At 39.5% G+C, this 218,488-nt stretch overlaps 1 non-coding gene and 5 pseudogenes across 1 annotated transcript; 3 read left to right on the forward strand and 3 right to left on the reverse strand.

Annotated features, from left to right (window-relative positions):
- Nucleotides 1-23,521: 23,521 nt before the first annotated feature.
- On the reverse strand, nt 23,522-105,754 carry LOC120861121 (annotated as a pseudogene).
- TRNAL-CAG lies at nt 88,918-88,990 on the forward strand. Its single transcript has one exon. It is a non-coding gene; the product is annotated as a tRNA-Leu (tRNA).
- A 6,603-nt stretch (nt 105,755-112,357) lies between the features above and the next one.
- On the forward strand, nt 112,358-113,176 carry LOC120861137 (annotated as a pseudogene).
- Nucleotides 113,177-122,500: 9,324 nt separating this feature from the next.
- LOC120861122 lies at nt 122,501-124,021 on the reverse strand (annotated as a pseudogene).
- Nucleotides 124,022-146,517: 22,496 nt separating this feature from the next.
- LOC120861123 lies at nt 146,518-180,471 on the reverse strand (annotated as a pseudogene).
- Nucleotides 180,472-188,237: 7,766 nt separating this feature from the next.
- On the forward strand, nt 188,238-189,039 carry LOC120861124 (annotated as a pseudogene).
- The last annotated feature ends 29,449 nt before the right edge of the window (nt 189,040-218,488 follow it).

Below are 218,488 nucleotides of genomic sequence, written 5' to 3' on the forward strand. Positions count from 1 at the left end.
ATGAGCTGAATTATTTTCCTTTAAAAGAGCCCCATAGACTGAGTACCTTTCAGGCCCCACAAAACCAAAATATGGCCCTGGAGAGGACAAGGTGAAAAGTGGAACACTTCACTTCTGGGGAAAGATCTGGGGAGAGAGAGATGTGAGAAATTTTGCTCTTTAATATGACTTATTATTACTGTTTAAACTCTTGTTCATATATTTGTTGGTATTTAAACAAACTGCATATTTGGCAGTCTAATTTATGTTGACGTAATCATTAGAATGTTTTCACTCTTTCTGTGCCCCTTGTAATTCTTCTTGGTACCCCAACATCCATCAATTCCCCATTTGCCCTCCACAATTGCCTTCCCTGAAATTTGACATCCACCATCCTAAACAACTAGACTTAAAGTCACTCACTTGGGACACAGACAACAAAGGCTGCAAAAACTGTTTTGTTAATTTCAATAGGCACTTTTCTAAATGTAAGACAATTAAGGTGATATTTTTCAGAACAAGATTTTTTATTGGTTTAAAATCTGTAGCGAGCAGATTGAAAAACACCCAGGTACTGATGAGGAGGATGAGGGACAGAGAGCCTGGTACATGAAACGAGGATGAGACACTGACAGGCACGCTTTGTGGATGGTACAAATGCAGGTTGAATTAATGCCTCTTTGTCTTGTCAACAGCTAAGGACAGTTGTAGACTCCTGGTAGAGAGAGAGTTGCTTGAACACTCAGGATAGTGAGAGCACAAAGAACCCTCATCCTGACCAAAGTGAGTGTAGACAGAGGCAGGGGAGTGGTGACAACTACTGCCCCAGTCATCAACAGTACATTTATTACTATTTGTGTGTTGTATTTGATGCTGTGAGCTTTGGAAGGGGAGAAGACTGAATCTTAGCACGAATACTCTCCACCCTCCCCCCAAAAAGGTTGTATATATTCAATATGTATATTGCACAAAGATATATAACTTTGTGCAAAACTATTTAGCCACCTCTGGTTGTTTCCAAAGCTAGTCTGCTGAAACTGAAATGATGGGGTCAAATGGTGTACCACTTAAAAATGCCTGATGTATTGTGCTTGCTAGCTTTCAATAAGCCTTTGTGCCAATTTATGCTTCCACTGGCAGCATATGAGCTTACTTCCTCCAGGCAATGCTATTTTTATTGTCAGTTATTTTCAGATGCCACATAATGAGGGGGAAAGAATTTACACTCTATTATTTCTATTATATTCTATTCTGCCTCCATCTTTGTTGTCAAGAGTCTTTGGAAGAACCCTTCATCTCCCCAGGCCTCCATGTCCTCACCTGAAAATTAATCGAGGTTGTATTAAATCAGTGATCCTCAAAGTGTGGTCCCCAGACCAGCAACAGAATCTGGAACTTGAGAGACATTTAAATTAGAGTCCCGCAAATGAACTGCTGAATCAGAAACCCTGGAACTGGGTAGGGCTCATCAATTTTGTGTGATCAAACCCTCATGGTGATTCTGATGCAGCTAAAATTTGAGAAATGGATGGTCTCTAAGCTCTCTTTATGTTAGTAGCCTTAATCCATCTTTTTGAATCAGATAAGAAAAGTAGAGGAATTTTCAGTGTGGGTTTGTTGGCATGGTGCGCTGGCATACACAGAGAATCAAACCTAGCATAGATGCTTTTGCATCTGACTTCCCAAACATATTCAACAGCATCACGTGTGTCTGATTTTACTGCAGAAAGACAGGTCTCTAATGATGAGCAATAATGACCAAAAGCAATATGGCATGGTAGGGAAAAGACTGTTGCGACATCGAACGAACCTGGGTTTGAATTGCGACAATGATGCCTACTAGCTGTAATCTTGAAATCCAGTGTTTTCATCCGCAAATTGAAGATAATTAAAGAGTATGGTTAAATTAATTAAACAAGGGGCCATTTGAGGTGATTCTAATGCCTTAGCAGTCTATTTAAGCAAACCAAAACTTAAGCCTGTAATGCCTTCAAGTTTAAGAAATCAAAACCTAAGGACCAACAGTCACAAAGAGCTAACTCAATTTTTCCCAAAGAGGCAACTTCTTTAGCTATAGCCAATTTCTTTGCTTTGCTTCCATGTATAAAAGTCTCACTCTGGTTTCTGTAGGTGTAGCACTGTTCACCTCTTCTAATAGAGTTTTGTTCAAATAAACTCTTAAAAATTTTAATATGCCTCATTTTATCTTTTAATAACTCATACCTCATAGAATTGTTGTAAACATGAAATAAGATACTACGTGAAGTGAAAGTGTTAGTCACTCAGTCTATCTGACTCTTTGCCACACCCACCGGGCTCCTCTGTCCATGGAATTCTCCAGGCAAGAATATTGGAGTGGATAGTCATTTCCTTCTCCAGGGAATCTTCCTGACCCAGGGATCAAACCTGGGTTTCCCGCATTGCAGGAAGATTCTTTATCATCTGAGCCACAAGGGAAGGTGAACAAGATACTACATGTAAAGCACCAAGCCCAGTTTGGCACACAGTAATTGTTCAATAAATGTAACCTATTACCTGTGGTTAATAGGTTACTAAAGCCCACCTATGTTCATCTATATTAAAGCACAAGACCTTGCTACACCACAAGGCCACTAAAAAAAAGTAACACTAACAGCTTGAAAACCATTGATTTTTGAATTAACAATTTCACAAGAGAGGGACCAAAGCAACATGGTCAAGCTGTAGAATGTTCAGTTCAGTTCAGTTCAGTTCAGTTCAGTTCAGTCGCTCAGTCGTGTCCGACTCTTTGTGACCCCATGAATCGCAGCACGCCAGTCCTCCCTGTCCATCACCAACTCCAAGAGTTCACCCAAACCCATGCCTATCGAGTCGGTGATGCCATCCAGCCCTCTCATCCTCTGTCGTCCCCTTCTCCTCCTGCCCCAATCCCTCCCAGCATCAGGGTCTTTTCCAATGAGTCAACTCTTTGCATCAGGTGGCCAAAGTATTGGAGTTTCAGCTTCAGCATCAGTCCTTCCAAAGAACACCCAGGACTGATCTCCTTTAGGATGGACTGGTTGCATCTCCTTGCAGTAGAGTGTTGGGATGTGGAAAAGCACAGTTGTAGGAACTATCATATATTGATATGAAGCAGGTTATTCTTTTTAGTAAAAGTCTCTTGCAGCCATTTACAGACTATCTTTGCTAAAATAACTATGGGATGGAAAAGAATAAGAGTTTTCTCTTCAAAGCCCTATACTTTTCTCATTCTCTTTGGTAATTTGGTGTTCCATTCCTTTTATTTATTTTTGCATGAGACCTAACACTCTAGGAAAGGGTATATTCTTGATCAAATGACCTCTTTATCAGGCCTCTTTAGGGCAGCTACTGGGGTGTTGGAGCACTATCTACCATCACAGAACAAAGCAGGGTATTTCCTCAAGTGACAGCACACTTTTTAATTCCAAGAGTTCCTTTCAGGCTCAGTCTATCTTCTCTCAATCTTACATACCACTATTCCAGTCTACTAGACATGACTGCCCTTTTCACTCTGGTCTTTGAGTTGACATAAGTGCATTCCCTCAAATAAGCCACTTCTCTATGTCATTTTAATTCTCACAGGAGAAATAGGACACTTTTCTGCATTTTCTCAATTTCTCCACTGATTCTGATGAGGATTGGGATTTGGAAAAATACATTAAATGTCCTGAGTGCTGGGAAAGAATTTCTTCATGGAAACACTAATCCCTATAGTCTCAATCACATTTTGGAGAGAGATTACTTGTTTTTAACAACCAGTAAAATATGCTCCTCCTGCCCTCAATCTTTCCAGAATCAGGGTCTTTTCCAGTGAGTTGGCTCTTTGCATCAGGTGGGCAGGAGGAGAAGGGTGTGACAGACGATGAGATGGTTGGATGAAATCGCTGACTCAGTGAATGTGAGTTTGAGCAAACTCTGGAAGATTGTGAAGGATAGGCAAGCTTGGTGTGCTACAGTTCATGGGGTTGTAAAGAGCTGGACATGACTGAGCAACTGAAAAACAGCAACAAAATATACTCCATTTTGTAAAGCGATTTGTCATATTGCTATGTTTGTTGTCACACAAGCCTATCTATGTGACTAACCTTACCCTCAAAAACCTAGTCTCTGATGTCCTGAAGGCTTACTGCAAGTGTTATCTATTGAACTGGCCAAAAATTTCATTTAAGATTTTCCCTGAGAGGTATCAGAAAAATCAGAGTGAAACTTTGGCCAACCCAGTACATCCCATGTCACGAAAACTGGCTTAGTGAGAGGGTTTCTCTACCAGGGATCCCAAAAGTGCTCCAAGCTCATGTGAGCCCTTTCTCCCACCACAGTGTGTTATTAATTCCCAAAGCTTAAGTGCCTACTAATTTCAGAAAAAAGTAGTTGTAGAAAGAACATTAATTTGAAAAAATAGGACCCCCAAACATCAAATCATTATATAAAAATGTATTGACCACATAATAAAAAGCCATGTGTCATGAAAATAAGATGCAGTGTCTGCCTTTGATTAATTATATACATGAACTGTTGAAATATGTGTTATTGTAGAGGTATGTACCCCCCTCACAAGGGGGAGGAGATTTGGGAAAACTTCACAAAGTATGGTTTTACTGATCAGTGAGTGTTTATGTATAAGAAAAGTGAGAAATGCTAGTTTCAAGGATTTGCACTTAGAAAGGCATTCAATTTGAAAATCCTTATGAAACTGGGAGGATGGAGAAAGGCTTGACATGTTTGCAAATTAGAGAGTTTAATCAGCTAGAGCAAAGTGCATTGGGCAGAGTTACCAGTGTTGAAATGAAGATGGTGAGAATTTTTACCCAAAAAGGATGGCAATAGAGTTGCATGGGCCCCACATATCATGCTAAATTTAGACTATCTGTGAAGCAGTGGAAAGTTCATGGAAGTTACAGAAATTATTAAATTAGCTATGCCTCATTGCATTCTCCCATCCAGCAATTGATAGAAAAAGCTTCTGAAGCTTATCTGTGATTCTGTTAGTTAGAAAACTGTCAATTCAAGAAATTTACTTTGACTCAAATTTTCCTGAATAAACCAACTTACCCACTCCAATTTCCAGTTTTGCTCAACAGATATTTACTTAACAGTGTCCATATGCCAAACATTATGCTAGGTATTGTGTGTGTAGAGACAGATAAGTGAGTCTTCCCCCTGGATTATCTTATAACCTACCAGAGCAATAGACATATCAGAAAGAATGTACAGAACATGATGGGCTTATCCTAGTGGGCTTTCATGGGGTATCATGAACCATTTCCTGGGTTCTTTTGTATTTGACTATTTACTTTGGGTCATTAATAAGTCCTTGAGAAGGAAATTGCAACCCACTCCAGCATTTGTGCCTGGAGAATCTCATGGACAGAGGAACTTGGCAGGCTACAGTCTATGGGTCTCAAAGAGTCAGACATGACTGAGTGAATAAACCTTGCCTCACCTCAATTAATAAGTCAGAGTCAGAATTCCAAAGATTAATAAGATTTGCTAGAAGTAGACGAGGGCCCAGATGCTAAAGTAATTTCTTTCTCATCCTGCTTCCTGAAAAACATATTTTTTAAAAACAGGTGATCTTCTTTAAGAAACTATGCAAAAAGGTATGCAGTTTCAATATCAAAAATAAATTATGAATTTTCTAGGGTAGTTTTAGAAATGTGGCTTTCAGAATAATTGTTTTTTTTTAATTGGAATTTATTTCAAAAATTAACAAGTGGGACAGCTTTATTTACCTAATGAGGGAACTGTTCCCAACTACTTTAAAATTTGTGTTTCAGGTTAGACATAGCACTTCTTTGTTCATATTTGAACGATTCATTCTAGTCACTGATTCATTGGTGAGCACAATACCTCTTCTGTGCAGTCAGTCAATGTAATCCTCACTTTAAAAAAATGAGGAGACACAGAGAGGGTAAGTAATTTATTCAAGGCCACACAGCCAGACAGTGTTTGAGAAAGAGCAGAATTTGAAATTTCTGACTCCCAATCCAAGATGCAGTTCATTAGGCTATGCAACTTCCTTTAGAAAATAGTTATAAACATGGTAAGGCAATTTTTTCTTGTCTTAACAAAACATGTAGTCACTGCTTTTTATACTAACCTCTTGGAAACTCTGGGAATGAATTAATTTCCTTGCAAATAATTTTTTTTTTAATTTTCCCACACTGGTTTGTTGTTGTAGGGCTGTTTGTGAATGCGAGGGTACTGGCATTGTTTATTTATTTATTTGTTTTAAGGGAGCCATGAGTCATTTGTATTTTAAAATGCATATCTAGAATGAGACCTCTTGATTCTCTTATTTTAAAACATGGGCTCTATTGGACAAAGTATAATGCTAAGAAAGGCTCTTTTCTAGATTGGCTGGGTGCATAGCTGCTTGTGTGTTCAGTCGTGTCCAACTCTTTGTGACCCCATGGACTGTAGCCAGCCAAGCTTCTCTGTTCATAGGATTTTTCCAGAAGAGAATGCTGGAGTGGTTGCCTTTTCCTTCTCCAGGGGATCTTTCCCACCCAGAGATTGAACCCAAGTCTTCTGTGTCTCCTGCACTGGCAGGTGGATTCTTTGCCACTAGCACTGGGAAGCCCATTTGCTGGGTCTGAGTCACTCAGCCATGTACAACTTTTTGAGATCCCATGGACTGCAGCACACCAGGCTTCCCTATCCATCACCAACTCCCTGAGCTTGCTGACTCCCTGAGTTACTGATGCCATCCAACCATCTCATCTTCTGTTCTACCCTTCTCATCCTGACTTCAATTTTTCTTGGCATCAGGGTCTTTTCCAGTGAGTCAGTTCTTCATATCAGGTGGCCAAAGTACTGGGGCTTCAGCTTCAGCATCAGTCCTTCCAATGACTATTTAGGACTGAATTCCATTAAGATTGACTGGTTGGATCTCTTTGCAGTCCAAGGGACTCTCAAGAGTCTTCTCCAACACCACAGTTCAAAAACATCAATTCTTCAGTGCTCAGCTTTCTTTATAGTCAAACTCTCACATCCATATATGACTACTGGAAAAACCAAAGCTTTGACTAGGAGGACTTTTGTTGGCAAAGTAATGTCTCTGCTTTTTAATATGCTGTTTAGGTTGTCATAGCTTTTCTTCTGAGGAGGAAGTGTCTTTTAATTTCATGGCTGAAGTCACTGTCTGCAGTGATTTTGGAGTTCCCCAAAATAAAGTCTGTCACTGTTTCCATTGTTTCCCCATCCTGCCATGGGACAGGATGTCATGATCTTAGTTTTCTGAATGTTGAGTTTTAAGCCAGCTTTTTGACTCTCCTCTTTCATTTTCATCAAGAGGCTCTTTAGTTCTTCTTCGCTTTCTGCCATAGGGTGGTGTCATCTGCGTATCTGTGGTTATTGATATTTCTCCCAGAAAAAGCAGTTTTCTGGGTAGTATTCAGTTACTTCTGACTTTGTTCAAAAATATTCTGACTTCAAAGTATTAGAGTATTATGGGATGACATATTCTTATCTTCTCATCTACTTTTATTTATGTGTATCGGAAAAAGAAAATGGAAAATATATTTTGAGACATCTGAATGAAATGAAAGGCCTCAGGGCCCATGGCCAAATTGCATCTAAGAACCAAGTACTTCCTTTCTTGAGCAGAGATTGCCTATGTGATCATTTTGTTGCAGATACCATGTCAAAACAACAATAGTTATAATACATGGTGATTACTGTATCATACTTTCCTTCTCTGCACTCTGCCCTTTTCCTGCTCCTCCCCTTCTCTCCTCTCACTACCTTTTCCAATTTTCCCTTCCTTTCTTAAGATTCCATTTTGTGCCAGGAACCCGACAAACACCAGGAGGTAGAGATTAAAGACATCTGCACTGTTCAGAAACATATCATGATTTTCAAAAATTGTTTCAACTTAATGCACATACAAAAGTTAAAATGTTCACTGATCTTGTTTTCTAACTGTTATTTTTCAGTTAAAAAGAAAAAAGAAAAGGAAATGATAACAGAATTAGAGGAAATAGTATAATTAAATTTTTGCTCATTTTGCTTGATGATTAAGAAATCAAATCCTGATCCCAACTGCCTGAGCTTGAATTCTAACTCTGGGTTATGAGTTATTTCACCTCCTGAAGTTTATTCACCTGCAAAATGGTAATGTAATAATACCAACATCATTCAGCTGCTGGGAAAACTGCAGTTTATAGAAAAATATCTGGTGTTCAGTAGACATCGCATCATGTCAGCTATTTTTGTGGTCACTATTATTATGAATAACAGTCTAAGTCACTTCAGTGCATTGGGAGGAATTCACTATTCTGGTAAGATGAAGTCCATATTTGAGAATCATGTATTAATTTTTTTAAAATTTATTTATTTTTTATTTTACTTTACAATTCTGTATTGGTTTTGCCATACATTGACAAGAATCATGTATTAATTTTTAAAAATTAGTGTTAGAGATACTATACTAGAAGCATGTTCAGGGCAAGAATCAATGGGTGCACAATGAAAAAAAATAAAGAACTAGCTTTATATATGTATTAGTTGTTCTAATGAACTACTTTGACAACAAAGGTCCGTCTAGTCAAGGCTGTGGTTTTTCCAGTGGTCATGTATGGATGTGAGAGTTGGACTGTGAAGAAAGCTGAGCGCAGAAGAATTGATGCTTTTGAACTGTGGTGTTGGAGAAGACTCTTGAGAGTCCCTTGGACTGCAAGGAGATCCAACCAGTCCACTCTAAAGGAGATCAGCCCTGGGTGTTCTTTGGAAGGAATGATGCTAAAGCTGAAACTCCAGTACTTTGGCCACCTCATGGGAAGAGTTGACTCATTGGAAAAGACTCTGATGCTGGGAGGGATTGGGGGCAGGAGGAGAAGGGGACGACAGAGGATAAGATGGCTGGATGGAATCACTGACTCAATGGACGTGAGTTTGAGTGAACTGCAGGAGATGGTGATGGACAGGAAGGCCTGGCGTGCTGCGATTCATGGGGTCGCAAAGAGCTGGACACGACAAGTGACTGAATTGAACTGAACTGAACTGAACTGAATGAACAACTGGAACTGCTCTAAGAAAACACAGAAAGTGTTCACTAGCAGAAATCCAGCTGAGGTTTCCATATCAGAGGACCCTTAAATTCAGGGAATGGGCAGAGACTAGGGACAGGTTGTATGGTCTGAGTTCAGCCTAAGTCTTCTCACTCTCCCTATGCTCTTCCCTTGGTTCTAAATACCTGAAATGACATCTCTACCAGAGATACTATTGGAGATGCTCTAGAGACTTGAAGTATGGTTGAACTGTCATCATAATGTGTAAACAAAACCTCTGGTATTCTTTGGTGGTAAGTTTTTCCCACCCTCTCCTTCCTCCCTCCTTCCCCCTTCCTTTCTTTTAAATACCCATCTTCTTATAATATTGAGTTACAAGTAGAGCATTGCTGGTTGTCCTTTCATTTCCTTACCTGCTCTCCAACTAGAAAGTATTGGGAGAGGCAATCTCACATCAGCCCTGACTTCACTAAACATTCTCACCAGTTATGCCAAGAATACAAAGATTTGGCCATTCTTTCCTGGGGCCACTTTTCAAATTTCTCATAGTCTAGTGTTGTAGATGTGTTTGCATTGAGAACAGTCTCAAGATTGTGTTTGCAGTGGTAACCTTGAAGGAGGAGATAACACCTCCCTTCAGGCAAAGAGTAGGCTTACTTACCTACAAAAGCAATAAATAGCCCATGCTCATTTTTTCCTCTCCTAAAGCTCAACAATCACCTCTCCCATAATTTCATGACAAATAGAAGGAAAAAAAGTGGAAGCAGTAACAGATTTATTTTCTTGGGCTCCAAAATCACTGCACACGGTAACAGAAGCCATGAAATTAAAAGACACTTGTTCCTTGGAAGGAAAGCTATTACAAACCTAGACAGCATATTAAAAAGCAAAGACATCACTTTGCCGACAAAGGTCTGTATAGTCAAAGCTGTGGTTTTTCCAGTAGTCATGTATGGATGTGAGAGTTGGACCATAGAGAAGACTGAGTGCCAAAGAGTTAATGCTTTTGAATTGTGGTGCTGAAGACTCTTGAGGGTCCCTTGGATGTCAAGGAGATCAAACTAGTCAATTCTAAAGGAAATCAACCCTAAATATTCATTGGAAGAACTGAGGTTGAAGCTGAAGCTCCAGTACTTCAGTTGCCCGATGTGAACAGCTGACTCATTGGAAAAGACCCTGATGCTGGGAAAGACTGAAGGAAAAGGGAGAAGGAGGTAGGCAGAGGATGAGATGGTTAGATAGCATTACCGTCCTAATGGACATGAATCTGAGCAAGCTCCAGAAGATAGTGGAGGACAGGGAAGCCTGGTGTGCTGTAGTCCACGGGGTAGCAAATAGTTGGACATGACTTAGCAACTGAACAACAAAACTCAACAAAAAGCATTTATAGAAATCCATCTAATCCCACTTGTACCACACATCAGGGAATCAATGTAAACCAATATAAAGCTTAAGATTCTTGCTGGGCAATAAGTAATAAAGTCCTTTATCTGTGATCTCTGAATTTCATGTCTTATGCCAGCATCTGTAAAACAGTAATAAGCTAACTCAGCTTGCCAATAGAACACAATGTCAGACCCTTCAAAGACCATAACAGAAAGTATCTGGAGCTTTACAGTTGAGACATTTTCAGTGTAAGGATTAAGGAGAAATTGTGTAAACTACCAGCAGGCATATGACCTCTTTCTTCTTTTAAGAAATATGCATTGTGGCTTGAGAGATACAACTAAGGTTAATTTAAAACAAGAGGGAATATGACAGCTCAAACAGCTATCATTTTGGATGCTTCATCTCTCAATTCTGCACTCATCCCTTTCCAAGGTGAATATACATACTTTGCTTCTTAATACTTTTACTCTCTTTTCTTGGTTACAGTATCTCCGTAAACATTGTGTTATCAGACGAAAGTAGTCTAATACAATTAGGTCTTGTTAATGGACCCAAGTGGCGCTAGTGGTAAAGGCCCGCCTGCCAATGCAGGAGATGTAAAAGAGAAGTGAGAAGGCGATGGCACCCCACTCCACTACTCTTGCCTGGAAAATCCCATGGACAGAGGAGCCTGGTAGGCTGTGGTCCATGGGATCGCAGAGTCAGACACGACTGAGTGACTTCCCTTTCACTTTTCACTTTCATGCATTGGAGAAGGAAATGGCAACCCACTCCAGCGGAGAATCCCAGGGATGGGGGAGCCTGGTGGGCTGCCGTCTGTGGGGTTGCAGAGTCGGACGCAACTGAAGTGACTTAGCAGCAGCAGCAGCAGCAGCAGCAGCAACAGCAGAGAAGTGAGCTCGATTCCTAGGTCTGGAAGATCCCCTGGGGGAGGGCATGGCAGTATTCATGCCTGGAAAATCCCATGGCTAAAAGAGCATGGTGGGCTACAATCCATAGAGTAGCAAAGAACTGGACATGGTTGAAGCGACTTAGTACCCACACGATGGACCCAACTACTTGAAATCTATGAGCCATGGCACCAACTACATCGCTTGTACGCAGATGACTTTGCCAGTGGGGTGGGGATATTTGAAATCCACTGGTGAAGCTTCCTTTCCTTTCGATTATTTTTGGATCTTTATTGTAATTGTTTGTCTCCTTGATACTTTTGTGAACTTCTTTGGCTGACTCTTCTCCTTCCTTTCCTGAGTGACAGATAGTCCTTTAGAAATGTTAACCCACTTAATCAGAGGAATACACTAGGAGGAATATGCACTGTTTTGCTTACATCTCTTAAGTGTTGATTTTTATACTTTAATATTAGGGAATAATGTTTTAGTTACATAAATTTAAACTATAAAAGTAATATGTGTTCATGGCAAAAGATTATTTAAACACTATATTATTAAATGAAAAAGAAAAGTTCATCTCTTCCCCACTTTTGCCATACCTCATTCTGTCTTCCCAAATATAACAACTGTTAACTGTTTTTGTGTAGACTTCTAGACATTTTCTAAGCAAATGCAAGTAAATATATTTCTGCATAACTTCAAATCTTAACAGAAACAGGAGTAGTCTAAAAATGCAAATTTCTTCATTCCCTTAATACATTGGCTATTATACCAAATAAGCTCAATCATATCAACATTATTTTATCAGATATGTTTTACTCTAACATTTGAATATACACTGAAATCTGTACTTAAACAAACATGCACACCTATTTTGTAAGTAGATAAGAGTATGGAGTCCCCAGAGAAAGAGAACTAGACATGGCTTTCTTGACATAAGAAAAACCATTTTTGGGCTAAGCCATTTTGTGATCTAAGCCTGACCACAGTGCTTGCTCTTGAACAGTTCTCAGTAACCAATGATCTTAAGGGAGCAAAAGAATACAGAGATAAATGACTGCCGTCAGGCAGAAGAAGCAATAGCAAAGATTCTGTGTCAAAGGTGAAGATTAGCCTGACACACTTAACTGCCAGTTCAACTGGAACCAAAGGGATGATGATATTGACCTTTTCTGACCCTCTTGACTTCAATCAACTAAATCTTGGTTTCTGTGGACTGCTCAAACCCCTTCATAAATATGCTACCCGTAACTTAAAACTTCCCCAGTTTGTTTGTTTGTTTGTTTGGGGAGACCCTGCTTTGGGAAACAGCCCCAGTGTTCTCCTTACTTACTGCAAATAATAAATCCTTCCTTCTCCCAATCTTTGGCTTGCAATCATTTTTTGGTTCTACATCCACCAAAAAGTGAATCTAGTTTTTCAGTAATAGTGTGTACCTATGTGTATGAATTATGTGTATTTTTAGTGTACCTATGTGAATATAACTGCTAAGTCAAAGGATTTATGCATTTTAGATTTTGATTAATACTGTCTGATTGTGTTAAAGATTAATTTTATTTCTCCCTTTTCTGGGTTCAGGGAGGGATAGACATTTCACAACAACCCTTAAGAAATCACGATGCAAGGCAAAGGTGAACATAGACAATTGGAATTTGAATACGGTCAGAGAAAACCCCTAGCATGGTAGAGATTTTCATAACAGAAATCTTATAAGATTAGGGAGGAAATGAGAGTTTAGCTTAAGGACCAGAAGGGTTGGAGAGAGAGAGAGAGGGCAGAGAAGGGGGAGAGAAACAGCGGTATAGCTTTTAGAAAATTGCCACATACAAAGGAAGTGGACTCTGGGGATAAAAAGCATGTGGGGAAAAGAACCTCAATTGTAATGGTTTAAGTTTTTAAGAAAGGGAATGTGTTTGCATGTTACTTTTGCAGAAAATAAAATCAGTAAGAAGAAAATGAATCTGACTTTTCTACATAGAGAATGAGAGGATGGTTGTGCAAAAGGCAGATTCCACCTCAGTTGGAGGAAGGACTTTTTTTTAATAAGGACGACTGTCCACACTGGGAATGGGTTGCTTTGAGCCTATTGGGTGGTCTGACAGAGGCTGGGTGCCCAACCCTCAGCCAAAGCCCTTCCTGCAGTGGGCAGGAGGACAAGGCTCTGTGAAATGACCTCTAAGACTCTATTATACTACCCTTCCTTGAACTAACATTGATTGTTTACTTTGTTCCAGGTGTTCCACTGAAGCGATAAATGTGGGTTATCTCACTGAACCTCACTGAGAGTCTGTGAGGGAAAATGCTTATGTATAGTATTTTCATTTAACAGACAATAAAATCACAGTTGCGAGTCTTTTGTTTTGGTTGAGTTTTTTGTTTTAATCTGAACTTCCCCTTACCTCTGTGGCTTCTAGTCCAAGTTTTGGTTTGAATATGGTGACTCATAGACACCAGGAAGTCACAACATTCTTAAACTGGGAAGATATAATATAATACACTGAGAAAATTGGCCTCATGATGTTGTTTGTATGAATGTTCCAAGGGGAAGAGGGAGAGAGTCTTCATTTGAAACATAATAATTGGTACCTTCTGTTGCTAGATACTGGGCAGGGTACTAGGGATACCAAGGTGACCTGGACTCAGCACTTGTCTTTAAGGAGGTGTCAGGTTAGTGGGAGATGCAGGCAAGTGAACAGAAATACAAAGCAGTAAGTGCTTGACTTGAAGTTAAAACAGATCCTCCCTCTGAGTTCTGGGAGGTCGAGGAGGACATTTTAGAATGAAAGGGCTGTACAGCTGGAATTCGGGCTTCCAAAGAAGAGTAAGGATTACTTAGAGTGGGAGGGAGGCAGTGTGGGTCTTGAGATGAATGTTAGAGGGAAAAGGAAGGGCTGAAGCCACACTTAACTGTGAGTGGTCAGCGTGGCAGAAGAGCAGAGTAGGGGGGCGGGGAGAGAAGCCAGGTCTGAGCTGGAAAGACAGGCGAGGGCTTTCCATGGCTGAGTCTGGAGCTCTTCCTGAGGGCAAACCTTATGTATAGAATAGTTTTGTTGTATATTTACAAAATCAGATTGTAGTGATAATCCTCTATTTCCAACATTAACCCTCTCATACCTGAGGTGACTTTAGCAGGGCTTCCTTTTTTTCCAGAGGTTAAGAATCCAGCCATTTCCACACGTAGAATTAGGTGTGGTGAGACACTGGAGTTCATGGTGGCATTGATGTGTAATTTCCTCAGACTCAACCCAACACTCTTGAACAATCAAACTGTAAGCACTGTCCCCACCGACCTTCCTGGATGAAGTGGGAGTTCAACAGAAAGGATCTCTCAGGAAGGAATGTTTTCACATGTGAGCTGTGGAATTAAGCACTTGGACGGCTCCTTGGGGTCTTGTCATCAGAAGGCTTAGGGAAGCTGAGAAGTTGGGGAAGGTGAGAGACAGAGCAGAGAAGCACAGTCATTTGGAGGCAGGGCCTCAGAGGACCCTTTGGCCAGCTTCACTTTTATTTTGGAAGCCTAGGGCAAGAGGTATACACAGTTTGTCTCCTTCATGCTACCTTGTTAGTTACATCCTAAACTCCATGCCTGGGAGCCCACTCATGGGTCAGTTGCTCTACTTGATAAAATAATACAATTCTTACTGGATTATGTAAGTTCTGGAAATCCATTTCAGGATGGTTGTTTCTCTTTGATGATTTTCCTGCTTTCTAGAGTCTATGAAATAATGAAAACCAACAGATTGGTAGTCTGAGTTCTTAGAGATAGAAAGCACTTTTGTAAAACAACATCTAAATAACTCTAAAATGCTCACACTGTCTCCCCTTCTGTGAAAGGTTCCACTGACAAGAAAGCCTATTGCTTATCTGTGAAGGGATTTTAGTGAAGGACATTAGATGATGCAAGTATTTTTCCCTTTTGCCAATCTTCCTATTTACAATTTTCAGTTTTGCATGGAAAATATATAGCATCTGGTGAAATTATCTCACCCTATCTGAATTTAATTCCTCCCATCAGGAGATCCATGTAGATTTCCACTGACTTCACTAAAAATGCCACATATGTGTCTTAGATCAAACGGTACCCCATGGGGTTATATAGATCATAAAATAATGTTTCCACAAAGAAGCCTGCACATGAAATATTTATATGTTCCAGTTGTGAAGATCCTCTTCAATCCTATGTGTGCTGGAGGGAATAACTGTATGCTCTTTCACCCAACTCAAATCTCATGCATGTTGAATAAAGCAGGGGATTTGGAGGTATCAATTTTATGGTGATCCAGGAATGGTGCACTTTTTGAACATAGGGCTGTAAGGTCAGTTAAAAGACTCCAAGAAGGAACATGGGATGTTGGGCTGAGTTTAAACAAGTTAAAAATTACATATTTGCAAATACATACTTGGGCTTCCCAGGTGGTGCCAGTGGTAGAGAACCTGCCTGCTAGTGCAGAAGATGTAAGGGATGCGGATTTGATCCCTGGGTTGGGAAGATCCCCTGGAAGAGGGCATGGCAATGCACTCCAGTATTCTTGCCTGGAGAATTCCATGGACAGAGGAGCCTGGAAGGCTCTGGTCCATGGGGATGCAAAGACTCGGACATGACTAGAGTGACTGAGCATGTACTTGGGAAAGAGAGATTGTAACAACAAGGCAAATAGCAGACAGTTAGAAGGCTAGCAGTATGGAGGATGACAGTGAGCATGGGTGGATGCAGCAAAGATGAGTTTTCCAGGAAGTGATCCAAGGTGTGAGATCTGACCAATGGGTTTCTGTCCATGATGTGGTACCTAAGGAAAGAGATTTCACAGGGCTCAGAATCTAGGTGACCTAGTGGGTGGGTCACACAGGTAGGGACTAGATGGTTCAGACTGGAGTTGAAGATGCAACTTCAAGCAAATAAAGAGGACTAGGTTCTTTCTAGGAGGAAACCATTGGCTTGGGAGATAAACCTTAAAAGGTAATATTGAATATCAAGTTACATTTATGACTAACCGAGAAATTGTAGCTCATCTATCGGTTAATATTTTTTAATCCCTAAACAATATCTTTATCCTTAGCCTGCAGGATCAAGCCAGTCAATCCTAAAGGAAATCAACCCTGAATATTTATTGGAAGGATTGATGCTGAAGCTGAAACTTCAATACTTTGGCTACCTGATACAAAGAGCTGACTCACTGAAAAATACCCTGATGCTGGGGAAGATTGAAGGCAAAAGCAGGAGACAGCAGAGGATGAGATGGTTAGATAGCATCCTGGATTCAATAGACATGAATTTGAGCAAACTCCAGGAAATAATGAAGGACAGGAAAGCCTGGCGTGCTGCAGTCCATGGGGTCGCAGAGAGTCAGATGTAACTTAGCAACTGAACAAATACCAGCACCCAACTGCAGTAAAGTACAACACATATCCAAAATGTCTGGTTCTAGAGTACACTGATATGCATCTGTGAAGAGAAAGCATGCGGAGGAAATAGGAAGAACTGAACTTGGGCTCAAAATCTGCACACTAGAGGAAAGATCAAAATTGACACTCTTCAACAGGGTATAGTTGTTGCTTAATGTGCTATAATGTGCTAAAATAACCTCAGATATGCAGATGACTCCACCCTTATGGCAGAAAGTGAAGAGGAACTAAAGAGCCTCTTGATGAAAGTGAAAGAGGAGAGTGAAAAAGTTGGCTTAAAGCTCAACATTCAGAAAACGAAGATCATGGCATCTGGTCCCATCACTTCATGGGAAATAGATGGGGGAACAGTGGAAACAGTGTCAGACTTTATTTTTGGGGCTCCAAAATCACTGCAGATGGTGACTGCAGCCATGAAATTAAAAGACGCTTACTCCTTGGAAGAAAAGTTATGACCAACCTAGATAGCATATTGAAAAGCAGAGACATTACTTTGCTGACTAAGGTCCATCTAGTCAAGACTATGGTTTTTCCAGTGGTTACGTATGGATGTGAGAGTTGGACTGTGAAGAAGGCTGAGCGCCGAAGAATTGATGCTTTTGAACTGTGGTTTTGGAGAAGACTCTTGAGAGTCCCTTGGACTGCAAGGAGATCCAACCAGTCCATTCTAAAGGAGATCAGCCCTCGGTGTTCTTTGGAAGGAATGATGCTAAAGCTGAAACTCCATTACTTTGGCCACCTCATGCGAAGAGTTGACTCATTGGGAAAGACTCTGATGCTGGGAGGGATTGGGGGCAGGAGGAGAAGGGGACGACAGAGGGTGAGATGGCTGGATGGCATCACGGACTCAATGGATGCGAGACTGAGTGAACTCCGGGAATTGGTGATGGACAGGGAGGCCTGGTGTACTGCGATTCTTGGGGTCGCAAAGAGTCGGACACGACTGAGCGACTGAACTGAAGTGAACTGAATGTGCTATAATAAAGTACCACACTCTGGTAGCTTAAAGCAATAGGAATGTATTCTTTCACATTTCTGGGCACTAGAAGTTTAAAATCAAGATGTTGACAGTGTTTTTTGCTTTTGAGGACACTGAAGGAGACTATTCCATTCTTTCCTCTTAGTTTCTGATGACAGCTGACAAACCTTGGCATACCTTGACTTGTAGAAGCGTCATTCCAGTTTCTGTCTCCATCTTCACAGGGCATCTTCATATAGAGGTCTTCTTATAAGGATATCAGTCACACAGGATTAGGTCCACTCAACTCTAATATGACCTCATCTTAACTAGTTACATCTGTAATTACCCTATTTCCAGATAATGTCACATTTTGAGGTATGTGACTTCATACTTCAACATGTCTTTTGGGGGGGATTCAATTCAACTCATGAAAAAAGGTCAGTGGTAAATACAGAAACCTCTGAGAACTTGTGTCATAGCCAACAGTTAAGAAAACTCATATTTCTATCCATGCAACCATAATTTAAATCTGAAGCTGTTCTAGTCTCCAATGAGCTGAATCAATATACTGAATCAATATGTCTCCTACTATTTATACTTGAAAAATGAAGAAATGAGAAGAAACAAACAAAATAGAGAGAAAAGGAAAAAATGGATGGAAAGTAAAGAAAGATGAAAACCTCTAAAACACTTTCTTGCTATAGCTATTGTATCAAGTCAATCAAATCTTAATATTCTACTTGGATTTACAGAGCTCCAATAATACAGAAACAAATACACATTTGAAACAAAGAAGAGGGAAAAGTCCTCAATAAAAATCATTGTAACCATTTCAAAAGTCCACTGTGCTATAATAGAAAATACAAAGCATGTTTTAGAGTTTTCACTTTCTCTGAAAGCCCAACAGTATGACAACGATGAATGGGAATTTGTTTCAGTCATGGCTGTTTCACCATTACTAGTTTACCTGTTGGATCTTAACAAATCATGTAAGAAACGAATCACCAGTCTAGGTTCGATACAGGATACAGGATGCTTGGGGCTGGTGCACGGGGATGATCCAGAGAGATGATATGGAGTGGGAGGTGGGAGGGGGGTTCAGGATTAGGAACTCATGTACACCCGTGGTGGATTCATGTCAATGTATGGCAAAACCAATACAGTATTGTAAAGCAAAAAAAAGTAAAAATAAAAATTAAAACAAACAAACAAATTATGCTGATGCCTCTTCTAAAATAAGTCTAGCTGTCCACTTCCTATACATGTATGTGAGTGTTTAGTTGCTCAGTCTTGTTCAATTATTTGCCACCCGTTGGACTGGAGCCTGCCAAGCTCCTCTGTCCATGAGATTTTTCAGGCAAGAATATTGCAGTGGGCTGCCATTTTCTCCTCCAGGAAGTCTTCCCAGCCAAAGGACAGAACCCATGTTTCCTCTGTCTCCTGCATTGCAGGTGGATTCTTACCTGCTGAGCCATTGAGGAAATCACTCCTACACATGATTAGGCCCTAAATTTTGCCTGAAGGTCCATATGTGCAATGTGTTCTATATTGCTGCTCCCAGAGGTTTAATATAAATGTAACATTGTGTTGTGCAAAAAGAATTTCACTGTGATTTAATAACATGCTCAGAGGGAATCATTATTTAAAACAGCATAAGAAGGCAAAAACCATTTGGATAAGAAGAGTGGAGCCAATTGGGATCAACTATCCTGTCATCATTTGTGCAGCAGAACATAAATCTGGATCAGATGAAAGGAAATGTGCAGGTCAAATGCTATGGGTTGTTCCAAACTGTCACAACAGAAAGATAATGCTTTGCTTGAGTAGAGAGGAAGAAATAAGTAGACATTTCTCCAAATGTTAAATGCCAGAATAAAATCAAAGTTTTTTAACTGAAGCAATTGCTTCAGTCTAATGACTTCATTTTGTCTTGTAACCTAGGGAAATAAGATGTCAAAAATAATCCATTAAAAAAGCCAGTCAAAATGTGCAAGACCTATATGAAGGGAACCAAGGAGACTTGAGTTAGTGGAGGGACACGTTGTGTTCTTAGATGCAAATACTGTAAAGATGTTAAATGACCCCAAAGTCATCTGTAAATTGTACACAGTCTCAAAATTCTAACAGATAGTTTATGGAGCTTTTTTCAGATTTATCTGAAAGAGAATATGTGCAAGAATAATTAACAGAAAAAACTTAAAAATAGAACAGTTATGGAGGTCTTCCTTAATTAAAATAGGGAGTACTGGGATAGCAATAGGAAAATTGATCATTGAAACAAAACAGTGTTCATAATCAATATTTTTATACATACTAATTTTGATTATGACAAAGGTAGTATTTTGGATCTGTAGGATTAATAATTCTATGGGAAAAACTGACAGGCTATTTGAAAAGCACTACATTAAGATGTCTTATCTAGCTCCCATCATTCATTAAAAAACCCAAATGAATTATAAATGTGTACTGTGAAAAATGAAATTATAGAAGAATTAAAAGTAGATGGAAAAAAATCTTAAATCATGGTGGGGGGAAAGGCATTCTTACCACACACAGAACTAAGAAGTTGTAAAATAAAACAACAGATTTAATTACAAAATATTTTAAGAGCACTGTACTTATACTTAAAATACCAGATTAAGTTGAAAAAAAACTGCATCACATAATATAAAGATTAATATTCATACCACAGTAAAAGCTCCTTAAAATCAGGAAGAAAAAGATAAATAATCTAAGAGGTGAAACATAAGGTCAAAGTAAGCACTTCCCAGTAAAACAAGTAATTCACAAAGAAGACATTCAATTGCCCAGCATATGAATATGCCCTATTTCATTATCAACCAGAGAAGCTTATTAAGCACAATAAAATATTTAATCTATCAGATTAGCAAAAGTAAAGATAATAATCGTATCTATTATTGCTTTTATGGCTGGAATACAGGCACTCTTTTCTTGTCGGAGAGAATATTCACAACCTTTCCTTGGAAGTAAGTTGTTGTTGTTCAGTTGCTGTGTCTGACTATTTGTGACCCCATGAACTACAGCACGTCAGGCTTCCTTGTCCTTCACTATCTCCCAAAGTTTGCTCAAACTCATGTCCTTTGAGTCAGTGATGCCATCCAACCATTTCATCCTCTGTCAACCCATTCTCTTGCCCACAATTTTTCCCAGCATCAGAGTCTTTTCCAGTGAGTCAGCTCTTTACATCAAATGGCCAAATATTAGAGCTTCAGCTTCAGCACCAGTCCTTCCAATGAATATTCAGGGTTGATTTCCTTTAGGATTGACAAGTTCGATCTTGACATCCAAGGGACTCTCAAGAGTCTTCTCCAGCACTACAGTTCGAAAGCATGAATTCTTCAGCAGTTGGCCTTCTTTATAGTCCAAATCTCACATCCATACATGACTACTGGAGAAACCTTTGACTTTATGGACCTTTGTCAGCAAAATGATGTCTCTGCTTTTTAATACACTGTCTAGATTTGTCATAACTTTCTTCTGAGGAACAAGTGTCTTCTTTTTCCCCAAGAAGCAAGTAGATGATATCTATTAGAATATAAGATGATATCTATTAGAATATAAAATTAATTTCAAAATTCTATCTCTAAGACTATTCTAAAAAATATTGAAATATGCATAAAGATAAATATATAAGAATATTCATTTTAGTATCATTTATCCATTTTAAAGGAGATCAGTTCTGGGTGTTCTTTCAAAGGAATGATGCTAAAGCTGAAACTCCAGTACTTTGGCCACCTCATGTGAAGAACTGACTCATTGGAAAAGACTCTGATGCTGGGAGGGATTGGGGGCAGGAGGAGAAGGGGACGATAGAGGATGAGATGGCTGAATGGCATCACTGACTCGATGGACGTGAGTTTGAGTGAACTCCAGGAGTTGGTGATGGACAGGGAGGCCTGGCGTGCTGCAATTCATGGGGTCACAAAGAGTCGGACACCACTGAGTGACTGAACTGAACTGAACTGATGATATCAAAAACTAAAGCTAGACAAAATGATAATCAATATGAATTTGATTGAATAAATGAAGATATAGCTGTAGTTTGTAATATCATTTCAGGCAGGATGGGCTAGGTTATGTTGCTGTGAGAAAACAATCTTAAATTCTCAGTAAGCAAAAAATAAGCAAAGATTTATTTTTTACTCATGGTACATACTCATCTTAGATCAGCTAGAATCTGTGCTCTGTCATCAGCCTGTGTCTCTGGGACCCAGACTGATTTATCTACCACAGCTCTAGTCACCACAACAGAAGATAGAAAGTGCTAAACTACAGACATTGACTCTTTAAAGCATCATATGTGAAACAGATCGCCAGTCCAGGTTTGATGCATGAGACAGCGTGCTCAGAGCTGGTGCACTGGGAAGACTCAGAGGGATGGGATGGGGAAGGAGGTGGGAAGGGGGTTCAGGATGGGGAACACATGTACACCCAGGGCTGATTCATGTCAATGTATGGCAGAACGACTGCAATATTGTAAAGTTATATTAAAAAATTTGATAAAAATATAAAGTATCACTTTATAACTTATAATGACATTTTATTTCATTAGGTGGTTACACCTAACTTCGTGGGGCAGAGGAATTGTGTCCTGATGTTAAATTGAAATAATCAATAGATAACACTGACTATCACACTGTGCACTTATTTAACAAGAACATGTCAGATCCATATGTACTATTTAAAAAAGGAAATGCAAGCTAAGTAAGAATCAAAAAAAAAAAAAAAACAAGTAACAAAATCTGCAAATTTTATGACATGCAAATCATCCTGATAAAGTTTGTTTGTTTTTTTAAGTTGCAGAACATGCGGGTATTACTGCATTTGGCTTATGTGACAGAAACCCAACCATAATGGCTTAACCAAAAATGCTTTTGCTTTTCATATACACAAAAGAAGGTTGGATATAGGCAGTCGAGGGCTGGTCTAGCTGCCCGAGGCAGTGATCTAGGCTCATTCCAGCTTCCCAGTCAACCACCCATGCGCTGTGTGCTTAGTCACCCAGTCACGTCTGATTCTCTGATTCTTTGCGATCCCATGGATGGTAGCCTGCCAGGCTCCTCTGTCCATGGAATTTTCCAGGCAGGAATACTGGAATAGGTTAACATTTCCTACTCCAGAGTATCATCCTAACCCAGGGATTGAACCTGTGTCTCCTGTATTGACAGGCAAATTATTTACCACTGCGCCACCCATAACATGTGGCTTTAATTCTCACTGTTTGAAGATGCAGAGTTTATCTCCAGACATTGAATCATCATCCCTACACGCAGATTCAAGGGATAACAGCAAAGGTTATCTTTTATTTGGGCAAACTGCCTTTCCCCTGATAAAGTCAAGGCTTTTTTAATATGAAAGAAGGGGGAATGAGAAGATAGATATTGGGTGGTTAGCTCTTTTATATCACACTCTTTTCATTGATAATGTAACATGAACATTGTCCCATATCATTATTCATTCCTTGCAAATATGCACCGTGATTTATCATACTATTCCCCAGTTGTTAGACAATTAGATTATCCCTTGTTTTCAGCATTTTACACAATGTTGCAATTAACATTCTTTTATAAAATTTTGTCTAAACCTCTGTTTCCGTACTATCTTATGGTGCTGATGATATGAAATGTACAGTCTAGTTTTAAGGTTTCTTTTTTTTTTTTTCTTCAGTTTCAAGTTATTAGGTAGCAGAGCATAAAAACCTTTTAGATACTTTCCAGTTACTTAGGATATGAACAAGTCTTCCCTAATTTAAGTTACCATAAGAACTTTTAGTCCAGGACTAAAGACTCTGTTTATTAAAGTACAAACACGGAGAGGCAACATTAAGAAAATAGAGTTTTGGGACACTATCAATGTCTGTGTGGCTACATACGGTGGTGGGGGATGAAGATGAGAGCGTAGTCCAGCAGTAGTGGTGGTAGCGCTGCTGGTGGAGGCAAAGGCGCTGACTGTGGTACTCGCTGGGGGTGTGGAGGTGGTGCTGGAAGGTGGTGGTAGCGGTGGAGGTGGTGGTAGTGGTAAGGGAGATGATGGAGGTGGTTGTGAGAAAGATAGATGGTGGTGAAGGCCTGGTAGGGCTGGCTGGTAGTGGTGGAGGTGGTGGCTAGAGATGATGAAGAAATTTTCGTTATAGGCTATTTCATATGCTCCTTTTCAAATCCTCTCTCAGAGTTAACTTCTTTACTGCAACCAGCCACTGTTGTAGCAATAAGTTCCATGGAGGCTTTAACATCCTACAAGTATAACTTGATGTAATTCAAGAGTACTTTGCATAGGATCTTCCTGCCTACTTTGACTTCCCGTCCTGGGGCTTCTCTGATGCCGCATGGGATGCTTATTGATCCAGGCTTGGTACTTCTGTGTGTAGACTTCAGAAATGCAAGGAAGTTAACATCTGTGGAGTGATCCTTAATCAAAATGGGGTATAAACTGACGGGATAAATGCTTTCTAACTTTGCTTCTTGGGCAAGCCACCCAGGTATGTATTTCATGAAACTCCTTCAGAGAATTCCACAGAATCAAGTTCCATTTTCCCACACTGGAGGCCAACTCAATAATACATCCTCCAGTTGATTTTTTTTCTCCTTCCTTGCTCTCCTTTATTTCTGCTTTTTATTGCTACAGCCTGGGATCACATCCCATAATTTAATACCTGATCATAAGCCTTTGCTTTAGGTTCAGTTTTTAAGGGAACGTGGTTAAGGCCAGGAAAGCTGTTTAAAGAAGGGCTTTAAGGACACTACCTAGGTTGATCATCCATGGTTCAGAAATGTATTTTTATTTATTTAAGTATTGCAAATTTGATCCATGGGAATTTATTGCACTCGAGATAGTATATTTCCAGGACCTAACATATTATTTAATACAAAGCAGATGCTCAGTATAGCACCAGGAATGAATAAAAGGGTGAATTAAAAGCAGCCAGTTTTAAAGCCCAAGGGCCAAGCTCACACCAATACATATATCTCAGTCAGAATTGGTATCTACTAGCAATGGCACCCCACTCCAGTACTCTTGCCTGGAAAATCCCATGGACGGAGGAGCCTGGTAGGCTGCAGTCCATGGGGTCACTAGGAGTCAGACATGACTGAGCGACTAAGCACAGCACATTGCATCATAAGGTGACTTCAAGCCACAGTACGAGATGGCCTGTCTGTAGTCCATTCCTGCAGAAAGTTCATCCTATAGACCCTACTTGGGCTTTTGTATCTTGCCCCAGATTTTGACATAAAGCTCACTGTTGAGTCCTCTGTAACTGATAGTTTTAGTCTTATAGCCCTGGATCACCCTAAGCTGAAGAGGATAAACTCTGTGCTTTTGATTTTTTCCAAGCATAGAGCATGAAGATTGGGCAAAGGCCCATTGGACCACCTACTCTACCACCACACACACACACAAATCTTAAGAAATCTTTTCTCAAATTAATAATCATTGCTGAGGTTACAATTTAAAAATATTGATTCTTACATTTTGATTTAAAAGCAACAAGTAAACTAAAATAAATTTGAAACACAATTTAGGCTGATTTTTAGAATGTATTTGTAACTGGCCACAGGACCACCTAGGACATAGAGGACCACCAGTGGCCCTGAGATCACAATTTGAGAACCATTTATGTATACCACAGCAAATGTACATCCTGGCAGAAACTGAAATGAAATAAACATGTTTAATTTTTTCTAATTTCACTTTCATCTTTAGAAAAACAAACTCTTTTTTATCCTTCTTGATTGGGTTGCAAGGAGTCAGACTTAACATTGTCTGTCACCTCTTTCAGTTCTGGGAAAAGAATCTAGAAAACAAGAAAAAGGTTAACAGCAGGCCTAAAGATCCAGTTTATAGCTGACTGGTGAATCTGAGAGCAGTGACTAAGCCATCTCAGGGAGCTGGCTGAGGCAATTTGCTGTATATGTTTCTGAAGGTGATCAAGATTTTTTCTAGTAGGTGTGTTACTACACTTCATGTATGTTTGCTCATTAAAATACTCTGAAAAGTGTTAAATGAGCTGTGGCCAGGAGTGGTATGTGTTAGTCTTTCATTTTCCCATTCCTTTTGATATTTTGCCCAGTTGAATGCCTAGATTTCCCAGCATCGCTCTCCCCATTTGTGGACCCAATAAGAAATACCAGGTCATGTTGTGTGGGGCTTCCAGGAAGTCTTCTTGAAAGGAAAAGAGAGCATGAGAACTCCTTGATCACCTCCTTTCTCCTCCCTGAAATATGAATATAAAAATTAGAAGATGAGGATCACAAGGATACACTCCTGCACCTTAAAAGCATGTTGAAGGATGCTAAGAATGATGGAGAAGCAAGTAAAAAGGAACAGGGATCTGGTTTCCCTATTTCGGTTTTGTTGACCTATGCAGTCAAACATAATCCTACAAAAGACAGTGAGTTTAAAAGCATACGACAGCATAGCTACTGCTCCATCCTGGTTTCCTGACTATATCATCACCAAGTATCTAGGAGGGAGGGGTATCTTCTCAGATCGTGGTTTGGGCAATAAAATGCAATCTCTTCCTTCCTTTAGCTCATGTGTCACCTTTTATAGGAGCTATTTAAAAAATAACACATCCAGACTTTTCTTCTTCTTTCCTTCCTTTCCTTCCTCCTTCTCTATCTCCCTCCCCAAGACATTTTATGAACTTACTTACCATATTTTGGAAATTTCTTCCCTATGAAATTTGGTGGGGTGCAAAGAAATCCCCAAACTTCAGTTTCTCATTTCCCCCTCGCTTATAAGCATCAGCTAATTAGATGTGTCCACCTAGGGTTTTGAACCTGGAACTAATGACACAGAGAAGTAGGGATGGGAGATTCTCTATGGAGACAGTCGGGATGGTAACATCCATCGAGGGTGGTAAGCGGCACGGAGCTAGCTATGACAACTGTCAATGCCCTTTAGCCACCAACATCAAGTGTTTGTCACTCAGGTGTGTCTGACACTTTGCAACCCCGTGAACTGTAGCCTTCCAGGCTCCTCTATCCATGGAATTCTCCAGACAAGAATACTGGAGTGGGTTGACATTCCCTTCTCCAGGGGATCTTCCTGACCCAAGGATCGAACCCAAACCTCCTGCACTGCAGGCAGATTCTTTATCATCTGAGCCACCAAGGAAGTTCAACACCAAGGGCCACATCTATAGTTGAACAGGTTGAGTTCATCACTCATTGCAGTGAGGGAGTGTGTAAATCACAGAGAACCACAGGGTGTCTCAGTAAGAGGATTTTAGAAAAAAAAAAACAAAAACCCTGTTGTAGGATTTGGGCTTTGGTTGGTAATTTCAACCAAATTTGATTGGTAAGATAGAAGGGAGGGCTCACTCTAGATAGGATACTGTCAGAACCAGGGGGCAGTTCTCTGATTGTCTCAGTAAATCTTACTCACAGAGAGGGCAGACCAGAGCAAGGATAAAGCTGTAAACAGTAACAAAATAGTAGGTACTCATTCAGCCAAAGGGGAAATATTGAGTATTTTGTGCTGCACAGGGACCTTGTCTGAGAAGGCTTTACTGTGAGCAAACAATATGGTTTAACTGTGCACATCAGAGCAGATCAGTTCTCAGACATCAGGGACAGCTTTGTTTCTTGTGAGTAGTATCAGTTGTCAGCAGTAGCAGTGGTAGAAACTGTAGCATCTGGTGTTTGGTGCAATGTACTAAAGAGATAGATTCTATTTTCACCACGGTTTCTTCTTCCTGCCCATTTCATGAGGCCAGTATCCTAATCTTGTGCATAATTATGTGAACTACCCAATACCCTATCAATAACTTTTTTTTCCTACTTAGATCAACCAGAGCCACCTATGACCCTTATCTTTTGCAAAACTCTTTCCTTGTGTGTAGTAACAGTTATTTTTGCAACAGAAAATGAAAGTAACATAGCTATAAATTGCTTTATAGCTATTCCCTAGTTAGGAATATATCTACATATTATTTTTATGCTAAAAGTATTTTGCCATTTTAAAACTACAGTTATATGATTCTGGAAAATGTCTATCTTTATATGAATGATGAGTCTTTCAAGACAATCTGGGAGTATATTTGGGACTATTAAAACTGAACTGATCCATCTGAGTTTCAAGGAATGTCCCACTAACCCCTGCATTAAGCAGACACTATGCCTTAACAGGAAATACCAGTGTAGAGTATCACCCTTAAAAGGGTGCAAGGACTTGAGTAAGAAAGATTTCAGATTTTATTCCAGCTTTCCAAAGCAAGTTCAATGTTATAAAACTTATATTTCCCTGTGTTGTACTGTGGGCTTCCCTAGTGGCTCAGAAAAAGCGTCTGTCTGCAATGCAGGAGACCCGGGTTTGATCCCTGGGTTGGGAAGATCCCCTGGAGAAGGAAATGGCAGCCCACTCCAGTATTCTTGCCTGGAGAATCCCATGGACTGCAGAGTCTGGTAGGCTACCGTCCATGGGGTTGCAATGCGGTCATGTTACTCCCAGGTAAAGTGTGTTAGTTGCTCAGTAGTGTCTGACTCTGTGATCCTAGTGACTGTACCCCAGCCCAGGCTCCTTTGTCCATGGGCTTCTTCAGGCAAGAATATTGGAGTGGGTAGCCATTTCTTTCTCCAGGGGATCTTCCCCACCCAGGGACTGAACCTGGGTCTCCTGCATTGCAGGCAGATTCTTTATCATCTGAGCCACCAGGGAGGCCCACTCCCATATAACCTTGGCCACTAGTCATGACTACTGGTACCAGGATTCAGCAATGGTAGTGGTCTCAGTCAGTCCACAGACTGGATGGAAATAACCAGAGATATATAGCAGTCCTGTTCTTGGAATCTCATGGGATTTCTTTTTCTTGTGTCGCCTCATCTGAAGCTGTATAATTTCCCATGCTTTATTTGATTTAGCTTAAGTGATTTATTCAGCCAAAGCAAAACGGTTAACTAGAACCCCCTACTATTGGCCAGGAAGTGTTCTAGGAGTGAGGGGAGGGGAGGGAAATCTCCTCGCTTACCCCTCCCCTCACGCCCACCCCCACCTGCTCACAGGCCAGTGACTGAGGAGGCAGAGGACAGGTGGCAAAGCCATAAACAGAATGAAGTGACAGAAGTGTCAGGAGCTGTCATCAGTGCCCCCACCTTCCTAAGTGGGAAGCTTCCCTGCCATGGGGGGTTGCCCTCCCCTTAGGCGCATGGCTCTGAGACTGAGGTGAGAGGGGGAAGGCCGATAAACCATACATCATCCGATGAGTTCTGTGTGGATTTTGGAGGTCCTTGCGGCAGTTGTGGCCACCAACCTGGCAAGAAAAGGGGATGTGGAGCCAGGCCCTCCTCTCTGCTGCTGGGGCAGGCTTACCTGGAGCAGAGCCAGAGCTCAGGATGGATTCTATCTCCCGCCAGTCCTTGCTGGGTGATATGGGGCACTGTAGCCTCCTGGGTCCTCCAAGGATGCCGACCACTTCCCTTCTTCTGGGCACAGCTCTCTTCCTTCTTGGGCAACCTCCTGGGCCCTGCTGGTATTCTCTGTCATCTCCTCAATTCTTTTCCTTTTCTCTGATACTAGGGAAGAAAATTCCCCCAACCTGCCCTGCTTCCTCCTTAGAAACCTTCCTTTATTTTCTGGATCTTTCACAAAAGATTTGAAGCCTGCCCCAACCCTGAACCCCATTGGGGACCAATGGAAACCTGCTTCCCTTTACTCTAGGGCAAGGAGGGCTGATTTTTGAAGTTTTCTCAGGAGGTCAGAAAATAGTAGAAAAGAAATTCAAGAAAAGCAAAAGAGCTTCATATATATATACATGAATTGGAACATATAAATGGTAATGACAGGAACTACCATAATGGTAACTGCACTAAGAGGACCTAAAGCGAGGACACCAGGCGAACTGACCCGTATAGAAAGTGATGACTGAATGGAAGAATGGCTAGGTGTTTACAGACAGAAAAACAATCTAAGAAATTTCATTACAAGAAGAGAAAAGAGGAAACTGCATGTTTTTAAGCAGAGGCTTAATGGAATGGACATTATCTCATGAGAGCACAGTATAACTACTTTGGTTGAGAACAGAGAAGTTAGAAAATATGAGTTCTGTTGTTACCAACTGTGTAATCTGATTTGAGAATGCACAAGCACACAGACATAACAGCTAACATTTGTTAGGCATTTACTATTTAAAAATATTGTCCTTTCTCTTTTGCACAGTTGAATATGTGTAGTTGTGTTTTATGTCAGGCACTCTTTTGCAAAATAGTAAAATCAGGACACAGACAAAAATATATATAGTCTTAAGTATAAAAGATGTTCTATCTTCCTTAATCCCCACAGCTACTGAGATGGATGCTGTTTATTTATTATAGCTATTTTACAAATGAGAGAACTGAGGGTGGAGACAGTGGGTCCTCGCCCATTCTTATAAGGATGGCAAATGTAGAAATTACCTCTAAGTGATCCACATGTGGACAGGTGAATCAGGGCACGTTTGAAGAACATTCGGCTTTACTGAACTTTCAGATCACATTTCAAAGGATGCAGGCAGATGGAGAACTTTGGGGGTCCCTGAGGAGCTGGCTGGACACATCAGGGTAACTTGGCTGAGAAAATGTGTCCACATGGTATTTGCTAGTTCATTACACCCTCGCTGGCAAGGTTATGAGGAGATGTCACTGAGTGTGAAGGACACAGAACCTGGCACGGGAGCAAAGTTCCAACCATTAAAAACAGAAATGTGGTTCAGCCTTCTGGCTCAGTTCACAAGCTGTTTCTGTTTTTCAGTCACTAAGTTGTGTCCAACTCTTTGCGACCCCATGGACTGCAGCATGCCAGGCTTCCCTGTCCTTCACTGTCTCCTGGAATTTACTCAGATTCATGCTCATTGAGTTGGTGACGCCATCCAGCAAAGTCATCCTCTGTTGCCCCTTCTCCTCCTCCCCTCAGTCTTTTCGAGCAGTAGAGTCTTTTCTATTGGGTTGGCTCTTCACATCATGTGGCCTAAGTATTAGAGCTTCAGGTTTAGCATCAGTCCTTCCAATGAATATTCAGGGTTGATCTCCTTTTGGATTGACTGGTTTGATCTCTTTGCAGTCCACAAGACTCTCAAGAGTCTTCTCCAACACCACAATTTGAAGGCATCAATTCTTCGGTTCTCAGCCTTCTTTATGGTACAACTCTCCCATCCATACATGACTACTGGAAAAACCATAGCTTTGACTAGATGGACCTTTGTTGGCAAAGTAATGTCTTTGCTTTTTAAGATGCTGTCTAGGTTTGTCATAGCTTTTCTTCCAAGGAGCAAACGTCTTTTAATATCATGGCTGCAGTCACCATCCAGAGTGATTTTGGAGCTCAAGAAAATAAAATCTATTACGAGGCAATCAACCAATTGCAACATTAGGTTTTTCTCCTCAGTCCTGACCAAGGAGGAGACAGTTGTGGCCAAGAGTCATGGAAATTCCACCTCTTTAGACTGCCCTTGTAGAAGGACAGCTAGACTCGCTCTTTTTTATAAAAATATAAATTTATTTAATTGGAAGCTAATTACTTTACAATATTGTATTGGTTTTGCCGTACATCAACGTGAAGCAGAGAGTGGTTGATACCAAAACTTTCCTTGAGCACACCTGAAAAGGGATACCCAGGAGCTGAGGATCTCGGGATAAAATTGAAGATGAATTCCACCTGAAGCACTCTCTGGCCTTTGAAGACCAGTCAGATACAGACAAGCAGCGGAGCTGAGTAGACTAAGTATCTGCCTCATGGGAACTTTCTCTGTTCAACATTGTTTTTTCCATTTAGTGTTTATACATTATAATGTTAGTATGATAATAATAACAAATAAGGACAACAGCTGCTACTATACTACATGTACTGCATAAGGAAGGTGGTGTTCTAAGCAGTTTTCACAACTTTTCACATTCTTCAAAATGAATTCTCGACATTATCATTATAATCCCCATTTTGCAAATGAGAACACTGAAGCATAAAGCAGTTAAATACTCTCTTGTGTTCACTCATCTAATGTGAAGGCAGAATCTAACCCAGGCATCCAGGTTCCAAAGCTGTTGACATTGCCTCTTCTTAAATACTTTTTAAGATTTACTTAAGTATACTTAAAATACTTAAATACTTTTAAAGAATTACTCCTGGGACTCCAGGAGTAAACACATAATGAAGACAGTTTCCTTTCTTATAATTCAGGTTTGACTCAGTTTCCCCTTCCTAAAATGGGTATATATTATATATAATATAATCACCATCATAGGTGATTATATTATATATAATATATAATCTTACATATAATCCATCATGGGAGTTTTGGAAACGTATTTAATGTTGGTATAGTACTTGGAGGCCCATTAAATGTGCTATAAAGTGTAGACAAAGAAACATTTTCAAATTGCTTATTGATGATGGCAGTGGAAGTTGAAGTTTCCTTTAAAGTTTCTTACTTTAAAGGTTCTGCAGTGGTTCCTTCTTTGTGGTATTTCCTATGGCCCCTTTTTCTAGCTCTCCCATGGAGAAGAAAATAGAATGGCAGAGGGGAACTGCCCACCCACATCAAGTCAGCCACTCATAATTAGCTTCCTTAATCAAAGGTAACCCTTCTTTTTTGATTAATCATCATTTTACTGTACAATTAAGAGGAAAAAGAACCAAATGAAAATATTAAGTTGGAGGCAATGAAAACTCATTTGATAATATTGCCATTACACTGAGCAAAGAAATACACAGAGCTCCCCTGGAAATATTTTCCCTGTCAAAATTTATGTCTTTTCTAAAGGGTGTGTGCAAGGGGGTGTTTTTCTTCACTCACTCTATGTGGATGTAATGAGTAAATGTTAGCTTTGTGTCTTAGTTTGGCCCATTAAGAGTTATGCACCATGGCAATTTACAAACAAGAGGGTGACCAGGTAAGCAGAGCCAACAGAAGTTTGATGAATCAGGAGAAAATGACAAATTATTGACAAAACATAATCTGGGAGCTGAGATTGTCATATTGCACTTTAGGGAAAGGCAATCAACCCCTAAGTAGCCACCACTTCGATCAAGTTAGGTTGGCTCTTATCTTTAATGACTGGGGGACATGGATTCACCCACCATTTGCAACAAAGCACTCCAATATTTTTCAGGAGCAAAAGCACTTTTCACTGGATGTTCCAGAGTAGCTCATTGAAGTAAGAGCCAGGCGTGTAAACGACCTCCTGAAAGAACTGGCAGGCTAGGAGAACACTGAGCCCCAAAGCAAGAGTTGTTTGTGAGGCGCTTCTCCAGCTTTAACTGGGGAGGGGAGGCCAGCAAGCAGGGAGGCAGGCAGAGGTGGGCGGCTGTCTGAGGGCGGAGGGGAAATGTTTATACAGAGCAAGTTAAAAGGTGGAGAGCAGACAAATCGCTGTGTGGGGCTGCTGGAAGGGTGAATTAGGGAGATACCTACTGGGCTCCCAGGAGAAAAGGAGAGATGCTAATGCTAGAGATGGGTTTGCAACCTAAACCCATCTTTCCCATCTGGGGTTAAAATCTTTGCTTCTTCGCAAAGAAGGCACAGGCTCTCCTGCCCCCAATCCCCCTGGGCACAGGGAGCGCAGAAAGTTTTCCTTGGTAGGTAAGTTGTTTTTATGTGAAACCATTTTGGCCAAGATGGGGATTTTTCACTTGGGTGTCAGTGGTGCCCTTCTGATGTTTATAAAATGTAACAAATGTACAGTTTGAACAGTTATTTTAGGTAAAAACGTCAATTTCTTCATAGAGTCAGGCACTCTAAGTTCTGTGTTTGAGACAAATTCTTAGATTTTCCAGTGTTGAGAAAACTTTCACCTTGCTTCACACGGTTCTCAAGTTGAGTTATGACCCCGACAGCCCTCAGCTCTCAAAAGTGCGCTGATGGGGGTCAATTAAAAACAGCCGAAAAGAAGAAAGTGTAATTTTCTGTCTCATGAAGGAGGGGGAATGATACAGACCCGTGCAGGGTGGAATTTCTGCTGTCAACTGACCTTAGCATTCATCTCTCTTTGAGACTTGGTTCCCTTGCTAGGAGCATTGGCAGGGGTGGGGTGAGATGGTGGTCACTGCCTCAATGCTGTGTCTTAAACCTAATTTTCAAATCTCTCTCCACCTCAACTTCTACCTACTGAAATGCATTTATGGTCACTAAAATGTCCAGATAAATTTGATATAAGGGGATATTTGTCTGAATCATGACCATTATCCCCCTGGGTTTGTGGTTTGTGACCTCTTTCCTTCCACTTTGAAAGCCTTCCTTGGTCTCCTGATTCTGACTTCCTTTCCTTTCTCTTCTCACTTCCTCCCATAGCTGTTCAAAATCACCCTAATTCAACGGCATGATTATCTTGGGACTTGAGGTGTTTCAGCATAGAACTCTGCAAACCCCATGCCAAGACTAGAGATGTCAATCTATTCAGTATTTCAAAAGTTCCTGAGGGAATGATTGCAAGGCATCACTCATTCATATGACTGAGAACTTCTCATATTCAGAAACTCAGGCATTCTTCCTAAGCATAAATCTTTTTTCATAAGGATTCATGGAATGGTTTTTCATTCCTTTTCCATTTATAAATTTTGAGAATGATTAGAGTTCTTAATTAGCCTTTTTCACATAGGATAATCCATATTCTTTTTTCTTTTTGCCACATAATTTATTTCCTGCTTCAAACTGTATAGTGTATTTCTAGAGAATCTAGAGAGGTGTTGAATAAAGGGTTGTATCTCACTTGATCTTTTAAGTGTAATTTTTATTTTATATTACAGCATAGTTGATTTCCAGTGTTGTGTTGGTTTCAGGTGTACAGCAAAGTGATTCAGTTATCTGACACATATATCCACTCTTTCAGGTTCTTTTCCCATATAGGTTATTACAGAATATAAGGTACAGTACCCTGTACTTACACAGTAGATCCTTGTTGATTATTTTGTATAAAGCAGTGTATATCTGCTAATCCCAAAGTCCTAATTTATCCCTCCCCCTACTTTTTCCCCTTTGTAACCATAAATTTGTTTTTGAAGTCTGTTCTGTTTTGTAAATAAATTCATTTTTATCTTTTTTAAAAAAGATTCAACATATAAGTGATATCATATTTGTCTTTATTGGTCTGACTTACTTCCCTTAGTATGATAATCTCTAGGCCATCCATGCTGCTGTAAATGGCATTATTTCATTCTTTTTTATGGCTAATATTCCATTGTGTAGAAGATATATATCTATCTTTATCTTTATCCATTCCTTTCTCAGTGGACACTTATGTTGCTTCCATGTCTTGGCTATTGTAAATAGTGCTGTCCTGGGGTGCATGAATGTTTTCAAATTGTGTTTTTTTTTCTGTATATATGCCCACTTGATTTTTTAAATCTTCCTCCTTCTTTCTCAAAGAGGTTCTCTATAGGAACTGTTGCCATTTACTAATTATCTTCTCTGTTTTTATATTTAAGGGCTTTTTGGGTAGCTCAAATGGTAAAGAATCTGCCTACAATATGGGACCCCTGGATTCGATCTCTGGGTCAGGAAGATTCCCTGGAGAAGTGCATGGCAACCCACTCCAGTATTCTTGCCTGGAGAAGTCCATGGACAGAGGAGCCTGGGGCTTGAGTTCATGGGATTGCAAGGAGTTGGACACGACTGAGTGAGTAACACGCACACCATTTAGTGACGATCTTCTCTGTGTTTTATATTTACCACCATATTTGCTCCTCACAATGTTCCTCAAGATATATGTTAAATCTAGCTATTCTGTAGGAGAAGAAATGTGTTCAGAACGCTCACGATACTTACCAAGATTCCTGGCTAGAATGCAGTGCAGTAGGGGTCACAGCCAGACCTGCCCTCTCCATCTCTGCTTCTGTGCACTTGTAATGGATAAGACTCATGTGCGACCAGAAATGTTTATAAGCAAGAACTCTTCCCCTGAAGTTCAGTGGTGACACTTGAGTGAATCCAGCTGTCTTGTCTCTCCTATTGTGTAGGTTTTTACTTGGCTGCATTCTTCTCTTCTCTTTCTTTGGTCCCTAATTGTTCACTTTACCAATCAGTCCAATTTGATGTCTCATCTTATTCTCAGAAGTGAGGAGAAAAATCAAATACAGGGAGAAAAATCTACTTTGTAGCCTTTTAAAGTTTTTTTAAATTAAAATTCCAAAGTAGTACATGAGTACATGCCCTTTGCAAAAATTTCAAATAACCTTGAGGCAAAAGGAAGGAAAACATGAAGTCCTTCTTTACCAACTTGGGTACCCATGTAGTTTCATAGGGATCATTTTTCTATGCCCTCAAATTATTTGTGGAAATGAGTAGGGAATAAACAAACAGCAAATACTCCATTTGAACTTTCCAATCAAAACTAACCACAAGAGATTTGAGGGGCCTCCAGAGCTGTTTTATTCACCTATTAAATGAGAAACCAGTAATGTCATCTTTGACCACTTGCTGAGCTTCTTTACTTTTGGTTTTAAAAAAGTCTGCTTTTGCTGCTCCTTCTGGAAATTCTAGGACACACTTTTTCCAGACTCATCCTTGGTTATCTCTCTGATCCTGTCCTACTACAACTGATAACCAATGTCTGTGGGTTGGATACTACAGTGGGAGACCTATGCCTTCCAGAAAATGGTGGGCATGCTTCTGAAGGGATGTTCTTCAGTTTTCAAATTGAATGAATAGTCTCTGTATTAGAAATCATGATCAGCCTTCATCGCCACCTTCGCTGCTGTACTTTCTTGTTTATTCTTTTCTTTACTCTGAGCCCCTCTCTGTTGATGTCCCCAGTCATGTACACCCTCGCTTGAATTGTATTTGGACTCATGTCTTGTTAGAGCTTCCCTGCTGGCTCATATGGTAAAGAATCTGCCTACTTTAAATGTGGGGCAGTCCCTGGGTGGGGAAGATCCCTGGGAAAAGGAAATGGCTACCCACTCTGATATTCATGTCTTGTACTTTGTGACCTTTCCTGTGCCTTTCTTTACAATCGCAGAGTCTAAGTCTTAATATGAGGCCAATAAACATTGCCGTCTACACAGTGGTAATTCCCCCCATTGCTTTGTCTCTTCAAAACCGTACAATCTCCGAGAAAATGAAACCAATTGTTCACTTTGTAGTGTAAATAGCCTTCGGTAGTTGTGGCCATATATTTTCTTTTCGCTATATAGTTACTTCCTATGAGAACACTTCATAGGAAAGAGATTTATTCTTCACCCTTGTTGTATCAGTGAGGATAGGCCCAGTTTTGCTGCAGTGATGTGCAACCCCTGTGTCTCAGGGGCTCAGAGAAACAAAGGTTTCTCTCTTGCTCGTGCTGCATGTCTTTGTGGGACCATCTAGGAGCTCTGCTCAACATTATCTGGGGAAATCTTCCTATTACCCACTAGCTCTCCGAACACCTGCTTTGGTTGTGATAATTTTATCTAAAAGGAGTAGAGTGTGCACTACTGTGGTGATTCTTGTTGGAGATCTTGCTTTTAAATTAGCAAATGGCTTATATAATCTTACCTTTGCAAAAGTTGATTCCTACACCCTATCCCTTAGAATTCCCTCATTCAGCAGTCATTTTATCAACCTTTTCTCATAACGTAAACACAGCTATAAAAGAAAACAAAAATTCCAGTCTTGCTTTGTTAGAATTAAATGTTTCGTGTCTCTTTTTTAAGGCCTTTCCATATTCTTCTCTATCTGGTTTATTAAAGTCATGAAATATTTTGACATTATCACAGTTTTTACTTTTCAATCTTTTTATGCATAAATACCTTCTCATTATTTATACCCTTATGAGGATACATGCTTTGTTTTATTTTTCCACATTCTTGTTCTAATTGGAACAAGTTTTTCTTATGTCCTGAATATTGTGCCATTGAAGAATATTCAGCTGGTCTAAAATCTTTTTTGAAACTTAGACTTTTTCCTCATGAAATGGCTTCTATTTCTTGGTATTATTGTTTGTTCCTAGTTCTTTCTTTATGATCATTAATTTTTCTTGTTTTAGAAATGATTCTTTCTTTGTAGCCAATGTTGTTTCTTTCCAACTATAGACTGTCATAGTGTCATAAACAGAATGATGTATAATAAGTGCTATGTGTGCATAAATATGGGCTCCCCTGGTGGCTCATAGGGTAAGAAATCACCTGCAATGTGAGAGACCTGGGTTTGATCCCTGCTTTGGGAAAATCTCCTGGAAGAGGTCATGGCAACCCACTCCAGTAGTCTTGCCTGGAGAATCCCATGGACAGAGAAGCCTGGTGGGCTACAGTCCATGGGGTTGCAAAGAGTTGGACATGATTGAACAACTAAGCACAGCAGTGTGGATAAATGCATAAATACTTATCTTGATATTCTCAAAGATATGCACAGGTATCTGGCATGTTCTGAGAATGGTTCACTCAGATAAATATTTGGGGTGATATTTAAAATGTTTATAAATATTCCTTCTCCTGGTCATTGTCTCTGCTTACACTTCCAGTTCTCAATGAAGTAGAACTTACACTTTGATTACATGCATTTTTTTAAAAAAATGGCATCAATGTATTAATTATATAGTCGTGAACCAAAGACAGAACATCCCTGCCTTCAAACTGAAAATTAGGCCAATGACAGGAAGATATGTTGCTGCTATAATTTGCTGATTAAAAAGTTATATTAGAATAATATAGATCACTTGGCTATTTTCAGATATATATATAGCTAATATTTATTTTTCATTTAATACAGGCTTTATAATATGAATAAGATATTAAGACTGAACAACTGAAAGGTGTTTTGAATTAATTTCAAGTCCACTAGAAGGAGTTTAGGCCTTCTGCTGAAGAACATGTGGGGTAATTTAATCAAACACAATTTATGCCCTTTATGTGCTTTATTGTATAATTCTATACATGTATAATATGGACTTCCCTGTGGCTCAGGTAAAGGGTCTGTCTACAATGCGGGAGACCTGGGTTCAGTCCCTGGGTTGGGAAGATCCCTTGGAGAAGGAAATGGCAATCCACTCCAGTACTCTTGCCTGGAAAATCCCACAGACAGAGGAGCCTGGTAGGCTACAGTCCTTGGGGTCGCAAAGAGTCGGACATGACTGAGCGACTTCACTTCACTTCATAGATGTATAATATATACCAAGGCAGAGAGATAAGTAGGTGTGATTGCAAGAATGTTGAGCATGGGTTAATAGCTACATCATAGCATAATGTCCTCCTGCATAACAATATACATAGTATGCTTTGTGTGTGTGTGTGAATTTGGAAATGCCTTAGGATGACAGATGGAGACCAGCTACAGAGCAGTAGTTATTGCCCTCATGGCCAGAATGATTACTGAAGATGGTGCCTAGTGGGAAGTTGGTGGTCAGAGGTCATAAGAGGTAGGATCTTCAACATGCATCTCATCTTTTATCATCATCATCCATCAAGACCACTGTGTCACATATGACATTTTCCATTCTTTTTGCCTCTGTGTTCTGGTTCTGCTCAACAGCAGCAACCTGTTGATTCTGGACTGCTAAGTACTCCTGGCTGGCATAAGAGGCTGCAGGGTGACTTAACTGTGGGAGACAGACAGAATTGTTTCCAATGTACACCTAAGGAGGCCCTCAGCAAAGCAAACATTGATTTTGGAGGAGCAGATTTTTTTTCTGTATTTGCTTGCTGCCAGGAGCCTCTAAATAGGATCCCTATTTTTTTTCCTGTTAATATTAACCCATTTAAAGGCTGGACGATAAAGTTCAAGCCAATAAGTCTCACAGGATGTTGTAAGACACCATCAGCTCCCTAGACAGAGCACCTCCTGGTGAGGATTCAGTAGGTGATTGAACGTGAATTAAAACCTTGGAGGCCGCCCCGAGTGCCTGGGTGGCCTCTGGTTTACTGCTGGTTCACTGGGTTCCTTCTGCCTCAGTGGGCCAACTCCCAGTATTATAAATCATATAGATGTGAACTTCTTCCTGAAGTAACTTGTTTGCTTTATTTATTTGGAAAATTTCGGTAACTGCTCTCTGAACGGCCAGGCTGTTGAACTTGCCATAACTGAGGCTTACTCAAGAATGTTTAGTCTTAACACTGTGTGGTTTCCTTTAGTGACTCCCGGGCCACATTTTGAAGAGAGACGTGCTGGTACTAAAGTATGGTGAATTCACTTCCAGGTAACCCAGGGGTACCTCAAAATACCTTGGGTTTTGAGACAGAGTGGGTGGCAATGGTGAAGTGGAACCTCTCCCTAAACAAACCAGGCCCACGCAACCACAAACACACCCACACCCACATACACCTTGATGTTCGAGGGGTTGAAAATGCAACAAATGAATGCAGTTCTCAATGGGAGTTTTCGACAGAGTAATTTTTAATATTTTTCATGTCAAAGTCGTCATGTAAGTCTGCCTCCTGAAATTAAACCTCTTCCACTTCCTCTTGGGGCACTGCATGTCTTAAAAAGTGTATTTGAATAAAAAAAAAAGAAAAGAAGTACCTAAAAATGAATAAAATCATTCATTGGTAGCAGTGATGTGAGTTTACATTTGGGGCTCCCAAGCCAAACTGTCAGAAAAGACCACATTATTCTTTGTAATTTGCCAAACAACTTTCTGGTGGAGAGCAGAGTAAGATGCAGGGATGGAGGTCAGGGGAGTGAGGGCTTTACTTGAGGATGTGTCTGAAATGCAGTAGCTACTTACATGGCTTCTCAGCCTGGGGTTAGGAGATAAATGTGGACACCTTGGAAAACACTTTGAGTCTATGAAAAATGAGGTAGTTTTTAACTTCATGTGGAAGCATAGTGACATTTTGTTGGTGCCTGGATTTGGGACTTTTTCATGGATTCAGTTGCATTAGGAAAGCAAAATGAGTGTGGAGAAGGGAGGGATTTGGTGCTTCCCAGAGAAGGAGATCTATTCCAAAGGATGTCACAAGGACATGCCTTTTGTTAGCTTTTATGGTTAAGGATAGGGAGTGCTTCTGCCCCTCTCTTCACACCCCCCAGTACCCCCAGCAGCCTGCAGTTTTTTAGATGATCTGTTTGTATTGTATGCTCAAAAGACTGAGCATCTTTATAACTGCTTAAATCCCTTCCCTAAATCTTTTAAAATGCATATTACTGTCCAAAACACTATGTTCTAATAGCCAAGAGCACAATATGGAGAGAGTTAGAAATGCCAAATTTATGGTTTATCAAGCTCTGTTGGGCTTCTGGGGGGGTATATTGTATTACCCAAAATATTCTTTGTTTTAAATATATATAGGATGAAAATAAGAAGGCAGGGCATACATGGCAGAAGAAATGAGGATTTTTTAAAAAATGACTTGGGAGGATTCCAGCAAAGAGTGGAAGGTGGCAGTCCAATCAAGAGTAATGGCTTCCATTACTTATGCTGAAATGATACAATAAAGTGAAAGTCAAAGTCACTCAGTCGTGTCCGACTCTTTGCAACTCCATGGACTACACAGTCCATGGAATTCTCCAGGCCAGAATACCGGAGTGGGTAGCCTTTCCCTTCTCCAGGAAATGATGCAATGAAAACTGATAAATTACTCAAGGGAAAACTGAATTTTCTCTTGTGTGGTCTCTTGGATTTTCACGTGTATACATGTTTGTCCAAGGGTGAAATTTTCTTTCAGAAAATGGCTACACTTTTCAAATCTTCCTACTACTAAGAGCATAATTAAGGAATTACAGAGTACAAATGGGCTCTTAAAGAAATAGAATAGCTCCTTGGTCAAGTTGAACTGTAACCTGTTTGAAAATACTAACTTCTGTTCTTGTTATAGGCAAAGATATTAAAACAACTTAAAACAGCAAGTCTAAATTTACTGTGCCTAAGAATCATCTGGAAAGCATGTTCAACACAGATTCTTAGTTCTATTCTTGAGCTTTTCAGTTGGAAGGTTAGCAGTTGCAAAGGTTAGCAGCACTTCCTTGTGGTCTGATAGCTGAGATTCAGAACTCATAATGCAAGGGGCCTGAGTTCAATCCCTGGTTGGGGAGTAGATCCCATATGCTGCAACTAAGATCCAGTGCAGCCAAATAAATAAATAAAAATAAATATTTATTTTTTTAAAATGGCTACCAGTTAAGCAAAAGAATTTTCTACAGGCTCCTAGGTAAAACTAACGTGCTGTGGGTACTTGGACAACACTTTTAATAGTCTGTCTTTAGAATGTTTTTGTTCAAGAAAAGGAAAGGAGGAGGTGAAGTGGAGTGGTGATGGATCAATAGTTGGGATTAAGTAGTATTTGTTTTGGGCTTCCCTAGTGGCTCAGATGATAAAGAATCTGTATGCAATGCAGCAGACCTGGGTTCCATCCCTGGGTTGGAAAGATCCCCTGGAGAAGGGAATATCTACCCAATCCAGTATTCTTGCCTGGATAATCCCATGGACAGAGGAGTCTGGTGGACTACAGTATTTGTTTAGGTGTGTAACTCAAGGTCACACCATGATACAAAGATTTAACAGAGGGGCCCAATTTTAGCACAGTGTGTGTCTGAGGCTGGAATACTCTACAAATTGTCCTCCACAATGACTGTGCTTGGGGAATACTTCATTGAGCTCTGAATGGTGAATTTAAATAGCGTTCACCCTTCATGGGTTCTTATGCAGCCTGGGTGTGAACCTTCCCTTGAGTATGCAGCAATAATGGGCATATTGACTGCAGGACCACTTTTGGACTAGGGCATCTCAAGGCAGCCAGAAACAGCAGCAGTGATGACCTCTAGTTCTTTTGATGGCTTGCATTGTTTTCGGAAGCAAATTAGTTGCATGGAGTGAGCCCCAAATGGAGAGGGAAATGGCAACCCACTCCAGTGTTCTTGCCTGGAGAATCCCAGGGATGGGGGAGCCTGGTGGGCTGTGGTCTCTGGGGTCGCACAGAGTCAGACACGACTGAAGCGACTTAGCAGCAGGAAGAAGAAAAGTCTTGGAAGAATGACTTCCTGCTAATAAGATTGGGGTCGGGGGCAATAAGTTGGATTATTAGTTGGAATTCAATGTGGCTTTGTTTGCACCCTGAGTTTGCAGAGCATAGCATTCAAATTTGGAAGGGATCAACATGTCAGTCAGATGGGAGATTAGCTGCCATGCAAGAAAAGAAAAGAATAGAGAAGCAAACATGAGCATAGCATCTTCAGTGGTATCTGTAGAAGAAAGCGTGATCTGCAAGTAACAGATCCCTTCTGGAAATGCTTTCCCAATGTAAAATAAAGTCATCAGGTAATTTCAGATTAATAATACCTGCCATTTTGATAACCCAGTTCTACCCTCTGACTCAGACTGCAGACTCATCAGCAGTTTTGCCAGTCTCCTCAAAGAGCTTGCTGAGATTTTTTTTTAAATTGGAATTACATTAAACCTATATATCAGTTTGGGCTTCTCAGGTGCCTCAGTGGATAAAGAATTTGCCTTTAATGTATTAGATGCAGGAGGCATAGGTTCGATCCCTGGGTTAGGAAGATCCCCTAGAGAAGGGCATGGCAACCCCTCCAGTTTTCTTGCCTGGAGAATCCCATGGACAGAGGAGCCTGAGAGGCTACAGTCCAGAGGGTTGCAAAGAGTCAGACACCAATGAAGAGCCTGAGCACTCATGAACACATAGAGCAATTTGATGATAATCTATGTCTTTTTTTCTTTCTTATTGAAGTATAGTTGAGGTACAGTTCAGTTCAGTTCAGTCACTCAGTCGTGTTCAACTCTTTGTGACCCCATGAATCGCAGCACGCCAGGCCTCCCTGTCCATCACCATCTCCCAGAGTTCACCCAGACTCGCGTCCATAGAGTCAGTGATGCCATCCAGCCATCTCATCCTCTGTTGTCCCCTTCTTCTCTTGCCCTAATCCCTCCCAGCATCAGAGTCTTTTCCAATGAGTCAACTCTTCACATGAGGTGGCCAAAGTACTGGAGTTTCAGCTTTAGCATCATTCCTTCCAAAGAAATCTCAGGGCTGATCTCCTTCCGAATGGACTGGTTGGATCTCCTTGGAGTCCAAGGGACTCTCAAGAGTCTTCTCCAACACCATAGTTCAAAAGCATCAATTCTTCGGCGCTCAGCCTTCTTCACAGTCCAACTCTCACATCCATACACGACTACTGAAAACTACAAGTGTACAACAGAGCAATTCACAATCTCCAAATTTATACTCCATGTAACTATATTTTGTGGTAACTATAAATTTTAAACTATAAAAAATATACCTTGTGTTGTACAATATATCCTTGTAGCTTATTTTGTAAGCTACATAATGGTTTGTACCTTTTCTTAATTCCCTGTCCCTATATTGCCCTTCTCTTCTTCTCTTTCCCCAGTGGTAACCACTAGTTTGTTTTCTACATTTGAAATGTTTCTGTTTTGTTTTATTCACAAGTTAATTATATTTTTTAGAGTGTACATATCAGAGATATCACACAGTATTTGCCTTTCTCTGTCTAACTTATTTCATTTAAAGAAATACCCTCTAAGTCCATCGATTTTTATCACTGAGTAGAATTCCATTGTGTGTGTGTGTGTGTATATCACATTTTCTTTATTCATCTGTTGTTGGACAGCTAGTTTGATTCTATATCTTGTCAATTGTAAATAATGCTACTATGAATATTGGAGTGTATTATCTTTTTGAATTAGTGTTTTTACTTTTTTTAAATATACACCCAGGAGTGGAATTTCTGGGTTAAAGGGTAGTTTTATTTTTAGCTTTTTGAGAAATCTGAATACTGTTTTCCACAGTGGTTGCACCAATTTACATTTCCACTAAGCGTGTATGAGGGTTCCCTTTTCTCCACATCCTTGCCAACATTTGTTATTTCTGTTCTCTTCAATGATAGTCACTCTGACAGGCATGAGGTGATATCTCATTGTGGTTTTGATCTGTGTTGCCCTGATGATTACAAATGTTGACCATTTTTTCATGTGCCTGTTGGCCATCTGCAGTCCTCTCTGGGAAAATGTCTATTCAGGTCTTATGCTCCCTTTTCAACTGGGTTGTTTGTTTTTTTTGATGTTGAGTTGTATCCTGATGTTAGCCCCCTATCTGTCATATCATTTGCAAATATTTTCTCCCATTAAGTAAATTGTCTTTTTGCATTCTTGATGGTTTCCTTTGTTATACAAAAGCTTTTAGGTTTAATTAGAGTAAAAGTTGATTTAAAACTCAACATTCAGAAAACTAAGATCATAGCATCTGGTCCCATCACTTCATGGGAAATAGATGGGGAAACAGTGGAAACAGTGACAGACTTTATTTTTCTGGGCTCCAAAGTTACTGCAAATGGTGACTGCAGCCATGAAATTAAAAGACGTTTGCTCCTTGGAAGAAAAGTTATGACCAACTTAGACAGCATATTAAAGAGCAGAGACGTTACTTTTGGTCTGTCTAGTCAAAGCTATGGTTTTTTTCAGTAGTCATGTATGAATGTGAGAGTTGGACTATAAAGAAAGCTGAGTGTCAAAGAATTGATGCTTTTGAACTGTGGTGCTGGAGAAGACTCGAGAGTCTTGTGGACTGCAAGGAGATCCAAATAGTCATTCCTAAAGGAAATCAGTTCTGAATATTCATTGGAAGGACTGATGCTGAAGCTGAAACTCCAATACTCTGGCCACCTGATGTGAAGAACTTACTCATTGGAAAAGACCCTGATGCTGGGAAAGATTGAAGGTAGGAGAAGGGGACAATAGAGGATGAAATAGTCAGATGGCATCACTGACATGAGTTTGGGTAAACTTCGGGAGCTGGTGAAGGGGAGACCTGGCGTGCTGCAGTCCATGGGGCTGCAAAGAGTCAGACACAACTGAGCGAATGAACTGAACTGAACTGAATTGAACTATATAGTTTTGCTGTTATTTCCTTTGCTTTAGGAGAAAGATTAAAAAAAATATTGCTATGATTTATATCAAAGTGTGTTTGCCTATCTTTTTCTCTAGGAATGTTATGGGTTCTGGTCTTACATTTAGGTCTTTTGTATTTTGAGTTTGTTTTGTATATAGTGTTAGAGAATGTTCTAATTACATTCTTTTTATATGGAGCTTTCCAGTTTTCCCCACACCACTTACTGGAGACAGTCTTTTCTCCCCTGTTGTATATACTTGCTTCTTTTGTTGTGGATTAATTAAACATTAGTACATCTTAACAACGTTGAATAACCATTAACATGTAGCATAGCAGTTTCGTTCATTTTCCCCAGTAATGTTTAGCAGCTTACACAGTGGTGCTAGTGGTAAAGAACCTGTCTGCTAATGCAGGAGACGTGGGTTCAGTCCCAGAGTGCCAGGCATGAGATGATAGATATTTCACTGTGGTTTTGATTTGCATTTCCCTCATGATTAGAAATGTTGAGCATTTCTAATTTCCAAGGAAGATGCCTTGGACGAGGGCATGGCAACCCACTCCAGTATTCTTGCCTGGAGAATCCCATGGACAGAGGAGTCTGGCAGACTATAGTCCTTGGGGTAACAGAGTCAGACATGACTGAAGCAATCTAGCATACACAACACGTACACACACACACACACACAACTTGTGCAATATAAAGATCTTTCCATTTTCTTCATTGGATTTATTCTATGTTTTGATGCATTTTGATTCTCTTATTATTAGCAGTCCTTTTACATTTCATTTGTATGTTTTTTGTTTGTTTGTTTGTTTTACTGGTGTACAGAAATATGGGGCTTTCCAGGGGGCTCAGTGGTAAAGAATTAGCCTGCCAATGCAGGAGACTCAGGAGATGCGGATTCAATCCCTGAGTCAGAAAGATGCCCTGGAGGAGGAAATGTCAACCCACTCCAGTAATCAATCTTGCTTGGAAAATCCCAAGGACAGAGAAGACTGGTGGTCTGCAGTCCATGACATCGCAAAGAGTCAGACACAATTGAGCACAACACAGCAGCAGTATACAGAAATATGATTGATTTGGGTTACTTAACAGAGCCTGACTCCATGTTTTGATGTTTGCCTCCTGACTTCTTATAAGCCCCAATTCCTTCTTCCCCTTGTTCTACATCAGCACAGAACTGATAGAAAGCCCAGGTAAGCACCTTCTTTTGGCACATGTGGCCAATCCCCAGGCCTTTCCTTTGTTCCCTTGCCCCTAGAAAGGCCCACCCACTCTCTCTGCTACGCTCAAGCATGCTTCGACCCATTTGTGTCCTACCTGCTCTTCACTGCAGTTGCTTGTGGGAGTAATGCACTCTCAAATTCCCTTGGAATGTCATCTCCCTCAACATCCTATCTGTTCATTGGGAAGTGTTACATCCTGCCTCTCTGGGGTAAACACAAAGCAGGATATAGTCACCTTGTATCCAGCATTCTTCCTAAATATTCATTATTTCTAATTGCTTGTACATTATTTTGAACTTTTCATACACACAGTTATATCATCTGTGAATAAGAGTTTTACTAATTATTTTCCAACCTGTTGTTCTTAAAAGCATCTTCTTATATTGCTTCTTTGAACTAGTTAAGACCTCTAATTTTTAATGAAATTGGTGGTTGTGGATTTCTGGTCTTGCCATTCTCAGTGTGTGGGGAAATGGTCAATATTTTACCATGTTATATTAATATTTCATTTTGTAGATACCTTTTACTAGATTAAGAAAATTCCTGGCTATTTCAGTTATGTTAAGAATTTTTCTTTTTAATAAATATGTATGTTTACATATTTTTACACATATTTTCTATATTTTTTGAAATAATCAGATTGTTTATCTCCCTTGTTCACCTTCTAGGTTTATTGTATTGATTGATTTTCAAATTGTTGAAAACAGTTTCACCTAGTTTTGATGTACTCTGCTTTTACATAAAACTAGTTTCTGTTAGCTAAGGTTTTAATATATTCATATTTATATTAATAAGAAATATTGACTCATATTTACTTTTTGTATAAGTCCTTTTCAGGTTTTGGTGTAGGGTTTTGCTGGCTCATAAATTGAGTTGATTGTTGGTAAGTTGCCTATTTTTCTATTCTTTGGAAGAATTTATGTATGGTTTATTTGTTTATTTTACTAACAGGAATAATTCACCAGTGAAATAAATGATCAACATCTGGAATTTTTAAGAGAAAAAATTTTTATAATGGGTTTGATTGATTTAATATAGGACTATAAAGATGCCTCATTTCTTCTGGGTCATATTTCTGGTAGATTATATTTTTCAAGAACTTGCACATGGTATTGTCATTTGTTGACATGAAGTCATTATAATATCCTCTTATTATTCTTTTGATGTATATGGAATCTGTAGGAATGCCCTTTTTTTATTCCTTTATTAATTATTTGTATTCTCTTTCTCTTGCTAAGTGTTAATCAGTATTACTAATGTGCTCAAAGAACCAAAACCAAAGCTCTGTTGATTTTTCTATTTTATTGATTTCACCACTTATTTTCATTACTTTTGTCCTTATTTCTTTGAGTTTAATTTGAGTTAGAAGTATAGACCATTGGCTTTGAAATCTTCCTTCTTTTCTAATATTTACACTTAGAGCAATAATGTATGTTTATCCATTGAAGCATTTTTTGTATCCCACAAATCTTGATATGTTGTGTTTTTATTATCACTTAGTTCTTTACATTTTCTAAATTTTTGATTTCTTTTAAACCTGTGGGTTTTTAAAAGCATGTTGCCTAATTTCCAAACATTTGGAACTTTTTTTAGTTATCATTATTTCCACTTCATTAATTAATCCCATGTCATTCAGCGGACATACATTTTATAATTTGAATCCTTTGGTATTTGTTGAAACTTACTTTATGGACCAAAATAAATCTAAAATAATTTATTTTTTGTATTTATTTCTTCAAGTGGAATGTCATCATCTCTGTTTTAAGTTAAGTTGGTCGTTTCTTCAAATCTCTTATAGACTTACTGATTTGTGTGTGTGGGTGTGTGGTTGTTTCACTAGTTATTGAGATGGTCAGAGTCTGAGAATTTATTCTGTTTGCAAACAAGGTAGCTTCCCACAGTTTCATGCATAGGATTATTGGCTATTTGCATTTCCTCTTCCATAAACTGCCTGTGCATATTCTTTTCACATTCTTTTTTAGGTAGTCTGTTTTTTTAAAAAATGAGTTTATAAGGTATTGTTTTGTTTTATATTGAATATTGTTCTTTAACACATATATGTACTATAAATTAGCTTTTTTCCAAACTATGATTCATTTTAACTTTTCTTAAGGTGTCTTTTATTTTTTTTAATTATATTTCAATCTATTTAACTTATTTAAATTTTCCTTCATGGTTTGTGTTTTCTGTATCTTATTTAGGACCTTTTTCCTTTATTGTCATATAGGTATGGCTATTTGTTCTTTTAACATTTTAAAGTTTGCTTTTAATTCTGTCTAAAATCTGCCTAGAATTTATTTTTGCATATTGTGTGATTTAAGATGTTTTTGAACATAATTAACCACTTTTAATAACTTTAAATAGTCTATCTTTTTCCATTTATAATGGTTTTAGCTCTGTAAAAATTAATTTATGCATAAATCTGGAACTCCATATTCTGTTGCCTTGACCTTTATGTCTATCCTTCTGCCCTTTATATACTGTCTTAACTATTAAGCATCTATAATAGTTTTTCATATCTTCAAAGTCTTTTCATCTTTGTTCTTAAAAATCTGCTTTTAGGTATTCTAGTCTAGGTCTTTCCACATGAATTTTTGGATCATCTTGTCAGATTTTACACAAAACAATGATAGTTTACTGGAGCTACATTGGTTTTATAGACTAGTTTGGGAGAACATTTTACATCCTTAAATTATCAAGTAGGACCATAGCTTAGATCTCCATTTATTTGGTCTAATATTTGTCCCAAATATACGTCACCCAGTGCAACTACCCATTTTCCTCATTATTTTGCAATCCAGGTCAAAATTTTTATTCAATCATTTTGTCTTCTGATTGACGTGTCTACAAGAAAGACTGAACTTGGATGATTTACGTTAACTGAGGTTTTATGGTAATCATACTTTTACATATAAAACAGAATTTCTTCAACTGAGTAATATATTCTTGTCAAATTTAAACAGTATTGCTATCATACTATATAATATTTTCATAAAACATTTTGCAGCCAATCAGTTAGTTATAGTTAATTGGACTGTAAACATGGAAATGAGACAAGATCTGGAAAATGAAAGATGAAGTGGTAAGGCAAAGCTAAGTGCCAGCTGGGTATGTAAACAAAATGAACAATCTTAAGAAAAAATGACATCTTCTTGATTAATATTCCATTAGCAGAAATAAACATGTCAAAATTAACCCTGGAATCTGTTTTGATGAAAAACCACTATAAACCAATATGACTAAGTTAGCAGACATTTAAACAATTTGCTCCTTGGCCAAAAGGGATGCTGTTTCCTTTCTTTGATCCCCAAATATTTATGATTCAAATGTTCTCATAACAATGATATGTTTATTTTTTCTTAGACATTTTATACCATTCTCCACATTGTCTAAGAAGATAATTTCTAGGCTACTATTTTCTTCCAACATTGAGATAGGGCAATCTCTTCCTCTTAATCAAGATTCTTAATCATAAAATAATTTCAATTATTTCACCCCTTTGGGAGTACATGGTACCAACTTTCCTAATAGTCTACAAGAATTCCCTGAACCACCCTGAAAGCAGATTATTAAAAATGAGTTAGAAAGCTGGTTATTTAACACTTTTATACATAAACCATCAAAGGGTTAGATGAAGTCCTTTCCTAGTCATAGATTTTAGAGTTCTAACAGGTAGTAACACCAAATTATTCTCAAAGGGAAATGTTGGAGGTCATCATAGTATCATTTATCTGCTGGGTGACTGAGCTTTTAATTTATACAGTCACATTACTATTTTAAAAGAAAGTATTTGGTTAACCAAAAAGTTCATTTGGGTTTTTCTGTAAGATTACGGAAAAAGTCAAGCAAAATTTTTGGCCAAAAACCCAATACATTGAATACTCTTTTCTATTCATCTGTTTTATATTTATTATCTTCTTATACTTTTCTATTCTTTTGGCTTCTCTTTTTCATATCTGTTCCTCTTTTTATTACTTTTTGCCCCCATTTTAGTGCTTTCTTATTATTGTTCTCCTTATATTGTCTATTTGGATGAATTTTCCTTTGGGAAAAAAAGGTGAAAAGCATTCTTTGATTTTCATTAATGTTTGCAATATGTGTCTTCCTAGGCAGTTTCTATAGAATGGTATTCTGTGGATAACGTGGGAAAACAACCCTGGGTAGAATTGGTGTGCTCTTTCTAGGTAATGGTTAAGTCCTATCTCTGCTGGTTGCTGGCTGTATTGTTACAGCTTAGATTAATTAACCTCTTTATTCTGCAGATGATGTTAGTGATTATCATTTGGATCATTGAGAAGGATAAATAAGTAAACATATGTAAAGCGTATTTTCGCTATGCAGCCAGGTTTTGATTAATTGTATGTACAGAGATATTCCTAGTTTCTTAAGTTAGCTGATAGAATTGAAAATCTTTCACCCTCATAATGTTGATACCTTCAGCTTTAAGCAAAAATTCCATCTCTGTTCTAAAAATCCTTGGAATTCATTTCTGTACACATTCTCCAGTTTCTCTTCTGATATGACTGAGTAAATCCTTAAAATTCCTTTTGAGTCTGAACCTTTCCTCCCAAGTCTGACTTCTAGATTGATCCCCTGAGGAATGCTGAGGTCTGAATCTCAGCCTAGATGTGGAGGTGACAGGTGGAAGGATGAGGTACTGGAGAAGTGGCATTTCTTTGAAAGTAATAATCTCCAGTGAGATTGGTCTATGTCTTCTAGCTGGGAAGGACTTGTTTCGATAGACAGTACCAGGGAGACTCAGTGGATTTAGGAATTGAAGATACTCTGTCTTCCATATCTGGCAATATTTGTAATTCTATTTCTTGGCATTTCATTTTTTCCCCAGTGTCATAATTTTCACAATTTTCAGCTGATTAAATCTTCACTGTAAGTTAGGTATTTGAAAATTTGTTTCTGACTGATTTTTTTAAAACTTTTTATTTTGTACTGGGGTATAGCCAATTAACAATGTTGTGATAGTTTCCAGCCAACAGTGATTGGGCTTTAATCATACATATGTGTGTGCTCAGTCACTCAGTGTCTGACTCGTTGTGACCACATGGGCTGTAGCCTTCAAAGTTCCTCTGTCTATGGAATTTTCTAGGTAAGAATATTGGAGTGGTTGCCATTTCCTACTCGCGGGGATCTTCCTAACCTAGGGATTGAATTCGCATCTCTTAGGTCTCCTGCATTGGCAGGCAGATTCTTTATCACCAGGAAACCCCAACCATACATATACATATATCCATTCTCCCTCAAACACCCCTCCAATCAAGGCTGCCACAAAACATTGGAAAGAGTTCCGTGTGCTACACAGTAGGTCCTTGTTGTTTATCCATTTTAAATATAGCAGTGTGTACATGTCCATTCCAAACTCCCAAGTATCCCTTCCCCACTTTCTTCCACTTGGAAGCCATAAGTTCCTTGTCTTGATTCTGTTTCTGTTTTGCAAGTTAGTTCATTTGTATCATTTCTTTATAGATTCCACTCATAAGGGATATCAAATGATATTTCTCCATCTCTGTCTGACTTACCTCACTCAGCATGACAATCTCTAGGGCCATTTTTGTTGCTGCGAATATTATACCTCTGATTCTTTATTACTCCAACACTGAGCCATTAGAGATAGATTTTTCTGGACAGTCATAAAAGCTTCCTCATTTTCTGATCATTCTTGTTACTAGGAATTTAAAACCCCAATTCTGCAATTTAAAAAGTTTCACTGGCAGTTTTGGAAGTGACCACTCCATCTCACAGTCTTTATACTCCACATGCCATATGTATTATGTAAAGGCCATCACCACTTGACCTGCCAACAATACCACACTTTTAATTAGCATTTTATTCCAAGTGAACACAGGTAATACTTTAAATTTCCTTAGATTATCTGTATCTTATCCTTTAATGCTACCCAGATTGTTACTGCTCAAAATCAAAAGGTGAGATATAAATAATCTAAACAGATTCTCAACCTTAAAAATCTGTTTCTTACAGCCATTTCTTAGTATCAAATACTGTATGTGTTAAGGTCAGCTGTAGATAACAGATGTCTCTACCTAGTTTAAGGGAAAAAAGATATAGAATATTAAATGCTTTCAAAATAATTGAATAATCTAGAAAAAGCCAATTGTCTGGGCTTCTATGAAAGATTCCCATTAGAATATTACCCTATTGGCCTGCCAAGGAGGCTATTGCTTCCATTGTGGTTAGTTAGTTGGGAAATCAGAAATCTGCTGCTACAAGTGTTGCTCCAGGATTTCAACGCTGCAACTATGGCCCATGCAAGAAAATCAGATACCCTGATTCACCTCTTAATAGGCATAAAGCCCTGTGACCAGACACTGGGCAGAAAATGGAAATATCATTGTGCTTGCAGGCAGGAGGTGGCAGAAGTGGGATCTCAATTCCACCTTCTACCTTTCAATAAGGTACTTTAGCCCTTTTTCCATGTAATATATTTAGGCCAATGGCATTTTTTACAACCAATGTGGAACAATAGACCAGAGAGTTTATTTAACTACTCCCATTGGATAGACAAAGGTCTCCTAGGATAGACAAAGGTCCCAAAGGATAGACAAAGGTCCCAAAGGGTAGACAAAGGCCAACAAAGGTCCCTCTAGTCAAAGCTATGGTTTTTCCAGTAGTCATGTATGGATATGAGAGTTGGACTATAAAGAAAGCTGAGCACCAAAGAACTGATGCTTTTGAAGTGTGGTGTTGAAGAAGACTCTTGAGAGTCCCTTGGACTGCAAGGAGATCCAACCAGTCCATCCTAAAGGAGATCAGTCCTGAATATTCATTGGAAGGACTGATGCTGAAGCTGAAACTCCAATACTTTGGCCACTTGATGTGAAGAACTGACTCATTTGAAAAGACCCTGATGTTGGGAAAGATTGAAGGTGGGAAGAGAAGGGGACAACAGAGGATGAGATGGGAGGATGGCATCACTGACTTGATGAACATGAGTTTGAGCAAGCTCTGGGGGTTGGTAACGGACAGAGAAGCCTGATGTGCTGCAGTCTATGGGGTCACAAAGAAGTGGACACGAGTCAGCATCTGAACTGAACTGAATGGATAGACATTTTGATTGTTTTGTTTCTAACTAATATAAAAAATATTGAAATGAACATCTTTGTACAGACCCCCTCAATCACATATTGAAAGCTTTTATCCAACATAAAAACAACCAAGTGCAATCATAGAGAGTGCCCATCTTTAGTTTTAATAGATACTACTTGATTATTAAAAGTCTTTCTTAAGTTGCCATATCAACTTACTCTCTCATCCTTAATATCTAGCAAGCCTAGACAAATTTTGTAATTCCGTTTCTTGGGATTTTATTTTCTTACCAACATTTTATGCTTTCTTGCCAACACTTGATATATTAATTTGTTAAAACTTGTTAGTTTCAGGAGTAAAAAGTTCCACCTTATAGATTGAATTTGTCTGAAGCTGTGTCCACCTTTTTGTGACCCCTTAGACTGTAGCCCACCAGGTTCCTCCTCTGTCTGTGAAATTCTCCAGGCAAGAATACTGGAGTGAGTAACCATTCCCTTCATTAGGGGATCTTCCCAACCCAAGGACTGAACCCACGTTTCCTGCATTGCAGGCAGATTATGTACCATATGAGTCACCAAGGAAGCCCCTGAATTTGTATATTACTGATCATATGTGAGATTGAGCATCTTTTTGCTTATTTAATATTTTACTTTTACTATGACTTTCCCAATTTACATCTGTTGCTTCTTATTTTTTGTTGAAATATTTTGTTTTTTTTTTCCCCTTGATTTAATTTGCCTTTAATCTGGACACTAGTTATTTATACTTTTTAAGTTTTATAACTTATTCAAGCAGGCCTTATCCACCCTGAAGTCATAAACATTGTCTGTATTTTCTTATTTTATTTTTGTAGCTTTTGATTTTTCATTTTGACTTTTAATTCAAATAAATTTTTAATGTTGTGAGGTGACCTAACCTTATTTATTTATTAAAAGAATTAGCCTTTTGCCCCAATAGCTTTTGGTCCATGCTGACTTAAATGCTACATTATCATACATTAAACTTTTACATACACAGCCATATTTTCTTTGGTTTATATTTTATTTCACTGAATAATCCTACAAAATCATAGCCCTGTATTAATTCGTATAGCTTTAAAGTATGGTTTTATATCTGGAGGGCAAATGTTTCCCCTTCTCAGTCTTTTCATAATTATCTATTTAATTCTTGTATATGAATTTCTTATTTAACATTAAAACTTTCATAATATATTACTTTGAGATTTTGATTGGGATTGTATGGGTTTATATATTAATCTTTTATTAATTTTATACTTTTTAAAATATAGAATCATTATATCTCTAATAGGGTATAGCTTTTTGAGTAATTTTCAAAAATTTTATCTCTATAAATATCTTCTATGTGTCAAGTTAGTTTATGTGTTGGTGAAGGTCAGTTACTTTAACTGCTGCAACAAACAACCCCTTGATCTTACATATGTCATAGTACAACACAGGCCAAGTAAGGTAGTGTTTTTCATTCAGTCATTTTGGAACCTAGACTGACATAAGTGCTGTGTCAGCAATGAGAGACTCCAAGGTTGCTCTGAGTCTTATCATCCAGTAGCCAAATAGAGAAGAAAGAATGTGAGAGATAATTTAAGAGATTTATGACCAAACTTGGAAGTGGTGTGCATCCATTCAAAACCTGGTCAATTGCCCCACATTGCTGGAAGTGAGGCAGGGAAAGTATTCTCCATGTGAGCCCAGGGGGTAAACAAGATGATTTTGGCAATATCATAAAATTGCCTCCCCCCTTGCTTGAAAGTACAAGAGAATCAACTGAAAATCTATTCAAATTCATAAGAGATCAGAAGAGATCAAGATGGCAGGTTAGAAGGACACAGAACTTACCAGCTTACATGAACACTCAAGAAAATATCTACACGTGAAATAATTCTTGCTGAAAACCAACCGGAAACTGGCAGACAGACTCCCATACTACAAGGGCGTAATAAAGATTCACACAGAATCAAGTAGGAAGGGAAGAGAAGCAATCAGGTCAGGACCAGGGCCTCTGGGAGGGGACTCAGAGGATGAGGGAGATTACATAGAGATACTCCATGGGTAGTGAATTTTTAGAGCCATATATCGGCTGTCCCAGGTCTGGGGTCTGACCCAAGGAAGATGAGCTCCCTTGGCTGGTTGCAGGACAGGAGAGATTAACAGGAGGGCTATGGGAAGCCTAGACTCTGCTTATAAAGAGCACATCACTTGCTTTCTTGTTCCCAAAGCAGGACAGAGAAGGTGGGTTGAAAATTGTATGGGTAGCTGGATGGTTTCTCATGACTACACTGCCATACACTCCACTCCAAGCCATGCAAATTATTCAGCCCTGCTTGGGAGCTCAGCTATGAGACATGGAGATGGCTCAGACCTGAACTGGCATCTGAGCAGGATGGGGCAGCCATTACTGGTGCTTTAGGGACAGCACAGGAGAAGCAGCCCAGATCTCTGTGGCCAGAACAGCACAACCTGTGCCCCACATAGGCCCCACCTGCCCTGCAGGGCAGTTCCATACCAGGGTAAGGACAGCAGGGGTTTAGGGGAGAGGTATGCTATAAGGTACAAAGTAGAATCTGAGCAGGTGGAGGCAGCCATTTCTGGCACTTACCCAGGTAGTGCATCAGGGACAGTCCAGATCTCTGGCCTTATCTGAACAGCCATAGGCTATACCTGGGCCTGTGCTGGGTACCCCTTGCCAGATCCTGTTGCTATAACACTTCTCCTCCCTGGGACGAAAGTGTCAGTGCTGGGAGCCGGGGATAGGAGGGAATCACACACTTAATGGAAACTGAGCCAGCTCAGATCCAACCTTCAAGGTTTTTGCTTTACTAACTGACCCTGCCACCAATAGGACCATAACGGCCACTGAGCAGAGAGGAAGCCACAGCTCATACCTGGGTTTGGCCATAGCCCCTCCATCTCCAGCCCATCTACTACTCAGAGGATAGCTGCCAGTAAACCCTGAGGAAAGACATGACCTATTTTCATGTCAGATCCATACCTCCCACCAAAGCCAATGGGCAGATGGAGACTGTATAGGAATGCTCCCACATAAAGATACCCTTTCAAGACAGTAAAAGGTAATGGTTTCACTTAATCTCATAGAGAGAAAGAGAAAGTTAATCAAAATGAGAAGATCTGAATTTGTGTCAATTCAAAGAACAAGAGAAAATTCCTGAAAAATACTAAGAAAACATAAATAATTTACAATATAAAAATTAAAAACTTTAGTAATAAGCATGCTAACTGAATGAGAGAAAAGAATAGATGAAAACATTGAGAATTTTTAACTAATAGATATAAAAAAGAACCAGTCGAGACTGAAGAATACAGTATCTGAGAGAAAAGACACACTGGAGGCATTATTAACCGACTATGTGACACAAAAGAAGGCACACAAGATCAAGAAGATAGAATAACGGAAATCACCCAATCAGAACAGAAAAAAATAGTAAGAAACAAGAAAAGAGAGTAACTTAAAGAAACTCTGGGACAGGGTTGAGCTTACCAATTTTTAAATTATACAAGTCCCAGAAAGAGAAAAGAGGGAGAGGTAAGCATTTGTTGACATTTTGTCTGAAAAAAGTTTCAAATCTGTATAAGTAAACAGATATTCAAGCACAGAAAGAACAGTTTCAAACAAGATGAACCCAAACAGACCCAAACCAAGACATGATCATAACTTAAATGGCAAAAGTTAAAGAGAGAATTCTAAAGGCAGCAAGAAGAAAAAGTCATGCAAAGGAACACCCATGAGGCTATCAGCTAATTTTTCTGCAGAAATCTTGCAGACCAGATGCAAGTGGCATGATATATTCAAACTGCTGAAAGGAAAGAGCCTCCAATCTAAGACACTCCATCCAGCAAAATTATTATTTAAAATTTAAGATAAAGAACTTTTCAGACAAGCAAAAACAGAGTTTATCAATACAATAAAACTAAGAGTCTATCATAAAACTAAAAGAGAAGAAATAAATAAAGAACAGAGAAGAAATACAAAAACAAGTGGTAAACCAGCAATCAAATGACAATAAGTACATAATTATCAATAATTATAATACTTTAAATGTCAGTCAACTAAATGCTCCAATCAAAGTCAGAAGATGGCTGATTTGAATTAAAAAATAAGACATTTCAATATGCTGCTTACAAGAGACTCAGTTCAGAGCTAAAGAGACACTCAGACTGAAAGTGAGGGTATTGAGAAAGATATTTCATACAAAGAAAAATGACAAAAAAGTGGGGTAGCCATGCAAATATAAGACAAAATAGAATTTAAAACAAAGTTCATAACAAAAGACAAAGAAAGGTATTATATAATATAAAGGAATCAGTGTAAGAAGAAGATGTTACACTTGTTAACACATATATGCAACCAATGAAGGAGCACCAAAATATATACAGCAAATACAGACATAAAAGGAGAAATTGACAATAGCATAATAAAAGTAGGGAACTTTAACACTCCACTTATACCAATGGAGAGATCATCCATACAGAATATCAATAAGAAAACAGTAGTTTTAAATGATACAATAGATGAGTTGGACTAATTAGATATCTACAGAACATTCCATCCTAAAACAAGTTCACGTGGAACATTCTTCAGGATATATAACATGCAATGTGACAAAACATGTCTTAACAAATTTAAGAGGATAGAAATGATATCTAGCATTTTTTCCCAACAACAACAGTATGAAACTGGAAATCAATTACAGGAAGAAAAATGGGGAAAAAATCCCAAATACCTGTGAACTAAACAACATGCTATGAAAAAATCAATGGGTCAATGAAGAAACTGAAGAGGAAATCAGAAAATACCAAAATGGATGAAAATAGAAAAATGACTTCCCAAAATTTATCAAGTGCAGTCCTAAGAGGGTTTATAGTAACATAGGCCTACCTCAAGAGACAAGAAAAATTCCAACAAACAACCTAACTTATCATCTAAAGGAGTTATAAAAAGAAGGACAAACAAATCCTTAAGAGAAAGAAGGAAGTAATATAGATCAAAGAAGAAATAAATAGAATAGAGACTCTTCCAAATTGAAAAGATTAATGAAATCAAGAGCTGGTTTCATGAAAAGATAAATAAAACTGATAAGCCTTTAGCCAGAATCACTGATAAGAAGAGTGAGGACACTTATAAAATAAGAAATGAAAGAAGAGAAATAACAACTGATACCACAGAGATACAAAAGTTATAAGATAATACTATGAATATTTACCCACCAAGAAATTAAACAAACTGAAAGACATGGACAAATTTCAAGAAAAATACAACCTTCTAAGACTCAATCAGGAAGAAATAGACAATCTAAACAGACTGATCACTAGTAATGAAATTGAATTTATAATAAAATATAAAAACTCCCAGCAAAATAATTCATAATAAAAAATGAAATTCCCAGAAAACAGAGACCAACATTATCCTGATAGCAAAACCAGACAAAGAAACTACAAATTAATAAAATTACAGGCCAATAACGGTGATGAATACTTACACAAAAATCCTCAACAAAGCATTAGCAAACTGAATCCAACAATATATCACAAGACTCATACAAGGTGATCAACTGGGATTTATTCCAGGGATGCAAGGATTGTTTAGTAATTGCAAATCAATCAATGTCATATACTACATTAATAAAAAGAAGGATAAAAATCAATGATCATCTCAATAGACTCAGAAAAAGCATTTGAAGATTCAGCATCATTCATGAAGAAAGCTATCATCAAAGTGGATATAGAGGGAACATATCTCAACATAATTAAGAGAAATTTATGATAAATGCATAGCTAACATCATATACAATGGTGAAAAACTGAAAACCTTTCCTCTAAAATCAGGACCAAGACAAAGATGCCCACTTTTGCCACTTCCATTTAATACAGTATAATGTTGGAAGTCTTAGCCACAACAATTAGATAAGATAAAGAAATAGTCATCCACAATGGAAAGGAAGAAGTAAAACTGTCACTATTTACAGATGACATGATATCATATATAAACCCTAGAGTTTCCACCAAAATACTATTAGAACTAGTAAATGAATTCAGTAAAGCTGCAGAATACATGATTAATACACAGAAATCTATTGCATTTCTATACACTAATAATGGATTATCAAGAAAAAAGGCAAGAAAATGTTCTCATTTAAAATCACATAAAAAAATACCTAGGTATAAACTTAGTCAAAGAAGTCAAATACCTATACCCTGAAAACTGCAAAACATTGGTGAAGGAATTTGAGAATTCTACAAAGTCATGTAAAGATATTCCATATTCTTACATTGGAATATTTTAAACTGGTAAAATATTTATTTATACTATCCTCAGCAGTCTACAGATTTTAAGCAATCTCTGTCAAAATACCCATGGCATTTTTCACCGAACTAGAGCAACTAATCCTATTGTGGCATATTGCAAACTACAAAATAACCTGAAGAGCAAAAGTGATCTTGCAAAAAAGAACAAAGCAAGAGGTTTTGTGCTCCTTGACTTCAGACTAAAACACAAAGCTACAGTAATCAAAACAGCATGGTACTGGCACAGAAACAGATATACAGATCAATGGAACAGAATAGAGAGCCCAGAAGTAAACACATGCACTTATGGTCAATTAATTTATGCCAAAGGTAGCAAGAATGGTGGAGAAAAGACAATCTCTTCACAAAGTAGTGCTGGGAAAACCTGACTGCTTCATGTAAAGAGATGAAATTGGAACATTTCCTCACACTATATATAAAAATAAACTCAGAATGAATTAAGACCTAAATATAAGACCTGAAAACATAAAATTCCTAACAGAGAACATAGGCAAAACAGTCTGACATAAATCAGCAATTTTTTTTTTATAGATTTGTCTTCTAAGGCAAAAGAAATAAAAACAAAAACAAACAAATGGAAACTTCTCTGGCAGTCCAGTGTTTAAGACTTCATGCTTCAAATTCAAGGGGCATGGGTTTGATTTCTGGTCAGAGACTAAGATCCCACATGCTTCACAGTGTAGCCAAAAACAGTATAAAAAATTAGACCTAATTAAAAGCTTTTCCATAGCAAAGAAAACCATTGACAAAATGAAAAGACAATCTGCTGAATGGGAGAAAATACTTACAAATGATATGACCAATAAAAGGCTAATATTCAAAGTATAAAAGTAGTTCATACAACTGAATAGAGACAACAACAAGAAAAAATAACAGCCCAATGAAAACCTGTATAGACATTTTCCCAAAGAAGACATGCAGATGGCCAACAAGCACATGAAAAGTGCTCAACATTGCTAATTATCAGAGAAATGCAAATCAAAACCACAATGAGATATCACCTCATACCTGTCAGAATGGCTGTCTTCAAAAAGACCACAAATAACACATATTGGTAAAGATGAGGAAAAAAGGGAACCTTTGTACACTGATAGTGGGAATGTAAATTGACATAGCCACTGTGGAAAAATATTATTCAGGTTTCTCAAAAATCTAAAAATAGAATTACCATATGGCCCAGCAATTTTGCTTCTGGGTATATATTTGAAGACAAAAACACTATTTCAAAAAGATACATGCACCGAATGTTCATTACAGCACTATTCACAATAGCCAATATATAGAAGCAATCTGTGTCTATTGACAGATGAATGGATAAAGATGTAATATATACACACAATGGAATACTGCTCAGCCATAAAAAGAATGAAATTCTGCCATTTGCAATAGCGTAAGTGGACCTAGACAGTATTATGCATTGTGAAATATGTCAGACAGAGAAAGACAAATAGTCTGTATTATCACTTGTGTGCACGTATGCAGACCCGATGCAGTCCACCAGGCTCCTCTGTCCATGGGGATTTTCCAGGCAAGGATACTGGAGTGAGTTGCCATGCCCTCCTCCAGGGGATCTGCCCAAACCAGGGACTGAACCCAGGTCTCCCATATGGCAGGCATATTCTTTACCGTCTGAGCCACTAGGGAAGCCCATATGATTATCACTTACATGTGCAATTTAAAAAATAAAATAGATGCATATTACAGAATAGAAACAGATTTGCAGATAGAAAACAAACTAGTGGTTACGAGTGGGGAAAGAGAAGGAGAGGGGCAAGACATAGTTCTATGTATAAAATAAAGAGGCAACAAGGATGTAATGTATAGCACTGGAAAACATAGCCTTATTTTTTTAATAACTTTAAATAGAATATAACCTATAAAAATAGTTGGATCTCTAGTTTGTACACCTGGAACTAATATAATATTGCAAATTAGCTATACTTTGATAGAAAGCAAAACAAAAAACTGGTAACAGATTTTTAGCAATGTAATTGGAACAAAGATTAACTTATAAAAATAAACTTGCTAAGCAATAGCCGGTAAGAGTTATAATAGTTAATATGACAGAATTTTCTTAGTTTTTAAACATTGTCTCCAAATAGTGAATATTTTGGTTCTTTCTTCCTGGTATTTTAAATCTCTGAGTTTTGTTTTAAATTTCAAGGCTGGAACATTTCATGATATTGAATTAAATGGGACTAACTCTTGTTTGTTGTAATAAAATTTAAATTGTTAAAGAAAAAAAATCCTGGAATGCTGCTGGCTGGATTTCTGAAGTGTCTGTCTTGTTGGAATTTTCTCTCTTCATAACAAGTCATGATTTTTAGATCATTCACTTGATAATGAACCCCTACTTGTGTGGTTCTGAGCTTTTTCTCTCCAAAAAGACAATATTCTTATTGTTGAAGTAAATTTAATGGTGCTTTTGCCTAAAGGTTTCTGGAAATCATTTTTCTTTTTTTGGGTGGTGGGGGGAGTATGGTTTTAGAAACTAACATTTGAACAAAAATAACAGTTGAGTGATAGTTTAAATATTGACTATCTATCAGAGTTGCTTCTGCATTTTAGTTGCCCACATAACCTATAGTTTACTCAACTATATTGTTATTTATTATTTGAGCAAACTCCAGGAGATGGTGAAAGATGGGGAAGACTGGCCTGCAACAGTTCATGGGGTCACAAAGAGTCAGACACTACTTAGCAACTGAACAACAAATTCATGGTGGAAATAGCAAAATTTATAGGATTCAAGCTCTTCTTTAATAATTTATTGTTTTTGGGGGGCCAGCTACATTTTTTGCCTTGACTCCATTTTTAAAAGGTACTGAAAATATATTTCCTTCTGAAAAATGTGAACTGGACAATGTCGTTCTTGTTTTCTATTATTATTTCATCTTTTTCAAGCTTTTTTCCTGTCCCTTTTTAGTATTGATGACTTCTCAAATTATGTCTTCAGCATTGATCTCCCTGCAGAGATCCAACTCAGATTTAAAAATCCCTATTGGCATCTACATTTGAATGAAGGACTAACACCTTAAATATACTTTCTCCAACATACAACACATTATCTTATCCCTCAAACTTGATCTTTTCACTGTATTCTCAAACTTTATATATAATATTACTGTTCAAGTGGAAATATTGTATATAAATATTTTCTTAAATAATCCTATACATATGAAATACTTTCTTTATCTTTCAATTAAGTAATGTTTACCCCATGCTTATGGCAAAGCTATTTTTAAACTTTCTCATACACATTATGAGGGGTTTTTTTTTTCCCTCAATAAGGCTGGAGAATACTCTCAATATTGATGATGTACAGTTATGAAAATCAACCCTTTCTGTAATTAAATTCATGAGCCAGAAATGAAGGATATATTCATTGTTAGCTGAATAGTTAGTTAGGTTAATCATCCTAGGTCAAGCTTTCTCTCTAAGCATATTCTCTCCTGTGAAATGACTTTTATCACAGATATGACAACAATCTACTTTATGAAATTATTCTTTTCTTTTCTCACTCCATTTATTCCCCATGCATGATACTATCCTCTCCTAAATCTTTAATTACTGTGTGCTTACCAAAACATCCCAAATTATTCCTCCAGCACAGGTCACTCTGACCGCTAGATCAGCATGACCACATGCTGACTGGACACTTAGATGTCCCATAGTTATTCAAGTTATTCATTGATTCTTCTACTCCATTTACTAGATGCTAAAACCAGAAGCTTTCTTCTCAGTCTTGACTCTTTAAACAATCCACTCCCTACATCGAATCAATCACCAAATTCCAGTCATCTTTTTCTCACCAGCTTGGAATCAGGCTACTTCTCTCCATCTCACTGGTATTAAATTAATGTTATCATCTTGTCTCATTCAGACTTTTGTAGTAGCCATCTAACTGCTTACCTTGACTCTGATTTGATTCACCTTCAATCCTGTCTCCAGAGTTCTCTTCAAGCAAAACGATCTTTTGAAAACTAAAATCTGGTAAAGTTGTTTCCCTGCTCAAAGTCCCCAATCCTTCACATAGCTTATAAGAAGTTTGATATTTTGTCTTCAGATTTTCTTCAAAGCCACATCTTTCACTGGCCACTTAATGCATTTTACTAGGTCTCCAAATGTTTTGTGGTCCCTGTCACCATGGGGGCTTTGCTCCCTGAGCATGGCCTTTCTAATCCCCTTCCTCTCATCCTTTATATTTTCTCACTTTATTTCAATTCAGTTTCCCTGAGCAGTCTTTTTGACCCCCTATAAAAGACTCAATATTTTCTCACTATGTCATCTGAGTATCCTTGACTCAGTCTCTATCGTAGTATGTATCACACTGGTAGTATACAACAAATTCTGATAACTGTAAACTTGAGTTTCTCTTTTATCAAATTGTGGGAGCCTTGAGGAGAGGAGAGGATTATATTTTGTTCATTTTATAGACTTAATGCTGAGGACTTCGCCTGGCACATAGTATTCATTAATTATTTACTAAATAAAAAATTAATAAGGACTACCTAAAATATTTGCAAACTATTCTATGTAAATATTTCAAGTAGTGGTAATAAGGAGTACTTTTTAAAAGAAATGAAATTATTAATTTTTAGTTATTGTTACCCTTGCCTAATTTTAAATGAAGCCTATGAAAGGACATATTCTTTTGGGGTTTTCTCCACTGAAGTTCATGAACTTTTTCTCTTAAAGAAGATTTGTAGACTTGAATTCCAACCAAAAATGAAGCATTAGCTCTTTCATGTTTAAAATAACAATTAAATTTGCAAAGAAGTTCTCTCATAACTCTTAGGCCAAAACACACAGATTCTGCTTATAAAATTATATTTTTGTAATATAATTATTAAATGAGAGGAGAGATATCATTTTCTCTTTAAAAACACTGTTTTTATTATGTTTATTTATTATTTATGTTCTCGGTTAAGGTTCAGAATTTTCATTGGCAATTTTTTCTTTACATATACTTTTATTTTCTATGCTGCTTACATTTCATTTAATTTCTCATCAACAACATGTTGAATTATCTATTTTATCTTGAGTAGAACACACAAATAAAATAAGGCCTTTTTATTGCCATAAAGACATCTAGAGGCTGTATAAAAGGATATATTCCAAATAACCACCTAAGACAATTTTTTTCTAATTTGTCATCAATAAAGAAATGAATGAATATTCCCTTAAATAAGTGAAGTCATTGCTTTTGAATATAAAGCAAAGCGAAAGAAAACAAATCAAGCAAAAGCAAAATCACAAAATGCTCTCCCTGTCCAATCACCACACTGGGAACCCTATTTGTAGACATGCTCTGTCCCAGAGAGTGCCCACTCAACCTCTTCTGCCTTACTTTAACATAATAGAAGCAAAACGAAGCTTGCAGAAGAAAGGACAAAGTTCATGAAGCAGAATATTTTTGTTTTAAATTACTTTCAGCATGGAGGGAACAGTAGTTATTACATCCAAAACATAGGAGCAGAACACCATGCAAGAGGAATATATGGGGAAAAAGAACTCTCGGAAATTGAAAGTGTAAAAGCAGAAAACTTTTTAGAGGAGTTTGCAAGATAATTTGAAGAGATTTCATAGAAAATAGAAGGAAGAGACAAAGATATGAAAAATGTGAAGTCTGATTTTTAAAATGGAGAATTAGAGAGGTGTGGACCAGATGGCAAAAGAAAACTGGAGCTCACCGCCTCCTACAAGCACACCAGAATTACAACTATTTACAAAGTAACTATATATATGCAAATGAGCTGAAGACTAGCAGAGAATATTTTCTACCACTAAAGATATAGAGAAAGAATCATAGCAAGACAAATAGTTGGGACAGAGGTTCAGTATAGTCAATCTAACTAGTATAGTCACCTAACTAGTCACCTCTAGTTAGGTGACCCACATATGGGAGGATAATCACAATAGCAGAGGTTCACGGGAATGAGAGTTTCAAGCTCTATACTGGGCTCCCCGGCTCAGGAGAACTGCACCAAGATGAGCCCCCTGAAAACCTGGCTTTTTAGGCCAGCTGGGCTTGCATATGGGAGAGCCAGAAATCTACAGGAAAAATGACTTCAGCCTTAAATGGCACACACAAAATCTCCAAGTCCCAGAGCACAGAGAGTAATTTGAAAGGAGGTTGGGTCAGGCACATTTGGTGATTTTTGGAGAGTCTCTGGGAGAGGCAGAAGGTAACTGGAACTCTCCCTGGGGACATAGACATGAGCAGAAGCCATTTGGGGGTGCTCATTTTACCACAAGGTAAAATGGCAGGAGCCGTTTTGGAATCTTCCCTCTAGTCTGTTAGCACTGGAAGCCTTCCAACCCATCAGGCGGCCAGTATCAACTCTGGATACCCCCTTGGCCATGCAGTCAACTGCCCTGGCACCAGGTTCTACCCAGCAGTAGACAAGGATAAGCCTCAGACCCTGTAACCAGCTGCCTTGGGACACAACATCACCCAGAGGTGGACAGACACAAGACCTGGGACTGCTGAGCCACACAGCTAACCACTCTAGGACAGGGTCCTACTCACCAGCTGGCCAGCAGCTACTACTTAAGGCACAGCCTGGCAGCCAGCAAGGCCAGGGGCCAGCCTCACTTACCAGGACATTGGCAGTTGTCTACCCTGCCATAATAGGAAGGCCCATGAAGCTAACATAGGGAGCAGCCCTAGAGCACAGGGCTCTGGTGACCAGAGGGGAGTGTACTATTGAGCCTCATGAGACATCTCCTACATAAGGCTTCTTCTCTGAGGCTGGAAAATGTAACTGACCTACCTAACACTTAGAAGTAAACACAGAATATTAGGCAAAATGAGGAGACAAGAATACATTCCAAATGAAAGAATAAGACAAGACCTTGGAAAAAGAACTAAAGGTAGTGGAGATAAGCAATCTATTTGATCAAGAGTTTAAGGTAACGATCATAAAACTGCTCAATAAACTAGGGAGATAAACGGATAAACAACAATGAGAATTTTCACAGAGTTGGAAGATATAAATAAGAATGAAACAGAGCTGAAGAATACAAAAACTGCAATTAAAAAATACACTGGAGAGAGTCAATAGCAGACTAGATGATGCAGAGGAACAGATTAGTGAACCGGAAGACAGAACAGCGAAAATCATCCAATCTGAACATAAAAAATATTTTAAAAAAAATGAAGATTGTGTTTAAGAGACCTCAGGAACAGCACCAAGCATATTAACATTTGTGTTATAGAGGGGCCCAGAAGAAGAAAGAGATAAAAGGGCAGAAAACTTATTTGAAGAAATAATAGCTGTAAACTTCCCTAACATAGAAAGAAAACAGACATGTAGGGAATTCCGAGCATAAAGGTGAAGAGTGATCCTAGATAACACAAATGGGTCAGACTTTCATAGCAGCCAATCCACATAGAGTCAGGAAAAGGGACTCTTGTAGGGAAGAGAAAAGAACCTAAAATAATACATTTTCTAATGTGTAGAGATAAATTAGAAATCTATAATATTTTCAAGAGTTTGGGGTAATAATTGTGATAGAACTTCAGTTAAGGTTTCAGTCCAGTTCAGTCACTCAGTCGTGTCCAAGTCTTTGCGACCCCATGGACTGCAGCATACCAGGCTTCCCTGTCCAACAGCAACTCCTGGAGCTTGCTCAAACTCATGTCCATTGAATCAGTGATGCCATCCAACCATCTCATCCTCTGTTGTCCCCTTCTCCTCTGCCTTCAATCCTTCCCAGCATCAGGATCTTTTCCAATGAGTCAGTTTTTTGCATCAGGTGGCTAAACTATTAAGAGTTTCAGCTTCAGCATCAGTCCTTCCAATGAATATTCAGGACTGGTGTCCTTTTGGATAGACTGGCTTGATCTCCTTGCACTCCAAGGGACTCTCAAGAGTCTTCCAAAACCACAGTTCAAAAGTATCAATTCTTTGGGGCTCAGCTTTCTTTATAGTCCAACCCTCAAATACATACATGACCACTGGAAAAACCATAGCTCTGACTAGAGAGATGTTTGTTGGCAAGTTAAGATTTAGAGAGAGAAGAACACCACTATGATATATATTCAGGGATAATTACTGGAATTAAGCCACACATATTGTGAGACAAGCTGGAAATGTAAAATCTGGAAAGGGCATTAAAGACTTAGAGAGAGGATCTTCTCAACCCAGGAATCAAACCCAGTTCTCTTGCATTGCAGGCTGATTTTTTACCATCTGAGCCACCAGAGAGGCCCAAAGAACTAAATAATTAAGCTACTAACCAGCTCTCCTAAAACCCTGGTACATGTGAACAAGTTGGAGCTTGTAGGAAAATCTAACTGGCCAAGTATGTCTAGCCACTGAAGTGGGTCCCTGAGAGGGGAGCTCATGGAGAGATCTGTAGGTAATTCTGTGTAGACACTGTATCTGGTGGTGGACGTGCAGACAGTAAAGTCTAGAAGGAGAACTGGATAGGGGGCAGAGGAAAGTAAGCCCAACCTGTAGCTGCTTGGTGCCTCTGTGTGTATCTGTCATTGTTCTATCCATGAAAAGACCTTTGAAAACCAGTGCTCAGAGCTGCATCTGCACCTTCAAGATCTTGCACAAAGTGTTATTTTGGAAGATGTTAATCTGGAACCATGCAGAAAAATGAATTCCAGAAAACAATTTTCAGACACATCAGGTTAACAGAGGAATCCAACATAGGTAGGAAAGAGAGGTTTAAAAAGCAATTAAGGAAAAACTATCTTAGGCAATTATTAACTCCAGAGGAAGAAACGTTAATACAGAAAACAAATTAGAGCATTTCGTTTGGCTCATCTGTGAATAATAATTACATAATCATCATGAAATTATCTGACATATTAATTTAACCAAAATTCATAGCTATATTGAATGCATGGGAGGGAGGAGAATATTTGCGTAGAGAATGAGGTAGAAAATAAGATTGAAGGCTGTTAAATTCTTATATTCCAGAATAGGAATTCCAAGCATAATGAGTAAAGTTTTTAAAATCAAGATATAGTGGTATTATCATTTATATAGGCTTAAGCATATAAATGTAAGGACCCAACTGAAAATGTTGAAGTTGTTTTGGGGGAGGTGATGAGGGGTGGGAGACGAGACTACTTGTTTGTTTTCATAAGGCTTAGAGAACCAATTTACATCTTAAACTTGTACAGATAATACTGTAACAAAATGAAACATTTAACAGAAATAATTGGGGAGCTAATGCTATAATAATCTATATATGCAAACAGGGTTAAAATTATAATGAGATATTTCTAGGAATATTTTAAGATATAATCAGTGGAGAAGGGATCTCTTTTCAAATCTGTGAAGAAGATATCACAAAAAAAGTAGGGATTAATAAAGGTGTCACAGCTAAAGAAATATTTCAGATTCTTTAGGAAAAAATTGCCATGTTCAGGTGCCATTAAATTTTAAGGAGAAACAACAATTTCATCCAACCAATGAGTAAAATCTATTTAGAACTCAATGGTCAGAACCTAACTTACTCTGTAAAACAATAGCAGGTACCATCATAATTTAATTTAAAAAGTATTTTTATGATTTTGCTACAGCTCATTATTGATAATTAAACTTGAATTACTTAATTGCCTTAGAACAGCAGCTAGCATGTAAATAAGTAATACATTTTTTTTCTGTCTGCAGTTTTGAGGGTGACCTTTAACTAACACTGAATACATTATGTTTTAATTAAACTCAACTAACCACTTGAAGAATTCTTCTCACAGTGAGAATTTCAGATATGCAAACAAATTCTTGGAACATCTGCCATTGAAATAACCACAATTTTAGTCCAAATGTTAAGACATTTGAAGCTAATGTTTTTGAAAAAAATTCTTTACCTCATCAAATGATTGTTCTAGGTTGAGTAGTGTTTAATGTTTAAAGTAGTCAAGATAGCTTAATAAAGAATTAGAACATGTCTGAGAAGACAGAAGTATTTCCATTTAAGGGCACTTAAAAATTCACTGAGCAGGAAATTATTAGCACAGTATTCAGTAGTCTTTCCTCAAACCATCTGATCAATAAACACAATAATTGAAGAACAGTTTCATATTGTGACCTATGAATTTTGAGACAGTATGAGCATTTTTAGGATTCTAGTGATTGGGTTAAGCAACATTCCTAGAAAGACATTAGAACATTTTTTTTTCTTGAGATTCTTGAAGATTATATGTTATAAGGTTATGCACCTTTAAATTCCTTTAAGCTACATCCTTGTACCTTTTTACTAAGGATGAAAGAATAAGCTACTCTGTAGACAGAGTGAGGGAGAGATGGAAAAGTAGAGGAAGAAGGGTAATGGAACACAGAGTTGTCCTTCAGTGTCCCTCAGTGGGGGATTGGTTCTAAAATATACCCCACCATGGATACCAAAATCCCTAGGTGCTCAAGTCCCTGTTATAAAATGGTGTGGTATTTGCATCTAGGTTACTTCCATGTCCTGGCTACTGTAAGTAGTGCTGCAATAAACATTGGGATACATATGTTTTTTTGAACTATGGTTTTCTCAGCCTCCCATATGAAAATGAAGTGAAATGAAATGAAAGTTGCTCAGTTGTGTCCGACTCTTTGAGACCCCATGGACTGTAGCCAGCCAGGCTCCTCTGTCCATGGAATTCTCCAGGCAAGAATACTGGAGTGGAATGTCATTCCCTCCTCCAAGGCATCTTCCTGACCCTGTAATCCAAACCATGTCTCTTATGTCTCCTGTGTTGGCAGACCAGTTCTTTAACACTGGCACCATAAACAGAGATAGGTTAATTATAAGTAAATAAAGTAATTCAGATCCATGTCAAAAGGAATTTTCCTCGATGGGCTAATCATTAGAGTATATTGCAATTTTCAACTTCTTCTAAATTATAATATTAGGTCACAGAGTGGTTTTAGAATACAAATGTTATCAAGCAATGAACTGTACTGAAATAATGCTCTTTTTCCTTTCACACACTGATAATAAAGTCAGTCTTTTGCTCTTAACCTGTATATATGCTTCATCAGGGAAGTTGTGCTTTCTAAATTGGTTTTCTGCCCTCAAAATCATTTGACTATCAATATTTGCAGCCACTACACAGTTTAATAACTGCAGTATGATCTGCAGGAGAGGCCATTCAATGCGAGAGGTCAAGGTCATAAAGAAGCTGATGAGATGATTCCTTAAGAAATGATGGCAGCATCAGACTAAGCAGTAACAGAAAGACCACCCAGAGAGGCTGCCTTTCAGCCAAGGCTCCCCAGCCACACCCACGTGAGAAAGAAATGCTGACAGCCTAGTTAAGAGGCACAGCCCTAACAAATAAAAAGACTGTCATCAGCTTTGCAGATGGGCTCAGAAAAACGTCTTAGCTTATAAAACGTTGATCTTTCCTCAGATAGCCCTAGCTTTCTACACCTTTATTATGAATCATAAATAAATGAAGAGCAGTGGAGCCTGAAAAACTATTTTCTAATGTGAATATCTTGTGTCCAGACAGTTCTTTCACAAACATTTTATTTGACCCTCTTAACAAACTATGAGAGAGGCAATGGAGTTACAATTATTACGTTTTGTTGACTAGCAATCTAGAGACCTCTGTTGTCTTGCTCACCTGATTAATGCCACTGTGTTACTACTTAATAGAACATTTTTACAGCAATTATGCTAGGCATTGTGGGTTAAGCACTTTAAATGAATTGCCTCATTCACCTTCACAGAACCACTTTAGAGTGGATAATATTTCAACATTCAGAAAACAAAGATCATGGCATCCAGTCCCATCACTTTATGGCAAATAGATGGGGAAACAATGGAAAAAGTGACAGACTATTTTTTTGGGCTCCAAAATCACTGCAGATGGTGACTTCAGTCATGATTTTATTTTATTTTTTAATTAAAAAAATTTTTTTTTTTTTTTACTTTACAATATTGTATTGGTTCTGCCACACATCAACATGAATCCGCCATGGGTGTATGCGTGTTCCCCACCCTGAACCCCCCTCCCACCTCCCTCCCCGTATCATCCCTCTGAGTCATCCCAGTGCACCAGCCCCAAGCATCCTGTATCGAACTTGGACTGGCGATTTGTTTCTTATATGATACTATACATGTTTCAGTGCCATTCCCCCAAATTGTCCCACCCTCTCCCTCTCCCATAGAGTTCAAAAGACTGTTCTATATATCTGTGTCTCTTTTGCTCTCTCGCATACAGTGTTATCATTACCATCTTTCCAAATTCCATATATATGCATTAGTATACTGTATTGATGTTTTTCTTTCTGGCTTACTTCACTCTGTATAATAGGCTCTGGTTTCATCCACCTCATTAGAACTGATTCAAATGTATTCTTTTTAATGGCTGAGTAATATTCCATTGTGTATATGTACCACAGCTTTCTTATCCACTCATCTGCTGATGGACATCTAGGTTGCTTCCATGTCCTGGCTATTATAAACAGTGCTGCTAAACAGACATTTCTCCAAAGAAGACATACAGATGGCTAACAACCACATGAAAAGATGCTGAACATCACTCGCTATCAGAGAAATGCAAATCAAAACCACAATGAGGTACCGTTTCACACCAGTCAGAATGGCTGCTTTCCAAAAGTCTACAAGCCATAAATGCTGGAGAGGGTGTGGAGAAAAGGGAACCCTCTTACACTGTTGGTGGGAATGCAAACTAGTACAGCCACTATGGAGAACAGTGTGGAGATTCCTTAAAAAACTGGAAATAGAACTGCCTTATGACCCAGCAATCCCACTGCTGGGCATACACACTGAGGAAACCAGAATTGAAAGAGACACGTGTACCCCAATGTTCATTGCAGCCATGATTTTAAAAGATGCTTGCTCTTTGGAAGAAAAGCTATGACCAACCTAGATAGCATCTTAAAAAGCAGAGACATTAATTTACCAACAAAGTCCATCTAGACAAAGCTATGGTTTTTCCAGTAGTCATGAATGGATGTGAGAGTTGGACTATAAAGAAAGCTGAGAACTGAAGAATTGATACTTTTGAACTGTGGTGTTGGAGAAGATTCTTGAGAGTCCCTTGGACTGCAAGGAGATCCAACCAGACCATCCTGAAGGAAATCAGTCCTGAATATTCATTGGAAGGACTGATGCTGAAGCCGAAACTCCAACACTTTGACCACCTGATATGAAGAACTGACTCACTGGAAAAGACCCTGATGCTGGGAAAGATTGAAGGCAGGAGAAGAAGGGGACAACAGAGAAAGAGATGGTTGGATGGCATCATCGAATTGATGGACATGAGTTTGAGCATGCTCTGGTTGTTGGTGATGGACAGGGAAGCCTGGTGTGCTGCAGTCCATGGGGTCACAAAGAGTCAGACACTACTGAGTGACTGAACTGAACTGAACTGAACTGAATGTTTCTTACTTTAGATGTGAGAGAACCTGGGTCCAGGGGCGTTACTTGTGCAAAAAATTCAGAAACTAAACCTGGAGTCTAAAATACATGCTCTTCATGTAGTCCTGACTTGAATGTCCATTGCTTGAATTATTTTACTTAAAAAAATCGGGGGGGGGGGTACTGCCAATCTAACTAGTTTTTTACTGTTGTCCTATGAGTTTAATTATTTCAACACTTATTTTATGGGTATATGCTAGGCACTATTATAAGTTTTGAGAAAATATTAGCTTAAAAATGTCATGTTTTTTCTATTAACACGGTTATACTTGCTTTTTTTCAATTTTTTTGTGATTAATTATGCAAGAATGATGTCTTCATTTTCACATGTGGTGTCCCATATGGAATAGTAGAACAGTAGGAATCTTGGAACTTAAACAACACTGAAAGGATATTTGCAGTTAAGAGACCTTCATTAAATATGCAAAAGGTAACAGGAGAAGGGACTTGTCTGTTAGTAAAATGATTGCTATTTGGGAGAGCACTTGTCTCCTGTTCATCACAGTTCACTGTAGAAGAAATCTCTGCTGGAGTAACTCTTGACCTCTCTCTGCCTCTTCACTTACCGTTTTCTGAGTTTAGTAGGAGGAACTGAAATGCCTGGCTCATTATCTTCTGTGTTTGGTTTGGGGTCAGGTGAAGATGATGGTAAAAAAACCCCGCCTTCCAATGCAGGAGACATAAGAGATGTGGGTTTGATCTGTGGATCAGGAAGGTCCCCTGGAGGAGGGCATGGCAACCCACTCCTGTATTCTACCTGGAGAATCACCTGGACAGAGGAGCCTGGCAGGCTATAGTCCATGGGGTCGTAGGAGTCAGATATAACTGAAACGACTTAGAACGCACACATGCAAATAAAGAAACACATACAACTCTGTGTATGTAAAACTAGTAAAATTTGAATAAGCTCAGTGGATTGCTTTGATGTCAGTTTCCTAGTTGTGATAATGTTCTATAGTTATACAAAATGTTACCACTGGAGAGACTAGCTGAAGGGTACATAAGATCTCTTTCAATTGTTTCTTACAACAGTAAGTGAATCTACAAATACTTCAAGAAGGAGTTTAATTAAAATAAAAAGACCCAAATGCAACTTTCAACAAATAAGTATTGAGAGACTGCACTGCTAAAGAATGTTAAAGAACATTCTTCTGGAAATAAAATGATACTATGTAGACACTTGGACCTAAGCATGAGAATTAATTGTGACAGAAATTATAAATTTATGGGTAAATATAACATTTTTCTCATCTTTAATTTTTTATTTATTAAAATGATATTGGAATGTTTAAAGCAAAATGGATAATAATATATTGTGGAATTAAGAGTATATGCAGGAGTAAAAGGTATGCCAACAATAGGATAAAGACCAGGAGAAGGAATTGAAAGTACAGTATTGGGAGATTTTTCTCTACATGAAGTTAAAATTAGACTCTGATAAATTAAGTATATATATTTTCAATTTGCAACCACAAAAGCAACCAAATAAATAAAAAGATAAGGCTAAGAAACCAATGGGGCTTCCTTGGGTGACTGAACAACAACAATCTTTACTTTGAGTGTTTAAAAAATTTATATTTTATTTATTATTGATAATGTTAAGTTTAAATCTTCAGTCTAGTTTGTTTTCTCTTTGCCTCATCTACTCTTTGCTTACCTCCTTTTACCTAATTCCATGCTTTCTTCTGGATTATCCAGAAAACAAAGAGAAAACAGACTAGACTGCAGATGTAAACTCAACATTATTAATAATAAATAAGATATAAATTATTTAAGCACTCCACTTAAAAGTAAAGATTGTTGTTCTTGCTGTTGTTCAGTCATCCAGTCATATCTGACAATTTGTGACCCCATGGCCTGCAGCACACCAGGCTTCCCTGTCCCTCACCATCTCCTGAAGTTTGCCCAAGGTCATGGGACCCACAGAGAGAGACCAGAGGTGCACCCAGAAGAAAGACCATGTAAGGACACAGAGAAAAGGTAGCCATTGGCAAACCAAGGATCTGTGCTCAGTCATATCTGACTCTTTGCAACCCCAAGGACTATAGCCCACCAGGCTCCTCTGTCCATGGGATTTTCCAGGCAAGACTACTGGAATGGATTGCCATTTCCTTCTCCAGGGGATCTTCCTGACCCAGGCATTGAACCCAAGTCTTCTGCATTCCAGTCAGATTCTTAACTGCTTGGGAAAGGGGAAAGCAAGGAGCAATGGGCAAACAAGAAGAAGAAGTCAAACATTCTGACAACTTGAGCTTGGAGTTTCAGCCTCCAAAACTGTGATAGCATAAATTTCTGTTTTTTATACCACCCAGTGTGTGAGATTTTGCTACAGCAACCCAAGCTGACTAACAAAGCTTGGCCAATGGTTTCTCAACAGGAGAATAGTACCTCTAGGAAAGCATTTGAATATGTTTCACATTTTTTTAAATTGGGGCTTCCCTGGTGGCTCAGATGGTAAAGAATCTATCTGCAATACAGGAGACCTGGGTTCAATCCCTGGGTCAGGAAGATCCCTGGAGAAGGAAATGGCTACCCACTCCAGTGTTCTTGCCTGGAGAATTCCATGGACAGAGGAGCCTGGCGGGCTACAGTCCATGGAGTCAAAAAGAGTCAGACACAACTGAGTGACTAATGTTTTCACTTTCACATTTTTTTTATTATTCCAATAACCAGGGAGCACTATTGGCATTTGGTCTGAATTAAAAGGGGAGGCAAAATTATTAACCATTGGCAGTATAATCCTGTACAACCATTTAATAATAAGCTCTCATCTTTCTACTGACAAAAGCTTTCTTTCTGAGAATTGATGCTTACAACAATCATGATCAACTGACTAAGACTGCACATTTCTGTCCTGAAACAAAATTAGTAGTTCCATTAGTAAGCAAGAAAAAGATGGTCTTGGTTGGAAATCAACAATGTTGCCGTACATGCCTTGATGCTGTGTGGTCATTCCTGATACTAAAGAAGAAGGGGTAATTAAAGATTTCAAAGAAATGGAGATAAATTATTAATGTTTCTCTCACTCAAGAGATAGTGGATTATATACCATTTAAAACATTATTTTAAAAGGCAATTCATTTTCTGAAGATCAATTTCTTTATGAAATGAGTGATACACAACATTTGACTTTCTTTTTAATCACAGAATTTGCCAAGGTCAAATTAATGATATAGTTTTCAAGCTCACAATTTTCTAACAAATACAGTGTGAAAAAGAACATAGCAAAAGACATAATTTAGTATTGTTTAGTCTCTAAGTTATGATCAGCTCTTTTGGGGCACCATGGACTGTAGTCCACCAGGCTCCTCTTCCATGGGGCTTTCCAGGCAAGAAAATTTGAGTGGAGGGCCATTTCCTACTCCAGGGGAACTTCCCAACCCAGGGATAGAATCTGCTTCTCTTGTGTCTCCTGCATAGCAGGCACATTCTATCAGTTCAGTTCAGTTGTTCAGTAGTGTCCGACTCTTTGTGACCCCATGAATCGCAGCACGCCAGGCCTCCCTGTCCATCACAAACTCCCGGAGTTCACTCAGATTCACGTCCATCGAGTCAGTGATGCCATCCAGCCATCTCATCCTCTGTCGTCCCCTTCTCCTCCTGCCCCCAATCCCTCCCAGCATCAGAGTCTTTTCCAATGAGTCAACTCTTCACATGAGGTGGCCAAAGTACTAGAGTTTCAGCTTTAGCATCATTCCTTCCAAAGAAATCCCAGGACTGATCTCCTTCAGAATGGACTGGTTGGATCTCCTTGCAGTCCAAGGGACTCTCAAGAGTCTTCTCCAACACCACAGTTTAAAAGCATCAATTCTTCGGTGCTCAGCCTTCTTCACAGTCCAACTCTCACATCCATACATGACTACTGGAAAAACCATAGCTTGACTAGACGGACCTTAGTCGGCAAAATAATGTCTCTGCTTTTGAATATGCTATCTAGGTTGGTCATAGCTTTCCTTCCAAGAAGTATGCATCGTTTAATTTCATGGCTGCAGTCACCATCTGCAGTGATCTTGGAGCCCCCCAAAACAAGATCTGACACTGTTTCCCCTGTTTCCCCATCTATTTCCCATGAAGTGATGGGAATGGATGCCACGGTCTTCGTTTTCTGAATGTTGAGCCTTAAGCCAACTTTTTCACTCTCCTCTTTCACTTTCATCAACAGGCTTTTTAGTTCCTCTTCACTTTCTGCCATAAGGGTGGTGTCATCTGCATATCTGAGGTGATTGATATTTCTCCCAGCAATCTTAATTCCAGCTTGTGTTTCTTCCAGTCCAGAGTTTCTCATGAAGTACTCTGCATATAAGTTCAATAAGCAGGGTGACGATATACAGCCTTGACGTACTCTTTTTCCTATTTGGAACCAGTCTGTTGTTCCACGTTCAGTTCTAACTGTTGCTTCCTGACCTGCATACAGATTTCTCAAGAGGCAGGTCAGGTGGTCTGGTATTCCCATCTCTCTCAGAATTTTCCACAGTTTATTGTGACCCACACAGTGAAAGGCTTTGGCATAGTCAATAAAGCAGAAATAGATGTTTTTCTGGAACTTTCTTGCTTTTTCCATGATGCAGGGGATATTGGCAATTTGATCTGGTTCCTCTGCCTTTTCTAAAACCAGCTTGAACATCAGGAAGTTCACAGTTCACGTATTGCTGAAGCCTGGCTTGGAGAATTTTGAGCATTACTTTACTAGCATGTGAGATGAGTGCAATTGTCTGGGAGTTTGAGCATTCTTTGGCATTGCCGTTCTTTGGGATTGGAATGAAAAGTGATTTGAAATAGCTCAACTGGACTGCCATCACCTCCACTAGCTTTGTTCGTAGTGATGCTTTCTAAGGCCCACTTGACTTCACATTCCAGGATGTCTGGCTCTAGATGAGTGATCACACCAACGTGATTATCCGGGTCATGAGGATCTTTTTTGTACAGTTCTTCTGTGTATTCTTGCCACCTCTTCTTAATATCTTCTGCTTCTGTTAGGTCCATACCATTTCTGTCCTTTATTGAGCCCATCTTTGCATGAAATGTTCCCTTGGTATCTCTAATTTTCTTGTAGGGATCTCTAGTCTTTCCCATTCTGTTGTTTTCCTCTATTTCTTTGTATTGATCGCTGAAGAAGGCTTTCTTATCTCTTCTTGCTATTCTTTGGAATTCTTCATTCAGATGCTTATATCTTTCCTTTTCTCCTTTGCTTTTCGCTTCTCTTCTTTTCACAGCTATTTGTAAGGCCTCCCCAGAAAGCCATTTTGCTTTTTTGCATTTCTTTTCCATGGGGATGTTCTTGATCTCTGTCTTCTGTACAATGTCATGAACCTCATTCCATAGTTCATCAGGCACTCTATCTATCAGATTGGATTTAAATCCACCATCTTGCTTACTGTTTTTTGTTTCATCAGTTCCTTGCTTGAATTTACTTCCTTCTCTTGAATTAGTTGATTATTTTATATTATGTTATTTATTTTCATAGTGGACTGTGAATATGTGTATATATATGTACATATATGGTCTTCCGAGGTGGCTCAGCAGAAAAGAATCTGCCTGGAATGAAGGAGATGTGGGTTTGATCTCTGGGTCAGAAAGATCCCCTGGAGGAGGGCATGGCAACCCCCTCCAGTACTCTTGCCTGGAGAATCCCATGGAGAGAAACTTGGTGGGCTGAAGTCCCATAGGGCTGCAGAGAGTTGAACTTGACTGAAGTGACAGAGCATGCACAGACACACACACACATGTTCTTATATATATTCTTTTTCAGATTCTCTTCCCTTATCAGTTCATTTCAGTTCATTTCAGTGACTCAGTCATGTCCAACTCTTTGAGACCCCATGAACCGCAGTACGACAGGCCTCCCTGTCCATCACCAACTCCAAGAGTTCACCCAAACCCATGTCTACTGAGTCAGTGATGCCATCCAATGATCTTGTTCTCTGTCATCCCCTTCTCCTCCTACCCTCAATCTTTCCCAGCATCAGGGTCTTTTCAACTGAGTCCACTCTGTGCATCAGGTGGCCAAAGTATTGGAGTTTCAGCTTCAACATCAGTCCTTCCAAAGAACACTCGGGACTTATCTCCTTTAGGATGGATTGTTTGGATCTCCTTGCAGTCCAAGGGACTCTCAAGAATCTTCTTTAACACCACAGTTCAAAAGCATCAATTCTTCAGTGCTCAGCTTTCTTCACAGTCCAACTTTCACATCCATACATGACCACTGGAAAAACCATAGCCTTGACTAGATGGACCTTTGTTGGCAAAGTAATGTCTCTGCTTTTGAATATGCTATCTAGATTGGTCATAACTTTTCTTCCAAGGAGTAAGCGACTTTAAATTTTATGGCTACAATCACCATCTGCAGTGATTTTGAAGCCCAGAAAAATAAAGTCAGCCACTGTTTCCACTGTTACTCCATCTATTTGCCATGAAGTGTTGGGACCTGATGCCATGATATTAGTTTTCTGAATGTTGAACTTAAAGCCAACTTTTTCCACTCTTTTCTTTCACCTTCATCAAGAGGCTTTTTAGTTCTTCTTAACTTTATGCCATGAGGGTGGTGTCATCTGCATATCTGAGGTTATTGATATTTCTCCCAGCAATCTTGATACCAGCCTGTGCTTCCTCCACCCCCACGTTTCTCATAATGTACTCTTCATATAAGTTAAATAAGCAGGGTGATAATATACAGACTTGACATACTCCTTTTCCTATTTGGAACCAGTCTGTTGTTCCATGTCCAGTTCTAACTGTTGCTTCCTGACCTGCATACAGATTTCTCAAGAGGCCGGTCAGGTGGTCTGGTATTGCCATCTCTTTTAGAATTTTCCACAGTTTATTGTGATTCACACAGTCAAAGGCTTTTAGAAAAATATGTTTTATTAAAAAAATATTGAGTATAGCTGTCTGTCATTATTGGTTCTATTTTATATATAGGAATGTGCATTAATCCCAAACTCTTAATTTATCCTTCCCCTCATTTCCCCTTAAAAGGCAGAGGAACCAGAGATCAAATTGTCAACATCCGCTGGATCATGGAAAAAGCAAGAGTGTTCCAGAAAAACATCTATTTCTGCTTTATTGACTATGCCAAAGCCTTTGACTGTGGATCACAATAAAGTGTGGAAAATTCTGAAAGAGATGGGAATACCAGATGCTCCAGTACTTTGGCCACCTCGTGCGAAGAGTTGACTCATTGGAAAAGACTCTGATGCTGGGAGGGATTGGGGGCAGGAGGAGAAGGGGACGACAGAGGATGAGATGGCTGGATGGCATCACGGACTCGATGGACGTGAGTCTGAGTGAGCTCTGGGAGATGGTGATGGACAGGGAGGCCTGGCGTGCTGCGATTCGTGGGGTCGCAAAGAGTCAGACACGTCTGAGCGACTGAACTGAACTGAACTGAATCATAAGCTTGTTTTCTGAGTCTGTGCATCTATTTCTGTTTTATAAGTAAGTTTATTTGTATCTTTTCTTTGGCTCCACATTTCAGTGATATCATTTGACATATGTTTATATCTGTCGGACTTCACTTAGTCTGATAATCTGTAGGTCCATCTATGCTGTGGCAAATGGTATTATTTCATTATTTTTATGACTGATTAGCATTCTATTATATATATGTATCACATCTTCTTTATCCATTCATCTGTTGATGGATGTTTAGGTTGCTTCCCTGTTTTAGCTGTTGTAAATTGTGGTATAATGAACATTTTTGAGCATGTATCCTTTGGATAAAATTCTCTCTGTATATATCCCCAGGAGTGGAATTGTGGAATTATATGGTAACTCTATTTTTAGTTTTTTAAGGAAGGAATCTTTCTTCTGTTCTCCATAGTGGCTGTACCAATTTACATTCCCATCAACAATGTAGGAGGGTTCCTTTTTCTCCATATCCTCTCCAGCATTCATTATTTGTAGATCTTTTGTTAATGGCCATTTTGACATGAGTCTGGTGATACCTCATTGTAGTTTCATCTGTATTTCTCTAATAATTACGGATGCATTTTCTTAGTGACTATTTATATTGGATATCTTCTCGTGTGCTTTTGACCATGTTGTATTTTCTTTGTTAAAGTTAAAATTTTTTGCCCATATTCTTATTGAATTTCTCACTTTCTTATAGTTAATTTTGAAAGTTTTTAAAAAGCATATTCTTAATACAAACCCTTGATCAGATATGTATATTGCACACATATTCTTCTGGTTTGTGGCTATATTTGCAGTCTTTTCATTGTCTTTCAAAGAGCAGTATTTCTTAATGTTGATGAAGTCCAATTTATTATTTATTTCCTTTAAGAATTATGCTTTTGGTGTTGCATCTAAGAACTTTTCTCCTAACCAAAATATACCAATTCATTTTCCTATGTTTTCTTCTCCAAATTCTAGTTTTATAGTTAGGTTTATAATTCTGCCCACGCTAATTTTTCTGTAAGATATGTGCTTTAGATTGAAATGGATTGTCTTGCTATGGACATTTAGCTGTTCAGTACTATTTGTTGAAAAAATTGTGATAGCTAACTTTGTATATCAATTTGACCAGGCCAAGGGATGTCCACACATCTAATTAAAGATTTTTTTTCTGGGTGTGTCTGTGAAGATGTTTCTGTAAAAGATTAGTATTTGAATTGGTGGACACAGTAAAGCAGATGGCCCTCCTTAAGGTAAGAGGGCATCATTCAATTCTATGAGGGCCTGGGAGAGGAAAGTTGAATTTTTCTTCCTGCCTAACTGGTTGTTCTGGCATACCAATCTTCTGCCCTCTTTTGGGACTATGCACCCTTTGATTCTCAGGCCTTCAGACTCATACTGAACCATACTACCAGCTTTCTGGATCTCCAGTTTTCAGCTGACATATCTGAGCTCTCTTCTGTTTCATTAGCTTAAAGGTTTACCCTTTCTCCAATATGACTCCTAGTTAATTACCATTACAATGACAAATATAAGAAAAATATAAATATTTAAAATACATTCATCTTAAATATATTTGTGAATCCTCATGTCTGTGAGCAGCATCCAAGTCTAGTATCATATCCCTTTTGGCTGAAGAATTACCTTTAATATCTCTTGTAGCACTGGTTTCCTTGTAATGAATTTAGTTTTTGTTGTCTAAAAAAGTATTGTGTCTTTCTTTCTGAAAGATATTCACTGAGTATAGAATTCTCCACTGATAAGTATTTGTTTTCATTTGTTCCTATCAGTATTTTAAAGATATTTCTCACTGTCTTCTTGGGTACTTTGTTTCTAATGAGCAATTTTCTATAATCTTAATTTTTTTATGTTTATTTTTTCTTTCAGTACTGAATGTATCTTTCCCCTCTATCTATTGTTCAGATATTTTAAAATCATTGGTTTTCAGCATTTGATTAAAATATGCCTTGGTATATTTTTTTATGTTTTATTTTCTTTGTGCTTGATATTTGTTGAGTTTCCTGGATCTCTTGGATTATATTTTCCATCATATTTAGAAAAGTTTCAGCCATTATTTCTTCAAATATTTTTTCTATCTGCCTCCTTCCATAGGGACTCCAATGACATGTATATTGGGTTAGTTGAAGTTATCACACAGCTCACTGATACTTTGTTTTTTAAATTCTATTTTCTGTATATGTTTCTTTTAGTGTAGTTTCTAAAGCTATGTCTTCAAGTTAAGTAACCTTTTCCTTCACAGTGTTTAATTTGCCATTAATCCTGTCTGGTGTATTTTTCACCTCAGACATTGTAGTTGTGGAGGTTTGAGGCCTTGTCAGTACTCTGTCCTGCCAACTCTAGCTCTCTTGGTTTCCTCAGACTCTCAGCTCTGCATCCTCAACTCAGGGGTGGCCTGGACTCTGCTTCTGTTTTCTTTCCTTACTCTGAAGCATGTAAACTCATTCAAGGTACTGTGTTAGCCACTCAGTCAGTCATGTCTGTCTCTTTGTGACCCCATGGACTGTAGCCTGCCAGACTCCTCTGTCCATGGAATTCTCCAGGCAAGAATACTGGAGTGGGTAGCCATTCTCTCCTCTAGGAGATCTTCCCAACTCAAGGATTGAAACTGGGTCTCCTGAATTGCAGGCGGATTCTTTACCATCTGAGCCACCAGAGAACTAAGCCCAGGCAAAAATAGTATCTATCTCATTTGTTTCCCATTTTTCGTGGGTCATTGTCCTCATTAACCCCAATCTTCAGACAATGTTTTGAAAATGTTATTTCATAAATTTAGCTCAGTCTGTGGGGTTACTTTCTGTGGAAGGATGATAAATCTAATTTCTTTCAGTTCATATGCATTAGAAGTGGAAGTCCCCTCTGTTACTTTGATAACTTCAAGTTATATTGCTGTTTCCATTGTACATCATGTTCTCACCAGCCTCTGGCCTCTGTAGATTTTGGCTATTCTATGTCTTTCAAACTCTTCCTTCTTTTCTCATCTGACACATTCCTTATCATCTGTCACATCCTATTCCTGAAATCTCTTCATTTACTTATTCAGTTGATTGCTTTTGAGAGTTTACTAGATGTTGTCATTTTATCTGATCCTCACAGCATTCACAATTTGACTTTCTAAAATTTATCCAGCCAACAAGTGATGAAAGAAGGGTTTGAATTCTGATCACTCTGCCCATATTCTTTTCATTATGCAATATTTTTCTTCATAATTTTTGATCTTTTGTAACTTTTCAAGCCTTGAATTTTAGAAGTTGTTCTAGTTCCAGAAAACATGGCACCTTTATCCTCAAGTATCTTAAAATATGTTTGGCATTAACACACTCAAAACAAAAAGATAATCATGTTAGATTTAGGATGAACAGTTAAAATGAGTGGCACAGAGGATCCTTGAAGTGCTTCTTAAGAGATCATAATAGGCTACAATAGTTGATAAGTGCTTCATGGATGACTTGGAAGAGGAATAAGATTTTGATGGTTAATGGAGATTTGACCAGATCAAATATTCCTAATTGATTTGCTGAGGTTCAGTAGTATTCCACAAAAAGGTTAGAGATATGTCTAAGACACTGGATCACTCAAGCTCAGGGTGCCTGACCATGACCAGAAATCATTCGTTTATCCCTTCAGTTCAGTTCAGTTCCGTTGCTCAGTCATGTCTACCTCTTTAAGGCCCCATGGACTGCAGTATGCCAGGCTTTCCTGTCCATCACCAGCTGCCAGACTCAAACTCATGTCCATTGAGTCGGTGATGCCATCCTTAGTGTCTAATAAATATTATGATCTTTTATAAAGTAAAAAGATTGTGATGTTCTGGGATAGATAAAGGGAAAATGAAATACCAGAAGAGCAAATGAGAACAATACTCAGAATAGAGGGGACAGAGGGACAGTTTGTGATGAGCAATCATGAAAAAACTCAGATAAGTCAAGAGTTGTGAGATGATGGAAAGGCAATCAGGCCAGTCACTGTACAAATACAGTGCCTATTTGTAATACCATTTGCTCGAAGGAATGGAGAATAGAGGAGAAAAAAAGAGAAAAACTGGGACAGTATAGAGGAGGTTTTTCAAATAAAAATAATAGTCAATGAATTCTTAAATTCATCATTTCCAGTCGGTGTCCTTATCTTGTCTCCTTACTTTTCCGTAGTGTTTTATGACATTAGTTCTTTGAGGAAAGGGAGCATGGTAAAGTATTTGATTTTTATTAATGACTTTACACCTATGGTATGGCAGTGATATGAAGTATTAATTAAAATATCTAAGAATACGTGTTTGACAAGAACAAACTAGTTATCATCCCTTTTCCCAACTCCTCAATGAGATTCTTCAGCTTTATTAAGGGGAAGAAGAACTGGATAGGAATAAAGATAATAAACTTCTTAAGCAGCTCTCAGCCAGAACTTCACCCTGTTATATCCTACCCTGTTTCCAATGTCATCTCTGGGAGTGGAGAGTGGGCAAGCTCCCAAGTTCTCTGCTCTATTGTGGTATGGGAGGGACAGGAATGTGTCTAAGAAAGATACACATTAGGCATTCTCTGAGTCCCTGAGATGCCTCATTTACCATGGTAATAGCCAAATATTTTACTATGGTAAATGGTCAAATGTGGTACTGAAAATGGAAAGACCTAGAGGGTCTCATGGTGAGGATAAGGGAATATCTCAGCAGCTGGGAATTCAGATATCTCAATGGATGCAAAAATGGAGGAAGAACAGTAGGGATGTACTAGAATCAATAATGTGCATCTCAGCAGATGACACAACTCTGCTGTCCCACCCACATTCTTTTGACACAACCTGGAGTACACCATGGAACTCAGGTGCCATCATCTGAGTGATGAAATGAGTTGGGAGATGAAATCATAAGGGTAATTCTGAATTTACAGCAATAAAGCTTATATTACTCTACTTGCCTGCAATTGATCAAGACTGTATTTCCTAACACCAGGTACAATGGGGATTCAAAGTAGATATTGTACTGATTTGTTAAAAAAATAAAGTTTTGCATCCCTAAATTTAGTTCAGTTCAGTTCAGTCACTCAGTCATATCCGACTCTTTGTGATCCCATGGACTGCAGTATGCCAGGCCTCCCTGTCCATAACCAACTCCCAGAGCCTACTTAAACTCATGTCCATTGAATCAGCGATGCCATCCAACCATTTTATCCTCTGTCATCCCCTTCTCCTCCTGTCTTCAGTCTTTCTCAGCATGGTCTTTTCAAATGAGTCAGTTCTTTGCATCAGGTGGCCAAACAGTATTGGAGTTTCAGATTCAACATCAGTCATTTCAATGTATATTCAGGACTGATCTCCTTTAGGATGGACTGGTTGGATCTCCTTGCAGTCCAAGGGACTCTCAAGAGTCTTCTCCAACACCACATTCAAAAGCATCAATTCTTCAGTGCTCAGCTTTCTTTATAGTCCAACTCTCACATCCATACATGACTACTGGAAAAGCCATAGCTTTGACTAGATGGACCTTTGTTGGCAAAGTAATGTCTCTGCTTTTTTAATATGCTGTCTAGGTCAGTCATAACTTTCCTTCCAAGCAGTAAGCGTATTTTAGTTTTATGGCTGCAATCACTATCTGCAGTGATTTTAGAGCCAAAAATATAAAAAATAAAGTCTGTCACTGTTTCCCCATCTATTTGTCATCAAGTGATGGGACTGGATGCCATGATCTTAGTTTTCTGAATGCTGATTTTTAAGCCAACTTTTTCACTGTCCTCTTTCACTTTCATCAAGAGGCTCTTTAGTCCTTTGCTTTCTGGCACAAGGGTGGTGTTATCTGTATATCTGAGGTTACTGATATTTCTTCTGGCAATCTTGATTCCAGCTGTGCTTCATTGAGACCAACGTTTCTCATGATGTACTCTGCATATAAGTTAAATAAGCATGGTGACAATATTCAGCTTTGACATGCTTCTTTCCCTATTCAGAACCAGTCTGTTGTTCCATGTCCAGTTCTAACTATTGCTTCCTGACCTGCATAAAGTTTTAAAATTTCGTGTCCTCTATTTGAACTGTGGTGTTGGAGAAGACTCTTGAGAGTCCCTTGGACTGCAAGGAGATCCAACCAGTCCATTCTGAAGGAGATCAGCCCTGGGATTTCTTTGGAGGGAATGATGCTGAAGCTGAAACTCCAGTACTTTGGCCACCTCATGCGGAGAGTTGACTCATTGGAAAAGACTCTGATGCTGGGAGGGATTGGGGGCAGGAGGAGAAGGGGACGACAGAGGATGAGATGGCTGGATGGCATCACTGACTCGATGGACGTGAGTCTGAGTGAACTCCGGGAGTTGGTGATGGACAGGGAGGCCTGGTGTGCTGTGATTCATGGGGTGGCAAAGAGTCGGACACGACTGAGTGACTGAACTGAACTGAACTGATAACTCTATTCTGACTAGGTGATTAAGCTACCAATGTAAGGAGATGAAGAACAGAGAACCCTACATTGTTATTCCAATTTTTTTATCAGCTCTTTATGATATTTTGCCTCAACCTCTCTACTTAAAAAAGCAAATTTGGCATGTTTCCTTCTCATAACTAATGGTACCTGGGTTAAGGATACCATGTGGTTTCAATTTTTCAGAGTGTGAATTCAGCTATATAAGTTTCACTGTCAGCTTTAAAGATAGGAGGGAATTTTAAGTATGACTTTTCCTGAACTTGGCATTCATTTTCCTAATTTTTGCTTACTTGGTCCCTTATAATATGGTAATGTATTCCTATGACCTTGCGAGAGATGTATATTCAAGGTAGAGGCTTGTGTGGAAAAGATCTTTGATTTTATTTTTTAGAAACTGCATAGTGCACTGATTCACTTTTATAATATGAATACTCTCAATGTGCTGAGTCCTCAGGGCTGAAAGACACTAAACTGGTCCACTAGGGCACCTGCAACTAAAAGCTATTAATGTCTAACATATATCAGATGCTTCAATTGACTTGGTTAGGATTGGCCCCTAGTTTAAAGAGAAAAGATTTCCTTGTACAGAACCTTCCCTGCCTCCACTCAAGTGGGGAGGCCAGCCAGGAGAACGGGCTGTTTATTTTTGAGCCCATGTAAAAGGAGCTCATGAGTAGACATCTCCTGCTGTACACCTCTTAGACCTCTGTCTAAGAGGTCATCTTTGTTGCAAGTGTCGGAGGAATTGCCTCCCCTGCTGATGATTGGAGATATTTTTAGCTACAAGCTGAAACTTTTCATTCTTGAAATTGTTTTCATTTCTACCCAAAGAGGCAAACTTCATGAGTCCAGGGGGGGAAAAAAAAACAAAAACAAAATAGGAGGCTTAAGCACTAAGAGGAGCCCTGTGTCTATGTAAAAAGAAACCTGATGAAATTGCTTCCCCTGGTGCTGACAATTTGGTCCTGGCACCAGGGTGGTTCTAATAGCTGTAGGCTAAAAGAATCATTTCCACAGCTCATAAGGATAATGTAAATTTCACTTAAGTATATATGATTACAGAAAATTGCACAGAATTGCAACAGACTTTGTGCTGTACTGTTTATGGAGCAATATAGATTTACCATTTTTTTTCTAAATTCAATGTGAGACAAACTATTTTGATTTCAGGAGAGGATAAAGGTCTACATCACTACATTGATGTGTATTAACACTCTAAATCAGGCTTGCCACACATTCTACCAATGAGTTGGGAAGTGGTAGGACTCTACTACATTACCAGCTCTGAAGTGTTTCATGAAATCACCAAATGTCCTCTCTCTCTGTGGTTTCATGGCATATGGAAATTCTCCTAAGGGGCTCACCATTCAAGAGTTGTGTGAAGATACACCTAAGACATCTGCTAGGCCATGCGCACATATCTAGAAGCACTTCCTTATCCCATCACATATCACCGTGGTTGACATACATGCTGGGCATCTCTATACTCTCTTGTCTGTTTCTAAAGAACAAGCACTGTGTTTTTCTCATTGAGCTCAAGTTCTGTACCTTATCCCTGGTATATCTTCAATCACTATTCATCAAATTAAATTGAACTGAATGAGATGATTCCTTCTATTAAAAACACAGGCACACTTGTGGGGTGAATTATTTAAATCATTATTAATCTTATTTGACTTCCCTGGTGGTTCAGTGGCTAAGACTCCTTGCTTCAGAAGCAGGGGGCCCAGGTTCAATCCCTGGTCAGGGAACTAGATCCCACATGCCACAACTAAAGATCCCACACACTGCAACAAAGATCAAAGATACTGCTTGCTGCAACTAAGACCTGGCAGAGGCAAATAAAAAAATAAACATTTAACAAATATCATTGTATTCTTACAACAGCAGGGCTGTCTGTCAGATATGACAGAAAGATGTGCTTATGGAGTGTTATAGCAGGGAACTAAAACCCAAAAAGAAAGGAAAAGGAACTAACCTTATCAAGAGGGATTAATGCTCATTTACTCATTCAATCCTCACAGCAATTCTGAAGGAGATATCTTAATTCTCATATTATAGATGAGGACATTGAAATTCAGAGAGGTTAAATATATTTCCCAAGCTCATGTAGCTGAGATTTGATTTCATCTCAGAATAAATAACCATTCTAAGAATCTACCATCTTACCCTACTTTCACTGAAAAAGAGGAATAACTTACCTGTGACCAATGACAGAACCAAGCTTCCATTTCCATTCCAAGTTACTTTCCCTAAAAGGCTATTAATCAAGTAAGTTATCTTCAGAGAGAGGATTACCAGATCCTGAATCATATTTCAGTCAAGAATCCAAGATGAATCCCACCAACTTCTCTCCCTTTATTGATGATTGATTCATACTATTGGTGATTCCTGGGAGTCACAATGGCCTCTTGCTCATAGATGACTGACTCTTCCTCTTCCCGTGTGTTTGCTTTGGGGATTCAACTGCTGTTCCTGGATTATGGTGAATAACAACATTCCTTGGTGGTAATAGCAGCAGCCAGGGATTCTGAAGCTAGGCAGAAAGCTTCCCTGTGGGTTTGGTGGGATTGAAAATCTCAGGGAGAAGTAGATGAGAAGGGAGCATCATGCAGATTAGGTAGAGGAGCCTGCTATAACAGAGAAAGATGACTCCTCGGCCATGAGTAATCTTTTGGAAAAAATGAAAGGAGAAATGCCAAAGGAGCACTTTCTCCATTCCAACACACATCCCATTGCTCACCTGTATACAGTAGTTTGTGTGTTAATTTTCCAGGTACAGAAACAAAGGCCCTGTTTAATTATTCCATAATTAGCTGGAAATTATGTCTTAAGTGAATTTCTATAAATATTTCTAGGATGTTCAACTTGCTTGTAATTAGACTTGGAGTCCTTAAAAGAATCTGGGGTCTTTGAAAATGCTTTCCACTACTGTTTGTTACTGGTGCCATGTGAAACACAGTACAGCTGAGATGCACTATGACTTTTTGGTTTTTAGATACATGTATGTATGGGTGTTTGACAACAACTTAGCTTGTCCCTTGTTTTAATTAAAATCAATAATAATACATATTGATTTAAAATAGTACAAATTTGAGGTATGGAAATGGGACACATATATTTTCCTCTTCACGATCATAGTAGACACTTTACTTCCTTCTGCATGTTACTCATGCAGAAACCAGTAGAGGTGACCAAGTGCCAAGTGAAGTACAGAGAAGGGGTTTGTGCCAGCCTGTTAGTGATTTTGAAAAGCTTGAACACAGTGGTAAAATGAATTTATATTCATTTTTGCCCTGAAAAGTTTCAAACTTAAAGACCATCTCTTACTCATCTTCATATGTATTCTTTGCTAACCATTATATAGTTCTTGCAATCCTGTGGTTTCTGACTTTACTAATTTTTACATTTCTCTATTGAGGCTAGTTGCTCAATAAATAGTTTTGGAATGAAGAAAGGAAGGGAAGAAATGAGATGATTGAAAGTAATCCCATTATTTATAATAGGGAGATTGGTATTCTGAAAGTCAATAACTTAAGCCTTTCTAATTTTCAAATGAGGGTTGACAGTTAAAAACTTTGCAAAATGTATGAAATGACAAAAAGCAGAGAAGTATCTCTAATCCCATTTTTCTGAGAGTGAAGAATTAAGGAGGGATTCTTTTCTAGAATACCTCATTACTTTTATTTGAAGATAGTTTCTTGTATCATGTGATTAGATGATTCAAAACATTTACTATAAGATCTTAAGTTGACAATTATGTGCTAATCAGAATCTGACAGGTAATTACATTTGATTATTATATTACTACCAATGAATTTTAGACAATGATTCTCAATTTGCTGGTTTGTTTGGTTGAATTACATTGAGTTGGGAAAGTTGGAGTCTTTTACAAATGTCTCAAATATATATGGACATTCTTTGATACTATACCAAGATTTGACAAGGAATAGTTTCTTAAAGGTTAACACAATGTGAAATCTGAAATCATATCAATGAAATCCTCCTTCACTATCATATTAAAATCAATTGCTCAATCTTGTGCTTTTTAAAAAATTCACGATTTTTGTTTATCATTTGTAGTCATTTGCGTAAGATTGGTTTATTGAGTTAAACAGATTTTCCAGACGTGACAGATTTTATTAGATAATGTAAAAAAACCACACTGGTTAATAATTTCACCAATTTCATCAGAAAAGTCAAGTAGAAGAATGCTGTTCAATTACCAGTGGTGAAGAAACCTTTGCTGGCAACTAAACTATCTATTGTTTTCCTTGTTGTGATAGGCTCACTTGTTTTTCATTTTTGAGAGATTGTCAACCAAATGCCCAAATGTGAATAACAAACTCACAGTTTGGCTGTAAGCTGGTCTTTCAGGAAAAAATGGTGTTCTATGAAAAAGAGCTACCTATTCAGTTCATCATATATTTCACAGAAAAGCTTTTCTTTTAAGTAACTTTCTTATTTCTATATATCTATATATCTATATGTCAATCCTAAAGGAAATTAAACCTGAATATTCGTTGGAAGGACTCATGCTGAAACTCTAATACTTTGGCCACCTGATGCGAAAAGCCAGCTCATTGGAAAGACACTGATGCTGGGAAAGATTGAGGGTAGGAGAAGAAGGGGGCAAAAGTATGAGATAGTTGGATAACACTACTGACTCAATGGACATGAGTTTGAGCAAACTGCAAGAGTTGGACCATAAAGCTGAGCGCGGAAGAATTGATGCTTTTGAACTGTTGTGTTGGAGAAGACTCTTGAGAGTCCCTTGGACTGCAAGGAAATCCAACCAGTCAATCCTAAAGGAAATCAGTCCTGAATATTTATTGGAAGGACAGACACTGAGGCCGAAGTTCCAATTCCTTGGCCATCTGTTGTGAATAATTGAATCATTGGAAAAGACCCTGATGCTGGGAAAGATCCAGGTGGGAGGGAAAGGGGATGACAGAAGATGAAATGGTTGGATGGCATCACTGACTTGATGGACATGAGTTTGAGCAAGCTCTGGGAATTGGTGATGCACAGGAAGCCTGGCATGCTGCAATCCATGGGGTCACAAAGAGTTGGACATGACTGAGTGACTGAACTGAACTGAACTTGCAACATGGCATTTTTTTGCAAATGTCAATCTGATGAAAAGGCAAATCATGTCTTAACATCATCATGAAAATAGTTTTTAACCTTGTAGACCTTCAGAAGACCCAAATTTACTTTGAGAACAGCTTTTCTGTAACAAATAAATTTGAATTCACCAAATATGTTTTTGGTTTGTGTTCCATAGAACACACTGGTTTATCAAAGTGGAAATATGATGCAGTCTTAGCACTTGAGAAGGGGTTCTACTGAGCTACACTTTTATTGAAAGTCACATCAGCTTTATTATTTTTCTTTTCATGACACAGAGAGCTCAAACTTGGTACACTGTGACAACCTAGAGTGGTGGGATGGAGTGAGAGGAAGTCTCAAGAGGGAGGGGAAATATGTATGCTTATGGTTGATTCATACTGATGTATGGCAGAAACCAACACAATATTATAAAGCAATTAAAAATAATAAAAAGAATAAAATTACATTACCTTTAAATCATAACTTTCTTTGAAAATGTTTCTTGGTTTATTGGACTTATGCACAGTGAAGGACAGTGAGGTGAACACAAATATTTAATTGATGTAGTTTTTGAGATGCTCATGGTTATGATAAGCCAGACAGCCCCTATGGAGGTAACATGGTATATGATACATTTTGAAAGAGAGACCCATACAAGGCACATAGGTCATCAGGGAAAAAGTCATCAATGAGAGATGGATTGAATGAATTCTTTGGAAATGATTCTGCTCATAGGACATAAGGGTTGCCTCTGCAAATCAACCATTTGTTCTATCCTTATCCCAGGTTGTCTTAGTTATCTCTCCTGACTCCACCAACTCTGCTCATTCCTTCCCTCTATCCTCACCTCCTCTTTTAGCTGTATTTCACTCTTTGTCTAAACAATGAAAAGTTAACCTGATCTTATGCACATATACACACCAGACAAAGTAAGTGGAATTGAGCTTCCAAAACTATATTAAACTCCATTACATCCTTTCAACACAGACTCTTAGAAAATATTTCCTTCTCTGTATTCTTCTAAATACCATGAAATAGCTGTGAGGCAGTAGGACACAGTTATTAACATCAATAACAAAATAAAGGTCATCATTTGTTTCTTTTCACTCCAATATTTCCAAATGAAGATATGTTGATTTCACATAAAGGGGGATAAACTAAATATTAGAATATTCTTTATTTTAAATTGTGATGATTTATTTGGTTTTATATAATTATTATATTTATGTCTTTATTAACTTCTTAAACTTTGCTATCTTCCTGGTAAAGGCAGGCAATTATTTAGAGACTGCCACACATTCTAAAGGAGATCAGTCCTGGGTGTTCTTTGGAAGGGATGATGCTAAAGCTGAAACTCCAGTACTTTGGCCACCTCATGCAAAGAGCTGACTCATTGGAAAAGACTCTGATGCTGGGAGGGATTGGGGGCAGGAGAAGAAGGGGATGACAGAGGATGAGATGGCTGGATGGCATCACCGACTCGATGGAGGTGAGTTTGAGTGAACTCCGGGAGTTGGTGATGGGCAGGGAAGCCTGGTGTGCTGCAATTCATGGGGTCGCAAAGAGTCGGACATGACTGAGCGACTGAACTGAACTGAACTGAACTGAACTGAACTGATGGATCTATTATGACAACAAATACATATACAAAAAACATACTTATGTGTATTTATACATATGTATATAAATAGGGCTTCTCTGGTGGCTCAGATGGTAAAAAATCTGCCTGCAATGTAGGAGACCTGGATTCAATCCCTGGGTTAGGAAGATCCCCTGGAGAAAGGAATGATTACCCAATACAGTATTCTTGCCTGGAGAATTCCGTTAACAGAGGAGCCTGGTAGGCTACAGTCCATGGGGTCTAAAAAGTCAGACATTAAGCAACTAACACTTTCACTTTTCATGTATACAAATGGATGGCAAGATGATTTATAGCAGTTACAATGTAAAGCACAAGAAGTAGGTACTCTGTTGAAGATTTTTGAGGACTGAAACTTTAGATTTACTTTTTTCTAAGTAGGAAAATATCAGTATCATAAAGTCATCAATGTAATTTGGTGATGTTGTTTCTGGGTCCCCTGTGAAGTTTATTATTTAAGAGACTCAAATGGTCTTTACCTCTAAGAGGCTATCTCTGGTTGTTTTGAGATAGACATGGATAGGAAAATTTCTCTGGTTGCTTCTTATCTATTTTCCATTCTGAATAAGGAGACATCTAAGATTCTGTTACTCCAGCCAGTGCTTTGTATTTTGAATAATTTTTTTTTTAATAATAGAGGCAGATCATGGACAGATGAAATGCTCACTGTAATAATAAGAGCCAATATTTTTACTCCTTCATTATACATTTATATTCCCCACCCAACTCACTTTCTCAAGGGACTGGTCAAGGTCATTCACAGAAAAACAAAACTTTGATTGTTGAGTTTGGCTTATTTGACTGTTTAGAAGGTGCGACAGTTTTATTCCTCAAATGAAAGAGACAGACTTTGTAAGCCAGAACACACAAGGGAAATCCACTTTCCTTGAAAAGTCTGGCTTCTTTTTAACCTGGCACTTAAGTCAGTTCTACAAAAGGTCTACTTTCAATTTCTACAGTTTCAACGAAGTTTAAAGTTGGTTCAAAGGCGTAACTGTATAGAATGGACTAGACTCATCAAGAAATGAAGAGTATTTGCTCACTACTTAGATGTCCTTAGGAACTTTCTGTGTTTATCTGGCACTCCCTTTGCATTAGGTCTGGAATAGAGATACCATATGTTTCAACCTTAGAACAGAACACAGGCCTTTATCTTTTTGTGATATTTCAAGACAACTGGATGAGCCTTATTGTCTACCAGTGCCAACATTTTCCCTCAGAAAATTATGCTACTTCTTGTTTTTAAATCTGGTACTGCTGTGGGGTTTTCTCAAACTTTATTTAGTAAATTATTATAATATATTCAAATAGGAGAAGATAGATGCCAAAAATCTACCTTATATTTTTATAGCACTTCAAAGATTGTTGAAATATTCTCAACATTAAACCATACAATAACTCTCAAAGCATCACTAAAACTTTTATCTGCAAATCCCTGAAAATGGTGATTTTTAATAAAGCAACTTCTGTTATCTATCCAAATAGCTCTGAATCTTGCCCTGAAAAACAGTATTTCAAATAAATTTTTAGTCTATTATACAAAATAACGTATCAATGATCTCTTATTCAAAGATATAAAAAAATATTCATACCCAAACATACTTTAGGCACCTGCCACTTACATATTTGAGGTCAAGCTATCAGAAATGTAAAAACTAACTAAGCTCTGTAGGCATTTGTACTGACAGGCTCTGAATGTTTGTTGGATACCAACCAATGAGGCAAACCATTCTTACTAGCATCCTTTTGCAAGGGTATGGAAATTCAATTAAGATTAAAATGTCAAATGTTTGCTTCCTATTCAAATTTCATTCTTTGTAGACGTTTGATTGTGCTAGTATCTACGTGACATGATTGCAACTAGTTGAAAAATGAGCTAGTTGCCTATTTCAGGGCTAGGCAACTGGTTTGATGGACACTCTTCAAGTGAATTGACTAACTTGGCTTGTTATTTGGCCAACTTTTTTTTCATGTAGACACAGGCTAAGAGAAAAAATAGCCCCACTTATTTCCTTTGGCATTTATCAGGCAAATAGGTTCCTGTAGTCAAGTTGTTCTCAAGTAATAGAACAGCTAATAAATCTGACCTGAAGATTCTTCTTGGGATACCAATTATCCCTGAGTATTTGAATCCTGTTTTTACCCACTCACAGTTTATAGCAAACTTGGTTTTTCTACCATTTGTAAATCCCTACTGTTCTTGGCTGTACAGGGATAAATTTGGTTCTCTCTGAAACTTTAGAGTCTTAAAGAAGAAAATACAATTTCAAGGAATTGAACATTCACTATCTTAATGGTTTAATTGTTTTTTTTTTTTCTATCTCTCATGCACTCTCCTTTAACTATCTATGCAAAAATTTTCAGTGGCACTTGTTGACTCACTAACCAATCAGAACAATGCAGAAGCCAACTTTTGGTTCTAAATGGAAGTTTTAAGAGAGTAACTTTTCTTTCATCTTAATGTTCCCAAAAGAAAGAAGTAAAAACTCAGCCCAGACAAAGCTTATCTTTCAGGAGTTGTATTCTATAAAATATTATATTAAGAAAAGATGAGTTCTGAGAAGCAAAAGTTGCAATTTTAAGGCATTCTACTTTCCTATAGTCACTGTCCTGGGGAAATCTAGCATCACAATGACAATATCAGAGAGCATTCTATTGACATAGTGATTCTACATACCAACAATTGCCTCTGTTCTTACATTAGAAAAGAATTCCATATGTGAGTCTACCAGTTATTTCAATGGAAAGACCAAGTGGTTTGGATAAAACAAGATCTTAGTTGAACCTTTGCCTTAAACTGAAATTGAACCTGAATCTTGTTTGAGGTTCAAGAAGTTGAGTTAACTTTTTCCCCTTTATTTTAATTTTTTGTGCATCTCTGCACTTCCTGATTTTGGTTGGGAGTAGAAACCAAAATACCACAAGAAAAGCTATTCTTGTTGCATTTCCAGCCTTTCAAAGCCAAAAAGCACTAGAAATCTCATGAAGAAAACAGTTCCCACCTAATTTCTAGCCCCAAAAGGTTCAGATAAGTTTGAATAAACTTTGGATAATGTTGTATCTATTACTTTGAGAATATCTAATATAAGCAGTGATAAAAAGCTTTAAGATATAGAAAGAAGGAAGGAAACCAGATGACAACAAATTGGACATTTATTCAAATGAGGACATTATCATAGTCAAACCAGACTCTTTTTTGCTTCATGGCACAAAAGTCAGAACGTTATAAATTTCGGATGAAAAATTTGAACTCAGCTTTCTAACTTCTTGATTGTTGACATTCACAAAATACTCTTCCCATTGAGATTATTACCTTTCAACCATTTAAAACATAATCACCAAAAGCCATTTTAAAATAATTTCATTTGTCAGCACATCAAGGATCTGTGGGAATAAGGCATAATGTATAATTACAGTGTTTTTTGAGCTTAATTGTCCGACTGTCCACTGACTCATTCAAGTCTACTCAACAAGTATTGATTGAGGACTCACTATGTGTGAAGTGCCTTAGGAAGTGCTAGAGAGATGATGATGAGTAAGGTACATACTATCCCCCAAGAGCTCACACTCTGGTGGGGTTTACAGGCACTTTAACTAGCTGGATCTAACAGAGCTTGCTTACTGCTGTGACAGGAATAAGCAGAGAGGATTTGGGGAATTGAATGGAGGCCCCTAATCTGGTTTGAGTGCTCATGCAAGGTTGCCTGAAGGAACTGGTTTTAAGGAGAATGTGGTGAATGGAATAAAGAACTGTTGCTCTGTTCAAAGTCTTTTTTTTCACTTTTTTTTTTTTTCCTAGAGATAACTTCTCAGAATCAGGACTTGGTTGGCAGCCAAACAGAAATGATAGAACTGCGAAGGCAAAATTGAAACTCTGGGAAGAAGTGTGAGGAGGCCAAAGGTCAAGCTGGGGAGAGGAAGAGACATAGTGTTAGGAACATCTGGCAGTAAGCAGCAACAACAGACAGCAGGGTGGACACCGGGGAGAGGGCAGGGCCGGTGCTCAGAAGGCTGACCCAGGGACAGAGGTCCAACTTCCTTTTGGACTCTGCAGGGACAAGATTGTTATTATGATTATTGATATTCTTATTTAATACAGTTTGGTGTTATGGAAAATAATGGGTTTTGGAATCAGACAGACAATTTTAATTCCTGGCTCCACATCTTATAAGTGCTGTGGCTTTGGGTAATTTACTTAACTTCACTTAGCCTCTGTGTGATGGAGATGATGATATCCTGTCCTAAGGTTAATGTAAGAATCAAGTGGGAGCTGTTACAGGAGTGGGTCTGTCATGATCTCTAGGAGACAGCGGTGCCAGTAAATGAGAGTTTCCTTCCTTCTTGCTCCAAGGCCCACCCATTTGGCCTCTGCACAAAATTCCCCTTTGAGCTGCAGAGTTCCCAGTTTACCTACCTCTAGCTATCTTTCCTTAGGGGTAGCATTTTCTCTTCTTTTCAGTACAGCGTTGGTTCTTGAGGATTCATAGTCATTTCTATCCCTCCAAACACCATTTTAGAATGAGGAAACAGGTTTAGACAGGTTAAGCAAGTTGACCCAGGGTACAACTGATAAATTATGGTGTTATTTTCAGACCTGAGCCTCTGTGAATCCTGTCTGTATTCTTTCCAGAAAATTTCTCCTTGTATCTATATAATAGGTAAGAGGTACATTTTACGGGGAAATCGCTTTTGTAGTTCAGTGTCTGTGCAGTAAGCTAGATTGCAAGGGCATTCATACTGAGAGGTCCCATTTAGGGAGAAGTCTCCATACATTTCCTTATTTTACCAACCAAGTGAAAACAGGATAAAGAAAATTTTCATAATCTTTACTAACAACCGGTAGGGATTGAGAATTAAGTGATCCACTACCGTTTTATCCGGCCAAGTGAATGCTTTAGTCTTTGAAGATAAATACATATCTGTTTAAAAACATTCTGTATAAGTTGGTTCAGATATTAAAAATATGCAAGGCAAATAATCCTACAGTCAGTATTCTTGCCAAAAAAAAGAAGGAAAAAAAATGACTTTACCCTAAATACAGACAGCTCATATGTTGGCCACCAGGGCAGATCTGAAATTTAAGTCTGTCTGAATTCATTGCATGAATGTGCAATTTTTGCCCTGGATTTCTCAGCTCCTTTTTAGAGAAGGAGAGAGTTTATCATCCATAGCATGAGGGCTTGCCGTTTTTTTTCTCACAGTGGATGCATACTTTGTGCAAGGAACAACATTTTAATTATCTGTGATTTTGTGGCTGAGAGGTTGCCCCAATGGAAAGACATATTCCTAAACAAATGGTTTGATATATATCTTTAGTCTTCTTCATATATTAATATAGCCCATATTTTTTAATTGACTTTCTCCTATGAGAGAACTCATTCACTCTTGCTAAGGAAAACTTTGTAAGTCAAGAAACATTCATAGTTGTCTATTTGCCAGAAACTGCCGTTTCAGGTTTCTCCTGGGGAGGATGACCACAAATGCCACTTAGCAACCTAAATTAAAGTACTCATCTATAGCTGGTGTTTGAGGTTGAGCCATATACAAATAGAATTAAGGCCAGCCTTTACCAAGATGACTCAAGAGAAATGGCCTGTTTCTGTACTAGGCAGGGACTCTCATCTACAGTGGCCTTCCTCGGTTTTGTGGTATCCCAAGCAGAGTGTTTTGTGGACAGAAGGGGAGATGGTGAACAAGTTAGGGGAGGAAATTGCTCTGCATATGCAGAAGTCTCACATCTCCAACATTTTTTTCTGGAAACAATTATAATTTAATCAGAATAGGTTATAGACTACTCAGTAGCGTGAAATCATTAATAAAGGAAGATCAGATCCCCTATTCTTTTCTCATATCATGGCCTGTTTTGACTTAAAACAATAATTTCCTCCATTTCTTGGGAACATTTGGAGAAAATAATAATAGAAGGTACTTGTTATGAGTTGAATTATGTCTCTTCAAAATTCATATTGAAGTGTTAAGTCTCAGTACCTCAGAATGTGACCTTATTTTAAGAAAGGGACTTTATGGAGATAATTAGGGTAAAACAATGCCATCATTTGGAGAAGGCAATGGCACCCCACTCCAGTAATTTTGCCTAGAAAATCCCATGGGTGGAAGAGCCTGAAAGGCTGCAGTCCATGGGGTCGCTGAGGGTAGGACACAACTGAGCTATTTCACTTTCATGCATCGGAGAAGGAAATGGCAACCCACTCCAATGTTCTTGCCTGGAGAATCCCAGGGATGGGGAAGCCTGGTGGGCTGCCGTCTATGGGGTCGCACAGAGTCAGACACGACTGAAGTGACTTAGCAGCAGCAGCAGCAATGCCATCATCCAATATGACTGATATCTTTATAAAAAGGAGAAATTTGCAAGCAGAAATATGCACAGAGGGAAGATACAAAGAAAATAGCAAGCCAAGAATAAAGGTTTGGAGCATTCTTCCTCATAGCCCTCAGAGGGAACCAATTCTGCTGACACCTTAAACTTAGATGCCTAGCTTCCAGAACTATTGTTCTTCCGTTGCTGAGTTCTGTCTGATTCTTTGTCACCCCATGGATTGCAAAACACCAGGCTTCCCTGTCCTTCACTGTCTCCCAGAGTCTGCTCAAATTCATATCCATTGAGTCAGTGATGCTATCCAACCATCTCACCCTCTGCCCCTAGCCTCCTCCTTTTGCCTTCAATCTTTCCCACCACCAGGATCTTTTCCAATGAGTCAGCTCTTCGCATCAGGTGGCCAAAGTATTCTGAGCTTCAGCTTCAGAATCAGTCCTTCCAGTGAATGGATATTCCAATGAATATGCAGAGTTGATTTACTTTAGGATTGACTGGTTTGATCTCCAACTGTTAGACGATAAATGTCTCTTACTTAAGTCCCCCATTTTGTGGCACTTTGTTAACGCTAACAAATGAGTGCAGTACACTCATGAGTATACTGCATTCAGTATTGTCTGTATTGTCTTACCTGATTCATACACATTGCATGCGTGTGCTAAGTCGCTTCAGTTGTGTCTGACTCAGTGCGACCCTGTGAACTGTAGCCTGCCAGGCTCTTCTGTCAATGGGACTCTCCAGGGAAGAATACTAGAGTAGGTTGCCATGCCTTCCTCCAGGGGATCTTCCCGACTCAAGAATTAAACCCATCTCTCTTACCTCTCCTGCACTGGCAGGTGGGTTCTTTACCATTAGTGCCACCTGGGAAGCCCTCACATTTAATTTCCATGAAACCTTTTAGGAAAAACTGTTCCTGCTTAAGGAAAGTTGTTATTAAACCCACTTAGAAGTGTAGAAACTGAGGCTCAGGAAACTAAATAATTTACCCAAGGTCACATATTGGAATTGTATGATAGAACCAGGATGTTTCTGAAATCCCTTGACTTCCACTATGCCATGCACTTCATATGGCAAACGACTGATATTAGATTAGGGAGTGGCAGAGGATGAGATGGTTACATAGCAACATCAACTCAGTGGACATGAATTTGAGCAAACTCTGTGGGATATTGGAGGACAGAGGAGCCTAGCATGCTGTAGCCCATGGGGTAGCAAAGAATCAGACACAACTTAGTGACTAAAAAACAACAAAGGTTACACATATCAAAATAGCTTTATATAGCATGTTAGGGAAATTGGTGTTAAGTTCTGAGGACCTGGTAACCACAATTTCTTTGAACTGAAAGCCTGTGATGGTTCTCCAGATTTATTCCCTGATTGATATTTACCAGCACAGGTTGGTTGATATTAGGGAAGTTATAGTAAAATAAGTCTCTAGTTTTAAGTTTTTCTTCTCTTTGCCAGACCTTTTTAGATGCAATTGCTACCTTCCTAAAGGAAAAAAAATTAGTATATAATACCTTTTTCCCATAAATTTTCATTGCAGTTACTTGTTGATTGAACCTTTTGAATTCCTGGTTTGCAATTGTATTGAAGATAATGATTAATAGCTGGTTTGGATTTGTCTGCTTACTTTCATGTGATTTCAAGTACAAATTTTCTCTCACTACAATACAGTTAAACTTCTTATTGCAGATCTAATAAACTATACACATGTGGGCATATATACAAATATATTTGAACTCAATTGCACTTATTGTAATTAATGATCTGTTTGGCTTTATTCCTGACATTTTGTTTTGTGTCTCCTGTTTCTATGATTTCTTATTGTGTATTTTTCCATCTTTTGTTGGAATACTTGACTTTCCTTTGTTCCATATTATTTTTCTTCTAGTGGCTTGGCAGTTGATATATCACATCCCAGCTATTTTATAGATATATTCAGCATTTAATGAAATATTTATTGAGGCTACCAAGGGAGCCTAAATATTCATCCCTTTTCCTCTTTGGAATTTAGACTCACTGAGAAATAGATAGAGAAGCATGTTAGAAATTGAAACATAGATTTTACCTCAGTGCTAGTAAAACTGGGTTAGAGAAGGAGTGAGTCTGAGTTTGAAACAAAGCTTCCTACTCCTTTCCACACAAATGGAACATAGCCTTCTGCAGGAAGGAGAACAAGGAGCAAGTGACTTGGCCCTACATGCTAGCCCCATGCCAGTGGGAAGAAAAGTCATGGGGAACTTTCCCCAGGCCAAAATGAAGGGGGCAAGAGAACAAGAGAGCAGAGGCAGAGCAAGAGTCCCAAAAGGCTCATTCATGAAGAAACAGAATTGTTGGTGACCTCCACCCAGACTCATGAATCAAACAAATGACTTCTGGGACTGTCCCAAGACCTGTGCAGGTCCTGGCAACTTTTATTCTAAAAGGTCCCTATGTCAAATCAAGTGTATTTATACACATTCACACTAATATATATATATATATTATATTATATATAATATATTATAACATATTAATTATATTAAATATATTGATTATATTTAATATAAAATTAATATATTAATTATATTTAACATATTAAATATATTATATAATATATATTATACTTTTGGAAAGGTTTTTGTGATTTTTGATTGTGAAAGTATTTTGCTCTGAATAAATCTTAATTTATGCTCAAGTATGATGTCTTCACCAGAGAAGGCAATGGCACCCCACTCCAGTATTCTTGCCTGGAAAATCCCATGGATAGAGGAGCCTGGTAGGCTGCAGTCCATGGGGTCGCAAAGAGTCGGACACGACTGAGCAACTTCATTTTAACTTTTCACTTTCATGCATTGGGGGGAGGAAATGGCAGCCCACTCCAGTGTTCTTACCTGGAGAATCCCAGGGACTGGGGAGCCTGGTTGGCTGCCATCTATGGGGTCACACAGAGTCGGACACAACTGAAGTGACTTAGCTTAGCAGCATGATGTCTTCACAATTATCATGAAGACTCAGTATTCTGATTAAGTAAAAAAAAATAATCTATAAATTGTTTCCCAAAGTGACTAATTTCAAATACCATATTTAGCAGTTAAAAAGGTTAATATATGGCATGTTAGGAAAATGATTCCACATCTTTTTAAATACTAAAATCTCAACTTTTCAGTGTTCGTTTTGGAGAAAATAGTTTTTTTAAAAATCAGTTTCAACATATCCATGAGTTCTAGACACTGGGTCTATAGTTTCTTATGGGTTACAGTGTGATACACAGTTCTGTGGGGAGGAGCAGTCCACGAGGGGAGTGGTTTGCATGATGAACATTTTCTATAACTTCCTAGAACATTTCTAGAACAATTTTCTAGAACTTCTCTGAGGAAATTAAAAAATTTAGTTTTAGGGACTGAGGATAGGACACTTCAAGAGTTAGAAAACTTCCAGAGACATCCTTATATTTCTCTCTTATCCGTTGATTTAATCAGTATCTACTTGTTATTGTTGTTCAGATGCTCAGTCATGTCCAGCTCTTTGCAGGAGTCCTGCATGGACTGCAGAAGGCCAGGCTTCCTTTTCCTTTACCATCTCCTTGAGCTTGCTCAAACTCATGTCCACTGAGTTGGTGATACCATCCAACCATGTCATCCTCTGTCATCCCCTTCTCCTCCTGCCCTCAATCTTTCCCAGCATCAGGGTCTTTTTCAATGAGTCAGCTCTTTGTATCAGATAGCCAAAGTATTGGAGCTTCAGCTTCAGTATCGGTCTTTCCAATGAATATTCAGATTGATTTCCTTTAGGATTGACTGGTTTGATCTCCCTGCAGTCCAATATATATATTCTTCCATATATACATCAAAAAATATTATGTACTTTACTTTTACTCCATCCAAGAACACTAATTTTGAAATTACTTATGATTTTCAAGTCAAACGCTGTATTTTATTTTTATGTCATGCATCACCAATTATTTAGACAATGGGAAGATTTACTGAAGGACAAATGGATGAATAGCATGTTAGACATATATGTGTATATATATATTATATAGATAGATAAATTTGAGCTTCCCAGGTGACTCAGAAGGTAAAGAATCCACCTGAATGCAGGAGACCTGGGTTCAATTCCTGGGTTGGGAAGATCCCCTAGAGGGGGGCATGGCAACCCACTCTAGTATTCTTACCTGGAGAATCCCCAGGGACAGAGGAGCCTGGTGGGCTACAGTCCATGTGGTCGCAAAGACTCAGACATGACTGAGTGACTAAGCATATATATATATATACACACACACATATATAATATATATATCTACGGGCTTCTCTCTGGAGAAGGAAATGGAAACCCACTCTTGCCTGGAAAATCCCATGAATGGAGAAGCCTTGTAGGCTACAGTCCATGGGGTTGCAAAGAGCCAGACACAACTGAGCAACTTCATTTTCACTTTATGGGCTTCTCCAATGCAGGAGATGTAAAAGACCCCGATTCCATCCCTGGGTCAGCAAGATCCCCTGGAGGAGGGCATGGCAACCCACTCCAGTATTCTTGCCTGGAGAATTCCAAGAATAGCCTGGCAGGCTATTCTCTTTGTGACTAGTGTCACCTGAGAAGCCCATATGTTTGTGTGTAGACATACACAGATACCCACATACCTGAATGTTCTAGTGGTTTTCCCTACTTTCTTCAATTTAAGTCTGAGTTTGGCAAGAAGGAGTTCATGATCTGAACCACAGTTAGCTCCTTGTCTTGTTTTTGCTGATTGTATAGAGTCTCTCCATCTTTGGCTCCAAAGAATATAATCAATCTGATTTTGATGTTGACAATCTGATGTCCTTGTGTTGAGTCATTTCTTGTGTTGTTGGAAGAGGGTATTTGCTATGACCAGTGAATTCTCTTGGCAAAACTCTGTTAGCCTTTGCCTGGCTTCATTTTGTACTCCAAGGTCAAACTTGCCTGTTACTCCAGTGTCTATTGACCTCCTACTTTTGCATTCCAGTCCCCTATGATGAAAAAGATATCTTTTTTGGGTGCTAGTTTTAGAAGGTCTTGTAGATCTTCAAAGAACCATTCAACTTCAGCTTCTTCAGCATTATTGGTTGGGGCATAGACTTGGATTATTGTGATATTGAATGGCTTGCCTTGGAAATGAACAGAGATCATTCTGTCATTTTTGAGACTGCACCCAAGTACTGCATTTCAGACTCTTTTGTTGACTATGAAGGCTACTCCAGTTCTTCTAAGGGATTCTTGCTCACAGCAGTAGATATAAAGGTCATCTGAATTAAATTTGCCCATTTCAGTCCATTTTAGTTCACTGATTCCTCAAATGTTGATGTTCACTCTTGCCATCTCTTGTTTGACCACTTCTAATTTACCTTGATTCATACACCTAACATTCTAGGTTCCTGGGCAATATTGTTCTTTACAGCATCAGACTTTACTTCCATCACCAGTCACATCCACAACTGGGTGTTGTTTTCACTTTGGGTTCATCTTTTCATTCTGAAATTATTTCTCCACTCTTCTCCAGTAGTATATTAGGCACCTACTGAACTGGGGGTTCTTGGGGTTCTCAAGGTGAGAATACTGAAGTGGTTTGCCATTCCCTTCTCCAGTGGACCACGTTTTGTCAGAACTCTTCACTATGACCCATCTGTCTTGGGTTGCCCTATAAGGCATGGCTCATACTTTCATTGAATTAGACAAGGCTGTGGTCCATGTGATCAGTTTGATTAGTTTTCTGTGATCGTGATTTTTATTCTGTCTGCCCTGTGATGCATAAGAATATGAGGCTTATGGAAGCTTCCTGATGGGAGAGATTGACTGTGGGGGGAATTGGGTCTTGTTCTGATGGGTGGTGCCATGCTCAGTAAATCTTTAATCCAATTCTGTTGATACATGTGGCTGTGTTCCCTTTCTGTGGTTTGACCTGAGACCAAACTGTGGTAGAGGTAATGAAAATAATGGCAACCTCCTTCAAAAGGACTTGTGCACCCACTGTTTTATTCAGTTCACTTTGACCCTTCAACAGGCCACTCTCAACCCACACTTCTGCCAGAGACTCCTGGACACTCACAGGCAAGTCTGAGTCAGTCCCTTGTGGGATCACTGTTCCTTTCTCCTGGGTCCTGTTGTGCACAATGTTTTGTTTGTGTTCTCCAACAGTCTGTTTCCCCAGTCCTGTGTAAATTCTATAATCAAATCCCACTGGCCTTCAAGGTCAAATTCCCTGGGAATTCTCAGTCCCTTGCCAGATCCCCAGGTTGGGAAATCTGTTGTAGGTCTTAGAACTTTCTTAACAACATGATAATTTCTTTGGTATAATTGTTCTGCAGTTTGTGGGTCATCTGCTCAGTGGCTCTATGGTGGGGTTAATGGCAACCTCTATCAAGAGGGCTTATGCCACATGCAGTGTGACCCGGGTCTGCTGCATCCAGATCCTCTGCCCATGTGGCAGACTACTGCTGACCTATGCCTCCACATGAGACACTTAAACACTCAAAGGCAGGTATGGCTCAGTCTCTGTGGGGTCTCTGGGTCATGCTGAGCACAACGTTTTGCCTGAGCCTTCTGAGCGTCTTTGACAGGTATGGGGTTTGATTCTAAACACGATTTTGCCCCTCCTACCATCTTGCTGGAGTTTCTCCTTCACCTTGGATATGGGATATCTATTTTGGTAAGATCCAACATTCTCCTGTCGATGGACAGTGAGCTACAATTTTGGAGTTCTCACAGGAAAAGAGTGCATATCCTCTACTCCTCCATTTTGCTCCATATATACCACTAGACCATTCAGGTATGACCTAATCAAATCCCTTATGATTATACAGTGGAAGTGACAAATAGATTTATGGGATTAGATCTTATGGAGAGAATGCTTGAAGAACAATGGACAGAGGTTCATGACATTGTACAGGAGGCAGTGGTCAAGAACATCCCCAAGAAAAAGAAATACAAAAAGGCAAGATGGTTGTCTGAGGAGGCCTTACAAATAGCTGAGAAAAGAAGAGAAGCTAAAAGAAAAAGAGAAAAGGAAAGATATACCCATCTGAATGCAGAGTTTCCAAGAATAGCACAGAAATATAAGAAAGGCTTCCTCAGTGATCAATGCAAAGAAACACAGAAAACAATAGAAAGGGAAAAACTAGAGATCTCTTCAAGAAAATTAGAGATACAAAGGGAACATTTCATGTAAAGAAGGACAAAATAAGGACAGAAATGGTATGGACCTAACAGAAGCAGAAGATATTAAGAAGAGGTAGTGAGAATATACAGAACTATACAAAAATATCTTAATGACCCAGAAAACCATGATGGTGTGATCACTAATCTAGAGCCAGACATCTTGGAGTGAAGTCAAGTGGGCCTTAGGAAGCATCACTGTGAACAAAGCTAGTGGAGGTGATGGAATTCCAGTTGAGCTATTTCAAATCCTAAAAGATGATGCTGTGAAAGTGCTGCACTCAATATGCCAGCAAACTTGGAAAATTCAGGCATGGCCACAGGACTGGAAAAGGTCAGTTTTCATTCCAATCCCAAAGAAAGGCAATGACAAAGAATGCTCAAACTACTGCACAATTGCACTCATCTCACACACTAGCAAAGCAATGCTCAAAATTCTCCAAGTGAGTCTTCAACAGTACATGAACTTTGAACTTCCAGATGTTCAAGCTGGATTTAGAAAAAAGCAAAGGAACCAGAAATCAAATTGCCAACATCCAATGGATCATAGAAAAAGCAAGAGAGTTCCACAAAAACATCTACTTCTGCTTTATTGACTATGCCAAAGTCTTTGACTCTGTGGATCACAACAAACTGTAGAAAATTCTTAAACAGATGGGAATACCAGACCACCCAACCTGCCTACTGAGAAATCTGTATGCAGGTCAAGAAGCAACAGCTAGAATTGGACATGGAACAATGGGCTGGTTCCAAATCGGGAAAGGAGTATGTCTGGCTGTATATTGTCACCCTGCTTATTTAACTTACATGCAGATTACATCATGCAAAATGCTGGGCTGGATGAAGCACAAGCTGGAATTAAGATTGCCAGGAGAAATATCAATAACCTCAGATTGCAGGTGACACCACCCTCATGGCAGAAAGCAAAGAAGAACTAAAGAGCCTCTTGATGGAAGTGAAAGAGGACAGTGAAAAAGCTGCCTTAAAACTCAACATTCAAAAAATGAAGATCATGGCTTCCAGTCCCATCACTTCATGGCAAATAGACACGGAAACAATGGAAACAGTGAGACTTTATTTGGGGGGGCTCCAAAATCACTGCAGATGGTGACTGCAGCCATGAAATTAAAAGACACTTGATCCTTGGAAGAAAAGTTACAACCAATCTAGACATCATATTAAAAAGCAGAGACATTACTTTGCCAACATAGGTCTGTCTAGTCAAAGCTATGGTTTTTCCAGTAGTCATGTATGGATGTGAGAGTTGGACTATAAAGAAAGTTGAGCACCAAAGAATCGATGCTTTTGAACTGTGGTGTTGGAGAAGACTTAAGAGTCTTGTGGACTGCAAGGAGATCCAATCAGTCCAACCTAAAGGAAATCAGTCCTGAATATTCATTGGAAAGACTGATGCTGAAGCTGAAACTACAATACTTTGGCCACCTGATGTGAAGAACTGACTCATTGGAAAAGGCCCTGATGCTGGGAAAATTGAAGGCAGGAGGGAAAGGGGATGACAGAGGATGAGATGGTTGGATGGGATCACCGACTTAATGGACATCAATTTGAGTGACCTCAGTGAGGTGGTTTCAGACAAGGAAGCCTGGTGGCTGTAGTTCATGGGGTCATAAAGAGTTGGACACGACTGAGCAACTGAACTGAAGTGAACTGAACCGAAGATAGTGAAGTTCAGGTTCTATATATTTTACCACAATAAAAAAAGAAAAAGTGTTTTATTTGTAAGTTAATGGATTTGGTTTACTAACATTTTGATCGGAACTTTTGCATATATGTTATAAATGAAATTGGTCAGTAGTTTGTCCTTTCTTACAATCCCCTTGTCAACTTTTTGTATAAAGAATTGCCTCAAGAAAGAATTGATAATATAGCAATGTTCCTACGTATAACAATAATAATGCTTCTACATATGATAATATATAATAATACTCCTACATATAATAATATAAGTTCAATAAGCAGGGTGACAATATACAGCCTTGACGTACTCCTTTTCCTATTTGGAACCAGTCTGTTGTTCCATGTCCAGTTCTAACTGTTGCTTCCTGACCAGCATACAGGTTTCTCAAGAGGCAGATCAGGTGGTCTGGTATTCCCATCTCTCGAAAAATTTCCCACAGTTTATTGTGATCCACACAGTCAAAGGCTTTGGCATAGTCAATAAAGCAGAAATAGACATTTTTCTGGAACTCTCTTGCTTTTTCAATGATCCAGTCGATGTTGGCAATTTGATCTCTGGTTCCTCTGCCTTTCCTAAAACCAGCTCGAACATCTGGAAGTTCACAGTTCACATACTGCTGAAGCCTGGCTTGGAGAATATTGAGCATTACTTTACTAGCATGTGAGAAGAGTGCAATTGTGCAGAAGTTTGAACATTCTTTGGCATTGCCTTTCTTTGGGATTGTAATGAAAACTGACCTTTTCCAGTCCTGTGGCCACTGCTGAGATTTCCAAATTTGCTGACATGTTGATTGCTATGCAGAGTACATCATCAGAAATGCTGGCCTGGAAGAAGCACAAGCTGGAATTAAGATTGCTGGGAGAAATACCAATAACCTCAGATATGCAGATGACAACACCCTTATGGCAGAAAGTGAAGAGGAACTAAAAAGCCTCTTGATGACAGTGAAAGAGGAGAGTGAAAAAGTTGGCTTCAAGCTCAACATTCAGAAAATGAAGATCATGGCATCTGGTCCCATCACTTCATGGGAAAAAGATGGGGAAACATTGGAAACAGTGTCAGACTTTATTTTGGGGGGCTCCAAAATCACTGCAGATGGTGACTGCAGCCATGAAATTAAAAGACACTTACTCCTTGGAAGAAAAATTATGACCAACCTAGATAGCATATTAAAAAGCAGAGACATTACTTTGCCAACAAAGGCCCGTCTAGTCAAGGCTATTTTCTTTCCAGTGGTCATGTATGGATGTGAGAGTCGGACTGTGAAGAAAGCTGAGTGCTGAAGAATTGATGCTTTTGAACTGTGGTGTTGGAGAAGCCTCTTGAGAGTCTTTTGAAGTGCAAGGAGATCCAACCAGTCCATCCTAAAGGAGACAAGTACTGGGTTTTCATGGAAGGACTGATGCTGATGCTGAAACTCCAATACTTTGGCCACCTCATGCAAAGAGTTGGCTCATTGGAAAAGACTCTGATGCTGGGAGGGGTTGGGGGCAGGAGGAGAAGCGGATGATGGAAGATGAGATGGCTGGATGGTATCACCAACTTGACGCACATGAGTTTGGGTAAACTCTAGGAGTTGGTGAAGGACAGGGAGGTCTGGCGTGCTGCAATTCATGAGGTTGCAAAGAGTCAGACATGCCTAAGGGACTGAACTGACATATAATAATAATAATAATACCTATGTACCTTCAAGTTAGGAACTTCCAAAGATGCGAACATGCACCTGGTTCCAGCAAGAAACCCAATACCTGTGCAATGAATATCAGGCATAAGTGAAATTGCAGCTGGTCATCCATCTCATATTACTGATGGTCCTTCAGCTCTAGCATCTCCCACCACCTCTCCTTCCTCCAGGAAGTAGCTCTTCTTGCTTATTCACTCAATGCTAGTCTCTGTAAGCCAGCTGTTAGACTGCACTGCTGTACTTTTCAAGGTACTGTCAATAAGATTAAAAATGCTTTATTTCTTGTGTTTATTTTATATATTATTTGTGTGAAATATAGTATAAACATATTACAGTACAGTGGAAACAGTGTCAGACTTTATTTTGGGGGGCTCAAAAATCACTGCAGATGGTGACTGCAGCCATGAAATTAAAAGATGCTTACTCCTTGGAAGAAAAGTTATGACCAACCTAGATAGCATATTGAAAAGCAGAGACATTACTTTGCCAACAAAGGTCCGTCTAGTCAGGCTATGGTTTGGTTTTTCCAGTGGTCATGTATGGATGTGAGAGTTGGACTGTGAAGAAAGCTGAGTGCCAAAGAATTGATGCTTTTGAACTGTGGTGTTGAAGAAGACTCTTGAGAGTCCCTTGGACTGCAAGGACATCCAACCAGTCCATTTCGAAGGAGATCAGCCTTGGGTGTTCTTTGGAAGGACTAATGCTGAAGCTGAAACTCCACTACTTTGGCCACCTCATGGGAAGAGTTGACTCATTGGAAAAGACTCTGATGCTAGGAGGGATTGGGGGCAGGAGGAGAAGGGGACGACAGAGGATGAGATGGCTGGATGTCATCCCTGACTCGATGGACGTGAGTCTGAGTGAATTCCAGGAGTTGATGATGGACAGGGAGGCCTGGCGTGCTGCGATTCATGGGGTTGCAAAGAGTTGGACATGACTGAGCCACTGAACTGAACTGAACTGAACTGAACTATATAGTTGATTGTATTAGTTGGGTACCTATGCTAACTTCTCTTCACAGCTGCTTCAACAAAGCATAGTCACTGCTCCTTACCTTGGACATGGGGTAGCTCCCCTAGGGTGTGCTTCTGCGCTGCTGTTGTAGCCGCCAGGCTACAAGGTAAGAGAAACCCAACTAAGATGTTAGGCACTGAGATAGGACATCAGAAGACAGACAAACTGAAACCACAATCACAGACAACTAGCCAATCTGATCACATGGACCACAGCCTTGTCTAACTCAATGAAACTAAGCCATGCTCTGTGGGGCCACCCAAGACGGGAGGTTCATGATGGAGAGGTCTGACAGAACGTGGTCCACATGAGAAGGGAATGGAAAACCACTTCAGTAGTCTTGCCTTGAGAACCCTATGAACAGTATGAAAAGGCAAAATGATAGGATACTGAAAGATGAACTTCCCAAGTCAGTAGGTGCTCAATATGCTACTGGAGATCAGTGGAGAAATAACTTCAGAAAGAATGAAGGGATGGAGCGAAAGCAAAACAACACCCAGTTGTGGATGTGACTGGTGATAGAAGCAAGGTTCGATGCTGTAAAGAGCAATATTGCATAGGAACATGGAATGTTAGGTCCATGAATCAAGGCAAATTGGAAGTGGTCAAACAAGATGGCAAGAGTGAACATTGACATTCTACCAATCGGTGAACTAAGATGGACTGGAATGGGTGAATTTAACTCAAATGACCATTATATCTACTACTGTGGGCAAGAATCCCTTCTGGAGTAGTCATCATAGTCAACAAAAGAGTCAGAAATACAGTACTTGGAGGCAATCTCAAAAACGACAGAAGAATCTCTGTTCATTTCCAAGGCAAACCATTCAATATCATGGTAATCCAAATCTATGGCCCAACTAGTAATGCTGAAGAAGCTGACGTTGAACAGTTCTATGAACACCTACAAGACCTTCTAGAACTATCACCCTCAAAAGATGTCCTTTTCATTATAGGGGACTGGAATGCAAAAGTAGGAAGACAAGAAACACCGGGAGTAACAGGCAAATTTGGCCTTGGAGTATGGAATAAAGCAGGGCAAAGGCTAATGGAGTTTGGCCAAGAGAACGCACTGGTCATAGCAAACACCCTCTTCCAACAACACAAGAGAAGACTGTATATATGGACATCACCAGATGGCCAACACAGAAATCAGATTGATTATATTCTTTGAAGCCAAAGATGGAGAAGCTCTATACAGTCAACAAAAACAAGACCAGGAGATGACTGTGGCTCAGATCATGAACTCCTTATTACAAAAATCAGACTGAAATTGAAGAAAGTGGAGAAAACCACTAGAATGTTCAGGTATGACCTAAACCAAATCCCTTATGGCTATACAGTGGAAGTGAGAAATAAATTTAAGGGACTAGATATGATAGAGAGAGTGCCTGATGAACTATGGATGGAGGTTCGTGCATTGTACAGGAGACAGGAATCAAGACCATCCCCAAGAAAAAGAAATACAAAAAAGCAAAATGGCTGTCTGAGGACCCCTTAAAAATATCTGTGAAAAGAAGGAAAGCTAAAAGCAAAGGAGGAAAGGAAAGATATACCCATTTGAATGCAGAGTTCCAAAGAATACAAGGAGAGATAAGAAAACTTTCATCAGTGATCAATGAAAAGAAATAGGGGAAAACAATAGATTGGGAAAGGCTAGATATCTCTTCAAGAAAATTAGAGATACCAAGGGAACACTTCATGCAAAGATGGGCTCAATAAAGGACATAAATGGGATGGACTTAACAGAAGCAGAAGATATTAAGAGGTGGCAAGAATAAACAGAATAACTGTACAGAAAAGATCTTCATGACGAAGATAATCATGGTGGTGTGATCACTCACCCAGAGCCAGACATCCTGGAATGTGAAGCCAAGTGGGCCTTAGGAAGCATCACTATGAACAAAGCTAGTGGAGGTGATGGTATTCCAGTTGAGCTCTGTCAAATCCTGAAAGATGATGCTGTGAAAGTGCTGCACTGAATACGCCTGCAAACTTGGAAAACTCAGCAGTGGCCAAAGGATTGGAAAAGGTCGGTTTTCATTCCAATCCCAAAGAAAGGCAATGCCAAAGAATGCTCAAACTACTGCACAATTGCTCTCGTTTCACACACTAGTCAAGTAACGCTTCAAGTTCTCCAAGCCAGGCTTCAGCAATACAGGAACCGTGAACTTTCAGACGTTCAAGCTGGTTTTAGAGGAGGCAGAGGAACCAGAGATCAAATTGCCAACATCTGCTGGATCACCGAAAAAGCAAGAGAGTTCAAGAAAAACATCTATTTCTGCTTTATTGACTATGCCAAAGCTTTTGACTGTTGGATCACAATAAACTGTGGAAAATTCTGAAAGAGATGGGAATACCAGACCACCTGATCTGCCTCTTGAGAAACCTGTATGCAGGTTAGAAAGCAACAGTTAGAACAGGATAGGGAACAACAGTCTGGTTCCAAATAGGAAAAGGAGTACATCAAGGCTGTATATTGTCACCCTGCTTATTGAACTTATATGCAGAGTACATCATGAGAAATGCTGGGCTGGAAGAAGAACAAGCTGGAATCAAGATTGCCAGGAGAAATATAAATAACCTCAGGTATGCAGATGACACCACCCTTATAGCAGAAAGTGAAGAGGAACTAAAAAGCCTCTTGATGAACGTGAAAGAGGAGAGTGAAAAAGTTGTCTTAAAGCTCAACATTCAGAAAACGAAGATATGGCATCTGGTTCCATCACTTCATGGCAACTAGATGTGGAAACAGTGGCTGACTTTATTTTTCTGGGCTCAAGTTGGCTTAAAGCTCAACATTCAGAAAACAAAGATCATGGCATCCAGTCCCATCACTTCATGGGAAATAGATGGGGAAACAGTGGAAACAGTGTCAGACTTTATTTTTTGTGGCTCCAAAATCACTGCAGATGGTGACTGCAGCCATGAAATTAAAAGACGTTTACTCCTTGGAAGAAAAGTTATGACCAACCTAGATAGCATATTCAAAAGCAGAGACATTACTTTGCCGACTAAGGTCTATCTAGTCAAGGCTATAATTTTTCCAGTAGTTATGTATGGATGTGAGAGTTGGACTGTGAAGAAGGCTGAGCGCTGAAGAATTGATGCTTTTGAACTGTGGTGTTGGAGAAGACTCTTGAGAGTCCCTTGGACTGCAAGGACAACCAACCAGTCCATTTGGAAGGAGATCAACCCTGGGATTTCTTTGGAAGGAATGATGCTGAGACTGAAACTCCAGTACTTTGGCCACCTCATGTGACGAGTTGACTCATTGGAAAAGACTCTGATGCTGGGAGAGATTGAGGGCAGGAGGAGAAGGGGATGACCGAGGATGAGATGGCTGGATGGCATCAATGACTCGATGGACGTGAGTCTGAGTGAACTCCGGGGGTTGGTGATGGACAGGGAGGCCTGGCGTGCTGCCATTCAAGGGGTTGCAAAGAGTCGGACACAACTGAGTGACTGAACTGAACTGAACTGAACTGAAAGTCACTGCAGATGGTGACTGCAGCCATGAAATTAAAAGACACTTACTCCTTGGAAGGAAAGTTATGACCAACTTAGATAGCATATTAAAAAGCAGAGACATTACTTTGCCAACAAAGGTCTGTCTAATCAAGGCTATGGTTTTTCCAGTGGTCATGTATGGATGTGAGAGAGAGTTGGACTATAAAGAAAGCTGATCACCAAAGAATTGATGCTTTTGAACTGTGGTGTTGGAGAATACTCTTGAGAGTCCCTTGGACTACAAGGAGATCCAACAAGTCCATCCTAAAGGAGATCAGTCCTGAGTGTTCATTTAAAGGACTGATGTTGAGGCTGAAACTACAATACTTTGTCCAGATGATGCGAAGAGCTGATTCATTTGAAAAGACCCTGATTCTGGGAACAATTGAGGGCAAGAGGATAAGGGGACGACAGAAGATAGATGGTTGGATGGCATCACTGACTCAATGGACATGGCTTTGGGTGATTCCTGGGAGTTGGTGATGGACAGGGAGGCCTGGTATGCTGCGGTTCTTGGGGTTGCAAAGAGTTGGGCACGACTGAGAGACAGAACTGAACTGAACTATGCTAACTTGGTTAGAATTGTAAACAAATTGGACTTAGGAATGTGGTCTCAGGGGACTTAAATGTTTCATATTGGGAAAGAAAAGATTTACTGAACTTCTTGCTTTTTAAACTAGATTTATTTTTGAATTTACCATTTGTTCTGTAATTCTTTTATAGAAGGTAGATAAAATTCAGAGCGCACACACTGGGTTTAAAGCTATAGATTCAAAATTACATTTCTTTATGGAGAACAAACAAATGAACCTATTGTTCTGGGATCTTTTGTCTTCAGAGTTGCTGGTTAAAAGACTGGTTGTCCATCTGGTTTCTCAGTCTTTGGTATATAACATATATTTTGTTTTTCAAGACTTTTAGGATTTACTTTATATCAGTATCTGAAGATATAAATATTGGTAAATTCCTTTTGCTCAATACTTGGTGCAATTTGAATATGAAGTTCTGGGTTTTCTTTTCATTCTGGTGGATTTTTCTATTGTTTCTTCATCTTCAAGTCTTTCTGTGCTCTTCTTTCAGAACTACTATGAGATGTGTATGGATCATCCTCTGTGTCTTCTAACTCCTCTTCCACATATTCTTTGATGTCTTTATGCATCAGTTAATTATTGGGCTGAATCATTCAGTTTTATGTTTTCTCTTTAATTATATCCATTCCATATAGTTAGGCCACCTTTGGAAAAATTTTTAATGTTAATAAAAACTTTTTATTTCTGAGATCTCATTAGTCCTTTTTATAACTTTTAATTGTTGTGTTAGAAATGTGAGATCTCTTATCCTCCTAAAGATGTCATTCTTTAAAAAAATTTAAATGGCTTTATTGGCATAGAATTTAAATGCCATAGAATTAATCTGTGTGAAGTATGCAGTTCAGTGGTTTTTGGTATATTCAAACAGTAATTCATCTGTCACCTCAGTTGTTCTTTGGTTATTGTGCAGCATGGTCTATAGTTGTCTGTTAGCCCTAGTTGGTTTATAGAGTTGCTGGTCTTCTGCCTAGTTGTTCCATCCATTATGAAAGTTGCATTGAAATCTCGGGTTATAATTGTTGAAGTGTCTACCTCTCTCTTCAGTTCTGTCAGCTTTTGCTTCATATAGTTTGGGGCTCTTTGTTTTTCTTTGTGCATATTTACAGTTATTACATCTTCCCAATGGATTGACAATTTTATTTTATAAAGTGTCCTTTATATGTGGTATGACTACTACAGTCCTATTGTAGCTTTCTCTATTTTAGATCTCTTTTTCTTGTTTGTATGGAAAGAGATATTCCATATTATATATAGAAAATATATATTATATCATCTATATGTTATCTCATATTCCATATTAGATATTAATATTAGATTTCCTGTTAGATGGAATATCGCTTTCCATCCTTTAGTTTTCAACCATTTTCATCTTTGAATCTGAATTATTCTCATTTAGACTGTGTAAAATTGGATCTTTTTTTTTAATCCAACCTGACAAAGCCTACCTTTTATTAGATTGCTTAATTCATCTACATTTAATGTTGATATTGACATGGTTGCTTTACCTGTATTATTAATACTGTTTTGCAACTTATTTTCTATATGTCTCATGTATTTTTTGTTCCTCTATCAGTCTTACTGCTTTCTTTTGTATTAAGTGAAAATTTCTAGTGTAATATTTTAATTCTTTTATAGATTTTTTTTCACTATACTCAGTTCAGTTCAGTTGCTCAGTCATGACTGACTCATTGTGATCCCATGGACTACAGCACGCCAGGCTTCCCTGTCTATCACCAACACCTGGAGCTTTCTCAAACTCATGTCCATTGAGTTGGCGATGCAATCCAACCATCTCATCCTCAGTCATCTCCTTCTCCTCCTGCCTTCAATCTTTCCCAGCATCAAGGTCTTTTCCAATGAGTCAGTTCTTCACTTCAGGTGGCCAAAGTATTGGAGTTTCAGCTTCAGCATCAGTCCTTCCAGTGAATATTCAGGACTGATCTCCTTTAGGATGGACTGGTTGGATCTTCTTGCAGTGCAAGGGCTCTCAAGAGTCTTTTCCAACACTGCAGTTAAAAAGCATCAATTCTTCAGTGCTCAGCTTTCTTCATAGTCCAACTCTCACATTCATACATGACTACTGGAAAAACCATAGCCTTGACTAGATGGACATTTTTAAGCAAAGTAATGTTATACAATTATATTTATATATACTCTCCTCCAACACCAATTATTTAAATTGTCACTTTAATATTTTTAAAATTTATTTATTTTAATTTGAGACTAATTACTTTACAATATTGTAGTGTTTTTTTTTTTTTTTGCCATACATTGAGAAGAATCAGCCATGGGTGTACATGTGTCCCCCATCCCAACCCCCCTTCCCACCTCCCTCCCCATCCCATCCCTCTGGGTTGTCCCAGTGTAAAGGCTTTGAGTTCCCTGTTTCATGCATCAAATTTGGACTGGTCATCTATTTCACATATGGTAGTATACACATTTCAATCTGTTCTCTCAAATCATCCCCCACAACCTTTGCCTTCTCCCACAGAGTCCAAAAGTCTGTTCTGTATATCTGTTTCTCTTATTGTCTTGCATATAGGGTCATCATTACCATCTTTCTAAATTCCATATATATGCCTTAATATACTATATTGGTGTTTTTCTTTCTGGCTTACTTCACTCTGTATAATAAGTTCCAGTTTCATCCACCTCATTAGAACTGATTCAGATGCATTCTTTTAATTGCTGATATTCCATTGTGTATATGTACCACAACTCCTTATCCATTCATCTGTTGATGGACATCTAGGTTGCTTCTATGTCCTAGCTATTGTAAACAGTGCTGCGATGAACATTGAGGTACACATGTCTCTTTCAGTTCTGCTTTCCTCAGTGTTTATGCCCAGCAGTGGGGTTGCTGGGTCGTATGGCATTTCTATTTCCAGTTTCTTAAGAAATCTCCACACTATTCTCCATAGTGGCTGCACTAGTTTGCATTCCCACCAATAGTGAAAGAGTTCCCTTTTCTCCATACCCTCTCTAGCATTTAATGTTTATAGACTTTTTCATAGCAGCCATTCTGACTGGTGTGTGATGGATACCTCATGGTGGTTTTGATTTGCATTTCTCTGATAATCAGTGATGTTGAGCATCTTTTCATGCATTTGTTAGTCATCTGTATGTCTTCTTCAGAGAAATGTTTGTTTAGTTCTTTGGCCCATTTTTTTATTGGGTCATTTAATTTTCTGGTGTTGAGCTGCCTGAGATGCTTGTATATTTTTGAGATTAGTTCTTGGTCAGTTGCTTCATTTGCTATTATTTTCTCCCATTCTGAATGCTGTCCTTCACACTCCTTATAGTTTCCTTCGTTGTGAAAAAGCTTTAAGTTTAATTAGGTCCCATTTGTTTATTTTTGCTTTTATTTCCTTACTATGGGAGGTGAATCATACAGGATCTTGCTGTGATTTATGTCAGAGAGTGTTTTGTATACGTTTTCCTCTAGAAGTTTTATAGTTTCTGGTATTACATTCAGATCTTTAATCCATTTTGAGTTTATTATTGTGAATGGTGTTAGAAAGTGTTCTAGTATCATTCTTTTACAGGTGGTTGACCAGTTTTCACAGCACCACTTGTTAAAGAGATTGTCTTTTCTCCATTGTATATATTTGCCTCCCTTGTCAAAGATAAGTTGTCCATTGGTGTGTGGATTTATCTCTGGGCTTTCTATTTTGTTCCGTTGATCTATATTTCTGTCTTTGTGCCAGTACCATACTCTCTTAATGACTGTAGCTTTGTAGTATAGTCTGAAGTCAGGCATGCTGATTCCTCCAGTTTTATTCTTCTTTCTCATGATTGCTTTGACTATTTGAGGTTTTTTATATTTCCAATACAAATTGTGAAAATAATTGTTCTAGTTCTCTGAAAAATACCATTGGTAGCTTGATAGGAATTGCATTGAATTTATAGATTACTTTGTGTAGTATACTCATTTTCACTATATTGATTCTTCCGATTGATGAACATGGTATATTTCTCCATCTATTTGTGTCATCTTTGATTTCTTTCATCAGTGTTTTATAGTTTTCTATATATAGGTCTTTTGCTTATTCCTAAGTATTTTATTCTTTTCATTGCAATGATGAATGGGGTTGTTTCCTTGATTTCTCTTTGGTTTTCTCATTGTTGGTGTATGGGATTGCAATGGATTTCTGTGTACTAATTTTCTATCATGCAACTTCACTATATTCATTGATTAGCTATACTAATTTTCTGGTGGTGTCTTTAGGGTTTTCGATGTACAGGATCATGCCATCTGCAGAGAGTGAGAGTTTTACTTCTTCTTTTCTAATCTGGATTCCTCTCATTTCTTTTTCTTCTCTGATTGCTGTGGCTAAAACTTCCAAAACAATATGGAATAGTTGTGGTGAGAGTGGGCATCCTTGTCTTATTCCTGATTTCAGGGGAAATGCAATCAATTTTTCACCATTGGGAATAATGTTTGCTGTGGGTTTATCATCAGTTCAGTTCAGTCACTCAGTTGTATCCAACACTTTGTGATCCCATGAGTTGCAGCACGCCAGGCCTCCCTGTCCATCACCATCTCCCAGAGTTCACTCGAACTCATGTCCATCGAGTCGGTGAGGCCATCCAGCCATCTTATTCTCTGTTGTCCCCTTCTCTTCCTGCCCCCAATCCCTCCCAGCATCAAGGTCTTTTCCAATGAGTCAACTCTTCCACGAGGTGGCCAAAGTACTGGAGTTTCAGCTTTAGCATCAATCCTTACAGTGAACACCAAGGACTGATCTCGTTTAGGATGGACTGGTTGGATCTCCTTGCACGCCAAGGGACTTTCAAGAGTCTTCTCCAACACCACTGTTCAAAAGCATTAATTCTTTGGCACTCAGCTTTCTTCACAGTCCAACTCTCACATCCATACCTGACCACTGGAAAAACCATAGCCTTGACTAGATGGACCTTTGTTGGCAAAGTAATATCTCTGATTTTCAACATACTATCTAAGTTGGTCCTAACTTTCCTTCCAAGGAGTAAGCATCTTTTAATTTCATGGCAACAATCACCATCTGCAGTTATTTTGGATCCCCCCATATAAACTCTGACACAGTTTCCACTGTCTCCCCATATATTTCCCATGAAGTGATGGGACCAGATGCCATGATCTTCGTTTTCTGAATGTTGAGCTTTAAGCCAACTATTTCGCCCTCCTATTTCACTTTCCTCAAGAGGCTTTTTAGTTCTTCTTCACTCTCTACCATAAGGGTGGTGTCATCTGCATATCTGAGGTTATTTATATTTCTCCTGGCAATCTTGATTCCAGTTTGTGCTTCTTCCAGTCCAGCATTTCTCATGATGTACTCTGCATAGAGTTAAATAAGCAGGGTGACAATATATAGTCTTGACATATTCCTTTTCCTATTTGGAACCAATCTGTTGTTCCATGTCCAGTTCTAACTGTTGCTTCCTGACCTGCAACAGTTTCTCAAGAGGCAGGTCAGGTGGTCTGGTATTCCCATCTGTTTCAGAATTTTTCACAGTTTATTGTGATCCACACAGTCAAAGGCTTTGGCATAGTCAATAAAGCAGAAATAGATGTTTTTCTGGAACTCTCTTGCTTTTTCCATGATCCAGTGGATGTTGGCAATTTGATCTCTGGTTTCTCTGCCTTTCCTAAAACCAGCTTGAACATCAGGAAGTTCACGGTTCATGTACTGCTGAAGCCTGGCTTGGAGAATTTTGAGCATTACTTTACCAGTGTAAGATGAGTGCAATTGTGTGGTAGTTTGAGCATTCTCTGGCATTACCTTTCTTTGGGATTGGAATGAAAACTGACCTTTTCCAGTCCTGTGGCCACTGCTGAGTTTTCCAAATTTGCTGGCATATTGAACACAGCACTTTCACAGCAACATCTTTCAGGATTTGACATAGCTCAACTGGAATTCCATCACCTCCACTAGCTTTGTTCATAGTGGTGCTTCCTAAGGCCCACTTGACTTCACATTCCAGCATGTCTGGCTCTAGGTGAGTGATCAAACCATCGTGATTATCTTGGTCATGAAGATCTTTTCTGTACAGTTCTTCTGTATATTCTTGCCGCGTCTTCTTAATATCTTCTGCTTCTGTTAGGTCCATACCATTTCTGTCCTTTATTGAGCCCATCTTTGCATGAAATATTGCCTTGGTATCTCTAATTTTCTTGGAGAGATCTCTAGTCATTCCCATTCTGTTGTTTTCCTCTTTTTCTTTGCATTGATCACTGAGGCTTTCTTATCTCTCCTTGCTATTCTTTGGAACTCTGCATTCAGACGCTTATATCTTCTCTTTTCTCCTTTGCTTTTCTCTTCTCCTCCTTTCACAGCTATTTGTAAGGCCTCCTCAGACAGCCATTTTGCTTTTTTGCATTTCTTTTCCATGGGGATGGTCTTGATCCCTGTCTCCTGTATAATGTCACAAACCTCCATCCGTAGTTCATCAGGCACTCTGTCTATCAGATCTCATCCCTTAAATTTATTTCTCACTTCCACTGTATAATCATAAGGGATTTGATTTAGGTCATACCTGAATGGTCTAGTCGTTTTCCCTACTTTCTTCAATTTAAGTCTGAATTTGGCAAGAAGGATTTTATGATCTGAGCCACAGTCATCTCCCAGTCTTGTTTTTGCTGACTGTATAGAGCTTCTCCATCTTTGGCTGCAAAGAATATAATCAATCTGATTTCTGTGTTGACCATCTGGTGATGTCCATATATAGAGTCTTCTCTTGTGTTGTTGGAAGAGGGTGTTTGCTATGACCAGTACATTCTCTTGGCAAAACTCTATTAGCCTTTGCCCTGCTTTATTCTGTATTCCAAGGCCAAGGAATTTGCCTGTTACTCCAGGTGTTTCTTGACTTCTTACTTCGGCATTCCAGTCCCCTATAATGAAAAGGACATCTTTTTTGGGTGTTAGTTCTAAAAGGTTTTGTAGGTCTTCATAGAACCATTCACCTTCAGCTTCTTCAGCATTATTGATTGGGGCATAGACTTGGATTACAGTGATATTGAATGGTTTGCCTTGGAAATGAACAGAGATCATTCTGTCGTTTTTGAGATTGCATCCAAGTACTGCATTTTGGACTCTTTTGTTGACCATGATGGCTACTCCATTTCTTCTAAGGAATTCCTGCCCACAGTAGTAGACATAATGGTCATCTGAGTTAAATTCACCATTCCAGTCCACTTTAGTTCGCTGATACCTAGAATGTCAACGTTCACTCTTGCCATCTCCTGTTTGACCACTTCCAATTTGCCTTGATTCATGGACCTGACATTCTAGGTTCCCATGCAATATTGCTCTTTACAGCATCGGACCTTGCTTCTAACACCGGTCACATCCACAACTGGGTATTGTTTTTGCTTTGGCTCCATCCCTTCATTCTTTTTGGAGTTATTTCTCCACTGATCTCCAGTAGCATATTGGGCACCTACCATTCTGGGGAGTTCTCCTTTCAGTATCCTCTCATTTTGCCTTTTCATACTGTTCATGGGGTTCTCAAGGCAAGGATACTGAAGTGTTTGCCATTCCCTTCTCCAGTGGACCAAATTCTGTCAGACCTCTCCACCATGACCCTCCCATCTTCGGTGACCCCACAGAGCATGACTTAGTTTCATTGAGTTAGACAAGGCTGTGGTCCATGTGATTAGATTGGCTAGTTTTCTGTGATTATGGTTTCAGTGTGTCTGCCCTCTGATGCCCTCTCTCAACACCTACCATCTTACTTGGGTTTCTCTTACCTTGGACGTGGGGTATCTCTTCATAGCTGCTCCAGCAAAGCACAGCCGCTGCTCCTTACCTTGTATGAGGGGTATCTCCTCACGGCCACCCCTCCTGACCTTGGACATGGAGTAGCTCCTCTCAGCCCTCCTGTGCCCATGTATCCTTGGCTAAATCTTGCCTGCACACCACCAGCCGCAAGGTCTTGTAGGATCCTTTCACCAAGGAAACGGCCTCCCATCGGAAGCTGCTCAGTGCCATCTCATTGATGTTCACCACCTCGTCCCCAGCCCGCAGTCTGGAGCTCACCAGGTCTGCTTTTTGGGGGTTTATCATAGATGACTCTTATTATGTTGAGGTATGTTCCTTCTATGCCTGCTTTCTGGAGGGTTTTTATCATAGATGGATGTTGAATTTTCTCAAAGGCTTTCTCTGCATCTACTGAGATAATCGTATGTTTTTTATCTTTCAATTTGTTAATGTGGTGTATCACATTGATTGATTTGTGAATAATGAAGAATCCTTGCATCCCTGGGATAAAACCCACTTGGTCATCATGTATATGATATTTTAATATGTTGTTGGATTCTGTCTGCTAAAATTTTGTTGAGGATTTTTGCATCTGTGTTCATCAGTGATATTGGCCTGTAGTTTTCTTTTTTTGTGACATCTTTGTCTGGTTTTGGAATTAGGGTGATGTTGGCCTCATAGAATGAGTTTGGGAGTTTACTTTCCTCTGCAATTTTCTGGAAGAGTTTGAGTAGGGTAGGTGTTAGCTCTTCTCTAAATTTTTGGTTGAATTCACCTGTGAAGCCATCTGGTTCTGGGCTTTTGTTTGTTGGAAGACTTTTGATTACACTTTCTATTTCCGTACTTGTGAAGGGTCTGTTAAGATTTTCTGTTTCTTCCTTGTTCAGTTTTGGAAGGTTATACTTTTCTAAGAATTCATCAATTTTTCCAAATTTTCCGTTTTATTGTCATATAATTGCTGATAGTAGTCTTTTATATTTCTGTGTTCTCTGTTGTGATTTCTCCATTTTGATTTCTATTTTTGTTGATTTTATCCTTCTCCCTTTTTTCCTCAATGAGTCTGGCTAATGGCTTGTCTATTTTATTTATCTTCCCAAATACCAGCTTCTGGCTTGTTAATTTTTGCTATAGTCTCCTTTGTTTCTTTTTCATTTATTTCTGCTCTAATTTTTATTATTTCTTTCCTCATACCAACCCTCGGGTTCTTCATTTCTTCTTTTTCTAGTTGCTTTAGGTGTAAAGTTAGGTTGTTTATTTGATTTTTCTCTTGTTTCTTGTGGTAAGCTTGTATTGCTATGAAACTTACCCTTAGAACTGCTTTTACTGAATCCCATAGGTTTTGGGTTGTGGTGTTTTCATTTTCATTTATTTCTATGCATATTTTGATATCCTTTTTGATTTCTTCTGTGATTTGTTGGTTATTCAGAAGCATGTTGTTTAGCCTCCATATGTTTGTATTTTAATAGTTTTTTTTTCCTGTAGTTGACATCTAATCTTAACATATTGTGATCAGAAAAGATGGTTGAAATTATTTCAATTTTTTTGAATTTACCAAGGCCAGACTTATGGCCCAGGATGTGATCTATCCTAGAGAACGTTCCATGTGCACTTGAGAAAAAGGTGAAATTCATTGTTTGGGGGTGAGATGTCCTATAGATATCAATTAGGTGTAACTGGTCCATTGTATCATTTAAAGTTTGTGTTTCCTTGCTAATTTTCTGTTTAGTTGATCTATCCATAGGTGTGAGTAGGGTATTAAAGTCTCCCACTATTATTGCATTACTGTTAATTTCCCCTTTCATATTTGTTAGTATTTGCCTTATGTATTGAGGTGCTCCTCTGTTGGGTGCATATATATTTATAATTGTTATATTTTCTTCTTGGATTGATCCTCTGATAATTATATAGTGTTCCTCTTTGTCTTTTTTCATGGCCTTTATTTCAAAGTCTATTTTGTCTGATATGAGTATTGCTACTCCTGCTTCTTTTGTTCTTCATTTTCATGAAAGAACTTTTTCCAGCCCTTCACTTTCAGTCTGTATGTGTCCCTTGGTTTAAGGTGGGTTCCTTGTTGACAGCATATATAGGGATCTTGTTTTTGTATCCATTCAGCCAGTCTTTGTCTTTTGGTTGGGCATTCAACCCATTTACTTTTAAGGTAATTATTGGTAAGTATGATCCCATTGCCATTTACTTTGTTGTTTTGGGTTTGAGTTTATAAACCTATTCTGTGTTTCCTGTCTAGAGAAAATCCTTTAGCATTTGTTGAAGAGCTGTTTTGGTGGTGCTGAATTCTCTCAGCTTTTGCTTGTCTGTAAAGCTTTTGATTTCTCCTTCATATTTGAATGAGATCCTTGCTGAGTACAGTAATCTGAGTTGTAAGTTTTTCTGTTTCATCACTTTAAGTATGTCCTGCCATTCCCTTCTGGCCTGAAGAGTTTCTATTGAAAGATCAGCTGTTATCCTTATGGGGATCCCTTTGTGTGTTATTTGTTTCATTTCTCTTTCTGCTTTTAATATTTGCTCTTTGTGTTGGATCTTTGTTAGTTTGATTAATATGTGTCTTGGGGGTGTTTTGCCTTGCATTTATCCTGTTTGGGACTCTCTGGGTTTCTTGGACTTGGGTGGCTATTTCCTTCCCCGTTTTAGGGAAGTTTTCATCTATTATCTCCTCAAGTGTTTTCTCATGGTCTTTGTTTTTGTCTTCTTCTTCTGGGACTCCTATGATTTGAATGTTGGGGCGTTTAACACTGTCTCAAAGGTCTCTGAGGTTGTCCTCATTTCTCTTAATTCTTGTTTCTTTTTTCCTTTCTGCTTCATTTATTTCCACCGTTCTGTCTTCCATCTCACTTATCCTGTCTTCTGTCTGTTATTCTGCTGTTGGTTCCCTCCAGAGTGCTTTTGATTTCAGTTATTGCATTATTCATTATTGATTGGCTCTTCTTTATTTCTTCTAGGTCCTTGTTAAACATTTCTTGCATCTTCTCAATCCTTGTCTCTAGTCTATTTGTCTGTAACTTCATTTTCTTTTCAAGATTTTGGATCATCTTTACTATCATTATTCTGAATTATTTTTTCTGGTAGACTCCCTAACTCTCCTTTTGTTTGGTCTGGTGGGCATTTATCATGTTACTTTAGTTGCTGAATATTTCTCTGCCTTTTCATTTTGTTTAGATTGCTGTGTTTGGGGTGCCCTTTCTGTAGGTTGGGAGTTCATGGTTCCTCTTTATTGTGGAGCCTGCTCCCTGTGGGTGGGGTTGGGCTAGTGCCTTGTCAAGGTTTCCTGGTTAGGGGAGACTGTGTCTGCATTCTGGTGGGTGGAGCTGGATCTCCTTTCTGAAGTGCAGTAAAGTGTCCAGTAGTGAGTTTTGGAGTGTCTATGGGTTTGTCAGGCTTTTGGAAGCCTGTCTTTTAACGCACAGGCTGTGTTCCTGCTTTGCTGGAGAATTAGCATGGTATGTGTTGCTCTGGAACTTGTTGGCTCTTGGGTGTAACTTGGTTTCAGTGTAGATATGGGGGATTTTGTGTGAGCTCTTGTCTATTCATGTTCCCTGGAATCAGGAGTTCACTGATGTTATCAAGTTTTGGAGTTAATCCTCCTGACTCTGGCTTTCATTCTTATTCTTACAGTAGCCTCAATACTTCTCCATCCATACAGCATGGATGATACAACATCTTGATTAATGGTGAAACAATTCTCCACAACGAGGGACACCCAGAGAATTTCACAGACTTACATGGAGAAGAGAAGAGGGAGGAGGGAGACAGAGGTAACCAGGAGGAGAAGTTCAGTTCAATTGCTCAGTTATATCAGACTCTTTGCGACCCCATGAACCACAGCATGCCAGGCCTCCCTGTCCATCACTAACTCCCGGTGTTTACCCAAATTCATGTCCATTGAGTCGGTGATGCCATCCAACCATCTCATTCTCTGTCATCCCCTTCTCCTCCTGCCCTCAGTCTTTCCCAGCATCAGGGTCTTTTCCAATAAGTCAGTTCTTCGCATCAGGTGGCCAAAGTATTGGAGTTTCAGCCTCAACATCAGTCCTTCCAATGAACACCAAGGATTGATCTCCTTTAGGATGGACTGGTTGGATCTCCTTCCAGTCCACGGGACTCTTAAGAGTCTTCTGCAACACCACAGTTCAAAAGCATCAATTCTTGGGTGCTCAGCTTTCTTTATAGTCCAACTCTCACATCCATACATGACTATTGGAAAAACCATAGCCTTCACTAGACGGACCTTTGTTGACAAAGTAACTTCTCTGCTTTTTAATATGCTGTCTAGGTTGGTCATAGCGTTCCTGCCAAGGAGTAAGCATCTTTTAATTTCACAGCTGCAATCATCATCTGCAGTGATTTTGAAGCCCCCAAAATAAAGTCAGCCACTGTTTCCACTGTTTCCTCATCTAGTTGCTGTGAAGTAATGTGACAAGATGCCACGATCTTTGTTTTCGGAATGTTGAGCTTTAAGCCAACGTTTTCACTCTCCTCTCTCATTTTCATCAAGAGGCTCTTTAGTTTTTCTTCACTTTCTGTCATAAGGGTGGTGTCATCTGAATATCTGAGGTTATTGATATTTCTCCCGACAATCTTGATTCCAGCTTGTTCTTCTTCTAGCCCAGCTTTTCTCATGATGTACTCTGCATATAAGTTCAATAAGGAGGGTGACAATATACAGCCTTGACATACTTCTTTTCCTATTTGGAACCAGTCTGTTGTTCCCTGTCCTGTTCTAACTGTTGCTTCCTGACCTGCATACAGGTTTCTCTAGAGGCAGGTCAGGTAGTCTGGTATTTCCATCTGTTTCAGAATTTTCCACATTTTATTGTGATCCACACAGTCAAAGGCTTTGGCATAGTCAATTAAGCAGAAATAGATGTTGTTCTGGAACTCTCTTGCTTCTCCAATGATCCAGTGAATGTTGGCAATTTGATTTCTGTTTCCTCTGCCTTTTCTAAAACCAGCTTGAACATATGGAAGTTCACGGCTCAGGTATTGCTGAAGGCTGGCTTGGAAAATTTTGAGCTTTACTTTACTAACATATGAGATGAGTGCAATTGTGAGGTAGTTTGAGCATTCTTTGGCATTACCTTTCTTTGGGGTTGGAATGAAAACTGACCTTTTCCAGTCCTGTGGCCACTGCTGAGTTTTCCAAATTTGCTGGCATATTGAGTACAGTACTTTCACAGCATCATCTTTTAGGATTTGAAATAGGAGGAGAAGAGGGGGGCGTCAAAAGGGGAGAGGCCATTTTAGCCAATAATCAGTTCCCTAAGTGTTCTCCATAGTCTGGAACACCCAGAGGGATCACAGACTGAAGCAGAGAAGAGAAGGGCGGGGGGGAGGAGATGGAGGTGACCTAGGAGAGAAAAGGGAGAGTCAAACAGGGAGAGAGCAATCAAGCCAGTAATCACACCCCTAAGTGAAAATGGATACTGAAGATTAGATTCTTAAAGGTACAAAATTGATTAAAAAAAAAACAACAAAAAGTAAAGATTAAAAATCTAGAGTAGAGGTTAGACTCTGAAAAACACGATATTAAAAATACAAACCAAAATCAATCTCAAAAATTATAAAAAATATAGACATGAAATTTGCTTTAAAAATAGGGTCTTTTTTTGCAAGGTAATAGTAGGTTACAAAAATGAAATTTAAAGGAGTAATAAAGGACTTATTTTTTTTTTTTTAAGGTAAAAAGTGATAATAGTAAATATATATCTAGTAATTTCTCTGGAGCTGTTGTGGGCAGTGTGGGGTCAGTTCCTTTTCAGATAGTTCCTTGTTCCAGCTTGTACTTGTTCTCAAGGTCTATAGGCCCCCTCCGATGCTTAGTCAATGTTAACTACAGGGTTTTAATCTGTTGCACCTGTCACTTCCAGAGCAGTTCCCTCTTCTTTGTTTATTTTGGCTTCCTCTGTTTGCAAGTGTCTTCAGTGTCTAATTTCCACCCTCAAACAAGAGGGTGAAGATGGTCACTTATTTAGGCTCACTTGTTCAGTTGTGTTGTGGGGAGGGAGGGACACTGCAAACAAATATCACTGGCATGTATGGGGATTGCTCGTAGTGTATGGACCACATTGGGTTTTCCCCAGCTCTAGGAGGTGTGTGCTTCCCAAGTCTACACTGCTCAGGCTCCAGAGTGCTCTGCAGGGGTACTATCCAAAGCGGGGCCTGCACTTCATGCAATTCCAAGGGCTAAGCTGCTCAGGTTCCCCAGGACTCCGCAAAGGCACAGACTCGGTTAGGTGTGCCTTTTTTTGCCCTTCCCAGTCCGGAGCAGCTCAAGTGACCGGGTGCTTCATGAGAGCACTGTCCTAGGTGGGCTGTGCATCTTAATCACCTCCCCAGTTCCAGCCACTTGGTTTCCCAGTTGCACCACAAGAGCACTGTTTTAGGGGTGCTGTGTGTCTCCTCTGATATCTGGGAGCTGATATCTGGCTGTGATGTCAACTGTCCAGGATCCCAGGAAGACATGGTTAGCAACTGGGAGCCTGCTCACAGTTTGGTGGAGAATGCTGGTCTCTGGGGCCGAGACTGCAGCAGCCCCTTACCTTCTGGCTCCAGCTGTCACATGCCTGTGTCTCTGCCTCTGGCGGGTGGGGGGTGGGGTGGGGGGGTTGGGGCTTGTAGGCAGCCAGCTAGCTCTCTTTTGGTATTCTCTCAATCCTTTGTTCTATGAGCAGGCCAGGCTGTGCATTAGTGTTTCACAGGAAAGTTCTCTTTTTTCTCTCTCTCTATTGATCCCACAGTTTGGGTTGCTATATCTTGTTAGCTCCCTCAGATTGTCCTCAGGTCATTCAGGCCTGGTCCTTAACCTAAACATGCAGCCGGCGCCTCCTTGCCCAGCCCCCACTCTCTGATGGCGGAGGCAAGCCTCTGGGCTACTTCTCTGCTGGCAGTTGCAGTTAGGCGCATATTCTGTGGGGTTCCCCCACCCCCACCCCCACCCCTCGGTTATGTTGCCCTCTGAGATTCAAAAACTCCCCACAGACCCCCCTGTGAGAGAGTTTCCTGGTGTTTGGAAACTTCTGCTTCACGACTCCCTCTCCGGGACTGGTCTCAGTCCCTAACTCTTTTGCCTCTCTTTTTGTCTTTTATATTTTGTCCTACCTCCTTTCAAAGAGAATGGGCTGCCTTTCTGGGTGCCTCATGTCCTCTGCCAGTGTTCAGAAGTTGTTTTATGGAGCTCGCTCAGCATTCAAATGTACTTTTGATGAATTTGTGGGGGAGAAAGTGGTCTCCCCGTCCTATTCCTCCACCGTCTTGAGACCGCCACCCATCACTTTGTATTATTTTATCATTTAAAGAAACAGAGAGGGAAAAGGAGTATAAGGTGCATCCTTATGTGTGTGTGCACATGTGTGCTTAGTAAGTCACTTGTGTTTGACTCTGAGTGACCCAATCGATCAGAGCCCACCAAGTTCCTCTGGCCATGGGATTCTCCAGGAAAGAATACTGGAGTGGGTTGCCATTTCTTCCTCCAGGGATCTTCCCAACCCAAGGATGGAACCTGCATCTCTTATGTCTCCTGCATTGGACAGGTGGGTTCTTTACCACTAGTGCTACCTCGGAAGCTCGTGTGTGTGTATAGGCTTCCCCAACTCAACAAGCAATTCTTGGACAACAGCAGGGTGTCTGACTTTTCATACTGTTCATGGGGTTCTCAAGGCAAGAATACTGAAGTGGTTTGCCATTCCCTTCTCCAGTGGATACGTTTTGTCTGTGTTGAAGAATTCTTGCTTTCAAACTGCATTCCTGGAGAAGACTCTTGAGAGTCCCTTGGACAGCAAGGAGATCAAACTAGTCAATCCTAAAGGAAATCAACCCTGAATATTCTTTGGAAAGATTGATGCTGAAGCTGGAGCTCCAATACTTTAGCCACCTGACGAAAAGATCTGACTCACTGGAAAAGACCTGGATGCTGGGAAAGATTGGAGGCAGGAGGAGAAGGAGTGACAGAGGATGAGATGGTTGAATGACATCAGTGTCTAAATGGACATCAGTTGGAGCAAACTCCAGGAGATGGTGAAGGATAGGGAAGCCTGTCGTGCTTCAGTTCATGGTTTCACAAAGAGTTGGACATGGCTTAGTGACTGAACAACAACAAGCAGGGTGTCTGAGATTCAACTCAATTCTGAAACTATCTCTCTGGAGGTAGAATCAGATTCCACAGATAAAACGCTCAGTCCCACAAGAGTTGTCTCCATTTCAGACATTAGTTGCAAGCCTGGGTTGTTACCTGTGCTGCTGACTAATCAGCTACAAATTAGATTCCAACAATCCTTCCTTACTCAGGATGCCAACTGAAAGTCCAGATTATTACCTGTATTCCTGATTGACTGGATATAAATCAGAGGTCTCCACTACCCCTTCCTTGGGTTCTATTAACTTGCCAGGACAGCTCACAGAATTCAGGAAAACCTATTTACCCTCTAACTACCAGTTTATGACAAAGGATGTCAGAGGATATAAATCAACAACCAGAAGAAGAGAGACCTAGGGGAGGACCTGAACAAAAGAGTTTGTCCTTATGGAGCCTGGCTCCAATGTGGAAGCTCTCCAAAAGGCCCAAACACTGTCCTTTTGGGTTTTTATGGCAGCTTCATTACATAGCCATCATCAACTCAGTCATGGATGAATGGCAATTGGTTCAATCTCAAACCCCTTTCCCCTTCCCAGAAATCAGGGGGTGGGAATGAAAATTCCAACACTTTAGTCACCTGGCTGATTCTCCTGGCAACCACCACCAGGGAGGGAATTAAAAAATCACCTTTATTAACATAAACTCAACTACATTGGAAAGAGCTTGTTATGAATAACAAGACATCCATTTACCTTTATGGCCCTGAAGAAACTGAGGATAAGAGAACAAATATTGTGATAAAGATGCTCCCATTGCTCTTATCGATCAGAAAACTCCAAGGATTTTGTGAGCTATAAGCCAGGAATTGTGGAAGAAGACCAAATTATCTGGAACTATATTTTAATAATCTGAATGACTACTTGTATTTCTTATAAAAAACAACATCACAAGTGTCCATTGCTTCTGAGATACATACTTAGATGCTCAGTCATGTATGACTCTTTGCAACCCTTTGGACTGTAGCCCACCAGGCTCCTGTGCCCATGGGATTTTTCAGGCAAGATTACTTGAGTGGGTTGCCATTTTCCTCCTCCAGGGGATCTTCCTGACCAGAGATTGAACCTGTATCACCTGTGTCTCCTGCATTTGAGGCAGAATCTTTACCTGCTGAGCCATTGGGAAAGCCCCACTTATCATAAGAAGTTAGTTATTAATGCTGCTGGGGTTCCTTTGTATGTGCTGAGTCATTTTTCTTTTCTGCTTTCAACATTTTTGTTTTTGTCTTTTAGCCTTTTGACAATGATGTATTTTTATGTGGTTCTCTTTGTATTGATCATACTTAGAGTTCATTGAGCATCTTGGGCATTTAGAGGAATGTTTTTTATTAAGTGTGGAAAGGTTTCAGGCATTATTGCTTTAAACATTTTACCATCTCTTTTCCTTTTAATCCTGAAAACAGCTTTTCTCTACATCAGTACCAAATTGAATCTTGAATCAGAGTTTTGGGTGAAGTAGGAAAAGATCACGTTATTACTTTGCCAGACAAAGGGGGCCACAGCAAGCTAATGTCCTCAAAACCGTGTGTCCCAATGTGGAGAAGATAATAGAGAAGTTTTATAGTACTTTTCAAAGAGGGTGCGATCAGTTCATTGACATTCTTCTGATGGGTTGGTGTTGAGGTAAGTAGAAGTCAATATCATCGGTCTTCGGGTCCAGCTCCTCTGGGGTCTCATGATTGTGAGCAGCATACCATCACCAATCTAACTTCTGCACCCAGAGGGGTTTTCAGTATCTGCAAAATAGTTCAAAGATATTGCATGTATCCATTAATGGGGAAACAGGACCTTGCCCCAACGCCACTCTTGACTGCTTGTTTCTTCTGATTTTTAATTCCTTCCCTTCCCTAATTAACAGTTCCTTAAATCTGCTCACTGAAACAAAGGGAAAGTCATGGAGACTGAATGAAGGCTGTTTCCTGTAATCAAAGAGATGGGGGTAACAGAAAGTCTTTGTGCCCAGGAGCTCCACAGGGCCTTGCTTGGTATTGCTTCTTCTTCTCTTGGTACTCCCATAACAAATATGTTGGTCCACTTAATATTGTTCCACATTTCTCTGAAATTCTTTCCATGTTTCTTAATTTTTAAATTTCTATTCTTGAAGAGTATATACTCTTGATCACTCCAATATCAATTCAGTAATCTTTCTTCTACTGGCTCAAATCAACTATTGAGCTCTTCCAGTGAATTTCTCATTTCAGTTATTATAGTTTCCTGCTATAAAACTTTCTTTTGTTTCCTTTTTATATAAAGTTTCTTTCTTTTTTAAAATTGTATTTATTTATTTTTGGCTGTGCTGGGTCTTTACTGACGCACACAGCTTTCTCTAGTTGCAGTGAGTGAGAACTACTCTTCATTGAGGTGCATGGGCTTACTGCAGTAGCGTCTCTTGTTGCAGAATATGGGTTCTAGGAGTGTGGGCTTCAGTAGTTGTGACCCACTGATTTAGCTGCTCTGTGACATGTGGAATCTTCTCATACCAGGGATTGAATCTGTGTTTCTTGCACTGGCAGGTGAATTCCCAACCACTGGACCACAAGGGAGCTCCCTTTTTGTTTCTTTTTAAAGTTTTTCTTTCTGTTTCTTTTATTTATTTATATTTTCTTGCTTGTTACTGCCCCAATCTTGGCTTTCTCTGTGATGCCCAATAAAAAATATAGAGATAGAGTTTGGAGGAAATAGAAAAGTTGGCTTTAATCCTCAGCCAGCTAAGGGGACAACACAGCAGGCCCAGTGCCTCAAGAACTATGAGTTAGGGGTGATAGGTGAAGGATGTAATTGCATCGTATCAGGGAGTGAGTGATTCTTTCAGCCCTGTTCATGTTCTTCTCTAGCCTGTTCACTGTTCTCTTTACTTTCTTGTTCTCAGAAGAGGAATAGCTTCATTTCTATTTTTGCTGCAACACTTTTATTGCTATTCTGTATCCATTGAGAAATTATCTTCATATCTTCTTCCATTTATTTTGGAATGTTGTTTTCCTTTTGTTCTTTGAACATACTGGAGTGGATTGCCATTTCCTTCCCCAGAGGATCTTCCCAACCCAAGAACTGAACCCATGTCTCCTGCATTGCAGGCAGATTCTTTACCGACTGAGCTATGAGGCAAGCCCAGACATATCTGCAGTAGCTAATTTTAAGTGTTTGTCTGCTAAGAGTGACATCTGGGCTCTCTCAAAAACAGTTTCTCTTTCTTTCTGTGTATGGATCACACTTCCCTGTTTTTGTATATATTCCTTCTTTCTCTCTCTCTTTTTTCTTTTTCTTTTCTTTTTTTTTGGTAAGAATTGGACACTTTAAGTAATAAATTAAACAACTCTAGATGCTGATTTCTGTAACCTCTACCCTTCCCTGGCTTTATTCTTATTGTTTTTTGGCTTGTTTATTTTTTAACAACTTGGCTGGACTGACTATTTCAGTAAATCTATTTCAACATCAGTGTTTAACTTCTTCTCTCTCTCCTCAGAGGGCCTAGCCCATGGCCTGTGCATATTCACCATGACCTTTTCCTCCAAGAGCTGACAGTTGTTTTCACTGGGCTGTCTTTTACTGTATCTTTTCTTGATCTTTCTATTAAGTTTCCAGATGTTCTGCCACTATTGGCATCATACCCAGCTGTCAGCCTCCACTAATTGCTAAGTGACAATGCTATTGTTTTTGACAACAGCCTGTGGCATAAATTGTTTCTCCATCTGATCCAATCAAATGTGGCCACTTTGCAGGAGTAGTCTTCGAGGGCAGTCTTTGAAGCATGGCCTGACCACAATAGGGCTCTTGTTAGCTGCATTTTCCCTGGTTTTCTTGATTAAACTCCTCACTTGTCTACTATTTTGCCTATGTCTAGCTGGCAACCCACTCCAGTATTCTTGCCTAGAGAATCCTGTGGACACAGGAGGCTGGTCCATGGGGTTGCACAGAGTCGTAGCACGCATGCATGCATCGGAGAAGGAAAGGGCAACCCACACCAGTATTCTTTTCTGGAGAATCCCAGGGACAGAGGAGCCTGGTGAGCTGCCATCTATGGAATCACACAGAGTTGGCACGACTGAAGCAACTTAGCAGCAGCAGCAGCATGGCGCTATAAATCTCTTCTTAATTGCTTGCCACCAAAATCTCCATTTCTTTTAACAGTGCCTGGAAGCTTGTGCTTCCCTATGCTTTCTTCCTGGTAACATTATAACTTTAAGGGGAGGTACAGAATTTTCTCTTTTTGTGAGTTGCCTTTCCACTTTAGAAAGAAACTTTGTGCCACTGGTGATGAGGACAATATTGACTTCATCTCTGCTCCATAAGCAGAAGGATGTGTAAGACCTTTGACTCTCGTGGCCCATCTCTCCCATTATGCAGCCTCTGCTCTGCAAGTGAACTGGGGCAAAGGTGATGAGGGCAAAGAGTGACTGCATCTTGGATAGAGCTTCTGTAAATATGGTCTGGGTGGAAGAAGGGAGTTCTAGCCCTCTCAGCCACAACTGCTTGATATAGAGTTTCTGCACACAGAGCTAGGAATGGTAAGAAATACTGACAATCTGTTTCCTATAAAAGAAGCTGTAGCTCTAGACTGGGAACTGTGGGGAGAGGGAGCCCCATGTTCTTGATTGTACCCTTCTGGGGTAGAGCTACTGTCACGTGGAACTGAGGGTGGGGGGGAGGGTAGGTTGTGGTTCAAACGCCACAGACTTTCCCTGTTCTTACTAAGAGTTAGTGGAATTTCTTGAATAAATATTTCTCCATTTTCTGTATACCCTTAGGACACGTTAAAAAGACTAAATCATTTTTTTTTATAATTTTCACCAGTTATTGTTGTTTTGCTGAGGAGAGGATCCATGAGTTCCTCATGCCTCATAACACCATTCTGGATTGTTATTCTCCTTTGGAATTTTCATATTGTTATTTGTGTTTCTCTGTTTTTAGAAGAAAGCATTCTTAAGAGTGTGATGATATACCCATGTGTTTGAATGTATAGAGACCACTGGCCTCATCTGTTTGGTTGGTTGTAAAATATACAGAAAATATAAAACAAGAAGGTAGATACAAATGTGAGAAAGTAGGTATTTATTAGACAATTACATCCTTTAGGTAACAAGAAATGGGGTTTACCTTATACAATTAAGAGATCAATTTTCTTCATTTTCCGAAAGGCTAGGGGAGAAATGAAAGGCTAGCCAAATTGGAAGAGGAGAACCAGAAGTCTTGCATACTACTGACCTAACAATTGTTACTTTTGAAATTCAAACTCTCCTTAGAGTTTAGAGCTTAAAGGGCAATTGGCTGAAACAAAAACAACTTTGGTTAAAAAACAAGTGGTGATTCAGTTTAAATGCTGAGCAAAATTTAACTTCAGGTCTTTTGAGACCAAGCTTAGGCATGTGGGACAATTTGGATATATTAGAAACCTGATCAAGGTCTCTGGTCTTAACCAAAGGAGATCAATCTAAAGAGTTTAACTCCCACCATCCCACTAATTCCCTGGACAAAATGCAGTGGAGAAATGGAGATTTAGCCAATTTTATGGCAAATAAAATGTTCAAATAGGTTTTGAAGCTATTTATAAAGGCTCAGATTGAGTTTTGTTTGTCAAGGTTGTGAAAAGCATTTGTCTTTTTATTAAAACCTCATGGAATTAAAATGAATAATGGTATTCAGAATCTGTCAGTGGAAAGTTGGGGTGGATAGAAGGTTCTTTTACTATCCCATATCACATAATTACAAGTTAACCACTTTGGCATTGTGTCTAAAAAGTAATGACCATTCAACACAAAAACCTTTCTTAATCTAAACACAGAAATAAATAAAATTAAGTCGTTGGAAAAATTATGAAATAAATGAGATGGTCTTTTGTATGTTCATCTAATTTGTCTGTATTCAATAATTCAGTGTGCTTCATATTCTCCATTTGCCCCATAGGATCCACACTCCACCCTGTTCCATTTTCCTCTGTGCCCAGGACATTGATTTGTCTGGAATTAATCAACTGGACTGCTTCCTTGTTCTTTGAGTTTGACTTGCATTTGGCCAATGAAAGTTACTGGCAAGAGGTCAGAGGGTAAGATGAGATTCTGGAGTATTTTCCATGCAACCATCTTTCTTCCTGGCCAGGGGCTGACAGGCATTCCTTTACTGAAGGCACTGTTCTATCAGCAGCTTCTTCTATAGCCTCAGCAATAGCCGTAGTTCTGTCTGGAATTCCCTTTCCCTTTCAGGTCTCCAAGCCTCTTGCCATGGGTAACCTCTTAGTGGTTCTCCTTCTCTTATTCTTTTCATTAGACCTGCCTTCACCCTTGTAGACAGTTTCTCCATTAAACTCTACCGAACAGCACTATGTGACTGTGTCATCTATTTCCTGTCATGCTTGGATGACATCCCGCTTAAATGGTACCTCCTATTGCATACTTAGTAAGTGATCCAGTACTGGTCAAACTGTCCTTGAAATCCGACTTTCACCATTCATCATCTATTTTGTAATTATTCAGGTTTAGTATACAAGTATAGTGGTTTCAGAGTAGTTAACTCAGCTCCCATGGTAACAACTCTACCAGCTAAAGTAGCGTGCTTAGATGTAGTTCCTTTTGTCTTTAGTCTTAATGGCTTCATTCATTCCTCAAATTATTTAGGTCCTGCTAATTTTAGTGTGTTAGTCATGGGCTTCCCCTGGTGGCTCAGATAGTAAAGAATCTGTCTCCAATGCAGGAGTCCTGGGTTCAATCCCTGGGTCGGGAAGATCCCCTGGAGATGGAAATGGCTACCCTCTCCAGTATTCTTGTCTGGAAAGTCCCACGGGCTGAGAAACCTGGGGAGCTACAGCCCATGGAGTTGCAAATAGTTAGACATGACTGAGTATATATGTGTAGTAGTTTTGCAACAGTTAACTCATGCTCTCAGGGGTGACTTTACCAATGGAAGTAGAGTGCTCAGGTATAGTTCCTTTTGCCTTTAGTCTTACTATCTTCATTCATTTCTCAAGTTAGTTAGGTCTTGCTAATTTTAACTAATCTTTAAAACTTTTATTTTATTCAAGAAATCTTATTGAACGCCAATTGTGAGTCAGACATGAAGTTTATAGTCTAGTGGGAGAAATAAAATAGTATACCTAACCCTTAACTTTGTGACTCATTCATTCCCCCAAGTTCTGCCATTAAGTCCAAAGCTGTTAAATAAAAAAGAAAATGTTTTCATCTATTTTAATGGAAAATTATTTGTTGCATCTTAACCACAAATGCATAAAAATTTTTCACGGCTGGAAACACTTACCATTTGGACAATTTAATCAAGTTATACATGTAAACATATAAAGTGAACAAGTGAAGCTTATTTATAAAGTATAAAGTTATCAAGATCTATTGTCCTTGCCAAAGTAGGAATACGAGACTTGATGGCATATGGACTTGTAGGGAAGAGAATAGGGAGTCAATCTTCTTCTAAGATGCACTACAGTCAGGTGGTACTCTATTGCACATGTACTTATTGAATACTTAGAACTTTTTAATCTTTCTGCATCATTTTTTTCACCAAATTCTTCAACTCTCAGATACTTACACACTTTTCTTGCTCTTAAATCACATAACTATAAGGTAAAGGCATAGAAAATCACCTTTAGGGAAAAATAAAGGCAAAACATGAAAAGATGTCAAAACACTGACAAAAACTCTTGCATACAACAGACTGAAGGGCCCTAGAGGATGCCACCTCTTCTTCTTTTTCAGAAATTGTAACACTTGTGTAATGTTTTCATCCACTCCTAGCTTCTTTTTTTCATCCTTCCTGCCCCCCACCCCATTTTTAACGGTGAAATTCACACCACATGAAATTAATCATTTTAAAGTGAACAATTCAGTAGTATTTTAGCACATTCATAAGGACTTCCCTGATGGCTGAGCGAGTAAAGAACCAACCTGCAATGCAAGAGACACAGGTGACATGGCTTCGATTCCTGAGTTGGAAAGATCACTTAGAAAAGGAAATGGAAACCCACTCTAGTATTCTTGCCTGGAAAATCCCATGGACAGAAAAGCCGGGCCGGTTACTGCCCAAAGGGTGGCAAAGAGTCATATATGTCTGAGGGCTAAGCACACATGAACACTCACAATGTTATACATCTGCTACAATTATCTAGTTCAAAAGCATTTTTATCAGCCCTAAAGGGAAACTTATACTCATTAAACAGTTCCTGCCTCTTCTCCTCCTCCTCAGACCCTAGAGCTTTCTATCATTGTGGATTTACCTATTCTGAATATTTCATAAAAATGGAACCATATAATGTATGATCTTATATGTTTGGCTTCTTTCACTTAGCATAACGTTTTTTGAGGTTCTTCCACATTGTGTTCTGTATCAGGTCTTTGTCTCCTTTTATGGCTGAATAATACCCCATTATATGTAACACCACAATTTGTTTATCCATTGATGTACCTTTGGGCTGTTTTCACCTCTTGGCTATTGTCACTAGTGATGCTATAACATGTATGTACATGTACTTGTTTGAATACATGTTTTCAATTATTTGGGGTATATCCCTAAGAGTAGAATTTCTATCAATAGATATGATATGAATATTTTGTTCAAGTTTTTGAGTAAGAATGAAACTGTTTTCCACAATGGCTGAACCATTTTACATTTCTGTCAGCAATGTACAAGCATTCCAATTTTTCTACAAGTTCACTAACACGTTATTTTTCATTATAGCCATCCTAATGGGTGTGAAGTGGTATCTCATTATGGTTTTGATTTGCATATCCCTAATTATTCATAATATTGAGCAACTTTTCATGTGACTGTTGACCATTAGTACATCTTCATTGGAAAAATGTCCATTTAAGTACTGTATTAGTTCATATGGGCTGATATAACAAAAACACCATAAACTTGGTGGCTTATAAGCAACAAATATTTATGTTTCATAGTTTTGAAGGTTGAGAAGTTCAAGATCATAGTGCTGGCAGATTCAGTATCTGGTGAGGATCCACTTCATAGACAGTCATCTTTTTGCTGTACTCTTACTTGATGGAAAAAGTCAGAGATTTCTCTGGGGTTTTTTATACAAATGCATGAATCTCATCTATGGAGGCAGAGCCCTCCCAAAAGTCCTATCTAATATGACCACTTGGTGAGTTATGAATTTTGAAGGGACACAAACATTTGAATCACAGAAACTTTGCCCACTTTTCAATTGGGTTGTTTGTTTTTTCTCATTAAGTTTTAAGGATCTTAACATAGTTTAGACCTTTATCAAATATAAAAAAATTCAAATTATTTTTCCAATTCTATAGGTTGTCTTTTCAATTTCTTGATTATGATCTTCAATATACTTATAGCCAGGTAAGTTTGCCTAGATAGACTCTCATCTTGGTGTGACCTAAAGCATAAGTAAGAGTTAGCAGGAAAATAAAGAGTTGATGATTTGGAGATTCCACTGAGCTTTGTTCTAAGCAGAAGAAACAGCATAATCAAAGGCATCAGAATCAAAGATCATGGGACAATAGAAGCAAGTGTGTTGATCTAGAGAGGATGAGAGTCAATGGACTTCAAGTCAGATTAAAAGGTTTGATCTTTATGCTGAGGACAGTGGGGATCCATCAAAATGTTTTGAACAAAGAATCAGCATAATCAGACAGTGGAGAGGACAATATATACAGTTGGGGGAGAGTAGGCAATTGGGAATTCAACATATCCTGTGGAGAGATGATGGAAACAGTAGTGAAGGAGAGATGTCAGTATATAAAGCATATTTAAGAGCTAGAACTGACTGGCCTAGTTGGCTGATTTGATCAGAAGTATAAGGAAGAAAACATTAGAAACCATTTGAAACATTTATAACCCAAGAGTATCATTGATGCTTGCAGCAAGGACAGAGTTGGGACTTGAATCTCAGCTATTCGTTTACCAAGTAGTTACTCAGGACTTAAAATGTCAGATACTGTTCTAGGAACTAGGGATTCATAGTTGGCAAAACAGACCAGATCCATGCCTTTATGGGTTTTTCAGTTTATCAGCATAATATAGTGGAAGCAATGGAAGAATATGACTAGAATGAAAAAAGCATGGAAGATGGTAGTACAAGAAGGATTAAAGAAAGAGGTAGGGATCAGACTGTGCAGTGAATTCTAGGCCATCAAGGATTTTGGACTTCCTCCTGGAAAAAGTAGAAGTCATGTGTGGCAGACACTGTTAGTCAACCACTAAAATCTTCTTACCTTCTTCCTTAAGATTACAGTTGCAGCTGGACTTGGAGCCATCTTGGAAATGGCTATATTTCCAGTGTCACTTGAACCTAGGTATTGCTAAGTTATTGCCAAGCCAATGCCAAGTGACATGTGCAATTTCCAGGTATAAGCATTAAAATGGGTGCAAATTCCTCCATGTTCTTTCCCTTCTCATGAATTGGAAAACAGAAGAGACCATGACCATAATTCTCGATAGTGTGCAGATAAGGAAAGAGCTCGAGAGTTGAGGTTAGCAAACTATCGCCCATGGTCCAAATTTGGCTGACCAGTTGTTTTTTTTAAATAAAGTTATATTGGAAAACAGCCACACCCACTCATTTACATATAATATATAGCTGATTTTTTTGTTATTGCTGCTATAATGGCAGTGTTGAATAGTTGCAACAGAGACCAAAGACAATAAGGCTGAAAATTTGTTGGACCTGCCCTAAAGGAAGGAAGTTTCTTAATTTTTTTTTAATAAAATAGAAGAAACGTCAGCTCTGAATGATTCTGTGAAACTAAATGGCCTGCCTGTCTAGGTTTCTCTCTTTGAAGCTGTTATATGAAAGAGAAGTATAGCTTTGATGTTCTTTAAGCCACTGTATTTTGAAAACTTTCATATAGAAGGTTAATCTTTAATAATTGCACTCTTGAACTAAGTGGGAAAATGATAAACTCTCCTGGTTTCTGTGTAAAAAGGCTTCAGGAGGGATAAGAACAGCTAGGAGTTTGTTGGAATCTTGCAGATGAAACATGAAGTCAGTCAGGTTAGGCTGATGATGGTAGAGATGGAGTGGATTTGTTGGACACAAATAAGTAATCAAATGTGGGTATACAGGTACTCAAATAACATTCATTGCTGAGAACAATGGGGATATCTCAAGAAACTATGTGCTCAGATCCTGATGGCTGATCCTGACAGCTTTTATTCTCTGAATCAGGCACTTATTGACTATGGGCTGCCCAAGGTGGGCAAGTACCTCCAGTTCTCTCTATGTGCAAAGCAAAGTGACTCCAGCAGCCCAGGGGCAGACCTCCAAAGACAGTTTCTGGTATAGGACAGGACTGTTAGAAGAAAACAGTACAGAAGCTTGGGGTGTGGTATGTAGAAAGGGAATAAAAGACCTTTCTACAAGGGAGATCTCAGCTGAGCAGTGGAGGTGTTAACTGTACTCTGACAGATAGGATTAAGAAAGGCTGCAGAGGAAGCATTATTTGAGGCAGATCTTCAAAGATAACTGGGGCTTTGTGAAGGGGATGAAGGGGGAATGTATAACACAAAATGTTGCAAATATGTGGATATGTACAGATGGATGCATGTGTGTTCAGTTGTGTCTGACTCTTTTCAACCACATGGACTGTAGCCCGCCAAGCTCCTCTGTCCATGGAATTTTCCAGGCAAGAATGCTGGAGTGGTTTGCCGTTTCTTCTCCAGGGGATCTTCCCAACCCAGGTATTGAACCCGTGTCTCTTTTGTCTCCTACTTTGGCAGGCAGATTCTTTATCACTGCACCACCTGGGCTTTGACCACTTGATGCAAAGAACTGACTCATTGGAAAAGACCCTGATTTTGGAAAAGATTGAAGGCAGGAGAAGAAGGGGACTACAGAGGATAAGATGGTTGGATGGCATCACTGACTCAATGGATATAAGTGTGAGTAGGCTCTAGGAGTTGTGATGGACAGGGAACCTGGTGGACTGCAGTCCACGGGGTCTCAAAGAGTTGGACATGACTGAGTGGCTGAACTGAACTGAACTGAACAGTTGGGCTTCCCAATATAAGTATAGTGAGGACTAACAAATGTTTATACCCGATAATTATACAGTAAGGTTGTTACTTACAACCCTGTAACTTTTGGGAGCTAGTCTCAGATATCACATAATCTCACCCATAAGTATTTCAGTGCTGTGCTGTGCTTAGTGCTCAGTTGTGTCAAAATCTTTGAGACTCCATGGGCTATAGCCCACCAGGCTCCTCTGACAATGGGGATTCTCCAGGCAAGAATACTAGAGTGGGCTGCCATGCTCTCCTCCAGGGGATCTTCTCAACCCAGCAATCGAACTCAGGTCTCCCACACTGCAGGTGGATTCTTTACTGTCTGAGCCACCAGGGAAGCCCAAGAATACTGGAGTGGGTAGCCTATCTCTTCTCCAGGGGATCTTCCTGATCTAGGAATCGAACCAGGGTCTCCTGCATTGCAGGCAGATTCTTTACCAGCTGAATTAACAATAAGACCTCTTTAAAAAATATAATTAACTGTATCACATTTGAAAAACTGAACAATAAATCCTTAATGCCACCAAATATCTAGTCAAAGTTTAGTCAGTTCAGTCGCTCAGTCATGTCTGAATCTTTGAGACCCCATGAATCGCAGCACGCCAGGCCTCCTTGTCCATCATCAACTCCAGGAGTTCTCCCAAACTCATGTCCATTGAGTTGGTAATGCCATCCAGCCATCTCATCCTCTGTCGTCCCCTTCTCCTCCTGCCCCCAATCCCTCCCAGCATCAGAGTCTTTTCCAATAAGTTAATGCTTCGCATGTGGTGGCCAAAGTACTGGACTTTCAGCTTTAGCATCATTCTATTCAAGGAACACCCAGGGCTGATCTCCTTCAGAATGGACTGGTTGGATCTTCTTACAATCCAAGGGACTCTCAAGAGTCTTCTCCAACACCACAGTTCAAAAGAATCAGTTCTTCGGTGCTCACCTTTCTTCACAGTCCAACTCTCACATCCATACATGACCACTGGAAAAACCATAGCCTTGACTAGACGGACCTTTGTTGGCAAAGTAATGTCTCTGCTTTTGAATATACTAACTAGGTTGGTCCTAACTATCCTTCCAAGGAGTAAGAGTCTTTTAATTTCATGGCTGCAGTCACCATCTGCAGTGATTTTGGAGCCCCCCAAAATAAAGTCTAACACTGTTTCCACTGTTTCCCCATCTATTTCCCATGAAGTGATGGAACCAGATGCCATGATTTTAGTTTTCTGAATGTTGAGCTTTAAGCCAAGTTTTTCACTCTCCTCTTTCACTTTCATCAAGAGACTTTTTAGCTCCTCTTCACTTTCTGCCATAAGGGTGGTGTCATCTGCATATCTGAGGTTATTTGATATTTCTCCCAGCAATCTTAATTCCAGCTTGTGCCCTTCCAGCCCAGCGTTTCTCATGATGTACTCTGCATATAAGTTAAATAAGCAGGGTGACAATATACAGCCTTGACATACTCAGTTTCCTATTTGGAACCAGTCTGTTGTTCCATGTCCAGTTCGAACTGTTGCTTCCTGACTTGCATATAGGTTTCTCAAGAGGCAGGTCAGGTGGTCTGGTACTCCTATCTCCTTCAGAATTTTCCAGTTTATTGTTATCCACACAGTCAAAGGCTTTGGCATAGTCAATAAAGCAGAAGTAGATATTTTTTCTGGAACTCTCTTGCTGTTTCCATGATCCAGCGGATGTTGGCAATTTGATCTCTGGTTCCTATGTGTTTCCTAAAAACAGCTTGAACATCTGGGAGTTCACAGTTCACGTATTGCTGAAACCTAGCTTTGAGAATTTTGAGCATTACTTTACTAGTGTGTGAGATGAGTGCACTTGTGCAGTAGTTTGAACATTCTTTGGCATTGCCTTCCTTTGCGATTGGAATGAAAACTGACCTTTTCCAGTCCTGTGGCCATGCCTGAATTTTCCAAGTTTGCTGGCATATTGAGTGCAGCATTTTCACAGCATCATCTTTCAGGATTTGAAATACCTCTACTGGAATTCCATCACCTCCACTAGCTTTGTTCATAGTGATGCTTTCTAAGGCCCACTTGACTTCACATTCCAGGATGTTTGGCTCTAGGTGAGTGATCACACAATTGTGATTATCTGGGTGGTGAAGATCTTTTTTGTACAGTTCTTCTGTGTTTTCTTGCCACCTCTTCTTAATATCTTCTGCTTCTGTTAGGTCCATACCATTTCTGTCCTTTATTGAGCCCATCTTTGCATAAAATGTTCCCTTGGTATCTCTAATTTTCTTGGAGAGATCTCTAGTCATTCCCATTCTATTGTTTTCCTCTATTTCTTTGCATTGATCGCTGAGGAAGGCTTTCTTATCTCTTCTTGCTATTCTTTGGAACTGTGCATTCAGATGCTTATATCTTTCCTTTTCTCCTTTGCTTTTCGCTTCTCTTCTTTTCACAGCAATTTGTAAGGCCTCCCCAGACAGCCATTTTGCTTTCTTGCATTTCTTTTCTTTCTTTCTTTTTTTTTTTTTTTTTAATTACTGTGAAGAAAGCTGAGCGCTGAAGATTGCATTTCTTTTCCATGGGGATGGTCTTGATCCCTGTCTCCTGTACAATGTCACAAACCCCTGTCCATAGTTCATCAGGCACTCTATGTATCAGATCTAGGCCCTTAAATCTATTTCTCACTTCCACTGTATAATCATAAGGGATTTGATTTAGGTCATACCTGAATGGTCTAGTGGTTTTCCCTACTTTCTTCAATTTCAGTCTGAATTTGGCAAGAAGGATTTCATGATCTGAGCCACAATCAGCTCCCAGTCTTGTGTTTGCTGACTGTATAGAGCTTCTCCATCCTTGGCTGCAAGAATATAATCAATCTGATTTCAGTGTCAACCATCTGGTGATGTCCATGTGTAGAGCCTTCTCTTGTGTTGATGGAAGAGGGTGTTTGCTATGACCAGTGTGTTCTCTTGGCAAAACTCTACCAACCTTTGCCCTGCTTCATTCTATATTCCAAAGCCAAATTTGCTCATTACTCCAGGTGTTTTCTTGACTTCTACTTTTGCACTCCAGTCCCCTATAATGAAAAGGACATCTTTTTTGGGTGTTAGTTCTAAAACGTCTTGTAGGTCTTCTTAGAACCGTTCAACTTCAGCTTCTTCAGCATTACTGGTTAGGGCATAGGCTTGGATTGCTGTGATATTGAATGGTTTGCCTTAGAAATGAACAGAGATCATTCTGTCATTTTTGAGATTGCATCCAAGTACTGCATTTCAGACTCTTTTGTTGACCATGATAGCTACTCCATTTCTCCTAAGGGATTCTTGCCCACAGTAGTAGATATAATGGTCATCTGAGTTACATTCACCCATTCCAGTCCATTTTAGTTTGCTGATTTCCTAGAATATTGAAATTCACTCTTGTCATCTACTGTTTGACCACTTCCAGTTTGCCTTGATTCATGGACCTGACATTCCAGGTTCCTATACAATATTGCTCCTTACAGCATCTGACCTTGCTTCTATCACCAGTCACATCCACATTTGGGTATTATTTATGGTTTGGCTCCATCCCTTCATTCTTTCTGGAGTTATTTCTCCACTGATCTCCAGTAGCATATTGGACACCTACCGACCTGGAGAGTTCCTCTTTCAGTATCCTCTCATTTTGCTTTTTCATACTGTTCATGGGGTTCTCAAGATGCTGGCTGCAATGGACTGTGTAGAAGCATGGCCGAGATGAGCTACCCCTCGCCTGAGGTCAGGGGTGGTGGCTGAGAGGAGCTACCTCACGTCCAAGGAGGGGCGGCTGCGCAAACACAGGAGGGCCAAGAGGAGGTACTCCACGTTCAAGGTCAGGAGGGGCAGCCATGAGGAGATACCCCTTGTTCAAGGTAATGAATAGTGGCTGCAATTTGCTGGAGCAGCCGTGAAGAGATACCCCATGTCCAAGGTAAGAGAAACCCAAGTAAGACAGTAGGTGTTGTGAGAGGGCATCAGAGGGCAGACAAACTGAAACCATAATCACAGAGAACTAGTCAATTTGATTTCATGGACCACAGCCTTGTCTAACTCATTGAAACTAAGCCATGCTGTGTGGGGCCACCCAAGACAGGCAGGTCATGATGGATAGGTCTGACAGAATGTGGTCCACTGGAGAAGGGAATGGCAAACCACTTCAGTATTATTGCCTTGAGAACCCCATGAACAGTATGAAAAGTCAAAGTTCAAATTTCCCCAATTGTACTTTATATATATAGGTATATAAAATGTATTAATTGATACATATCTACTTTTATACATAGATATGTATTTGTTTTCAATAAGCTTGTTTGACTCAAGATCCAAACGAGGTCTATGCATCAAATTTAGTAGCAATGTCTTCTAAATCTCTAGTATTCTAATCACTTCTTTGTCATCAATTCTCCTTGCTTTCTTGCAATTTGTTTATTAGAGAAGCTAGGTAATTTGCTACAAAGAGTTGTCTGTATTTTGTATTTTTCTAACTGCATCCCTGTATTATCATTAGCATGTTCCTCTATTCTGCATGTGTGTGTGTTAGTCACTCAGCTGTGTCCAACTCTTTTGACCCCATGGACTATAGCCAACTGTAGTCCATGAAGTGGGTTGCTCTTTCCTTCTCCAGGGGATCTCCCTGACCCAGGGATTAAACCTGGGTCTTCCACATTACAAGCAGACTATATGGACTGAGCCACCACGGAGAACAAAGTGTTAGTTTTGTCTGACTCTTTACGACTTTGTGGACTGTAGTCTGCCTGGCTTCTCTGTCCATGGAATTCTCTAGGCAAGAATACTGGAGTGGGCAGCCATTCCATTCTCCAGGGGACCATCTCAAACCAAGAATTGAACCCAAGTTCAATTCTCCTGCAGATTCTTTACCATCTGAGCCACCAAGGAAGCCCCCCACAATAGCACATGTCATCTTTTCTTTTTTTTTTAATGAAGATCTTTATGAATGATATGGAATAATTTCCAAGAGTTATTTAGTTAAAAAAAAAACAGCAGTCAAAGAGCAAAACAGTAGATATACTTTGCTAGAGTTTGTGTAAGAGAGAGAACTATATATGCTTTTAAATGTTCATATAGGTTTCCCAGGTGGCGTTAGTGGTAAAGAACCCACCTACCAATACTGGAGATGAAAGAGATACAGGTTTGATCCCTGGGTCGGAAAGACCCTCTGCAAGAGGGCATGGCAACCCACTCCAGTATTTATGCCTAGAAAATCCCATGGACAGAAGAGGCTGGAGGGCTACTGTCCATAGGGTCACAAAGGACTGGATATGACTGAAGCAACTCAGCACGGTACAACTGAAGCGACTTAGCACAGTACAGCACACCATATGTTCATATACTTATGTGTTTATTTTTACAAAAAAGAAACAACATGCTAATAAACCAAAAATTAAAGAAAAGAATATTACCTTTAGGGTGGAAATAGAGTGACAGAGTAGGAAAAGGGCTGACTTCTCAGAGTATATATTTTTAAAGCATATAGCTTTGACTTTTGAATAGTGTAAAGGTTTTACATATTTAAGTATGCCACATGTATACTTTAAAATAAAACTAAATAAAATATATATTAGAGAAATGCCTTCTCATGACTGCAGAAAACTTTGCCCAATATCCATCCTTTCAGACTGGTGAGAACAGTTCATATTAAAGCTAATGTGTCTTCAGTGATTTCCTGAAAGGGACCATTTGCTTTAACTCACTGTATAAAAAGCTTAGAGTTATCTAATAAATGGGTAGCCTTAGGTTGCATTTGTGTGTGTGTGTGCGCGATTGTAACCATTATTTCATCAACTTGATTAGTGCTCCTGATATCCTAAATTGATATTTTGGCTGATGGTGTTGTATTTTATGATTTTTAAAAAACTGATCTGACATGTAACAGTATCGATCCAAGGTCTTATCTGAAAGAAACTTAAAATCACATAGGTGAGCATATGCATATAAAATATAACTTGATCAAACACTTTTAAACCTAATGCTCAAAGTAGTGCTTTAGAGGACCTCAAAAAGGAGATATTTGTAAATTCAGGCATTTCCTAAAACCTATATTAGCAAGCTATTCCTCACAGACCTAAAGGAAAAAAAAAGTCTTAAAATGAATACCGTAGCAAAATTAATGTTGCTTTTCTCTTCTGGATGGTCAGTCTGTTTTGTAACTGCATTGCTGCAGCTGCTGCTAAGTCGCTGCATTAGGAAGGCATTAGTCTAAAAAACGGACTTCCCTGGTGGCTCAGCTGGGAAGGAATCTGCCTGCAGTGCAGGAGACCAGGTTCGATCCCTGGGTCTGGAAGATCCCTGGAGAAGGAAATGGCAACTCACTCCAGTATTCTTGCTTGGGAAATCCCATGGACAGAGGAGGCTGGCAGTCTACAGCCCATGGGGCCACAAAGAGTCAGACACAACTGAAGGACTAAACCGCCACCACCAGTTTAAAATTTGGGGAGCTTTAAAAAAGTATTCTTAGATAATTTGGACAGGCAGGTAAGAGGAGTAATTTCTTCTTTATAGATGAACATGGAAAAAGAAGTGTAAAGATGAAGAGTGATACCATAAATGGTTTTTTGTGAGCCCACTTTTAAGAGGAAAAAGAACTGTTCCAGTGAGGGAAAAACACAGTGTGAGTATCTCTGAGATGCTTTGAAATGTGATTGAAAGGTTTAGATTCTGGGACAAGTATGCAATAGTCAAACACGCCACTTCAGAGATGCAAATGATTTCTGCTCACCTGGGAAAGACTATACTTTAGCATCAAAAGTCCGTCGACTGGGGAAAATGTTTTACCCACTGTTGGCATCTGTGACCTATCAGATGAAACAATTTTTCATCAATGTTATAAAAAAAAATGAAATATTTGGTTCTTGACTGGAGAAGAGGGTTCTGCCTGTTTGCTATTACCCAAAATCAGTAGGATGGGAGTCTGGGGTTTCAGAGAAAGATATCGGGTCTTTCACATCCAGGGGTTTTGGTTGAACTGGGGCCAAATACTAGTAGCACCATTAGTTTTTATTCTCATGATTTTCTACAGCCTCTAAAACTTAAGGCTTCCCTGATAGCTCAGTTGGTAAAGAATCCATCTGCAATGCAGGAGACCCCAGATTGATTCCTGGCTTGGGAAGATCCCCTGGAGAAGGGAAAAGGTACCCACTCCAGTAATCTTGGGCTTCCCCTGTGGCTCAGCTGGTAAATAATCCTCTTGCAATGGGGAAGACCTGGGTTCAATCCCTGGGTTGGGAAGACCCCCTGGCTATTCACTCCAGCATTTTGGCCTGGAGAGTCCATAGGGATGCAGAGTCAGACACAACTGAGTGACTTTCACTTTCACTTTTTCCTAAAACTTGCTTATGACTTTTTTCAAAGCTTCCTTAAATTTGGCTTTCGTGGTCTGGCACTGTCTCGGTCCATTTCTCTTTTGCTTTGCTTTTGTTTTTTAAGTGTTTGTTCTTTTACTCCCATATTTTATATCTGGTCATATAAACTATCACCTTTGAAAATCCTCTGTCAATTACTATCATGGGAATTTCAGAGAATACAGTCATATGAAATGCAAGTGATATATTTTTGATCTTTTCAAAACCATTTTTCTCTTTGTTGCTCTATTTTTTGTGTTACAGAATAGTCTTAACAGAGTTGGGAAATTTGAAATTCTACCATATTTCTGGTGGAGTGAGATCCACTGTTCCCTGCAGTGCCCCAGCAATTACCCAGAGGTACAGAAATATGTGGAAGGTCACAAGGAGTCCCTGCACCTTAGAAATGCCATAGTCAGCTTCTGCAAATAGCTTGGAGGTGGGGAAAAGTTTGGAGAATTCCTCATAGAGTCCTACCTCATATTGTTTGATATTCCCAAGTGAAGTTCCCCACTGTTATTAAGGACTTTGCAGAGTGAACCACTTGTGGCAGGGAATCTTTCCAGGAAACTCCAATTTGGTTCAGCCTCCTCAACACCGAAATGCTGAGTCATGGGTACGTGTGCTGGGTTTCAGGGAAATTCACAGGATAAATCTCCCATTTGCTCTTCTTTTTAACTTACTCTGCCTTGTCTTAACTCTTTACTGCAGATTTGACTCTCTCATCTGTTTGTCACTTTGATACTTTGCTTCCTGAGATGCTGTTTGCAGTTGCTTTTTTGCTCTGTGTCCTGCAGTCTGGATGTGAGAATCAGGACCTTCCATCCCTACTTTCCTCTCCCAACTAGTAATCACTAGTTTGTTTCCTGTATCTGTGAGTTTGTTTCTTTTTCATTTTATTCACTAGTTTGTGGTATTTTTTTTTAATCTGCATATAAGTGAGATCTTACAGAATTTGTCTTTGTCTCACTTATTTTGCTCAGTGTACCTCCAGGTCTATCTATGTTATCACAAATGGCAAAATTTTACATTTTTATGGCTGAGTAATATTCCATTATATATATAGACCATATCTTCTTTATTCATCTGTTGATGGACATTTATGCTGCTTCTGTATCTTGATTACTGTAAATAATGTTGTTCTAAATATCAAGGTACATGTATCTTTTCAAATTAGTGTTTTTTGATTTGTTAACGTTTCATTTATATATGAATCTATATTCTTTAGGGATGTTGGTCCATAGTTACTTTTTCAAAAAGAAGATTCTATCATTGTCAATTTTGCTGACCTTCTAAAATGGATTATACTTTTAATCTTTTTCTATGGCTTGGAATAATTTTAAAAGATTTTTAAATTATGCAGTAGTGTGCTGATGTTTGCACACAACTAGCTTTAGGAGCTGGCTGGGTGGCATTGGGGAGAATTCCCTGGTTTGTAGGGTGTGAATGTCAATATCTGTGATATAAGTTCTTCCACAGTGTCTGTACCTCCCCTTGGGAAGAGATACTCAAAGTGGGCTCTCGTCCACTGGTGCTAAGGAACTCTAGTACACCATAGGGATTATCAATTCCTGATAAGAAGTTGTAGAAAAAGCCTCTTTTCTTATTGGGATGTATATTAAGATATTAGAATATTGTGGCAAAGACTTGCTCATTGATCAGTGCAGACTTTTCCCTTCTTTCCCTGCTCATGCTTGTGCTCAGTCACTCAGTCGTGTCCGACTCTTCGCAACCCCATGGACTGTAGCCTCCCAGGCTCCTCTGTCCATGGAATTTCCCAGGCAAGAATACTGGAGTGAGTTGCCATTTCATAATCCAGGGGATCTTTCTGACCAGAGATTGAACCCAGGTGCCCTCTGTCTCTCATATTGGCAGGCAGATTCTTTACCACTGAAACACCTGGAAAGCCCCTTCTCTCCCTGGCACACAATTGTGTAGCCATTTTTGCCTGTTCCCTTAAGCATGGCCTAAGACCAGGTTCTGGTCTAGGAAATGTGGAGAGAATTTATGTAAGCTACCCTGAAGACTGCCCAGAGCACAGAGCATTCTCTTTCTTCCAGTCCCTTCCTGCCAAATGCAGAGAGAAGGTCAGCAGAGTGCTCCAAACCTCTAGGGAGTAGTGAGTTCACATGGTAGAAGAGCATGTGTCCCTGAAACACTGCTTAGGGGAGTCAGTCACACCTATTCACACTTGATACAAATGAGAAATAAGCTTCCATTTACTAATATCACCATTTGATTGCAGAGTCCCAAAGAATAGCAAGGAGAGATAAGAAAGCCTTCCTCAGTGATCAATGCAAAGAAATAGAGGAAAAGAATAGAAAAGGAAAGGCTAGAGATCTCTTCAAGAAAATTAGAGATACCAAGGGAATATTTCATGCAAAACGGGCACAATAAAGGACAGAAATGGTATGGACCTAACAGAAGCAAAAGATATTAAGATGAGGTGGCAAGAACACACAGAAGAACTGTACAAAAAAGATCTTCATGGCCCAGATAATCTAGGTTGGTCATAATTTTTCTTCCAAGGAGTAAGCATCTTTTAATTTCATGGTGGCAGTCACCATCTGCAGTGATTTTGGAGCCCCCCAAAATAAAGTCTGACACTGTTTCCACTGTTTCCTCATTTATTTCCCATGAAGTGATGGGACCAGATGCCATGATCTTCGTTTTCTGAATGTTGAGCTTTAAACCAACTTTTTCACTCTCCTCTTTCACTTTCATAAAGAGGCTTTTTAGTTCCTCTTCACTTTCTGCCATAAGGGTGGTGTCATCTGCATATCTGAGGTTATTGATATTTCTCCCAGCAATCTTGATTCCAGCTTGTGTTTCTTCCAGCCAGGCATTTCTCATGATGTACTCTGCATCTAAGTTAAATAAGCAGGGTGACAATATACAGCCTTGACATATTCCTTTTCCTATTTGGAACCAGACTTTTGTTCCATGTCCAGTTCAAACTGTTGCTTCCTGACCTGCATATAGGTTTCTCAAGAGGCAGGTCAGGTGGTCTGGTATTCCCATCTCTGTTAGAATTTTCCACAGTTTATTGTGATCCACACAGTCAAAGGCTTTGGCATAGTCAATAAAGCAGAAATAGATGTTATCTTGGTCATGAAGATCTTTTTTGTATAGTTCTTATACAGGATAGTTGCTCTCATTTCACTGGGGCCTGTCTCTGCTTCGCCAGCTTTGTGAAGCAGTCATGTTGGAGGATCTCACATGGCTGGAATCACAGGTATCCATGAAGAGCTGAGAGTGGACTCGCAAAGAGCCAGCAAGAAGCTGAGGCTTTCAGTCCTACAACCAGAAGGAACTAAATCTTGCCAGCGACTTAGTGAGCTTCGAAATGGGTCCTTTGCTAGGATAAGAGAACAAGTCTTGACTGATATCTTGATTGCTGTCTTGTGAGTCACTGACAAAAGGGCCCTTCTAAGACATGCCTGGACTCCTGAACCATAGAAAGTATGAGTAAATATGTGTTGATTCGAGTCATTGAGTTTGTGATAACATCGTTACATAGCAACAAATAATTAATACATGAGCATTTTTATTTTTATGTATTTTGAAATATTATCATTGCATGTAATTATATATATACTATATAACATTGAAATTATAATTTTTAAATTTTCAAAGATCTTTTTCATTGACCTTCTGTTGCTGTCTTTTTGTAGGCTTTATTTATTTTCTTAATTTATTTGCCAATACTTTATTGTCAAGTCCCTTCAGGCCTGGGATTTGCTGTCAGAGTAGACAAATGTTCTAAAGCAATTCTCTGTTTCCATCAATGTCTGTTCTAATGAGGAATTAGAAGCTCTATCCCAGCATATCTATCTACCCCCATCCCAGCACATCTCCTGACATTAAGGATGCTTTTTACCATCTGTCCAGTGTGATGCCCAGTAGGCATTCACATGTTGTGAATGTGCAGCTCTTAAGTAAGTAGGCATCTTCTTGTACTCAGATTGTCTGGTCCTATTACTAAGCTAGAGATTCAGGTGCAGCTGACAGCAGTCTTTTAAACAATATAGAACTTGAAATACTTCACCCCAGCACCTATTATGCCCAGTATGCTTCCTCTTTACATCCTTTCTTATAAAACTTTTCCTTAGATGACTCAGTTATCCTGACACCAATCAGGGTTCTTGGCCTTCCCCAATCAATAGAAATTGGTAGAAGTCTAGTCAAGAAATTCAGGCAAGACTATATGGGAGCTTCTGTGGCCACAGGAGAGAGTCAAAATGAGTAACATGTTCCCTTGCTTGCTCCCGGATGCAGGATGAGAGTGGTGAGCCAGTGTCTTATATAGGCTGATGGTATGGGTATGTTCAGGGATCAGGCCACAGAGGTGGCTTAGGCAAGTTTAGGGCTTTCCAAACCCTTTGGTGGTGTTGAGTGCAGATGTCGTGCACAGTACACTGCTTTTTCTCCCAACACCCTGATTTTGCTCCAAGCTCTTCAGAAGTCACAGTTGAGGACTTTTTTTCACTCTTTTTGTATCTTGCCGTCTAGAATTTGCCCCAACTGTGCGTGCACACAGTTATTTTTAGTCCTTTATAATTTCTTTGTATTTGTTGCTCAAGGAGATGTTTGTCCAGGTACAAGCTGCAGCAAAGGATTCCAGGCTCCAGGTCCCAGCCTGTCTCAATCCCAGGATATAGACCTTATAACAAGGAAAAGGTGCTGATTTGGGAGAAGGAATGAATAGAATGGGGGAGCAATGATTTTGCCTGACACACAGTTCCTAAGCATTTGTTGAGTGTACTGTTGTCTTCCTGAATTTTACACACACTCTCTCACCCTTTGTGTTGGGGCAAAGTTTTATTACCTACTTTGGGGCCCTCTGTTCAGTTCTGATTCAAAGGGTGGAGTATATGTTGTGTAATCTGAGAATTATGCAAGTTATGGAAGCCCTTCACCACAACAAGGCTGTGATCCATAAAGGAAAAATAAGAAATATTCTTTCAATGTGTGTGTGTTCAGTCGCCCAGCTGTGTCCAAGTCTTTGTGAACCCATGGACTGTAACCCACTAAGCTCCTCTGTTCGTGGAATTTTCCAGGCAAGAGTTCTGGAACAGGTTGCCCTTTCTCCCAGATCCCCTGGAAGATCCAGGGGATCTTCCTGACCCACAGACTGAACTCATGTTTCTTGGATCTCCTGAGCTAACAGGTGGATTCTTTACCACTGCACCACCTGGTAAGCCCCAAGATATGAGCTATATCATGCAGGGTTACCCAAGGTGGATGAGTCATAGTGAAGAGTTCTGACACTGACAAAACATGGATCACTGGAGGAGGAAATGGCAACTCACTCCAGTACTGTTGCCTCAAGAACCCCATGAACAGTATGAAAAAGCAAAAAAAAAAAAAAAAGATACCCGAAGATGAGTCCCCCAAGTCAGAAGGTGTCCAATATTCTACTGGAGAAGAGTAGAGGGCAATTAATAATCATATTGATTATGTTCTCTGCAGACAAAGATGGAGGATCTCTCTACAGTCAGTAAAAACAAGACCTGGATCTGACTGTTGCTCCGATCATGATTTCCTTATTGCAAAATTCAGCCATAAATTGAAGAAACGGGAAAACCACAGGACCTTTCAGGTATGACCTAAATCAAATCTCTTATACAGTGGAGATGATGAATGGATTCAAGGGATTAGATCTGGTAGGCAGACTGCCTAAAGAACTGTAGTCAGAGGTTCATGACATTGTATGGGAGGCAGTGACCAAAACCATGCCAAAGAAAATGCAAGAAGGCAAAGTGATTGTCTGAGGAGGCCTATAAATAGCTTAGGAAAGAAGAGAAGTGAAAAGCAAGGGAGAAGGGGAAAGATATATCTAACTGAATGCAGAGTTTCAGAGAATAACAAGAAGAGATAGGAAGGTCTTCCAAAATGAAAAAAAAAATGCAAAGAAATAGAGGAAAACAAAGAATGGGAAAGACTAGAGATCTCTTCAAGAAAATTAGTGATACTAAGGAAATATTTCATGCAACAATGGGAACAATAAAAGACAGAAAGAGCAAGGACCTAAGAGAAGCAGAAGAAATTAAGAAGCGGTGGCAAGAATACACAAAAGAACTATACAAGAATCATGTAAATGACATAGATAACCATGATGGTGTGATCACTCACCTAAAGCCAGATATCCTGAAGCGTGAAGCGAAGTGGGCCTTGAAAGTCAAGAAAGCATTACTATGAACAAAGTTAGTGGAGGTGATGGAATTCCAGCTGAGCTGGAATTTCAGATCCTAAAGACGATGCTGTTAAAGTGCTGCACTCAATAAGTCAGCAAATTTGGAAAACTCAGCAGTGGCCACAGTACTGGAAAAGGTCAGCTTTTATTCCAGTCCCCCAAAAGGGAAATGCCAAATAATGCAGCTAGGCTTCAGCATTATGAGAACAGAAAATTCAGAGTTACATGCTGGGTTTAGAAAAGGCAGAGGAACCAGAGATGAAATTGCCAACACTTGTTGGATCATAGAGAAAGCAAGGAAATTCCAGTAAAACATCTGCTTCATTGACTAGCTAAAACCTTTGGCTGTTTGGATCACAAGAAACCGTGGAAAATTCTTAAAGAGATAGGAGTACCAGACCACCTTACCTGTCTCTTGAAAAACCTGTTGGCAAGTCAAGAAGCAACATGAACACATGACTGGTTCAATACTGGGAAAGGAACATGACAAGGCAGTGTATTGTAACCCTGCTTATTTAACTTCTATGCAGAGTACATCATGAGAAACTTTGGCTGGATGAATCAAAAACTGGAATCAAGATTGCTGGGAGAAATATCAACAACCTCAGATATGCAGATGATACCACTGTAATGGAAGAAAGTGAAGAGGAACTAAGGAGTCTCTTGATGAGGGTGAGAGAGGACAGTGAAAAAGCTGGTTTGAAACTCAACATTAAAAGAACTAAGATCATGGCATCCAGTCTCATCTCTTCATGGCAAATAGAAGGGGAAAAAGTGGAAGCAGTGACAGACTTTACTTTCTTGGGCTACAAAATCACTGTGGACTGTAACTGCAGCCATAACATTAAAGGACATTTGCTCTTTGGAAGGAAAGCAATGAAAAACCTAGGCAGCATATTAAAAAGCAGAGACATCACTTTGCCAACAAAGGACAATATAGTCAAAACTATGGTTTTTCTGGTAGTCATACATGGATGTGAGAGTTGAACCTTAAAGAAGGTTGAGCAAGGAAGAATTGATGCTTTTGAATTGTGGTGCTGGAGAAGACTCTTGAGAGTTTCTTGGACTGCAAGGAGATTCAACCAGTCAGTCCTAAAGGAAATCAACCCTGAATAGTCATTGGAAGGACTGATACTGAAGCTGAAGCTGCAATATTTTGGCCACTTGATGCAAAGATCTGACTTATTGGAAAAGATCTTGATGTTGGGAAAGAGTGAAGGCAAAAGGAGAAGGAGATGGCAGAGGATGAGATAGTTAGATAGCATCACTGACTCAATGGACATGAATTTGAGGAAGCTTCAGGAGATAATGGAAGACAGAGGATCCTGATGTGCTGCATTCCATGGGGTTGCAAAGAGTCAGACAAGACTTAGTGACTGAGCAACAAGCTGAGAATATACATTTCATTCTATTCTTATGGATAGTCCATTCAGTGAAAATTCTCCCTGCATTATGAGCTACAGTCTTTTCTTATTTTTTATTTATAGCATCCGTCCCCAGCCTTTTGGCAGTAGGGACTGTTTTCGTGGAAGACACTTTTCCCATGGACCAGCTTGGTGCATGGTTTCAGGATGATTCAAGTGCATTACATTTATTGTGAACTTTATTTCTATTATTATTACATCAACTTCACCTCAGATCACCAGGTATTAGATCCTGGAAGTTGGGGCCCCTGATTTTCAGTGCTGTCTGTTTTGTTTAAACCCATGAATGTTTTAATTTAATGGGAAATCTAGAAAAGTTGCATTAGACATAGTGTCTACTACAATCTTAACTTCTAAACGTATCTTTTTTGCTTGTTTTAATGAACAACTATGGGATTGGAAGGACACTGACACACATTTTCCACTGAATCTAGGTTTGCAGCTATCACTTTTTCCCTGCTGTCTTCTTTTGAAAGACAAGTAGGAATGAAATAGAATTCCCTAAACTTTGAGTACCTCATATTGACTGAAATGGCACAAGATAGATTCACATACAGCATCAAATTTAATCTCATCTAAAACCTTGTGAGTAGGTGTTTTTCCATTTCAACGAGGAAACCAAGTTTTAGAAAATATAAAACATTTTTCTTTTTTTATTTTTATTTTTTATTTTACTTTACAATTCTGTATTGGTTTTGCCATACATTGACATGAATCCACCACGGGTGTACATGCGTTCCCAAACATGAACACCCCTCCCACCCCCCTCCCCACAGCATCTCTCTGGGTCATCCCCATGTACCAGCCCCAAGCATGCTGTATCCTGCATCGGACATAGACTGGCGATTCGATTCTTACATGATAGTATACATGTTTCAATGCCATTCTCCCAAATCATCTCACCCTCTCCCTCTACCTCTGAGTCCAAAAGTCTGCTATACACATCTGTGTCTTTTTTGCTGTCCTGCATACAGGGTCATCATTACCATCTTTCTAAATTCCATATATATGTGTTAGTATACTGTATTGGTGTTTTTCTTTACTTCACTCTGTATAATCGGCTCCAGTTTCATCCATCTCATCAAAACTGATTCAAATGTATTCTTTTTAATGGCTGAGTAATACTCCATTGTGTATATGTACCACAGCTTTCTTAGCCATTCATCTGCTGATGGACATCTAGGTTGTTTCCATGTTCTGGCTATTATAAACAGTGCTGCGATGAACATTGGGGTACTTGTGTCTCTTTCAATTCTGGTTTCCTCAGTGTGTATGCCCAGCAGTGGGATTGCTGGGTCATAAGGCAGTTCTATTTGCAATTTTTTAAGGAATCTCCACACTGTTCTCCATAGTGGCTGTACTAGTTTGCATTCCCACCAACAGTGTAGGAGGGTTCCCTTCTCTCCACACCCTCTCCAGCATTTATTGCTTGCAGATTTTTGGATCGCAGACATTCTGACTGGTGTGAAGTGGTACCTCATTGTGGTTTTGATTTGCATTTCTCTAATAATGAGTGATGTTGAGCATCTTTTCATGTGTTTGTTAGCCATCCGTATGTCTTCTTTGGAGAAATGTCTATTTAGTTCTTTGGCCCATTTTTTGATTGGGTCGTTTATTTTTCTGGAATTGAGCTGCAGGAGTTGCTTGTATATTTTTGAGATTAGTTGTTTGTCAGTTGCTATAGTAAAGTTGCAGGATATAAAATCAACACACAGAAATTCCTTGCGTTGCTATACACTAGTAATGAGAAAGTAGAAAAAGAAATTAAGGAAACAATTCCATTCACCATTGCAACAAAAATAATAAAATACTTAGGAATATATCTACCTAAAGAAACTAAAGACCTCTTTTAGTTTCTATAAAACCTCTTTTAGTTTCTAGAAAACTATAAAACACTGATGAAAGAAATCAAAGAGGACACTAATAGATGGAGAAATATACCATGTTCATGGATTGGAAGAATCAATATAGTGAAAATGAGTATACTACCCAAAGCAATTTAAAAATTCAATGCAATCCCTATCAAGCTACCAGCGATATTTTTCACAGAACTAGAACAAATAATTTCAAGATTTGTATGGAGATACAAAAAACCACGAATAGCCAAAGCAATCTTGAGAAAGAAGAACGGAACTGGAGTAATCAACTTGCCTGACTTCAGGCTCTACTGCAAAGCCACAGTCATCAAGACAGTATGGTATTGGCACAAAGACAGAAATATAGATCAATGGAACAAAATAGAAAGCCCAGAGATAAATCCACACACATATGGACACCTTATCTTTGACAAAGGAGGCAAGAATATACAATGGAGTAAAGACAATCTCTTTAACAAGTGGTGCTGGGAAAACTAGTCAACCACTCGTAAAACAATGAAACATTTTTCTTAAATACATATGTTGAAAGGGCTTCCCTGGTGGCTCAGACGGTAAAGAATCAACTGCAATGCAGCGCCCTGGATTCACCCTGGGTCAGAAAGATCTCCTGGAGAAGAGAATGGCTATCTACTCCCACATTCTTGAACAGAATTCCACGGACAGAGGAGCCTGGAGGGCTACAGTCCATGGGATTGTAAAGAGTCAGACACGACTGAGACTAAAACTGTCAATTTTCAGTTTTGTGCATTGAAAATGGCATTCAAACCAAAATCTTTTGACCTCAGGTGTTACAGTCAGGAAAATCAGGACCCCAGGTACTTGGACAACTTTGAGCTATTTCTTCAGCTTTCACGTTGATCTGCGATGGGTACCATCTTGCCTTTCATGTAGTGGGGCTTATGAGTGTTCTGGTTCTTTGAATTGGGATTATATAAATGGAATAGGCTGAATAAGGCCATGAACTACAGCTGTAGCTCATGTGAGCATTAAGATGAGCTTCACAGAATCTGGATACCTCCTTCATTTGGACACAGTGAGGCTGTTGGCCCAGTTATCTTTCTCTTTCTCAGTGCTGATATATTTTTCACAACCCAGATTTTGGAATATAGTTGGCTTGGGGTGTTGGAGATATCTTTTGGACATTCTTACATCTGGAAGGGCTCTGCCTCCTCCCTTTGTAGCATGTCCAGTTCTGTTTCACATGGACTCTCACTCCATTCAAACACAGGTGATTTACCTTATAAGCTTCAGATCATGAGTCCTTCTGGATACTGTTATTCTTCTCTTTCAGCAAGTTATCATTTAATGTTTAATACAACTTTTCTTCTATTAGGGTTCTTTAAGTCTGAGTCAAATTCCTATCTTGGTAATCATTTTTAACTTGTTACCCCTACCTCCTTTTCCAGCCACGTTTTAACAAATATTTAAATCAGACCACATCTTAGCTATATAGGATTTTTTTTTTGCCACTTTTAGGGAGGAAATTGTTTCTTAAAATACTAAAATTGATTCATCTGAAGCTTCCTGTGAGGTCTATATCAATGACCTTGGTGTTTGTGCTACTTTTGTGTCAGTATATTTCTCAAGGGGAAGGTTTCTATTATATATATATATATATATATATATATATATATATATATATATATTTTGGTTTGTATTTTAGTGAAGATTTCTGCCAGCTTTCCTTCTACTCTTGTCCAAGTGCAGGTTATATCTACATTATGGTATAGTAGAGATCCTCATTTCTTACTTGCTCCACAGTAAAGTACTCTTCCTTTCTGTGGGTAAAGCTGCAATATAGAACTCCAAGATTCACATGTGTAATTAGCACATGGTAGCTAAAAAGCAGATGTCACCCAATTTGGGGGTTAATCCTGCCTGGCCCAGGATAAGCTCCAATATTTGATATTTCAAGACCAAAATCTCTTAATGGTTTACAAAACTGGCTGAGAAGTACAGCAGAGGGTATCAGACTATTAAACCCATTAATCCATGGATTGATAAACTTCTCTGTAATGGGACAGATAGTAAATATTTCAGGCTTATGGATCATATATATATGGCAAACTACTGCATAGTAAATGGAAGGGGAAAAGATGGAAATAGTAACAGATTTCCTCTTCTTGGGCTCCAAAATCTGAGGACGGTGACTTGCAGCCCTGAAATCAAAGACAATTTCTTCTTGACAGGAAAGTGATGACAAACCTAGGTAGTGTGTTGAAAAACAGAGCCATTACTCTGCCAACAAAGGTCCATATAGTCAAGGCTATGGTCTTCCCAGTGATCACATATGGTTGTGAGAGCTGGACCATAAAGAAGGCAGAATACCAAAGAATTGATATCTTCAAATTCGGTGATGGAGAAGATTCCTGAATCGCCTTTGGAGAGCAAGGAGGTTAAACTAGTCAATCTTAAGGGAGATCAACCCTGAACATTCACTGGAGGGACTGATGCTGAAGCTGAAGCTGCAATATTTTGGCCATCTGATGCGAACAGCCAACTCGTTGAAAAAGATCCTGATGCCGGGAAAAATTGAAGGCAGGAAGAGAAGGGGACGACAAAGTATGAGACGGTTGGATAGCATCACTGACTGAATGAACATGAGTTTGAGCAAACTCTGGGAGATAGTGAAGGATAGGGAAACCAGATGTGCTGCAGTCCAGGGAGTCACAAAGAGCCGGACACGACTGGGCGACTGAACAACAATGGGCCGTATGACGGGGAGACCACTTTCTCCCCCACAAATTCATCAAAAGATCATTCGAATGCTGAGCAACTTCCACAAAACAACTTCTGAACGCTGGTGGAGGACACCAGACACCCAGAAAGGAAGCCCATTCTCTTCAAAAGGAGGTAGGACAAAATATAAAAGATAAAAAGTGAGACAAAAGAGCTAGGGACCGAGACCTGTCCCGGGGAGGTAGTCGTGAAGGAGGAGAAGTTTTCAAACACCAGGAAACTCTCTCACTGGTGGGTCTGTAGGGAATTTTGGAATCTCAGCGGGCAACATAACCATGAGGAAAAAAATAAAAAATACCCACAGAATACCCGCCTAACCTCAACTGCCAGCGGAGAAGTAGCCCAGAGGCTTGCATCAGCCACCAGCAAGTGGGGGCTGGACAGGGAGGCACGGGTTGAATGCTTAGGGTAAGGTCCAGGCCTGAATGCCCTGAGGACAATCTGAGGGAGCTAACGTGAGACAGCAACCCAAACTGTGGGATAGTCAGAGAGAGAGAGAGAAAACAAAAGAGATATAGAACTTTCCTGTGAAAAGCTCTAACCTAAGGTGCAACCTGCCCTGCTCACAGAACAAAGGACTGAGAGAATACCAAAGGAGAGCTAGCCGGCTGTGGACTGGCCCATTCCCCCACGGGAGGCAGAGAGGCAAGCGGGCGACAGCCAGAGCTGGAAGACAAAGGGCAATCTTGGCCCCAGAGAAGGCATCCTCAACCAAACTGTAAGTGGGCTCCCAGTTGCTAACCAAATCTTCCTGGGATCCTGTATGGTTGACATCTGCCAGGAGGGTCACAGCCTGAGATCAGCTCCCCAGAGGAGACACACAGCACACCTAGGTCGGTGCTCTCACGGTGCACCCAGGCAACCAAGCGGCTGGGACCAGGGAGGTGATTAAGAAGCACAGTCCACCTGGGATGGTGCACTCTCTAAGCACCTGGTCACCTGAACTGCTCACCTGGGAAGGGCACAAAATGCACACCCAACTGAGTCTGTGCCTCTGTGGAGTACCTGAGAACCTGAACCTGAGCAGGTTAGACCTGGGAAGTGTACAAAATGCAGGGTCCACTTTGGACAGTTCCCCTGCAGAGCAACTGGGGCCTGAGCAGTGTAGACTGGGAAAGCACACACCACCATGAGCTGGAGCAAACCCAGTGTGGTCCAGACATTGCAAGCACTCCCCACTCATGCCAGTGATATTTGTTTGCAGTGCTCCTCCCTCCCCACAGCACAACTGAACAAGTGAGCTTAAATAAGTGACCACCTGGGCCCCTTTGTGTCAGGGTGGAAATTAGACACTGAAAAGACTTGCAAACAGAGGAAGCCAAAATCAACAAAGAAGAGGGAACTGCTCTGGAAGTGACAGGTGCAACAGATTAAAACTCTGTAGTTAGCATTGACTAAGGGGCTTCTGTTATAGCTCAGTTAGTAAAGAATCTGCCTGCAATGCAGGAGACCAGGGTTCAATTCCTGGGTTGGGAAGATTCCCGGAGAAGGAAATGGCAACCCACTCCAGTATTCTTGCCTGAAGAACATAGGCAAAGCACTCTCTGTCATAATCACAGCAGGATTCTCTATGACCCACCTCCCAGAGAAATGAAAATAAAAGCAAAAATAAACAAATGGGGCCTAATTAAACTTAAACGCGTTTGCACAATGAAGGAAACTATAAGGAAGGTGAAAAGACAGCCTTTAGAATGGGTGATGGAGGAGGCAATGGCAAACCACTCCAGTACTCTTGCCTAGAAAATCCCATGGACAGAGGAGCCTGGTAGGCTGCAGTCCATGGGGTCGCTATGAGTCAGACACGACTGAGCGACTTCATTTTCACTTTTCACTTTCATGCATTGGAGAAAGAAATGGCAACCCACTCCAGTGTTCTTGCCTGGAGAATCCCAGGGATGAGGGAGCCTGGTGGGCTGCTGTCTATGGGGTCACAGAGTTGGGCACGACTGAAGCAACTTAGCAGCAGCAGAATGGGAGAAAATAATAGCAAACAAAGCAACTGACAAAGAATTAATCTCAAAAATATTCAAGCAGCTCATGCAGCTCAATTCCAGAAAAATAAACGACCCAATCAAAAAATGGACCAAAGAACTAAACAGAAATTTCTCCAAAGAAGACATACAGATGGCTAATAAACACATGAAAAGATGCTCAACATCACTCATTATCAGAGAAATGCAAATCAAAACTACCATGAGGTATCCATCTCATGCCAATCAGAATGACTGCTATCAAAAAGTCTGTAAACATTAAATGCTGGAGAGAGTGTGGAGAAAAGGGAACCCTCTTACACTGTTGGTGGGAATGCAAACTAATACAGCCATTATGGAGAACAGTGTGGAGATTTCTATAAAAACTGAAAATAGATCTTCTATATGACCCAGCAATCCCACTGTTGGGCATAAACACCAAGGAAACCAGAATTGAAAGAGACACGTGTACCCCCAGTATTCATCGTAGCACTGTTTAGAGTAGCTAGGACATGGAAGCAACCTAGATGTTTATTGGCAGATGAATGGATAAGAAAGCTGTGGTACATATACACAATGGAGTATTACTCAGCTATTCAAAAGAACCTGAACCAACTGAGATAAATAAACCAAGGAGGTTGCCATGTGGAGACCAACATTTTACTTTTATACTATGTAAAGCTTATTGGAGACTGTGGCTTGTTGTTGTTCAGTCGCTAAGTAGTGTCTGACTCTTTGCAACCCTGTGGACTACAGCATGCCACACTTCCCTGTCCTTGGTTATCTCCCAGAGTTTGCTCAAACTCATGTCCATTGAGTCAGTGATGCTATTGAACCATTTCATCTGCTGCCACCTTCTTCTTCTTTTGCCTTCAATCTTTCCCAGAATCAGGGTCTTTTCCAATGAGTCAGCTCTCTGCATCAGGTGGCCAAAGTATTGCAGCTTCAGCTTCAGCATCTGTCCTTCAAATGAATATTCAGGGTTGATCTCCTTTAGGATTGAATAGTTTGATCTTCTTGCAGTCCAAGGAACTCTCAAGAGTATTCTCCACTACCACAGTTCGAAGGCATCAATTCTTTGGCTCTTGGCCTTTTTTATGGTCAAGCTCTCAGATCCATACATGACTGGGAAAAAAACCATAGCTTTGACTATGTGGATCTTGGTTGGTAAAGTGATGTCTCTGCTTTTGAATATGCTGTCTAGGTTTGCCATAGGTTTCTTTCCAAGGAGTAAGCATCTTTTAATTTCATGGCCACAGTCACAGTCCACAGTGATTTTGGAGCCCAAGAAAAGAAAGATGTCATTTTTTCCACTTCCGCCCCATCTATTTCCCATGAAGTGATGGAATGAGATGACATGATCATACTTTTTTTAATGTTGAGTTTTAAACCAGCTTTTTCACTCTCCTCCCTCACCCTCAAGAGTCTTTAGTTCCTCTTCACTTTTCTGCCATTAGAGTAGAGAATGAAGAAGCATATCTGAGGTTGTTGATATTTCTCTTGGCAATCTTGATCCAGCTTGTGATTTATGCAGCCTGGCATTTCTCATGATGTACTCTGCATAGAATTTAAATAAGCAGGGTGACAATATACAGGCTTGTTGTACTCCTTTTTCAAATTTGGATCAGTCATTTGTTTCATCTCCAGGTCTAATTGTTGTTTCTTTGCCTGCATACAGGTTTCTCAGGAGACAGGTAAGGTGGTCTGGTAGTCCTATCTCTGTAAGAATTTTCCAGTTTGTTGTGATCCACATAGTGAAAGGTTTTAGTGTAGTAAATGAGGCAGAAGTAGATGTCTTTTTTTCTGAAATTCCCTTGCTTTCTCCATGATCCAGCGAATGTTGGCAGTTTGATCTCTAGTTTCACTGTATTTGCTAAACCAGCTTGTACATCTGGAAGTTCTTGGTTCATGTGCTACTGAAGCCTAGCTTGAAGGAATTTGAGAATAACCTAACTAGCATGTGAATGAGTGCAATTGTAAGGTAGTTTGTACATTCTTTGGCACTGCCCTTCTTTGGGATTGGAATGAAAACTGACCTTTTCCAGTCCTGTGGCCACTGATGAGTTTTCCAAATTTGCTGACATATTGAGTGCAACACAGGAGTTTAAAAAGCTCAGGTAAAATTCTGTCACCTCAACTAGAAAAGTGAGTTTCCTAGTATGGAATTCCAAACTTAGGCATCCTTATCAGCCAAGAACTCTTGCTTCCTGCAGGCAACTTTCATTCCAGAAAATGGAAGAGGGGAGAGCTCTGCTTACCTTTTCTTTTTTTTTTTTTTTTAATTTATTTTTTATTTTACTTTACAATTCTGTATTGGTTTCTGTCCACATTTACCATCCAAGTAAATAATTCCACCTGGCCTGGGTAGGCATGGGAGACGAAGCCAAGAAAGTCTACAAATGCTACACCAATTGGTTGAGGTTTTCTGCAAAATGGGAAAGAAGTATTCTCCACAAATAGTGTCAATTCAATGCATGAGTTCAAAAGGACTCTTTTGGATAAACAGCAAGATCCTACCATATGGCACAGGGAACCATATTCAGTATCCTGGATTAAATCATAATGGATAAGAATATTAAAAAGAATGGTTATCTGTGTATAACTAGGTCACTTTGCTGTACAGCAGAGATAAACACAGCACTGTAAATCAACTATACTCTATTTAAAAAGTTAATTTAAAAAAGACTCTTATGTTGAGACTAATAAGGCAACAGATGACAACACAATAACTGATGGAAAAATCCAGCAGAACTTTTAGGTTGAATGACATCCACAGAACTATTTTAAGTCATCATGTTTGAAACAGTGGTCCTGTTTTGTTGCTCCCCAAAGGATGTGGAAAAGTCAAGAACATTCTCAAAATAATTTGTTTGATGAAGTTCCAGGTTTCTTATCATTAGAGTAATTTCCTCTATGGTACCCAAAAGCCTTGAGGACAACTCTTATGGGTCTGCAGCAACCCTTTCTCTTCCACTGTACTGACACCTAACACAGTGATGGTCAAATAGAAGTCCTTAATAAATATTGTTTAAATAAGATGAATAAATGCAACCTCCTGAGTTATTTATTTCCTACCCTCCTCATCTTGTTTGAAGAGTTAGTGATAAGTTTCCCATTCACAGTATCTGCCAGTCTTGGAGATCCTGGTTCAATTCTTGGGTTGGGATGATTCACTGGAGAAGGGATAGGCTACTCACTCCAATATTATTGGGTTTCCCTCTTGGCTCAGCTGGTAAAGAATCCACCTGCAATGTAGGAGACCTGGGTTTGATCCCTGGGTTGGATCCCCTGGAGAAGGGCATAATGGCTACCCAATCCAATATTCTGGCCTGGAGAATTCCATTGACCTTATAGTCCATAGGATCACAAAGAGTCGACTGAGTGACTTTTACTTCATCTCATAGAAAGTTAGATTCATTTTACTATCCTGCTTTTCTGATTTTCTCTTGAGAGAAAAGGATGGAAAAGTAGCACCAGTACCCAATGCACAAAATATAGCAAGAGTTGAAATCTGATGATAACTTTTGTGTTAAAGAGGCATCTACTAATTCATTTTTTTTTTCATATTTTGAAATCGGTGTTTTCTCTGAGACCTTCAGTGAGAAAAATATAGAGGCTCCTTTAAAAAGGGAAAATGAAATAAAAAATGTTTCATATTTTCTTTGGTCTGTTGCTTAAGAAGGTTACTGTAGGAAATGTAAATAGACCACAGGAAGCTTTAGAAACTCAGCTCCTTGATTGGAAAAATGGAAATTCTGTTTTTTACGGAAATAAAGTAATTCTATGAAAATACAAAATGCAGTTGGTTATCATTTAAAAAGGGTTAGTTTTTTGGATTATGGTTTCTTTGATATAGTACAACTCTGGCACAGGCCTTTCCAAGTATATTTCTGAAAGCAAAATAAATGGAAAACTGTTTTTCCTCTTCATTAATGTCTTACTCTGTTCTATTTGTGGAATGCCAAGAGAAGTAGCACACAGAGTTTCCCTGGATCCCTTTCAGAGAGGGAAGGATGAATGGTCTAAGGGAGTTGACCCTGAAAGAAAAGAATCACTCCATTTGAAGAAATAATGCTTCTTCAGACTATAGCACATGTAGACCCTCCAGCTGGGAGAAACCACACTTTTCCTAGACCTTCAATCCCATTCCCCTAGAGCGAAAAAAACCCAAAGAACATGGAAAGTAGAGGAGAATATATTTGCTTGTTTGTTTACTGTTATAAAGTCCTCATGACCCTATCAGGCTTACATATTATTCTTTTTGGATAATTCTTTATTTCCTTTCCAAAGACACATTTCCTTTCCTCTCTTGTTCCCTATTTGCCTTGAACTTTTGTATGCTTTTTAGCTGAAATTCAACTTAACTCCTTTTCTTTCTTGCAATAAACTTTAGTGTGACCAATGCAATGTCTTGAAGAAGATATTTTTTAGTAGGCACTCATTTTTAATCAATATATTTTGATTAGTGACTATCTGCCCGGGCCTGGAGACATAACGGAGAATAGTGAAACTTCGCCTCTGTCCTTATGGGACTTAATTGGCTTTCTGGAGCCTCAAAAGCAGAGAAAAGCAGCAAACTGCTTTTCTTTCCAGAGAAAGCAGCAAGCTACAGTTCACAGAATAAATCTAGTTGATTGCTTGAGTTTGGAAATAAAGTTTTATTGGGACAGAATCATGTTCATTCTGTTACATTTTGCCATAGCAGAGCTGACTAGCTCCAACTCAACCATTAGGTCAGCAAAGCCTAAAATATTTATTCATTGATTCCTTACCCCAACTGCCAACTACTGCTTGGGAAGGAAAACTAATTAAAACTAAAATATTTGGACTAGAGATAAAGATAGTCAGGAAAGGATTTGTGTGGAGGGATATATCAAAGCTTACAAGCTGACTTGCAATATTAATTTTGTACTTCTTTCTCTGAAGAACAGATCTAATTTTCAGTGGGGGCAGATATCACCTGGAATATAGACTGCATTTCCAAGTCTCTTTGATGGATGGAGGTGACTTTGCAATTAAGTTCTGGTCAATGGGATGTAAACAAAAGTGTCAGGCGAACTTTCTGGAAGTTTCCATAAAGGAGAGAATGGATTCTTCTTTAGCCCTTTCTTCTTCCTGCCAGTTGCAGCACAGCCATTTGGGATCATGGAGCCCAGGAATAGTGAAGCAACAGAGAAAGTACTGATGATGGAGCCAATCATGCTACTTTTGGACAACCTTCTTCTGAACTTCATTAACGTGAAGGAGAAATAAACTTGTATTGTGGTTAAGCCACTGATGTCTTGGCTTTTCCATCAAATTTAATTAATCTCTAGAATAATTTGTATCTAATATCCATTTTTTATTCCCCTATTTTGGTGTAAACTTTGATAATTTTTTTTAATTAATTAATTTATTTATTTTTAATTTTTACTTTACAATTCTGTATTGGTTTTGGCATAGAAGAGCAGTAGCATATAGACAAGTGTATTTGTCATGAGTATACAGTTCAACTAATTTTTAAAAACTGAACACAGAAACATGACCAGTAGCAGAACAGTAGAATGTTACCAGTACCCCAGAATGCCCCTGCCACTTCCCTACCAATAGCTTATGCCCCCACTCATAAACAACCATTCTCCTGACTTCAAATTGCGCTGATTATGTCTACCTGTGTTTGTTTACTAGACACATGGTTTCACACACCAAGTGCTCTTTTATGCCTGGCTTCTTTTGCTCAACATTATGTTTGTGAATTTTATCCACATGGTCAAATGTAGGTATCTCACTGTTATATAGTACTTCATTGTGAATATACCACAACTTGTTTATTCATTCTACATTGGATGGGCATTTGAGTAGCTTCTCATTTTTAACTACTACAAACAGATCTACTGTAAACATTTTAGGACAAATGTTTTGGTGAAAACAGAATATGCTTTTGGTGAAGACATATCCTCCACTTTTCTAAAGTTTGTTTTATATCACTTTGCTTTTACAAAAGATCTACTTTAGTACCTGCTTTTGCTAACTGAAAGAAATTAAAAGATTTTTGTTTTTACAAAAATAGGCCAGAAGTGAAAACTGTATTCAGCATCTCATAATAACCTATAATGGAAAGGAATCTGAAAAAGAATATATATAAATGTGTGTGTGCTGTTGTTGTTCGGTTGTTCAGTCATTTATGGTTTGGTGCATGCTAAGTTGCTTCAGTCATGTCAGACTCTGCAAAGCTATGGACCATAGCCTGTCATGCTCCTGTGTCCATGGAACTCTCCAGGCAAGAATACTGGAGTGGGTTGCCATTTCCTCCTCCAGGATATCTTCCCAACCCAGGGATCGAATCCATGTTTCTTACATCTCCTGTACTGGCAGACAACATTGTAAATTAGCATGCACATAAATTAACTATACTTTAATAAAATAGTGAAAATAGCGTTTGGTTATTTATTTATTTATTTTTGAGGAGAGATGTTATTGGGGCAGCATATACCCTGAACTCTGAGAATAGCCTTTCCCTGGGAAACACACTTAACATCTCAGCATCAAGTTTAAACTGTGTCTTGGAGCATCTGTGCCTTATCTTGACTTATTTTGTGCATCCATTAGCAAGATGTGTCCTAAGGTAATTGCTTCTTCTTTTTATGCTGTCTCAGTTTATGAAAGTTTTCTTAGAAACGCTCCACTTTCATATGGCTGGGGAAACCTGTACCTGTTTTTGTTTGTTATATACCTAGGGTGGAATTGCTGGATCAAAGGTATGTGTAGGTTCAATGGTAGTAGATGTTTTTACAGTTTTCCAAAGTGACTGAACTATCTGACGTTTCCACCAAGGATGTGTCAAAGTTTTTTATTGCTCTAAGTGCTTGCTAACCCTTTAGGTTTTTCTTATTTTTCATTTTAGCAATTTTGGTGTGTATGTAGTAATATTGCGTTGAGTTTTTATATATTTGCACCTTTCTCGTGACTTATAGTATCAATTATCTATTGCCTCAATAATGCTGCATAATAAGTAACCACAAAATGTCAGTGCATTCCACAATAAGCATGTGCCGATCCCAAGAACTGAGTTGGCTAGGGGCTGGTTTGGCAGTTCTGCTGTTCTTGGCTGGCATTGTTCACATGTCTGGGGATGTCAGCTGACTGACTGGCTGCAGCTGGAGTGATTGATCTTACTGATCTCTGTGTATCTCGCAGTTTCCAGTAGACTAGCCCCAGTATTCTCATGGAAGAGGAACAGGTGCAGAAGAAAACAAGCCCAGTTGTGCAATTATTTTTCTGGCGTTTGTTTGCCTGACATTTGCTAATATTCCGTTGGTCAAAGTGAGTCACAAGGCTAGCTGAGATTCACAGTCAGTCAGTACTATGAAGTAACATGGCAAAGGGCATGGAGACAGGGATGGAAGAAGTGAGCCATTTTTGTGATCTATCACACCCATGAAGTTAAACCCTTTAAATTGTTATTGTCCACTTAGAAATCATCTTTTTTGATGTAGCTACTTAAGTCTTTCCTATTTTTTCTTACATTGACAGTCTTCTTAATGATTTGTGGGTTTTTATATCTATAGATATGTCTTTTATTTGATGTTTATTGTGAATAACTTCCTCCCTCTGCACGTATGTGTGTGTGAAGTTGCTTCAGCCGTGTCTAACTGTTTGCGACCCTGTGGATGGTAGCCCACCATGCTCCTCTGCCCACGGGATTCTCCAGGGAAGAATACTGCAGTGGGTTGCCATGCCTTCCTCCAGGGGATCTTCCTAAGCAAGGGGGATCAAACCTTCTTCTCTTATGTCTCCTGCATTGGCCTAGATTCTTAACCACCAGCTGAGAATCCCTTCCTCCTCTCTGTGAGCTGCCTATTTCTCCCTCAGTGATGTCTTTTGAAAAAGAAATAGTACTTCTTAATTTTAATTTGGTCAGTTTATCAATTTTTTTATGTTTAATGTTTTCTGTGTTTATTTAAAAAAAGTCTTGTCTACTCTAAGGTCATAAAGATGTTTCCTTAAGTTTTTTTTTTCTAACATTTTTTATTTTATCTCTCGTGTAGATCATTATTCATTTGGAATTTATATTTGTGAATAGATTGAAATAGGGGTAAAAACACTTTCTTTATAGTTATTTAATTAATCAGGTAGAACTTATGGAAAAACTCATCCTTTTCTTACTGAGTTGTGGTCTCACCTTTGTGTCAGAGATGCCTATGTATGTGTATCTGTTTCTGCACTCCCTTTGATATAAGTTTGAAATGCCAAAGCCTCATTTTGACCATGTTTTGGGAGTTCATAACCAGTCTTGTTTCTGTGCCTAGAGAAAAGTGGTCAAGGTCAAGTTGAATGAACCTGTCGGTTCTCACCTGCAGTGAATTTTCAGAAGAGAATCTAGATTTGAACAGTACCAAGTTTGTTTCATTCCCATTATTGATTGATCAGGGATAAGAATAAACATATCATGAGAAAACTTTTTTTCTCTGGTTCAGTATATTAGACAAACTATTTTTGAAGTGTTTGTAGCCCACAATATTTCTTTCATTCTAATGCACAAGCTTCAAGTATGATATCTGTTTCTAGGTGATAGCCTATGTCTACCACAGCTTTGATGATTTTCACACAAGGATTTTGGTGAGCACCAGTGTGTAGAAGATTTGCTTCCTTTCCTTCTGCCCAAGGAGAATTGCATAATAGAATGATTATTATTTTGTATGAGAACAAGAACTTTCTTATTTGTAGGATGATTTTTAAAAAATGGGTTCTAAATTTCTTGATGGAGAATCGGGGATAGTGAATGACAGTCCATATTTTCCAGACCATTTGAAATTGGAGCCTAGTGGGCCAGAAAGGGAGATTTTCATCATGATGTACATGGAATAATCTGATTCTATTCAGGCCAGAATGCAAAATGTTTTGTTACTCTGTATTTTCTGCCAGGAGTGACTGTATATCAGAGATGGTATAGTATAAGTCTAAATGCATGCTAAGTCACTTCAGCTGTGTCTGACTGTTTGTGGCCAAAGGGACTGTAACTTGCTAGGCTCCTCTGTCCAAGGTGTTCTCCAGGCAAGAATACTGGAGTGGGTTGCCATACCCTCCTCCAGGTATTGAATCTGCCTCTCTTAAGGTCTCCTGCATTGGCAGGAGGGTTGTTTAACACTATGGAAACCCATAAGTCTACATAAATACCAATTTTTAAAAATTTAAATCTAGTCAGGTACTTGAGGCTATTTTGTCAGAGAAAGAAATGGTTAAAAATGCAAGTGGCTGATTTACAGTTGCAAATGAGTAAATGAATGTTTCAATAAGAAAAACTGGGAGTCTTGAAGATCCCAGTCTAATTCACCTGGGAGATATTTTCCTTGCTATAATTTCTCAGGATTTCTCTTTTTATATAAATATAAGGATGATATGTTTTAAAGTATTTTAACAAACCCAGAAAGACAGCTTTAAGTTATTTCTACTGCAGTGAGGAACTGTAAAAATTGAAAAGGAGGTGGTACTCAAGATTGAGTACAACTTAGAAAGTGACATTTTCTTCATATAATTTACCCTTTGTGCCTCAATTCAAGGAAAGAGACAGCAAAGCTACTTGTCTATTTGTCTGGTGGCTTAGTGTTTGTCCTCTTTATCCATAGAAGATATATTTATTTAATAACTACATTCAGTGGGTGTTGTTCAGTGGCTATTGTCAATCAGCAAATAATTCTGATTTAGATAATTTCTCCAAAATTTCATACATTTATGTTGCATCTGTCTAACTTGTTTATCAGCTTTCAAGAGGTAGAAGCTGTATCTTTGTCACTTTGGAATTCTGTTCTATGTTTAGGATGCTACTGAGCAGAGAGCAGAATCTCAAAATCTATTTAGAAAGACAGAATTCTAATAATCAGGATTAAAAAGTCCTAGTGTTCTTTCCAAGCTATATTTATATTCAGTATCTAAGTAAGAGATGTATAGTATAATGAAAAATCGTGAAGACTTGGATTAGGACTGTAGGAAGTAGCATTAGAGGCTGGATCCTCATTAGAGGAGACAAAGTAATTAGTAAAACAGTAACAGGGGAAACTGGAAATAGTATAGTTTAGAATCAAAGGGAGAAAAGAGTTTCAGAAAGAAAAGAGTCATCAATGATGTCAATGTCACAGAGAGGTCAAGCTGAGGGAAGCTGGAAATAGATTCTGAAATTTGGTAAATAGAAGGTCACTTGTGACTTCAGGGAAAGCCGTTTCAATAGAACGGCCAGCAGCCATGAGGTCAGCTGTGGTGAGCTAAGGAGTGAGTAAGTGAAGGCAGGGGAAGCATGAGTAAGGACATTCTCTCAGGAAGTTTAAGTGTTTTGAAGAACAATTAGTGTTAAGGAGTTCAGAGAAAGAAAAGAGCACGGAACTTTCATGGAGAAGGTGTTATGAGGGGAAAGGGAATTCATGACTCATTTGGCAAAAGAACAAAAATAATGGTTTGGGGTTAAAATGGCACACTGAGGAGTGGCAACAGGAGACTCAAAGAGAAGAAAGATCCTAGAAAATCGTCATGGTGGAGGCCATGTGACAGGATAACTGGTTGAGTGCAGGGCAGTGGCTCATTTGGAAATCTCAGGTTTGAGTTATTGACAGTACAGTGAGCCATGAACAGAAATACAGCATTCCAGTGCTTGGTTTCCCGGAGGTTAAGATGTACAATCTCAGTAATTCATAACAACTTCATTCTGGCTGCTACTGTTTATCAACCGATTCTAAGGCACCTTTTCTAGTCTATGTCACTAATAATCTTTATTAATAGTTCATCTAATAATCATTTACTATCTAAAAGGACCTTTCCTCTGTAGCATGAAAAGCATGAAAAGTACCTTGTCACAACAAATGTCATGTTCCCTGATTGCAAGAACCTCATTAGCCTCTTTCTCCTGTGTGATCTTACTTACTCTTTGTTTCGGTTTTCTATTTCTATTGTAATAAATTATCAAAAATCTAGGATCTTTAATAGAATAAAATTCATTTTCTCACAGTTCTGGATGTCAGAAATGGAAGGTATGATTTGCTGGGCCAAAACCAGAGGTGAATTCCTTTCTGAAGGGGAGAATCTGTTTCCTTATCTTTTTCAGCTACTAGAGACGCCCCATGTTCCTGTCCTGTGGGCCCCTACAATCTTTAAATTAGCAATATGAGTCTTTCTTGTATCACATCACTCTGACACTGACTCTTCTTCTGCCTCCTGCTTCCACATTTCAGGATCCTTGTGATTCCTTTGAGTTTACTCATATAATCCAAGATAATCTCCCCATCTCAGGGTCAGATGATTAGCAATCTTAGTTCCATCTTCACTTTTAATTCTCCTTTTCCATGTAACATATTCTCCTCACAGATTCTGGGGATTAGGATGTAGATATCTTTGGGAGGCATCATTCTACCTACTACATCCTGAAAGGTCAGAGTTAGGTGTCACTTCTTCTGTAAAGCATAGGGTCAGTCCCCAGAACAAAATTAATCTTGTCTTTGAAGCATTTCTTCCACACATAGTGAAGTGAAAGTGCTAGTTGCTCAGTTGTGTCTGACTCTTTGTGACCCTGTGGACTGTAGCCTGTCAGGCTCCTCTGTCCTTGGACTTCTCTGAGCAAGAATACTGGAGTTTCTTTAGTATTTCCTTCTCCAGGGGATCGTCCCAACCCAGGGATTGAACCTTGGTCTCCTGCATTGCAGGCAGATTCTTTACCATCTGAGCCACCAGGGAAGCCCTCCAAACTTAGTGGCTACCTCTTATTAAAGATTTTACCAAACTGTGCTGTGATTATTTGTATAATAAACTTCACTCCAGAGAAGTGAGGCCTTGGTGTCTGGCAGAGTGAGCTCTGAATGAAAACTGTAGAATTAACACATGTGGAGGAGGTAGATAGACTCTTGGTAGGGTTCTTTAGGCAAGGCAAAGGCTTTATAATTGGGACAAGGATTTCAGGGGCATTTGGTAATCGGATAGGGATATATGAATGAAAATCAGATTAACCCATGCATTTAGAGACAAGGCTGACCCATCTGTCTCAAAATGGGCCTAGTCAACTAACAACAGGCAATGACTAGAAGCTGCATAATTTTGTCTTTCATTACATTGCAAATTAGGGACAGCTTGTTTATGAAATCTTACAACATTAGGAAAGGAGCCTAAAATAAAAAAAAGGCTGTATGTAGCCACATGTCATAAAGAGATGCCATAATGAGACAAAATCTGAAAAAAAGTGTCCCTTTTTTTAAGGTATAGAAAACTGACACGAACAAGTACATAATAACAATAAGAAAAGAACCATCTTTGTTTATCCATCACTCTCCTGGGAAAGTGGTGATTTGATTTAAATGATAAGGATAGTTCTGTTTCTTAGTCTGAGCTATCCTTTGGGTGGAGAAGGTTAACATTGGGTTGTATGAGTGTGACGCATATTTCCTTCAGGCAACAATCAATTTCCTTTTTCCGATTCTGTGCTCCCCACACACCAGCTGATAAATCGTCTAGTCTCCCTGGAGGAACCACTCACCAGGAAGGGAGTGCCTGGTTACCATCTGACCAGTCCTGTTCCCAGGCCTGACGGTGGTTGGGCCACTGCAAATTAATAAACTGCACCTTAGTTTGTAACTGTCTTTGTGTATGTTATTAGAGTGAATCAATTTTCCAGGGTCTAGTCGGAAGCGTAATAAATATGATATATCTAAAAACATGTCGAAGACCAACCCTTGATCACAGCCAGCCCCAGAGGATGTAACCTTCTCTGCGGTCTGTCTGGGCACGCTGTCTGTGAGTGAAACTGTGATGGTTCATTTTGACTCATCCACCTCCACAGCCTAGGTGGTGCTCTGCTTCTGTGCAGTGGACAATAGGTAGTCACTAGGGCATCTTAAATAATGAGGGGAATGAAATGGTGAAAGTGGAGTTTTAGAGAAAATAATCTGACATTGCTTTGCACAAATGATTGAAAGGTAACAAAAGAAAGGTTGGTCAGGAGGCTGTGAAAATGCTGCCCAAGTGAGTAGGCAAAGGTCTGTACTGGAAAATGGATAGGGAAGTTTTATTAAAACATTGTAAAGGAAGAAACTGACCACTGCCATGGCTATGAAGAGGAAGCAGCAACCTAAGATAAGTCTTTGATGTTGATTATGGATACCAGAGTGAGGCTTATCTGAGAGAACCTGTACTTGAGATAATTAATACAACTTTTGGTGGTCTCTCAATTAAAGGTGAGATATAATTTCAATATAACTTTGCTTTTTGAAAAAGAAAAAAGGTGATTTTTTTTTCAAAAGATGTATTAGCACCAACTTATAGAAAAGATTGGGCCTCCCAGGTGGCACTAGTGGTAAAAGAAACTGCCTGCCAATGCAGGAGATACTGGTTTGATCCCTAGGTCGAGAAGATCACTTTTGGAGGAGGGCATGGCAACTCACTCCAGTATTCTTGCCTGGAGAATTCCATGGATAGAGGAGCCTGGTGGGCTACAGTCCATGGGGTTGCAAAGAGTCAGACATGACCAAAGCGATTTAGTATATAAAAGATTGGTACCCAGACATATTTTTGAACTACAAGAACAGTTTCTTTGTTTCAAAACCTTAGCTCTTAATGCTTTTCCTTTTATTAGTAACAACTAATAAGTTATTTCAGGAAATAAATCTAAAGCTAAAAAATATTCTCTGAACCATAATGCTTAATTTTCAGAAAATGATAATGGCATTGTCAAAAATTCAGTTGCCTACCAGGAAAGCCAATCATAAGTGACATGTAAGTACCAAGCCTCTTCTTAAATTATTCCAATTGCCCAGAATCATGCAAGAAATATTTTGCAGAGCCAGCTGGAATTCTAACCCATACCTAGGAAACACAACTTGTAGGTGAAATCTGAGCAGATTTTTAGAGCCCTTGATGGTATAAAGCCATGCAGCATCTTCAGAAGACTTGCCTTTCATTTACAATCAAGGTCATATTAAATTTTGTGTAAACACTCTTTGGCTGGACTCCATATCCAATACTCCTTTCAAAAATCATATCAACACAACGGTAAAACTAAGATAAATAAATAAAATTCATAAAGAACAAGAGCCTCATTGTCTGGGCTGGTAAATTTACCTGACTCTGTTCTCTCTCTCTTTCACACACATACACACTTTAAAAAAAAATCCTTAATTGAAAAATTAAGCCTCCAGGAGCCAAAACACACACTGCAAAGCTAAAGACGTTTGAGCATTGGCATCTCCAGAAGCCTGGCACTTGTGAGTGCTGTAGCTAGTTTTCACACTGTGAGACCGCTTTTGATTTATTGCCGTCATAAAACAGAAATAGGTGTAGCATTATGATGATTTGTGATTTGTTCCTAACTCAAAGGACTCTGGTGGCCTCTTAAATTTATTATAACAACTCACAATAGGAAAATGGAACTAACTTGACAAGACTCATTCCTTCAGGTCACAAGGAAATTGTGTGTGGGGGGGCTGCCCCTCTTGTTTGGGGGATTTGAGGAAAGAGTGAGGACAGAGAGGTGGGGGAGGGAGAGAATGTGGGCATTTGATGCCCTTGGGCTAAAACAATCAACTTAGAGGTGGAGGGGCTGAGTATTGAATTTAGGTTTCTACTTGGACAATTAAAAGGATTTCTCAAAAAAAAAAAAAAAGTCATTTAGGTCTCCATTTTACTTGCTCGTCTTTACATTCTTCACTCCAGTGTGTAAGTCCCAGTGTGGCAGGTTTCCTGCCAACATTTAAGAACAACATCCATGCTGGCTTAAGGTGGTTTGATGGGGCGTCAGTGAAAGAATAGCTCAAATGAGCTGCCCAAGACCTCAGCATGATTGCAAATGCTCCCTACCTGGTGTGTTAATACTTGGAAATACAGAACTCAATGTCAAAACTTGACCTCTCTCAAGAGCACTTAGATCTGACTGTGGAGGCTGGAGATGATGCTGCACCAGCTTGGACTTGAGGAAGGAAAGCGTATGTTATCTGTTTTAAGTCACTTGTCAAAAATGAGTTTTTCATGAGCTTTCTTCTTTGGGGAAAAAAAATAGGGAAGAGTTTTTGGTATTAACTGCTTTGCCTTGGCACTGAGTGGCATGAACTATGAACACTGAGATGGGTACCCAGAGCAGAATGGCAAGTACCTCCATTATTACTCAAAACCAAAGCATTTGGAGATAAAAAGACTGGACAGGAGTCCTCATTCTACAAGCAGGAATCTTGTTCTAATCCTCAGAAAATCTTCAAAACTTCTCTTAATTCCAGGTTTCTCATTGACAAAGGGGGATATAATATTTGTCTACATAATGGACTTACTATAAGGAAGAGTGAGGCTTGTCTTAGACGTGTGTGTGTGTTTGTGTGTGTTGGGGGTGGAGAGGAAGTTTTGCCTTGCGTAAAGTAGAGTGGATTTAGTGGAGTTGGAAAAGGGCACCATGCTTCCGTACCCACAGAGCTAAGTCAATACCCATGGTAAAATCTAGCCCCTGCTGATTAACTATCATCAGAGGAGGCAGAAGAATTAAATTTTGGCAAGACTGCCATAAATGAGCAATTGCTTAAGGTCTTACACCACAGATTCCTCTGCAAAAGAGCAGTTAAACTGTAGGAAAGGGATAACTACAGTGCTTTTACTTTTCTTCTCAAAGCCTTTCCATCATGTAGTGTGCCAAGAGAAAGGATAGTGCTGTTGGGAAGCTATAATCACAGTCCTGGGTAGCCTCAACTCCTTCTATACACTTCAGAGGTGATACTCCATAATGGGCTGCACAAAGCCCCCTACAAACTTGATCATTGCCACCCCCAAGATAAAGTGGCTATCTCAGCTTAGTTTCATGGAAATGGCACATATCTGGAGTCAGAAAAACATAGTTCTAATCCCGACACTGTCACTAACTCTAAGAAAAATCACTTAACCTCTCTGAGCCTGTTCCCTAATCTACAAGATGTGATGGTTAGGGGCAGGAGAGCTGCATTAGGGAGTGGGCTAAGTGGTCAAGTTTCTTCTCAATTCAGCCATTCCTGTTAGTGATGTTCTAATAATGGCACCCCACTCCAGTATTCCTGCCTGAAAAATCCCATGGACAGAGGAGCCTGATGGGCTGCAGTCCATGGGGTCGCTAAGAGTCGGATACAACTGAATGTCTTCACTTTTACTTTTCACTTTCCTGCATTGGAGAAGGAAATGGCAACCCACTCCAGTGTTCTTGCCTGGAGAATCCCAGGGACAGGGGACCCTGGTGGGCTGCCATCTATGGGGTTGCACAGAGTTGGACACGACTGAAGCGACTTAGCAGCAGCAGCAGCAACACAAGGTTATCAGATGGAAGAGCTAGAACATGCTTAGTCGAGTAGGTGGGGAATAATAGAAATAGCTGCCAGTAATGTAGAGTCTTCCAAGTGGCTCAGTAGTAAAGAATCTTCCTGCCAATGCAGGAGACACAGGAGATTCAGGAGACGTGGGTTTAATCCCTGGGTTAGGAAGATCCCCTGGAGGAGGAAATAGCAACCCACTCCAGTATTCTTTCCTGGCATCCTATGGACACAGGAGCCTGGCAGGCTACAGCCCATGGGCTCACAAAGAGTCTGACATGACTGAGTGACTGAGCATGCCCAGCAGTCATATAACTCTTTCCTGAGTACCTGGTCCAGACCTCTCATAGCACTAACTACAGTGTGCGATTTACAGCCAGAGTCTCTCAAAGGCAAGTTCAGTTCAATTCACTCAGTCATGTCTGACTCTTTGTGACCCCATGGACTTCAGCACGCCAGGCTTCCCTTTCTATCACCAACTCCCAGAGCTTGCTCAAATTTATGTCCACTGAGTCGGTGATGCCATCCAACCATCTCATCCTCTGTCATCCCCTTCTCCTCCTACCTTCAATCTTCCCCAGCTTCAGGGTCTTCTCTAGTGAGTTAGTTCTTTGCATCAGGTGGCCAAAGTATTGGAGCTTCAGCATCAGCATTAGTCCTTCCAATGAACATTTGGGACTGATTTCCTTTATGATTGGCTGGTTCGATCTCCTGGCAATCCAAGGGACTCAAAGGCAGAGACTGTCTCTAATTCATCTGGAGGTTCCCCAGGGTACAGCACAATGCCTAGCATGTAAAACATATCTTTGTCAACATCTACTGTAAAAATGCTCTGTAACCAATCAGAGTAAAACTCATTATCACACAAAACTTAGTATTTATACTACACGATATGGTTCTGAGGTAAACTGTGGACCAGAAGATCTACGCTAAGATCAGCTGGGAGATTCTAATCAAGCTGTGGGTCCAGTGGGCTTGACTCCTTGCTGTGGGCTATGCTCCTGTCTGTTCCTAGAACCCTAGGGTAAAGGGATGGCAGCTAATCAGAATATTCCCCGGACAGAGTCAGGAACATGAAAGGGTAAAAACTTCAATGCACACAAACACTTCAAACGTGATTCTATCACTTCCGTTAGTACCAAGCAAGTCACATGATCAAGCTCAACCTTCATTGAGTGGCAAAATATACTCCAAGGCTAGTGGAAGAAACTTCAAAGCCACACGACAGAAGGTGTGGATACAGGTACGAATGCAGTCTACCACCATAGGTGGAAGCTTAGAGAATTAATGAGTTCATGATAGTCCTGTCTTTTCATACCTTTTTTGAGTTCTTAACTAGTGACTACATCAAATACTCCAACGATTTTTTCAGAATAGTATTAATGGTTGGTAAATATTAAATAATTGGATGTCTAGAAATCATTCCCACGTGATCTGAACTAGAGGGACTTAATAGGTGTGGCTGGTGCTCTGTAAATACTCTTTCTGGCAGTATATAGCATTTCTTTTCATGATCCCAGTCCCAGCCAAAAGAAAAAAAAATAGAATCAAAAATAGAAAAAAAAAATAGGGAAATTCCCTCTAGGGTTTAAGTATATAAACCTGGGGGTCTGTTGTTTTTAGTTCTTTTATTTGAAGACGATCGTTTGAACTCGTTGGTTGAACTCCCCTATTCCTATCCTAGGTGTAACTGACAGATCCTTCTTTGCAAGATGATGGATGCTTATGTCATGTCCAGGTAGAACCTTATCAGCAAAGGCTCTCCAAGAAGTTGCTGCCCTTCTGGAACCCTCACCTTCCTTCCAGAACCACCGAATGGCTTGGGCCACATTTCTATGGGGCCAGCACACCTGCTCTGAATATCAATTTGCTTGTGCCTCTGGATTTCCAGGTGGTGACTTTTATTGCTTTCCAAAGCATGAAATTTGAACTTTGGTTTTCCCTGATGTCAGATTAGCCAAATCACCTTAACAGTGAACTTTTTAAATAAAGTGGCTATGAGGTGGTTACCTCATATTTTAAGAGCCCATTAGAACTACATAGAAAGTTTGCTAAAAGGCAGAAAGAAAAGTATTGAATATTTAAAGTTTCAACTGGTCATCTCTCCTGAAATATTAGGTGTAGACTAGCTTACATACATTTTTAAATGTTATAAACCATACATCTGAAAATAGAATAATAAGCTTTGGTGGCTGAAGATGGAATTTCCTTGTCCATTTTTCAAAGAAACAGGATCTTTTATGTTGGGGGAGGGGTATGGAGAAAAGCAGTGCTGGATGGCAGAGCACTCTGCTGGTGGCTTCAGTGTGAGGTCATTTCACACTACAAGTCACAGAGCAGAGTGTGATCCTTATAAACTCATAGCCTATTTTAGCAAACAGAAGTAATTACAAGCAAAACACCCACTAGTTGAGATTTTACATTGTACCCCATTTGCCAAGGCTGAAATGTAAAGCAAACCAAATAAAACTTTGCCTCACTCATCATGCGAATTTGTTGCCTAAGGTATAATTATCTGAATACTCCTTGCAAACCCTTGCTTGCATGTGCACATTTGATTCCGAGGCCTCTCGCTCAGGATAGCTGATCACTGTGCGTCAGCACTGACTCTACTGCTCGGAGTCCAGGGCTGAGACACCTTGGCAGACTTTTTGTGGCTGCTTTGTTGCTGTTTAGTTGCTCAGTCCTGTCTGAATCTTTGTGACCCAAAGCCCACCAGACTTCTCTATTCATGGGATTTCCCATGAATACTGAAGTGGGCTGCCTTTTTCTTCTCCAGGGGATTTTTCCTGACCCAGGGATTGAAACTGCATCTCTTGCATCTCCTGAATTGGCAGGCAGGTTTTTTGCTGCTGAGCCACTAAGGAAGCCCATAAGCAAATCGAACTTGTAGAAATAAGTGGTACAGCTATAAGCATATGTATACCCTCTACTGGAGAAGGCAATGGCACCCCACTCCATTACTCTTGCCTGGAAAATCCCATGGATGGAGGAGCCTGGTAGGCTGCAGTGCCTGGGGTCGCAAAGAGTCGGACAAGACTGAGCGACCTCAGTCTCACCTTTCACTTTCCTGCACTGGAGAAGGAAATGGCAACTCACTCCAGTGTTCTTGCCTGGAGAATCCCATCTATGGGGTCGCACAGAGTCAGACACGACTGAAGCAACTTAGCAGCAGCGGCAGCATACCCTCTACTAACTCAATGAAGCTATGAGCCATGCTGTGCAGAGCCACACAAGATGGAAGGGTCATAGTGGAGAGTTCTGACAAAATGTGCTTGGTCCACTGGAGGAGGGAATGGCAAACCACTCTAGTATTCTTGTTGTGAGAACCCTATGAACAGTATGAAAAGGCAAAAAGATATGACCAAGGAAGATAGCCACCCCCCTCATGTCGGAAGGAGTCCAACCTGCTACTGGGGAAGAGTGGAGGACAGCTACTAATAACTACTGAAAGAATGAAGCAGCTGGGCCAAAGCAGAACTGATGCTCAGTTGTGGATGTGTCTGGTGATGAAAGTAAAGTCTGATGCTGCAAAGAACAATATTGCATAGAAACTGGAAATGTTAGGTCCATGAGTCAAGATAAACTGGAAGTGGTTAGGCAGCAGAGACATTACTTTGCCAAAAAAGGTCCATCTAGTCAAGGCTACAGTTTTTCCAATAGTCATGTATGGATCTGAGAGTTGGACTATAAAGAAAGTTGAGCACTGAAGAATTGATGCTTTTGAACTGTGGTATTGGAGAAGACTCTTGAGAGACCCTTGGACTGCAAGGAGATAGAACCAGTCAATCCAAAAGGAGATCAATATTAAGTGGAAGGACTGTTGCTGAGGCTAAAGCTATAATACTTTGGCAATCTGATGTGAAGAACTGACTCATTGGAAAAGACCCTGATGCTGGGAAAGATTGAAGGCAAATGAAGAAGGGAGCGGCAGAGGATGAGATGGTTAGATAGCATTACCGACTCAATGGACAGGAATTTGAACCAATTCCAGGAGTGAAGGACAGGGAAGCCTGGTGTACTGCAGTCCATGAGGTCACAAAGAGTCAGACACAGCTTAGCAACTGAACAACAACAACATGTACCCTCTACTGTCCATTTTTACTCTCCTAGGAAAGCATACATTTGAACTACTATATTTCTGATCTGTCACAAAATCTTTCCTGCAGAAAATCCCAAGATTTTCTGGCACTTCTTTAAAGCTTTATCTTCAATCAGTAGATTTCTAAGAGTTTTATTTCTATTTCTGTGAAGCAATAATACTGATTTTAAAAAATATTTGAATTAGGTCTTATCAACTGGATAGGAATGTAAAACGTTGTGACCAGGTGATGCCCTAGTGTTTGTAGTTCTACCTTTTGTTTTGCAGATGAGAAAATTAAAATTAAGAGAGAAACAAAACAACCAGACTAAATTCCAGATCAGCTCCTTCCTGTAAAAATGACCTGTTCACCCTCCCAATTTTGCTCCTCAGTAAAACCATAGTGCAATTTGAATTGGATTTTATTGACCCACAAACTGAAACTGAGAAGCATACAATGAATGCAACTGGATATTAGGACTATGAAAGTAGTCTTCTCCATTCTTCACTCAAAGTATTCCCTTCAAAGAATCTATTGTTGCTCTTTCCTTGAGAGTAGGAAATTAAGGGTATAAGAACATATTTACTGCATTCCACAGCTCTAGACCCAAGATGGTAGGCCCTAGGTGCGTGCGTGTGTGTGTGTGTGTGTGTGTGTGTGTGTGTGTGTATGTGTTTGTGTGCGTACATGCTCAGTTGCTCAGTTGTGTCTGACTCTTTGCAACCACAAGCACGGGGTAGCCCACTAGGGTTCTCTGTTCATGGGGATTTCCTAGGTAAGAATACTGGAGTGGGTTGCCATTTCCTTCTCCAGGGGATCTTCCTGACCCAGGGATCGAACCCATGTCTCCTGCATTGCAGGCAGATTCTTTACCAGCTGAGCCACCTGGGAAGCCCAGCCACTAGCTACATGTGGCTATTTAAATTTGAGTAAAGTAAAATCAGTAACTAATAAAGACCTATTGTACAGCACAGGAAATTCTTCTCAGTACTTTTAGTGACCTATAGGGGAAAAGAATCTAAAAAAGAGTGGATATATTAATATGTATATGTATAACTGATATATTTGACTGTACAGCAGAAACTAATGCAATGTTGTACATGCACTATACACTAAAAAAATTTTAAAAAAAGAATTGTTACCCTATTCCATACCAGGAAAAAAAAATTTAAACAAAATGAAAATTTAAAAATCAGTTTCTTAGTTGCACTAGCCACATTTCAAATGCCCAGTAGCCACATGTGCCTGGTGGCAACTGTATGGAACACCATAGCATATAGAACATTTCCACTGTCACAGATAGTTCCATTGGCTGGTTCTGCTCTGTTGTCAGGAAATAGTTTTCTTCTTTGCACTCTGAACTACACCATTGCTGAGAATATTTTGCAGAGTTATTGGTAGACAGAAAATTCCTTCCTGGGAAAGTCCTTTGTCACTCTTTTCAGCCTGACAGTCTTTTCAGCTTATTGTAAACAAATATTGTCTACTGGGTGTCTTATGAAATACAGAAATTTGTTATAGTTCTGGAGGCTGGGCTGTTCAAGATGCAGGCAGATTCTGAAAGAACACTTTCCAGTTCACAGAAGGCCCTCTTCCCAATGCGTCCTCACAAGGCAGAAGGGGTGAGGGAGCTCTCTGGAGTCTCTTTTATAAGGGCACTAATCTCTCCCCTGGTGGCTCAGGTGGTAAAGAATCTGCCTGCAAAGTAGGAAATGTGGGTTCGATCTTTGGCTGGGGAAGATTCCCTGGAGAAGGGAATGGCAATCCCTTCCAGTATTCTTACCTGGAGAATTCCATCGACAGAGGAGCCTGGCGGGCTATTGTCCATAGGGTTGCAAAGGGTGGGACACAACTGAGAGACTAACACACACACAAAATCTCATTCATGAAGGGTCTGCCCTTATGAGCTAATCATCTCCTAATACTATCACACTGGGGATTGGATTTCAACATATGTATTTGTCCAAGGAGCATGGCTGCATGGGTGCAGGAGGGCCTAGAGGAGCTATCCCACATTGAAGGTCAAGAAGGGCGGCAGTGAGGAGACCCCTCATCCAAGGTAAGGAGCAGCAGCTGTGCTTTGCTGGAGCAGCTGTGAAGAGATACCCCACACCCAAGGTAAAAGAAACCCAAGTAAGATGGTAGGTGTTGCAAGAGGGCATCGGAAGGTAGACACATTGAAACCATACTCACAGAAAACTAGTCAATCTAATCACACTAGGACCACAACCTTGTCTAACTCACTGAAACCAAGCCATGCCTGCAGGGCAACCCAAGACGGGCGGGTCATGGTGGAGAGGTCTGACAGAATGTGGTCCACTGGAGAAGGGAATGGCAAACCACTTCAGTATTCTTGCTTTGAGAACCCCATGAATAGCATGAAAAGGCAAAATGATAGGATACTGAAAGAGGAATTCCCCAGGTCAGTAGGTGCCCAATATGCTACTGGAGATCAGTGGAGAAATAACTCCAGAAAGAATGAAGGGGTGGAGCCAAAGGAAAAACAATACCCAGTTGTTGATATGACTGGTTATAGAGGCAAGGTCCGATGCTGTAAAGAGCAATATTGCATAGGAACCTGGAAAGTCAGGTCCATGAATCAAGGCAAATTGGAAGGGGTCAAACAAGAGATGGCAAGAGTGACGTCAACATTCTAGGAATCAGCGAACTAAAATGGACTGACTGGGCGAATTTAACTCAGATGACCATTATATCTACTACTGTGGGCAGGAATCCCTCAGAAGAAATGGAGTAGCCATCATGGTCAACAAAAGAGTCCGAAATGCAGTACTTGGATGCAATCTCAAAAGCGACAGAATGATCTCTGTTCATTTCCAAGGCAAACCATTCAATATCATGGTAATCCAAGTCTATGCCCCAACCAGTAACACTGAAGAAGCTGAAGTTGAATGGTTCTATGAAGACCTATAAGACCTTTTAGAACTAACACCCAAAAAAGATGTCCTTTTCATTATAGGGGACTGGAATGCAAAAGTAGGAAGTTAAGAAACACCTGGAGTAACAGGCAAATTTGGCCTTGGAATGTGGAATGAAGCAGGGCAAAGACTAATAGAGTTTTGCCAAGAAAATGCACTGGTCATAGCAAATACCCTCTTCCAACAACACAAGAGAAGACTCTACACATGGACATCACCAGATGGTCAACACCGAAATCAGACTGATTATATTCTTTGCAGCCAAAGATGGAGAAGCTTTATACAGTCAACAAAAACAAGACCGGGAGCTGACTGTGGCTCAGATCACGAATTCCTTATTACCAAATTCAGACTTAAATTGAAGAAAGTAGGAAAAACCGCTAGACCATTCAGGGATGACCTAAATCAAATCCCTTATGATTATACAGTGGAAGTGAGAAATAGATTTAAGGGCCTAGATCTGATAGATAGAGTGCCTGATGAACTATGGAATGAGGTTCATGGCATTGTACAGGAGACAGGGATCAAGACCATGCCCATGGAAAAGAAATGCAAAAAAGCAAAATGGCTGTCTGGGGAGGCCTTACAAATAGCTGTGAAAATAAGAAAAGCAAAAAGCAAAGGAGAAAAGGAAAGATATAAGCATCTGAATGCAGAGTTCCAAAGAATAGCAAGAAGAGATAAGAAAGCCTTCTTCAGCGATCAATGCAAAGAAATAGAAGAAAACAATAGAATGGGAAAGACTAGAGATCTCTTCAAGAAAATTAGAGATACCAGGGGAACATTTCATGCAAAGATGGGCTCTATAAAGGACAGAAATGGTATGGACCTAAGAGAAGCAGAAGATATTAAGAAGAGATGGCAAGAATACACAGAAGAACTGTACAAAAAAGATGTTCATGACCTGGATAATCACGATGGTGCGATCACTCATCTAGAGCCAGACATCCTGGAATGTGAAGCCAAGTGGGCCTTAGAAAGCATCACTATGAACAAAGCTAGTGGAGGTGATGGAATTACAGTGGAGCTATTTCAAATCCTGAAAGATGATGCTGTCAAAGTGCTGCACTCAATATGCCAGCAAATTTGGGAAACTCAGCAGTGGCCACAGGACTGGAAAAGGTCAGTTTTCATGCCAATCCCAAAGAAAGGCTATGCCAAAGAATGCTCAAAGTATTGCACAATTGCCCTCATCTCACACACTAGTAAAGTAATGCTCAAAATTCTCCAAGCCAGGCTTCAGCAATATGTGAACCGTGAACTTCCAGATATTCAAGCTGGTTTTAGAAAAGGCTGAAGATCCAGAGATCAAATTGCCAACATCCGTTGGATCATGGAAAAAGCAAGAGAGTTCCAGAAAAACATCTATTTCTGCTTCATTGACTATACCAAAAACTTTGATTGTGTGGATCACAATAAACGGTGGAAAATTCTGAGAGAGATGGGAATACCAGACCACCTGACCTGCCTCTTGAGAAATCTGTTTGCAGTTCAGGAAGCAACAGTTAGAACTGGACATGGAACAACAGACTGGTTCCGAATAGGAAAAGGAGTACGTCAAGGCTATATATTGTCACTCTGCTTATTTAACTTCTATGCCAAGTACATCATGAGAAACACTGGACTGGGAGAAACACAAGCTGGGATCAAGATTGCCAGGAGAAATATCAATAACCTCAGATATGCAGATGAAACCACCCTTATGGCAGAAAGTGAAGAGGAACTAAAAAGCCTCTTGATGAAGGTGAAAGAGGAGAGTGAAAAGTTTGGCTTAAAGCTCAACATTCAGAAAACAAAGATCATGGCATCTGGTCCCATCACTTCATGGGAAATAGATGAAGAAACAGCAGAAACTGGCAGATTTTATTTTTACGGGGCTCCAAAATCACTGCAGATTGTTTGCAGCCATGAAATTAAAAGACGCTTACTCCTTGGAAGAAAAGTTATGACCAACCTAGATAGCATATTCAAAAGCAGAGACATTACTTTGCCAACAAAGGTCCATCTAGTCAAGGTTATGATTTTTCCAGCAGTCACGTATGGATGTGAGAGTTGGACTGTGAGGAAGGCTGAGCACCGAAGAATTGATGCGTTTGAACTGTGGGGTTGGAGAAGACTCTTGAGAGTCCCTTGGACTGCAAGGAGACCCAACCAGTCCATTCTGAAGATCAGCCCTGGGATTTCTTTGGAAGGACTGATGCCGAAGCTGAAACTCCAGTACTGTGGCTACTTCATGTGAAGAGTTGACTCATTGGAAAAGACTCTGATGCTGGGAGGGATTGGGGGCAGGAGGAGAAGGGGACGACAGAGGATGAGATGGCTGGATGGCATCAATTATTCGATGGCATCACTGACTCGATGGACGTGAGTCTGAGTGAACGGCCGGAGTTGGTGATGGACAGGGAGGCCTGGCGTGATGCGATTCATGGGGTCGCAAAGAGTCGGACACAACTGAGCGACTGAACTGAACTGAACTGATTTGTCCTGAAGTTGTGAAGTCGCTCAGTTGTGTCCCACTCTTTGTGACCCCATGGACTGTACCCCACCAGGCTCCTCCATCCATGGAATTTTCTAGGCAAGAGTACTGGAGTGGCTTGCCATTTGAGAGAACACAAATATTTTGTCTATAGCCTCCTGACTTCTGTCTCTGTGTTACAACCTTACCACCAACAGCCTGTGAGGCTGATTCTTGTACACAGGATTTTGTGTTTTCAGATTATCACGTTCATATCAGTATTTCTTTCTCAAACAAAGACATTTCATTTGGTAGGATTTCTAGGGGAAAAAATAGGTGCTATATTATATTTGAAATATCAATGAAATGAAAATTCATCACTTTTATTTTTACCTCTAGAAAAATAATCAATGAATACAAAGAGCTGTTAATTTAAGCTTAATATGTAAGTGTGAGATCATGAGAAAGTAACTTTTTATCTCACCTTACTGATGAACTAAATGCTATTGAAACACTGAGTACAGGGAGAGTATGTTGTCATCAATATTGCATATCACAAATATGAAATGTAACTGGAAATATTGGTATTTTTAATTAAACAAATTTTAGAATTGTTTGGGTTTCTAGCATGGCTTCTTTGACAATGTGACTTGTGTTTGATCTTTCAGGTTTTAAAAGAAAAATCAATTATGCAGTGATCAACCAGAGTAAAAGTCTTTGTAAGTTAAGGGAAATTAAATTAGTGACAAAAATAATAGGATCACTACCAGAACACTAGGGTATTAGAAAAGCATAAAGGTAATAAATATAGTGATTTGGTGGAGGAAATGATGAAAAATATCCTCTTTGGAGCAGTATGTATAGTGATTAAGAAGGCTATCTCCTAAGCTCATCCCAATGACTAGATAGATTTCAAAACCCAGTTCTATGAGTTTCTGACATTGTGTGACTTTGAAGAACTTAATTAACTTTCTTGAGCCAAGTCTACAAAAGCCCTTATAAGGAGGACCCTTGCTGAAGGGCTGAGTTTATGAACTAACCCCCAAATGTCCATTCATCACAGCCTCTTCATGTTTCTGATCTCTAGTTGTTAACTCTTAATTCATATTTTTCTTTTTCTCTCTACTCTGTCATCCAGCTTATCATCTACAAGGCAGCTTCTCATTCTTGGGAGTTAGATCATTTATGCCGTATGTATAGTGTGGATCTCCCCTATTGAATCCGAGACCTCCCGCAGCTTTTCCTGGACCGTAGCTAAGTGTTTGCCCTCCTGAATAACGTGTCCTTCAGGATCCATGACAGGATCTCTTAAGTGGATGTGCTCATAAGCTAGACCTGTTTCTCACAGCTCAGATGCCTCCCCTCCTCCGTGCACTGCTGCAGGGTAATCCTGAACTGCAGAGATCAGTCCTGACTGCCTGTCTTTTCCTCTTTCTTCCAACATCCTGAGGACTGGCAGAGACTTCATGTAATTAACCTGCCACCCTTTGCCTGGCCCAGACAAGGGTGTGATCAATGTTAAATGAAGCAACAGTACTCAAAGTATTCTGATCTGTTACTCCTTACAGAGTTCTTTATGTGTGCAGTAATTTGTGCTGTGCAGTTTGGGGAGTGGAAGTCATTTAAAAAATGGTTCTTCAAAGAAATAACCTATAATTTGTTTCAGGAAGTCTATCATATAATTAAAAAGTGTGTTGCAATAGTAAAGATAGATTTCTGGATTCTGTAGCTCTTGGGGGAAGGTTCCAAATACCGGCCAACGTGAAATTTCCACCATCTTTCTAGGAGTGAATATTTCCTTCCTAGGGCATTAAAACGTCTTATGTATTTATGGTTATGTGAGATTTAGGTCCAGCCCAGGAGGAGGTCTGGTTCCCAGGAGATAAGCTGAGTTTGTGATTGTAAGGAAGGGAGTGAATGTAGCTAGTTTTCCTGGCACTGGAGGAAGAAGGGTGAGGGAAAAAAAAAAGCATTCTCTTATTAATGTCAGCAGGGCTATGCAAATTGCCAAGAGCAAATGTTCTTAAATTGATGTCTATGATAACTTATTAAAATTTTCATTTATTAAAATCTATGGTCTTTCAAATAAATGGCATTACCTTATTGCTAATTTGTGGGTGATTATATTCTTTAGTGGAGAAGGTCACTTAGTTATTTCAAATTTCTGACTCCTAAATCTGACTGTAGGAACTAATCCTGATCAGTTGGGAGAATTAGCTGAGCAGCTACGCAAGGTGACTGAAATGTAAAGGACCCCTGATATAGGAGAGAGAACCTATTGGTGGCACAAATGGTAAGTCTAAAAGGAGGCAGTCAGCTAAGCATCGCAGTAGTTAAACAAAGTTCATCAACGAATTGGGCACGGGGAATGGCATTGTGTTTTACAATGAAGGGGATATAATGTAAAGTGAAGGGAAACAAAATTGGAGAAGGAATAGGTGGCACAAACCCCCACATTGCAAGGTCTCAATTTCTTTACTGCCTTACCACCGTCTACTTCTGCCTGGAGCTCCCAGTGCCTGTGCTTCCAGACATCGCCTGGGAACCCGCCGCCCTATTCCCTCTCTCACCCCTCCCTTCCACAGCAGATGTCCAGGTCCCGCAGAAAGAATGGGAGAGCAGTGGGTGGGGGAGGGGGGAAGGATGATGTCACCCTGTGTGTGAAAGTTTGTATGATTGCAGTAGTATTCTCTGGACCATTTTCCACAGCAGTTTCCTTCATGGCAAGATAACATCACCAAGTACCAGTCTCATATGTTCTGGGGTCAGGTGGCTGTAGGAAGTTCAGTCAGTTGAGGCTGAGCGGCTGAAACTGAACAAGGCCAGAATTAGGGTGGAAAGGAGGAAGCACTCCCCATGGGTATGTTATTTAATAGGATGCCAAGAGAATCAATACTTAAATACTATTTTCATATTTAACACCATATTTTAAGATCAAAATTCATGCAAAAATCCACAAAGAATGAAATATTGTTATTTTAAATAAAAGAGGGTGGCTCTGCCTGCTTGTTTTGATTCTGTTATTGTGTGGTGAGAGAGTGTCGTTTTCAATCAACCTTGGGGTCCTGAACCCTGAGGCCCTTTCCTTCCTCACCAGGAGGGTTGATAAGGATGTGTGGACGAACTGCACCATGCAGAGTTTCATTTGTGGTCCTGTTTGATGGGAGAGATTTTAGTAACTTTTCCCACTTGGCTCCATTTACAAAGGGTATTTTGACAAACGCAAGTAAGGGCGCACATTTGTTTTGCCTTGTGTTTCAGTGTGACTGAGAGGGTGCTGATACAGAACAATCCATTCAGTTTTAAAGAGGGTGGTGATTAGGGCAACTTTCTATAGAGAAAGCTGAGGGTAAGCAGATGACAGCAAGGTCTCAAGTATCTCACTCACTGTTAAATGCAGGGACACAGTAACCTATGTGGATCAGTATGACGAGTGGCAGAAGTAATCCTTGTGACTCAGTTCTGAATTAAAGGTGAAGTATAGCGTGACAGAACTAGGCCCTCTTGGTTAGCCTACCCCTCTACATTTGGCAATTCCTTTTCGAATGCTTCCTTATCAAAGGGGTATATTGTTTCATTGAGGATGATCTAGGACTAGGAAAGATTGTGAATCAATGTGAAGAGATACAAAAACATCAAACAATTTCACAAATTTCAAATGAGTAATATGAAAAAGTCTGGAAGTGGAAACAGAGCCAGATTTTGAAAGACCTTGTATCTTTGAAAGACTTAAAATGCTGATGTAAGAATGCTGATTTAATTTCAACTTTCATTCTAACTCTAACTTAGGACTTCTGGCTTAACACATGCAGTGGATGGTCAGTCCAATGCAGTAAAAATGGCGCAGGATTAGGAATCAAGGGTACCAGACTGAATCCCAGCTGTGATGCTTATTGACTGTGAAACCTTTGGCAAAATATGTGTCTTCTCCAAATTTCAATTGTAACATCTATAAAGAGAATGCTTAAGCCATTGATTATTATACAAATAAAATAAGTACAATGCATGGCTTACAAAAATCACTCCATAAATATTAGCTACCATTATTGATAAGTTCAAGCATATCAGATTTAGTGATCAAATGATATGGAGTAGTTAGGGATCCAATTTAATTTAATTCCAGCAAAACTGAAACTGCAATGTTACCATGGACACTAACTGGTATCAAGTGTCTTGGCATCCTATACTGCATAATAAACTGAACAGCTTAAAACAATGCCTAAACATGTATTATCTCAGAGCCTCTGTGGTCAGGAGTCTGGGGTCTTGTCTGGGTTCTCTGCTAGGGTCTCACAAAGTGCAGCCAAGGTATCAGTTGAGCTGTGTTCTCTTTGGAGGCTTGACTGGGGAAGGATCCACTTCTAGTTCATTCAGGCAGTTGGCAAGATTCATTTGATTATGACTATATAACTGGGGACTCCGTATTTGCTGGCTGTCAATCCCAAGTGGCACTCAGATTGTAGAGGCCACTGCAGACCTTTGCCATATGGGCTTCTTCTACATGGCTGCTTATTTAACCAAGTAAGCAAGGCTCTTGGTGCATCTGCTAAATTAGAGTCCTAACGTAATAGCATCACAAGAGTCCTGTTCCATCAGCTCTGTCGTGTTCCCTTGGTTAGAAGCAAGTCACAGGTCCTTCTTACTCCTTCAAGGGGAGGCATTACATAAGGCATGGACACCAGCCAAGGAGAAAACACGAGGGGTCACCTTCAGGTGTGTCTGCCCCATGCTGAGTGAGTAGGAAAATCAGAAGGAAAAACCAGTGCTGAGCTTCGCATGAGGAGTTTGTTCTTAGATATGTTCTATTCCAGGTTGCAGCTGGAAGAGTAAATAACACAATCCCATTAAGAGCTGAAAGTAGAAAATCAGAATTCAAAAACAAAGTCAGGGGTATACTATCAATCCAACATAAGCAATCACTGAAACTGCACCAATTCAATTTCAGGGAAAGATAAGATACAGAAGGAAAGATGAAAGAATGAGGATTAAACCTTAGCCTAGATGTCTGGTATGTGGGAGTAAGAGGAATAAGGCAAACAGCAGGGCAAACTGTCACTTAGGAAAAAATAGAATAATGAATAACAAATAACAATAATAGGATATCAATAAGAAACTTATTTCATGAGAAAAATCTTCCTAATGTATCAGGACTGCTTAAAGCTCATATAATCATCACAAAGCCCTGTGGGATAGTAATACTCTCCCCATTTTAGAGCTGGAAGCTGAGTCACAGAGCATTTAAGTAGCCTGTGGGAGGGGACACAGCTAGGCTGATAGTAGAACCTGGCATTTGGCAGCTGGAGAAGAGAGCAGACAGGACGACGTCAGAGAGGCCCGGGTCTCAGGCAGGAGCAGTGACTCACCTTGTCAGGATGACTGGGATCCAGTGATGGAGTGGCCATTGTTAGCAAATGTGTAAATAGGAACAGAGCAATAAGTGCAGCAGGCAAAGGCAGGGCTGGGAGGTGATGGGGATCAGACAGTCGAAGTTTTAAGCATTATGGGTTTAACCACTCCCCTCAGAAAAAGGAACAAAAGAGGGCCTTTCCTGGGAACCCCAGAAACTTCTCAACTTCATTTTTTTCTTTTTACAATGATGGTTTTTTTTTAAATTAGTTTTTTGTTGGAGCATAGTTGTTTTACAATGCTGTGTTAGTTTCTGCTGTACAGCAAAATGAATCAACCTGATAATTCCTGATTTATTAGGAATATATATACCCCCTCCCTTTTGGACTTCCTTCCATTCAGGCCACCACAGTGCATTAAGTAGAGTTCCCTGTGCTACACGGTAGGTTCTCTTCAATTGTCTATTTTATACATGGTATTGATACACAGTATCAATAGTGTATATGTGTCAATCCCAACTTCATTTCATTCTTGATGCCTATACCACATAACAGTATTCAGTAATTTGCATGTCTGTATTGCTTATGCACTTAAATAGTTTATGACATATCTTCAAACACTCGCATTTGTACAGTGGGCACCATACAATACAGTGGTTAAGTTAGACTGCCTTTCTAATTGTGGTTCAGTTACTTAACTAGCAACTATTTAAGCACTTTTTTATTCGGTTTCCTCATCCAATAGTGTAGATCATAGTACCACACGATGTGGTTGTGAGCACTAATTTAATTAGTACATAAAAAGTGCTTAAAGGCTTGTAAATGCCAACTCTTACTGTCCTCATATATTCCTCATTTGCAGGTGAGCAACCCATGAAGGGAAGCATGTCTTCTATTATTTGTTAATACCCTCGTCTCACACATCAAGTAAACTAGCATAATAGAAGGCACATGGTGGTTCCTGGAAAAATGATAAAGTAAAAGAAATATCTCCAGGAGGAATGTAGGAGAATCACATGTAGTGGAAGAGGTAAAAAAAATAAAAGTGAAAGGTTAAAAGAAGAAATAGAATGTGGTTTTTAGAGGAAAAAAGGACACTGAATGGGAAAATATCATGCCAATGTGTCACTTGAATTAAGACCCAGACACCGGGACCGATGGGCGTGAGGCAGTCTTTCCAGCTTCTGCCCACAATATGTGCATAGTGTTCTTTTTCTTTTATTTTTTGCTGTGTTGGGTCTCTGATGCTGCAGGAGCTTTTCTCTAGTTGCAGTGAGCAGGGGCTACTCTCCAGCTGTGGTGTGCCGGCTTCTCATTGCAGTGATTTCTCCTGTTGCGGCTCCTGGCTCTAGAGCACAGACTCAATAGTGGTGCATGGGCTTGGTTGCTCTAAGGCATGTGGGACTTTCCCAGACCAGGGATCCAGCCTGTGTCTCCTGCATTGGCAGGTGGATTCTTTAGAAGACATTTGTAGGTGAAGTAGTATGGGAGGCCCTGACCTGGTAAGTTGTGCTGGGATGGGCAGGCACCACCTGGACTGTCCAGAAGTCAGGTCTGGCTTGGGATGAGCCTTCTGGAACATAGATTTAGGGTCAGTTCTTAGCTTAGCATCACCAGCTGAAGAAGAAACTTGGAGGTCTTAAAAAATAGAGAGTTTACCTCCAACTTTTTTACAGGATCAGGACATATCCAAGGTTTATTCCCAAGTATTAGCTACTGTTTGGATGGCACTAAATCTTAACCTAATGAGAGTTCCCCCTACTCCCTTAAATGTAATTGCATAATTACACTGTTCAAAGGATGCTCAAGGCAAATGGGCAGTCCTAGGAGACAGATCTTGTTCTCTTGGGACTGGCATCTTGACTGAGCAGAGGATTAATATGGAAAAGACTATCTACTCCTCGAGCCTGGGACAGTTCACTTACAGTAAGGGTTCTCTCTCAGGTCCCCAACATGGAGAATGGGGTAAATGCCACTGGGAAAGAAAACAGTATAGAAGTTTCCATTACTGCTTGTTCATTGTTACTGTTACTCTAGTGAGCTCTTTTTTTAATTGGAGAAGATCCCGTGGAGAAGGGTATGGCCAATGCAGAAGAGATAAGAGACTCAGTTTGATCCCTGGGTTGGGAAGATCCCCTGGAGGAGGGTACGGCAACCCACTCCAGTAATCTTGCCTGGAGAATTCCATGGACAGAGGAACCTGGGGGGCTACAGTCCAGGGGGTCACAAAGAGTCGGACACAATTAAACAACAAACACTTTCACCTTTTCTCATAGTTGCTTCACAATGTTCTGTTAGTTTCTGCTGTACAGTGAAGTAATCCGCTGCATGGATGCGGATATGCTCTCCCCCTAGGACTTCCCTCCCACACCCCTCCCATCTCACTCCTCTAGTTTATAATAGAGCACTGAACTGAACTCCCTGTGCTATCCAGCTGCTTTCCTAGCTATCTATTTTACACACAGTAGTGTATATATGTCGATCCTTTCCCATTCACCCCACTCTTCCGTTCTCCAGCTGTGTCCACATGTCCATTGTCTATGTCTGTGCCTCCATTCCTGTCCTAATATGTGTTCATCTGTACCACTTTTTTAGATTCCTCATATATGCTTTAAGATAGGTTATTTTGCTCAGTTTTTAAGAGGGACAAATTACTTTTATAATAAAAGTTAACCTATGGGTAACGGTTAATTGGTAAAGTTAATTATATCTCCCCTCCTCTTCTCTGTTCCTCCTTCTTAGTCTTTCTGACCCCCCAAAGCACTACGACCACCAACACACACCTAGAGTTCATCCCTTGTAAAGAAAACCTCTTCAGGAAGAATACTTCCACCTTGAGAGGAATGAAAACATTTTTATAATTCTGAGCTGGGGCAAGAGTTATTGCATAGTATTAGGTTTGCTGTTGTTCAGTTGCTAAATCATGTCCTGATTCTTTGTGACCCCATGGCCTGGAGCATCCCAGGCTTCTTGGTCATTCATTGTCTCTCGGAGTTTGCTAAAATGCATGCCCATTGAGTCAGTGATGCTACCTAACTATCCCATCCTCTACCCTGTCTTCTCCTTTTGCCTTCAGTATTTTTCAGCATTGGGGTCTTTTTCAGTGAATCAGCTCTTTGCATCAGGTGGCCAAAGTATTGGAGCTCTGGCATCAGTAATTCCAATGTATACTCTGGGTTGATTTCTTTAGGATTGACTGATAGAGTTTTCTCTAGCACCACAATTGGAAAGCATCAGTTCCTTGGTGCTCAGCCTTCTTTATGCTCCAACTCACACATCCAAACCAGTATGAATTGTGGTGCTGGAGAAGACTCTTGAGAGTCTGTTGGAAAGCCAGGGGCTTCCCTGGTAGCTCAGATGATAAAGAATCTGCCTGCAATCTGCCCAGGTTCAATCCCTGGGTTGGGAAGATACCCTGGAGAATAGAATGGCTAACCACTGCAGCAGAATTCCATGGACAGAGGAGCCTGGCAGGCTACAGTCAATGGAATTGCAAGAGTTAGACACGACTGAGCAGCTAACACACACATTGGGAAAACCATAGCTTTGGCTATATGAACCTTTGTCAGCAAAGTGATGTCTTTACTTTTTAATACACAGTCCAGAGTTCCTCTAATGTCCATGGGGTTGCAGAGTTGGACACAACTGAACAACTTTCACTTTCAGATTTTTCATAGCTTTCCTTTCAAGGAGCAAGGGTCTTTTAATTTCATGGCTGCAGTCACCATTCAGCAGTGACTTTAGAACCCAAGGAAATAAAATCTGCCACTGCTTCCACTTTTTCCCCTTCTATTTGCCATGAAGTGATGGAACAGAACACTGTGATCTTAGTGTTTTGAATGTTGAGTTTTAAGCAAGCTTTTTTTTTTTAAAAAAAAGTTTATTCATTTATTTTAATTGGAGGCTAATTACTTTACAATATTGTGGTGATTTTTTTCCATACATTCATATGAATCAGCCATGAGCATACATGTGTTCCCCATCCTGAACCTTCCTCCCACCTCCCTCCCCATCCCATCCCCCAGGGTCATCCCAGTGTACCAGCCCTGAGCACCCTGTCTCATGCATCAAACATGGACTGGAGATCTATTTCACATATGATAAGATATATGTTTCAATGCTATTCTCTCAAATCATCCCAGGCTTTTTACTTTCTTCTTTCATCCTCAATTCAGTTCAATTCAGTTGCTCAGTCATGTCCCACTGTTTGCGACCCCATGGACTACAGCCCCCTAGGCCTTCCTGTCCATCATCAATTCCCAGAGTTTACTCAAACTCATGTCCATTGAGTCCGTGATGCCATTCAACCATCTCATCCTCTGTCATCCCCTTTTCCTCTCGCCTTCAATCTTTCCAAGCATCAGGGTTTTTTCAAATGTGTCAGTACTTTGCATCAGGTGGCCAAACTATTGGAGTTTCAGCTTCAGCATCAGTCCTTCCAATGAATATTCAGGACTGATTTCGTTAGTTGGATCTTCTTGCAGTCCAAGGGACTCTTGAGAGTCTTCTCCAACACCACAGTTCAAAAGCATCAATTGTTCAGCGCTCAGCTTTCTTTATAGTCCAACTCTCACATCAATACGTGACTACTGGAAAAACCATAGCTTTGACTAGACAGACCTTTGTTGGCAAAGTAATGTCTCTGCTTTTTAAAATGCTGTCTAGTTTGGCTGTCTTTCATCCTTATCAAGGGGCTTTTTAGTTCCTCTTCAGTTTCTTATAATTGTATCTTCATTAGTATTAGGTTATATATTATCTCTTCACTGGTATTAGGTTACGATAGTACATGTCCTCTGGAGAGTAGGGAATGCATGTGATTTTATGTGCATACTTATATTCAAATTAAGTAATAATAATATAAGCTCTATCACTGAATTCTGCCATATATTGACTTTTAAATTTAAACTTTTATTAATTTAATAACATAACTTATGTAAATCATATTCTATTTCAGCTTAAATGTATTTTTAGGCACACTAAATGCCCTGTTGAGATTTCACTAACTTAACTTCTCTTCACAGTCTATGAAAGTAACCAGATTTCAGTGCAAAAATGTACTGCTTTACATAATACATCAGTGGAGACAATTTAGTTTTCTTCAATATTGAGAGTGAATTTAGCTTGGCTAATAATTCATAACTAATTAACATAACAATTCATGCTAAAAGACCTCAGTTCAGTTCACTCACTCAGTTGTGTCCAACTCTGCGACCCCATGTACTGGAGCAAGCCAGGCCTCCCTATCCATCACCAACTCCTGGAGCTTACTCAAACTCATGTTCATTGAGTCCATGATGCTATCCAACCATCTCATCCTATGATGTCACCTTCTCCTCCTGCCTTCAATCTTTCCCAGCACCAGGGTCTTTTCCAATGAGTCAGTTCTTCGCATCAGGTGGCCAAAATATTGGAGTTTCAGCTTCAGCATCAGTTCTTTCAATGAATATTCAGGGCTGATTTCCTTTAGGATGGACTGGTTTGATCTTGCAGTCCAAGGGACTCTCAAGAGCCTTCTCCAACACCACAATTTGAAAGCATCAATTATTCAGCCACTCCAGTGTTCTTGCCTGGAGAATCCCAGGGACAGCGGAGCCTGGTGGGCTGCCATCTATGGGGTCACACAGAGTCGGACATGACTGAAGCGACTTAGGAGCAACTTAGCAGCAGCTTTCTTTATTGTCCAGCTCTCACATCTGTACATAACTACTGGAAAAGCCATAGATTTGACTAGATGGACCTTTGTTGGCCAAGCAATGTCTGCTTTTTGATATGTTGTCTAGGTTGGTCATAGCTTTTCTTACAAGGAGCAAGCGTCTTTTAATTTCATGACTGCAGTCACCATTTGCAGTGCTTTTGGAGCCCCCCAAAATAAAGTCTGTCACTGTTTCCATTGTTTTCCCATCTATTTGCCATGAAGTGATGGGACTGGATGCCATGATCTTAGTTTTCTGAATGCTGAGTTTTAAGCAAATTTTTTCACTCTCTTCTTTCACTTTCATGAAGAAGCTCTTTAGTTTTTCTTCTATAAGGGCCTTTCTGCCATAAGGGCGGTGTCATCTGCATATCTGAGGTTATTGATATTTCTCCCATCAATCTTGATTCCAACTTTGCTTCATCCAGCCTGGCATTTTGCATGATGTACTCTGCATATAAATTAAACAAGCAGGGTGACAATATACAGCCTGAAGTACTCCTTTCCCAATTTGGAAGCAGTCTTTTGTTCCATGTCTGATTCTAAACTGTTGCTTCTTGACCTCCATGCAGATTTCTCAAGAGGCAGGTCAGGTGGTCTGGTATTTCCATCTCTTTAAGAATTTTCCAAATTTAAGTTTTTTTATTATCTACACAGTCAAAGGCTTTGGCATAGTCAATAAAGCAGAAGTAGATGTTTTTCTGGAACTCTCTTGCTTTTTCAATGATCCAACAGGTGTTGGCAATGTGATCTCATAGATGCTAAAAGATACAGTTCTACTGTTATTAAATTTGCAGACCCAGTGACAGTACATGCCATGGTTACTTTTATCTGTCAACTTGATTGGGCCATAGGATGCCCAGATATTTGGGTAAACATTTTTCTAGTGTTTCTATAAGGATATTGCTAGATGGGTTTGACATTTAAATCTCTAGACTGAATAAAACAGATTGCCCAAATGGGTCTCATCCAATTAACTGAAGACCCTATTCAAAAGAAAAGCTATCTTTTCCCCAAATAAGAGGGAATTTCTCCTGCCCTCTTGACTTTAGACTTGAACTGGGACATCAGGTGCAGACTTTGGACTTGCCAGCCTCCATAATTACAAAGGTCAATTCCTTATAACAAATCTCTTTCTATATATATTCTATTTGTTTTATTTTCTGGTCCTCAAAAAGAATCTTTTTTAATAGAACACAACTTATTGATGTTTTCCTATTTATTGAGATATTATATCTGGTGTGTAAGTGGTGGCACTTCGGATTTTAGATAGACTATATATCCCCTGGAGAAGAGAATGGCAACCCATTCCAGTATTCTTGCCTGTAGAATCCCATGGACAGAGATTCTGACAGAGAATCTCATGGACAGAGGAGCCTGGTGGGCTGTCGTCCATGGTTATTGCAAAGACTCAGACATGACTAAAGTGACTTAGCACATGCTACATAAACAGAACAGAATTGTTTTCAGTGTTTTTTTTCACTTTACATTAGATCATGTTTTTTTTTCCTTGTATAGTAGTTATTAGAAAAGAATTTTAAATGTCATCTATTATTTCATAATACAGATATGATTTTTCTATTATTGGACTTCAGATTATTTTTGATAACATATATAAAACTCTAATGAAACTCTTTGAATACAAAACTCCCTCATCATTTCTGATTCTTTCCTTGTGGTTGATTCCTTGGAAAGGAATTATTTTGTCTGGTCCAGATTCTAGCTAGCAGTGTCTAGAAGTATTTGGGTCACCTGAACAATGTATCAGGCTCTAATAAAAGAATAACACTTTTAATAGAGAGGAAGATTAATCTAGATAAAGTGAAGTGGCTTAAGCAAAGATGCTCTCCATCCTCAGAATCTGCTAAAAATAGAGCCAGGTATCTGCATTTATGAGACCTCTGCAGGGGTTTTATGGTTGAACATGCCTGAGGACCTTCTGAAAGCCTCATACATGTTTTTGAAGTCTAGCTGATATACATACTTGTCTTTTCTCATCAATTACAGCCAGCTACAATCAAATTCATCGGTGACTCAGCTCTAAAATGGCTTCAGTCTACCATTCATATTAAGCTTGCTTCTCTGACACTCCTGGACTCCAATATGCTCATTCTTTTCAACCTTTACTTCTGTTATAACCATGACCTTGATACTATTTTGCTCTGGTGTTCATTCAATGTCAAGTCATCTCACTGTCCAAAATCCTTTGGAGCCATATTGGATATGCCTTGCCACTCTGCTCAGAGGTTGAGTCTGTCTGTCTTAAAGAAAGACTCTGAGTCAAGACTCCCTTCTTTTGAAACTAACATGCCTTTCTTCTCCTTTCCTGTCCTATAATTTTCACTGTTGTGGTCATTGTATCATGTAAGACTACTCCAGTCCTTGTCTTGAGCAACATCTATTTAAGAACCTGTATCCTTCTCTTTATCATTCTCATGAAAACAACTAATGGTCAGTATCTTTCTAGAGTCTTAATGAAGATTATGTCTTTTGTTAATCAACAGTAAAGTTATCTATTATAGTTAGAATTATTCTTTTCTCTCTCTTAGATGCATTTGCATCTCAAAGAGATGTTACTGGGGAAACACATCTTAAATCTAAGGAAATAAATCTTTACAGATGCTATTTCACAAACTGTGTGGTGGTCTGGTAGGGATTTGGGGGAGATTTTTGATGAGTAACCCATGGTATGTCATCAAAGAAATGGAAGCATTATGCAGTAATGGGTGAGAGGGTCTTGAATTACAGTCATACTATTCACATTTTTCTAAGCAACTTTCAACATTTGAACGCTATGCTTTCATGTAGTATGCAATTGAAAATTCAACAACCCACCACACGATGGCACGATACTAGTAATGGGAAACTGAGGGCAGTGGAACTTCAAAAATTTTTTTTTTTGGTAAAGCTAAAACTGCCTTAAAAATAAATTCTGTTAATTAATAAAAGTTCAATGACACTATGAGACAGAAAATTTCAATTATATTTTACAGAATCCCAGATCTGTGACTCAAAGCCTGAGGTGATGATAGCCCCCGGGACTGCCTCAGTTCCTCCCCTGTGGAAGGACAACCCTGAGCTTGCCTGTGTACACTTTTGCTTCATGTTCATCTTCAAGGACCTTGGACAAACTTGTCCCTCTTTCATGAAAAAGTGACAATAACAACTACCCAACCAACAAACCAAACCAGGAAAAAAGTGGGCCCGTGAACTTGCAGAGGAATTGCATAAGCTGCTAGAACCCGAATCTCCTTGTATTTATTCTTTTCCTTCAAGGGCAAGAGCATGACAATGTTTTAGAGACTCTCATCACTCTGAGTTAGTTCTAAACTACTGAAATCTTGGTTTGAGACATTTTCTTATGCCAAGAATAAAGAAAACCATTTTTCTCAGAACCCAAAGGTGTAATCAGTGAAGAAGGCGCCAGCATCTGTGTTGAAAGATCCACCATTTGTGTTTGTGATGGCATGGGAGGCATAGAAAGCTTCTGAGAGCCTGTGATACTTTTAGCAGGCGCCTGGCATTTGAGGCAAGACCATTTACCCAGAAAACTGCCTGCTCTTTCAGCTTGGTAACCATGGGCTCTCGCCAGAAGTGATTTTGGCTCATACTTGTTCTTTCTGAATTCCGCTAAAGAATGAGGAAGAGAAAGGAGAGATTTTCCCCCCCCTTTTCAACAAATTAAATTAGAGTAAATAAAAACATCTACTTATATAGTACAAAGCTCTGACTATATGGATAGAAAGCTAGCTATTTGATAAATGTAAACACACACACGGAAAAACTTTTTTCACTTTTTAAAATGGATTGCGACCTCATAGTTCTGAAGCCAGGGCACACAGACTTTCGCTTACCTTCTCTGGTCTGGCAACTTCCTTCTGCTGGCAATAAGTTTGGCTTGTACAGTGAGATTTTGAAGAGAGGTCTGAGTTTGATTAACTGTGCCTTTATGAATAACATCCTCAGAGAATTCCAGGCTATGTTCAGACTCTCAGCTACAGCAGCCATGGAGCACTGGTGTATGGCTAAGCTGTTCCTTGTAACAGAGGATTCCGACAGATCATAACTCTTCCAACCTATGGTAGTCATCACCTTTATGGTAGGATGATATTCTTAACATTTTCTTTTTACTCACACTCTTCAGCTGATTTGTCAGTTTACTGGTAAGAGTCAAATCCATTTTGATATGCAGTTTGTTCCCTGCTGGGAAGTGGCTACTCAGAGATAGACTTAGGATGTTCTCAAAAGATGAAGAGATACCTCACAGGAGGGATAAGACAGATAATACAGAAGGGGAAAACTTCTAAAATTGTTTATAGCTAATGTATTTCCTACAGCTATAAATAGTCTCCAGATAACAAAATGTAGTCTTAGAGTCTCCCTTTGGTAAGAATTGCTGTCTGTGGACTCTTCAGATCATGGAGAATCAGAAGTGGTAGTAAGATGCCAGGGCCATATCTATGGTGAATAAGCTACTGGATGGAGGAACGTGACAGGTTGGTCTGTCTACCAGTTGGTAAATGCCATTGAGTGGAAAATCAACTGGCAACCAATGTTTTTCCTCCTTACAGAGACCACCAAAGGGAGGGAAAAAGCCATTAATCTTTCCTGTGTTAATTGAGAACACTGGATACCATTATGAATCCATTTCCTTAGGAGTCACACTACTCATCTGAATCTTGGTTTGGGTTTGTTGAAACTGTAATGGTAGTAGGCGTTATCATGTCACAGGGTACCATATTACAGCATGATTGTTTTTCATTCTATGTGGTCCATAAAGCAAAATAAATTTTGAATAACCAATGGTGAAGGTTTTAATTGGATAATGAGCATATATTTTCAGGAGAAGAAAATGTTCCAATTATACTATATTGCATTGGCAATTCAGGAAGTTTTCTCTTCACTGTGCTAGGAAAGATGCAAGATGCTCATGTTCTGATTTTCTACCTCTTTTCTGCAGAAAAGGTAAATGGTTCAGTACTCTCATATATCACATGTGCTTTAGAGAGTGAAGAGAATTTTGTCTTTCTGATTAAAAAAAATCAACAATATCTCTATGAGAATCATTTCTAGGAAAAGAGCCATCTTTACATATTCAATATAGTGTGGGAATCCAGAATGACTAAGGAATCATTGAGCAAACCAGTTTATTTATAATTCCTACTCACTCTTCTTTCCTTTTAGACATTTCTTTCCTCCTACCTTTCTATGCTACCTTCTGCACTAGTACAATATCTCCTGTCAGCTTTTTTTAGACAGTATCTCTTGCTCTGAACCTTATTCTCTACCCCTTCATCAAACTGTATAAATTATAACAGTTATTAGTTACTTCAGAAACAGTAACCAGAAGAAAAAAACAAACAAACAAAACACCCAGGATTCCATTAAGCACCAAATATCACACTAACAACAATGGATAAAGACCTCAGACTGGTATATGAAATATTTTCAACTCAGAATTTCATATTTTGCCAAACTATCAATCAAATGGAAGGGTATTTTAAAAGTCTTTTTCAGAAAGGCAAGGCCAGGATCCCAAATGTTTATTTTCCAGAGACCTTTTCTTTGAAATTTCCTTGGACATGTATATATATTGAAACAATTTTGTACCAAATTCCCAGTTTGGGGGAGTAGGCTGCAATTTCTCATGCCACCAAGCACTTCTCAAACATGAATTGGGTACCCTACAATTCAACTCAATTCTGACACTTTCTACCTGGAGATGGCATCCCATTCCGTAGATTAAAGTTTCAGTCCTACAAGACTGCACCACCACACACTCACATACACACTTCGGGTGCCTATCAGTTCAGTTCAGTTCAGTTCACTCAGTCGTGTATGACTCTTTGTGACCGCATGTCCTGTAGCACACCAGGCTTCCTTGTTCATCACCAAATCCTGGAGCTTGCTCAAACTCATGTCCATCGAGTTGGTGATGCCATCCAACCATCTCATCCTCTGTCGTCCCCTTCTCCTTCTACTTTCAATCTTTCCTAGCATCAGGCTCTTCTCCAGTGAGTCAGTTCTTCCCATCAGGTGGTCAAAGTACTGGAGCTTCAGCTTCAGCATCAGTCTTCCCAATGAATATTCAAGACTGGTTTCCTTTAGGATGGACTGGTTGGATCTCCTTGCAGTCCAAGGGACTCACAAGAGTCTTCTCCAACATCACAGGTCAGAAGTATTAGTTCTTTAGCACTCAGCTTTCTTTATGGTTCAGCTCTCACACCCATACATGACTACTGGAAAAATCAAAGCTTTGTCTAGACAGACCTTTGTCAGCAAAGTAATGTCTCTGATTTTTAATATGCCATCTAGGTTGGTAATAGCTTTTCTTCCAAGGAGCAAGCATCTTTTAATTTCATGGCTGCAGTCACCATCTTCAGTGCTTTTGGAGCCCAAGAATATAAAGTCTGTCCCTGTTTACATTGTTTCCCCATCTATTTGCCATGAAGTGATGGGGCTGGATGCCATGATATTTATTTTTTTAATGTTTAGTTTTTTTTTAATTTTTAAAAACTAATTAATTTATTTTTTACTTTACAATATTGTATTGTAATGTTTAGTTTTAAGCCAACTTTTTCACTCTCCTCTTTCACTTTCATCAAGAGGCTCATTAGTTCTTCTTCACTTTCTGCCATAAGGGTGGTGTCATCTGCATGTCTGAGGTTATTGATATTTCTCCTGGCAATCTTGATTCCAGCTTGTGCTTCATCCTGCTCAGCATTTCACATGATGTACTCTGCATATAAGTTAAATAAGCAGGGTGATAATATACAGCAAGTAAACAATATACTTGCTTTTTTGATAATCCAATGGATGTTGGCAATTTGATCTCTGGTTCCTCTGCCTTTTCTAAATCTAGCTTGAACATCTGGAAGTTCTACTGTTGAAGCCTAGCTTGATGAGATGCCTATGGAAAACCCAGATTGTTACTTGTAGTTCTGACTGACACATCATAAATCAGAGGGTTGGGTTTGAGACAGGAAGGAAGAGGACAAAACATAACCATTGAAAAAATGGCATAGTCACTGAGAAAAACAGGATATAACAAAAAGTGGTTAAAACCCACTAGGCCCAAGATGGTGGAAGATTCATCTTCCAGTAGACCTTGAGCCCTGGTACATGTCTCTAATATGTTAGCATAAGCTGAGTGACATGCCCACCAGTACCATGACAGTTCCTTCCAAAACTGACCATGAAAGGTCAAAAAGTGGGAAGTGGCCCAATTCCTGGAAATCCCGTCCCCTTCCCCAAAATATTTGGACTGGCCCTCCCACTCAACAGTGTATAAAATTACCCAGCCCATAAAAACTTACCAGCTCATAACCCAAGGTTGCTCTAGTTGGACTGCATTTGGCTTGTGGAATGTATATCTCTCTCTTGAGTTCTTTCCTGTGCTAAACCAGGAATCCTCACTTGGCAGCATGTCCTAGGAGCTCACCTAAGACCTGGGATGTGATCATTCTCTCACTGTCTCCTTCTCCTGCAACAGATTAACTTGCTGATTTTCTCGCAGGACTCACTAGATTGCTGGTTTACTACAAAGGTTGAGAATCAATAGGCAAATGAAGTGATACCCAGGGCAAAGTCTTGAACAAAGTGACTTCTGTCCTCAAGGAGTTTGTATTCCAGTACTGTGGTACATGCAAGCCTTCTGCTTTCCTAATCTGACAGTTCTCTAACTCACTCCCTTAGGATTTTTGTGGAGGCTTCATTACAGTGACTAATGGTAATAGATTCAATCCCTAGGCTCTCTCTCCTCCTTGGAAATTGCCAGGTGGGAGTGAAAGTTCCAAATCTCTACTCAAGGTTTGTTCCTCTGGAAACTAGTTCCCATCCTTAGGTGCTTTCCAAAAGCCACTTAATTAACATAAACTGAGGTATGATGAAAAGAGGCTTGCTATGAACAACAAGACACCCATCTCACTTTTATGGCTCTGAACTGATCTCAGGAACCAAGGATTAGAGACCAAGTATTAAAACAAAAGATGCTCTCATTGCTCCTATATTATATCTTATAAATTACAATACCACACCTATAAAACAAGGGAGCAAATCAATAAAAACAAACTGTGGGTTCCAGGAACCATTGGTTCAAAGCAGGAAAGGTGGCATCTTATCCTTTTGACTCATTGATTTGTAGCAGCTCTAGAAAATCCATGTTGGAACAAAAGTATAGAGCCCTCTAACTATAGGAGGAAAAATCTGAGGTTCTCTTAAAGGCAAAAACAGATTGTAAAAACAAAGACAATTCATTTCAATTAGGCTGCACCATCATGTTTGAGTGGTGAAGGATTATGATACTGGATGAGCTAAACAAAAGTGGATCCCATCCCATTCTGGTGGGGGAGGGGTCATCTTTCCCTCCTCCACTTGGACACTGGTAATCAGAGCATGCCCAGAGATCCTTCTTCTCCTAGTCAAGTGAAAGTGAACGTGTTAGTTGTTCAGTCATGTCTAGCTCTTTGCGACCCCATGGACTGTACCCTGCCAGGTTTCTTTGTCCATGGGATTTTCCAGGCAAGAATACTGGAATAGATTGTCATTTCCTTCTCCAGAGGATCTTCCTGACTCAGAGATCGAACTCAAGTTTCCCACATTGCAGGCGGATTCTCTGCCATCCAAGCCAACAGGTCCTTCTAGTCAAGGACCATCACTAAATTGAGGGCCTTAACAGTACTAAGAAGGATAAAACCAACAACACAGTTTTGGCACAGGTGCACAAAGATAAGATCTAAAAGTGACTCAATGTAACCAGGACCCTTTATTCAGTAATTATAATAAATAGCATTAATTTTTTTGCTCCTCCCTTCCCCCATCACCATGGGTTTCTATTGGGTGCTCATCGGTAAGTGCCTGCCTAGTAAGGGGAAAGGTTATATAACCCAACCTAAAACTGTCGATCAACTTGTCAGTCAAATGACATAGGACACAGGGAAGGATGGCTGCCACTGTTAAGAAACCCAACCCTATCCTCACTGCAGGACTGTTTCTGGTTTCCAGACCACTTATTCTCATTCTTTTCTTAAGAGTGCAATTCCACCTTGCTTAATAAAACCTGTCGTACTAAAACTGCTCTGTGTGTCTTGACTAAATTCTTGCCCTTGGGAGGCCAAAAACTGAGGAATTGCCATTTTGCTGACAGCATATATAAGGCATATGAAAAAGAAACGAAAATATAGCACACTATGCTCTCAGAGCCGACTATTTTTTATATGGGCACAATATAAAAACTGTTCATTGATTTTCAACTTCTAGAATCAACCTATAAACAAAACACAAAAGAGAGATATAATTATAGAAGGAGATAGAAATATTTTTATTTTAGAAGGGAGGCAGCATGGAAGTAAGTACTGGAGTACTAATATCCTTGCTTCACAAAATGGAAACTTGATGCACTTTTTGGGTGGGATAAAGGCATGCTTAAACATGCTTCTTAAAGGTAAAAATAACCAGCAGAGAATCTGAGAGCAGTAGCATTCTCTGTCTGGCTTAGATAGTTTGTCAAACAGGATTCTTACTTGTTTGCAACAGAAACCACCTTTGACTGATTGGAGAAGAAAAGGAGAGCCTCCTTTAGAGGACTGGCTTAGTGGCCAGGAGCAGTTTTAAAAAATCACACAGAAAAATTTATCTAGTGGCAGAACTCATTTGTTGGCTGAGCCAAGCATGACAGTTTGTACTTTAAACACAGCTGGCATGGGGAGGATGGTTGTCCTGATTAACACTCTTGCCACTGCTACCCAGGAATTTAATCTTATCGTGAATGTGCCTCTGGGGCCTCATCCTACTTTCTGAGAACAACAGATCTGGACTTTCTGAATGCTGATGTTTCTTGGTAGAGTACTGGCACCCTTGTGCCTGGCAGGGATGGGTGGAGCAGGTGAGGTCATCTTTGTGTTGACTGGGTGACGGATCTCAGGGGTGGAAGGAACTGCCAGTGCCATGCTTATGCTTTTCCAGTTTGGATCCCAGGGCTATGACTTTAGCTTCCTAGCTTATCACTAGGGAACACTTCTCTCTTCTGTCACTCACCACGAGCTGAGCCATAGCCTGGGAGGGGAAGGTGCAAACTCTCTTTCATCAGAGCCAGGATTATGTAACCTCTTTTATCACCACAAGGGTGTGTCTCCTGAAGCTGGCAAGGAAGGCAATAAATAACTTTCAAGTGTTTCATTTTAAAAATCTCAAATAAATATTTTTTCTTTTATTTCTTTTGTGAGGCTTTTGAGATATTTTTCTAACTTGGAAGCAGAACATTTAAACCCATAAGCACCAGACGTCAGGAGAGACACATGATCTCAAGTAAATCATCTAATTTTTTTCTGGAACTCAGTTTTTCTTTTTTTTTTTTTAATTTATTTATTTATTTTTAATTTTTACTTTACAATTCTGTATTGGTTTTGGCATAGATTGACATGAATCCACCACAGGTGTACATGCGTTCCCAAACATGAACCCCCCTCCCACCCCCCTCCCCACAACATCTCTCTGGGTCATCCCCGCGCGTCAGCCCCAAGCGTGTCATATCCTGCATCAGACATAGACTGGCATTTCGATTCTTACATGTTATTATACATGTTTCAATGCCATTCTCTCAAATCATCACACCCTCTCCCTCTGAGTCCAGAAGTCTGCTATACACATCTGTGTCTTTTTTGCTGTCCTGCATACAGGGTCATCATTGCCATCTTCCTAAATTCCATATATATGTGTTAGTATACTGTATTGGTGTTTTTCTTTCTGGCTCACTTCACTCTGTATAATTGGCTCCAGTTTCATCCATCTCATCAGAACTGATTCAAATGTATTCTTTTTAATGGCTGAGTAATACTCCATTGTGTATATGTACCACAGCTTTCTTATCCATTCATCTACTGATGGACATCTAGGTTGTTTCCATGTCCTGGCTATTATAAACAGTGCTGCGATGAACATTGGGGTACATGTGTTTCTTTCAATTCTGGTTTCCTCTGTGTGTATGCCCAACAGTGGGATTGCTGGGTCATAAGGCATTTCTATTTGCAATTTTTTAAGGAATCTCCACACTGTTCTCCAGAGTGGCTGTACTAGTTTGCATTCCCACCAACAGTGTAGGAGGGTTCCCTTCTCTCCACACCCTCTCCAGCATTTATTGCTTGCAGATTTTTGGATCGCAGACATTCTGACTGGTGTGAAGTGGTACCTCATGTGGTTTTGATTTGCATTTCTCTAATAATGAGTGATGTTGAGCATCTTTTCATGTGTTTGTTAGCCATCCGTATGTCTTCTTTGGAGAAATGTCTATTTAGTTCTTTGGCCCATTTTTTGATTGGGTCGTTTATTTTTCTGGAATTGAGCTGCAGGAGTTGCTTGTATATTTTTGAGATTAGTTGTTTGTCAGTTGCTTCATTTGCTATTATTTTCTCCCATTCGGAAGGCTGTCTTTTCACTTTGCTTATGTTTTCCTTTGTTGTGCAGAAGCTTTTAATTTTAATTAGATCCCATTTGTTTATTTTTGCTTTTATTTCCAGAATTCTGGGAGGTGGATCGTAGAGGATCCTGCTGTGGTTTATGTCAGAGAGTGTTTTGCCTATGTTCTCCTCTAATAGTTTTATAGTTTCTGGTCTTACATTTAGATCTTTAATCCATTTTGAGTTTATCTTTGTGTGCGGTGTTAGAAAGTGATCTAGCTTCATTCTTTTACAAGTGGTTGACCAGTTTTCCCAGCACCGCTTGTTAAAGAGATTGTCTTTACTCCATTGTATATTCTTGCCTCCTTTGTCAAAGATAAGGTGTCCATATGTATGTGGATTTATCTCTGGGCTTTCTATTTTGTTCCATTGATCTATATGTCTGTCTTTGTGCCAATACCATACTGTCTTGATGACTGTGGCTTTGTAGTAGAGCCTGAAGTCAGGCAAATTGATTCCTCCAGTTCCATCCTTCTTTCTCAAGATTGCTTTGGCTATTCGTGGTTTTTTGTATTTCCATACAAATCTTGAAATTATTTGTTCTAGTTCTGTGAAGAATATCGCCGGTATCTTGATAGGGATTGCATTGAATTTGTAAATTGCTTTGGGTAATATACTCATTTTCACTATATTGATTCTTCCGATCCATGAGCATGGTATATTTCTCCATCTATTAGTGTCCTCTTTGATTTCTTTCATCAGTGTTTTAAAGTTTTCTGTATATAGGTCTTTAGTTTCTTTAGGTAGGTATATTCCTAAGTATTTTATTCTTTTTGTTGCAATGGTGAATGGAATTGTTTCCTTAATTTCTTCTTCTACTTTCTCATTATTAGTGTATACAAATGCAAGGGATTTCTGTGTGTTGATTTTATATCCTGCAACTTTACTATATTCATTAATTAGCTCTAGTAATTTTCTGGTAGAGTCTTTAGTGTTTTCTATGTAGAGGATCATGTCATCTGCAAACAGTGAGAGTTTTACTTCTTCTTTTCCAATTTGGATTCCTTTTATTTCTTTTTCTGCTCTGATTGCTGTGGCTAAAACTTCCAGCACTATGTTGAATAGTAGTGGTGAAAGTGGGCACCCTTGTCTTGTTCCTGACTTAAGGGGAAATGCTTTCAATTTTTCACCATTGAGGATAATGTTTGCTGTGGGTTTGTCATATATAGCTTTTATTATATTGAGGTATGTTCCTTCTATTCCTGCTTTCTGGAGAGTTTTTATCATAAATGGATGTTGAATTTTGTCAAAGGCCTTCTCTGCATCTATTGAGATAATCATATGGTTTTTATTTTTCAATTTGTTAATGTGGTGAATTACATTGATTGATTTGCGGATGTTGAAGAATCCTTGCATCCCTGGGATAAAGCCCACTTGGTCATGGTGTACGATCTTTTTAATGTGTTGTTGGATTCTGATTGCTAGAATTTTGTTGAGGATTTTTGCATCTATGTTCATCAGTGATATTGGCCTGTAGTTTTCCTTTTTTGTAGTATCTTTGTCAGGTTTTGGTATTAGGGTGATGGTGGCCTCATAGAATGAGTTTGGAAGTTTCCCTTCCTCTGCAATGTTCTGGAAGAGTTTGAGTAGGATAGGTGTTAACTCTTCTCGAAATTTTTGGTAGAATTCAGCTGTGAAGCCGTCTGGACCTGGGCTTTTGTTTGCTGGAAGATTTCTGATTACAGTTTCAATTTCCGTGCTTGTGATGGGTCTGTTAAGATTGTCTATTTCTTCCTGGTTTAGTTTTGGAAAATTGTATTTTTCTAAGAATTTGTCCATTTCTTCCAGGTTGTCCATTTTATTGGCATATAATTGCTGATAGTAGTCTCTTATGATCCTTTGTATTTCTGTGTTGTCTGTTGTGATCTCTCCATTTTCATTTCTAATTTTATTGATTTGATTTTTCTCTCTTTGCTTCTTGATGAGTCTGGCTAATGGTCTGTCAATTTTATTTATCCTTTCAAAGAACCAGCTTTTGGCTTTGTTGATTTTTGCTATGGTCTCTTTTGTTTCTTTTGCATTTATTTCTGCCCTAATTTTTAAGATTTCTTTCCTTCTGCTAACTCTGGGGTTCTCTAATTCTTCCTTTTCTAGTTGCTTTAGGTGTAGAGTTAGGTTATTTATTTGACTTTTTTCTTGTTTCTTGAGGTATGCCTGTATTGCTATGAACTTTCCTCTTAGGACTGCTTTTATAGTGTCCCACAGGTTTTGGGTTGTTGTGTTTTCATTTTCATTAGTTTCTATGCATATTTTGATTTCTTTTTTGATTTCTTCTGTGATTTGTTGGTTATTCAGAAGCGTGTTGTTCAGCCTCCATATGTTGGAATTTTTAATAGGTTTCCTCCTGTAATTGAGATCTAATCTTAGTGCATTATGGTCAGAAAAGATGCTTGGAATGATTTTGATTTTTTTGAATTTATCAAGGTTATATTTATGGCCCAGGATGTGATCTATCCTCGAGAAGGTTCCATGAGCACTTGAGAAAAAGGTGAAATTCATTGTTTTGGGGTGAAATGTCCTATAGATATCAATTAGGTCTAACTGGTCTAATGTATCATTTAAAGTTTGCGTTTCTTTGTTAATTTTCTGTTTAGTTGATCTGTCCATATGTGTGAGTGGGGTATTAAAGTCTCCCACTATTATTGTGTTGTTGTTAATTTCCCCTTTCATACTTGTTAGCATTTGTCCTACATATTGTGGTGCTCCTATATTGGGTGCATATATATTTATAATTGTTATATCTTCTTCTTGGATTGATCCTTTGATCATTATGTAGTGGCCTTCTTTGTCTCTTTTCACAGCCTTTGTTTTAAAGTCTATTTTATCGGATATGAGTATTGCCACTCCTGCTTTCTTTTGGTCTCTATTTGCATGGAATATCTTTTTCCAACCCTTCACTTTCAGTCTGTATGTGTCCCTTGTTTTGAGGTGGGTCTCTTGTAAGCAGCATATAGAGGGTTCTTGTTTTTGTATCCAATCAGCCAGTCTTTGCCTTTTGGTTGGGGCATTCAATCCATTTACGTTTAAGGTAATTATTGATAAGTATGATCCCATTGCCATTTGTTTTATTATTTTGGGTTCGGGTTTATACTCCCTTTTTGTGTTTCCTGTCTAGAGAATATCCTTTAGAATTTGTTGGAGAGCTGGTTTGGTGGTGCTGAATTCTCTCAGCTTTTGCTTGTCTGTAAAGCTTTTGATTTCTCCTTCGTATTTGAATGAGATCCTTGCTGCGTATAGTAATCTGGGCTGTAGGTTATTTTCTTTCATCACTTTAAGTATGTCTTGCCATTCCCTCCTGGCCTGAAGAGTTTCTATTGAGAGATCAGCTGTTATCCTTATGGGAATCCCCTTGTGTGTTATTTGTTGTTTTTCCCTTGCTGCTTTTAATAGTTGTTCTTTGTGTTTGATCTTTGTTAATTTGATTAATATGTGTCTTGGGGTGTTTCGCCTTGGGTTTATCCTATTTGGGACTCTCTGGGTTTCTTGGACTTGGGTGATTATTTCCTTCCCCATTTTAGGGAAGTTTTCAACTATTATCTCCTCAAGGATTTTCTCATGGTCTTTCTTTTTGTCTTCTTCTTCTGGGACTCCTATAATTCGAATGTTGGAGTGTTTCATATTGTCCTGGAGGTCTCTGAGATTGTCCTCATTTCTTTTAATTCGTTTTTCTTTTTTCCTCTCTGATTCATTTATTTCTACCATTCTGTCTTCTATTTCACTAATCCTATCTTCTGCCTCCGTTATTCTATTATTTGTTGCCTCCAGAGTGTTTCTGATCTCATTTATTGCATTATTTATTGTATATTGACTCTTTTTTATTTCTTCTAGGTCCTTATTGAACCTTTCTTGCATCTTCTCAATCCTTGTCTCTAGGGTATTTATCTGTGATTCCATTTTGACTTCAAGATTTTGGATCATTTTCACTATCAATATTCGGAATTCTTTCTCAGGTAGATTCCCTATCTCTTCCTCTTTTGTCTGGTTTGGTGGGCATTTCTCCTGCTCCTTTACCTGTTGGGTATTCCTCTGTCTCTTCATCTTGGTTATATTGCTGCGTTTGGAATGGCCTTTTTATATTCTGGTAATTTGTGGAGTTCTCTTTATTGTGGAGCTTCCTCACTGTGGGTGGGGTTGTATCAGTGGCTTGTCCAGGTTTCCTGGTTAGGGAAGCTTGTGTTGGAGGTCTGGTGGGTGGAGCTGGGTTTCTTCTCTCTGGAGTGCAGTGGAGTGACCAGTAATGGGTTATGAGACATCTAAAGTTTTGGAGTAACTTTGAACTGCCTGTATATTGAAGCTCAGGGGTGTGTTCCTGTGTTGCTGGAGAATTTGTGTGATATGTCTTGTTCTGGAACTTGTTGGCCCTTGGGTGGAGCTTTGTTTCAGTGTAGGTTTGGAGGCATTTGATGAGCTCCTATTGCTTAATGTTCCCTGAATTCAGGAGTTCTCTGATGTTCTCAAGCTTTGGACTTAAGCCTCCTGCTTCTGGTTTTCGGTTTTATTTTTACAGTGGTCTCTAGACTTCTCCATCTATACAGCACCAATGATATAGTATCTAGGCTAAAGATGAAAGGTTTCTCCACATTGAGGGGCACCCAGAGAGGTTCACTGGGTTACATGGAGAAGAGAAGAGGGAGGGGGTAGTTAGAGGTGACTGGAATGAGATGCGGTGAGATCAAAAGAGGAGAGAGCAAGCTAGTCAATAGTCACTTCCTTATGTGCGCTCCATAGTCTGGACCTCTCAGCGGTATTTACGGAGTTATACAGGGGAGAGGAGAGAGAGGAAGTAGACAGAGGTTGCCAGGAGGGTAAGAGAGAGGAATGAAAAGGAGAGAGACAGGTCCAGCCAGTAATCAGTTCCTTAGGTGCTCTCCACCATCTAGAACACACAGAGA

Source organism: Oryx dammah, unplaced genomic scaffold, assembly GCF_014754425.2.
Source record: "Oryx dammah isolate SB20612 unplaced genomic scaffold, SCBI_Odam_1.1 HiC_scaffold_11229, whole genome shotgun sequence".
NCBI lineage: Eukaryota > Metazoa > Chordata > Mammalia > Artiodactyla > Bovidae > Oryx > Oryx dammah.